The 288,358-nt window shown below is 40.1% G+C and overlaps 1 protein-coding gene across 5 annotated transcripts; it reads left to right on the top strand.

The window, feature by feature from the left end:
• Nucleotides 1–53,895: 53,895 nt before the first annotated feature.
• Nucleotides 53,896–256,169, top strand: VGLL3 (vestigial like family member 3). 5 transcript variants are annotated; one of them, XM_075033949.1, is made up of 4 exons: nt 53,896–54,191; nt 63,493–63,745; nt 69,275–69,778; nt 256,064–256,169. In XM_075033949.1, the coding sequence occupies exons 1-4, from the start codon at nt 54,087–54,089 to the stop codon at nt 256,117–256,119; spliced, it is 918 nt and encodes a 305-aa protein (XP_074890050.1). In that variant the 5' UTR covers nt 53,896–54,086; the 3' UTR covers nt 256,120–256,169. The 5 variants fall into 5 exon arrangements, with proteins under 5 accessions (XP_074890050.1, XP_074890049.1, XP_074890052.1 ...); XM_075033948.1 differs by having other exon boundaries at nt 63,490–63,745; XM_075033951.1 differs by lacking the exon at nt 256,064–256,169 and adding an exon at nt 111,668–112,968 and having other exon boundaries at nt 63,490–63,745.
• The last annotated feature ends 32,189 nt before the right edge of the window (nt 256,170–288,358 follow it).

Here is a 288,358-nt window from a genome sequence, read left to right as displayed (position 1 = left end):
ACAGCTCACTCCCCCGAGCACTGCTGAGATTGCACCCTTGGCTGGTGGGAAGATGAAGTATTATGCAAGGCTTTTCACACATTCTGTTTTTCTTGTATTCTCTACAGTTTTCTGAAAGCTTTAGGCAATAAAATTAACACCCTTTTGTCATTTATACCATTGTTACAATGCCATCACTCAGTTTAATTTCAGTTGTCCTAATTTAGATTGGTGGAAGCTGGAAGAGAACCTTGTCCTCTGGTTACTCGGCGAATCCTCTATAAATGAGTACATCTGGAAAACTGTGAGGGTTTGTTTTGTGAATATGTTATTTTTAAAAACTCTTCTGTAAATGAAAAACATCCTAAACTTAATTTGTCTTGAAGTTCTACAGCTAGTTGCAAAATAGCGAATCTCACAAATTTTTGAACTTGGATTTTTGTATCTAGGGTTTCACATCAAAGTTATCAGTACCCCTAAAATGACATTAACATTGGGACAAGAATAATAGGAACTCTTGAGGAAAAAAAATGGAGGATTCTTGGCACTCTTTTGCTAAATATAGTCACAAAAACTATTTGTATGACATTTGAGTTCTATTATATTCTTGTCTTATTCTTACTTGCTCATGGTCATCTATTTTTATCCAGTTAATGCTTCAAAGGTTTTTACTGGGTAATTCTTAGTTTTTTCCATCCCACTAAAGAAAAGCAGATCTGTGTAGGTATCTATCAGTCCCAAGTGTGGTTATAAAATTTATTATCTCAGCAAAGCATAGCTGACAAATGCTAAAATGTTCCCGTTCATATTAGTGCAAAAAGTGTGTATCTGAAGGAATAGTCTCGCTAAAGTAAAATAAGACCAAGTTGTACTCTATTCTGTAACAATATATTAAGGGTAACTAAATCAGCTTATGAGTTGGCAAAGGAATTTCTATTTCAGTGTTCGTGAAACCACTTCTATCTGTAATAGAGTGCATCAATGGGAAAAGGTAGTGATCTCAATTACAGCCTGCAAAACTAACAAAGGTATATAAACTTTGTTGCTTAAAACCAGCTCCGTTGAGTCTCATACTGAAACAACTAACCAACTAGTATTAACACACTTACATTTAAATCAAATTTCACTATTTTTTTGCCTTTTAACACGGTCAATTCACATCTCTCTTTCAGGAAACATAGCCTGATCAGTCTGGTCTGTGCCAGGACAATGTCCTAGCATTTTAAGTTTTAACAGAACTTCAATTTGCTTAAAATAAATAGAAATTGCTGATAAATAAATATCTTATGCTTTTAGAAACCCCATCTCACGATTGCCCCTGAATTATTAGTCATATTGCAGAAATGTCCATGTTCAGATGAAAACATATTCTTCTCATTCAAGATCTCTTAAAAGGTGAAAGACTGTTTTTTCCAATACTGCTTCAGTTCAAGTACCACAGTCATCTTTCCTTTGGATCAAAGGTGTCATAGGATGGTTTTACTGATGGCTCCAGCCCAAGAGCATGTAGGAAGTTCACAACACTTCAACTTTCTAGTTCCTTCGCTTTTGTCCTTTAGTCAGGAAGATGTAAGAACATCTTTAGAGTTTTACATCACCTGAGACATTAACTCAGCTCCAGAGAAGTTTTAATATGATGAACAACAACAAAAAACCACAACAAACCACCCACAAACAAATACCAACGCCTTTTTTGCTATATTCATTCAATAAAATAAAACAAACATTTTGTATTTGAATAAATATTAGTCTTTAAACTTAAATAGTTCTAAATTTAACCAGTTAATCAGTGTTTTTTATTGCGATGTCATCTTCCATTTACAACTGATTATATTACCAAAACCTCTCTTCTCATTAGCATACAAAATATCCTTGATGTTGATATAAGCTGCATCAAATAATTATTATATGACAGCTTGCAACTATATGTGAATTTTCTTAAACAATTATCTGAAAGAAAAGTATATCACTTTAGCATTTAGTGGACAACAAAAATGTGTACTTTGAAGTAGAGACATAGAAGTAGCCAATATTATCTGGAAAGCATTGCCCTTATATAAAGGATCTGTATACCATTCAAAGAATGAGAACTTTAAAAAATTTGCAAAACAAAACTATTTCAAGGCAGATACATGAATCTGAAACAAAGTTTCTCCTTGACATAAAGGAAGGCGTGAGGTCCAGTTTTATGACTGGGTAACACATCCAAATTAACTTTCTCTTGTTCAGATATCCTGTACAGAGTGTATCATCACATTGAGGAAGCTGAATGTATAAAAAACCCCATAGGTATTTGTATTCTAAGCAATCTTTTTCAGGATAAAATTATAATCTCAGATAGGCTGCTCTCTTGTATAAAGGGGTGTCATTAACTTCTTTGAGAAGATAGTATTTTGTGGGGGCTGTTTTTTGGCTCTTGGTGTTACAGTCTACCATTATTAATTCATTTATGACTTGCAGTTAAAATCTTCCATAAATATTCTATGTAGAGCACAAAAGTGTCTAATATGCATATGTTTCAAAACACTGCATGAAAGAGGATATAATGGCATGGTCGAAAAAGTAGCGTCGTAAATCTGCATTCCAGATTTTGTGCAAATGTCCTAAGAAATAATAAACAGGATTTTGTGGTTGAGGAACAATCGTCGTATCTTTTTTGCATCTGTGAGAGAAACAAGCTGTTTCTGTAATTATTTTGGCTATTTCATCAACCTAAAACAACCTATCATTCTGAATTTTAAGAATGGGGTTTTGGCTGAAAGAAAAGGGCAGATTTGTGATTATCTAAATTGTGAAGAGACATAATATTTTATTGGCAGTCTTGGCAGCAGTGCTCATGTATGCATGCACAATCTATGATATTTGTTACAGTAAAATCTAATTAAAATTTAAACTAAGCTGGTGGCATTCAAACTGCTATTGGAGAGGGAGGATCACATTCTATGGGTCCCTTTTTATATATGTGCGCATTTGCTATTTTGTTCATTTGTAGCCAAGCAGCTTCTGTCTGAGCTCAAAAATGTGTTAGCCTGCAGTTGTTTTGTGTGCTATTGTCAGAAAGCAAATACATAGCCTGTTATTTGCCACAGTTTTGTGTGATCCTTGATAACTTCTCTGGCCAGGCATTTTCAGCTGTCAGACACGGGAGCCCTGTTTTGGTCTACAATTTTACTCAGTGCCATTGTAATGAAGATTTAGGTATGCAAAATGGGTTTTATGTGAGTTTATTAGATAACAGCTAAGTCAAAATAGTTAACCACCCGCTGTTGCGATTGCTTTTCTAGTTCACTGAGGATGGCAGTAGTGAATCTTGTGTTTCTTTTTTGTGTGTGTGAAGAATGACATCTCAGTACAATGTTTTACTGTACAACATGTCAGTTTGGCATATAAATGCGCTTCTCTTCTTATGTGCACCAAAGGCTTGAGACAGGATTACAGAAGCTGAATAAAGAGCAGTATGTGCCATGCCTTGCTTTTAGTGATGAATGCAGCTTGGGCTAACTGTCAGTAGGGCTTAGAGAAAACTATCTCTTAAGTCGGGACTGTGCTATGTATCTAGTGAGCCACTTGCTCTTCTGAAAATTAACAGTTATTCCATGCAAGTTTCTACATTGACATTTTACTAGATTCAGCTCCCACTGTTTGAGCTGGATGCAATCAGCAAATTGTCCATTTCCTTCCCTGTTTTCTATAATATTTGTTTTGGAAAACATACTAGTAATGGTGGAAGATCTGTTTCTTTGTGATGTTTATTCCTTTTCTTTGGTACTTAGCCAGAGAAGACTAATCCAAATATATCATCTGGTGAATTCCAAATGGTAAGTGAAGGCAAATTGTGTGGCAAAAACAGTGAATCTGTAAAAGATCAATTGCTTGATCATTTTATGTAGGTGTGTAACAGATTTTTTTTTTTTATTCAAAATTTTTTGTATGTGTGAAGTTTAAACGGAAAAAGATGCCTCTTAAAATCTACAGGATTCTTAATACAAAATACTGCGATAATATCTGTAACATCATTTCACTCTCATGTCCCTGATTTCAGTATGTGCAGACATGCAAGAAAAGATAGAGTATTTCTGTAGTTGGTGACAAAATGTCCTGTAGATGCTGGAAAAGTGAATATTGAACAAAGACTTGAAACAGTCTTAGACCACAATCTGAGAGAAAATTTGTAAAGAAATAGTGAAATAATACAGGCATCTCTTTTATTACTGATTTTTTTGACTGCTGTGGTTGGTTTTCTCAACCTCAGGGAAGTTTTCACACTACAAAATTCTTAAAGTGCTTTCATTCAGGGTGTGTGTGTTTATGTTTTAATGTTTTCCTGTGTAATAGAAGAAAAAAGGTTTGTTCTGTAATAATTAGCAGATATAGTAGAATGATTGGGAGCAGACATGGACTCTAATGGAGTTTAATGAAATTATGATGTAGCCTGAAATTTTTTCCAATGGAAACTTCTTAGCAAATGCAGTGAAGCTGTCTCCTGGTGTCCCTCAGGAGCATCTCTATCTCTCTGGAAGTATATGAAATTTTTGCATCTATTAAGGTGATTGGCAGCATTTTCAATACATTTTCCAATTATCTCTGCAAACACTTTGGAAAAGTCAATTGCCTAAAGCTCCTTCCCCCTACCCCCTGTTACCCTAGTCCTTATTTAAATAAGTTAAAAAAAGAAAAAAATGTTTAGTAACAGAGCATGTCTTTGCTATGGCAAACATAAAAGGTCAAATCCTTATTGAAAGCAAACTGAATTTGGTGAAACTGTAAAAATATTTTTACAGTCATTTATGTCCTTTGATGATCTGACCAAAAGCTGTTATTGAGTGTAACATGCTGCTGTACTCTCTTGCACTGTCTAGAGTAAATACTTTGTCACAATAGAGTACATTGGCTGTTTCATGTGCAAGACACCATATATATATGGAGTAAATAATCCAGAGATATGACAGTGTTTTTAATTCTCAACTCAAAACATATGCAGTGAAGGGAAAGTTTTATACAGTGTTTTCCTCCCCCTCTCCCTGCAAGGACTCCATTATATATAGACAAGCCTGCTAAGTCACTGAAACATTATTGTTCTAAAGCAGAAATCTGCTTTTCTGTGAGTGGACATGAAATTCATAATCTGTTAATGTATGTTTTGTTCCCCTACTACCTCCTTGGTCAATGGCTTAGCTGCAAAAATTATCTGTGAGAAAAATGTAAATCTAAATATATAAACGTATTTCAAAAGTGATGTCCTTGACATTAAATCTACAAAAGAACCTCACTCTGTCTTCATATCATGCTGTTGCCCAGCATCCTGTCTAAGCCTATTACTGCTCCTACTTGCTGCCAGCATATTCATTAGCTATTTAATCTTTTAATTCCTATGTGAGGATTCATAGAGAAACGTTTGCCTGTAAGTCTGTATGTGCATGTGGGTTGTACGCCCATGCAAATCATGTTTTATTTCCATTCCTCCTTGTGTTCTTGCTGTACTTCTATCCCTGCATCTTTACAAATGGCACTGTGGTGCCTACTACCCAACCACCTTCCGATGCTGAGTCTTGTCACTGAGCAAACAGATGTGCTGTCTGGAGAAAAGTTTCTTCCTTCTGAGGCTTTGCAGCTATTCTGGGAAGACACCCCCCCACCCCAAGAAATTATTCTCTCCATCCTAGATGTCCTGTTGTTTGATAGACACTGACAGTCTGGAAGTCCTTGTCAAGAGACTACTATGTCCTCAGTTGGCAGGAAGCTGTGGGCCCAGGCAATGTACTCAGTCCCGAGGATGTGGGGAAAATAGCAGTGTGTGCAGAAGTTTGTCAGAAGGGCACAGTCAATGCTGTCTCCTGTGAGCCCGCACTGGAGCTGGAGCATCATCAGATGAAATTTCAGGAATCTGTTTTTGAAAGACTGGTCCTATGGAGTGTTGTGAGCCACCACTCCCAGCGGTCAGCAGCTAACCAGTTTGTGGTGGGCAAGAGCATTGTGGGAGAGGTCTGATCAAAATCTCTGAAGGCACACACAAGTCCATTGTGTTCAGATAGTGTACGGGGGAAGTGCCAACTAGACCTTTACTCCTCATGGTTTCCTGAGTTGTGTAGGATTTTCTGAAATTGTCCACAGTTCTGTTTTATGGCTAGCTCAGGGCACCTAGGATGACGTAAGCATCAAGGGCTATCACGTGAGATTGTCCTGCAGGCCATGGTACACCAATAAAGCAAGGTCATGGGTATCTCAGGAAGATATGAAAATTCTCTAATGGTGGTGTTTTAGTCCGGACTGAAAAGGGCCTTCTGCATCTTCATTTCAAGTAGGGACAGGGTCACTTGCATTATTTGGGTGCTTGGAGAGTTGTCAGAGATGGCACACACCTCCTGGCCCACTGGGTTTATGAGTCTGTGCATAGAGAGTGACTTATGGTCTTATGGCCAATTAAATGGCCTTTTTTGTATGTCATTCTGAAATGCAATGAGATTGTGGTTGCCTGTCTGCGAGACATGATGTCTATGACAATGTGCCAACAGCCTGTATGGATGGCTGATTGTGAATGTTCTTTTACTGGCCAAGCTTTTCACACCATTCTCCCATGCAAAGATTAAAAACACCTATTTGGAAAGTGAATGTGCCCTGCCAGCCTCATGACAGCCTATTCCATTACCCAAAATCCCCACTACTTCATTAGAAAGAAAATACCTGCTTGGTAGAGAGCAAAGGCCAAAATATGATTGGGAGAAACTGGTCAGCAAAACTGTTCAAAGGAAAAGAAAACTTTATTTCCTGCAAGAGCCAACATGATTCATAATGTATGTGGAAATGAACAGAGAGGGGACACAGGAAGTAATAGGACATGTGAAGAGAAAGACAGGAAAATGGTGTGTGAAGCAAACAGCCCAAACACAAACATTTCTGTATGTGTTACCATGGCCCACCAGAGGCCAGCTGTAATGACCTAGGTGCCATCTGACTTTTTACATAGAGTAAGAAGTACTTTGGGATGTCATATGAGCTCTCGGTAGTTTGAGAGCAGTCTGTTGCATCAAGCAAGCTGGGAACGTGCTGGAGGACTTCACGGTTGTACAAACTGCTCATTAGTTCAGACTTTTTTTTGCCCCATTAGCCACTGGAGTGTGCTATGTGTGCACCTGGGGCACATCGCCAACAGCAGTCTAGTTCTTGCGCACTGCTCAACTGTCTGAACCTGCGTGCAGTTAGCAGGGAAGATCGGAGGATTTGCTTCAAGTGCCCTTCTGCTTCACAGTAAAACAGTAACGAAGCCCACTCTGAAAAACTGTCTTCTGGCATGTACCATACATGATGCATTGATAAAAAAAAAATAATACAATTAAAAGTCTCTTAAGGTCAACTGTGCGTGTTTGAGCAGTACTTCAACCCCCCGGCTCTGCGTTGGGGTGTTGTGCTCCACACACACTACCGTGAAGCGAGTACAGTGTGGGTCACTATTAAGACTAGTCAGGCGGTTAACCTCGCTGGTGTTACATTAAGCATAACAGCTATTACTTTAGACCACAAACCTCCGTTAAATGATGTCCATTTTAAAATGACCAACAGATGGCACTATGAGTCTCCTTTTCTCTTGTGGCTTAGAAACAAATCTTAAGCAAATTATTGTCTGGAACTCTCTGCTGCTAAACTCAGTAATTTCTTTCTAATTAATATTTCATTTAAATTCCTAATGTCTTATTATAGTGCTTAAAATCTGTGCACGCCTACGTGTGCAATGAAACAAATTATAAGGATACATATTCATAAATTTAACCTACAATGTTCCTGCTAGTGTATTAAATGACTCTTGATTTTCAGGGGGTTTATAATTCAATCCTGAATTTGAATAATTTAAGTAGAACAGGCACCGCATGTGATCCTTTCAGTTTAACAGATGTATACAATAGTGGAGAGCTAAAAGGCACTTTGAAAATTTATGCAATTTAGCTTGTTCCATCAAAAATATACTGCACTAATTTCTGGAAAGTCTACCTTTCTCTTTTCTCAAATTTATAGAAAGTTTTGACTGTGTTCTGTAACTTTAAGATGCATCTTCAGGATACATAGAAAACACCATCAACTGATAAAAATGATGACTTAGAGCAGCTACGTTCTCCTATATTATCTGAATTGCTAATGAGATTTTCAGAATGAGACATTACGGAGAAAATGTCAGGAATAAGGCCTGCCTGGACACAGAGAAAAGAAAAATAAAGTCACAAGGAAAGAGAGAGCAATGTAGAGTTTAAAGGAACCATTATATAATTTTGAAGGGATAAATGCTGTGCAGTGTAGACAACTAGCTTTGATTAGCTACCATGGAAGAGAGAGACTGCTGAGGCTACACTGTGTGCGCTACAACCCTCACAATAAAGAAGGGGTTTTTTCTTATGTTTAAATGGAATTTCCTGTATTTCAATTTGTGCCAATTGTCCCTTGTCCTTTCACCAGGCACCACTGAGAAGTGTCTGCCTTCATCACCTCAGTCCCCTCCCCGTCCTTCGTCTATACATATTGATAAAGATCCCCCTTGAGGTTTCTCCAGGCTGAACAGTCCCAGCTGTCTCAGCCTCTCCTCATACGCGAGATGTTCCAGTCCCTTAGCTGTCTTTTGGCCCTTTGCTGGACTTGCTCCAGTATGTGGGGAACACAGAGCTGGACACCGCACTCCTGCCGTGCCCTCGCCAGGGCTGAGGGGAAGCATCACCTCTGTGTGTTCACAGATAGCACACCACTTTTCTTTCACAGTAGTCCCAGCTACCTTGGCAAGATGATGCCACTTTAGGAAGATATAAAGGTTGCTTTTGTGTTTTAGTATTTATTATTTTATCCTGAAGGGTGTTAACTGCTCTTAGTCTATAGCCTGTTTGCTGAAAGGCCAGCCATGGTGTAAAGATGTTTATCAGTCTGAATACTTTGGACAGCCCCAGGCCAGTTTCTCCACAGTTGTCCTCCCTGGATGGTCAGTATGTAACTTGTGCAAAGCATCTCTAAAATACTACTGCTCTGAATTGCTCGGTTTCACCAGTTGTTGACTGATTTTGCACAGATGTATGTGACTAAATAAAATGTGAGTAAGGTTTGGAACCAGGTTTTATTTTCTAATAAGAGAATAGCAGTATTATTCCAAATTCCTTCTGGTGACTGAGTAGAAATATATGCTTAACTTGCAGAGCACCAAGACAAACTCTGCTGTGAGGGTGCAAGAAGGAAGTTATAGGATCTAGTAGCAAATGTAAAGTGAGTTTCCTTCATATTCAAGGCTTTTTTTTGTCCTAGAGGTATTTTTATCACCACAGGTATTTCAGTTATGTTTTAATTAAGCTGTATGATTATAGGTGCTTGTCAGCAGAGGACATCTATCTGGCTAATTAGAATGACAGTGTAAGGGATAATTATAGAATATAAAAAGTAGCTAAAAATGAATCTGTTGCAGTGCAGTTAAATCCTGTACAGCCACTCTGCTTTCCTTGCTCCGCCTCACTGGGTGCTTAAGTCACTGGCTTGCTGTCTGCTCACACTGCATCACTTTAAACTGGATTAGGGAACTGTTTAATGTTAAAACTTAATAAATTTCATCCAGCAAGGATGTTAATGCAGGGAAAGCAACCAACACGCCACCCAAAGACTCTCCTGTATCATAATACAGTGCGTTCCATGACAGACTGAAATCCTTCTTCAGCAGATGCTAAATAAATGTATTGTTCCACAATGAATCCTGTTTAGACATCCCCAAGGCCCATGTCAGCATGTTGCTTAAGCACATGCTCAAATCCAGCCAGATTTCATGAAGTACTTAAGCTCTGGTCAGGCTGGGTTATGTGCAAGGCAAGGTTGCAAAATTTAATAAATATCTACTTTATTAAGCTAGGATTTGTTAGCCCTTTTCCATCAATGCTTTCCTTTGGTAGGGTTTATTTATAAGTATAGATGTTTTTTCTCTTTTTCATTGGCTTTAAGCTGCTGGAAATCAGCAGTAATAAATGAATAAATTACTCTTCATTTTAGGTCTGATTTCAAAGACACAAAGGAAGTTAATGGAATTTTTCCTTAAAGTCAACAGGGAGCAGCATTAGGCTTTTGCATTCTTAAAAGTTTTCCAGAAAGCCTTAGATTTCCTTCAGCACACGTATCTATATTTTACAGTTCCTGAGAACCCCTATGAAGAAGTCCAAAAGGAGTAAACGTGAATCCAAATTTTTATGCAGAATTCTGAAATCCAACACTTCTTAATTATACCTTTGATGGAATAAAAACCTAAGGGTTAGAGTGAAGGCTTCAGAAAAAGAAACACTTTTCTAAATCCTATAAGAATCCCACCCTATGCAGCTTTCAGCATAGTTTGTAGATTTTTAAGGTGTCCTTGTGTTTTATGTCATAGTTATTTTCTTTAACCTGGCTTTTCAAAAAGGGAAGAAGCCAGCATTTCTCTCATGTGCACTTCTTTATCACCTGAGAATACAGTAGGAGGAAAAAAGTGCAGCTGTTCCTTTTCCTCTAAAGGAAAGTTTCTGAGTTAAGAACTTGCTTTGTAACCTCAGGAAGGCAGTGGTAGCTTTCTGTTCAGCTTTGCTGGGCCTTGCATGAGCTTCATCTTCTGTTGATTTACGATGAGTAGGGATAATTCTATAAGATAGAAAGTACTGTATCCTAATTTGTGTGCTGGAACCTCACTGTAAATTTGTTGTCCAAGATGTTTCCCTTTCATAATTAAATTGCAGCAGCTAGTTTTATTGCTGTTCCCAGGGATAAATCTTTGATCTGAGAGCTTTCACAGTCTGTGTCTATATTGCTTACCTTTTTTATTACAGGTAACGGATTATTTTTTACTATCTTCCTGTCGCTCTTGACAGAAACTTAACTTATATTGGTCTGTGCCTTCTAATTTATTCATTGACTGGAGAAACCTTGTATTAATAAGCTTTTTACATATTGCCCCATACTGTTATGTTCTCTTCAGCTTATGTGCAGGTACCTTCTAATTTCCTATAGAATTTTTAGCCTCGTTGGTTTCTGTTCTTTAGGACATCTATCATGCTGTCCTCAGGCAGCATGCATAACTGTTAGTACTATTAAAGGAATTTGTGTAACCTCTTATAACCAAAAATTCTGGAAAGCAAATGATCAAGCTTGTGTTTGGTTACAGCAGCAAACCCAGAAACTCCCTCTTGGAATTACTGTCTAGTACATATGGGGTTTTCTTGGAAGGCAGAGAGAACAACAATAAACTCATAATTGCTATTTGATATAGGACTTTTCTAGAGAAGAGCTTGAATGGCTGAAACATTTGTGAAAATGTAACTGATAGCCTTGTCTGTAAAAATGAAATGAAGCTCCAGATACGAGAATTAGAACAGAAAACTAAAGCAATACACAAGACTTATAAACAGTGGAAATGTAATTGCAGCATTTAACATTTATGTTGTAATGTCATAACCGTCAGCCAATAATGCCTTCAGTGGAGATTAAACTGCTTCGCTTCACCAGCGGGATGGGCATGTGTAGTAATCATTCCAGTTGCTTTTTGTGCACAGCTGTCATGAGATGTCTCTTGGCAAAGAGGATGCTCTTCTCTACCTTTGCATGTCCTTCTCCCCTTTTCAGATTTGTCAAGATTTTACCCAAGATTTATGTTAATTGGGGAGCCAAGGTGTTGCCACAGCAATCTTGGTTGTTTATAGGTTTTTGATACATGAGCACCATTCATCGTAGTGCTGCTTCTAAAAATTTTAAGAGGTACATTAGTTACAGATAAACACGTGATGCAATGTGCTATCTTTCTGCTTTTACAGAAAAGAAAAAAGGAAATTAAATCTGTTTTCCCACACACACCTTAGATTATGTATACAAAGGTCAGAGTGAAGCCTGGATTGCACTTTGAACCCTGCAGTTGTCTGCATTAAAATATGTTAATGTTCAAGTGTATTTCTTTTGGTCAGTCTTTGTTGGGTTGGATTATTTTTATGAAGCTGGACATGCTCCCTCTGGTGGCTAATTTATCACTTAGCATCTTTTACATTTTTAAAAGCTAGTGTCTGTGTAGTCTGTTGGATAGAATACTGGCAGTTGGCTCGAAGGCTGTTGGAAATGTAGCAACGTTGTTCAATTTACATTCAGCAAAGAGTGATTAGTGGGTACTAATAGGAGTGGTTTGTCAAGCGTTCACAAACTTTATTATAAATTTACCCACACATCTCAGACATGACCTTTGACCCCTGAAAAATTAGTTTGGCTATCTCTTGACAGAGGTTGGTAATGTTGCTAATGTTTAGGAAAGCTGTAGGATATGCTAAATTCAAAGACCATCTTGCCCAGCCTAAAGATGTTGTATTTATTATGTACATTTTATCATCTTTCAGCAAAAAGATACCACTGTGTTTATGTCGCTATGTTATGAAAGAAAGGGAGAAGAGGCTGCATATCTTTTTAATTAGAGTATCTTTTATCACATCTTGTGATGGGGAAAAAGATATGTTTCTAGAAGAAAAAAAAACCTTGATTTCGGCAATAAAGGCTCTTAACATTATTTCTGGATTAGAGAGCTTTGCAGCTGGGGTTCCCTGTCAGGCAAGCCATTTTTACCAGCTGGCTGCCTGCAACAGTGACTGGGCATTTAGCAATATATAGGGCTTGCAAGGAGATTTTTTAATCTTTTGACGTGGCAATAGCATTTTCCTTTCCCCATTCGAAACAGTTGGATTCACGGTAATTAATATACTAGCTTTATGAGGCATAACTTTAAAAAGAAAGTGTAACAGCTTAGAGAACTCACATAGGAGGGACATTTTCAAGCATGTTCAAGTTACTTTGAAAGAAGCCTTAATTTCATATGCAAATGCCGGTGTTTTGGAAGCAGTTTCAAGGATCAGTTTTCTCTAATAAGTGATATAAACACAATAGCCAATGTTCTTCAGCTTTTGGGATAGACAGCCTTTGTATTCAGTTCAGTCTGGCACTTGTGATTTGATTATGATGCTGTTAAAACTTTGGTGTTACCTTGTACTTGCTCTTTCTTTGTGGAAGCATTTATAAATCCAAGTATTTAAAAAAAACTATAAACATTCTTTTCAGCTTTAATGATAACTTGCATAAGTTTTATGATTTGGATGTTTCCCCAAAAGGCTCAACTACTGGAATCAATAAATTGCACTGAGAACATTGGCTTTCATTAAAATTAAATACCATAAGAAAATCTGCAGTCTGCCTTTGCAGAGGAATTCTTTAAATATTGAGCTGATTGTAGGCTGTGATTCAGAAGTGGAAAACCAAAGCTAAATAATCACAAATATCATGACACTGAGACTTGTCTAAGAGTTTTGGAAGCCAGGTTGCTGTTTTTCCTTAATTTTCAAAATAGTGAGATTTGGAACAACTAAACAACATCTGCTGAAAATAAAAATGTGTTATGATTATAGTGAACAAGAAAAGAACTGCTCCAGAAACTGCTTCAGCCAGTTCAGAAACACTTGTTCACTAAAGAATAAATTCCTTTCCTGTTTTCTATGCAATTCCATGCCTTTGCTTTCAGTCTTAATGAATGTGCATTTTTCCTTTATCTATCAAGCAATTGATAGTATTCCAAATTTAGGCTTTTCTGTCCTTAGAGAGTCAGGCTTCTTTGGTTCCAATTTACACATAGATCTACTTGTTTTTCAGAGCTTTATGCACCATAAGTAGGAGCAAAGATTAAGAGAAGGCTGGGGAAGCAACTCCAAGCACAAACTTCCCCCTAGTGGACTATAAGGAGGAGATTCATTTTTATTGTTCTTTTTCCTATTATCTTCACGTTCTCACATGGGACCAGCTCAGTGAGGCTCCTGTAGCAAAAGAATAAATTGCTTTGAACTGGTAGCCTGTTGTGCTTCAAGAAGGAGGGATGGGATGGAGGAGGGATGAGGAAGGGAAAGCTGTCAAGAAACTTATGCCTCTGCCTTGTCTGAAATTTCCTTTAATCCTGTTGTAGGCAGAAGAGAAGAGAAACATTTCCCTGTTGCTCAGTGTTTAACTATGGGCACAAAGCAGCCTAATTTAATTAAACAAGTTAACAAATTAATTCAGACTAGCACTGGGTGATTTAAGCTTTTAGCTCAATTTTTCCAGAAGACTCTCAGAGCACTTGTGGAAATGGAGCAGTCTCTGTAGTCTCACAGTTTTTAGAGATTCTTCAGGTTCAATTTTGTTTTAATAAATCTTTCAGCAAAACAATAGCAGTAGAGTAGCAGAAGGATAGCCTTACAAGATGCCCTTCACTGATAACAAAGCATAAGTAGTCCTGAGTTGCCTTATATAGGGACGTTTTCAGTTACTTAAATTTACTTGTCCTGTAAAGACTTCCAGATCTGCAGCCTCCATAGGAATGCATGTGTACTTCCACTGACTGAGTACTCCTGTGAAGGGAGACTTAAGGGGGTTAAAAAAAAAAGAAAAAAAGTTTCCTATTACACAGTTCTTCATTACGTTTAGGCACCCACAATCCATCTCAGAGCGTTACCAGATGCTTCTCAGCATAAAAACAAGTCTAAACTGATCCATTGTGGAAACTTCCAGCCTAGAAGAACATATCTCTTCAGGGGCAGGTTGGCTTTTTTATAATGCTTCATATACCTTCAAATTCTTTTATTTTTTAAAGCAAAACACACACAAAAAAGTCCCAATAATTGAACTCATGTAAGTTGCTGAAGGAATGCTGGTAAGTCATTGATATCTGTGGCATTTTGAATTCAATGGTTTTATACTTATTGTGGGAAAATTCTATGGATTTTCATGAAGGTCCCCAAGCAAATATCTACTAGCCTTGCCCATGGTACCTTTGTTGTTTTGCTTTTTTTAACTACATCTGAGCCTGCTGAGCACAGCTGCCTAGGAGTACAGGGCATCTCCTGCAAAGACCAAGATTATTTCAGTACTGTTGATTTGTTGTAGTTGAAGATGAGCTTGACAAATTCGGCATAGCAAGCAGACTTCTTTGCTTATGCAGTGCTGATAAGTATCCACACTAAACTGCTCCACTGAAGACAAATATTTCTATACATTTGGACATTGACTGCTGTTAACAAGTGCCACATACAGCTCCGTTTCTTGTAATCTCAGTCAGAATCACCTGTACTCTCTTGCTCCCACAGTGCTTAACACTGTTTCCGAACTTTCCTAGGGAATTTTATTGTGCTCATGGATATTTGTGCATAACTTTTAAATCTATTTATGGCTATGTGATGCTCTTAAAGTATTTGGAATGAATATCTGCTGTTTCTTAAATAGTGACTAACTCCAAAAACATTTTTACTGTTGCACATCTAAGTGTTGCAAAGCAAATGAGAAAAAGTTTACATGTGTTGCCTAAAAGACAAATAAAAGAAGAGAATTTAAAAAATTCTTTTCTACTACTGCAGATGAGTAACACATGTTTTATGTTTTCAAACCCCAGCACTTCAGAAAAATAAGAGATCCCTGTCTTCTAAAAGTCACGTGCTTTGATTTAACGAATAAGCAGAATACACAGCACAAATCAGTGAAAACACAAGTGCTGAGGGAACATGCAAGGAGGTGAAATAATGTCTGTATAAGACATGGGCATTTATTAACAACTAGATGCTGGATCAAGTAATTTATTGAGACTCTTCTTCCATACCTAATGTCTGAAAACAACAGACTGAGCTGGGTCCTTGCATAAAACATGGAAGTGTGCATGTGCAAAGTTACAGGGAGCCTTTTTATTTGGTTTAGACATGTGCTTATGTGTTTTACTGGATTTGGATTTTGATTTGTGAAGGTTCAGAAGTAACTGATTTTGTCCTTAATAAGCTGTATGAGACACAGAATGAGGTCTAAAAGAATAAGAACATGACAAATGTCTTGAGGTTAAATAATCATTCTTAATAATTACAAATATATGCCTAAACTTCTCTTCCACTGCTTCTAAGGCTTATCCATTACTATTAAAGAGACGTGCATCTGTTACAGCAAATGTTCTCATTTGACTTTGGATAACCTTATTGTCTGAAAGGAGCTGTGCTCATGTCCTGCTAGGAGGCAGGATTGGTTTGCCAAAGCTTAAGAAACTGGGGTCTCTGGCCTTCCCAACTTACTCTGAGTTGCTCTCAGCAGGGACTAGAAAATGAAGACTGTCACCATCAGGAACTTCTCTGTAACAAGGGCACAGATAAGACAGGGTGTTCTCTCGTAAAATGTGAGGTACCTGAAGGATGCCTGTAGGATTTGCAGGGTCTGAATCACAAGTTATGTCTTATGATGGTCCACTGAAGGTTTTAAACTATGAACCCAATCAAATAAAAGGGAAGCCGATATGATAATGGAAGTAACTGGGTCACTCTCTTTACTTCAGCATCTGTTATTCAGAGGCTGATTTAAAACCCTAATTCTTCCTCTAAAACTGTTCATCCAAAATTAACATTAGAAATTGCCTTTAAAAAAAAAAATTACTTTTTGCATCATGTTTCGTGTTCCTGCACTTTTGCCCAGTACAAAAGAGATGGAACTATTGGGGAGAGTCCAGTAAAAGGCCACTAAGATGATTAAGGGCTTGGAGCATCTCTTGTAGGAGGAAAGGCTGAGCAAGCTGGGGCTGTTCAGCCTGGAGAAGAGGTGTGGGGGGAGCTCATCCATGTTTTATACACTGATACTTATTATCTGAACAGAGAGTGCAAAGAAGATGGAGCCAGGCTCTTTTCAGTGGTGCCCAGTGACAGGACAAGAGGCAACGGGCACAAACTGAAACACAGGAGATTCCTTCTGAACATCAGGAGGCATTTAGTTACTGTGAGGGCGACCAAGCAGTGGCACAGGTTGCCCAGAGAGGTTGTGGAGTCTCCATTCTCAGTGATATTCATATTCAAAAGCTGTCTGGACATGGTTCTGGGGAACTAGGTTTAGGTGGCCCTGCTTGAGCTGGGGGCTTGGACCAGATGAACTCCAGAGGTCGCTCCCAACCTCAACCTTTTTGTGATACCTCTTCTGTACATTTATTTTTATGCCCTAGCTATGCTCTGAATTAAAAGCTAATCCTGCACAAAGTCACATTTAAGCAGTGCTAGTTATGCAATTCCTTTGACTTCCTGCACAGTGACAAGCACATTGATAGCAAAACCTCTTAATTTTCTTTGTGGCATCTCTTGGACATATGTGGCATACCCTTGAAGATACTAGTAAGCAAGGTAATAACAGGTTTTGGGACAGATCTCTGAAACTTGGTCACCTAGATCCAAGTACTAGATTGCAAATGCAACGAGTAATAGGACCACTGATTATTATAAAATGGGCCTAAAAATGGTTGCTGAGCAGAGCAAAAGTATGCCTGCAATAACCTGTGCATGTAAAACTGTGTATCAGAAAATATCTATGCTGAAAGTTGGATCTTTTACAAAAAATACAGTGAATTGGAAGACTGTTACACTAGAAATGAGAGGTCCTTAATGCAGAGTGTTGTATGGGGAAGAGGAAGTATAACTCTGTCAACTATTCTAATTTGCAGGTTCCTGTTTTATTATAATTTAGGGATAGGAGTAATAAATGGAAAGATAGCATTCCATGAAGCAAATAAGATGAAAGAATGAATATATGGCTTTTACTTCTTCTATAACTTCTCCTCAATTTATTTCCATGTCATCTTTTTTTGAGTGATTGTTAGTGTTGATCGCCCCCTAGCCCAGAGTTGATAAAATAATAAAAATAATATTGTTCCCATAGGTGCTATTACTATTTCTATATCACAGACATCACCAAAGAATTCCACCCCTCTTTTGCATAAATCATGGTTAGGTCACGGGGATCTTGGAGGGAAGGGAGAAAAGAGATAGGGGAGGGGGAGGTTGGCCGATGACTTAAAATTTAGCCATTTAGTACATCTGTAAAACACTTTCCTGTTTAGAATTTTTAGATATAATTGAAGAAACTATGGGCACTTGCAAAGGATGTTGGAATCTGGCTTCAGTTTTGGGTTGAGGGTTCATTTCCCAGTCACAATTATTTGCCCTTTTTCTGGAATGCTGTATTGAATGAAGGGACACAAACTCTGTAATAATTTTTGCTGCATCTATTGAGAAGTACAAACAGTTTGTAAATCCTCTAGGTAACAAGAGTAAAGAATATACTTTCTGCAAATGTCTTTATACTTGCACTTGTGCTATTTTGGCATTAGGTAGAAAGCAATCTAGTCAGCCCAAACTGGTTTTGATCTAAAATCACTGAGGATCCTCTGGTCAGGTTTCATTGGCTTCTGGATCTTGGCAAACCGTGTATGTGCAAATTCATATTTTTTTTATGTTTTTTTTTTTTTTTACTTATGTAACCTGAAAACTGTAACATGGTATGGTATTCCATTGCTTTATGCTTTATAGCCTCTTGGGAGTAAAATGTTACCTTAATTTTGTTTAAGCATTTTGTGTACATCCAGTTTCCTCAGAGATAAATGAGAGGAAAAGATGAGAGGAAATGATAGAGAGAGAAAAAATAAAGACAGATCAAATTTTCAGATGGAGTGAGTGTACTTATGAGCGAGAAGGCAGTGCAGAGATGGCCTTAAGAGTGTCAGATTTTTCATGAATGAAGAAATTTGAGACATCAAGGCTGATATTGAATTATATAAACAAGCTGTGTATACAAGAAGTCCCCTATATATTATGGAAACAGCCTCTTGATAGAAATAAAATGTGAAACATGTTAGGATTCTTGTTTGTACTTAGTGTTTTCGATCCAGTGACATAATTTGCTAAGTCCAATCTAATGTTTTTTTTTTGCTAACATCTTAACACACTGTAAGTCACATCACTATTTCCAGTTTCCAGCTGTAGGTCTTATCATGATGACAACTGTCTCAAACTATTCAGGTATTGCACATACTAAAAATAATGGGCTGTATTGGTAGTTATTCTCTCCCAGCCAGACAGCAGGCTGATAGCTACCTACTCCTGCTAAATGAATAAGTTGAAAGAATTATATTCAAAATATGTTTCTTGCCCTCTTCTGCTGCCAAAATGTTTACCTTGTTACTCGGCATATCAAGCTGTCAACCATATGGATGCCAATCAGCCATTTCTGCTTCTCAGAATACAGTTGAACGGGGCCCACACAACCAAATGTCCGTGCATTCTGCAGTTCAGTGTGACTCAATAAAGATGAAAGACCACAATCTTCTCAAGTGGCATCAGGCACCTGTGCCTTTGCTGCAGTCATCTTCCTGTCAAAAAAACCAAACCACACTTATGTACGTCAATTTAAGTTCTGTCTACTGGGCTGCGAAGTTGCATAGTTATCTGCTTTACTGATGTTGCTTTGCAGCTGTAATATATGAGAAATGTTAGGTAAGATGGATTTTGTTTGAAAAAATGAGAGTATAGCAGTTTGCAATAACTTTCATCAGGTTGCAACAGAAAGGGGAAAAAAACATGAGAGTTGTCTACTGGTCTGCAGACACTGTTATTAAAATAGTAATGCTATAGAAAAATCATGGCTCAGATGAGCTAATAAGAGATTTCCAAGCAACCATAAAAACTTACACTTATTTTACACTGTTAGTTTACTGTTACACTTTGTGACAGTAATAGCTGCTAACCAGCAGACTCGTCCTAGGAACATTTTCCCAAATGTGTCATATCATTGGCTTAGTTATGCAGAAACTCCCAGAAAGCCAGCAGGCTGCCAGTGATGGCTATCTACTGCAGCATGTTTAAAGAGGGGGCAAAGGGACCTGTACTGTGTCCCTTTTACTTTGATTTCATGGTCCGGGCAGCCTAGAGTTTTAGAACCGGGGGGATAAAGGGAAAGGAGTCATGCCTAAAAATTAAATATAATTTTGAATTTCCTCATTAGATTGAAATTTTCTGGCAAGGTCCAATGAAAACAGAAATGCCAGCCCCAGTTTGGTCTCTAATCCTGAATCACATACTTGGTCTAAACCCTATTTGGCCATCAGTTAGCCTCTCTAATGACAAGAAGAATATTTTAAACCATTCAAATTAATCACAGTTTTGCTTAGCTGCCTACACTTTGCCATGGTTACGTGAAGAAGCAACTTCATGACACATGGTTGGCATTTCTTGCTTTTGTTTGTTTGTTCAAGCTCCAGGAGGGCTATCAGTGATATACATCTGAAAGAGGAGGTTTGAGTTTACATCCCTCTAGCCCCCAGACTGTTAATTTTAACAATATGAGTAAACTTGCCAGTTTCCACCTTCAGCATGTTTGGGGCGTGACAAGGTGGGGGTGGGCCGAGGAGGAGGGGGCACTACAAAACAGCAAATGAAGGTGGTTTCATTGCTATGGGAACAGACCACGGGGAGGGGGGAGAGCGGATGGGGGCAGCTGGGGAGGGGGCACAGAAGAGACACTATATTATGTAGCTGTATTTCTTTTAAAAATTGTTTATGGCATGGAAAGGCCACCGATGCAGACTCTAGCTTGGAGAGGACTAGCAGTGACCGTGGTTTAAAGCGTGCAGCTCTGCACCTGCCAGGATTATCCTCATGAAGTTCCTGACCAAAATGTTTTCCTCTGATACGTTAGTATATTAAAGTTGGTGACCTTGCAGATACACGTTCTTATAAGTGACAGCAGTTTCAGCCATTGGGCATTTCATTGTGTGGATCCTGCCTGACAAAGCAAGCAAATGGTTTTGGTTCTCATGAAGATTAAGATCACATGAAAGGCTGAGCATCTCTGGCATCCCCAGACATTGCTTGTGTCATCTGTGTAGCTCCAAAACCAGAATGCCCTTCTGCAGGTCTTCCTTATGACACTTTCAGTTTCTCAAGCATTGAGATTTGTGATAGATAAGTTATAAATATGACATCTTCACAGTGCAATATCTCAGTTGTGACTCAATCAGCATTCCTTTCATTGCAATGAAGCCTGCAAAGATTAAACTTAACTCAAGTGATTAAGTCATCAACATTATTTATGATTCTAATCAATAATTGGGAAGACAAAAATCAAATAATAGTTCTAAACTTGCCTTGCATTTGCACTGATTTAGTCTGTTCTCTAAAGGACAGTTGATTTCCTTTCTTCAGCAGCCATTAAAGATGTCAATTGCAAGTGACTACAAAGATCGTATTTCCATTAGGAAATATGCTACGGGATACATTATGAACATTTATTTTAAAAATTATGTAATACAGTAAATGCATTTGGCCTTTTTTTTTTTTGCATTTTATTTTATTAGACAATAGTGAATCACAGAATCGCCGAAAAGAGCATTTATCATTGAAAGAGTGTTAATTTTATTTAGTTTCCACCCAATTAGATCTTGATGCAAAATAAGATTCAATTAAAACATACAAAAACATTAAAAAAATAATTTCAAGTCAATAAAACTTTAAAAGGTGTTCTTGAGTTGCAACTTTTTCGCTATGCTTCTAAACCAAAGGAAACATTACATATGATTATTAAATACACATATTGTGGTTACCATATTTGTCCATTTTTCAGAATTACAAGATCTTACTGCAGTTTTTAGAGTAAAAAAGAAAAGTAAGTTCCACTGAACTGATTTATCAATTAGTTCATAACGTTGTATGAGCTAGGTAGTGAAATAATTTCATTGAATGAATATTCTTTACACCTGCAAGTGGAGCTACTGCTGCCAAAGACTGAAGTATCACCTCAATAAACTTTCAGTCTGCTTAATGACTTCTCCCATTGATCCTGTGGTTTGGCCTACTTTAAAAATTCAGCACGAACACGAACTGCTGAAAACATTAAATGTTAAATTATGTTTTGAGAATTTTAATAAGTTGTAGTAAATTTAGAGCTTAATGTACATTATCTTGCTTTAAATTTAATTTTAAATAGGCTTGTTTTATGAGACATATAAAAGAACATAGGGGGTTTTTAAACTAATTTATACACCTTTTGGAATGCCGATTTATCTGAGTTTGTACTTCATTATGTCCACAGCTTTCAAATAGCACTAGACTGGGTCCTGTGTATTTTCTAAAACAGACTTTTCAGTGAATGTTGTATTAGTTGTATCTATTTAAATACAAAGAAAGTCCTTGTTAATAGGAGGAACTTATTTTCAAGTTTTCAGTGGGGTTAATAAAACCACACTATTGCTTTCCACGTTATATGGAAGAAATTTTCAGCTAAGGACCTGTGACAAAATTATCTGATTTTACTTGGCATTAGTTTAACTGTTATGTATATTGCTGAAGGCCATTTACTCTGGCAAGAAATGTAAAATAAACCAGTAATAAATCAAAACAGGAGATAGGATACGGTTTTGTCTCCTTTTTTGATGCGTTGCTAGGGTAAGGAGTGGTTTGTAGACTACTGAAATTCAGAGAGCTGGTCACATATGGAAAAATGTTTTTTCGTTTGGTAAATTCTGTAAATTTAAGCATCTTGGTGTGTTATAAAAGTTGTTCTTAATTACATATTTTTATGGCACCTAAGTAGCAGTATGTACAGTCTGTTGTGTATATTCAGCATTAAGTGTTTCTTTTTAAATGAGCTTTTTTTTCACCTTCTCTACTTCTATAATACAGTAAAACATTTAGCAAGAGGATATATATGTCTGATTCATATACCTTTTATAATATAGTCCACTTCCTTGCTATAGACAGACCTTAACGATTAAATACTGGTCAGTTAGTGTATTTGCATTTATAAAACCTGAAGCTTATTGGTAGCTGTACTGGATTATGACCACTTTAGATCAAGGAGAATTGAATTTTTATTTACTAGTTCAGGTGGGGTTTTTTATTTACTGATTATTTTTTGTTCCCTGCTTTCCTTTAGAAAAACAAATCTGTTTATTAAATGACTGGAATAACTACTTAGAAGTTGAGTTTGTTTCAGAAGACGTGGGCGGAGATGGGTCAATATTGGATCACCCCCTCCAGCCCTCTTCTAGCATAACAAGGTTTTTGTTACCAACAGATCATTTGGTGACCGCTTCACAGAAGACAAAGCAGGAAAGTCCTCTGGTACTTTGTACTTGATTGCACTCCCAGTTTTAAGTAGAATGTAGTCCACCAAATGACAAAAAGCTGACAGGCTTTGACAATAGTAAATGGCTTTTAGTACAGATGAATACAACTACAGTAGCTTCAGTGAAGTTTCCTCCTTTAGATCAGCAGAGAAGTTAGCCCATGATTTACAGAAATTCTAATTTTTGAAAGTGTCAGTACTTCCATTTATAAATTTAGTAGTAAAAATAATTTGGTAGACTGAAATAATGTGAAAAATATTCGTCACTTGCTTTTTACTGCCTCAGATTTTTGTAAGTAGTCCCTCTTTACCAGGATGGCTGTGTGACTGAGTACAAGATAATTTACTGGTTTTTACAGTGTTTTTTTCAAAAAGAGTAACTTCCGTATCAAAATAGAAAAGATGAAGGAAAATGTATGCCATAGTTTTCACAGCTGCCTAAAAGTCTTCAGACTTTTGAATCTGCTAATGAGATACTGAAATACTTAAAAACCACAGAGGAAGGATTAATACTGGTGGAATAGTTCAAGCAGAGTTAAGAATTTTTGTAATGTGAAAAGTCATCCCAATCTCTAAGCAGAGCAAAACAGCAACTTTATTTAAAATGCAAGACTAAGGAGAATTCTTTAAAATGTATTGATGAAGTAATTCTCTATGGGAGCTTTGACTCATTTGTGTGTGCATTTTAATGGTGTTCATTATTTTTTGTGCCAAAAAAAGAGACAAGCACAGTAGTGTAATATGTTGTTTGAATGTTGAAATAGAAAAATGAAGTTGTATTTAGCTGAATATAGAATAATAGATTCTACAAATCTTAATTGACAGTATCATGTCAATTTTTATATTGTGGTTTGTTCCATTCTTTTGACATTTACTCTTCACTAAGCAAATCATATGTTTTTACCTCAACTATGTTATCTATTTTCATGTTGATTAATTCACAGTCATCTAAATAATTTTAAAATTAAATCATTTTGGTTTAAAATTGCTGGTAAATAGTGGAAAAAAAACCAGGAAAACATTTTATTTCTAAACCGCCAGTTCTGATAATACATTGTTTTCATCATACCTTTCCATTTGTTTTTAATTACTAAGTACATTTTCCTGAAAATTACAATCTTTTGTGGGTTAAGGGTTCCTCTCCTCCTGCTGCTTATTTCTTTCATGCAGACATACTTCACTGTTTCTGGCAACCAGATTATCTTTAAAGCAGCACATGGTAACACTGCAAACAGTGAACACTGACTTCAAGCGAGAAACAAGCAAGCTTTTGAGCAACACAAAACCTGGATCAAATCTTGAGGTGGTGTAAACTGATATGGTTCTGACTTGAGCTAGACTTTCAGTTTTCCACTCTCTGAGGATCTTATCTGTACAGATATCCTCATGTAAATGTCTTCAATAACCATCAAGAGAGGTGAAAACTGAAATTACATAGTGGCAGAACCTCTGTAAATAATAAAATTTCAAGTCTGCCATGCAGCATTCCTTTGGCTTTTGTGGTTGACTTTGTACATATAATATAAATATAATGAGCATGTGAGATGGGTTTCAATGAGAGCAATATCTGTATTGCATGAATTAACAGTAGTTGTATCAGGGCTGGATGAAGTCTTGCTCTAAATGGAAATGCTGCTCAGCTGCACAGTTGTGACCACATCATATGTGAGGGGAAAGTGCATTTTACTCAACAGTGCTAGTAAGTCTGGAAGGGAGAATTAAAGCATCTTCATTCATCTGTAAGTACTATTTTCCACATAACTTTATTCATGGTTTATCTTATGTTTCAGACTTTAAGATGCCGATGTTGCAGATGAAGCTTTCTCCCAAAACTGAAACAAAAGCAGCAAAAGATATTATCTACCAAATCTTTCTTTTGAATGTATTCCTTCCTTAGGAATTGTGCTAATTATGTGCTAATGTAGGCATAATTTTTCAGTACAAAATGTTAGGCAGCATTAGGCAATGTTAGGCAGCTGGCTTCCCCGGCTCGTTTCCACTGCTGTGGCACAGACCTTGTCCATGTCTTCCAAGCTGTGCTGGCACAAGTGTTTGTGGGACAATCCTGTGAACTAGATTGGGGTGCTGTCTACATCAAAATAATGCAAAAGATATGACTTGAAATTGTCACCTCACCAAATACTACCGGTGCCACAGGCTGACCATGCTTCAACAAATATGGGAATCTCACTTAGCAAAATAGTCCTACTAAGGGCAATTCAGGTGAGACCAGCCACATCAAGCTGTTCTGTTCTTTATCAGTGTCTAATTCATTTGTATTAAAAGCTGGCTAGACAGCTGGGGATGTCGGGAAGCCTGTATGCTAATTGCATTTAAAAATAAATGCATCAGAGCCACTGGGGCATTTCTGTTGTGTTTTTAGATTATTCATATAAATTATGGGGTTATCAAATGTGAATGTGAAATTGTCAGGCATATGCTCAGATACCATCTTCCTAAGCTGTGCAATTACTCAGGATGTCACCTCAGTCTTCAAGCAACCAGAAACTTCTGTTTCTACATAAAACATCATCAAGGTATTAGAAAGCCTTTGGCAATAGAACACAATTAAAATACCTCAAGCAGTGAAATCCATTAATGTAAAAGAGGCTAAGTTCAAGAGAAATAGTTAGGGCATGTTTACTTGACAGTGACAGCAGCACAGAGCCCTTGCAGATTAAATCACCCTGCTGAGAAGCTGGGGTCTCTGCATTGTAATGGCTACAGTACAGTGCCTGAGCTGCCATGCTTAAAGCTAATTTGGACATCTCTGTGCTACACTTCAGTGGCTACAGGCAGCAATGGCCCTTCTTTTGTGAGCGCAAATCATACCGAGGCAGGAATAGTACAACACAATCCAGATGTTTACATTACCAGCTTCAAACTCAGCTGTATTAGATTGAGTGTCCTGTTCTACTAATGTCTCCTGCTGGTACCGTGGCTGAGTCCTTACAGCACACCTGTATGGACACATGCAGTTTGAGCAGCTTGGATGCAAACCGCCTCTGTTTGGGAAGTCAATGAAGCTGTGGTTATTATGGGCCCAAACCCGCTCTAATATGTTCTGCAGGACCAATAAAACTAAGGAAACATTCCCCCAACTCACAATTAACCATATCCTTTGAGATCAAGAATTCTCTGTCAACATGCTGAGTTACGAAAACACATTATACGGGCAGCTGCTTAGTATTTATACATTACTTTTACTGTAAACTTATAGAGGTAATGAAGTTTTTGTCTTTTCAGCTTGAAAAGGATGAGATACACTGCATTGTAGTGAAACAGCTTTACTTGTAGATGCTTTGCTGAGCTATCTTCATAAATGATTTTTGAAAACAATATTTAAATGTTCAGAATGGTACCCAGACACTTAAAATTCACATACAAAAATTATGTACTGGAAACTTTCGCTTCACTGTTACTGCATTTACACTACGCAGACTTTACATTATGCGCATAGAGAAAACGTGTATTTTCTAATTATAGAAGCTTTAATAAACACCAGCTTCAAACCATGACTTTCTCTATATCCACAGAAACACAGAATACACAACTGCAAGACGTTTCCACATGCTACCTTTCTGATGTCTATGGGACCTGACCCCAACCAAGTATCTCTATGCAGATAAATGCGGGGTCTGTATACACTTAATTCTTGAACTCTACTGAAGTTGCCAGCTGTGAGGATTTCTGGAATGGCAACATCCCATCATTGGAAAGAGAACAATTTATTTCATGTAAACATGTAAAAAGCTTACAGATGAAAATCACTCTCAGTCATTACTTGCATGGCCTGGCCTTGAAAAGATCATCAATTTTCATTTCTTTCTACAGCATAACTGAATTACTCATCTCTCAGTTAATGTACTGCGACCTTAAAAAAATGGTGGACCAGATCTTTCACTGTCATCCCACCTCATGAGGCTGTGCTTTTCATGAGGGCAACATCTCTTCCAATCACAACAGTTATGAAAGAGTAGAGCTATCGGTGGTGCTGTCCAGATGCACATTTTACAGTTTTGTCCAGGCAAACTAGAGCTATATATCTCTGTCTAGTGAAATTGTATCTTCTAACTTAGCATTTTGCCTTTCATTTTTTCTGCCAGAGGGCGCCTCTGCTGTGGGCAATCAATTTATTGTTGAAATCAATCAATCTAACACTAATAATTGTACCCATAAAGCTTCCCCATGTTAGCCTTTGTCATTAACTGAAAAATATGTTTTTAATATGAAAGGTATGAATCTGTGCACCAGGTACTTTAATGAAATCTACATATAATATGTGCTATACTTCCATTTCAGAAGTTTTTATGATTTGATCAGGTACCTAGTCAGGGTCTCTGGCATGATTTATTAGCTGGTTAATATTCATAACTATAGTTTCCTTTAAGTACTTGCAGACTTTCTCATTAATACCTGTACTACTATCACAGTAGATATTACACACTAGATGACACATGCCAAAATCATCTCATCCCCTGTAACGTAGCCTGGCATCCTGCAGGTCTCTACACTCTCATGGTGCGCTGAGAGCTGCCTCTTCCATCACGACTCCTTGTGCCCCCAACTGAGGGCTCATATCACCAGTCATACTCTGCAAACTGTTTTTTGGTGGTCACCATACAGGTTTTGGCTCTCTTAAATTTGTCAAGTAATTCCTACCCATCTATTTTCATTTGAGCTAAATAGAAGCTTTTTATTTGCAAAATATGAAGACTGGCTTGCTAAATAAGCACTGTTATAAATGAATGTTTGAACTAATGTGACAATGATTTGAATGGCTCTTCTTTCATGAAACTTCTTTCATGATTTATATGCAATCTGTGTGTGAAATGGCATCTTTAGCTTCAGTGAAGGTTTCTGTTTGCTCAGAGGCTTTCACTGTTTGTCCTAAAATAAACTTGGGGAAAAAAACCTCAGCTTCCAGCATGTTTCTAGAAATCTGCATTTGTTGTGCTCCTGCATCTTCTTTATTGTTATTATGTATTATTTACAGAGCCCTTTTCTTGCAGGTTTCCTTTTGAAATCTGGAGACTAGGCTACCTAAGGCAAGGGAATTCCCTGCTTCCCAATCTGAGCAGGGGCAGGGGTAAGGAGGAGAAAAAAAAATCCTGCTAGGTAACCTCTGTGAATTATAAGCTCATTAGTAAACATTCTGGGTTTGGATTAACTGAAATCTGTTGCTTTGGTTAGAGTTTGTTTTAACTGTATAAACAACAATTATTATGATTCTTGGATTTGTGAAAGTGAATAGGAAACTGCTACACTGTTTAAAGTGTGTCATCTTAATTTTAGGCTTGGTTAATTTCAATTTGGTAATAAGACTGATGCTCAGCAAGTACAGCAGAGAGTAGAGGATAGTGGACAGAGCGTGATTGTTTTGTCATTACATCCTGGAATCTATAGGGAGGGTGATCGTGAGCCCCGAATCACAGTTAGCCAGACAGTAACTGGAAATGTGCCGATGGCCAAACAGCTAATGCATGGCAGGGCAGCATTAAACGTGTTATCACTAGAGATCATTAAACACACAATATATAGGACCTATGCTCTAGGAGGCCTCAGGCTAGAGGAATGTTTGGTGAAAGTAGCCCCTTCCTAGGCTCTTTACATGCGCTCTTCACGCAGGCAGGGAGCAAGCTAGCAGCAGACTGCTGTCCGTATGAAGCAAGTAATTGATTCCGTCGTAAGTCAGGCATATTCCAGTAGACCCATGGAAGTATTACATGCACTGATTATATCCACAGTAAATCAGGATTTGCAATGTCTGCACGGTACGTGCGGACATATTTCATGAAAGAAACCACTTAAGGCCCTAAGTGGCCCTCTGTTCGCAAAAGCCAGTCCATAGAGGGCTGTATGTGAGAGGTATTGGTTACTTTATACTTCTTCCCATATAAGAAGGCAGCTGTGGTGTTGTGTTCCCAAAGGACAGCTGAGTTCTTATGCATTGGAAAAATCAGCTGTGAAATGAATAAGAAAAATTTAGTTGAAATTCCCAAAGCCAAAAATAGAAGTATGCTTATAAAGATAGACTGAATCCAGCACTTGTTTCTGCTATATGTAACTAGCAGCAGAGTTGCATTTTGATGAGGAATTCTGTTGTCTGACTTCCAAAGTCCCATTGTGGGGAACCCTTCAATTCTTTAAAGGAATGTTTTCTTATGAGTAGGTTATCATTGATTAAGTTATGATTATCTGTATCGAAATACAGCTGGCTATATGGCATAAGTCAAGCAAGGTAGACTCTTGCACTCTCTTCCTCACAAACGGGCAACCCATGTCACTGTCATTGGGTAAATAAGGTGCTCACACACCACAGTGAGGCAAGATTCCTGAGTTAATCTGGAATCTGCAGTTGATGTTCTGGTTGACTTTTTCAGAAGCTTCTTTGCATTTCTTGGATTCTGTAAAACTGAGTGGTAACGTGATAGACTTTGATCTTGAGGATTTAAATGCTATTTGTTCCCCCAAATCCTTTCATTTCTTTATTTTCATGCAGTAAAGGTATTAGCTAATTTCTTTAAAACCCCAGCTAGGTGACTGGTTATATTCCTGTCAATGTTAGTCACTCGCCTGACTTTTAACATGACTTACTACTCTTATAACTGATCTCCTATTATGTGCCTTTTCTGAAATTGCCATTAGTGCTTAGGTAATAAAAGCACAGCAACCTGTACATACTTCACATCACCCAAGAATCTAGCTGTCAGGGCTGTTATTCTTCTTAGTAGCTTTTCTACAGGTAAAACCAGCAACATCTTAGAGGCTTTTATCAATGATTAGCCTATTGTAGAACATATTTCATATACCGAGAAATGTGCTGTATACTATTTTGGAATGGTATTGTGGTTTCATAACATCATATCAGCATGTAGATACTGCAGTAAGAAGCACCTGATTCTGACTTTGCTCTGACTTTGTGCTGGCATAACTCCATTGCTTAAAATGGACAGAAGTGAAATCAGTCAGGTCCAGCAGAGTTGCACAGATGAGCTGGTAAGCTACACAGAAACTTTTGGACTGTGTTGGAAGCTATAAACATTCTTAATTCTACAGGTAAATTTTAATTCATCTTCCTGGGCTTGTTCATAAATGTATTGCAGTTTTGGTGCTTGTAGGCCCCAAGTCTTTTGTCTAGCAGTTTTCTTTGGTTCCAAGCATCCTCTTACTCAGCACCAGGAGAGTAATGAGTAGAGCAGTACCAAGCATCACTCATAGCGGGACTCTGCTGCTTTCATGATGTTACTGCTGCACAGATAGCTTTTCCCAAATTAGCTTTAAACTAGCTGCTTGGGTCCCTCTAAGAAAATAGCTGCCACTGCACAGAATACAGTGCAGCTGCCAGAGAGGCTTGGTACCTATCCAGCCCACCAGTCTGTGCTGAGATCCGTGTTGCTGTAGCTACACAACTGTCAGCACCCGACCCACTTAAATTAAAGTCAGTTTGAGCAGAGTTACTCAAGCTGCAGTCAACCCTTTCTGTTCAGGGTAGATGAAGTCTCAGGTCCAACTGTCTACCATTGCAAAGCGCAATATTATCCATATACTCATACATTTCTATGTAATTATTTGTGTCACTTCCTGTCTGTATTACCACTCTTAGTTAATGAGATGATTATAAGTTGGCAGCTGTTCACAGGTATTAATTTTTTAGAAATATAAAATTTTTCTTCCCTAAACACAGTTTTTTATTGTGTAAAGATTAGTGAAGTCTGATGTAATAAGTTTTTGTGTACTGTTCCTCCTTTGTGGTGGCTAAGACTGTATTATCCAATATGGGTGCTTATTTTATGCTTTCTGGAGTCTTACAGCCAACCCAAATTACAATATGCAGATCATTCTCAGAAAGTTAGAGTCAAAGAGATGCATCTGAAAGTATTTCCAGGGAACTACTCTGCACGCCCAGCTTTAGATCTTTTTTTTCCCTTTTTCTACAGTCGGAAATGTTTGCTGGCCCATATCATGGAACTGTGGTGCTGTATATATGCTGTGCTGTATTTCAACTGCTCTTTCTGCACTGGATGTCCTGATAATGACTTCCATGATTATCCTTAATTGGAAGCACTGCCAGTTTAATGAGTTTCCTGCTGGCGATATTGGCCTACCAATTTACCCTCCTCCTGGCAGCTCCACTCCTCGTGGTTCTGTCCTCAACAGAATGAACAAATAATGCATCTGTAAGGGTTTTGAAGTGTTGGAGAAGTTCGCCTCTCCTCTGCTGTTATAAGCAGTAACAGACCCTTGACTGAACTAGCACAGCAGTACCCACAGGACGATGTGTGTGGCTGAGATTTCTTGCTTGCTTCCATGATCATCTCTTTGATCATGTTCACTTTACTCAGCATTCAAGGCATATTAGAGAAAGCAGTAACAGCTTAGGCAGCCAGGTCCCCTTCTTGTAATGGTTGTGGTGATAAGAATTTAAGAAATTGCCTGCTGGCTCGGACTAGCTGTGCATTGTATCCATGGCTGGGGCGATCAGAGTGGCTGTTTGGGGCGAACACTTGAGCCTGTCCACATCCTGCTGTTCATTCCCTTCCTGCTGCCCCAGAGTCAAAATTTTTGAATTGGGAATATCGAGGGAACACACCTGTCTATTCCTCTTGCTATCCATTTATGGACCTGTTGTCCACAAATGTGTGCAGCTGCTTTTTGAACTTACTGATACTCTCTGCTTCCACAAACTTCCATGGTGAGTCCAGAAGGGTAAAATTCAGTTTAAAATACCACGGTTGCACAAAGATAAGCAAGCTTTTTGAGTGTGTTATGAAAGGTAATTTCTACCATAAATATCATCTGTCAATACCTTGACTTTCTGGTGTAGCAGACAGCTGCACAAACCATGCAAATCAGCAAAGCAGAGTGATACTTTTATCTGTCATAAGACACTGAAACACAAAAAAGGCAGTGGTGGGTCAGATAAAGATATGGCCAGTCGTGGGTTTCATCCAGTCTCCTCTTTCCAACACTGGCCTTGATGCTTAAGGTAGATCGTAAGCGGAGGGAGTACTATAATATTACTTTCTCAGCACTTTTCCCAAGCTTCCAGTGTCTTGCAACTCAAAGACAACCTGATCCAAAAGCGGTGGTCTTTGGGTTTAGTAAGCAGCTTGCTGGATTTTTCTATCATGAAATTATCTAGTTGTTTTTTGAATCCTTACAGTCTGGGCATCTAAACTACTTTGTGACAGTCTGTTTCCTCCATAAGAATTCTGAAGCTCTAGCATTTGCATTAAGTTGTTGTGAGCGCCTTATGTGTGTGTGTGTGGAATTGTATAGATAAACCCATGATTATTTTGAATAGCAAATTCAAAGCATGTTTACAAGCTGTGAACAGAAAGAAGGAATGATTTGGTTTCATTTATTCATTCAAAGTTTTTAGTAATGCTATTGACATGACACACATGGACCTACTGTCTGATTCCTGACTATAATAATAATGAAACACAAACAGAAGAAAGTAGGGTGTATGGTTCCAAGCATATATGCAAGTTATATCAGTTATACAGTTATAGGCATACATAGCTTTATATATATGTGAAATCAAAGGTCCTTTTTATAGGCACAGCAGCTTGTTTGGGTGGATCCAAAGGTAGAGTAGCAGATTAAACTTCCGAACACAACAGTCCTGATTCTGCCAGACCCTTGAGAATATGCTGTGTTTTAAACGAGGGTTCTTTCCTGCTGCAGCCCATGGTGGTGCTTATCCAAGAAAGTCAGGCTTGAGCCTCCAGCCCCAGTGCTGACCTGGAACCTGTCAACAAAGCTGGGATGGTGGAAGGTGTGGGGAAAGTTTGTAAACAGCTGAAGTGGAGCCTTCTGGGTTTAATGTGTTCCATAACCAGTTCAAACAGGGCAGCGACTAAAAACCCCAGATGTCAGAGTTACACAACAGCTCCTTCAGAAAAGCAGCTTTAAGTTTTCAGTGGGCTTTATAATAAAGAGCATGCATGAAATGTTCACCCACAGAGAGTGAAGTGTTTGCTTTGCTAACAGTACTCACCCACCATCAGCTCTCAGCTCATCCTTTCATAGAGGGAGAGATGGATCTAATATTCTTCATCCCTAATGCATGTTTTTACGTTACCCTTATGTTATTGTGCGTGGGTTGTGTTTAGCAGACTTAATGCAGCAATTTGTAGACCTGCATCAATTTAGTGCCTTTTTTTGTCCTTAAAGAAATGCTATATTGAGTGCAAAGTTTGAGCCCTTTTTCCTCCTGGGCTAAGGTTGAGGACTTTGAATGAAAGGAGGGTTTATTTTGAAACTAATAGAAGTTTGGTATTTTCTATTCATACCTGTAGCTTCGTATCCCAGCAGTGTTCAATTGCATCTGACCTATTTCAGCCACCAACCGTGGGGTGTGATAAGCTGCATCCTATCAGCATCCATTTCTTCCCTCCTCCGAAGGGAGTCAAGACTGTGAGCTCAAACACCAGCTCTTGTACTGAAACAGTTTAAAGAATCTCACACCAGCTAACCTGGTTATAAATTTTCAACATTTCTCAGATTTTCCTGTTAAGATCTGCAAATTTAGGGTTCTTGTGGACTGCAAGGTCAGGATTCTTCCACACGGCACTTGTATTTGGCAGGGTACTCTTCTTTTCTACCATGTTAGGGGGGTATAACAGCAATGCTACTTGTTTTACTGTCTTACAATGACTGAATTTAAAACCTCCAGTCTTTTTAAATAGAAGGTTGGTTTGATCCTGAGGAATGATTTAAAAGGACCAACACTGAGCTGTGTATTCTTATTTTGGTTAAGACTAGTGCTTTGGTTTGGTTAAGAATCTAAACCACAGTGAAATATCATTAACATGGACTCACATAGTCTCTGTCATCAGTTTAGTTAACTTGCTTTACTTTAATGCAGCCTTTTCATACAAGGTTAAAAGAAGGCTGTAGCTCTGGCATCCCTTCAAATCCAAGATGCCATCTCCTCAAATCTCACTTAAAATTGGAGTACTTCTCGTTCTGAATGCTGTAAGGACAAAGATCTTCACCTGATATTCTTTGCAAGGCTCAATGTGCCTCTGCTGCATCATATATTCTCTCATTATCATGCATAAGACCCTTCAGTTTTGATGCTTCCCCTCTGCTTAGACCACCTTCAGACTGCCTGGAAGGTTTTGGCAGTCAGGACTTAGCTGAACGCTCTCTGACCTCTTTTTCTTCTGGTTCTTCTCTGACTCTTCCCTCCCCCTCTGACTCTTTCTGTCGTTTATCATCAGTACCCTGATCTGTACCCATGTGTGCTAATGACTTTACCCCAGTGTTTTCATGTGACTACAGTAAAAAGACAAAAGTTAGTCAGGGTGTTGCACCTCTCCTTCTCATACTGCAGTATTTCCCTTACCTTACCTCTGCCTCACTAAAATAAATACTAATGCCAATCTCTAAAATACCTATCCACCAGCAAAGAACTTCCGCTGAGAACTGCCTGTAATTGCTGACTGGCTTCCATTGAAGCACTATAAGAGGATTTTAATAGTTTTTTTTTCCTATCAAGGCTTGTTCAGTAAGGCTTGACACAATATTTATAGTAATGAGGTGTTTGATTGTTCCATGAACTGTTTGTTTTTCATGTTATACTTACCGAACAGTGTAATGTTCTAAAAAAATGAGAGGACACATCAGATACTGATTTGAATTTATTATAAATCAGAAATCAGTAGTCGTATCATCTTACCTTATTTTGCCAGAGAACATGAAAAATATAACAGGAATACAAGTTCTGTTTCCACAACTGTTTGGAAACATTTCATTAAATGACAATTTCTTAGGTGACTTTTACACCTTCTGTATTTGATCAGCTGTACAATGCACTGCTTTCTCTTAAATGCCCTGGATTCAAGGAAGTAAGAGTAGAAGAATCAAACAGCTGTCCCTAGCTAGCAACAAACCTTGTTGTGACAGAACATGAGAAAAACAACTAGCTGAGGCCTGTTTCTGCAGTGTTCAAGCAAGTAAGGTGCTCACAGTAATTCCTTCAGAGGCTTTCTGCACGCAGGGTCTTGAACTGCTTTGTTAGTGTGTGTTGGTGTGAGGCTATTGTATGTGGTTCTTCACAGATTACTGGGTCCTACTCCATGCCCATACACCAGAAGAAGCAACATACCAGGGTGAAACCTCCTCTGCAGACTTCAGAGCACAAAGTCAGAATGAGCCTCTGTAGCCCATTAAAGCTCCCCATTTTTAATATATAGAAGGGCTTCCATGTATTACCAGGTCAAAATCTTCTTCTGCTGCATCATCAGTCCTAGCCATTGATCTGAGTAGGTCACTCATTTGCAGACTGAATTTGGGCTTGAATTGAATCTGACAGTCGTCTGGGGAAGATACAGAGGTTGGGAACAGTTAGTTGCAGAGTGTGTGATGCACTTCCATGTGTCTATTGTCTCAATATGTTGTGTGCTTAGAACAGAATCAACACTTTGTACTAGTGGAAATGAAAAGCTACTAAGCAGTATTTAGCACAACCCAAAACCTGAGCCTGGGTGAGGGGTAACTAAGCTGTGCTGGCTTCTACTAGGCAAACCACAAACTCTTCACCTGTTGTCAACGGAGTTTTAGTTATTCCATCATCTCTCTCTCCTACTTCAAATTGGAACTAATATACCATAGGTACTAATTTAAAAGCAAGCTCATTTTTCTTCATAATAAGACCAATCTTTTTTCTGTATAGAGTTCTCTTTAGTGTCCTTGATGCAGGAGAGTGAAATGTTGGGTTTTTTTTTTAACAGATGGGTTTAGCTCAGCACTGTAGTTTACTGACAGCTGCTGCTTTAGCCAGGTGGCCAGGACCCTCTTCTCTGGAGAAGACTTATGACAGCTGATGATGCTGCTAAAAGCCTAAAAGGATCGAGAACATGATGAATTGCCCATTCTGCTCTCCCCCATATTATGCCTTTTTCCCCAAACTCTTTTGGTGGGGGAAAGGCTGTAGTGTAGGAAGGAAAAGGCTAATTAATCACATTTTTTTTCAACAGCTTCTGTTGGCAAGGTCCAAAGGGTCCGTACTTGAAAACTGACAAGATATTCTTGCTCTAACTGAACTGGCAGAATTTTTTTGCTGGAGTAGGGATGCTTGTAGAATCTAATTCACTTTCATTTTTAGACAGTGAGTGCCTCTTCATGCTGGGGCAATGCAAATGTTCCCACCAGGTTTGAGCACATAGTCCTTATACTGAGTGTATTCCCTTCCACCTCTCTTTCAAATGGGAGGACCCTATACCAGGGCAGATAAACTGAATTGGTTACTATTACTTAGCTTTCGAGTGACTAAATGATTTATCATGACCTTTCTCTCATAGTTTTTGCCTTTTGGAGACAGCAGCTTAATATAACTGCAGGAATGACTCGATTGTGGTAAGGAGCATGCAGAGCTTGAACCGAAGGATGTTTTGAAAGTGTTGACTTTTCCAAGAGCTCCTAAAGGTAGTGAGGGCTTACTTGCCTTTGACTCCAAATAATGTAATTCTTGTCTTTTGTAATAATTTCCTAGTAAGTTACTGTCTCATTCAGTTAGCATGGTAAGCAGTTCTATTTTGTGAACTGTGTTTTACTTTGAAGGTTCAACTTTCATCTAAATTATGAGAAATACATGAAAGTAGCATCCTCTACTTATCAGCATGTAGGGGTTTTTCTATAGTTTGTGTGAAATAAAAATAGAAGTAAGGTAAAAGATGTGCCAGAATTAATGTAGTACATAACTCTGGAGGCATTGCTATCTGGCAGAACAAATCCTAATGAAATCATCATTCAAAGGAAACCTCGCTTCAAGTTACAGAATGAGTATGAAAATGATAGATTAATATGCTTAAAAGAAAATTAGAAAAATAGACAGAAGGTGTGATTGAATAAAATTCAGCTAACTTGGGTAGTTTGCATTTCATCTCTTACTTATAAATCCATGTTTTAGATGCCTGGCAGAGACTTGGTATTTTCCCCTGGCTTTCCATCAGGAAGTCATCACTGTAGATTTCTCTGCTGTACCCCTGATTGATATCATGTCACTGACTATCCTGTGGCAAGTACTCCCCAGCAAATTGGTACATCCATATCACTCACTTTTAATCAGATAAGATTTTCTTCAGCACCTGCTGTCATCCTCAGTAGGCTTTCTTTAAACTTCCATGAATGTTACTAAGAACTGATTTAAGCCCAGTGTGGTAATAAAGGTATATCTGTTAAAAAAAAAAAAAAAAAGTAATTTTCATGCAATGTAAAATAAAACTTTCTCATGGTTTTGATACTTTAAGGGACTGTTTTATGATCACATTTGATGGGCTTTATCAGGAAGTTAAACCTATTTCACCTCTGAAGTGGATTTATTTACCTACATCCAAAAAGTCACAGACTCATTCTTGAAGTCTGGCTCCTCCTGCAATTTGGGCTGTCCCATCAAGACTGAAATCAGACAATTTTGGGGTGTTTCCTGTAGTTGTTCAGAGAGGGATAGTTTATTAGCTTCCTGTCATGGTTTAACCCCAATCAGCAACTAAGCACCACGCAGCTGCTCACTCACTTCCCCCCCACCCAGTGGGATGGGGGAGAAAATCGGGAAAAGAAGTAAAGCTCATGGGTTGAGATAAGAACGGTTTAATAGAATAGAAAAGAAGAAACTAATAATGATAATGATAACACTAATAAAATTACAATAGTAATAATAAAAGGATTAGAATATACAAGTCATGCACAATGCAATTGCTCACCACCTGCCAATCGGTGCCCAGCTAGTCCCTGAGCAGTGACACCCCCCTGCCCTCACTCCCCCCAGTTCCTATACTAGATGTGACGTCACACGGTATGGAATACCCTGTTGGCCAGTTTGGGTCAGCTGTCCTGGCTTTGTCCCCTCCCAACTTCTTGTGCCCCTCCAGCTTTCTCGCTGGCTGGGCTTGAGGATCGGAAAAATCCTTGACTTTAGACTAAACATTACTTGGCAACAACTGAAAACATCAGTGTGTTATCAACATTCTTCTCAAAACCTAACTCAAAAACATAGCACTGTACCAGCTACTAGGAAGACAATTAACTCTATCCCAGCTGAAACCAGGACATTTCCCTTTCTGTGAGCCTTATAGTTCCTGTGCTGCCAGAAAAATGCAGGTTTGACTTAGGAGACTGCTGGTGTGGTGCCTGAGGCGTTGGTATCAGTTACTCCACAGCTCTACTGAACTCCACAGGTTAGGGTCACCATCTGAATTTCTTCTCCCATGATGAGCAACTTCCTCTCAGCAAGCATGGAAAGGCATCATTCAGTATGACCCTGGACTACGGTCAGAAGCCGTATTTTTATTTCCCTTGAGGAACAGTGGTCATATTATCCAGTTAAAATAGTCCAGGTTTTGATTTTTCATTTGAGAAACAAAATTATTCATGGATAGCCTGAGTTATGAAAGATTTACTTTGAAGAACAATACAAAACTGCTGATGCAATTAAAATGAAAATATTATTCAGAGGTAAGGCTCTAGGAAGAACGAGGATGTATAAAAGCAAATTAATTTCATGGGTTTGGGAAGCATTGCCCTTCATCTATTTAAGATCTATTTTTATTAAAATTTTGCAGCCTAGAGGTTAATTCATTTTTTAATGTATGTTTGTCTTTCAGAAGCTTACAGATTTATGCACTCGTTTGTATGGCAGTGGTCTAGAAAAATTAATTTACATGCACTGTATCTATATTTCCTCCGCAAGCTGCACAAATGGCTTTTTATTAAAGCTTCTTTCACTTGCTTGCTTTTTTGGAAAACTTTGCTAAATGCAGATTGGTCCATTAATGAATTATTCCATGATCCTTAGGATAATGAAGTTTGTTTATACAGGTCTGTGCCCTGTGTCCTTTACCTTTCCCACCAGGATCTTTCCCATGCCTTCCCAAGTAACACCCTCAGATTGCTCGCTCCACAGTGCTCCTACTTCCTTCCCTCTCTTGTCCCTCAAACCCAACAGGTCTTGCTGTGGGCCTTCCCTTCCTTCTTTGGCTTGCTGGCTGAACCAGAGGCAGAAATACCTGCAGGCTGACCAGCTGGCCTTCAACAGACTGCCTTGCTAGAAACAATAACTTCTCAAGTAAGTAGTGCTTTGTAGTGTTAACTAACAGGGTATCCATCTAATTCATACACAGTGGCAGCTCATACTGAGCCAAATCTTTGACAAAATCTTGTGTACTCTGGGTAAACCAAGCACTTTGTTGATTTAAACCAGAACCTAATCCTTAAAGTGGAAGCAGTAGCTGGATAAGCAACTGCTGGCTGAGCTCATAAACTGAATTCATCACATGTCTGATCCTGCAGTTTTCTACAGGTTACCATACTAATTCATTCTTTGAGACTGCCCTGCATTTCCATGCTGCTCTTGCAAAATGCGTCTTTCAGAGGTTCAGTATGTTCCAGGATTTCTTGGAGAAATCCATTGATGAATTTAGTTCTGTTTTTGAAGCCGGGTGGCACTCGGATCCAGAAGAAGCTAGGCTTATTTTGCAGGTTATTCAAAAGGAGCTTTTATAGCTCAAGTCTTAGTTCAAAAATAGGTATGGTTTCAAGCAAAGCCACGTGTTTACCAAAGTGCCTGAATGTATAATGCCAAATATGAGCCTAAAACAGTAAGAAAAGGAAATTTGTTTCTTCCAGTTTTGCCAAAACTTGTTATTCTTGTTGCAAACCACACAATATTTGCTTGGTTTACATATCTATTCTTTGAGTCATGCAATTATTATTTTTTACGTTCCTTACCTTTCATTTACAATGCAAAACAAATTCTGTTCTCACAGTTACTGAGAAAACAACAGAATGGTGGTTTCCAAACAATCCAAACCAAATAAAACCCAAGGCAGGGTAAAACCAGAATGAACCCCAAAGCTCAGAAGCCCCAAGTCCAACAAGAAATCCAGATGGGCTCATTCTTCAAGTCAATTTTTTTAAAGTTTATTTTAAGTTGTGATTTTAGGGGCACACCAACTCGTGAGTTTTGATTGCAATAGACCAAAAATAATGCCTTATAATCAGGTTATTAAAATGGAGAAAATAACCAACCGTTCTTACCTCGCGGGCAACCTTCCAAAACACTCACAGTCAGTCAATGCTTGTTGTTTGCTAAGACAATGGCAATGTAGGAATGGACATATCAGTTCATCAGTGGAGATGATTCTATTCAGCTATCTCTACTCAAGTCTCTGTTAAGCGTTAAAACAGAAACGAAAGTGCACTGCATGAGGTTTTTAAATTGAGCCCCGGAGCCGGACGCAGACCCAAAGCTTTCAACTTCTTGAAAATGGCGTCCATCTAGTGGACACAACTCGATATTACAGCAGCAAAACCCAACGGCTTCTTAACAGGCCTGCTAGCATTGCCTATACGTATAAACGTGATTTTTAAATTTTTTTTTTTTTTAAAGGAGATAGGTTTATTTGCAAATTCTCGAAGCTTGCGAGAGAGTTTCTCTGATGGATTGCTTTTCTCAATAAGCTTATCGTTCTTGATGGAGATACATTCTCACTTTTTTTTTTTCAGATGCTTGCCTACATCCTGATGCTGCGGGCGTTTTCTTCAAGTTCAAAATCTGGACTTTGGCTGGTTCCCTGCTGATAAATTTACCACCAGAGAGCACGTAGAAATTTTGGAGAAGAATGACTGATCACTGTCTGAGAGATCTAAACCATATAAATGAATTAAAGGCGCAGTTCTGCAATCCCTTTCCATTTGCTTCAGCAGACATTACAGCAGGAAGACTCCTGAGAGACTTAAATGAATCCTCTTACTTGCGTGCACTAGATCTTGCTGCCTAGGAGATGTACAACTGGCATATGTAATAGCACAGCGTACCTGAACTGTGTTTAACAATAGGAGCCCTGTGAAACAGAAAGGTAAAATCTTGAGTTAGCATGATTAACAAACAGGTTTTCGTATCAATTTTATTTATGAAGAATAATTATGTGTATCCCAAGTCCCTCATCATCTTGACTACCACAACCCATTGAAGTAATTGTAGGTCAGAGAACAAGAAACAAATCACAAAACCCTTTTGAAAATGTCATGCGATTTTGAGACCATCTAATCAAAATTATTTAAAAGTAAAATGTTTTGTGGCACCAAACCAAAGTGTTGGACTGCCAGAAAAGGCAATCCTGCTGCATTTCACATTCTCCCTTCATGTCAACATGGAAAGGCAAGCACTGTTGCTGCCTTTATGCTGCAGTCATCTACTCTCCCTGGATCTTCTCTTTACCCATGCTGCCTGGGTGAAGTGAGTAACTGATAGATCCATGTCTCTGAATCCCAGACAACACAGTGATCATTTACTTCAGTTGTTTAACAGAAGAGCTGTGACCACAGCATAACTGGGAAGTGGCTGCAAGTCTTGCTTTGATGGTCTCGGAGCACCAAATGTCCTGCTGTGCATGCTCTTTTTCTCCTTCAAGTACCTGTATCAGGCTAATTAATTACCCGGTGAGCTGTGTTGTCCCTAATGCTTTGCTGAATGAGTAGGGCAGCGTTCCCAACCATTAACTTCTCTTAAAAATTGATATTTGCAATTTGACAAGACATTTTCTTCTTGTGATGTGTTTTGTACGCTTGTTACAGTGAAGAAGCTCCACTGAAATGGAATACCTCTAGTGAGAAGCTTCAGGGTTACCAACTGAGCAATTCTGTATGAAAAACACATACATGTTCTCAACAAGTTTTAATTCTAACAGCCTTTTAAGGCTGCTCTACACAGAGAAAGTCAGCAAAAGCCTACTCAAGTTGTCATTTGAACAATTCAAAAACATAATAAATAACTAGACAATTGGTAAGTGATGTGTTGGTGTGTGTTGGTGCTTAACTATATGCAATGGCTTAACTTTCTGATTTGACTCACTTAAAATTCACCATGTGCATTCAGCTTCCTTTTTTTGAGAGGGAAAGCCATGAATGAATGTAACAACTTTATTCTCTTTTGCATATCAAAAATGTTAGTATTGCTGTTAATACTATTATTCATAGAACACCAATTTTATTCCTTGCATATAGCAATAGAAAAAACTACTATAATATCTAAGCACCTTCCAGCTGTGCATGGTAATGTTTACGTTCTCTTCAGAGAGGTGCAGGTGTGAAGGCACAGAGTTGGTTCAGTTACTAAAATAGCTATACATGTCGCTGTGTATGTTTTAGAGAAAGCAATTCCTTATATCTGATGGAAGTAGTATTGAAGTTTGCAAGGACTCTGGGGGAGGCTGTACCCTTTTTACCTGCAGAAAGTTCTGTCTTCTCTAGAGATTTGCGTCACCTTCACTCTATAGAGCTCTGGGAGCTCAGCTCTCACTCTGGAGAGGCAGAAACCTCATGCCAAACAGGCTTTGTTTCCAACTGGTTTTCAGTATGGAGCATTAGGTAGCCTTTCCAATGTCCTGGAGTGATCTCCAGGCACTGACCATGATAGCAAGTGAAATGTATATCAAAACTACTCCTGGACCTTAAGACGTATTTTGATATTGCTTTGCTATACAGATGCTATTCAGAACAAGTGGAATATCTCAGCCGAGGTTAAATATTCTGAGAAAAGAGCAATTGCCTTTATAAATATTGCAATATGCCTAAGGGACATTTTTTTCTTACACAGCATTAATTTTAAAAGTAATCAAATCTCCCAGGAGTGCGATGTCATATGAAGTGATTTAAAGTGTCAGAAGATGAACAGAAAAGTTAACATTACCATTTCATCTTTGCCATTTTCTCCATTATGCCCAAACTTTACAAAATGCAATAATGCATGTAGGAGATCTGGCAGTCTGTTGTCTGTCCATCCTGAGGCACAATGGAGGGAAGCAAGAATAGAGCAGCTGCCTGATTTCTGAACCATCTTGTTTTTATAGGCTCTTACATAAGCCTTTTTTCTTCTGACTCTGTATTTACCAAGTCAAGGGTCTATCTCATTGTTCCACTAGTGCACTACCTGAATTCACAGAAAACTAATGGAATATGGCAATAAATCTTATTAGATGTTGTATGTGGGACATAGCTCAGTCCCAAATGCTCTCCTGAGAGTGCCCTATCCCTCTCAAGCAGATATCAATGAGAGTAAGATTATACGTGGCAAAAGAGAACAACAAACTTTTTCAAAATGGTGATATCTAAATTGCATGGTGCAAATGCCATTCTTTGGGAAAGTGAGATTTTTAGATGTTCTCTATATAAAAACACTGATGGGATGTGTGAGTAGAGTGGACGAAGCGCTCCCGCCCTCATTCCCGTGTCTCCCTCCTTGTTCCTGGCAGGAATCTAAGTGGGGAAAGGCTACAGGGGCTGCCTCCCTGCTTTCAGATGCTGCAGCTGATGAGCTTCAATCGTTAGTCTGACCTGGGTCCAACTCAAGTAAAGGATTAATTTTCACACTTTGGTCTGAAGGGAGAAGATGCTGTGAGAGACTGAAAGAGTTAATGTCTCAAACATTGTGGTGGGGCAAGTTCTGCTTAAAGACAAACCCTGCACAGCAAGGAGCCAAGGTGAAAAGCCCATCAGCTCAGACATCAGCAACAGGAGGGGGGGCGTGCTGGAGGGTGCGCAGCTCCCTGTTCTGTTCTGATACAAAGATCAAATGATGGCCACGTCTGCAGGGAAGGACAAGTTATTCCCCAAACGACCCCCAAATCCAAAGGTTCACAAACTGCTCATTAACCTGATGAGTTCGGGTGCCTGCCCAAAGGAGGGGCAAGGATGATAAAAGGACACAAACTGAAGCCCTGGGTGCGCAAGCCCACCGGGACTGGACCCATCGGCTGATTGGACCAATGCTGGACCCAGGACTGGTGAAACCTTTCTCTCTTCCTTTCTCTCTCTCTCTGTCTTCCTCTCTCTTTCCTTTTCTTTTTCCACAATCCCTACACCTCATCCATTTCAAGACATAAACCGTTGGCCAAGTCTGAGACTAGGAGTAGATCCAGCTGCCCCTGGGCCCTTCTCTGAGGAGGAGTCTGGAAAGCAAGGGGGTCTGCTCTGAACCTCCTGACTCAATGGGAGGGATCTCCTTATTCCCTGAATTGATGTATATGGTTACCTTGGGTTACATGGCTTACAGAAGTAGTTATGCCAATTCCTGTGGTAAGAAACCCTGCTGCCTACTACTATGCCTCCCCAGTTCAGTTTGCTTCCGTCATGAATAAAATCTTTAACTGATCGTTTGGTGTCGTTTCACCTTAATTTAGCCCGAGGGAATTTCGAATTAACCACACTCCTTGGTCTGTCCAGTCTGGATCATGACAGATGCAGGGTTTTAAAAAGCATGTTTCTTGCCTTGCCATGGGTGAGGTACCTGGCTCATTTGTCCTTCACAATTTGCAGCTCTAAGTGTTTCTGAGAGCATTAGGACTGCCTCTCTGCTGTATTGCTTCCCATCGTGTAACTGCTGGATCTGTGACATGTCTTTGAGCAGGCCTGTTTGCTTGCCACATTATAATTAGGCTGACTTTATTTATAACCCATTCAAGAGCTACAAGTAGGCTTTCACATGCTTCTGTCTACCAGAAGAAATGTTCATCATGGTTGAAACCTCTCAGGCTTCTCCTGGCTCTCGAGAGGCTCAGCACTGGGCCGGCATGAGCTTCCTCGGCGCTGTCAGGAATGAAGTGTTTCTTGGCATGTGCAGAAGCTGATTGCTAGGCACCTGGAGAACTTTAAAATTGAAATAGGTACCTACTTAGGTTTAAGAGCCTTCAGAGTTGGGCAGCAGCTGAGCAGATGTTTTTTAGTATCACTGTTTGTAATTGCAGCTAAATTCTGCCTAGCTGCCTGCTTAGATACCTAAATACTTTTTTGGGATCTGGCTCTAAGTTGGTTTTTTTTGTTGTTTTGGGTTTGTTTTTTTTTAACTTTCTTATGCATTAAATAATAAAGAACAGGCAATTAAGAAGTCTTGCTTAACTGGGTTAGCCTCTTGAAGAGAGCTACAAATCAGCCTCGTTTCCTCCTCCTGAGAATCGTTAGATCATTTGTTACAAGGGTGAAGGGAGCCCCTACAGCATTTCATGGTAGAAGTGTGTAGGGCTGCTCTATGGAGGGCTCTGTTCAGTTGTTTACAAACCATGTGTATAGATAGAGCATCCCAGTTGGATGTTTAGTTTGAAAAGCAATATGTCAGTTGCCATTTAATTAGGACTCTGCAGCCCACCTTTCTCAGATGCTGCCGCTTATTAAAGCATTCCCTGATTGGGAATATGCAGATGCTGTTGGTGGAAGAAATAGTTGCCTTTTGTCAGAGTGAAAGGACTTCGCCACCTCTAACTTGGAGTTATGGCAGCAGGCTTGGACCCCAGGGCTTAGGCATAAGGACAGAGGAGACAAACAGGCTTCTATTCTCCTTCCAAGCAAAATGCTGTTAGCGAGAGGTGTTGCTGTGCTCCCTGGCCCGGGAGAGGAAATGTTTCTCCATCACTGCCTGTGTATCCTGCTCATGTTGCTTCTTGGGTTTTCTCTGCAAGAATTTCAAGAACAGGTGAGCAAGTTCTCTTTGCTGCTTGCTTGTTTGGGCTGGGATGTGAGGGCAACAGCAATCAAAAATGTTGGTGTTTAATACCTCTGAGAGAGGCCTGCAAGGAATAAGCTGCTTACAGTGAAAGAGCGTGGCTCATTCTCTGGTGGTGCAACCTTCTCTTACTTGGAAGGCAATTAGGACTTCTTCACAAAATTAAATACTTCAAGATTGTTTTTCTGCAGAGACACTCCCCAGTATGCTCTACTGAAATTGTAAAGATACGTCCGAAATAAACTGTAGTGTGCTATTCAAGTGCCCTGGTTTAGTCTTTAGTGTTGTTAACTACTTCCTGTCTCTCTAATGTACTGCTGCAAGCTTAAAAAAAAAACCTCAAACCCTCACCAAAACTGGTGGTGCTCAAGGGAACTGTGGCACTGATACACTTGGAGAATTGAGTTTTTTATTCATACTGAGCTATAGTAGCTATGCCAGTGCTCTTAGCTTGTCTGGTTTGTTTGCCTCAAGTGTACCTTGCCAGAGGTGACAATTCTTTGTTTCACTTTGAAATATGAAAAATGAGTTTAGAAGAAAAAATTAAAAATTAATTTTTTAGAAAAGCTAACATTAATGAAATAAAACACCAAGCAATGTTTTGTTGGACCCACATCCTCCAAAAAACCTGAAATGCATTATATATTGTATGTACTTTTAAGACAAAAGCACAATATTTCTTCTAGATGCTAAGGATAATGCGTGTGTATGTGTATAGGGGTAAGGACTGTTTAACAGGTGAGAAAATTCCATTATGAGGGAAGAAGATGGACTTTAATCGTCAGCTCTCTTATTCCTGACTTTGTGACTATTATCTCTATTCGGTAGTTTGCTTTAGCTTTGGTGCAAGCAAAAGCCATTCTACTGTATTTTCCCCATCCTCTGGCTTTCTGGGAAGTGAAGAAACATCTCTGTGAGCAATATACTTCCTCTTTATGTTGCTTTTCCCAGATAGTTTCAGGGTGCTGGTTTTACTCACTTAAAGACCTCCTTTTTCTTTAAGGCAATCACATCCTATGCCACAGAGATGCCCATGGAGTAGGGAATCATGTCAATGAATCTTGCTCCCCACAGGAGACTAAACAAGTTGCATGACTTAAGGCTGTGCATGAATGGCAAAAATTCTGGACATGATCTTGAGCTGATTAAGCCCACAGCTTCTGCATCTCCAGCTCTAAAAGAAATAGTGGTGATAGGTCACGTAGTCATTGTGGAGATTAGTGCATTTGTACATAAATATTTTACATGTTTTACTATACAACGTATTAACTCACTAAGAATTAACTACTTGCTTTCCCACTAGTACTGAGTATTCTGGTTTTGGCATGGGAAAAGAGTGATGCCATAGACAACTGAGAAGACCTGGCTAAGTGTTATTGATAGCTGCATTTTATTTACCAAGGGACTGGTAGTACTCTAGAAGTATTTTTCTAGCCATTTCCTTCACCATACACACACATTCTTCTGATGAGCAAAGAAAAGCTAATGAAAAGCCTGTGATAATGAAATCACAAGAGCAGTATGAAAAGAAACTGGGAAATGCTGACAGTCTTGATTATTATAATAATCTAGTATAGGAGCAAATTACATTATCACTAATATACACTCTTGGCAAAAGGAGTAAAAAAAAACCCCAAACCCCCACCCAAGCAATTGTTAAATTGTTACACACCTTTATGAAACTGTGTGTTGCAGGTGCAAAAGAACTTTTCACTTGCATTTAACGTATATATTTAGAGTTGGGAACTAGTGTGTGGTATTAAAAATGTGGCAGCATTTCTTGTAGTAAATGCTTTCTGTCATTTAAGCCAAAGGAAGGATTTGCATTGCCCCATTTCTGCAAACGAGTGTTCATCAAATGCTCCTGTAGTCACTAATCATACCCAATAAAACACAAGGAGTGTTACTAACTGAATTCTTATAGTCAAGCAGCGGGAAAGGAGGAGGAAGTAAAATGGGTGCAGCTCAACTGGATGCAGTACTGCAATTACTTTGCTTCATGAGAAGTTATCTGAAGTATCCTACCTGAGAAAGATGGATTTGCCATGTTTGGTGACAAAACTGTACAATTGCGATAGAGGTCTGAGGGTGAAGCAGGAGTGTAAAATCATTTCTGTTTTCCTGCAGATTGCAATATCTGAATGCAGGACTGGGGAGGGGGAAATGTTAGCTATGCCAGCAGGGATGGTTGTAGAAAATCTAGGCATCGTTTGTGTGTGGTGAAGTCAGATTGTAAGATTGGGGTTTTTTTCAAACTAAGAATTAATCCAAGATAAAAACTGATCATTATTTTACTGAGCTAGACCTAGCTTGGACTGGTGTCTCTCTCCTATTAATCTTATAGACGCACATCGGCACTGACATGAGGGGAAGCAAAGGTAAGCAAGGAGATAGGATTTTTTTTAAATATAGCAATCTATGGCTTAAGTGTCATCAAAAGCCTTAGCCCAACCTTAGGGCTTGTTGGACTGGATCAAACCCTTTGCAGTCAGTTGATGCAAACATGCTCTGCTACAAACTCACTTTGCTGGTTCAGATTTGTTCTAAATGTGCTGCTGGACTAATGTTTTGCTATGGGCTTCATGCCGGACAAGGAATTGCCAGTTTGCCCCCAGCTGCATAAAACTGGCAGACGCTTTATATCATGTTCTGGCTAATTCATCAAAAAAGTGTTCATACGCATGCTGTTCAGCAGTTACAGGTGGCATGTCAAAGAATGGAGGAGCACTGTAATATTCTGTGAGCAGCTATGCTGATGACAACAGGACTGATTTCAGAGCAAAGTGTCAGTTGGTGCTCGTGAACTGGTCACTGGTCCCCAGTCTGCAGAACAATAAAACCATGTTCTTGGAGGCTTTTTGGTTGCCAGGACCTGCTGGGCTTCATCCTCAATAGCTCCATATTCACCGCTTTTGCTGCAGCCCCAGATTTTCGCAGGGGGAGCAGGGAGTGAGAGTCAATGCTCAGTCTGTGGCCAGCTAGGGACCAAAGAAACCTTACTGGTAACTGGGAATGGCATTGAAGCTACCCTATGTTGGGCCAGCTGCTGCTACTGTACCAGCTGGAAGTTCGAAAGGAGCATCCCAATGTGCTTTTTTCCTATAAGGAGGAGGATGGAAGAGAAAGGCATCATCCAGCATCTAAAGGTTTCAATCTGTTTTCTGCTTTTCCTTTATAGTTACTCCCCAGCTGCTTTGCACTTCCCTCTTAGATGCAACAGGGCCCCGAAATTCAACTGCTGAGATGGAAACACGTTTAATAATATATTACGAAAAAGACATGGTGAAAAATTCCAATGTAGATGGAAGATTTTAGTGCCAGATTGTGCCCTGGGATTCCAATGCACATCTTCCATTAAAGCCATTAAAAATGTTTGCGTTTCAAGGAAGAATTTGGACTTTTGACACAATTCCCTCTTTTTCTTTGGGAGCCAAACATTTTCTGTGGTAACAGAAAATATTATAACAAGGATAGATATAATGCATTTAGGCATTAAAATGAATAACAGTCCTTGATCTGTTTGCTGAAGATTACAGGCGTGAGATGTGAAAACTGTTAGTGGCTTGAAGAAAGATACTTGCTGTAATTGACACTGCAGCTTTGCTTATTTTACAAAATATGAAGGAGAGGACTAGAGAGGTGACCAGATCCTTGCATCATATGGAGAGGTTCCTATGCATCTCATGATCATAACTTTGGCCAGTGGTTTGCTGTATTTCATTGCCTTTTGAATCAAGAGATTCTAAAATCTCAGGGTAACGTACTTGCCACACACGAGCTGCTGCCTCCCATTCCAGAGGGGTCAAAACCTCGCTGGTGTGTAATTGCTATATGTATAAGGGAAATGTTAAGCCTGTTTCCTGTACTCCCAAGGTGCTGTATGAATGAAAATGGCATTGTATGAATGGAACACTTCTTTTTTTTCCCCAAACGCCCAACCCTTCAATTTCCGTATTGTTTCAAATTGGAGCAATATAAGTATGTATAGAGAGGAACTTTGTCCTCTGGAAAGGAAATAACTCTCATCCTTCTCTCCCTCCTCAAATACTTGGGGCAGTCTAACTATGTTTCCATTCCTTTCCTTCAGGAATGAAAGGGAGTGCCTGCCTGCCTCCATCTTGTGCATCTTCCCTGGTGAACAGGGAGAACCTGAGCTCAGCTCAGGAGTTTTTGAGCTCTCTGTTGCCTCCTGTGCTTCTGGGACTTGCACTGTATCAGCTGGAAGCGTAGATCACGGTAGCGATGGCACTGCAGCTTTTCAGGAACGTGCCTAGCAGCCCTTGAGTCCCTAGGTCAAGCTAAACTCCCTAGCTGGGCTACGCAGCATCATGTAAGTTGGCGTGAAATCTTTAGAAATTTGTGTGGCAAATTCCACCAGAAACCTACCTTGCTTTAAAGGGTGTTTGTCAAAATTGAGTCGTCTCCACAAAAATGCTGTTTCATCAAAATTGACTTTTTTTAAACATTTTTTTTTTGTCCATCAGAGAATTCCAAGCCAGTTTGAACAAACTTATTTTTACCCTTCCTATTCCTTTATATATAAGGCATAGAAAACACCCTGTGTTTATTTCCTTGGGACACCATGTGTATCTTCAGATTTGGTCTCCTCCTTTAGGAAAGACTAATCTGTTATGTTTTTGGCTGTTGAGTGGACCATAACAGCAAAGCCAAGGGGCTTTGCCTGTAAATACTAGCCACAACTAGCTAGGGTGTGGTTTCCAGTGATTTAAATACTTATACAATGCCAGCAGAGGGGGAAACAGGAGTGGGGAGGGGGCGGAGGAATATGATGGTGATGTAAAGGAGAGAGAGAACTTGTTTGTTTTAATCTCTGTGGAACTGCTAACTGTACAGAGTTGTCTCCTCAGAGAAATACTTGGAGGTAATTGCATAGTGGTGAGAAGGGAGGGGGAGGACCCTTACTTCTTGTTATTGTTCAAAAGGTTTGAAAGGCTTGCAACTTTTCCAGCATTTATTCAGACCTCTACATAACTTTTCTGATCTGTGGAATTGGCGAGCATCCCCAACTCCAACAGGAAAAGCTCATCTCAAAACTGAGAAAAAAATGCATTCTTGAAGAGCCTGTACAGACTGCTTCCACCACATTGCTACGCTCTTCCTCAGTCCTCCAGAACTAGAGCGTACCAGGCAAGTCATGTTCCCTTGATTTTACAACCCACGTAGCTGCTGTACCAAGTCCTGTTGGGCTGTGGTGCTTACCTAGAGGTCCGTGAGGATTTTCTGGTCTTTATTTCTGATGGTTGCCCTTAGCGTTGCTGAAGTTCAGCTGGTCCAAGAATCAGTGTGGCCTGATGGACTTAAGAAGCTGGAATACACAGCAAAGATAAATGAACTTTACTTAAAATACAGCCAGATGGTTCTTTTCCTCAAAGAAGCAGACTGTGGCAGAAAGCTGGAGTGTTTCTCATCTGTAAAGAAGATCTTGCACCAGTCATACCTTAGCCTGTTCCCCTCCTCTCCTTTTGTCAGTGTGATGCATCTGCATTAGCAAGCTGTGCTTTTCATTCCGGAGTGGTGAAAGGAGACAACAATAAATTACAGTGCCCTTTAAGAAATCTCCAAATCTTATCAGATCTCGCATTTCATCCTGGGTGCTCTTTCCTGCCATTCTTCTACTATTACTCTAATTGCCACTGAAACTGTACAGTCTGCTGCTCTTCTTGGGCACCTAGCACTTGAAGCCAATGTTGTGAAATAGTATGGAGGCAGAAAGGGGAGATCCTCTTTCTTTTTTGTAAATTCCTATTCCTTGCGAAATCCCCAAATTCACCACTTCCCATGCTTCCGAAAAGAGTGACCCTCTGTGTACTCGGACGCATAGTTACACTGCTAAAAGTGGAAATTTGATGCTGCTTCTTGTTGGGTGGAGGGGGAAAAACTTGAGAAAGGTGGTGGTTTTACCCCAACTGTCTCATGATGCTTGAATGCTGGGAGTAGAAAGCAATATAACAAATATCTGAAAATGCAGTCACTTACCACTTTTTATATAAATTCCAGATTACGGGCCAAACTCACTGTTGACATAAGCAGATGCAAATCTAATGAAGTCACTGCAGTTACTTCTACTTATGCCAGAGGTGAATTTGTCCCTATTTTTGGAACGTGCTAGTTTTGTGCTACAGCACTGGCACACTCTATCATGTCAAAATCCTTTTCAGCAATGGCTGCGTGCCACTGGCTGACTGACATGATGCATCATGTCAAACATCTGCCTGAAAATGAGCCCGTTCTTTTTGACATGATGTATCATGCCACTGTATTGTGCCCGAAGGCATCTGATAGGAATAGTGGCAGGATCTGATAATAAGGAATGTATGCTAACTGAGTATCGGAGTGTTTTGGCATCCTGTGGAAAACAGTGATATCTATGGTAGCACATCTATAAATCTCTTGCAAGTGCCTCACGTGCTTGGGTGTAAAATGATCACTAATGTACTCCCACCTCAATGTATTGCATTAGCGTAGTAGATGATAAATAATTTTCTATTTTGGTCCAGCTCTGCTTTAAGGACTGATAGTGGATTTTCTCCTAAAAACAATCAACTGGTATTGAAAGAACTTGCTCCTATTTGTGATTTTACAGACTTGTTTTGTTACTGTTATTAAGCGTAGGAGGGTGCTGTTTGGGGGTTGGTTGTTGGGGGGGGGGGGTTGTTGGTGGTTTTTTTTGTTTTTTTTTTTTTATAAGCTAGCATCAGGCCTTATTGCCATCGCATCTGAAAGCGTTTTACCTCAGACAGAATGGTGCTAAACAACATCTAACCTAAAACAGGAAACATGTTTCACAATCCTCTGCGGCAAGCAGCACAGCTTCCCTGAGAGGATCTGCGAGGGTGGATAGCAGCCAGTCGTCCAAAAGCGAGGAGGCTGGGTGCCAGGAGACGGGGCGGCCAGAGGAATGCCTCAAGGCAGCCTGGCTGTACGCTCGCAGTAAAAACCTCCAGGTCGGGATCAGGCATGTGTCCAGGAACAGCCAGGCTCAGAAGATGGTACTTGTTATTGCCCATCGATGGCCTCCAGCTCCTGCAAAGGAACGGACCTTGCTGTCGGGATAGTGTCCTGCCTTAGGCTTGGTGTTGCAGGAGGAAACGAGGGGAAAGACAGTTCTGAAATTAATAGGGCCCAGATCGACCAGAAATTTTTAGATAGCAATCAGCACTTGGATTTTCTCTTTCCCTGAAGAAATGGCTCAGAAGCCCATACGTTTGACATAGCAAAGCGTATGCTGTATGTGTATTGTACCCTTGCGGAAACTTCTGAATGGCAGCAAAGGTTAATGCTTAAGATTGAATCCATTTAGGTAGATACACAAAATGCAACAGGAACAAATTGCCAGAGTGCTATTGAAAAAGTATATAGCTACCTTAAAATCTGCATGCCCAAAACTTTAAAAAAAAAAAATAAATAAAAAATTAGATGTGCCTGCAGGAAATTGGATCTTTTTTTCAAAGTATTGCAGTCGAGTGTTTTGTAGAAATGCTTTCTATAAACAGGGAATCCTACTGGGGTCAGACAGAGCTATTTTCACCTTATGTATTCATCTAACTGTTCTGGCCAAGGAGATTGTGTATGTGTATACACACGGAGAGTGAGTGTATAAATTTAGAATTTTTGATTGCAGGCTTCAATTTTTGGCCGCTATTAAATGTAGGTAAACTTCAAATTTTGTGAAAAAGAGACTTGAAATAATTCACTCTAGGCCAAATGAGAAGAAAACAAGAGCAAACAAGTGTAGTCATTCCCAGGCTCATAAACTGGGATAATGCGAACAAGCCATATGCCTAGTCTTTTTCCATGTGAGGAATGGCATCGAAAGCCTTCGAGTGCGGGACTGCAGTAGGGCAGCTTGCTGGCAAAAATGTGCATACAGAGGAATATATTTGACTAGGACTGGAGCCATTACAACCATTCCTGGTTTTCCACATATTTTTCAAATAGAGTGGTACGCTTAATTTTTATTTTTTTTTTGTCTTTCAACGTTGTGGGCCAAATGTGGGGAGGGAGGAGAGACTTCCTACGCGAGTGGAAAACGTATCCGACCTGCCACCTCCTGTGGGGCAAGGGGGTTCCTCCCTCCACCCGGATGAATGTCCAGGGTGGATCCCTGGGGAGGGGAAGCCCGGCCGCTGCAGGTGACACCCGACTGGGGAGAGCGCTGGCTGCTCAAGCCCGGCCCGGCCTCCCCCGGAGCGGAGCCCGGCACCGAGGCGCTCCCCTCCCGGCCCCAACCGACGGGGACTCGCACCAAAAGCGGCTCGCCGAGCACCCCCGGGGGCCAAGCCTGCCTCGAGGCGGAGGGCAGCCGCGGGACACCCCCCCGCCGCCCCCTCGCCCGCGGCGCGGCCCGTCCGCGGGACGGGCCGGGGGCAGGGGCAGGTGCTGCGCGCCCGCGGAGCCGCTGCGAGGGGGCGGGCGGGCGGGCGGGGCGGGTCCCCGCCCCCGCGGCCCCGCCGCCGCCGCCGCCGCCGGGGCGCCCCGCGCTGCCGCCGCCGCGCTATAAGTGCGGGCGCGGGGCGCGGCGGCCGCCGAAGATGCGCTGGCAGCCGGGGCTGCGCGGCGCTCCGCCGCGGCCGCCCTGCGCGGAGGAGAAGGAGGAAGAAGAAGAGGGAGGAGGCGGCGGTGGCGGCGCGGGACGGCCGCGGCCATGAGCTGCTCGGACGTGGCCATGCAGCAGCCCGCCCCGGCGGCGTGCGGGGCACCCCGCTATCTGACCGGCGCCGCGGCCGCGCCTGCGGCGGGCTGCCCGCAGGTGAGTCCGCGGAGGGGGGCGGAAGGCTTGCGCGGGGTACCGCGCGCGTCGTGGCGGTGGGGCGGACCGGGAGGTGGGGGGGCTTTTTGGGGAGGCGCTCCCCCCCCCACCCCCCCCCACCCCCAGCGGGCTGCATAGCGCATCGCTGGCTGGCCGGGGCGGAGACCTCCGATAGCCAGCGATGCGCTGTGCAGCCCCCGGCCTGATTTGGAGATGCGGGAAGCCGGTGAGGGTGCCCCAGAGCAGCGCAGCTCGGTAAGACCTCTTCTAAAAAGAAAAACATGTTTTCCCCAAAATTCTTGTATTTGGGCGGCGGGTGTTGGCTCGCTCGGCTGGCGTGGGGAAGGGGGAGAAAGTTATTCCTCGCCGCCTTCCCCCTCCTCCCCTCCGCCGTCGCTCCTCACTTGACGAGTCTCCCCGCTCGGCCGCTTTGCCGGCGCGGAGCCGCGCCTTTGCCGTCCGCCGGCGCGGTGCGGTGCGGTCCGCTGGCGCGCACACGGGCGGAACCTCCTCCCGCCGGCGGGAGCGGACCTGCGCCTCTCCCTGCGGACGGGGCGCGTCGCGCCGCGCCGCTCAGCGCGGCTCTTCTGGAAGATCGGCTCCGGCAGTTTCCAGCTGAATTTGGTGATCAGATGTATTATTATTTTTTTTTCTTTTTTTTTCAAAAGTGAATCAGGAAATTCTTATCAGGCTGACAGCATTTTTAGACTATGCAGTGCGTGGGTGAAGTGGGACTAATATTGACTTGGCCCTAATGTAGTCATCTGAGAATACATTTTTTGGTTGTTGCTGCATTCCATAAGGTTTTATCATTATTATCCATGAAGATTGTTTTCTCCGTACATGGGAAGTGACCCCTAATATCAACTTGCCTGGGAGACATGAATATGGGCTGAAACATTAAAATTCCTATCGTGTGTTATTGGGTTTTTTTCTTTATCGTTGGGAGAGAGAGACCGCTTGCAGAAATGATACCCCAGCGAACTTTTCCAGGTTGCTCACGTTGTTCGCTGTAAACGCAAGCTCTGGAAAACTTGTGAGTCTTGTCTGTTGCAGCGTGCCTTCGTTATTATTTCTTCTCTAATCTAGGTCGCGGCTTGCAGAACTCTCCATCTCTTCAGTAATTTTAGTTACGAACTTAGTATTTGAATATCTGGAGTTCCAGTTTTTAGCCTGCATGATTTGGAGGGAAAATAAATAAATAATCTCTAATAACTTGACCCTTTGACTAAGAGACCTAGAAGTAGAAAACGGCAATTGAAACTTTAGTGAACTTTTTGGCATTTAACTCTGTAGGTGATCGGCTCTATTTCTCTTCCAGATCTGGAGCATAGAACACATAGTACGTGAAAATTTATTAAATGATCGTTAGCAGCTGTGTCACGCTCAAGTGCAATTGCTTTTTATTTTTAAACAGAATAATGAAGTTTCTTCATCAGCTGAAAGCAGTACTATATACGAAATGTCCCAGAGGCACCCCAATGAATGCTAAAGTTTCTTGAAATTTAATTTTAAATAAACTGAGTTCTTGTGGGTTACGCTACTTAAGAAAAGCAGAGGTAGATATGCAAGGCAAGAAACATAGATAGCTCTGTTGAGCCAATACAGCTCATGAGTTGTGGCCAGCACTATGTATCCCATTTCCACCAAAAAACGTTCTAAACCTTGCTATCCTACATGTTATTGACAATTTGTTTTAGTTAATCTTGCTTGTGCCAGTTCTCCTGAAATATTTGGAGCTGGAGGGACTTCACAAACTAGTCAAATGTCAGACTGAAAAACCAAGCTGTTGTTGCTGAATTAAGAATGTTGCACCCTCTAATTCTAACAGCTGTGAGCTTTAGAGCAGTTTATGTATTTTATCTGAATCCAATGTTTTTTAAATAAAAAAAAGAAAGTAAACATAGAAGGAACTCCTCATGCATCTGTAGTCATAGTGGAAAGATTTATTGTTTGGGTAATGTATGACATTTTGCAAGTCTCTGTTTCTTCAGAGTTGTCCTGTCAGGGACATTTAATCAACTGGTAAAGAGCATAAGAAAGAAGGGTGAAGAATCTGCTGCCAGGATTTTATTTCTTCTTACACATGTGTTCAACATGTAAAACACTCCTGCACTCGTCGTGAGGATGATGACCATTTTAAAGAATGTTCTTCTTTGCTAGAAATGAAAATGTGGTTTGTAAATAACAGTGAGGGAAGATGAATTAGTGGGATATCTTAAAAATAAAGTTCTTCATTGGAGCTGATAAAGTGGAGTTAACCCTTAAAATATCCAAGGACTCCATTGAAGCAGTTTTCAGTGTTGTTGTACTACTATGGTGTCTCTTGGTACCCAGTAAAATGGTTTGTTTTCTGAGAGAGAAAGCTCCTCTGTTCTGTGCTCCTGTTGGCTTTTCTTTCCTTCTCAGTGCAAGGAGATGTAGGTGTGTTATTCTAAATAAAGCTTGTGCATCTTCATAGGTATTTGTAATAAACGTCACAGATATGTAATTGGTTATACTAGCTCTCGATACCAGTTTTGTATCCTTCAAAGAGAAAAGCAAGCTCCTTAGCTGTGGAACTGCTGTTGCAGATGTATAGGCTCCAGTTCTGGGCTGCGGTGTCTCCCTGGAGGGGTAACTTCATCAGGTTTCTATAGGTTGCGTGCTGCATACATGGGTCAGGAGAAACGTCTCTGGCAAGTGGCTGACATTGTGTCACTGCTCTGCAGTGAAAGAGGTTTGAATAGACTTTTTTTTTTTTTTTTAAAGAACAGATCTTGGATTGCTTTTAAATGATGGACTAGCATGCACCTGGGTTGCACAGAAGTGACTTTTTTTTTTTTCAGGGGATGGTCCATCATGCCTTTTTAAAGTTACCCCACTCTAAAGTTATTCCCACATTTCTGTATCTGTAGTTTTCACTCCCTTAAAATCAGCACAGAACTGATTTTTGTCTTGCACAGAAATGCAGAATTTCTGGAAGCTTAGCTTTCACCAATCCTTAGCCAAGAAAAGACTTGCTGGCAAATTAATTTAGATGGGATTTTTTTAAAAAGCGTTTAATGGACTGAAGCCTGAATTTCTATTGAATGTTAACGGGAGTGGAGGCTTAGCACCTTAGATCTTTGAGATTGCTGAAGTCCAGGGTGTTTGCTGGAGGGAATTAAGTGGAGTATGGATATATACACGCTCATATGATGCCAGAAGGAACTGATGAAAATGGGGTGTGGCCCTAATTTTACAGATAAATCGGGGTTTCCATATTCCTTTGCCAAAAGAGAGAGCGAGTGTGTGCTGGTGTTACGAAACGAACGTGTTCCTGTGCGTGCTAAGGAGCCGTGCCTGCGTGAGGGTAAAGCCTGGCAGAATGGCAAAATTAAAACGCTCTTCATCGTGTGCTTTCCTGAGGGGCTATGCAGCCGTAGTAGTAATTTTTGGCTTTCCTATGGGTTGGGTAAGGAATGGGTGTAACAGAGCTGCTTATTTGAAGAGACTCTGGAAACACATAATCAGTGAAGAATCCTGTTGTGTTCTTGGGGGACACGAAACACCCTGATGGCTTGCCATACCCTGTCAATCTACGTATAGCAAGCTGCAGAGCTGAGGCTAAGGTAGGATTCACCCTGGCTCACTAACAGCTGAGCTTAAGACCTTTGAAATGGGAAGTTACAGTAAATGGTAGTTTTGGAATTTCTCCATGGTATGTAGATGTAGACAGCTAAGCCAATACCATCCTTGCTAAATCAAGTCTTGCATAAAAAGTTGTGATATGCTCGAGTCAGACTTTCTGCTGGCAGTGCTGTAGACAGACTTTTTCCAGATAAGGGCTTGTCTTCATTAGCAAATTAGGTCACTAACTCAACTCTTCCTTCCAAACTAAAAACTTTGCAGACAAAGACAAGTTGCGTTTACCATTGTGTCAGCTGGCTGTAGCTAAACCCTAATTCACGTACTGTAACTTAGTTTTTCAGTAAAGTTCTTTGTGTCATGTGCTTACAACTTTGAGGACAAGCTTATTATACTGCTTATACTGCGTGGCAGTCCTCAGTATCTAAGACAGCAGGTAACAGCAGAAGATAGCTTCACATTTCAGTTTTTGTAGTTCAGATGCTTTCTCAAAGCTTGGTCTGAAGCCTGGTGTTTGGCCTACTACTGACTTCACTGGAAGCTGAATCAGACCCATATAACTCACCTTTAAAGGCTACTTTCAGAATTACAGGAGGTAAAACCTGGATTAAGTCTTGCCCGGGGGGGGAGCTTTTGTTGGTTTGTTTTGTTTAATCCCATGAGACGCTGCTGATTTAAAAAATTTGGCTTGCTTTACTTTGTCATTCTGAACGGGACCAAATTCTATTTGATCTTCCTCTGTCTACGTAAAAACAGAGCTTTAGACTTTAATGGCACGCCTCTGTTTAGATGTACAGCAAAAGATGTATAAATTCATTCTTTATCCACCGCTTCCCTCCATCAGCAGAGCATAGCAGGAGCTCCAGGACTCTACTGCTACAAATCCAGTGGCTCACCTGAAAGCAAGCGTGTGGCTTTGCTCTTGGCTTGCTCATTTGCAAGCATAGAAGTTAGCATCTCATGCTTTCAGGGCGTGCTGTAAATACCGCTTTCAGGCCCAGCATTCGGTGCCCTGATTGCTTGGAATTGTCGTCTTCCTTGAATACTTTCTGTGTTATCACTAGGAGCCTGCTTGGCAGACAGCTCCACAAATGGAGGACTGTCCGTGATTTGCCTTGAGTTTGTTGCTGAAATTCCTTCTCAGAAGCTTATGTCAAATGACAGCCTTTTTCTCAGGATAGGGCCATATAGAGTTTCCTCAGTGTAGTTATTCTTTATTTTTCGTTCCTGTTCTTTCTCTCATAATGGAAAATCTGTAACAGGTGGCCACAGGCACACCAGACTTTCATGCTTGGGAGCATAAAGGACCATATGCTGTATGATGGCATGTATGGAGATAATAAGTTGTAGGAATAGGCAACCAGCTTCTATGAAAAATAAGAGCTGGCCTGAAGTTTCGATTCAAACTTGGTTAAACTAAAACTTTGTCTGTTCTCAACTGTGCTTGGTTGTTTTTCTGTTTTCCTGCCTACTAGCTGGTTTCAGCTGGAAGTGAATTTTTTTCAATTTGTGAGGAGGAATGTTCTGACATTTTTACCAGCCACCCTGGGTGAGATCCGCGACCCTTGAAGTCAGTTGGACTTTTGCCATTGGCTTTAATGTGGCCAGAATTTCACTGCATGAGAACTGTTTTGCTTGATTCTGGATAGGGTATGTCAGAAAATAACAGGAATCTTCAAGATGGGGGTTTTGTGTGAGATTTTGCACCACATGCTTTCTTGGTCTAAAAGTGGTCGCTTTTCTTCCAGAAGACAGGATGATGCTTATCCAGCATGAACCTTCTCTTTAATATTCCCACGTTAGTGGTGATTTGCTATTGACCTTTAGTTTCCTTTTGTTAGGCAATTTGCAGTTAAAGACTTTAAATTCTCTTTGGAAGAGCCTGTTTGTGAATATACAAGATAATAAAAATAATGTTGGTTTAAGCTGAATTCAGCCCATGCTGTACAGCACTATTTACCCAGAGGTTGTACCACTCATCCTTCAGCCCCAAACCGAAGTCTATTATCTAAGCTGGCATCAGGTGCTATAGACACTGGATTTCCCTATTTCCCAGTAAGCTAAGCTGACTTTTAATTCTGTATTCTGGGTCTTGGCCAAGATGTGATTTTGTGTGTTTGTTTTGTTTTGTTTTGTTTTTCAGAGGCTGCTTAATGTCAGTCTCTAGTTTGTAAGGAAGAGAGAGGTGGGTTTTATGAATATGTTAAAGCATTGCTGATCTGAACATAGGCAAGAAATAACATTGTGTTGGTCAGAAAATACTCTTCATAAAGATCTTACAGATACTGTTGGCTGCTTAAATGTATGCCAGGACTGTTTGTGTGAAAAAAGTAGAAGCGAAACTGGGTTAGCCCAGATTAGTTATTGGAAACCTAACCTGTTTTTTTATGTTTTGTTCCCCCCCCCCACCCCGATGGTGGGACAAGTTCATTTAGCAGTTGATGATCTTGCACACTTTTCCACTCACACAAGTGCAGTCAGAAATGCTGTGAGAAGATTACTATTAAGGTCAGAACAAGTAATATGGAATTTGTGTGCAGACAGGGTATTTTAAGGGAGTTAGGGGGAAAAACCCCTGTTATTAAAGGATGCATACAATGGAAAGGATGTATATACGTTGCATACAAGGAAAACTTGTCAAGTCACTTTGTCTCACTGTAGTCTTTTATTTAAAGAGTTCTGTAATTACAGGCTGATAATTTCTTCCTGAAATATATATTAATTAGATCTGGATCTGATCACAGGCTTGATGCCAGTTTGAAAAATCTTTTCATTTAGAACTCTCATCCTTTGCAAAAAAATCACCACAAAACACAGCTTTTCACTGTAAATAACTTCAGTCTGTACACAAGGCCTTGTACTTGTCCATCAGTACTACCATCTTTTTTTACATTTATAAAAAAAAAAAAAAAGTCAGATTTGGTGTTTTCAAAAGCAGCAATTGCTCAGAATGTCTTGTAATGACTGCCCGTGGACTGGAGGGGAGGGAAGAGAGTTGAAATGGAAAATTAATTAGATTCTTAGGCTGTGGAAGGGGGAACATTCCTGCACAGAGAAGCGACTCTGGAGATAAGTTTTAATTTCCTGAGCTCCCGTCTCTATATAGGAACATTGAAAGACTTCCTTCCTGATAACCAAGTCAAGCCAGGGGCTATATTAAATGATGTGTTTCTGTATATAATTGCGTGCTTGTATATGTATTTGCATACTTGCAGTATAAATACAAATAGTGTACCTATAATGATAGCAGTCAACTTTTAAACTGTGTTGCATGTATTCAAGGTCTGGCATATACACTGCGCCTAAGATGTTGTAATAGATCAATATCTATTTAGACTTCTATAAAGGATCTGTTTCATACTTTGTCTCTACTTAGAAAACAAAAGCCAACCAAAAATAAAAATGAAAAAACTTGTTCTGCAGTTTTAAGAGGATGTGGGTTATGGTGCACCTTTAAGAATGATCAGCTCACTGAGGTAGATGTGTTACAGATTTCTAAAGCATATGTCTCCCGTATATGCAATATTGTTATAACCATTTCTGTCTTACTAAGGTCTCATCGTTCTGTGATTACTTAGGCAAAACCATGAAGCTCACTATGAGTGATATATTAGTAAGCATTTCAGGAACAAATATTAGGAGACTTTTTGTTTATTTGTCTACAGTAGGCACAAAGCATTTACAAAAAAAAGTATGGGTCACCCCAAACTCTGCAAGTATATTTGGAAAAATATTTTTCAGAGCCTTAGATTGTGTTTCATTTTAGCAATTTTAGTTTCTAGTAAAACTGTTTTAATTTGCTGTTCCCATCTTTGGTTCTTTTTTTTTTTTTTTTAAATGAATCCCAGTTTTTCTTTCTATATTATAGGATCTTGGGATAAAACTGTAAGTCTAAATAAGTAATAACGTGCTAAGCAGAGCCATGGTATAACTTGCTTTGTGAAGCACAGATTTACTTGAATTACAGACCATTGTCTGGATATGCCAAACTGTAAAATAAAATTACTTACATCCCTCATTGCAGTTTATACAACAGCATCAGAATTAAAGGTATTACTGAGCTGTTTTATGTTTATCAGTTAACCTACTGTAATGTCAGATACATCACTAAGTTGCTATGAGCTTTTAGTATTACAGGTTTTAATTCCACTTGTCAATAGCTCATTCTTATAGTTATTTTTTTAAAATAACCATTCATAATTAAGATTTAGCCCCAGAGTATCTATTTTGTATTACAATGAGAGACTTTGTATCGGCTTAGACAATTTTAGAAAGCACCAAATGTAAGTATATTGATGGTACACAAGATTGGAAAATGACTTTCAATTATTTCTAAATTGGACAAGTGTATTTACTGTATAAATGGAACTTTATAGACCATGTAGTTGTTTAACTTTTTCTATAGAACAACTTTGGAAAAAGGGAAAAAAGCTGTGAACTTAAAGAGATTCTGATGGTGCTAAAGTGTTGCCAAGCAAACCGTAAAAGATAAGTCAAACTGTAATTCTATAGAAAAGCTATGAAATACTTCTACATATGTGCTGTAGTTGTTTTGGGGTTCCTGAAGCTGCTTGTGTGTAAAGTCAGCTGTGGAAATAGCTAGCTAGCTAAAAGCTATGATTCCTGCAGCTTGACTGTTGTGGGGAGATTTTTTTCTGTGAAAACAGTGGTAAAGTGGAACATCTGAAAAATATGTTCCATGCAAAATGGATCTTCACACACATTTATTTTGACATTTAGGTTTGATTTGAGAGAGAGAGAGAAGATTCTGAAATAGCCATTCACAGATGGCTTGTGCTGGTTTTATTTTTTTATATGCTTCTCTCTGTTTTTGCTTTGGGGTGGATTTTGTTGCATGTGTTTGCAGACTTGTCAATCCCCCTCTTCCCCCAGATCACATGTTTTATTTTTTATGACTTGATTTTTTGTCCTTTTTTCCAGAAGCTGTTGTTTAAAAAATAAGAAGAAAAAAAAAAAGGGAAAAACCAACCCCACCCCAACAACAAAACACCCCAAACCAGCCAAACAAAAAAAACCCCCTCAATCCCTCCACCCTCCAATCACCACCCGAAAGTATAGCTTCCTATGACAAAAGGTTTTGTGGCAGTGAGTGAGAATTAGTGTATTTTTTTTGACTTTGATAATACAGTGGAAAATTTTTCAGGAAGCACCACATTCTCCCATCTTTACACCTTCAGCCATGAGTAGCTGTGGGAAGTCCAGAGGGCCATGTACTCTCAAGTGGGGGAGTGTGGCTGGCAAAACCTGGTGCGTGTTCAGCTCCATGGGTGAAATGCAGATGTTGTGTATCTGGCCACCCTTCCACAGGGCTGGACTTGACCTCTGTAGCCTTTACTGATGGGAATATCCTTTCCAGGTGGAAGTCGGGAATAAATTGTCAGAGCCTGTCTGTTTTCTTTTTAAGGTATTGAGTGAAAGCCATTGTCAATAAATTGTGGTTGTGAAACGTGCCTGAGAAGCAGGTCTATCTGTGTGTGAGGAATAAAAACTCTAAGTGGCGCTGGTAATCTCTTTGCGAAATGTCGGTGCGAAATATCCCAATATTCCAACTGTAATTATGAAATGAATATTCAATGTATTCAGTTATTTTTCTTTAAGGAAACCAGATGTTGAGCTTGCACTGAATGCCATCAGTGATACATCTCATTTGTTTTGTTTTTAATCCCAGAAGAAGTTAGCTGTATACAACAAGATGCAGGAGTCTCTGGAAGTGACCCTTCCCAGCAAGCAAGAGGAGGATGAGAAAGACCAGCCTGCTGAGATGGAGTACCTTAACTCTCGCTGCGTCCTTTTCACTTACTTCCAGGGAGACATTGGTTCAGTAGTGGATGAACACTTTTCAAGAGCTTTGAGCCAAGCCAGTAGCTTCAATCCAGAAACTGCCCTTACCAAGAGCAAAGCAGGGCTAAGTCCTCTGTGGAGAGGTAAGAGGAGCAGTAACGTGCTCTCTGCGGTATGGCTTACTCGGTCTGTGTTGCGGTAACGCATATTGCATTGCAGCTGAAATTTTGCTCTGTGGAGGTGAAAAAATTCCCCTCAAATCTGAAAGAACTGAGGAGCTTCTTGGGGTTGAGTGATCTGAAGTGTAAAAGGGGGAAAGAGGTGCCAAGGACACAGAAGAAGCAGTCGTCTCCCTCTCTGCCATAGCCTGCAGCTCTGCCGAGGCCTGAAAGAAACGGGGCAGAGCTCACGTGGCTTCACAAATATCTGCTGCGAGGTTGGGGGCTTGTTTTTAAGCCCCGAGTGTGAAACTTGGCCTGTGAGGCAAGAGCAAAGCTGTTTGGGATGCTAGCCTTGGACATGAGGAGACCCGTGCAGCCTTCTCAGGTAACTTTGCCAGGCAATTAACTGGACATGAGAAGACCCATGCAGCCTTCTTTGGTGACTTTGCCAGGCAATTAAGATTTGTTTATGGCTGCTTTCCAGGTAGGGTGGAGCCAGCACAGGGTGGAACAGGCTCGAATGCAAGCCCTGGCCCACGTGGCTGCAGCTATGTGGTGTGGTGTGGTGCATTGCAGCCTGCCCATGGGCAGAGCTCACGGAAGAGACACGGCCGTCGTCACTGGCTTCCCATATGTAAGATGGGTTTGTTATGCCGCTTCCAAGCAGGGAGTAGAAACATGGTGGGTGGGTACTGCGAGGCATTTGCATACTGCCATAACATGTATGTCTTGTTATGCATATAAGCATGGTCAATGTAACAAAGAGCAGATCTTGCCAGATATACTAGGTAGACCTTACAGATAAGATTTCAAAATTGGTGACTAGAGAAAGCATGCCAGTGAGACGCTATCTCCATTTTGTTGGATGTGGCGGTCCGGGTAGTTTTTCAGATCCACAGCCGCGTTATTTCTGATCACATCCTTATGTGGGCTGGCAAAGGGACACAAACTAAGTGTTGTGAGCAAAGGCCTTGCATCGAGTTGAGTGAGAGTTACCGTGAGGATCCTTGTAGGAGTGGTGGCGTTCATAATCAGCGATGTTGAGGTAAGAGTGTATTGATGAAAGTCACAGATAATAAAGAGAGACGGGATTTTTGGAAACCACTGTGAAGAGAAAAATAGCACAGAAGGACTTGCTTTCCAGAAGGATGATGACAAATCTGAGGAAGTTTAAGCAAAGGTCAGCACAAGTGGCTAGGGAGCTAGAGGAATTTATGGCTTGAGCCGGGACCATTAATGTTAATGGGAAATTTTCCGTTGAGTCGACTGAGAGCAGGATTGAATCTGTGTTTACTAAAAAGGAGACTGGAGCATTTATAAATGGCCTAGACAGGCTATAAATGTTTTAGAGATGGGATCAAGGCAGTCCCCAGATACCCCATGCCTACAGCGAGCCTTCTTCTCTGAGCTTGGAGACGTACCATGGGTGGGGTTGTGTGTCTTCTCTTTGGCCTCAGACATGCCCTGCTGTTTTACTCTGCCTCCCGCCATGGTTGCACAGCCCTCCCCAGAGAGCCCTGCAGGGGACAGGGTGGCCTGGCATAAGGGTTCTTCAGCCATGCTGCCTCCTGACCCCGCGTGCCCTGTGCTGTCGGCAGGGAACGGAGGGCTGCGTGTCCTGAAAGTCTTCTGGGAATAAAGTAAGGGGATCTGCCCTCTGCCGTCCCTGCACCTGCTGAAGCCGTATGAAAATCCCTAGGGAGGCTGCTGGGCAGGGGTGCTTGGTTCTGTGCTGTGGACACTGAGAAAGCTGAGGGTATTTGCTTCTCCATAGAAGACAAGCCGACAAGATTTTTATGCGGCCCAAATGAGTTTCCGAAAGATGCCTGCTTGAAAAAAAGTGGGGAAGGAACGATACTAACACCTTGGTCTTCTGGTTCATGTACAGTTGTCAAAAGTGCTGTTACAGCAAATGGATGTGAATTTGTATCCCATTACCTAAAGAAGTTAAAATATCATTAGCTTGAAGATCTTTTATAAATAACCTTCATGGGTAGTTGGAATTTTTGTCACTAAATTACTCAAAGATAAATTTAAAAAAAAAAAAAAAAAAAGCTTTTGCATTTTAGAAGGTGCAGATTTAAATGGGAAGTGTGGGCATGAACTGCCTACTCAGCTCACTGCGTTATTTCTCCTTTACCTGAAAGGAGGGATTAGTAGTGTTTTTTTGGTGTTGTTTTTTGTTTGTTTGTTTGTTTGTTTTTAACCTTATGGGGCTTTTTTAGTGTCCTGATAGAAGAGGAAACTGTTAATTTCATCATTAAGGTGATATTGTGGAGGTTTTTTTGTTTCAAGGAGTGGTTTTGCTTATGTATAGAAAATAGAATCTGTTGTCCTGAAAAGAGCAAGTTTTCATCTTTTGTATGTTGAAAATACTGATCAGTTTAGGCTAAAATTAACTTCAAATGGACTTTTTTAAAAAGATAGTTCCTACAACTGGCTTCAGTAACATGGACTTTGAATATTCAATTGTAGGTGTAGCAACCTGAAATCTTTTGCCGGGGCTAATGAAACTAATGATACCTTGAAACTGATGTTACCTTAATGGTTATTTTTATCAACATGTTTTTCATAGCTGAAAGTGGTTTTTCTTCTTTCTTGGTGGTGTGGTTTTTTTGTTTTTTTTTTTTTTTTCCCCCTCCTGCCTTAACTGAGAAGTAGTGTTGTACTACAGAAAATCCCATACATTGTCGTCTTTACAGCATATGCGCTTTGGCATGTTTTCAGTGCATGTTGGCCAACCACCATGAACATTTGCATTAGTCACCACTTCATGGTATCCGAGATGTTGCCATCACCCTGCCTCCCTGTGCTTCAAATAGGAAATTGTGGTAACTGTAGTATCTTTCTTGGCAGACAATTTTTGTTAAATGTCTCCTTCCCTGCTCCTGAAAGCCCATGGAAGCTACTCAGATTATTATTTTTTTTTTCTTTCTCAAGGACAGTGCTGAAATGGCTGTTTCTCCATTGTCATGTCCCATAGAGGCCTGGTATCTGACATGATTGTATCTGTAAAGATAATTTCTTGTGCTCGCTGTATTAAAGGTGGGAAGGAAGGGAGACCCTTCAAAAACCATGGAAATGTGTGGTGGTTGGGGATTGTAGTTCAACACAGAGCTGCTTCTTGGTGATGGGGTTGCTACACACTTAATACTTAGTAGCATCCTCTGTGAGCACTCACGGTGGATGAAGTTTTCTTGCATGTTCCCATAACCTGGATGGACCCTGTATCTCCAGTGTCATGACTTGACCTTGACCAGTGAGGTTGGCCTCTGCAGTTACACTCAGTGGTATCTTGGTGGGGGCTGGTCCACGACAGTTTCTGACAGGGGTAATGGCTTTGTGAATGGTGCACAGGTTTGAAAAATGGAGATGGCCAAACGTGTTTTCTGTGGCCTAGACCTTCTGCACGATTGGTAAAGCCAAGCTCGTAGGCAATCTGGGATGAATTCATATTGGCAAATCCAGTGGTTTAAAGTGCTCTCTCCTGGTATTAAGGTTGTTCTGCAGATACTTTGTGGTTTTCTGTGCTTTTTTGAAGTGAGATGGTTTGGATTTAGGGCTTTTCCATGCAGATAACAGCCAGATAGTTTCCAAAAACTCTCGATTACAGTGGTTAATTTTCCAGAATACTGGCAATGCATTGTGAAGCTGTGCTCCTCTACTCAGCAGTGAGGAAAACAACAGGCTGGACATGAAGATGCTTGGTTTTGCTTTTTTTTTCAGCCCTGCTGCCAACACTGTAAGCTACGTACACTCTCCATCTCAGCCTAATCCCTTGTAACAAGGAACAATTTACAAACAAGAAACGACACCAATTTTGGAGGGGTGCCGAGTTCTCTGTAATACGCTTGAAGCTCTCTCCAGTCTTCTAGCATGAATTACAACATAAATACACTGCTAAAAAGCAACCTTTTGAAGAAAGCCATGTTTGAGTACAGTTTGCTAGATAAGCTTGCAGCTTCTGAAGCAGTTTGGCACAAGAAGAAGTTCTCTACATTTGTCCATAGTGCATTTGCAAAGTTTATTTCCAATATTGGAAGTTAATCAGGCTCAATAAACTGCCTAAATCAGAGCAAACTGATGTATGGAAAAATGTCTGTGATTTCAATGGATTTTAAAACAGATACATGACTGTCCTAGTGATACAGTCAGAAAACACTTTTACAGTTTTTGTTTCCATAATATTTTTGTGTAAGCAAAGTTCAGAGGCAGGAGAGTTTGAAGAATCTGTTCATTCTCAATGGTGTCTTCACCCAAGTCTCATTCCAGTTGCTTATTAAACAAAGAAAAACAAAAGGTCATTTACAATTTATTTTTTTTAAATGTTATATGAGGAACAGAGGATTCCTCGCCTCATCAAATATTAAACTTCCCTGGCTTTATTTCTCCGTAGTCTATTTTTATGACTGTTCTTTCATCAGAGGTGAAGGCCTCTATTTTTATGTTTCCATCTTTGACCAAAAAAAACCCCTGTTTGAGCTGAGACATATTGCATGAAGCAGTACTTTCAAACATGAGCTGGCAAGAGGATTGTAAGAATGGAGATGCCAATACTTTCCTACACATCAAAACCACTAACCACTCATTCAAAAGAGGAATTTTTAGAATGTGATTTCATAATGTAGAGGTATTGGAATCTATTTAAATATAAGTTGAGCCCCAGCTGTAAGAAGCAGTGAGTCTTTTATTTCTGACACAAACTTTTTTCAGTTACATAGATGTTTCTACTTGTCTGATCCTACTGGGTATAGGGCAACATGATATATTCTGTGAGGGACTAACATAAAATGCCTTATATATGATCTTTATCCCATCAAAGCATGCAATTAGTTTGAGAACATCTTATGTTCTTCCTTTAGCCAAATGTCTCCTATTCTGCAGTGTGACCTGGTTCTCTGTCCTCAGAAGCATTTATAGCCACAACAGCTGCCTTCCTAAATGATGTGTTCTGGTCTGGTCAGAGTTAGTCTCTCCTGATCCTGAGAGATTTGAGACTCTTCAGCCTGAAGAAGAAAAGTCTTCTCGGGGAGGATCTTGTCAATATGTATAAATACCTGATGAGAGGGAATAAAGATGGGGGAGCCAGGCTCTCTTCAGCAATACATGCTGACAAGAGGGAATAGGCATGAATTAGAAAACAGGAGATTCCATCTGAACACAAGAAAACACTTTTTTCTTTTTTTCTTTCTTTTTTTTTTTTTTTTAAACTGTTGAGGGTGGCTAAACACTGGAACAGGCTGCCCAGAGATGCTGTAGAGTTTGTATCTCAATCAAAATCTGACTTGGACCCGGTCCTGGACAACCTGTTCCAGGTGACCCCACTCGAGCAGGGGGGTTGTGCTAGATGATCTCAAGAGGTCCTCTCCTACCTCAACTGTCCTGTGATTGTGTAACTGCCAAGGAAGCTTGAGTTCAGTGTTACAAATTTCAGAGAGCAGAAGATCATTGTTTTGTCATTAAATTTGTTGTTCAGCTTCAGTCATACTTCATTTCTCTTCTCTCTACCAGAAAGCTCAACAATTTCAAGCCAAAGGAGCAGTTTCCCAACTTCATTTTGGACCAGCTCTTATCAGCCTCCCCCTCCACCGTGCTTAAGTGGAGTACACCCTGATTTCCCCGTTACTGCACCAGGCACCTTCCCAACACCAGATCCCAGCAGCTGGCCAGGACATGGCCTTCATCAGACTGCCCCACCTCCTCCCCCTGCTGCATCTGAATCCTGGCATTACCCTTTAGCAGCATCTCAGGTGAGCCCTTCGTATGCACACATGCATGATGTGTACATGCATCGCCATCACCCTCATCCACACGTGCACCATCACCATCCCAGCTCGCACCGTGACCCCAGGTATGGGTCCCTGCTGATGCCTTCAGTCCGCACAGCCAGGATTCCTGCTCCCCAGTGTGACGTGACAAAGACAGATCCCACCGCTGTCACCAGCGCTACCTCAGCATGGGCTGGAGCCTTTCATGGAACGGTGGACATTGTGCCAAGTTTTGGGTTTGACACAGGTAAGGTGGTTCGATTGTGTCTGTGACTTGTTTTAGCAGAAAGAATTTGAGCAAAGAAGAGGACTCCTTGCAGCTGACGCAGGGTTTGTTCTCAGAGCCTTTTCCAAATATATGTCCAGGTGGGAATCTCTCCTGCAATTGCTGTCAGGGCAGATGAGCTGTGAAACATCCAGCTTTTGCTGCCTTTTGCTGAGAGACCTTTGTCTGCTTTGGTCCCATTCAAGCCAAATGACTTGTGACATGATACGCATTTTTTTTGTTTAAATCTTGTGGGAAATGGTTAATTAAACTTCCATGTGGAAGCTTCCAGCTTGTTCGGCTAGTTCATATGTGCATTCACCAAAATATAGCTCCAATGAGGACTGAATTCATAACTTGTCAGTACATGAAGATTGCATCTTGCTCATCTAAATTGGAACAGATCAGCATTTCCTTCCTGTGTAGTATCCAGGCGTCACATAGAGAGTAAAGATGCTGGCTGAGCTGTGCTCTCCATCAAACTAAACTTCTTTCTGTAGGGTCTAGGCAGAGCTCTGTGAATTAGATTCATTTTACTGTAGGGTCTGTAGCGATAGGACAGCCTCCATAAACTACATCCGCATCTGCGAGCTTTGACTGGCAGGCTCTCATCTCGGTATTAGGAGCAGTCTAGCAGTCCTCACTGTTCATAGTTGCTTGCGATCAGGTGATGGGTGACTAACAGTTTCCAGTACATCCATCCTGGAGCTCATATGCACTGTTGAGGTCTCCTTTTTCTGCTTGGTATTTATCTCACCAGCAGCAATCCTTGCAGATTAGTACTACTTAAACATACTATATATTAAGGAAATATACTAGGTTTGCATATCTGTGCCCTTTTCCTTAAAGTATCTGTTTATCTCTCTTCCTGATAGCTCTAGCCAACTGATTCAATGTGTGAGAAGCACTTCCTTGCTTTGATTAGTGTGCAGGGGAACAAAGAATTGGTGGAGAAAAAAAATACAGTTTCTTAAATACAGAATACTATGAACCCAAAAACCCATTATAACTAAGCTAATCTAATACAACTCTCCCTCTTCCCTTAATAGCAACTGGGAACCAATAATCTCTTCTAAATACCACGTCACTTGCTGCCTCAAGAAATTAAGAAAAGCATAATAGGATTCTTAACACTGGACAATTTGACATCTGTTAATAACATTTCCAGCCATGCCAATGATACAGGAGGAATTACGTTTTATGCTTTTGGGTATAAAACAATAATCTGACAAGAGTGGGTTCTCAAGTTTTGCCCTTCTGACAAATTCCATAATGGCAGTGAGCTGCCTTCTCTGAAGCATGAGGAAATTGTCACTGCCACCGTTTAGAAAGGATGAGCCCCTGGTCTGACAGTAGCCCCAGCAGTCCAGCTCCAGAGCTCTGGTATTTGACTTACCTTTTGGGGAGCTGAGAACTGTGTGAAGGATTGTTAATCAGGAGAAACCACTACCTGGCTTAGGTATAAGTCCGGTCTGGAATGTGAGCTGTTTCAGTGCTGGGCAAGTTGGTTTGCTTACTGCTACTTCATTGGTAGTAGTACGTCTAATAAACCAGGTGCCTTTTCTCTTTTCTGTAGGAGCACAGTACCTCAAAAAGGACTATGGATCCTAGCACTGCCTTACAGGAGTAATATGCCCTTTGTTTGGTGCTGCCTGCTCCTTGTGAAAATCCCGATGGAGGGGTACAGTTGGATGCTAATTTTGTCAGGATCCTCATTTGGCAGTGCTTGACAGTGGCTTGCATGTCTTGTAGTTGTCTACTCGGTGTGGGAGGCAGTGGAAAAGGCCTGAACTGTTAATTTCTGGCCCATGCCTTATGTGTGGGTTTTAGTCCCTGAGTTCCTGTGGGGGAAAAGAAAGAGGGGAAATGTGTGACTGGTTTGCAGGAACAGAGGATCTCAGCAGGCCAACATCTCACTTGTTTGTGACTATTCAAAATGGCCAGGCACTGAAACACAAGACCAAAACCTTATCAGGCAGCCCCAGCTTGGCATGTAAGGCTTTGGAAACAAGGGAGCAAGCAACAAAACACAGCAGGTAGTGGTAGCCTGTGACATTACAATTAATTGCTCTCTTACCCTGCATACTCCTCTCTCCTGTGCTCTCCAAGTAGAGGCTTGCTGGAGAAGGGCAGGAAGGCTCTGAGCTCCCTTTTCAGCCTTGCCTGCATTTGAGACAAATGCTTTGGTGACAGGCATTCGAGGCATGATCATGGTGAAAAGAGGAGCTTAATTGCCCCAGTGTTTTGCATACATGTCAAACGGTGTCATCCCAGGGAAGATGTGCTGCTGGGGAGTGGAGGGGGCTGCTGAAGCACCACACTGAGTCACGTCCAGCACTCACCAGCACAGGTGAAACTTTTCTTACTCCACATCCACTCCAGGGGAGGATTATACTGCATAAATCTCCACACAGCATTTCATTACATTTAACTCTAATGTGAGACAGCAATCTCAACAGAGAGGCTAAAAACTGAAGGGCCTGGCAGAGTGTACTGGCTTTCTGAGGCATAGAAGTGGTTTCTCCAGAGTAGGGTGAGGCCATAGTGGCAAGAAAACTTCAGTTCTGGAAGTCTTTCCTCATATGACCCTGGAGAATAAAAGACATCAACCTGTGGAGCTGTCAATATATCAGATTCCATGAGTTTCAGATGATTTATATAAAAAAGCTCATTTGATATATACCTAGACATTGCTTTTCAGAGCCCTTCAGATAAAAAAATTAGTCTCCCTCCCTCCTTACTGTGGGTCACATTTCTTGTGCTACTGTCACATGCGATTATAGAAACATTTGCAAAATTCCTCATGCTGAATTACATGGAATGATAGTGTTGGGATCAGGGCAGGCTGGCTGTAATCTTACCCTCTTCCAGCTACATTGTTGCATCTCTGCCATACTAAGCCAAGGATTCGATCTCATGAATGGGTGATGCTGCATCACTTCAAAGGTTAAGAGGGGGTTCCCCTTGCACGCATGGTATAGTTCAGGAATTTATGTTTTGGAACAGATTGCGTGGGACATCAGCGTATCACTGTTCATAGAGCTAACAAAATATTGATCTGTCTTGCATATCTGTTTGAACTTACATGGTCCCATTTTAGAGGATGAAGAGGCATTTAGCTACCTGATTCCCATTAAATGTGGCTTAATCCTCACATTGTGTGCTGCAAATTAACCCTTTTAGAAGCTTCTTTATTGGTACAAGTGGGGTTAAAGAAAATGCTAGTCTACATCAAAATCTGTTAAAACCTGTAATGTTTATGGCTGCTGGTATGCAGTGTCTTTTCAAAGCTGAAGTGCCCAAGCTATAATGCTCAATATAAAAGTATGTTTTATATCAAGCATTGACATAAACACATAGGTATAAGCACAGCATGTTTGTGCTTTAGGCCACAATTCTCTGCCCTGATGATGTCAAGCAAAGCAAGGTCAGCCTCTAACCGCACTGACTGCGGCTCACGGCATAGGTACAGAGAGCACTGCTGCAGCTGTAATGCCACAGTGTCGGAGCTGAATCCTTGTGCTCACGTTAAGGGTGCACAAGCAGAGATGAGCATTTAAGACCAGGGGGGTGGGAAGGGGAATTGCTGTCTTGCAGTGGAGCTGATGGTTACAGCCATCTTGGTGTTCTCCTCAGGAGCAGGGCGGGAGGCTGCCCAGCACACCGGGCACTTCAGGTGCTCAGTCGGCTCTGGCTGTGCTGGCGGCTGCCAGGTCTGCGGGCAGCCCCGTGGGGAGGAAAGCAGAGCAGAGCAACTTGCCCTGCTAGTGCGGAGCCTAGGAGGATATCCGGGCCTGCTGTTGGACAGATGTGCTGGAGGAGGCTTCCCGTGGGCCTGGCACACCATAAAAGCAGATCAGGATTTTGGCATATTTGGGGGCTGTAAGTCTATCTTAAAATTGAGGTGCACATCCTTTACCATGTGAAGTTATGCGCGTTGAGGTGCATAGCTTTAAATTTAGGTGAATTAATGACATACTCTAGTCCTGGCTAACTATGGAAAGTCCACTTTTGGAAATGCCTGTATGTCAGTGTGTCACGTTGAATACGGAATTTGAGTGGTCAGTCAGCGTGCTGCCTTCTGTAGAATTGTCTCTGTTCACCCCCCCCGCCCCCGCAAGTTTGTCACAACTCATTAAGTTTGTTTAGGTGTTCCCCCAGAACCTGCATTCTGCTTGTGTGGCAGCTGGCTATAACGTTGGTATCCCAGAGATGGGGAGTTGTGCTGGTGTGGCAATACTGACTCAGGCAACACCAGTGAGGACATCCTTGCTAAGAGGAAAATGTTCTCGCAGCAGGCTGCAAGTGAAAGCTCTCAGTTAGGAGCAGGGTTGCACTTGGATTAGGACTGCAGATAGCCTTGCCATGAAGGAGATGGGAATATAATGAGGAAAAGGCACGGAAAGTGTTCCACATTCAGTTCTGTAACTAAGGCAACTTTGGCTTTTTGGATTGTTTTCTCTGGCTGTTTAGACTTAATAACTATACCTTAAACCTCCGTGTTACAGTTATTTCTGTTTGTTGCAAAGACACCTAACTGGGAAGGTGTCTGTTCAGCTGGTTGTTCCCCTTCTACCAGTTGCTACTATCAGATGGACATCCTTTTAAACAGGTGTGTGTGTCTTTTTTTTTTTTTTTTTTTTTTTGAAGCTGCTAGGAGCCATATAATCCGTTTCTCTTCTTATAGGCTTTCATAGCCTGTGGTGGCCTTTAGGGCCCCACTGTGGACTTAAATGACTTCCTTACACTCTGAAAGGTTTCTGCTGTTTGCATCCCTCTTTTTTTTTTTTTTTTGTTTTTCTTTTCTCTTTTTGTGTGTCTTTCTTTAAAAAAATTGTAAATAGCAGGGGAAAAATAACACAAAATTATCTTCACTAACTTTGAGGGAGCTTTGAAGGAAACTAACAGCAGTTTATTATGACTCTGCTCATGAATGATGCTGCCAGGTAAACAAGTAACTCTTAAGCTGCAAGGAGACACCTTCATTGAGTAAAGAGCCTCCAAACATGTTTTCAGGCATGCTTTAATGGAGGGATATCCCAGTTTTTCCACTCTAAAGAAATAGGTGCAAGTGCATGTGAAATGGAGCAGAAAGCCACTGAACAGGTTTTGGTATGCTATACCTGTGTGCTCTGCTTTCCCTGTCTGTTCACTGCTGGACACACAAGTGTTTGGACACTACTTAGGGATCCTCACATGGATAGAGCCATATGCTGTCATCTTTTATGTGACTGTTAATTGCTTTGTAGCGCAACTCTGAAATTATGTTGATCATTCAATATTTAACTGTTTGTACTCTTAAAACAAGGACGTAGTGGTCAGAACTGAACCCATCATGCCTGTTAGGCTTTCTGAAAACATATGGGTCTTCCCTTGTGTTTCACTATTTGATCAGATATGGAAATGAGAGGTCCACGCTTAGTACATGGATCTGTCAATTTTCACAGGTTAAAGATCAAATAAACATGGACCTTCAATGGTTGCATCATTGAAGTCTGGAGTTGCGCCTGCTTACATTAGTGGTGAAATTGGCCCTAAATTCTTAGCAGATCAGGTAGTTGTTGCATTGGTCTTGGTACACTATATAGCAGGGTAATATACAGTATGACACAGAGTGGAGCATTGCTGCCTATATAGCAATGATGGTTTACAGTGGGAAGTGAACCTTCCTTTCACGAAATGTGATTTACTTGGCTCAAAACATCAAGGGGCAGGTTTTAATTTGATGAGTCCTAAGTGCCTTACTACCTCTGAAAATATGTGCCTGCATCTCTATCCTTTTTACTTTCCCTATAAATGAGCAAGAATGTGTCTTCTTTGGGAAGTTTCATCCGCACCTCCCCCTCTGTAGTCTGGATTTTAGGTATACGCCCTGTTGGGTGTAAACCTAGCAAAGATTGAATCCCTCTGGAGCAGAGAAATCCCAGATTATAACACAGGTTCCAAGTCTATAATGCTAAAGCCACAACATAGCTCCACGTTTATTAGATAGTCCTCACTTTTTATAAAGGAAAATGTTAGAGGAACTCATAACAAATGCAAGCTGAAAAGCATTAATTTCTCCCATGTGGAAGCACTAGCCATTCTTGGCTAAAAATCTGACACTCTGAGGGTGAAATTATTTGGGTTTTTTACATGCTGCGGGAACATTTTCACTCTCTTCTGTAAGGTGAAATGCTACAGAAACTGTGAGAGCCTGAAGTGTCACAGACCTTTTCTAAAAGAGGTAGGGTCTGTGGCTGGCCCCTATCAGGAAAGATTACTCTGTTGTGTACTGGATTATCTACGCAGACCTTGCTGGAGGATTTTATCATGCCATGCCATGCTCCAAATGAGGTCAAAACAAGGAAGCACACGCAGGATTTTATCAGCATTCCTGAACTGCTTGAGCCAGTCTAAAACTTAAGTGTGGTTTAAGCTTATCTCACATAAACTAAAAAATTGGGAGCAATAGCAATGTTACTAAAAAGCCCACTAGGGTGGTAAGTTGTGGGGGTTTTTCTTCTTTTTTTTAAAAATCAAAACCTGTTTATCCTTACTTTAGTTGCTTGGGGAGGGGGAGGAAAAAGCTGTATCAAATTTAAATATTTTTTTTCTTTTCTGAAATGTAGGTCTACAGCATCAGGACAAGAGCAAGGAAACTTCTTGGTTCTGAAGTTCAGATAAATTAAGACCAGCTAGAGCTGGAATCAGCGCAGCTGGGCAGGCGATATAACTGTCGTTGACTCCTTCTGCATGGGGCAAAGGACACACATGAAGATGAAGAGTCAACCTTTCTGGTTTTGCTATTGAGCCTTTTGTTTGTAAGGCTGTTTATGGGTCCCACAGTGTTGGAAAAAACCAAAACCCTAACTTTCCTTGCTTTCCTCATCTGAGCCTGCTGCACCTGGGCAACCTAACTCCTTTCTGCTCCTTTAACAGTGTTTTGTTTTGTTCAGCTTGATATTTTTATGAACAGTCTCAATTGTCAGGAGGAAGACTCTCCCTTGACTACAGTGCGCCTCCTTTCAGGAATACAGGATTTTGTAGCTCTTTGTGCATCTATTTTTGTAGAAATACAGAAAGTTTGGGTAAGGATTGATGGGCTATTTTAGGATGATGTATTTTTTTAAAAAAAATTGTAAAATTGTTAAGTTCTGTTTAAAGAACTTGCTCTCAGAGAAGCACTGGCAAAAAAATGTATAAAATGCTATTTTTAGATGTCTGTGATGTGTTTGTGCATTTTGGGTTTTTTGTTTGTTACCTCAAATGTCTATCTTTCCTTTCTCTTTAAAAGGCTAAACCTCCCTTGTTTCCACATTATTAGATTTTGATGTTTTTGTCCTTTTGTTCTAGCTTAAGCAAGTATAATTTGCACCTGAAGTTTCAGCCAAATATTTTTTCCTGGTGTTAGATTGTAGTAAGGGTGTCTTTATTTTCTTGCTTCTAAAGGTGGCTTTGTGCTGTGCCGATTGTCAGAAACTTGCAAACACCTTTAGCATGAAACAAAGCTTGGGGTTACAGGAACTGCATTTCCAACCCATCCATTCTTTCAAAATGGACCAAATACTCTCACGTCTTTAAATCAGACATGAGTCTGGGCCTCATCTATTCTCCGTTGAAGCTGTTGAACAGAGTCGCCTATGGGTTATGTTTCAGGCACTCATAGTGGTCATAAATACCAGTATACTCTTATTTTAAGTCATGAGGCAGGACTTTCAGCTAAGCCATTTCAACTTACATCATCAGTGCTCAGGAAAGAAGTGTCAGTTTTATAAAAATGTGTGACTTGTGGAAACAAAATGTTTTCAACTGGCCTGATCCATCTGCTAAGCACCTCAAGGAAAGCGCTGAGATTTTTGACTCCTGTTGACTTCAAATCTGTTTGTCTAACCTAAGATTTGCTGGGGGCGTCGTGAGACTCCAGCTGAAGCTCTTGAATTTTGTAAGAAGTTGCATGTGCTCAGTGTGCACAAATTCAGGCTTGGCTGCTGTCTGGGTAAGAATCTGAATGTGGAAACGACATGGCCATGTCTAGCCACAGTGCTCTGCAAGGTGTTTGGAAAACCCCATTTCTGGCCTGGGTCTTGGGTCTGACTTGCATAATAATGAGTTTAGTTGAAGCCAAAGTGAGCACGATCCAATCCTGAATAAGGGCTGCAAGATTTCCCTTGACAGCCACAGTCCTGCAATGAGCTGGAGCTGGGTCAGCCTCCATGCCCAGCCCTTGGTGACTCCAGCGAGTGTCAACATGTGCTGAGGTGGGACTGAGCACAGGATCGGGGCCTGGGCTGCCAGATCCTAGCTATTACTTGGAGATGTTGCCTTTCTGCTCTGTGCACCCAGGGTCCCTCTGTAATATTTCCTAAGGCTCTTATAACCTATTATAGTTCTGTTACCACTGTTTTCAGACATCCCTGTCTGAAGGACAAACCAGCTAAATGGAAACCAAGACATAAACACATGGCTGAGATAAGAAACAGTTTAATTTTAAGGCAACGAGCATTGTAAATGTAGGTTTGTCAGGTGGAGACCACATGGATCTGCGTGTCAAAAGGGAGGGGGAGTGTTGGGATGTGCATGCCACTCCAAGGTTCAGGCCTCCCTCCCTGCGCTGCTGCTTTTCTCCAGGCTTTTTGAACTTGATCCTATGAGGTGTTGAGCGTTCTCCTTTGCCACGTGAGAGGGCTTGACATGCTGGCGCTGGAGGCATTAGGATTATGTCACGATTTGGCAAGACCCTTAAGTGTGTACCTTGCAGATTTGAAGTTTGAGACAGCGTAAAAGTGCTGAATGGACTATGCTTAAATATTACTTTAAAATAGCAGGGTTGTAGTTTCTGTGTTGAGATGCTGAATTAAATGTGGTGGGGTCTTTTTCCTCATCTTTATAGTCCATCAGCATTTCTTTCTCTTAATAAATTTTACTCTCATGACAGTTCTATATATTATTGCTGCTCTGGTGGAGCTAGCTCCTCAATTTGTCAATGAATTCATAATGCAATGGGAAAACTGTATGGTAGGGAACATAGTAATAGCTGCCATGTTTCAGTTTTGTATCAGGACAGTACAGTTCAGGAAATATCTCAAGAATAAAAGTTCTGACTTAGGAATTCTGACAGTATTAGAAATACTGGGAAGAAAAAAAAAAAATCTAAGTTTTGGGTTTTTTTTTGTTTTGTTTTTTTTTTTTTCTGGACTTGGCAAAGCGGAAGGCAAAGAGGCAATGTATCCTCTTTGAACTTCAGGGCTGGAGGGTTTGGGTGGTGAGGGGAGCAAAAGAAAAGGCAACGTTTCTTTTTGACTTGTAGTGTGTTTGACTTCCTGAAATAGTTTAAAGTCTAGCAAGAGCAGTCAGTTCATTGCCTTCCTCTTTGCACGGTCAGATGATGAAGGACCTCTTCCTGTTCCCTATAGATGTCAAAGCAGAATGGGACAGGAAAAAACAGGCCCACAGTTTGCACTAGAATCCCTTTCTGGATTGATTTATTGAGTTGATGGGTAGTGGGGATGAGTATGTGGTGAAGCTATTGCCTCTTCCACCTCAAGGACTACTGTTATGTGCCCAGTTTCCACTGTTGAACCTGTGAGTGTGGTGAAGGAACTTCTGTTGCTCTGCAGGCTTGGGGAGACAAGTGCCAATAAAAACCTGCTATCGTCTATAGCTATTCATGCATCAGTCAGTTGACTTTGAAAGTCAAATAATTTTTTTTTTTTTCCCTCGGTCACTAACCAGCCCCTGTACTAACAAGCAAGTTGAAAGCAAAAGCACAAGTGCATAGCAGTAGCCCTACTTCTACATTCTACAATTTGAAGGGTGGGAAGGAAAAAATTCTTCCCTGTGACAAACTTCTAAGTTCAATTCAGCAGATTTACACCCCCCCCACACCTCTCACACGCACACTTATACACACGCACAAATGTGCTTATGAGATGCAGATGCTGTGATGGTTTTGTTCTTGAAAGAGGAGGGGAGTACTTGCTTGCAACATTGCAGTTACGGAGAATTGATGGCAGTGAGAAAGAAACAGAAATGTTAAGACTACTCATGTTTCCACAGATAGGAAAAAAAGGCCCTTAACATCAGGTCACCAACAAGTTATGTGGCTTAACCTATTACTAAAGGAGTTGTTTCATTCTTTTTGTGTGTGGTGAGTTCTGATGCTGTCCCAAGAAAGTGGATGATTCATTTTGTGAGGACTTATAAAACATGATGTACTCTGTCACTTTCTGGGAGAACATAGGGAAATTATTGTTTTATTTCAAGAAAATCTACATACTAAACTCCTTAAAGTTGTCCAGGATTTGATTTTATTCCCATTAATGTTGAGAAATCTGTTGTCAATTTTTGTGTCTTCATTTGAAGACTGGGAGGGTTCAAGCTGTCCACCAGTTTTTGAAAAGCAGATACCAGCTTCTTTCAGCTGGGCATTTCCACCCCAATGAGATGATGGAATAGTGCAGCTACTGACTGGCCAACAGATTTGATTTCTGGAACGCTGGCCAAGCTACACTTGGCAATATTAAAATGCACTTTGTTCTGATTCCTCTCGTCACCAGACACACAAATTCAGTTATCAGTTTATCTGATACTTCTTTCATAGTGTGAAGTTCTTAAGTGAATGGCAGTTTTCTCTCAATTGTCTACTTCTGCCTCAAAACATGCTTTTGAGGATGAATCTCTCATCACAGCTTTCAGAGAGAGCAGAATTTGCGGGAGGGAAGTGTCATGTTTCCCCCCACTTGTACTTAGGATCGACTTGCCTGTACCCAGCGTTTCTCCTTCCAGGCTATTTTGTATGTCTTGCTCTCCTCCCACAATTTTTTATGTGTATGTATATATTTATAGACATATATATGCACATACATGTGTAGCTATACCTGGTTCCTTCCATGCCACCCTCATGCTTCAAATGCACATCCTTTGGAAATGAAGTGAATGAGATCACTAAATCTCATCTGAGACTGAGAAAATGTAGGCATTTTATTGCATACTCTGTAACCTCAGGAGTGAATGGAATTTCTCCATACTTGTAAAAAACCAAAAATAACAACAAAAACTGCCCCCCCCCTTTCAAACCCCCTGATTTATTGTATCTGTAAAGATGACCATGGAGCCAGCAGTGTTATGTAGAGAGGTGCAATATATTGCCTTTCAGCAGACAAGCATATCTTTTTGAATATGATTCTTTGAATATGATATTTCAGGTACAAGCTTTTTCTCCATATCAATGGACCAGCAACATATATTTCTTATAAACAATTTAGAAATATATATATTTTTAAAATTGACTTCTTGGCTTTAATATGTCAGCCTTTGGGCTTTTAAAAGGTATGTGGATGATAAGTATTGTTTATGTGTGGATTTTTAAAAAAAGTTGATGCGTGTTGTTTGGGTCTGAAATGTCATGTAAAGCGGGAAGGTATTTAAAAATAAATACTGCTTTTACATGTTAGCCCTATGGGCACAATCTGACAGTTGTGAGGCAGGAAGTTGTCCCTTTAAAGTCTAAGGGACACTTGCCTAAGCAAGGTCAAAATCCAGTCCCTGTGACAGGAGAGGCAGGAGCAATTTTCTTGCAAAGGTTGAGCTGATTGAGCTGTGAGCAGAGATGATCCTCTCCAGCATTGTATGTAGATGGTTGGGCAGCCACTGCTCAACATGTTAAAATTAGGCTCTGTTGGCAGGTTTATACTTGCCCCATCTTATGGGACAAACTGGTTGCCAAGGGGAATTAGAGATGTCCCTGGAAGGCTGTGTTTTAGCTGCCCTTGGTCTGCACAGCGCCTATGACTCGCTCCCTGTTCTTGCTCTGTGGTCTCCATGACACAATGGTGGGACCTGTGGAAACTGGGCTGGAGTTCCCTGTGAAATATGGGATGGTTTTAGCTCCCAATGGAGTTTAGGGATGGGGGTAATTAAAACATCACAGTTATCTCATGCACCTGCTCAAAGGCTCAAGCCTTCAAGGTGGATCAGCTGTGCATCATTGATGTTGGCCATTTGCGTACAGGAGCCTGAATACTGCTTCCTCCCCTCAGTGTCTTTGGAAATCTTCGATGGCATTGAGATCATTGGGACCAGCCTTGAATGCCTAAATTGCAGTCTAGTGTTGGCTGGCACAGCATGGTGGCCTGGGGTCTGGCCCAGCGTTGGTGGACATCAATTGGAATCAGCATTGATTCCAGTGAGCTTGGCCTCAGGTAGCTAGTACCTATAGACAACCAATATTTATAGCAGTTGAGGTTTACAGTAATCTAGTAAAGTATCTGCAGAACTATGCTGCACTTTCCCTGCTAGCTGTTTGTAGCTGTTGTTTAAAACCGTCTGTCAAATCAGGGTCCCTCTCCTCCTCCCACCTGTTTTCCAACCCTGCTTCCCTCAAAACTCCATTGAACATTTTTGCCCCTCTCATCAAAACTGATGTGGGGGCTTTGTATAAAGAAAAGTGTCACTGTTTTAATTACTGAATAAATAATTTAATGTGAATTTTATTGGGTTTTTTTTATGTAGCATTTTCAGTTTGGTCTGTATTTCTCAACAGTTAGCTAATGCTTTCTTTTTATTCTTATGCAACTAAAGAACTCATAAATCTCTTTGTAAATTACAGCATTCTGAGTTCCTATTTTTTTTCATGGGATTAATTTCCATGAGCCAAGGGTTTGTCTTGTGTTGAAAACATTATAAAACAAGTGTTCTAAACTGGTTATCTACTAAAATTGGATAGAGTGAAAGCCTAGCATCAAAGGGATTTCAAGCAGGGCTCTCATAAAGGCACTAGCTTTCCATTTCAGATATTGTCAATTGCTTATGCTACAAAGTCGTCTTTTTTTTTAAATATCTTTTTAAGTTGCATTAACACTAGAGGCTATTTTACAATCAGACTTAGTAGAATCACAACGTGACACTTAGTTTAAGACCCTTTTTAATTTTATCATTTCCTGGCAGTTTTGACAGTCGTCAAGTACAGACTTTCTATGAAAGTTATTTATCTCAAATTGACTTTTTTTGGCAAACTTCAGTGATTTCCACTAAGGACGTAACTTTGCCCTTGCTAAAAATTATTTTTACAACTGTTTAATTAAGAAATGTTTGCATATCTATGTTCTGGCTCGAGGGCTGAAGGTTTGGTGTTTTGGTCACAGATACATCATTTACTGTTCCAAAAGAGGGGAAAAAAAATACCCTTGAAACTTTGGCCGAGCACTCAGCTTTTGAAAAAGTGCCACTTGCACACAATCAACAGGGAGCTGTTAAGAGTTTAGTTGCAAAATCCTCTGAAGATCCTGACCATGTGGGATGTACTCTGTTTCAGAGCATCAGGAGATGAGCAGGATTTTCCCCACACATCCTGCTCCAAGCCTTGTTTCCAGGACCAGACAGAAAGCAGGGCACTTTTTCTCTGTGCAAAATCACCGTGTTCTTCTTTCTTAGGTTGCGAGGAAGAGATGGAGAGAGCTGCCAGCCAGAAACTCAAGGGAAGGAAGGCCGGGAAGAGACTGGGTTCAAAACTTTCCTGTAGGAGAGAATGGGGTTGGGAGCTACCAGGAGAGAAACAGTCTCCATGGACAGTGGGGATGAAGGTGAAACGCGGACCACTGAAAAATAAGCAAATGATGCCTAACAATTGCTTGGCTAATACATGAAAGACATAGAGTGGGATGTGGCAGCCATCAAAAAATACTAGAATAATGTGAGGACTTAGAAATTTGGTATAAACTAAGTGTCAAGGAAAACTTAGGATAAACATTGCAGGGAATGTCTTTCTTTGAAGTGAGCTGTTTACACTGTGGTTTAGTCTGTGAGAAAAGATGTGGGAGACCTGTTGCTTTAAGACAATCACAATTATCCTTAGTGAAGCAAATGTGCTTTAGGAAGGAAGAGTGCGTTAAGCTAGGGGATGAACTAGCTGAAGTGCTTTTTCTTTTCCCTGAATCTTCTGCTGCTCTCACCAGAGTAGGGCTCCCTCTGTGCTGCCCCACACCTGGGTTTCCAGGTGCTCATGGGGGTTATTTCTACATGCTGTCATTACCTCAAGAAACGAGAGCAGGGGAAGCGATGCTCAAGAGTAAGCATTATTTTCTGACTGATTTTATTCATGACAATCCACGTCCTCCATTAATGTAAATCAGTATCACTCAGCTGGCTTTAGTGATCTTAACGCCCATGGAGAATCTCATCAGTTACATCCGGATAAACTTCATTTCGGGTGTTATCAGCTGGAAACTGCGTCCCAGCCTGGTGGCTGGGGGAGGTGCTTCCCTTGGAGCCAGGACTGAGCTGGGTGACCTCAGCAGTGCTCGGCCCGCCGGGTGCGGGGAGAAATGCCACGGAAAAAGTGAGGAGCGGGGCTGGCATCCTCCGCGCAGTGAGTGTGGCCGGATGCCAGCTGCTGGGGCTGGGGCTGGGGCTGGCTGGTCCTGGTGGGACAGGGCTGCCACCAGCCCTTCACGGAGACCCCAGGCGCAGTGGGGCTGGTCGTCCCGGCAGGACCTCGGACTCCGAGGGGTTATGTTGCCTGCGTGACGTGGGAGGCCGGGTGGGGACCAAGACATCTGGTGAGAATTCCTCATGGCTGAGCTGTGCGTTGGGCTGGGATGCCGATTAATTTAGCTGACTTCTTTTTTGGGGTTGTTGGGAGGAGGAGGGGGGCTGGATGCCGCAGCCTTCCAGTAATTGTCTCTGCTTCAGAATATCACTTTTGCTTTCTTTGAAGACAAGCGAGAAATTGCATTTAAAAAAACCCAAAACAACAAACCAACACCAGGAACTACACCAGTGTCTTTGCCTTGACAATAAAGGTACATCTGCAACAGTTTATCACTATTGGAAAATGAGCAGGTAATAAAGTTTAGATGTTGGCCTTTGCATGTACAGAGGTATCACAGGCTTTGAAAATGATTTGTTATGTGAATGCCCATAGTAGCACCAAGGTTCAAAGGGAGGTGGTTTGTTTTTCATGCCCATTTACTTATGAATAACACCAGCTCTAATTTCCTCCTCCCACCAGCAAGCAGAGAGTCCTACATTGGAAGCCAAATATAGCAACAAAGATTCCTATATCTGGCCAAAACCAAAAAATCTGTTCCTTTTTAAGAATAACACTCTATTCTTTTCTGATGGAGATGGATAAAGAGAAAATTCAACTTTAAGGAAGCCAGTTTCTCAGTGGGAAACTCCCTAGTCTCTCTCAAATGCCCAGTGTAAAAGGTATGAACTTATTTTTTGGCATCTGTGTAGAAGCCAATGGGGAGATTTCTGTGGAGCCTTATCAGTAAAGCACTTTTGGGGCATTAGTCTGGGTAAATCTTCCCCACTCACTGGTGTGCTTTTTCTGCCCTGCTTTGACTGTCTTCTGAGCAACAGAGCCAATGGTGAATGGGAACTCCATGAGCTGCACAGCTACCCCTGCTTTTTAAAGAAAAGCTTTTCTTTCTGGTTTGTTTTTGTGGAGAAGTGAATTCCTTGGCTCTGAAGGACAGACTGCTCCACCTGGCAAGTAAGCTCAACGATGCAGCATGGAGCAGCAGCATCACCCCACTCTCCCTTCCTCCTTGCTTTTCTCATCAGGGGCGTTTGCGGGAAGCCAGCCCTATGCTCTTTCCCGTGGCTAGACTTTCAAGCTGTGCAGTGTCCACAGAGGGTGACCAGGGACAGCGGGACTCCCAGTTCCCTGCCTGGCTGGTTGAGCTGGAACAGAAGGGACATCTTACAAATAAAACCCAGAAATGTTCATAGCCAAATGCTTCCTCAGGTAATCATTTGACCTTTTCTGAATTGGAGCTAATGCCACCTGAAGATGAGCATGTACATAGGTGTCACTCTATCTGTTTTTAAGCCAGAATGTGCTTTTAGGAGGAGGCAACACCTTCCACCCCTCCACCTCTTCCTGATCTTGAGCAGTTTCTTTGACTTCTCTACACCATCTAAGGAAAGCTATTCAGCACTTCCTTCGAAGGATTTAATGGGAATTCCAACCCACCCCCACCACCCACCCATAAGCAACTGGTATCTGTGACATGAGCAAAAAATCCCTTTCTCTAATGTACCGTCTGTCCTTGTTTCAGAAGTGTTGCCTCCTTCATTTTCAGACTGTTTGGCTGAAGGCCTTTGCTGTAAGGTGAATACTTCAGGATTATAGAGTTAGCTCTTCCTCCTTCCTAATCCCAGGAAACCTGGGATTTTTTTGTTGACTTCAGTAGAAGCAGCCTTGGACCCCTGATGCATTTTAGAGCCAATGCAGGGAAGTGTCATCCACTGAATATATTTGCACTGGATCTGTTCTGCCAGCCATGTTACTGATGGAATTTAAATAAACACGGGGATGTTTGGAAATATTTTGTGTATGTAAATATGTGAAAAATGTAAAACAAATCTAACAGCTGTGGGGTGTACTTGTTGCTCACGTGAGGAGGCTTTGTGTAATGTTTTTGTTCCATCATCCCCTCTTTTTTTAAGCATCTGTGTCTGTTCCAAGATAATCACTTCTCTGTGATTCCCACTGGACAAACAGGGAGGAGGCTGAATGGGCCTATGTGATGCCCTAAAGTCTGCCTGAACTTCTGCGAATAATCTCCTGCCGTATGGTGAAACCTCTTTTCCACAGAGTACAGGAGGACATGCCCTGAGGGCAGCACACAGCAATCGCTTTTCGTTAGAGGTGGGATGGTGCCTGGGTCCGACTGAACTTGGCCTTTCAAGAACAGGAACGTAAGACACAACATGGAGCACACGGTGTTCGTGGCTGTCCGCGGGTACTTCGTAACTAGCCTGACAACAGCATTAGTCACTGGTGTATGAGTCTTAATTCCCTGAATTGAATCTGTTGCTTAGGAAAGGGCGACAGTTTTGCAGCCTCAAGTCCTTTATTTAGCCAGGGAGAGCTGAAGCCTACATGCACATGTGATCCTACTGAAGACTTCCAGAGAACTGCAGTAAGAAGAAAAGAAAATCACCCAAAATAATCTCAGTCCATAGCACTACTAGGCTTTTCACATTACTTTTTTTAAAATGAAACAGTGTGCTGCTTTTTAGACATCCTTGCAGAGAGGGTAATTCATCCTGTATGCACTATAAGTCTCTACATCACTTCTGAATTCTACAGGATATTTTGTGTGACTTAGCCACCTGTTGTTTTTAATGGTTTTTTTCCACCCTTATCCTTGCTCTTGTTTCCCAGTTCCACTGCTTTAAGGGCAGTCTTCCAAACTCCTGGCTGTCTGGCAGTGCGGATATCCAGGGACATGACACAGCGACTCTGTGTCACACAGTTAGCATCTGTGTGCTCGGCGAGTTTGATCTGTCCATAAGCCATGGAGCTTGGACTCGTGGATGTCAGAAGGTGCAATACAAATACAAGCTCCATTTGTTTGTTTGGTGGTTTCAGTCACAGCAAATGGAAGTGCTTGGCCCAAACAACAGCCCTGGGTAAAGGGCAAAGGGGAAGTGGAGCACTGTTCAGCAGGATCCCAGGAGACATTCTGGCTTCTTCAGAAAAAAGCCACATTTACTCTGGCAGGGGAAGCAGCTTAAGTGCATCCTGCAGAGACCTGCTGCTACTTATTCTCCTTGCTCCCAGTTAGCCTAGCTGGCCTTTTTGCCATGCTGTCAATGACATTTCTGTGTGAATAGGCTTGAGGGGATCTTTATGAGATCTAGTACTGTTAGGATCCTCATCCCCACCTTACCTGTGTCCTAATGCAAAAAAACCAGCACCGTGGGGACAGAACACTCTGGCAACCTATAGCATTTTACGATGCCTCAATGCTATATTCTCCTAATTTAAAAAGTGACAGGTTCCTTAACTCTTGTTTCCTCAGCTCTTGTCCCACATGAATCTTCCAGCAATGTCATATATTCTACCACCAGTTTCCCTTTGCAGTGACTGGAAATTGCTTCCAGCCTGGGTGATGCAGTAAAGTATTTGAGGCCACTGTTAAAGCCCATGACTTGAAAAATATTTACTGTTTTGTGGCTCATGTGTGGCCTGGTTAGTTTTCTGTTGTTTTCTGTGATGGAGAAATAGTTGCTTTTTTTATGAAAGTAGGTACCAAAAGACCAGAACACCCTGCTTACGGAGAGAGGTCCAGACATGGGTGAGCCAAGTGGAGACTCAGAGGCAGAAACAACTCAAGAAAAAGGCGCTGAACTTCTCACTTGCCCCCTCATGCAATGTCTGCATGTTGTCCTGAAGAGACCAGCACAACAAGAGATGCCATTTCGTTCTTTGCTCCTATATCCCTAAGCAGAAAGTAATTTATTTTTGTTGCTATGTATTTATGATACTTTGCAGCATGCCCTGGTCTCATCAAACCTGGGGACAGCAAGCACTGAAACCAGTTGACTAGTAATTTATGTGCAATAGCTGATGTTCTCCATGAACAAACTCACATTCACAATGTGCACTTGCAAAGCAGCATTTGCAATGCAGGTGGTTGGTTACAAACAGGGAATTACATCAATTTTTAATTCGGATTTGAAACATAGAGAAGCTTAAAGGAACACTGAAACTAAGTAGGATCCCCAAGCTTCAAATCTGTCCCTTCAGAAATTATTCCTTTATAATATTTTGGACTGTATTTCAGTGATTCTTAACAAAGGTTCTCCTTAGTAAAGGAGAAAAAGTAGCTGTCATCCATGACAGACGTTGCTGATCACTTTTTATGTGGCTGTTTGCTGATTTGAAGAGGTCTGAGAAGAAGTGTAGAGAACCCAGATCAACTGGTAAACCTCCAGTTCTTCCATTGACAGTTTAATTCATCATTGCAAGGACTCTTCTGCAAATCTCAAACCTGTTATTTTCTTTATATGAAATCAGCAATCATTATAATTTCATCTCAGCTGGAATATTATTTCCCCCCCCTTTTTTTTTTCCTTCTCCTTTTGATGGGTCAGATTTAAACCATCTGCAGGCAGATGGAAAGGAAAAGTGGAATTATTGTTTTCACCAAAAAATTTTGCAGCTGTCAGGGTGTGTTTGACACAAGCCTGATGGCTGAAAACAAAGACAGGACACATTGTCCCGGCTGGATATCAGAGAGCATAAGAACTCTTCATGGCCAGCTCTTACTTGGAGAACTTGGGGCTAAATGAGGTAAACAAGATCATTAATCAGCCATGCTCAAGGGCTTTTCAGAGAGAATTCCTCACTGAATTATGTAGTGCTTTTCCTGGGCCTCAGTGAGACCCTGTTGGTTTCAGCATGAGGGGGGTGAGTCTCTAAGTGATAGTCACAAAATAACATATAGACCACTGCTTTGTGACTGACTTAGCACAAGGCAGAGGCTGCAGCCATCGCTTCCAGTACCTGTCATGACATATTGCTTTAATAATTCAGTTTAATTTATGGCCCCATCTTTAATGACTGCAGCCAATGAAAAAGGGCTTAAAGCAGAGCTTTCGAGGAGGGACACCAGGAGCTATGACTAGAACCCTCCCAGCAAGGACTAGAAGGTTACTTCACTGCTTCTTGTCCAAACGCTAGTGGCTCCTTGGTGATACCAACACTACTTCTTTTCAAAGCAGGCCTTTCTGCAGGAGCTTAGTCTGTGTGAAAGCCAGATCCACCACTGGGAGCTCATGCATCTTGCTGCTGGTCTCCTTGTTGTTAGGGTTTATAAGAGTAACTGTTCCTTCTGCTTGCACCAAGGTAGGCATCTTCAAGAAACATAAATGACTTTCCACAAGGGATTAAAACCCAAATCTTCTTGTGCACTTGTAGGTGGCTTTGCCTGTAGAAGTGTGACTTTTCACTGGTAATGCGAAGTTTATAACTGCAAGGCCTTTCTGATACCTTTTTTTTTCCATTTAATGGCAGGCTTTTGCTGTGTTTTTGTGTGCTTGTTTTTTTTTTTTTACCTACTTCAGTACTAACATCAGCAATGTGGTCTAAGACAGTTAAAAATAAAATTTTTGTCCTTTTTGCCATGAGTTTTGAGAGCGATAATCCTATGAAGTCATTGGGAGGTGTATTTTTCTGCTCTGCAGTGACAACCATGTATGATTTCCATCTCCCAGGGCTGACACTGTTGTGTTGGTATTTATTCATGTGTTTTTTCCCCCAAATAATTTCTCCATATACATCTATAGACAGAATGTGCTTGAGCTAAGCCAAAAGTAAGAGATTAAGACATTCATGAACTGTGAGCTATTATCTATCATTAAGTCATCTGAACCCTTGCAGTGCACTGGTTTTAGTTGCACTCTTGTTATTCTGTGATCAGTGAATGTATTGTACAACAGCTTAAACTGAAAAAAATTTTGGAAATAGTTCAACAGATAGTTGGTCTTCTGAAATATCTCAGAAGACCCAGCTTTACACCGATCTTGGATCAAGGTAAGATGGGACCATGCTGCTGCAGTTCTAATTTGGCTAGTCTGTGAGGAAGGGAAAGCCCTGAAGATGTTTCAGTTCTTTTATTTCACCTGTTCAGGGAGCCAGAATCCTAACTTCAACAAGAAAATCAAGAAATCAGAGATCTATTGGCAATATCATCACAGGGAGGCCAGAAAAGGTAGATCACATAGACTAGAGGCCAAATCCTATTCATGTCACTCTCATTAATCCAGGGAGTATAAGCCTGTTGGAAAGAGTAACGAGATTTAGCATTAAGTACATCAAAACTAACTTTCACAAAGGGAATATTTTCTCCTACCTCTGTGCTTGGTATACAGTACTTGGACATGTACTATTTACAGCCTTAGCAGGAGGATGTAAGGGGCCTTATTCCGGACTATGTACTTTGCATAGTTATTTCCACCTGCACAAAGTGGGTGTGAAATGTTCCCCCTCAGCACTGGTTATGCTCATTTGCACCCACTTAACGCTGATGTCAAGGAGCACAGAAGTGGCAGAACAGCGGAAAACCATCCACAGCATCCTGCTGTCCCTGGTGCAGCCAGACCCCTCAGGACAAGCTGTGCCATTACTGTGGGTGGGATCTCCGCCATCTCCCACAGCGAGTTGGGTGAGAGCGAGGCAAAGGAGCTGCAGCCAGCCAACCCACCTCTGCTCCCCTGGCAGCCGTGCTGCCGCGGGAGATCTGGTTTCTACATTGGTTTCTTTGAAGGTCTGGAAAAAGATGCCAATATTCACTTGTACGTTTATTCCTTTGCTGCCCATTGCTATCTTTGTAAATGGAAAAGAGAGAGGATACAAAATGCTCTCAAGGAGCTGAGGCTTTCCCGGTCTCTCAAAGCCATTCATTTTCATGTGGTTTTTCTGCTGTCTGTAGGTTTAAGAGATTAATTCCCATATGGCAGATCCAGTTGCAAGTGCCTCACTGTGATCTCTGAGCAGGTGCATCTGTAGCAATTCTTGCCCCTCCTTGAGAGGAGGCAGCTAGCAGGCTCAAATAACAAGAGAACCTGAAATAAACTAAGAAAGTAAGTGGTATGAGAGACGCTCCTCTCAGGAAAAAGACGCAGATTCACACAACCCCTGCAAACAGGCGGATGCAGAGGTGTGCAGTTTTGTCAGTGGTGCAGCTCTGCTCCTTACCAATACACGTCTACCTCCATACTGCTACCCTAGCCACAGTCCCTAAAAGTTCAAATGGGAACAAGAAAACAGGTTTTGGATTATGTTTTTTCCCCTCCGCCTACAAGCTGACTTTCTAGGGGAAGCAGTCTATGACAATTTCCCAAAAGCTCAGCAAAACAACTCCTCCACTTCATTCTTCCTGTCCTATTATGGAAGAGTTTTAATACTAAGACGTTATCCAAACGCAGTACCATCATTGATTCTGGCTGTTTTGTGCACATTAGAGTCCTACAACAGGTGTTGCCTTCCTCAGTACACAGCTGAATATGGTCTGACTTCTTAGCAGCAGTGATATAATGTCTGGAGGAGAGAAACACTGTTTAGAAAACACAGTGTGGTGGCTGCTGCTGCTCTGCTTTTACACGTGTTGATTCATTGAATGGGCATCATTAAAGGTGACTTCACTTCCAGGATGGTGATGAACATTATACTTTGTGATCAGTATATTCCAATATAGAGCAAAGTAGCTTGATTAACTAATTAAAGGTCAGGGTAGTAGCATAGAAATTCACAGCTGAGCTGAGCACACTGCTGACTAAGCTGAAGGAGGAGATAAAAGGTTTTGTTGTATTTCATCAGACTATTGCTGACAAAGGTGAAAACTCAGGTAGGCTATCATCAATTTTTCTTCAGTAAAATTGCCTTCTCAGTTTTTTTTGTAGGGACTGGTCAGGAGCACTGAAATCAGCTAAGCAAATGATACTAATCTGAGTGGATCTTATATTTTCTGTGATTCTATTCCTGAAGTCAAGGAAGTTACTTGGTTTCTCAATAACTATCCTACAATTGTTCACTTAGTAAAACTTATAAAAGCTGGCTGAGATTTTTAAGTAGGAGGAAGCTTAGAGGCATAGCATGATACTACTATCAGTGTGTTTCCTGTGTTTTGAGGTATGATTATTAGTTATGTATTTAGTTTCTGTACTGAGGGAATCATGCAGTCTTCTAGATTTGAGGTTCCCCCCCCTGCCCCCCCTTTCTTTTTAATTTTTTTTTTCTCTGGGGAGTTTTTAGAGAAGCTTGCATTTGAATTTAACTCTTTAAAGGGTGCAGTGTTTTATTGTGCTGGATGCACAATAATAGGTGTGCTTCTGGGAATGGGTATGACAGCACAAAACCTCCTACTGTCAGAGTCCTTGAATAAAATTGTAGCCCACCTGAAGGTAGATGGTGTTTTGATATTGACTTTGATAAGGTCCCTTTTTTTTTTCCCTTTATATGTTTTCCCAAACTGCTTATATCTAATTGTGAGAAACATGGGCATTCTGTCCACCCTTTCAGGAAAAAACCACATGTAACTTAAGACTTCAAGCTTGTTATGAGGATAAATATCTATTTTCTGAGGACAGCATGTATCAGTTGCCTGGTTGTGTATTTAGACTATTAATATAGAGATTGTGCAGGTAAAAGGAGGTTTAAATATGTCAGTGGACAATAACTTAAATATTAGTTCTGTCATTGTATTTTTAAATTAAGGGCTCTAGTATGACCAGAGGCTCATTCTGTGTTAACAGCTGCATGTAAATAAACTTCTGTATGTTGGAAAAATTGCCTTCTGCTTGTAAGTGTAGCTGAGAGGAGCTTGGAGAACAGGGAGATCCTCCTGCTGTCAGGAGGCAGGTGAATGCAGACAGGGACGGTACTGTGGAAGAGCATATTATAGTACCTTGTGAAATAAATGTCTTGCTGACAGACAATGATGGGTAACATTAATTAGGAAGGCAGGAGATTTAAACAAAATAAGCAGATTGAAATACTGAGAAAGGATTATTCAGAATTTACCTCTGTCATTTTTTGTGTGGATGGTTATAATTGTAACCATTAGGCATGGTCTGTGCAACAGCTTGGCTGTTACCATTTACAAGCAATTATTAATAACACTGTTAAATTGCAAGCTAATTTCCTCTAAGGCGGCTTATGCTTGAAGCTTCTGTGATTTAAATGTGAAATGACCCCATTATTCCTTTATTTAATTGATATTAACTGAGACTAATTAACATACAAAAGTTAAATCAGCTTTAATTAGAAAACCATTACTGCCACCTCTCTAATTAGTATTGGAGGCAACAGTATTTTCAGTGGCACCGAACTGTTAGCGTGAAAAGTAGCTGTATGAACCACATTCAAAACAAATGGCTTTGGACTGAATATACCTGTACGTGGAGGTATTGTCTTCATTTTTTTAAAAGATAGAGATTTAAACTGTAAATCTACCCTTAAAGACTATGTACACGCTCTCATGTTTATAAACTACTTTGAAGACACCTGTATTTAGCTTTCATGGCGTGCTGTTACAGCAGGCTGCTTTTCTGTCCTTAACAGAGAAGTTAAGATTGAGCTAATTTTCCCCAGTTATACAAACAAAGTTTCATTCACAGCAGGATAAATTTCTCCAGCTGTTTATGGACTGGATATGAACAGCTGATCTCATCTAAAGAAGTCAAGCTGGGAAACAAGGGGGGAAAAAAGCTGTTGAGCAGGAGGTGAAATGGGTAATGATGTAACTTATGAAATTAGTCATTGAAGAAAGCTGTGTGCTTTACCTGTACCTGCTTTAACAGAACTGTTTGGTTTGCTTTTTGGTTTTGTTTTAGTAACATGATCATTTTACCACTGTAGAGTAAATCTGTGCTATTATAACCACCTTGATATGCCAACAGAGGCACACAGCATGGTCTCAGATGTGGCCTTAAAAAGGAAAGTTTTTACATTGATTAAAAATTGAGTGCATGTGCAGTAAGGGGAATGCAAGAAGAGAAAGAATGGAAGTTGTACAGCTTTTGAAGTGAGGAAAGTGCTTACTATACAGGAGAGCTTCTCTAAGCTAGACCTGTAGCACCAGGAAGGGTTGTATCTGCAAGAAGCCCATCCACAGCTGTCCGCTGAAAACCTCCCAGCTCTGCTGTTGGGGGAAGGCTCCCAGCAGAGACAGGGCTGAGGACAAAGGCTAAAGAACAGCTGGATGTTGCCATCAATACCATAATTTTGGGGCTGTGGATCACAGACACCACTTCTTCCCACTAGTGTTCACTGAGATGTCAACCTTTTCTGGTCATGGTTTCACTGAATGCATTTAAACCCTCCCTAAACTGTCATTTCTTGAGCATCGTTGTTCATCACTGTTGGGTTTTTCTGTATAAAACATTTGTGTGCTGGAAGATCCTATCTGAACCTCTTTTGAATGGCTGTAGCACTGTTAGAGAAAGCCAGCAGACCAGATTCACTCTCTGACACGCTGCCTTTTTTTTTTTTTTTTTCTTTTTGTAGCTCTATCTGTATGAAACAGATAGAAAACATAATTTAACTAGTTGCATGGAAATCTCTGATGCATCAGTCCATCTCCAGGAGGTGTAGTGGAAAGATGCAGTCCTGCATATGTGTATGAAATGGGGAAAAAGTACCTTTTGCATATTTGTCTCTTTCTGTCCCTTGTATTTTGTTCATGTTAGAGAGTAACCTCTTACACAAGGGTTGGGTCTGAAGCTTAAAAAAAGGTTGTATGTCACTAGAAAGGTGTATTGCTCTAGATTAATATTGTTAGTAAATAAGCACAGTTAAACTGACGTGAATGGTTCTGTGGGTAAGCCGGGCTGAGGTGCACAGCATGTCTCTGCTGATGGCCAGGCAGGCGGTGGCAAGCGGCAACTTGTTCAGCTGCAGGACCTGGGTGGCCGTGGGGCTCTGCCCTGGGGCTCCCAGTGCCTTTTATAAGTTTGCCTCGTATCTGTTGTGGGTTTACCTTTTTCTGTGTATGCTCTGTCACTTTTAAATTGAAATGATATGTATTTTGAATATCAACTTCAGACGGCAGGCTGGTGCAGCTTCCTTTGCAATCAAGGCCTTAGACCAAGATATCTTTTGGTAAAGAAAAGAGTTTTGCGCTTCTGCTCTGCAAACCATATCATGTGAATCACTGTCTCAGTGCTACACGAGACCAGAAAAGAAGCTGAAGAGTATGGAAGAATACAATGTTAGTTTCCGAGAGCAATTTCAGTCTGTTCCAGTGAAATCATTAATGGAAAAACTACAATAACTAATCAACTACATTCACAAACCAGGCTTGCAAAACAAGATAGACTTAAACTTCACATCAGAAACTGGAAAGAATGCTATAGTATAGGAACGCTTCTTGATAAGCTTTCGGATTCTTGAAGACTTCTGAATTCCTGTTACAAAATTGGAAATAATAGGAAATACCTATTACAGCAATTTCAATGGTGCATCCTCCAAATGCCTATTACTAGGGTGTTAATAAAATACTCTGAATCATTAAAAATTAATATGATATACCTCTTTTAAATTGCTGTGACTCCTCTCAGTAAATGTCTTCCATCGCTATAGTTGCAGAAATAAATACAAGAAATTTGGTGAGCAAAGGAATGCCATGAAGAAAAATGGAGCAACTGAACATCAGTTTCATGCTAATAACTTATGGGCCAATGAGACAATCTAACTGATAATACAAGTGATGTAACTTTTCTAGCATATTATAAATTGTAGCAGGCATTTAAGATGATGTTCTCATCTGTTGTATATATTCTCTCCTTTAATACATGTATTGAAAGTACTGACAACCACTTTGTATACCTTTAAAAGGACATTACTTCCAATTTTCATTACAAGGCATTCAAAGACGTGCAGTTGTTATCATATCTAGCCAAAATGGAGAAGGAAATTTTGTGGAATGTGAGAGTGCTAAAGAACCAGTGGGCAGAAAATGTTAATAGAAAAATCTTATTGAAAGATCAGTTCAGTTACTTTCAAAAAAAATATGGCTTATAGGAGTATTTGAGTATAAACTATATGTGTATTCTTATTTTTCACATTCAGATCTTTTCAGCCCATCATCTAAACTTAGGGTAAGTGTAGGGCTAATATAAGTGGTTGTATTTAGGCACAAGTCCTTGGCTGAATCAGGATCTTTGCTCTTAACTAAGGTAGGGTTAAGCTACTGAACAACCAACCAACCACCCACCCAAGCAGAAAAAGGAACCTCCCCTACCAACACTCATGTTTGTAAATGCTAAATTAAAAGGAGTCCTTTGGATATGGAGCCAAAATGACTTGTATGCTGTGTGTGAACATAGATAAATGGTTCTTGCTTGAACCATCTCACTTAGAAATGACAGACTTGTAACACCAAGCACAGCCCTTCCTCCAGCTGAGGCTCCAATTGTGCAGCTGTCATTGAGCAGAGCTTCTGGGTACAAATAACCTCAATGCAGGGAATTAAAAATATGAAATGCCTGTGCAAACTTGGCTTTCTTTGACTTTGAACTGAGCTACCTAGGCAAGACTTGTCTGTGGAAAAACTTTCTGTGCAATTTCAAACCAGAAAATTGAATAGACATGTATTGTGGAACAGACTCAGACAAGCACCAAAACTGAGATCCAAAAACATTTGAAAAGCTTTATTTACACTCACCTAAATAAGATCTGAATTCACATACAAATATGCTTATACAGTGGAAATGTAGCTCTGTTTTAAAATGTGAACAAGAGAGTGGTGGAAAAGACAAGATATGGATGCTACGGTGCAGTGGTAAAAGAAATGTAGCAGAGGCAAAAAGCTCATTTCTTTTCATTACAGAGAAAATAGTTTAGGCCAAATCCAATAGCACTGGAGCAAGGGAAAAGATCCCCATTAACCTCTGTGCAGCTGGATTAAGCCTTCAACTGGTATAACTGACTTCCTTAGTGGACCATATTCTACATCTCACCCTGTATGTTGTTAAGCTTTTTCAGCTGCATACTGCTTTAAATAACATTGGTAGTGCTCAGCGTTTTGTCTCATTTTTTTTTTTCTTAAGCGTGGGAGGTGTCACTGAGTCCAAAAAAGAAGAAATCCATCACCAGTGGATAGAGCTTGGATGAGTGTGGTGAAACCCTGTTCTCTGAATGCTGTGCGAATTAGATCCTTTTGTGCAAATGTATATAGAGCCACTGACTTAAATCCTTCAGACTGATCATGAACTTCCAGAAATCAGAATATTTTCATTCATCATCATGAATTCATGTTAAGATTCACAACAGGTTTTGCATGTTTATAGAAACCAAGGGATATAATTGAAAAAAACAGAAAAGAAGTGCTGACTGACAAGATCTTTTGTTTATATATCATGAATGTAACCTAAAGAAAGTTGCTTTAGCTAAAGGAGGCTAGATTTCTTGTCGAAGAAAAAGTACTTTTATGACAAAAATAGGTCTATATCCCATTGCTGAGCAGTCATTAGTTTTTACAAGTTCCTTCCTTTTTCCAGGTTCTAATTGGTGACCTGTTGGGAGCCCTGAACACAGAGCTGTCAAAGCAACCCCCTTTTTTACTTTTTTGTCACATTCCAATATAATTAGACAGATGATTATAGTAACAAACACAGTACCAGCTGTCTGAAGCTTAATACTATTTAAGTATTACCATGCCTTTATTTTAAAGGTACTGAAACATATGGCAATGATAAGCCATTTCTCTCTCTCTGCTAAGCTAGACTTTTGTATTCAGATGCTAAGCCTGTGTTTGAAGAAAGAGGGAAAATAAATATTTCTGAAACACCCTGTAATAACTCCAACTCATCTGTCTCATTCATGCAACTCCAATTCCCCTTTCTGCTCCATCTCTTTACTGACATTATTGCTCTGGGCACAGAAGAGTGACAGTAATACAGAAACAGGTTGGTGCAGCTTTAGCAGCCTAAGACTCAATTAATGGCAATAAAAAGAATAATAACAGTAATAAAGATTTTTGGAATGCTCTTTTCCTTGAAAAACTCCTTGAGGCAGCAGATGTATCCCTTCTAGATGGGGGTACATCACTGCTTGGGTGGCCACTGGAACTAATTTCTCCCCCAGGATTCAAATTTTCTACAGTGGAAGTTGCTGTCTGTTTTCAGATACTTATTTTTCTCACTTCTCCTGTATGTTTTAAAAGGAAAGCTTATATAAAGACCAAAAAGACAAGAAAGGAAAATACAGCAGTAAGTAATTTAAAGATATCAAAAAATTACAGTCAAATTCACCCTGTGAAATATTACTCAGAAATCTGCAGAGCTATTCCAGGGATTAAACTAACCACAGAGCTTGCATTCTTGGTTATACAGAGCTAGCTTTCTGCCAAAGTACTTTAAGACTTTGGCATCTTTTGCTTTCATGTAACCGGGAATCAGGTCCTATAGCTTTATCCCCTCCACTCAGAGCTCTGTTCAGTGAAATCCCTGGGCTTTGCTTTCTGTGTTTATGATGGGTGGGAGGAACGTGCAACGGGAGGCTTGAACGAAGAGTGAAACCAAGGATAGTAGTGGACTTGGTATTGCAGTATATAGCCAGGGTCCTATGCTGTGCCCGTCACTGGGGCATCTTGGTGTCCACAGTGGTGTAACAAAAGGGTGTACTTAGGACTTGTACCCGACAGATGCTATTATTCCCATCATTCACAGCAAGACATTTTCTGCTGCATAAGAAGATTGGGGGTCTTGGTGATTTGTTCTCTTTAAATACTGTGTATGTTGACACACACACGTTCACAGCCCAACAAAACGCCTCTCCACCCAGAACCGAATGGCCGGGGTTGTTGGCAGAGTCTTTGCGGCGCAGGTTTGGCTGCCCCCCCAGGAAAGGTGCCCCCTCCCCGGCTTGGGCGGCAGCGCAGGGCCGCCCGCGCTGAGGACGCGCAGCAGGTGCAGTCGCTCCCTGTCAGCCGGGTGTCCCGCCGCGTCGCCAAAACACGTCATGGTTTTGCTTGAGCTGGAGATTAAAATCTCAGTGAATGAGCTCTGTGTTTTGGTTTCTTTTAAAGGATCATGAGGCTATGGCCAGTCTTTTAAATATGGAATGAAAATAAGCATAAAAACTGCTACCCTAGCCAACTGCAGAAAGTAGCACCCGTTTGGTCTCAGAGGTACCTGAATGCAGATTGTATGACAGGGAATTACTTCCTGTAAATTCTAATTAAGGATGATTGCATCAACAAGTGCTTTATAAATATTAGTAACAAAGCTGAAAGGAAAGACAGCAGAAAAATATTCTTGTTAATTTTTGGGAAAAAAAAAGTTTATCATGTGTGTCAATGTTTTCAAAAAAGCATTATATGAATGGATACTCGGCTGCATAAAAGATGAAGTGCTTTTTGTTGTTGTTGTTGTTGTTGTTTTTTCTTCCTTTTTTCCTTCTCCTCAACTCCTTAATACTTTAAGTTTTGAAAATGAATTCTTTCCAACAGGCTGATCTTTTTTTTGATGTTGAGTCAGTGGGCAACTGAGCTATTTCACACTAGGGGAGCCAGATTTTGTCTCCTATTGCACATGTTCAAGCCTAAATTTGTGCCTCAGATGTTTCAACAGAGACAAGATTACTGCAGGCACAGGGTGTAGAAATTTACACTGAAGCTCATGTAGGTATGCTAGGGAGATAATACTTTCCAGGATGGAAAATCATTTCACCTTCGGTGAACAGTGTTGGAGAAATAAATCAGCTTAAAAAACTCCAATGGAATTAGAGAACAGAAGACGTAGTTTAATTGCTCAAGGGAAGGCTGAAGGGAACTTTAAAGTCATCCTCTTCCTTTTGCAAGGCCAACCAAGCCTCTGGCATAAGTCAGAGGAGTTTAAAGAGTGCTTGAGTTAGTGTTGGGGGTCACCACTGTCCCGACAGCACTCCTTTGCTCTGGCCTGACCCTCCCTCACCCCCCAGAAGAGGGTGATGCAGTCATCTTAGACCCATTTCAGGATGAAAAGTCCAACTCTTGCGCCACAGAGAAAAGTGACAAAAGATGGCATGTGGACTGTGGCCAGAGCCAGGGCAGTACAGGCTCTTCCAATACACCGGACATGTGAGCTCTGTGAGATTAAGAACTCTCTGAAAATACGTATTTATTCTATATATATGCTATTGGATTTTGGCTGTGAACTGAATGCATTTAACCTGCAGTTTGGCCCAAAGCAGTCTCTTTAATGGTGGTACTGCAGTGAGACCATACAGACAAACACAGCTGTCACCTTATGCTTAGCAGCTGCTCATGCACAGCCCTAAGCAAGCAAAAGCATTCTCTCGAGATGCTGGGAAAGGCGCTGAGGTGACCCTTGTTCTCTCTCTGCATAAACTCTGACTCCCACAAGACAGCGTTCAGCAATAGATGAACAGATAGACCTCAGTGTAAAACTTTATCTGAATAACAGTGCCTTTGCCAGCTCAGTGTTTCCTTCTTCCTCCCCCCCAAGCTTCCCTGCTAGGAATAAGATGGTATCCTACTGGGATGATTAAAACCAGTTGACTGACTCTGAAGTGAGCATGCTGTATAGTATAGCACAAGACATGAGATGCTCTGAGAAAGCTTTTTCTCATTTATCTGCTCTACTATTGCACCAATCAAAAAATAAGCAAACAAGAAAAGAAATGTAGCTTCCTCTCCCCAACTGTGTTTACTTTGAGAAAGCCATACCAAATATTGAAGCACATGAATTATTTTGACATCAGTCTTAAAGCTGAGCTGTGGTCATTTTGGTTTGGCTTCTTTTAATTGTGCCAGGAGATACACTGTGCATGGAGTTTTGCTATTAAGGATTAAAAATCTGAAGCAAAACATATAGATTGCTGAGAGAGGATGGGTTTTTCTCCAAGAGGACTAGAAGGATGACAGTACCAGAGAAGTACAAGATTTGATATTCAAGACTTCATTTACTTTCTTAAGGATTTTTTTTTTTTTTTTTTTTTAATTCTGAGAATATGCAACTACAGTATGGTACAAGTCCATGAAGGAGAGTACTTGGAGGGTGTAATATCTGCCTATTAAAAATAAAGACTGTATGTTCTCCCTAGTGATTCTTTCTAGACTGGTATTCTGGCACCTTTTAGTGTAAAGTGGAGTGAAAATCACAACCAGCTATTGAACACTATGAATGCAAGAAGGTGGGACGACAAGACAGAAGCGTAAGGCTGTATGATTTGTGCAACTACATTAATTAAGCTGCCCAATGACGCCTTGTGAGGAAGCTTACAAAACAGGACCTGTACATATGAGAGTGATAAAGCAAGTGGCTTGTGGCATACCTGACCCTCCGGGGAAACAAAATGTTTCCAGCTTGGTGCATGATGCAAAAGTTATTCATATTTGCTGAGCACTTAGCTGCATTTAGATGGCACAGATTATCTTATGGAAGATACCTGGAAACTTAATAGTGTCCAGGCCATTTTCATAACAGAAGTTGCTATTTACCAATATGAATTGGTTAGCATTTCTCTTACTGGAAGATAGCTGCTTTTATGTGTGGATAGTAAGAGATTAGATCACAAAGATGCACCTAAGGTGTTAAAATGTCCTTGTCTGGAGGCTGATCACAACATAGCCAGGGCACTGGAGGACCCAACACAGGCTAGCATTACTGGGGCCAGGTAGAAAATACCAGTGGGTTTTGGCCTGCATTGAGCTCTGTGCTGTTTAAATATTTGTACCTGAAATAATCTGATTAGGTTCGGTACCAATGCAACCACAGTTGCACCTGTATATTGATGGGTAACAGTTGGGTTGAGAGTAAAACTTTTAATTTTGCTTGGAATGTGCTCTGGTCAGAATTCAGATATGTTGTTTTCTCATCTCCCTGTCTCTGAATGCTGTCAAAATGCTGTTGTGATCTTCATGATAATATCTAGTATGAGGCCATTGTCAGACTTCTGAAGAGAGGCAGCAATGTAAATCTTCCATTTCAAGCGTATTTGGAATTTTCTATGGATTAGCTTTGGTCCCACAACTGTCTATTTAAAAGACCAGTACAGTTTCTTCTCTGTGCTTCTTAGCATGAGACTGGCTCATAACACAATATATTTCAACCATGAGAGGAAAGACGACGACCACTTCTGCTAAGCCATGAGCATTTTGTACAGAGATATGTTTTCATTCAGCTTCCTTCATTCACACCAGACTATAATTTGTGTTGCTGCAGGCTCTGTAGGACTATGCACGACGTGTATATTTTGGCTAGTTATTTCAAAACAGACCCATATAGACTTGGTGTGTGTGTGGAGCATTGCTACTTCACTTTTTCACAGAATGGTTGAGGTTGGAAGGGACCTCTGGAGGTCATCTGGTCCAACCCTCCTGCTCAAACAGCATCACCTAGACCTGGTTTTCCAGGTCTATATCCAGATGGCTTTTGAATATCTCCAAGGTGGGAGACTCCATGACTTCTCTGTGTAACCTGTGCCAGTGCTCAGCCACCCTCACAGTAAAAAAGTGTTTCCTGATTCACATCCTTTTGGGCTTGTAATTGTTCCATGAGGCATCAGTAAAAATTTTGATTGAATTTAGTGGCATCTATTGGGTGGACAGTAGGAGGGAGGCAGTCAAGCCCTTGTAGCCCAAGGCTGCTGAGGGTGAGTGCTCAACACCTTGAATTGCTTACCCGTTTCCTTAGGCTGCTGCATGAACTGAGTGCCAGCAGTCACCGCCTCGATGAGCAAGGCTGTCTTGGCAATCCTGGCTCCCGGCTCTTCCTCCCCCCTCGTCTTCCTCTCCTGTTTCCAGGAAGAAATGCTGATACTTCTGCACGTGGATATGATTATCCACCTCGCCTAATCATTGTGTATATCCAGTGGTTATTACCCATTTCCAAAACTTCCCTTAGTCTGAAAACAAATTTGACATAAATCATGTGATGTGAGGGGAATGGGGGGGGCAGTGTGTGACCACCTTGGCAGGTAGAGAGTACAGGTAATGAGTGTCTCTCTTCCTTGTGCTCAGTGCATACATTTCTCTCCATGCAGCAGTGGGGGGGGCAGGGGCAGGGGCAGGGAGTGATTTATACTCTAGTTTCACAGGCATAAGTAGTTAGATGGAGGGCTTAAATCCTATTAAAATATGTCCACTGTTGCAAAGCAAGGGGAACACCTGTAAGAGTGGGTAACTTTACATTTATACTGGCTCTAAGTCTCTGTGCAACTGAGTGAAATGCTCTTAGTGTCAGAATGGGGCTGGATGTGGCAAGCAGCTGGGAATCAAGCTGTGATCAGAAGTCAGCTGGCCAAGGGTTTTTTTGTTTGTTGTTTTTGTTTTTTTTAAAATGTGTCCTTCTGTTATGCATTCAAACACTTCCTTACTTTTAGGGAATCTATCTGAGATGCCCATTGCAAAGCATGCAGTGCATATCCAGAAGCAACATCAGCAGTACAAGTCTATGTGAAATATTTTGGCTACTTGCCATTTTTTTGCTCATGTATTTAATAGCTTGCTTAATGTCCTGGCTTTTTGGATTAGCAGAGAGACCTAGCAAATGGAAGCCAAAGAGCTCTGTGTGCATGCTCATGGGTGATAGGCACAAATTAGAAGGGCTGTGGGAAAGAAGCCCCCTGACGAACAGCTGCTGTGCCATGAGCATGACCGTGTTGGGGAGGGGGAAGGCAGGTGGTTTTCTGATCAATAACGTTATACTGGTCAGAGCCATCTTGTGGATGCAGTTATGGATTATGTCCCTTTCACATAATATGAATTTATGTCTCTATCCCCATAGGAGGATTGGACTGCAGTGAATTATACTTGCATAGCTACAGTATGGTTCAAATTATGTGAGTAGACAAGACTTATTTCCAGTTTTTAATGCAACAATAAGGACAGATCCAAAGACTGTCAAAATTAATGGCAGGATTCCTGTGGGCTGCTTTCCATTTATTCGAGAGCCACCTAAAAGGGCACTTTTCCCTCTAGAAAGAATTTTAAATATAATTTTCTATGACTCGTGGGCTTATTTTCCCTCACAGGCTAGTGAAGAGGACTCCTATTATTGCTTTCGGGAGGTGGCTCAGACTTTGGTATTGGATGTGAATTCTTTGAGAATGTAATTAGGAAATACATCACTTTAGCATTTTTTTTATTGTAATCATACATCACCGTAATACACCACTGTTATGAAATAAATATCTGATATTGTGGAAATATGGAACAATCCCTTTTGTTTTAAGAACAGAAGGAAGGCAACTTTTCTTCAAGATCACAAAAATGTGCCTCTTGCTGCTGAAAGCATGCTTTTCATTAAATTCTAGAGTCAGTGGCTCTAGGCCCACCTATGTCTTGGCAAGAGTGTGCCTGACTGTTGGATGTATAGTGTAGGGAGATGGCAGCAATTCTGTGAGACTGAATAATGAAGACAGGCACAACTTCTGGCTCTCCTTGAAAAGTAAACCCATCCTTTCCCCTGCCAGTTTTGTAGATTTTTGAAAGGCATCTGTGGAGCTCATCTATATGCAGCGTTTTGTGTTGCTTGTGTGTGCCTTTAGAAATATCCTTCCTTGTTGTGTCCCAGTGGAAACAAATATCTGATACTGTTGCTGGTACACTATTTTCCTTCCATAATCTAGTTTTCTGTTTTAAAGCCAGTGCAAAAGAAAACATTGCCTCAGTCAGAAATCAATGGCACTTTGCATAGGCATAAAGGCTTACTTACGTGAATCGCTCTGTACTTCTGTGAGTTAGAAGTTTAAACTACTATTTACCTAATCCGGGACACAGACTACTTGAACCTGTGTGTTTGTAGCAGTTTTACTTGACTTAGTGTTTCCTCTTTAGTTATTTGCCACCTTTGATTTCCTGCTTTTTGCTCATCTCAGTGCTAGCTACTGATGTAGCTATTATTTTTCAGCAGTGGGTCCCATGACCATGGTTCTGCCTTATGCCGGCACAGCTGGTGGCTGACCTTCCTCTAGAAAATGGTCATTTGTCAAAATAAAAGCATTTAGTGGAGATGAGTTTGAGGCGTGGTTGTTTTTTATAGCATTTTTTATTTGTTTCCCCAAAATACATTTTCATGGTTTCTTCTTTGCTTTTACCTTTTATAAATCTGTCTCCACTTGAAAAAATAGTCACAATTCAGGCAAAAGTGGACCTTGTTTTGTCCAACCAGAAATTTAAGTTGAGGCCAGAGGAATTATTTTCAGAATTTCCTTTTATGAGAAATCTGATTTTCTTTCAGTCTAAATCCACACAAATGGCCAATGTCAAAACGGTTGAATTGAAACACATGCCAATTCTAGACGCTTTTCTCTGAAAGTCATTTGTCTGGTGCCATGGTGACCTAACTTTAACTGAGGCAACAGTCTAACCGAGATTATGCAGAGCCCAACGTTTCGGGTAAATGGTACCCTGCACAGGCAGGTGTTGCCATATCAGTAGTTGGCTCCTGTAGCTTTGACAAGGAGCATTCAAAAGATGCACTCCTGTCCAGCCTAGAGCACAGGTGAACTTAAGGATGGCCATGGTCCTGGGAAGGTGATGTTTCAGGCCATCCTATAACAACTGCTATACCTCTTTCTGATCTCCTGCATCTTGCTTGTTGGGAAGGCCATGCTGCAAAACTGCATTGTCAATGGAGTGCAAGACCCAGCTACAAAACCCATGTGATGTCCTGTGGTAAAGCTACAACCAGGACACAGTTTCCTGCTGAGCAATAGCAGATTACAGCAAAAACTGGAGCTGTCATGTCTTGGGCTGTACCCCAACCAATTGTGACCCTGGCTCCTGCGTGATGTCCTGGTACCAGCATTTCTGGTTTGACCCTGGGTCTGCCTCCATTACTGCATCTGTGTTTTACCTTGCACGGCTCTATTTGAGAAGTAGGATGAGGCTCAAAAATGAGGAAAGAAGGCAAATTTATCCCTGCTTTAAACTGACTCCAGACATGTGGAAGGGCATACACAGTGGCAGTGGCCTTTGGCCAAGAAAAGAGTTTAAATGTAACCATGCCCTTTCCCATGCACTTTAAAATCACATTTGAAGTGAGGGTTATCACTAACAATGTAAAAACTCACAGGCCCTCATGCTGCCCTGTAAATTAGAAACAAGCTCTGCAGCCCATCTCTTCCTCCTCTCTTCCTTGCCATGCAAACACAAACAGGAGGATTGCAGGAAACAGAAGCAAGAACTAAATGTCCAAAATGCTTTTTCCTCTGAGGGGTCACGTATTGAGGAAAGGTACCACGTTGAGATTTTTTTGGAGCAGGAGGAGTTCATCTGCACCCTACCAGGAAGCCACTGTCGTACTTGCTCTGTGGCAGATTCCATGTTTGTCCAGAAACCGCACAAACAGAAACACCCTTCTGCTGTCCCACTGCTTTCAGAGAACAATATGAAAAAAAATCACTTAAGAAAATGCCCCCTCTGAAGTGACAGCTCAGAAATGAGCTGTGCTATAATAGAACTACACAGGCTTCTCAAAATGGTATTTGGTTATAGCCAGAGTGGTTTATTTTTAGATCAGTCAGTCCCTCAGTTGGTCTATCTATATGCCTTCTCATTAGCTCAGCTTTTACAGGAAGAAGTAGTGCATAATTCATTGTTTCCAATTAATTTTTTATAAAATTTTCAAACTGAATTTACCAGTTCACAGTTAAGTTTCTGGAAATACAGGCTTGGAGCTCATTGCTTTTTGTTGTTGTTTCATTATTAATCTTATTTATTAAAGCAGTCCATTGGGAATGGGATATTCATCTTTGAAATTTACAAACAGAAACTCTTGGTATCATGAGGAAACTCTTTCCTGGAAGCATCCAGAGCATGTGGTTAACATGTATTCTTATCTTTCTGAGGCCTGTGCTTTAGGCTGGGAGATAAACCTGTGTTAAGACTATATATTATTTTCTTATTTTACACACATTATAAAGGTATACATGCACCTTTACTGCATACAACATTCACCGCGTTGTCTGGCAAGTCTGGCTTTCCTTAGTGGTTCCTTTGTGCTCTTAAATCTCAGAAAGTGGTTATGCATCAAGTTAAGCATGGGAGTCTTGGGTTCCTTCCTCCACTTGTTATGGGCTTATATTCCTCAGAACAACTACTTGGTGTTTAACAAAAAATGTAATTCAATCTGACAGGCAAGCACCTGAAGTTGTTAAAAATCCTGTTCTGTGCAGTGTCTTGTCTTTATTGTGGTAGCATCTGAGTGTTCTCCACAGCTAAAAATGAACCAGAAGACTTCTGTTAGCCAACATAAAGTCAATATAGTCAATAAAGTTTTGTTACCATCTATCTCCAGAGAAAAGTTACCGAGATAGTTATTTACGTGATTGCTTGTTTTTTAAGATCTGAGTGTGCGTCTGTACAGAACACCGAAAGTTCAAGTGCTTTAGGATTGTTGTCAGTCTGGGTTCAGCTGATACTGAATTGCATGGGTTTTGGCCTGAACCTGAGAAAGATGAAGCAACTAGATTCAAGAGGTATCAGTGCTGAATAGAGCTAATGGTAGCAAATGAGAACACAGCACAAGACTTTAAATGCATAGGTAAACCAAAACCTAACCTTGAAGTCTGTAACCGAGGGGCAGACTTAAACCTCGGGATTCCTGGAGGAGCAACTTGAGAGAATTTCAGGTTTTGCATTTTTTGTCGAGATTGCCTATTTCTAATTCAGATTAATTCCAGATCCATAATCTTGTGTGGAAAGGGCAAGAACTGGTGTAATTAGAGTCATAGCATTGGCAGTGAGGAGCTGATGGAGTCTCCGACCTGCCATAGTCTATTACAGGCAGCACTGTCTGCGAGTCAGTGAGGAATGCGGGTATTGAACTTGTGGTCTCTCCTGGAGGATCTCCTGGTGCATGCCCTTAACCATTGGAGACAGCTCTGCAGCAACTGCCTCCCAGAAATGATGTTTTCTTTTACTTGCAAACGTAACTCTTCTTTCGTGGGTTTAATTCTGGCCAACAGTTTATGTGCCATGTGATGAGCTCAACCTGGCACGCATGGGTAATGGTGATTGAACTCTGACCCAAGTTACTGAAGAGTTCCAGTAATATCCTTGAATCACCATTCAACCTCTTCACACATTTCCCTGAGAGAGCAGTAAAGTAGTTAAGGAAACCAAGAAGGGCTTGAGGTTTCATTCCATCACTCTTTTGTGAAGCTGGACCAGAGTAAGGTGGGCATACAACCGACTATCTCCTCCTCCTGTTGAGGGAGCAATGTTGTCTATCTAATACCCAGCCGCCCTCAGTGGTGCAGGTGTGGTATAGTGTAGGGATACCAGAGTAGCCCCAAACTGCCACTTAGTTTAAATGTTTTGGTGAAAGTCACTATCATCACCCTTGGCAGTTTGTTCCAGAGATTAATTACTCTGCTAGCTGCCCAAATGCTAGTCTAAATTTAGATGGCAACCCTGCTGCTGCAGACACTAAGCCAGCCGTAGGAGCCAGTCTCTGCCACCTTCGCTCATGTTGACTCATACTTTGTAATACATAGGAACTACTAAGGATGAGGAAATTCATCAAAACCAGGCCTGGCTGTATATTCACTGGAACCTATGTAAGAGATTTGGTTTCTGGCATTCTCTGTATCCTGGAAAAGTGAAGAAAATACTTGCTTTCATTAAAGTGAAAAGCATGTTTATTGGATTACTGCAGTTTAAAGCGAGTCATTAACTTTCCCTGGGATCACAGAAGACTAGCAACTTTCCCTGGACTGGTTTGATGGGAATTACGAAAATTACATCCACAGAGCCAGAAGGAAAATACAGGAGGTGGTTCTGCCTTTACTGGGTTAGCTCCTGGCTGCTGATTTTATACTGATATTCTTGGATGACATTGCTTCTTATTTGGGGACATGTAAAATATTCATAAAATACAGCAACATATTCTTGTTTCAATGATAATGAATCCCCTGAAAATGTTGAGATTTCTGGGCTGAAGCACCTGGTACAACTCACAAATCCTGCTTAACAGAAACAACTTGTTTTACTAGCAGCCAGTCCTTGGTAGGTTCATCAAAGAATAACCTCTTTTTTCTTCTCTGATTCACTGTAACCACACAGGCAGAAAGATGGTTTGAAGTTCTGATAGTGTCATCTTGAACAAATTACCCATCTTTCCCTACTCTATAAGAAAAGATGACAGTGGTATTCATGACACACCACATGGACCAAAACCTGCTTTGACTAGATCTAAAGTCTGATACTTTTTGGCAAACCAGATATCTGTCTGAATGAACTGCAGAATTTATCTGTGTATCGGCTCCACTGGATAAGTGAAAAAGACTTTTGCAATAACTTCCTTTTTTTAAGTGATTTAAGACACATACTCTCTGGGGAATATTTATTAATGTTGGAAAGAGTGTCTGAAAGTCTTCAGAATATAGTATACACTTGCACTTTGATAATAGCTTCTTCTTCAGCTGCATAGCAATAATATTGACTCAAAAACAGTGACTCTGAGTTTTGAGGCTAGTAAAGCTCATTACACCAGTTCAACAATACAAAGGGAAAAAATTCATACTATTCCAGACCACAAATCTACCAAATTAATATAGGATTTATAAGGTCATGTGAAATTTGGGTTTTTCAGGGAAAAAAAAAGGCTTACTTTAAGGAATTATGAAGTAAATAATTTATTATCACTTTAATATTCTGTGAAAGTAACATCAAGATTTACAGCAGACTAAAAGTTAAATATTGCTTTTGTTTATAAAATGCCAGCAGGTATATATAAAGAAAATGGAGAATTGATGTTTGGAGTTTTTTCATCAATGAATGCATGTTTAGGATTAATGTGGGATGGGTACATATGTGTGTATATATGTATTTTTAAAAAATTATTATCCCAAAAGGCATTTTTGAATCACATTGATATATTAACAACTGATTTTCTGACTTCAGGATTAGTTTTGATTACATCATTGCCAAGAGTTATAGAAGCCAGAAGTTGTGGAAACTTCTCTGAAAAGACAGCTGAAGACATATGAGGAATTCATAGTTCTGTAATGCCACCAAATTACATATACAGGAAGCTTAAAGTTAGAACAGTAGTATAGTGTATAGTATTACTGTATACAAGGACCTTCTTACAAGAATCTAATTCACCATAATTGTTTCTTGACAAATGGGAACTCTAGTTTTTATTCACCCAGACTTTATATACACTATTATTTAATTATCTTACTTTCAACAAATTTAACCTCTAGAATGTTTTAAGATAAACATAAACATTCATGTACCTAGGTTACTTTCAGAGCAGAAGAACTATTAAAATACCATATACATTCAGTCAATTGAAACATTTTAAAAATTTGTATTAGGTACCCTTACAGTGTTCGGAGGTTTTTTCTTTTTTCTTCAACCAATAGGCCCACATCATGCAGTAATATTGCTCTTGGACAACTTCTTCAGTACTTGCAAGAGTCTCCCTGTGTACAAGAGTTCCCTGATAACAGTTCTTATTTGCTTGCCAGATCCAGACACCAGCAGTCAAAGTCCCCAGTAGTCCAGTGCAGCGAATGGGTGCTGTGGATTGGGATAGCTCTTGGAATAAAAAGAATTGATTTATTGTTTGGTTTGCCCATATAATGGAAGTATCTTGCAGACTCCAGCAACTATTATCTCATTCATAATCTACAGGGTTTTATTTTTCATTTCTCCTTTATACTTATTGCCTCTTAGATCACCTACTTTAAAAGTATGGTAGGTTTGGTGACACTTTTGATTTAAATGGTCCAAACCAGAAAAGAAATAGGAAAATAAGAATTTGAAGTGGCTTCTTTTGTGCTTATGAGGATTTGGGACTCGTATACATGGATGCTTCATGACTCACAATAGGTCATTTCATGTTACCAGATGTGTTAAAATAACAATCTCAAAGATGTTTATTTAAGAATTAAAGTTAGTTCATTATTTTGGGTTTACTTTAGCAAGTAAGTAGGCTTTTAAGTAAGCCAGTCTGCTTACTTTGACTGAAGCATCCAACTTTCCCCTCTCCTTGTGAGAGAATGGAGGGTAATCATGCTGCAGCAATGCCAAGCAAGGTCACCAATATGCTTTCAAAAGGACTTTGCTATTTAGAATATTTTGGAATATGGGTTGAGCCAATGTTTACTTTCTACTTCAAGAGTGCCTGTCCTCAAACACCAGATACTTACATAGATGATTATAAATATGGGAAAAGATAAATAATGACAAAGCCTTTCAGATTAAGTCAGATTCCAAAACGTAAGTAACCAGCAAGAAGGCAATTGTCTTCCAGCAGTTGTATGATTTGCCTTGTTTCCTTACAGTTTCCTCCTTACCAAGAATTTCAGCAGTGAAGTTGTTTTATAGGGTTCCTTGAAAATTAACAGATTTTGGTGTGGGTCTGGAAGAGCTGAGGAGAGGATGAGCAGTGGGTGACCCTGGATGGAAATATCACCATAACCAGTCCCTCCTCCACAACTGGGAACCTGATAGCATTAGTAGTCCTGCCAGTTTGAACCCTAGCAGTAATTCAAAGATAATTTCACAGGCTACTATGTTTCGGACCACACAGGTCGTGGAAAGCAGAACTGGCAAATCACACGTTCAGAGTATGCTTTTGTCTCCTAGAATCTCTGCCTGTGTCAACCCTGCCTTTCTGTGTGTTTAGGAGAGAAGGGTGTCCTCCAGATGTGACTCGAAGCATCTATACTGGGAGGTTATCTCTCACTATTGTCATAGGAGAGAGCCACTGCTCAGGTAACAAAGTTAGAAGGTGCAACAACAGCCCTCAGCATGAAGCACCAACCCCACTGTGAACTACCATATGAAATATATGCATCAGCACTGATTTTTTTTTTCCCAGTTTCCATGGAGATGGATGATCTGGCTTCTCATTTTAAACTACAACTCTTCTGAAGAGGGAGGAACACAAATGAAAATGCACAAGAACTTTGATCGATATATTTTTTACTTAATAAAACAGATATGCCCTCCTCTTGAGACAAAGTCAAGAGATCACATTGATGATAAGCTAATTCTGGCAATGTTTGTTTTCCATAATTGTGAAGTTGCAGCGGAGGCCTAACTTTGTGTGCCTTTCTTTACATGAAATAAAGTTACAAATTATGTTTGGCTCTGTTGAAGTCAATGGCATGGCCCACAATGGAATGGGCAAACTCCACTGGCATCAGAGCAGCCATGTTTTGCCCAAACAGCAGCTGAGGGGATTTGTTACAATGAACCGGAGGGTGAAAATTAGCATTGCCCTAGTGTGTCTTAGACCTCAAGCAAACAATAATAAAACCTATTTGTGTTAAGTTCGATAAGCTGTGACTGGACTGTGAAAGGCCTCTCAGTTGTAGAAGCACTGAAATCACAGAAAGTTGCTCACTTCCTCAGCAGTTCACTTGCTACCTATTGGTGCACATATTGTTGCTATTCAGTAATAATGTGTAGCAAAAATATCCTTTATGATTGTCAGCTGAATGAAATGAAGTTGTGCGTTACAGTTAGTCTTTTGATTCTGGGTTTCTTGTTCCTTCTTAATAAGTGTCCTCTACCTTTCTGAACCAGATAAGTCATGAAGAGTTTTTATCACTGCATTTGGAGTGGGCATCATTTTGGAGAGCGATGAGTGCATAATATAAGTCATCACATACCGTTGCCAGTAAGAGAGTCTTAGCCTTTTGTGTCACTTTTGACAATCAAAATGGGTTTATTAAGCTCAGAGTTTTAGAATATAATCTTTTTGGATTGTTTTTCTGTTTCTCTAAAATCTGGTACTCAGTTACCACAAATATACTGGAGTTTGCAGATGTGCAAGCATACACGCTCCTGGCTTTTCTCAGTACCCTGACAAAGTTGAGAAGCTTTGTTAAAAAAGATGGTTTTCTGATACATGTTCCTGGTCTTGGAATACAAGAATTAGATATGCAGAAAATGGATTAACAGTCTGAATTCAGGTAAAAAGTTAACACAAAATGAAATTTCCTTTTTTATAAACTAAAGTACAACTAAAGCAAACTTGGGACAAAATGTGCACTTAGTTTTTGTCAAAATTTCTCCAAATGACAAACCAGCCAGTTTGACTCTGCAACCTTATTACATACTACTACAACTTTTTCACCCTACTATCACCTATAGCAATGTGGCATGTTCATGCCTGCAAAGTTGGTGGGGGAGGTTGTCTATTTTTATAGTTATGTAATATTAACCTAGATATAAACATCTTCACCTAACTTTTTTTTTTTTTCTTGGATCATTCTGTGCATGAGTGTGGGACTCTTTCCTGAGGTGGAAGAAAGAGATCAAAACAGAGGAAAGGTAAGAGTGGTTTTAACTGCATCAGGAAGATACATTGGAGGAGGGGGAAAAAACCTCACTCTCCTGGGACAGGGATAGAAAGATTTTTGTTTGCCAGCCAGTGAGATCATTTGTCTATTGTAAGCCTCTATCTACTTGGAGACGTGCACCTTGCTCTGTTTCCATAAGGTCCAGGAAAAAAGAAAAACTAATTGCATACTTAACTTTCACTATTCCTGACACACTGTTCCTGTGTTCTGTGAAATCAAGATTTTTCAACTGGAGCAAGGCATGAGTTCAGCATTCAGGAGTAGGTACCTGCCAATTCTGAAGCCTTAAAAAAAGAGAGAGAGGAGGAGAGAAGGGAAGCTGACTTATTCCAGCTCAATGCAGAGTTTGACCATGTGTAACAGCTGAACAATTTATTATTTTTTACATGTGGACAGCCTCAGAAGTGTCCAGAAATAATAATGCAGCTTAGGCATTCGAAGAATATGAGAAATTTTTACCCAAAACAGTAAAGAGGGAGGGGAAGCTACAAGTCTTTTTAAATGAGGTTTCGCATGAAAACACTGTCACAAATAGCTACTGCATGGCAGCAGTGATAAACTAATGCTAGGGGACAGTGATTATTAACATCACAGTAACCTCTTACAGGTGCCAAATGAAATCTTTAAATCAACATCTGCCTTCAGAGGCTGCATGTTCCCAAAAGGAATATTCCCTCTTCTGCTTTTGTCTCCTACTCCATCCTGTTCTACCTGCCAACAGCTGTGAAGGCTAGTGAGCTGCCTAGAAGGCTTTGTGCAATCAAAATTAAAGAGGCATGTTAATTTGGGAAGACTTCTTCAAACCTCTAGTATGTGGTGGATACGCCATAATTCTGCCTCATTCATGCTCTTCTTGCGAAGATATCCTCTTTCAAAACATGCATATATTGAGACACATCTGATGGCCAAGGTTGATTTTTCTGTTCCCCATGTTCACTCTGTTCTCTGACCAGATGCTGGCAATAGGGCATCTGTGATTGTACCCATGCACTGATTTTATTTTATTTATTTTTCTGGCACATGAGTCTAATGACAGTATTGGTATGAAGTAGTTTTACAAAGGCAGGGATAGCTGCTCTCATATTGAAGAGTATGTGTGGAGCCAGAGAAGGTGCAGCCAGGATGGGAATGACAGTTCTCAGTGAGCAAGAAGTCCTCTGGGCACAATTTAGAGCAGCCTTGACACTGTTCTAACCTGTAGTATGGGAAGGTGAAATGTCTTCCAGCTGCCTGCTGGATCTGGAAGCAAGAAACATCAGCAGCCTTCCCCTGTGAGGCCCTGCAGAAACTATGTGCAGTAGCAGAGAGAGCTGCTTAATTTTAAAGGAACAAAATCTGGGCATTTTTAGAAAAGCTTCAGAAATTAATTGCTTTAAGTTTTGAGATTCAGAAGAAAACAAGAGATGGAAACTCTCTGAAAAAAAGAATAAAAGGGATCATGCAAGCCTCAGTTTAGCTTTCCAAAATTTCAGAGTCTGCCAGGGAGGTCTATGCAGGATTGCAGACCCAAGGGAACAACAAACCCAGTTGGCTTAAACTGGCTTTTCCTGCCAGCTCACTAAGACAAGTGGGAAGTCTGAGGTTTGTAATCTCCTTTTAAGTTTTCTCTGGACTTAAGTTGCTTAGAGTTTGTTTGCTTGTTCCCTTCCCCCCACCTCCCCGCCATTTAATAGGAAAACCAAGGATAAAATGTTAAGTCTCTCTTCTCTTATTAAAATACCCCAAAACAAGTACAGAACAGAGTGGAGAGAAATAACCCCAGTGACCACTAGCCAAAACTCACAAGTAGTATGTGCATATCTGAAATAGTTGGTGCACTCGCATAGGAAATCGCTGGATATTTTACACCTCTTGCAGCGGTTTAGTAACTGGCTGTGGAAGCTCATTCCCCACTTGAGAAAGTCATGAATTATACAGTTTTTACATCTGTTGAGCATGTTGTGCTTCTCAATCATCCAACTATACTGAGCCCTAAGTTTTCAGCCTTCACAATGAGATCACTGTTTTCAAGCACGTTCTAGTGGCATTTTGTCAAGCCATGTGTGTTTTCAGGATGGGGGCAGGGAGGGAGGAACAAAAGTATGCTGCTGTTTCATAGGATTACAATCTACTTTTCAGCCTACATAAAACTGCAACTGACCCATCAACAAGAAATATTCTTTGTTTACTACTTCTCCCCCTTGAAATGGTCTGGTTGTTGTTAGGAAGAAGAGCATAAAAGGGAGGAATATATGTTTATCATTTTGGATTTCAATACCTGATAATGTAAAAAAACCACCCACCCCCCCAAACCCTCATGCCCCAAAAAGCAACCAAAAACCCCTGAAAACAACAAAACAAAGCCACAAAACTTCAGTCATCCTCAATCCTCCTCTTAACGTATTTCTTTCACTGTGCAAAGACTCATTTTTGCTTCAGCTGCCTGGTGTTTTGATTGAAACTCTGCTATTAAACATGGGCTGACCATGTGAACCCTGTCACAGAGATTAAGGGAGATGTAGTATTATATAATTTTTCTTATGCACAGGCATAAGGAAATTGTATACACTAATTAGCAGATTTTAAATCAAAGTACTCCAGGTTCATAACAGCAGGAGGTAGATTCCATAGAACTAAGAACAAACAACTTGGGAAGGGGCAAAAAGGGAAAACCTTTGTAGAAATTATCCATGGATAATCTACTGCAGTGGAGACAAACAGAGAAATTAATACATTTATCTTGGGTCACCCAAGACTCATCGAGATCCCTCCAGGTTGAACAATTCACAAGCAGATAATAATTCCTTGCATTGAATGGTTTTGATCATTGCCATATAAAGATTTCTTTTTTTTCTAGTCACAGTCACTCATCACTTAAACAATGGTCAGCCGTGGTAACACTTCCACTGGCCAAAATTCAGATGCAGAGAACACAAAAGCAATATATGTGATGAATGTTGGCTACTCGATGCATAGGGGCAGCTTAAGGTTTTATGCATCTTTTGTACTAGCTTTTTGGGTTTGGACTAAAATCCACTTGGTTTTATAGTTTACATTGTTTGAAAAAAAGGAATGGGCATTCCCATCTAAATAGGTAACAAGCATAGCACTGATGGAAACGCACTGAAAATTACAGCCTCATGTAAAATAAGCTGGACTAGCAGTTGGATCAAAAATGTTTCTGTATTTTAGCTGAGAAATACAGCATGCAGAGGAAACCCCTTTAAAAGCAAAACTCTTCTAAAGCACTTAGACCCTCAGTGCTTAATTCAGGTAGTCTAAGTGACTGTAATTCATATGTTTTCCCAGTCCTGCGACTGTGTAGGGCCAGCTGGGCCCAGCTGGGCTGTGGGTGTGCGAGGAGGGAAAAGCTACGCTGCTCCCTCCCGTGTCCTGGGATAGATGTCAGACCTGGCTGCTACATATGCTTTCCTCACTGCCCAGGGCAGTGCAGAGGAATGGGCAGGGAAGAAAGCGAGTCAAGCCGGAGCCAAGGACACTGCTGTGCAACCCCTACTTACCCCCTGAGCTGCAGTGCCCACAGCTTCTCCTTGGTCCCTGAGAACACCCTAAGTCCCCTCCTGAAGTGCCCAGGTTGGCTGCGGCTGCCGCTTTGTGGTTGGGTTGCCGTGCCTAGAGAAGTGTCTCAGCTCAAGGACTAATCTTGACAGGCAGATCTAGCTTAAGTTAGGCTGAGCAGAGTTCACACCCATCAGCTAAACCTGACCAGTTTCAGCAGTTTTCTCCATTAAGCTGAGAAGCCACGCTATAGGTGGACTGGAGAAACTGAACTGCCAGCTCTTAGCCCATGTCTATAATACACTTCTTTTTCTCTTTTTCCCTCTCTGTTTTTTCTCTCTTATTTTTCTCTCTTCCCCACCCCCCTCCTTTCCCCCCTCTCCTTCCTCCCCCTCTTTTTGCCCCACCCTTTATGTCCCCCCCTTCTTTTCTGTCCCCTCTCTCCTTCCCCCCCCACCTTTTGGCTCACTAGTATATTCTAGCTAAGCTCAGCAACATATCAGTAAAATTTTGAAGAGGATCAAAGACGCGTTGTCTTTACCCTGCTCTGGGATGTGATTATAGCACTTCTGGTGGTAATCAACACTGTATAGCTGACAACCCCCTTCAGCAGGCTGGGCACTGTCTTTTGTCACTACAGCTGCCAGCCCCTAGCAGGGGCTCTTGCCTGCACGGCTCTGACCGGCCCCCCCCATGGGGCTGGCTCTAACAGCAGGGCACCCCGATACACATAGGGTGCTAGTAACCATGTTGTTGATCTGTGGCTATCTAAAACTTGTTACGACCCAATAATGTGACCGTGGCAGCAAGAGTTAGGCTAAGGTGTAGGAAAAATCTCTTTGGGCACAGTATGGTTGTGGTTAAAGTTCACAAAAATGCTTGCCTACCTGCAGCTAAACACAAGCTGTATGTTGTTTATACTTTAATTAAATAAGCAAATCCCTTTCCATATAGAACAAGACACGGCTGAGGTCTCTGCTGGTTCCAACTGCTACAGCTAAGTGTCCTCCTACTGTATTTAAGTTTTGACTGCATAAGCTTGCTATGGGATTCTGATTAAACTTGAACATCTCTGGTGCCTCTGCCTTTTCTGGTTACTTCAAAACATTCAGTGTTTCCATTATATGCATGGACATATATGTATGGACCCTGCTATGATTTCTTTATCCTATCTCAAATTATTCTATGTACCCATAGAATAGAACATAATTCTATGTTTTGCCAGGATGCAGAAATACTATTAAAAATAGGGAAAAAATAGTCTGTGACTGGTATTCTACTTGGAACATAACAACTGAATGTAAACTGATCTGTAAAAATCAAAGCTGGCTGGAAAAAATATCTGAAAGGGGATGAAGCTCATCAAAGAAATTGTTCATTGTAAATAACTAAACAACATTTTAATTTTATGGTATTTATGTTGAGCTCAGTCACGACAGGAGTTAAGAAAAAGGATGAAGACTTGAAGGGGGGCAGGGAGCCTATGGGCTAATATTAGCTGCGCTGTTTAGTTTCAGGACATTGTCACAAAGAGGATGAGACGCTAAAGCATCTTTGGTATTACCACTTGCATGTTAAATGGGATTCCCTCCTTGAAGATATTTTTTGCGTTGTCAGAGGAAGGAAACAGCAGCTGCGAAGTCGGGCTTCTCTCATGCCGACCGCAGAGCCCGCCCCACCCCCCTGGAAATCTATGCCAGATGCAGGAAAGAATGAGCAAGGTTTTCAAAGTGGACACTCAGCATATGGGAGGGAATATTTTAGCAACTAGAAAGCCTTGGATAATTTCAACAACTCTCAGTACCTGAAGCGGTTCTTTAAGAAAATCCACTCCAAGACTCTCAATGGTGTAAAATAAAGACCTATATGTCATCTTCCCATCTACGTGGAAAACGAGTTTAAAACCAGCCTGCTGAAAGACTCTTTTTATATGTTGTCTGCATGCTTGGTGTGAAGCAGAAGTAGTAAACGCTGGGTTTGGAGGAACAGTAAGCTGCAGTAGTGAGATATCTATGAGGAAGCAAAGGTCTTCGACTAGCCTCTGAGACAACTAGGCCTTTTCTAGCTCTCTGCCTCTGGAAGGTACCTCAACTCCTCAGCCCAAAGCCATAGCTATTGTAGCTGGGGTTGATTAGAAAATGGCAAGCGTTTTCCATGTAACAGAAAAAAAATCAAGAAATGTTTTGTTTAAAAATATTAACAGAAAGGTTCAAATAAAACAGCTGAGCACCCAGAAGTCCAGCTTTATTTTCCAATTTTTTGAAATGTTTTGATAAAATCTTGGCTTTTAGAAGCACAGATGAAATATTTTGGGCTCACATAGCTATAGACAAAAAAGAAAAACCTGAACAAAACACAATGTCTCCCAAAGTATCCATTTCAGGACAGGCCTTTTCCTTCTTTTGCTGAAAAATGTTTTGATTGAAAAAATGTGACCATCTACATTTATTGCACTAAGTACAGAAGGTTAATACAGGACACCTTGGTTCTGCCATGAGCACTCCAGGTGAATGGGCTCGCTCTGTCCCTCACTTGGGAACAAAACCACCAAATGAACATAGCTTCTGGTGCACTGTACAGCCAGAAGTAGTTACAAGCTGAAGAAAAAGAAATGAAACAGGTGTATAAGGAGCAGAAATAAGAAGAATGAGGGCAAACACTGGGACAAGGTTATGTCTGCTGAGAAAGAGGATTATTCTTCAGCTGGGAAGTAAATTACAGGTAGAAAGGAGAGAGAGAGAAAACAAGGTCACATGCTTAAAGGAAAATGTGTGCTTGCTGATTCCTGAGCTTCAGTAATAGACTTGTGTTCTCTGGTCCTCCACCACAGCCATCTTTTTAGTGCCCTAATTTCTTGACTCACTAACTGATAAACAATTTTAATGACATGGTACTAGGGATGTTTTCTGAAGAGCTTTTCATATGTTCTATCTTCCAATGTTGTAGCAAATTGCAGTTATTTAGGCACAGCTGCTGCCTGCTCCAAGCATGCTTATGGTGTCAAGGTAGGCTGTATGTTCAAATCTGAAGGTCGGGTCACAGAGCTCCTACCATTAGTAATACACCTGATTTTCTCTCTTGTACAATGTGCACCTTATTCTTCTTCATGAACAATGGATTGAAGCTATATCCTTATTTTAATTTATGTCAGCATTGGGTGTAAGTGGAAATATTATATCTCATTGAAATTGGGGACATTTATTCTTATACTTGGTGATATCTGTCTATCATGAATATATTTAATATCTGAGCTGCACACAATATAGAATATTATAGTAGGAATAACTCCTTTCTTGGGTTTCCCAGCTGGAAGCAATAAATCTTTTTCTATAAGCCATACCCAGGAGTTCCTGGGCACTCAGAATCAGGAGCGTGCTGCAGCTCTCTGGTAGCAGAGTGGGTCTTGGTAGAAAAGTTCTGCTTTGCCTTTCGTATTCAGCAAGGACAAGGACTGCCTTTTTGAAAACTACCCAAGCTAAACTGTGTGTTAGAAACTCTTGCTCAAATAGTTCATAGCAGAGTTCAAATACAGTGTTCAACAAACATTAGCTTTGCTGCTGTAGCCTGCTGACTGAGAATTACACTTCCAACAGTCATTTAAAGACAAGCTTAAATAGAGATATTCTTTTGGTCCAATACAAAGACACTCAGACCATTATCGTAATGATAGAAAATGATGTGTAGTCTGGGAAAAATTGTTATGATCATCCTTGGTTAGAATACATATTTAAATGCATTAGTGAGCATTAAGCTTTCAAACTGGTCTGCTAAGTCATAGTCTTCTGTTTCTTGCTACAGGACATCTCTAATTTGGGTTGTACTAGGTACAAAACTTTTCAGCTTAATTCTATGATGGCAGTACAATAGTACTGGTAGCTAGTCTGTAAACAGTATATTTCTTAAAAGCTGAACTTTAAGGACATCATCTGCAGGAGTCTGCTTTGAGTTGATCCTGTTCTTTTTAAGTCTTGTTTCTTCCATATCTTTTAAAATCCCCATTTTGTTGCCATAAAATCACAAATGTGATGGAATACTGAATTAAAGTATAAAAGAAATTTTTTTTTTTTCCTGAAGGATTTTCAGCCTGCAAGTACTGGACACTGTAAGTAGACCTAGGAAATCTCTTCTAGATAGTGGAAAGAGTGCAGTAGCATAACAGTACCATTTGTCATGTCTTAACACTATATTTTACTAGGTCTTTCTTACTTAGCCCTCAGATTTGGAGGACAAGGCACTTAATGGTATTAAAATTTAAGCTAGGTGAGGTCTAGAAATAAAGAGTGTATTTTGACCAATGGCTTCTAAATGTGGATGATTCCATTAAAAAAAAAAAACAAACAGAGAAAAGAGCTGTTTCTCTTTATTTTTAGTTCTTTGAGTTTTCTCTTTTTTCCCCTTAGTAGTTTTAAGTTCAAAAACTTAATACCTTTTGCAGAAAAACCTCACAGTATTACAATAGCAAAACCACCATGTCCTTTATAATGGAACACCTATTCAGGATATCAATGAGTTAGATGAGCCTTTCATAAAACCATAACAAAAAAAAAGGAGAACTGTGCTTATCATTTATAGGAACACCTCCTAGATAAATTACAAGTAAGGGCGGCTCTGATACTGCATTCCATTTCACTCACTTCTACCAAATATATAGGAAAGGATGTTGAGCATGCTCATGATCTGGATTAAATCAGGAAGGTCATCTAAAGACAGATTTAGATCTAAGGAGGACTAGGACTTAGTAAATTCGCTTTAATCTGGCCTGTGATACAGTAACAGCTTTATAAAGAATGTTGTTTGAGAGACTTCAGAATGCTGCTGCTCAGAAAATAAAGCTCTTTGGGGTTTCTTTTTCCTGCCAAGAGGAGTGCCGCCTTCTTTTTATCAGATGGTTTAAAAGAAAACTTGTATTGCAAACCAAACAGTGTAGTTATACTTCCATTAAAACTATTCACAGAAAGACTACCATTTCCATGGTCATCTTCCATTCTTTTCTGCTTTCAGAAGAAAAAGAAAATACCACTGACACATGACTGAAGCAATTCTCCAGGAAGAAAAAAGATTCTGTATGAAAGGTGGCCTTGCATTGCTTTTAATATGAAATTGCATGGAGTCATGGCAGGTGTGGAGGAGAGACGGTGATTTCAGCAGATTTTACCCTTGCATTGGCCTGTAGTGACATTTGCCATAAAGTCAAAGGGCTGGAAGTTCTTATGTGTGGTACTACAAAACCGAGAAGAACATGTTAAAGTAAAAACAAATTAGAACCAAACCCCAGAACAAACCAAAATGGTTCTTTTAGTCATTGATGGGAAGAAAGATGAGCACCATAATCTGTTTGGAGATTTTACCCTATTTATGTGTAATTTCTTCTCTCTGCACCTCCTGCCCAAGTCTCTCTTCCCAGGGTACTTGAAGAACATGAAGAATCAGGTGAGGTGGAAGGCAGACCACTTCTTCATACTCCACATACAGAGTTACTCCTTTGTGTAACTCCTTTGTGTGTTACAAAATTAACATTCAGGTGGTGAGCTGAGCTATCTCTATAATCCCTTCATGGCACTGGAGTTGCTCAGATGGAGCTGTGCAGGGGCCAAGATCTTGGTATTAACTAGTTACTCTTACTTCAAAATAGTTCCAGCATTCCTGTTTCTACATCTGTATTAATGGCCCAGGTATAATTTCTGGGTGAAATCTAGTGCTCAGTTCTCTTCTAGTATAAGAACAGCTCCTCAGTGCGTTAGTTTCAGTGTGACATAAGCATAAACTAAAGAGCTGCTACATATAGGGCCCTTTTCCAGAACAAGGACCTTCCGTTAACATTCAGAACTGCCTTTCTAACTGGCCTCTGTAATTATTCTCTAAGCACAAATAGATTGCCTTATAAAATTGCCAAAATCATGGCTATAATGAGTTTTTGTCACATACTATACTGTTAAATAGGCCATACAAATAAAAATGAAGTTCTGGACCCAGATCTGTAGGAAGTTTGGAATACAAACTGGATCAAGCTTACTTACTTGGATTTAGGTTTTCTTTTCTTCCTATTCTTTTGGACTCACACATGTTCCCACATATGCCATATGAATACGGTAAAGTAGAGCCAAAAATTAAAGTGGTAGTTATTCTGCCATTTTTTTCTGCCAAATTTAAAACTGTTCAGTCACACACATGCTTACACAAGATGTTACTGCTTTTAGTTTAGGCCCCCATTGTAGTAATGCCTTATCTCTGATAGGTAGTTCATCCTTGAAGGTATTGAAACTAAGGCTTGCCTACAGAGATGGTCTCAGTCAATGAAATGTTATAGGGTTGATTTAGGAATTAGGTGATACAAACATATAGACTGTTATTCAAAGCGTACGACAAGTTGCTTACTGTTGTCCTTTCTCACTTAAACAGGAGTGAATCTATGAAGAGTAATAATATTAAGTATTCAGTCTGGCTTCAGCTGTGTTTCCAACTTTGTCTGCAAGCAAACTCATTTATGCTTACATTTTAGATGTGTCAGTCTTTGCATTTTCCCTGCCTAAGAGCTGTAGTCATCTGCATAACTAGATGCTAACATTCTGTTGTTAGAAATGAAACATCTTCATCAGTCTGCTGACATACTCTGCTGTCACATTTTGCATGTAATCACACTGATAGCTCTTCTGAGGAAGACCCCTCTAGTTAGAACAAGGGAACATCAATACCTCACAGAGTATACTCTAATTATTTTCTCTGTTGAAGTCCTAAGTGATAATTACCAGGAAGAGCATCAAGTACTGATAAGTAATGACATTAAACCAAGCCCATAGATCTACCCATTACCTGAAACGCTCTGAGGCTACCAGAGGGTTTCCACAGGCTTCATCAGGCTCTAGATCATCCCTAAGTAGGCTTTGGTCTCAAAAAAGATTAATACCAGTAAAAACTGTACTGTACCACCCAGCAATTCTTCAGCTAGCTATAGCAATATCCTTGTCAGAGGAGTCTTGGTGGACAAGGAGAGGGATGTTATAGCTGTCTGCTTCTTGGGCCAGTCGAAAGCCATAGTAAGATCATTTTCTGAAGTATACTGAAAAGATGTGCTTCTTAACACCCGTGTTGACTGCACTGTAACTAATATGTTTTAATTAGGCATCAAATAGGTTGCTGTTTGCTCCCAGTGTTTTCATCTGTCAACAATATCTCCGCAGCAGCAGCTGCATCAAGCTGACTTTATTTTCATGGCAAAGGTGTATTGAAAAGGAGAAAAAAAAAAAAAAAAACCAACCAAAAAAAACCCACTAAAAAACAGTTCTACCTTTCCTAAAACTGGATTTGCTGAGGGGTGAAACTCAGTAATCAATAACAACTAGAAAACACCGGGTGGGGGAAAAGCATGACGCATATCCTGAGAGGAATAGTAAAATATGCCCAGTTTATATGGTTAATCTTCTCTGTAGGCTTGCTCTGCAAATTTAAGGAAGATTAAATTTCAGATATGCTGTTTCTTGTTTTTTCTGGCAACAATAAACTTCAGTTTGGGGGAGGTGGGGGAGGGAGTGGCTGAGTGGGGAGAAAGAGCCACAGTAAAGTGTCTGCTGTCCATGTAGTTTTGCCAGACTGCTGTCTCAATTGAGAGCTGTGATCGAGATTTATTGGGCTTAAAATATGAAACAGACCTTTCATGTTGGAATTCTAAATATCTTCTTAAGCAGTAGTGAGTACCACCAAATGCTTAAAGGCAACACACCAGAGTTCAAACCCACACAATAGTTTCTTCTCTCTTGTGAACCAGCAGATTGTAGGAATCTTGTTCCATCTTCTCATTTTTGAACTGGGGAAAGAGTATGTTGGATGTTATCATCATCATCTGAAAATCACTTTGGTTTTTTATATTAGATTTTGGCTCAGATGGTCAGGATTGCTAGTATTTGAACATGTGCATTGAATGGGCAGGTTTATCACTTAAGTTAATAAAGAAAATGCTTGAATGCCTGCAAGATGTTTGCATCTTGGTAGCACATTTTATTAAGCTCTTAGTTATGTAGTGGCAGCAGGAACAGCTTGGGAAAGATCTAGACTATTTGTTTCATGCCATTTTGCCAGCCTCCTGTTCCTCTGTTATGCCAACAGCTATGTTCTACAGGAAAAATAAAGCTGTCTGCTGGAGAAATAAAACCAGAGCCAAAGTTTTCTCTATGGACCTCAGGGGTTAGAGAGCAAAATGCAAAACCTGCCTTCTTTCACTGCTTTTCCTTCATTAGGTTTTAAAAGTGTATTCAGAAGAACTTGTCTTCTCCTTCAGCTTAATTAGGAGGTGCAGCAATGAGAACACATTAGGACTGTTAGACTGTACAGTGTCATTTATGCTGAGATCTGACTAGGCTGAAGGTCTGGTAGCAGTTACCTTGAATTTTTGGTATGAAATCAGTAGATTTGATTGGTGCAGATTTTAAATATTGAATGGAGTTCCAACCACCAATTGGAACCTGGATGACTGAGTTTTAGTGGCTTACATGAGACGGGTCTTTAGTAGCAGTTCTATCAATAATATGTGGACCAAGCGACCTATTGAGTGGCCATTGTACATGTGCTCAAGGACTGTGTTTTCACCAGCTGTCCCAGTGGCACTAGGTAAGTGAGAAAACATGGGAGAGCAAGTACTACAAGCCATAGGAAAGAGTACAAATTTCCATATTTTTCTTCCCTTCACAAAGAATGTCACTCATAAAGAGTGAAAAAGATTGAGATGAGTAAAAAAGTCCCTTTCTCTGCTGACTGGTAGGTACATAACATCTGATACACAAGACTCGTCACCTGACTTTAATTTCTTCTTTGAAGATGCTGTATTTCAGCTACTCTCATAAGACTTCTACATCCCTTTTCATTGCTAGGTACACACTTTTCAGTTCTTCAGTCTAGGAAACTAGACTGTGTGTCATGTGATTAGTCGATGCTAGTATCCCATGGTAGACTAGCATAGATGCAGAATCCCAGTAGCTTTGTCACATGTAATTCTGTTATCAGCTCCTGAAGTAAACAATATTGACATTGTTCCTTAGGTTGAAAAAGATACCAGGAAGATCTTGGAGATGTTATCCAGAGCATTTCTATCTTGAGCTTAGAGGATACATGTGACCTAAGGACAACTGTGTTGACCCAAGGAAGTGCTGTGCTCCTCTTATGCATCAGAATTTTGCACCAAGAACGTAGCACACTGGTGCTCTGTAGTTTGCTCTGTCTGCAGAAAAATGGTGAGCTGAATTTAGATTTGCTTAAAAAGGCTTGAGATGTTTTTAGCTGAAGGATGATGATACTTCTGAAGCTGACTAAAATCCTGTGAAGGATCCTTCACTCTGAAGTTCAGAGTTGCTACTACTGCTCCAGAGCCCAGATTTGTTAACATTCCAGGCATGCTGCAGAGCTCATAATTTACACAGTCTTTTGACTTGGAGTGGGATGAAGAGTGATGAAGATTGAATGGGTTCATTATAATTGTTGTTTATTTTAAACAGTTATACATCTCTTCTAGTTTGGATAGTCTTCATTGGACAGGTCATTTATGGTTTTGCATTGTGAACTTTATTCCTTTTCTTTATTTGCAGTTGTTGGGCCAAATTTAGAGCAAAAACCATTGCCATTATTAATTGGACAAAACATTCTCCTTGCAGTATATACTTCAGTTTCATCTGTTGTAACTGGTATTTGAGGTCATAAGATAAAATTATCTGGTTTCTCCAGAATAAGCGTATGGTTTTCTTTATACTCTATTTTATATGCTATTTCTTTCAGGCTACAAAAAGCACTGTTTATTAGTTAGAAAATTTGATGTGAATAAAAAGACCATGAAAATCCAGAGCCTCTAGTGGGTCTTCTGTGGATGCCATAAGAATGGAGAAATATGAGCTTTCTATGTGTAATAAGCACTGTAGATGTGCTGCATTATTCACGCACCATCACTGGAGGAAGGCTTAAGGTTTGCTGCAAAGTAAATAATAAGTGAATTGCAAGGAAAAGAAAAAAATGTGAAAAAACTCCATGTGTGTTCAATTTACCTTCAAATTTGATATGCGCAAGAGAATAGCTGGTGGTCCAATTATTGGTCCAAAATCTTAGGTCTGGGATAATGAACATACTTTGGAATCATTGCATTCCCCTATGCAATGACCCTGATCCACTTTTCATTTCTTGTATAATGTATGCCGCATGGCACTATAGCTCCACAGTGGTCTGACATTTGCATTGGCAGCAGTAGGATTCCTGGATATAGGAAGAATGACAATAGCCAGTGTGGGAAGGAATGGGTGACAGTCAAGACACTAAACAGATGTAAAATATCTTGTCATTCTTCTTAACAGCTGTCAATCACAGGCTCTTACTAAACAAGACACCCCTGAGGGTGAGAGCTAGCTACTCTGTTGTCTTGTTAGCTTCACAGAAGCTTCCCAGCAGGAAGCATGGTGGGACAGCTTACCTGAGAAACCCAGGCTTCTGCAACCTGTATCTTTTAGGCAAGTCTAAAACCAAACAAGCACGGAAAGTGGGAGCTCCTTTTGCTGGGAAGGCCACTTGGCGGATGGCCTCACTGGAGAACGAGACACAATGGAATTAGCATCCAATTTGTATCAATTCCCATTAGGGTCTGATCAACCCATGTTATCCTATTAGCTTGCAGCAGTTAGAGAAACACACAGATGTGTCTGTGTTCTGAAGACCAAGACAAAGCCTTGTTATGCTTTTTTTTTTTTTTTCCTTTTCCCTCCAATGGGATTACAATGGTCCCTATTGTCTGTCTCTGCCTCAGTACTCCTTGATTGACAATACCCTGGGAGATGTCACTGTCCTTGCTCCATGCATTGTAGTAGCCTAGTGTACCAAGGGTGCTTTAGGACCTTCGTCCCCTCTTTTTTTCAGGTGTTATAAACATCTGTCACTGCACCACAATGATGACCTCTTGTTGAGTTTACATGTCTGATGCTCTATCTGTCAGTGTCTGAGGGAGATGCAAGAGAAAACTTTAGGTATTGATATGAATAGAGGGCAAAGAAATAGGGCAACTTTATTATGGACTGTCATCAGAAAGTAGCATGTGTGGAATGTCAATTTAATAATAGAATTGACAGCTTTTCTCTGGTTTCCGCAATGCCACAAGTGTTTCTTTGACAGTTTAAAAAATAGGCCCTTTGTAGCAGTCACTGAGTGGTACTACATACATTTGCGAATGCCCTACATAACTGAGATTCCCCCAAATGCCACTGTCCTAAGACCAGTCCCAAGAATCCTTCTGCATTGACTAAGGGTAGTGGTGTATGGAGACCTGGTGAACCTAAGCAATGTAAAATGTGGTATACAGTAGCCGGGAGGATGCAGCATAGCTGAGAAGATGCCGAGTTACCATTCTGTCAGGAGGGAGTTTCTAAATCAAAGAGGATACATGTGTCACGGTAAAAGTTGCTACATAGCTGGCCATAAATTTTCAGATTTTCAGTGAAAATTGTTTTTCCATTGTTCATTCAACAAGCTCTCACAGAAAGCTTCCACTTGCTCACCATAGAAGAATATTAGCATTTAGTGGAAAACTAGAGGACCATACCTGTTTTGTTTTTCAACCAAAAAGTGAAAGAAATAAAAAAGCAGAAATTTACATGATTTTTCCCTGATTTCTTTTTATCTGTGGAAGAAATTCTAACTAGTTTCTCTGCTTTTGTGATCATGAGTACAGCTGTTTTAGAAAGCAAGGCACATTGTCTGGGGAATAATATTGTTCCTCTACAAGCTGCAAACACAAGAATAAATTAGAGATGTCTCTTTTTTTAATGTGTTCTTTTCAGTGTTGAATTTGACATGAATTATCTTAGCAGAGGGCAAGGCATATTTCATAATCTGCTTGCAATTCTAAAACCATAAACTTCAAGATATCTTTTTTATTGCAACTCTAAAATGACAAATAGATACCACACCTTTGTTTAGGTGTCAACAGAGTAATTTTTCTTCCTCTTTTGAGGAACAGAATCATTCTACTAAAGAAGAGATGACTGAGCAGAGTGGAAAATAGAATAAAATGAAAGCTGTAAAGTCTGTATGTTGGAAAGTGGTTTTTATTCTTTTTTCAAACAATCATATGCTAGATCATTCATTCTAAACATTGGACTTTCCTACCAAGGCTAAAAGTAAAAAACCCACACCACCTAACCACCAGGGATTTCCAAATGGAGGCAGGAAACATCACAACCATTAGAAAGAGAAAGAGCACCTGAGACAGACACAAGGAAAACAGGAAGCATCATTTTATGGCAATAAACCAGTAGTTACACTACTGGAGCAGACAATCTAGTCTAAAGGGCATATAAATGATATAAGTTTACAGTGCACTATAAGTAGACATCTACATAGATGATTCCTCACAGCATAATTTGCCTTTTTCCATGGGCATGGGCTTTTTAATTAATTTTGGTTTATAAGTTTGGACAGCTTATTTGCCTGGAAATCTAAGGACAGAGCCATCCAACTAGCTTTTAGTAATTTTCTTGTAACGGTTCTCTAATACATGCTGACAAATATATGGTAAACATATAATTAGACGAAAAAGAAAAAAAAAACATGTTTCCTTGGTCTTTGTTGCTTTAGTAAAATTGGTTCTATTTCATAGATGCAATTGACAGTCATTGGTTGAAATTGAAAAGAAGCAAAGTCAAGGAAAATGCGTTAGGGTTGAGTTCCCTTATACCTCCATATGACACAGCTAAGCAAGCAATCTTTATTTATTCCCTGTGATGTGTTCAGAAAAAGCAGTATTTGAGTCTGACAACATTTTTATTTTTAATGAAAATTCATTTGTTGGCAAAACCTGCAAAATAGCCTTAAGTTTTCCTCCTGTGGCTATTTCATGAGGAAAACAACTACTCGTCTCTGTTATGAGATAGTCCCATTTCTCAAATGCCAGACATATATACTCTAAGACAGACTATTTGGTAACTTTTTAAATTTTGAATAGAGTAGCATTTGGAATTAAGACAGAAAAATAACTGCTTAAGGATTTCTTCACTCTTCTGGAAGGAATCTTCCAAGGCCTCTGTGGTGTCACAAGTTACTAATAGGTGCAGTGTCTCTTCCTTCTTGTGTCAAGGTTTCATGTATTATGAAAGAGAAATTATGCATTAGCTGGTTCTCAGAGGTTCACATGAATGTTCTTCTTTCTCTGATTCTTTCATTTATTATAGTTTAGAATTAGAACATTAGTATACTTGTCAAATGTAAACTATATTGTTTCCCTTTTAAACATTCGGTATCTGAAGTGAAAGCTTAAGTCAGACAAGTTCAGCTCAGAAAAAAGGCATAGCATTACAGTGCTGTCACTACTAGGAGCTGAACCATGGCCAGTTTAGGCAGTATTATATCATTGGAATTAAACTGGTTTCCTGTCCCCTTGAGAAAAAGTCTTTAAAAATGAGAGAGAAGAAGAAAACAATATTCTTCTTGTTTGACTTTTCAAATTTATGGCCATGTGCAGTCCCCCTGTCACTTCCATTATGCAAAGAAGTATGTTTCTTTGTTTGGGCATATAGGACTTCTAATTGGATGTTGCCTCTAGCACAGTCCTTATAGGCTACATTACATGAGGTAGTTGTGTAGTGTTTAATGAGAAACCCATCCCCACAGTAGATCCAGGAGAGGTTCTGTAGCTGAGGGAGACAAACTCCCTCAGAACAAGTTTTTATTCTTCAAAGGCTGCAGCTGGAGTGGAGGAGCACAGTATTAGACCCTTGAGAGCTATGCCCAAGAAGGAAAAAGATACACCACCAGGAACTGACAGGCCCTTGACAGGCTATTTCCTGGGCCATAAAGGTTGGTGCAGAGTGTGCTTGTAAGCCCAACCTACATGTACTGCAACCTACTCCTGCCAAAGAGCTAAGACCAAAATGCCCTGTACTGTCTGGATGGATACAACTGCTCTCTGAATGTGCCTTTTTTTTTTTTTTTTTTTCTTTTTAACTGAGTCTAAAAAGACAGAGATAGCATGAATTAACTTTTGAATCTGATCACGTTTGGGGGGCTGACAGTACAAAGAAAAACAAATAGTCCAGACCTTACTCATGCCTCTGTGGTCACAAACAAAAATGGTTCAACGAACAACTAAGAACACATTTCGGAGAGTTTTAGCCTGCTTCCTGTGTGTAAACAGAAGAAAAAGAAGAATTTATCGGAAATGTTGCTCACAAAACAGTTTGTCTATATCTAGCTTGGAGACAAGGTTTCAGTCAGCTTGACCTCAGAGTTAAAAAAGACTGGTGGTCTCAACCTGACACTTAATTAGTATTTCCCCACCTTGCCATTATACTGTCTGCAGTTTGGCATGATCTGCAATTTCTCCTCAGGAGACCCCAAGTTGTGCAACGCTAAGGCTAATATGGGATGGGAGAGGAACCTCAGCTGAGCTCCAAAGGGAAGTTTACAGAGACTCCATCCACACACAGCCACCATCATCAGTCCCGTATTTTCACCATTAAACTGAAAAATAACTAATGAAAGCCTAGAGACCGCAGTTTAGCTTCAGTGAAACAGAATGCAATACGCAGCATTTGTGGTGCCTTGTGGAGGCTGAACTCCAAACGAACTGTGTAAAGCTTCCAGGGTATAGCTGTTCCCCCACCGCCCATTTGCTCTGTGACTAGAAGGTTGCTGGACTCCTAACAACTGCTAATTGGTAATGATAGTACAACAAGCATAGTAGAGAGACTATGCATTTGTAAAGCTCTCCATAAGTGCCAGTAAAGGAACTACGGAGTAAAGTGCAGAACATCCCAAGTCACAGAATTAATTTTGCACATTTTATCTACGGGGAGAAAGCAAGTTTTTTGAGACAAAAAATACTTTTCATATCCTTATTCTTTAGGTTTGGGGATTTTTTTATTTTTTATTTTAACATTATCACTATACTTTAAACTCTCCAGGGTACAAGCAGAGATTTTGCTGAAGAGTAAAAATAATTTTAAAATATTTAAAAGTCGTACGTGGCCAAAATGTTAGCAGTTGTCACTTCATGACATAAATTTCATATATTGAATGTAAGGAAAAAATTTGAATCTGTTTCAAATACAAAAGTTTCTGTAATCTAGCACTTAGGACATGTACAGTACATACTCCAGGCACAGGGTGAGGTGGTGATGATTTAAAGTCATTGGAAAATAGGAGAAAGGCTCACCTGAATCAGCACAATAAGCAAAATAGTCCACAAAAGGATGGCAATTCTAACCACTGACTAGTAGAAAAGGTACTGTTCCTGATTCATCCAGTCTTAGGCCTTGCTTCCCAACAACAAGACCTAGGAATCACTCCTGTTGGCTGGAGTCAAACAGTCATCAATTTGTCTTAGAGAAGAAAAAACTTTTGGTCTTGTCTTTTACCCTCAAGGAAATCTTTACTGTCTTTATTCTGCATTCCCTTTGCCTTAAGGAAAGCGGTGCTCAATTCCTCCTTTATCTTCTAGACCATCTTGAATTCAGTTCTTTCTAACCTTGCAGAATATACCCTTCCTGTGCAGATTCTGCCATTACATCCCTCACATCCTCTTTCTCCTCTCCCATATACTTCATCTTCTACTCTCTTGCCAATAATATAGAATCATAGAATCATTTAGGTTGGAAAAGACCTTTAAGATCATCAAGTCCAACCATAAACCTAGCACTGCCAGGTCCACCACTAAACCATGTCCCTAAACACCACATCTTCATGTCTTTTAAATACCTCCAGAGATGGTGACCCAACCACTTCCCTGGGCAGCCTGGTCCAATGTTTGATAGCCCTTTTGGTGAAGAAATTTTTTCCTAATATCCAGTTTAAACCTTCCCTGGCGCAACTTGAGGCCATTTCCTCTCATCCTGTCACTTATTACTTGAGAAAAGAAACTGACCCCCACCTGGCTAGGTACAACTTCCAGGTAGTTGTAGAAAGTGATAAGGTCTCCCCTCAGCCTCCTTTTCTGCAGACTAAACAACCTCAGTTCCATTAGCTGCTCCTCATAAGACTTGTTCTCTAGATCACCAGCTTTGCTGCCCTTTGGACACGCTCCAGCACCTCAAGGTCTTCTTTTAGTGAGGAGCTCAAAACTGAACACAGTATTTGTCCTGGTTTCAGCTGGGATAGAGTTAACTGTCTTCCTAGTAGCTGGTACAGTGCTATGTTTTTGAGTTAGGTATGAGAAGAATGTTGATAACACTGGTGTTTTCAGTTGTTGCTCAGTAGTGTTTAGACTAAAGTCAAGGATTTTTCAGCTTCTCATCCCCAGCCAGCAAGAAAGCTGGAGGGACACAAGAAGTTGGCACAGGACACAGCCAGGGCACCTGACCCAAACTGGCCAAAGGGGTATTCCATACCATGGGACGTCCGATCTAGTATAGAAATTGGGAAGTGGAGGCGGGGAATCGCTGCTCAGGGACTAGCTGGGTGTCGGTCGGCGGTTGGTGAGCAATTGCACTGCGCATCATTTTTACATTCCAATCCTTTTATTACTACTGTTGTCATTTTATTAGTGTTATCATTATCATTATTAGTTTCTGTTCTATTAAACCGTTCTTATCTCAACCTATGAGTTTTACTTCTTTTCCCAATTTTCTCCCCCATCCCACTGGATGGGGGGGAGTGAGTGAGTGGCTGCGTGGTGCTTAGTTGCTGGCTGGGGTTAAACCATGACAGTATTCAAAGTGCAGTCTCACCAGAACTGAGTACAAAGGGACAATCACTTCCCTAGTCCTACTGGCCACACTATTTCTGAAAAAAGCTAGGATGCCATTATCCTTCGTGGCCACCTGGGCACACTGCTGGCTCATATCCAGCTGGCTGTCGACCATCACCCCCAGGTCCTTTTCCACCAGGAAAAGATCAGGTCTGACAATTTCTAGCAGATGTGATACAAAGACAGCTGATTAAAGGTCCAGCATGCCTACCAGGTCACTAAACCCTGTTGGCTTGACTTCTCATACAAGGTCTGTGAGAGAGGAACAGGCTGGGGTCACACAACACTACCCTCACACCAGCAAATGGTTTGGGTGAGGGGAATCATCTCTTACAGAGAGGTTTCTCAAACTCATAAACACTCACCAGTCCTGTACCCCCACTCGATTCCTCCATACATTTCAAATACTTCAGGTTAGAGTATTCGAGCATTTGTAGTCACAGGGTCCTGTTGGCAGCTAGTAACCACCATGTGCAGGGCTCCTACTGTCATCAAAATCACTGCTTAGCCTGGCACTGACACTGGAACTCACACTGGCATGTATTGAATTATTTCTGCCTGGTTTGCTGTAGTCTTTGCCGAGCTCTCAGCTGTTTTGCCCCTGTGCAACTGATACCCTGGGTACTAGAGCACGCTGGGGGCACTTCCAGCTGCACTGGAGCGGGGCATCTCACTTGATATGAAGAAGGCCAGGCCTTGGTGCAGTCTTTGCCACAGACATGCTGCAGAGCCCTGTGCCTCCTCCCTAGGGCTCTCCTGCACCAGGAGCAGCTGGTGAGCAGATCACGGATGAGAGCAATCAGTGTAACATATGAGGTTACAGAGCAGGAGAGTGTCTGCTTTGCTGCGCCACAAATGCTAAATGCCAGGATGACTTTTGTGGGGAGGAGGGAGGATATACTTAAGGTGGAGGAGGTCTCCAGCACAACGTGTATGATTTGACACGACTTTCCCTGCACCAATTTCTTTAGTCAGAGGTGCTCATCATCTCTGAAAATTAAACCCTGAGCAGCGTTACATGTGTAAGCTTCTACCTTGTTATGAATGCTAACTCTTCTGGATCTTTCATCTAGTCCAATGGGGTTGGACTAGATGACCTTCAAAGGTCCCTTCCAACCCAAATTATTCTATAATTCCTAGCAAAACTACATGGAGATAGAACATCAGCTATGTCACAATAAGGTATTTAACCAAAGAGATGAGTTTCCATTTTAAGACACTTACGTACAAACTCTCCCTCTGTAGAATAAGACATATTATCGCTGCAGTAAACAGACTTGCCCATCGCTTATATAAGGCCATTGTATTTGTAATGAGTGCCTTGTAAACCTTGGTGTGTTTACTCTCAGAACATCCCCACAAAATAATGAATGCTGTCATACTTATGTTGACAGGGAGTGACATGAGGCTTACAGAATCAAAATGGGGTACCAAAAGTTGGTCATCTGGTAGCTTGCTGCTGCCAAAAGATCATCTCCCCACTTCCCTTAGGCTGGCACTGGCATTCATCTCACACCCTGATGAGTGCAGGTGGCTCTGCTCTCTAAACTGTTAGAAACCTATTCTTCTTGCTTGCTGATTAACTTTCTGCCAATGTAGACGGTTCAAAAAATAGCCAGGATTAGGACAAGAGAGGTGGTGGGAACTTGAAGCAAAAAATAAGCATGAAGTGGGGCTCTTTCTATTACAGAAGGAGGTTCTTAAGAAGACATAATTATTTTCTGAAGCTGACCTTTTCTTAGCAATACTGCCACTTGTTGAAAAGCAAAAAGAAAGTATCCATGTTGTAAAACTTCCCCTTAAGTGCCTTGATTCAGGTTAGAGCAGGGCACCAGTGGCTGAACAGACTGAATTTTAGACTGAATTCAAGTCCTCAAAGGTGAGTATGGAATCGTACCTATGGGATCATCCTTCCTCCCTCTCCTAAGCTTTTGTCATGTTTTGTTGTCCTGAGTTCTATAAAAGGAGACTACAGGAAGACAGAATTTTCTCGACTTGATTATAGTGCCATTAAATATACTCACAAATATGCTCACAAACATGCTCTGTTTCTTCTACAGTAATGACTCATCAAGCGTTACAGTAGAAAATAGTTAGTTATCATATAGTGCTGCTATGGAAAGCAGGAAAGAATGTGACTGTGCAATTAAAGTGTGTATTAAAGCACTTGAGATGGAGAGCTAAGCTAAAATTAAATATAAAACACTGATTTGTCTATTTCCTGACTGTAATTCTTTGACTGTTGCATTAACACAGGGTGGGTAGGTTTTTCTTGTGTAAAATAGCAAGTTGCAAGTTGTTCCTAATGATTTAATTATTACTGTACCCTTAGCCAGATATCTTCTCATTCATTAACTTCAGTCTTGGCTTTCCCTAGAGTATGATTATTACTGATTAGATCACATCTTAATCTAATCCAATGTTCTGTACATTAAAAAATGGTCATTTACAAATAATAAAAGTTATGGGTTTGAGTCAAGTTTAAAGCTACTTATCCAAAGTTTCACATTTGGGTGAGATATCCATATTGTGGGAAGGAAGGAGTCTGATTTGAGTCCAGCTGTTTGGAAATAAACACCCTCAGATGTTGTCTTTAGTAACTAATAATCAGGTATTTCTGCTATAAGAGAGGCTTCTTTCTTACTAAAAGAAAAATGTTGTCTAAAGTAGAATTTTTCTTAGCAATATTGCCATTTGTTAAAAAGCAGAACAAAAGTATTTAAGTGATTTTAAATGAATCTCACGTTTACCTAAAGAAAAACTTCAGCTCAACCATCTGCAGGAAAAGGCCATTATAATTCAAGTTTCTATAAACATGCTGTGATGACAGGATTTTTAATACTGCACCTGAAGGAAAAAGATAGTGTACAAATGTAATGCACCTGCTGGCTTGGGTGTTTATATGATCAGCTAAGCAGGAGCTCTTAATACTTCCCAGCAGATCTCTGCCAGTGAGCCTGCTATAAATCCCTCCACAGCCAGACAAGCTGGCCTTTATTTTTTCATATTGCTCTGGGCATCTCACATGACATTCCCAAATAAGGAATTGTACTACAAGCCTGCTCTGATTGCTAGTAATGACTTAACTGCAGAGGAATTATAACAGTATGAATAACAGTGGTTTGCACTGTGAATGCCTAAGCTACTCCAAAAATGCCAGAGCAACCAATATAATGTGCTTCTCACTCATAACTTTGAAATGGAAGAGAAAGTCAGGGCACTTTACAACTGGTGCTAATCTGTAAACACTGATTGTTCATTCAGCAGCAGGAAGCAAAAACAAATGGAAAGCAAATAATAGTATTAGCTGTTACCGGGTGTTATGGAAGAAAATTATGCAAACCATTACATTAAAAATATAGGAAGGGAAATAAAATTCCCCCTTGCTTAAAAAGGGTAATTTGAATGAACATTTTGTCAGCAAAGGTTTCTCTGTGCGTGCATGTCTTATTAAAAAGGATTAGATTTCTGAGTCTTAGCTAGAAATAAACCAACACTGTTTGTATATGAATTAGACTGCAAACTCCCTGGGGACAGAATCTTCTTAACTATTGTGCCTTACAGCTTGTTTAAACTAGCCTGTGAGTCTGGGCTGTGCTTGTAAACTGTTGGAAGAGAGAGTAGATATAGAACATCTATCTAACAGGTATCTAATAAAACAGACCAGTAAAAAGACTGTAGGTTTGAAATACTTCAAAAGGCAACAGTCAGATTAAAAAAAATTAATTTAACACATAGGTATCTTCTGTGAGTCTATCAGATTACATATTGAGCAGGGGGGCGCTTACAAATGGGCACTGACTCTCAGTGCTTGTTAATGGCAAAAGTTGCAAATTGCTAATATATGTACAGGGGACACGTGAGGAGGAGAAAGTAAAACCAAAAAGCAAGTTACAAATCAAGCACAGGGAAGTAAGGAAAGCCTGGGCTTAATCTCAGCAATTCACAACCAAGTTCAGCCACTCTCCAGGCATGATTTAAGCAAATTCTTTGGAAGGATTTCACCTTGCAATTGCTACTGTGCTACTAATGAGTAAAGCAGTTTTCCTAGGCGTGGCCGGTGCTGCCTGGCAGCACTGGGGGAATGAGAGGCTGGTGCCTAGAAAGGCTGTTCAGTAACATGGACTGAGGGGAGAGAGTGGGGTTGTTAGAAGGACTCGGTAGGAGTCTAAGAGAGTTTAAAGCTTGTTGTAGCAGTACTTGCTCTGAGCCCCCTGCAGGGTGGGAATTGTGAGGGGATTTGCTAGGCTCTGTCTCAAGAACAGACCCCTGAAGGATGAACTTGACCTTTTTGGCAGGGGACCCTGTGCAGGAACCTGCAGGGTACTGTGGATGTCTCTCTGCAGCATAGCACAGGGGTGCATCACCTGACCAAGCGAGCCAGTGTGCTTGGGTGGGCACCACCGGGCCTGAGAATCAGGAATTCTGTTACTGCAAGGCTAATACATCCACAGGAAAGCTTCAGTGCTGCTTCTTCTGTGGGTAGCTTGTGATGTTGCGGCACCCTGAATAGCCCTGGTGGTGCCTGCTGTGCCACCATGGAGCACCCTTCAGAGCAGACCCTTGCCACAGACAGCTTTGGTATTTGGAGTTACAGCGAGAGACCAAAAGAATTCCTCCTTTCACGCTATAAAAACCTGCATTCCTTCCTTTGGGCAAAGCAGGCTGGATTTCTCCTTGTCTGAATTCTCTTAGTTGTGCAATTTGCCAAAAAGTCTGCCTCCCTGGAAAAGAGCAGTTACCACTAATTGTTTTGCCTGAGAATCACTCTTTTGAGTTGTCAACCAAAGCTGCCTTCTGGCAGCTGCCCAGGTTGCCATAGTTCTAGACAAAATGAAAATGTTATTCAGCAAGGCATCTGCATCAAAGGGAGAAGTGATGGAAATATCAGTCAGCAAAACTTGTGATGTTCTGCCTAGGAGGAGCTGCGTCTCAGTACTTTGTGCCATTGCAAGAATGGTGCTTGCAAAGAGGATGAAACTATGAGAGCTGGCCATGGATTCATAATTCCATATAAGGAAGAATTCCATTTTTCAGATTTCATTTTCCTCAAGATAAAGCGTGCCTTGGGCTAGAATCACTGTTTTCTCATCTACTTGGCTACCTGAGCAGAAACTTAAGTGAAGAAAGATCAATGCTTCATAATTCACGCATTAGCCTTCAAAAAAATTATTTCTTTTGAGATCTTTTCAAATCCACTAAACAAAGTTTACTTTTTTGAGGGGAAAAAAAAAAGAGCTTGCAAATCTGGGACACCGTCTTCTCTGGGGTGACATTGTGTCCCAGTGCTCAGTACTCATTTGGACTCTAACAGTAGGAAAATGCCCTGAGACCAGATGTATTGGCTTATCTCCTGATCTTGAATAGGAAAGGACTCCTTTATCCTTCAGGCCGGTTTGTCTAAGGGTTTGTCTAAGTTAAGAGATATGTACACTCTTGCTCTCTCTCTTTGGTTTGAGAAGAAATGGCCTTTTCCTGCTATCCCTGCATTTTTGAAGCAATAGTGAGGCAGTACGCACAAGGCACTTGTGACTAAGAGGGGAAAGACAGAATTTAGGAAATGGAATAACTACAAAAATTGGTGGCTAAAATTACAGTTCTGTATAGGGAGAAAGCTCTGTTGGCATTGTCTATGAGGACTCAAACAGCCTATCACAAATGGAGATGATATTGCAAATCTTTCTGTGTAATCTCCAGACCTGTACCATGAGAAAAAATCTCACTCGCTGGTGTCTCACAAGTATGAAGAGATATCCTGGTTTACGTATGTGTGGCTTCTTTAATGTATATATTTACATCTCTCTCTCTCTAAATAAATCTTGATTTTACTGCGGGACCTCTCTAAATTGACTTTTGCCTACTTAGGTATATCAGGCCCTATTTAATTGCAAATTGCTTTTGATAGCTATGTTCAAATACAGTATAGAAATACCTCTTTGACTGTGATACAGCATATGCATCATTAAACCAGTAACCTTTGTGTAAGAATTTGGTAATAGAGTTCTCTAATGTATGGAAACTCCAAATATATCAGCTTGGGCCTTGACCTCGGAAATTGCTGCTGCCTGGGGTGTAGGCTTTTTAAAGATTCCCAATTAAATGTTAAGAATTTTTAAAAAGGTTTGCCATGATATGGTTGAAAAAAAGTGGCTGAAACGATGGAAACATTTTCAACATTAAAAAGTCATTTAGAAAGGAGAAGCCGAGGTTGGAGTTAAATTTAAAAAATCATTTTTTTTAACCACAGAGGAAGACCAACCGATGCTCCTATTTTCCTCTGTGGTGATCCAGTTTCTAATGGCTCACATGCAAAGCATTTTTCCAAGTATTTTTACTCTTAGAAAAAAATGCTGAGTGATATAGTGTAGGTTGACTCTTGATACAACTAGTCATAATCAGAAGAGAGAAGGATGGGCTGACCTCACCTCTGACTCCTATCCAGGATTCTCCTACAGCAGATATGTGGCCATGTTCCTGAGTTGTTTTGCAAGGCAGACTTAGTGGTTTTAGTCACCTGCTTAACACTTTGGATTAAGGGATTCTAAGCACCTGTGATAAAGTCACAAACAAAGGTTAATTTGCAGGGGTGTGGGAAAGAGAAGTGAGAGCTCTTGGGAAGTCAAGGAAAGTAAAGCAGTCCACCTACTTACTGAGAGAGGTGGTTGTGTCCTACTGTATAGGGGAGCAGGGTATATCCCCAGCGTGTCCTGTAGCAGGGATGTTCCTCAAATGGCAGCGCTGAGTGACCCTAGTAATTCCCTGGGCGTGGCTCCAGGCTTCCTGCTGACTTGGCTGGATCTAACTTTGAGGTAAGCTCAGATCACTCAGGGTCTTGACCAGGTGGGTTGTAAGTATCTTCAATGTTTGAAATCTCTCCGTATCTCTGGGCAACCTGTTCCTGTGTTTAATCAACCTTGTTGACTTCAACCAGTGTCTAGGTCTGTATGTGCAGAACATAGAGAAAACATGAAGATGGAGGTGTGAGGGGGTAGGTGTTGTTTATACATTTGCTTTAGAAAAAAAAATAAATCAGGTTCAGTACTTATTATTTTGATAACTTCTTGATTCTTACATCTTAATTATGCCATCTCCCAAGTATGAAGTAATTAACAATTGACCTTGTGCCTCACAAGTATATTTTACTATAGCTTCAGCCCTGGGCTGGACTGTCTCTTCTGCCAGGGCTTATCATTTGAATCATGTGGAGATATCTCAGAATTTTTAACTAGAGGGCAGACCATCTATTGAATATGATGTGTACTTGAATGTTTGCATGAATAGGTAAGACTTCTAACGTACAGTTCCTAGGATCCAGGACAGCTCCATTGTGACTTTGCAGGCTATCAGAATAATTTGATATAAATACTTGTGATCATATCCAGTTATATAAACCCCCTGAATTTAAAAGAAATATAACTGCACTATCCTGTCAGTTTCTTTTTGTGCATCATTCTCACTAATGTGACAAGCATTTCTACCTATCTCTGGAATTTTACTGATTGTTTTCTTTTAACAATAGCAATTGTGTGGAGTGCAGTCACAGACAATTTGCATTTGAGTTTTTCAATGTGCATTCTTCAGAGTCCCAGGGCAATAGTGGGATGCAAAGTCTTGTTAGACTATTGGCTTTATTATCCAGCCCATGATTCACAGGAAAATGTTGTAATGACCTCTTGCACCAGCAACTAATTTTTTTAAAAGATGAAAGTTACTTCTTCTCCTGGCACAGATATCAGAATTTGCCTTCAAAGAATGATATGGCATTAATAGTACAAGCTGCCCAACACTTCTAAAGGAGTAAAACCGGCAAGGCCTTTTTTTTTTTTTTTTTTTCCAAGTGTATACACAAGCCAGCTGTATTTTTTTTTTATCCTGTGCTTCAGAGGCTGAACTGTTTCCTCCTGCTACTCAGACACAGCACATGTTAGCAATAAGTGAATCATATTTAAGATGGAGAAGAGAAGAAAAACAACTCTGACCAGAAGATTGACCCAACTCTCAAATCAAAATTAACCTATAAAACTTGGATTCATTCAGACAACCTTTCACAACTATGCTGGCTGCTCTTAGTACAAAAGTACACAGGTTCTTACTCTGATCTGGAGTGTGTACCCTAAATGACCACCTAGATAAAGAGGTCCAGTTTTTGCTGCCATGAGCATTCATGTCATTTATCTCTTTATCTGAACTATACTACTGTGATTTCTTGTCCAGGCTGCTTTTGATAAGTACCTGCTCCAGAATATCACTTTCCTTGTGTTTAACCTTGTTCAAAATTAATTGAGATCTACTAAAGCTCATTGGGTGATATTGTCCCTTAGCTTAATTGAGTCTTCTACTTCCCTGGTGTTTTTACTTCATCAGGATAGACAGCAACCATTTCATGTTAGTAGGCCTAGTGAATCACTCTCTTTTATAGATTTTCTGATTATAATGTTAGTTGCCCAAGAGCTTTACAGCTGTGTTTTGTTTTGAATGAATTTACTCATGGTTCAGGTGTCTTGTATTTCTAGCGAAGAGCTTACCAGTGTTTTGTACTTCCCTGTTTCTGTGAAAAATGTAGCCTGATATGTCACATTTGTCCTTTCACAGTGATACATCACTGGTGGATTCAGCGTTCTGTAGGACAACTGTATCTTCCTTCTTCTCTGTCTTTTTTGATTCATGAGCATGGATTTGTAGGAAATATTCTTATCAAATGCTCAGTAAATGATCCTTGCTTTTTATATTCTATTTCATTTCACTTACTTCAGTCCTCAAGTTTCTCCAGACATTTTTGCATGATGTTTCAATCCCTTTCAATCTGCCAATGAGTAACCATTTCATCCATACCATTTATTGAGTTCATTGTTGCATTTTTGTGCCACCACCTTTAATTAAATATTTAGCACTCATGTTTGTGGAGTTTCACTCACAACTTTCCTCCACGTCAATAGTTTCCCTGTTAGAATGCTATTCTAATTATTCCCTTAGCCAATTCTTCAGCTGCTTTGCAATTTTCTTCTTTTAATAAATGGTAAGGAAAATGTATTTATCATACATTTTGTGCATGTTAGACCAGATCAAATGGGTTAAGCATACTCTGGATTAAAACAACTCCTTTGCTGGTAAAACTGTTACCTTAAGCAATTTCTTTGTTATTATCTAAGGTGTCTTCAGTGAATGCATGCTGCGTTTTCTCCCTTTTCCCTGTTTATGTCTGTTTCTAATTACTTCCTCCAAAATTTGGTCATAGCTCTTGGATATTACTGAATGCAGATTAATAGGTATCTCTTCTCTCCTTTTTAGGTATAGGCATTACAGGTCCTTGCTAATCTTCAGCTACCTTAGTTTGACATCTTTTAAAGCAGCGCCCCCCCCCCCCCCCCCCCCCCCAACCGTTCTTACAGGACCTATGACTTCAAGTATAAAACCTGATAGCGTTTCAGGAAAGAAAAGACCCAAATCTTTTTATTTGAATGTATTGGGTGTAAATTTTTGGCAATGTGCTTCTATATTATCTGTAGCGATTCCTCGTCTCACTAGCTACTTATCCTCCATTCCACATTCAAAATTACTTTCTTGAAAATGGAGGCAGAATATTAATCTAGCCTTTGAATTTGAGTGGTTTTATTTTTATCTTGAATTCACCCCTTCTACTACATGGTAAACTACCTTATATTCTTTTACATTTTTTTTTTCTCCAGTATATGCCTACTGAACCATTTGTTATTTCCATTAATTTGCTTCGTAAGTTCTGACTCCACTTCTAGTAATGCTTGTGTTGCTCCCACACTTGATGACCAATAACGTGAAGCTCTCCCTAGTGATTAGTCCCTTTGCCAATCTTTGTAACTATATCTCTATTTCTTCGATCTTATCCTTTTCTATTTTTGGAGGTAAGTATGTTTGGTCCTGTATTATGTTCATATGAGGATGTGGCAACATCACTGATCCCCTACCTCAGGGCATACTTGGTTAAATTCCAATTTAGATGTTTGAGTTTTCAGTCTGGGTGAATTCCATGACTTTTTAGATTTGCCTTTTTGAAATCATTAGCTTGATTTGCAGATCTCTTATGTTATAAACTTGTGGTGGCTCTATTCAGGACTATTTATATGATCAGTTTTACTCTAAGGTCCGTGCTATCTTTCAAAATTGTGTCTAAACCAGGATATCTTACCTAAACCATTGTTGCCTTAGTGGATGTCTGAAGATAACTTTCTATTACTCTCAAGTGCTTCTGAGCATTTTCTCACTTACTTTTGCTCTCCATTCTATGTAGAGGAAGCTAAAGTCTTTTAATAAGAGAATTTTAATTATTATCTCTTAAGTTCATCTCTAATTATGAAGGATGTGTGTAACAGACCCTCCTCTTTATTGTCTTAGATGTCCAATGCATTTCTGACCTAGCATAAGGGATCCATATTTTTCTGATTCCTTGTTCTCAGAATGCCTCATCGTGGCAAAATAACATTGCTAAAATAAATCTGTATCTGAAGACTTAATTAGCTGTTCATAAGGGGAGAAGTAAAGAAGGGGAAGTAAGAAAAAGTGACAATGTTTCTTCATAAATCATGTATTCTGTACCTGTAATAATTGTCAGACCTCTTCTTTATGATGCCTTCATTATTTTTTAAGTGTGATGCTGAAAACTACATATTCCAACACAGGCTTTATGAGTTCAGAATAAAATGGAAGGATTACTGTATGAGGCTGTTAGGCTTTCTGTTTACATATCCCAGGGTTGGTTTGTTTTATTTTGGTTTTGGGGTTGTTTTGTTTTATTAGGTAATCTGCTCTAATCCCAGGTCATCTTCAGCAAAACTGTTTCCTGACCAGTTTCCCATCCTGTTTTGTGTACTTGCTTATCCTTGCCCAAACACAAACCCCTGTTCTTGTCATTTGAAGGAATTTTTGCACTGCATCTTGAAGCTTTTTTTTTTTTTCTTCCCTCCAGACCTGCTTGTTAGTGTTACTTGTATCTTTTTGCATTTATGGTCCTTGCTAGGGTGGTCCCCTTTCCAAACTGACTAAGGATACCGTCCTACCTCATTCAGTCTCTGTAGAAAACTTGTAACAATACCAAATCCAAAACAGTTCCCTGCACAACCCTCCCTCTTTCTGTACCATTTAGAAAACAAATCACTGATAACTCCTCAAAGTTATTGGGTTGGGGGTAGTGGTTGTGGTTTGTTTGTTTGGGTTTTTTTTTTTGTTTTTTTTTTTTTTATATATAATTTTGAACCTGCCACACAGCCCTCCTTCCGAATAAGAATGTGACTCAGGACACCACCATGTCTTACTAACATAAAGACACAAAGTTTACTTCTCTCTTAGTCCCAAGGCTTGTTACCCTGTCTGAGAGGGAAATTACATGGGGTTGATACAGTTTGTTCTGTACCCATCCAAGGAGTACCTGCAGAGAGGTCGCTAATGAACGCAGGAGCCAGGAGAACTTCAGATGAGGCCATCACTCCTCTGCTGAACACAGGTTAATTTACAGTCTCTCTGTTGTGGTGGAGTACTAAAATTGCATGCTTTTTAAAGTTAATGGCAAAGCAAAACAGTTTACCCTTTAGTACTCAATTCTGATGCAGGTGAAGAAAATCTTAAAAAGACAACATTTTCACTCTGTTTTTGAAAAATAAACCAGTATTTCATGACCTTCCTTCTCTTTGGAACTGAATTTAGCCTCCTGGTGTCTTTAGGAGACCAAAGGAGTATAGTATGAGGCTGATCTCTCGCCTTCCTAAGGATCCTCGGTAAATACACGAAAGGGAAAAACTAGAGATTCTTACATTTACAGAAGTGATGGGTTTGCCTTTGGTTAGGATCAAAGGCCTGCAGTGTAAGCAGTCAGTAAATGGCAAACACATCTTTGTGCGCTACTCCGTAACTGTGAATCTGGCACTTCCAATGCTTCATAGCAGCACTCCTCGAAGCAGTGCTAATGAGAGAATTAAATCCATGTGATTAGAAGCAAAGTATGAATGATGTAATAAAATGCTGGTGAGCATCTGATGATCTGAAGATGGGGGTGGGCTAGGGAAGGAAACAGTCACATCTTGTGCTCTGCATGTGAGACTTGCCACCATCTCTGGCTTCCCTACCTCTGCATTTTTGCTCTCACACTAGCTCAGCACGGAGTTTTCTCTCTGGCTGTGAAACATTCATGGAGTTGAGGAATGGGGAAGACATTTGGGTGCTCTGCTTTCGTTAGAGTTGCACCTCCTGCCTTCATGACCTTGTCACACCCAGTGCCTCTGCCCATGTATGCATGTATGATGACAGTCACTCAGCAGGTCTTTTCTCCTGGTCCCAGTATGAATTGTCAATGTTGAATGAGACAAAGTCTGATTTCAGGGCTGTTGTGCCTGCTGCTGCCTTGATGTTGTTAAAGTTGCATTTTGCCTACTGGCTTTGTGGTGTTTTATGGAGAAAACTGACTTTCTGCAGTCACTTATATTGGTATGGTCTTTAACATTGCATGCCATCTTACAGCCATTCTGCAATGACAGATATGACCGTTAACTTAACAGGCTACTGGAGGATTTGGCAAGTTTGGGAACTAGATAGAACGCAGATCAGCCAAAAAAGTCCTGAGGTGTTTCCCATAAAATCTTATATTTCTGCAGAAAATGCCTCCCCCCCCCCCCCCCAGCTGAAAAAGTGGGGGGAAAGTTTGAGGAAAATGGAGTGCAGACTGATTCTCCATAGCACTTAGAACTGTCATTTACCTTGGGTTAAAGTTCCTATTTACCAAGACACCACCATCTAAGAAGTTTCCTATTAGCAGAGCACACGTGAATCTGCAGCAGAGCTCTGTCACAGGCTGCCTGTGGCATGGTTTGATCTGCTATCACAGAAGCTTGTTACTTGCTAAGGTTTTTGACTGCCTAAACTGCTCACTGCATGTTGGGGGTAGTTATTTTCTGTGCTGCATATCACAAAACAACTTGTTTACTTCATGCCTCTTCTCCAGATGTCACTTGCATACTGTGGTAGTTGTGTTTCTAGAAACAAAAAATTATCACTTAAACATCTGAGTAAGTAATGGTATTAGGTATTCTCACCCCAGGCTGTCCATTTACATGAATTACCAACTCATGAAAAACATTTTTCTGGATATTTTCTCTCAAGGCTGGTATTTTGGCTAAACTTAAATAATTTCTCTAAATTCATTTTGTGTTCTACTGAAGCAAAATTAAATGAACACCATTTAATAATTGCTACAAAGCCAGAAAACTTTGATTAATTTTAATTAATGGCTGGTGCCTAACCAATATGTAATTCCTGAGAGACTGATCCTTTTTCCTGTGCACAGTGGTTGTGAAAGAAAAGGAAAATGTACTGAGTGACAAATAGAGTTTGAAATAATTATAAGAGGATGAACAAAGCACCAATTCTAGGAAATATGGGCAGCGGCTGATTTTTTTCATTACTCATTCTTTTTATTTTTAACTCAAATTAGGGACCAGCTTTTTCTGTACAAAATCTAGTATTGTGGCCTAGGCTCTCTTGTTGTTGCAATATGGATAAATATGAAAGTACTAATGAGATTTCTCGGTAGAAATACTTGGTATTCCAGTGTTCCAGTTACAAAGTGTCAACATCAGTGATGGGAGGTTTTCAGTTGGGTCACTTTTTTTTTTTTTTTTTTTTTTTTGTGCGTGTGTGTGTGTGCCACTTGATTCCTTTAAATTTTTGCCTTTTGGATAAATTAAGTGTTGCAAAACTACTGTCTATAAAATGAAGCTGAAGTGAAGCTGGAATAAAAATGAAATTGGACTCGATATTAATTAAAGTGCTGGAATGCTGTTGCAGATTAGATTTCCTTAAAAATGGAGTGTGTTTATAACTGCACTTATTATACATGCATAAACATTAGATTCAAACCCCAACTATTCAGCGAGAGGCTTTTCTATTTTTCAGTTACCCATGCGTGATCCAGACTTTGTCACCTTTACTTGTGGTAACTTTTGTGCTCCCCAGCTCATAATGGGTCTATTAATTGGTGGAAGCAGTTCCTGCCCCTGCCTTACAACTTGACACGAAGGGACCATTGAAGCTTTAGTTAACTTCTCCTGCCACCTCGTGGACAACATTCTACATAGCTTTTCCCACTCTGTAGTCATAAAACCTGAGGAAGTACAGCACTCATACATACCGACCACTGACTTGTGAAATTATCTTAGCCTCCCTGCTAGCAACTTTTCAACATGTACTAATAAGTAGGATGCCATAAATTAAATTCCTTCCAAAGGAAGCTTCTCTCAAACCCCAGAGTTAAATACCAAAAACTTAAATGAAATATTTTTACTCCTGTGAAAGTAAAATCCCTCAGCACAAAGGATTTGAGTCCAAATAGTAAATTATCTCGCTGAGATAGTGCTGCCTTTCACTGATACCAGAGTAAGACAACTACAAAAGACTTAACATGAACAGAACATAGAACAAAAAGAACTCTTCTGCCCAATGTAATACCAGTTTCTTACAGAAATACAATTATTGTATCTTACAGAAGAAGAAAAAAAAGCAGCTTTAAAAAGAACTGCAAAGCATTCAAGGTAACATAGACCTTGACTAGCCTTTGTAATAAAAATCTGAAATGTCTGGATGCATAGGTTTTGAAACACATCAAGGGACATCCTTGTCCTAACATTAGGCATAGCTGGTTGTCCTGGTTTCAGCTGGGATAGAGTTAACTGTCTTCCTAGTAGCTGGTACAGTGCTATGTTTTGAGTTCAGTATGAGAAGAATGTTGATAACACACTGGTGTTTTCAGTTGTTGCTCAGTAGTGTTTAGACTAAAGTCAAGGATTTTTCAGCTTCTCATCCCCAGCCAGCAAGAAAGCTGGAGGGACACAAGAAGTTGGCACAGGACACAGCCAGGGCACCTGACCCAAACTGGCCAAAGGGGTATTCCATACCGTGTGACATCACATCTAGTATAGAAACTGGGGGGTGGGGGTGGGGGGCGAAATCGCCCCTCGGGGACTGACTGGGCATTGATCAGCAGGTGGTGAGCAATTGCACTGTGCATCATTTGTACATTCCAATCCTTTTATTATTACTGTTGTCATTTTATTAGTGTTATTATTTTTAGTTTCTTCTTTTCTGTTCTATTAAACCGTTCTTATCTCTACCCACGAGTTTTACTTTTTTTTTTTTTTGCTGATTTTCTCCCCCATCCTCCTGGTGGCGGGGGGCAGGGTGGCGCAGTGAGTGAGTGGCTGTGTGGTGCTTAGTTGCTGGCTGGAGTTAAACCATGACAGCCAGCAAAAAATTATTTTTACTAAAGAGAAAATCAACTTTCACTTGATAAATATTTTAATGACCCTCAAACTGAGAACTCTTTAGTTTATTTCGTTCTTGGCCCAAGTTTTTGTCACCCGAAAGTGTCCAGTAACCTAGCATGCTTCAGATATCTGGTCTATTTATTGCTGTATTACTGCTACAAAAGACTTAACATGAACAGAACATAGAACAAAAAGAACTCTTCTGCCCAATGTAATACCAGTTTCTTACAGAAATACAATTATTGTATCTTACAGAAGAAGAAAAAAAAGCAGCTTTAAAAAGAACTGCAAAGCATTCAAGGTACCTCAGCCCCTCACGTGCAGTTCTGGCCTTGTAACTCCAGCCTGATAAGGACTCCTAAGAACATGCTTGATTCCAAAGTACTGTTAAGTCCTCAGGTTCATTTGGTATTAGTCCCTAACAATGATATTAAAACTCTTAACCTCAGTGTATTTATGCAGAGACAATAATAGATTTTGAATCTACAATTCAAATTTTGAATTGCAGAATTGAAGATCTCTCAGCACTGTACTTGTGAGCTAAGCTCTATCAAAGCCAGAAAAGGACCTTTTTCTTGTCTATGTCAAGGGTTGGTTCACACAAATGCTAACCTTAGGAAGAAGAAAAGCTTATTAAAGAATGTTGTGGCAAGGTACATGCTATAATAGTATTTGAGCTTTCTCATGACAGATAGGAAGATTCTGATGCTGAACCGCAAGGCCAGATGTTAAGATCTGAGATTGCTTTCCAGCTCAGTCAGACTCCTTTCTGATTTTGTGACAGCTAGTAATTTTTCTATGCCTTTTTCCTGCCACACTACCCACCTCTGTCTCCTGATGAGAAAACCAGACTCGATGTTTCCGTTTTGTGTTTCCAAATTGTTTTACTTCTAGAAGTGCTTTATAAAGAAGGTAGTTTCTGTTTAGCACATCTCCTCACATGTGTTTCACCAAGTGTATTTTCATTATGTGAGCTATAAAACTATGGGCCAAACTCTCTCTTTCAAGAGAGTCCTTGACACCAAAGCTTGTTAACCAATCCTTTGAGGCATAAGATGTGGAGTATTACCTAAAGTACTATTTCTGAAACTACAAAATACCTCCCAGTTGGCTGATCATACAGGTAATTGTTGTTCGACATGTACAACTGTTACACACTACAGAAACTGGAAAAATGTGAAGTCACATCCCTAAAGAGGAGTAGATGAAAAACAGGTTATTTCCCTCCTCTGCTTACTGAAAGAGACATTAAAATTTTAGGTTAATTCAAAACCTGACACAGTTTTGTTCTAACTCTTTAAAAATCTTTGAGAAGATGACTTGTCACATTTACTTTGGCAATAGCACCTAAAGATAATTTCTACCTTTTCTTTAGCATTCAACTGTTTACCAAGTTTAATATGAGTTAACATAGTACTTAATTCCTCCAAGAGCAGAAATTTTACAAGGTAGATCTACCATTTCGATGTACCTCAGTTTCTGCCATTCCATCTCCACATCAGCAGTAGATGCATTGGCCTAAAAGTGAGTTAACTGCTCTATCAGTAACTCTGAAGCAAAGCTTACCAATCACTGGGTCGCAGGACAGAGGAAAGCTGCACACTCACATCTGGTTATTTTTCTCCGCGATGGAGTACAGTTCAAATATAAATTACAAGTTTGATGAAATAATTACAAGATAAGATGTTACGGCCTGAGTTATACAGGAGATAAAACACAGTTACGTTGGTTCCTTTGAGCGTTCCCATCTCAAAGCTTCTGTTAATTGTCTTTCACAAAAGGCAATGTCATAACCAACAAAACTGAAGAATATCCATACCATGGAACTATTCTAGAAGATAAGAAAGCCACTGTTTTCATTTTGCTAGCTAGTGGAAGGCAAGTACTAGAAAGTATGATTTTTAAACTATGTGGCAACGTACTGGCGAATATGAAAACCCTTTGGCAGGTATGAACCAACACATTGTCTTTCTGGAATATAATAGCACTAGAGACACACACCAAGAGAATTCCATCAAACTAAAGAATCATGCTAAGGAATTTTATATTTTAAAATAAAATATATATAGTAATCCAGTGAGATAAATTCATTAGAGTAGATTCAAAACAATAAGATCAATACATTCAGAAGGCATGTGTTACGGTTCTTGTTTATTTACTGTTGTGACTTCAGAATATAGAGCATCTCTGATGATGTCAGTTGCAAATAATATCAGCAGAAGTGTTTACAGCCACTCAGGGTGCTTAGGAGGGAAATTAAGTTGCTTTTTACCACTGGCAGGGTACTACAAACATTCTTCTTGAATGCCGCTTCAGGACCCAGCATTCAAATATAGCTGTCAGATTTAGAACAGAAAGCATCTCTGCATCTAAGTGCATGTGAGTGCCTCAAACTGCAAGGCTAGGTCTGTAATGACTGCCATTAAATCCACACTGACATTTACTCCTCCGCAGCATTTTCTGTTTACTTGAGGACAATTTACCATAAAATCAGTGTCATGGTTTAACCCCAGCCAGCAACTAAGCACCACACAGCCGCTCACTCACTTCCCCCCCCCCCCCCCCCCCAAGCGGGATGGGGGAGAAAATTGGGAAAAGAAGTAAAACTTGTGGGTTGAGATAAGAACGGTTTAATAGAACAGAAAAGAAGAAACTGATAATGATAACACTAATAAAATGACAACAGTAGTAATAAAAGGATTGGAATGTACAAATGATGCACAGTGCGATTGCTCACCACCTGCTGATCAATGCCCAGTCAGTCCCTGAGGGGCGATTTCACCCCACCCCCCAGTTTCTATACTAGATGTGATGTCCCATGGTATGGAATACCCTGTTGGCCAGTTTGGGTCAGGTGCCCTGTGTGAGTCCTGTGCCAACTTCTTGTGTCCCTCCAGCTTTCTTGCTGGCTGGGGATGAGAAGCTGAAAAATCCTTGACTATAGTCTAAACACTACTGAGCAACAACTGAAAACATCAGTGTTATCAACACTCTTCTCATACTGAACTCAAAACATAGCACTGTACCAGCTACTAGGAAGACAGTTAACTCTAACCCAGCTGAAACCAGGACACTGGCTCGCTACCAGGCTGCAGAGACATAATGTGAAAATGGCACACATCACAGCTGTTCCTGGCTCTTCCTCTGAGTCTGCAGTCCAAATATCTGCAGACTTCATGCTTAAAACTTAAGTTATTGAGCTCCATTTAGGAATCTGGATTTGAAAACTGATTCCAGTTTCCACTGAGGACAGCATCCTGACTCACTTCCATCTTCCAGAATTTAAGTTTTCTCACCTCAGATGAAATGTATTGCTTTGGAGGTTTACATCCCAAAAGTCTACACGTGCAGCGTATCGTGAGAGAGCACATGCACTTTTTTAGCATGTGGCATAATGCCATAGTGTTTGTGGCATTATTCTGTCACTACATAAAATTTGTATTAGTCAGTAATGACGGAAATAGGGAAAATGTTACATATAGTTGAGTATTTCAAATATTTTATTGGACAGGTTTAGAAGCAAGATTTGCAGCTCTTCCTTGATAATGAAAGCACAGACATCAAGATGTATTTCTTTAAAAAACACTCTGATATGTGAATTGAAAAAAAACACTTAATGTTCCAACAGGACAGCATTCCAGATTAGGGCTTACTTTGGGAATACTAGGTTGCTATCTACAGTTGCTTAAAGCAATTAAAAAAAAAAAAATACTGCACATCTCCATTTAAATACATGACTACTATTCTCTATATCTACTTCCTTCTTGTGTTTTGCAAATATACTTGTAATGTTCTGTGTGTTTCCTGGGAAGAAAATACATGGAAATCTTTCCATAGTTCAGCAAACAGTATATTTGCACATTTCCTGTGCTAATATGATATGTCGTATTGGTTACCACAGTGTATATCTTTGTATAGCTTTGTTTAGAAGAATTTCAAAGGAGTTTGTGTTTGGATTAGTGCTGTCAGTCAGTTACAGGTTTTTTTTTTTACTAATACAGCTAAACCAGTGCAATGGTAAAGGGATAGTTAGTTACAGTAGACTAGAAATGTCTTATATCACTGTTGTTACTGCTTTCCTGTAGGGGACAAAGATGTATTGATAGAGAGATATGTTCATGTCAGGATAACAACATTGTAGGGTCTGTATTGCTTTAGCATAGTTAGAATTGTATAAATTTTATGTGAGAACAAGCACTAAAATATCTTGGCTATCAAACCCCACTGCATGCAGGTGAAATGCCCAAATCTCTTACATTCTTTAGTACACCTTTGCCTAAAGAGCCTTAAAAAAGTAGCTACAATGAAGCTGAATGTTTTCTTCACAAAGAGGATCAATGGACAGGAAAGAGAAAAGGCATCTCGGCTGAAAGGAAAGAAGAGTACGAGCTCAAACCATGCTACATCTTTCCTCCCTCTGTGTTAGTGAGTGTACAAGCTCTTGTACACTTGTACAAGCTCCTCAAGTGTTGAGGAGATGGCTTGAAAAGAGGCCCTATTGCTTCAGGAAGCTTTTAGGAAGTACACATATGGGTGCACAAAACCTCCCCGTTCAAGATTCCTCTGATATGTAGGGAAGGACGAGACTCATGAAAGCCAAAAATAGTAAGTTTATTTCTATTGTTCTTAACACACTGGCTATATGTTACTGCTGCTTTTCTGGAAGTCACCTGGATCAGGTGTTGCCAAACATAATTTATCTGGGCACCACTAAAGAGACCAAATACCTGCTGCAGCGCCAGGATGGGCTTAGTCGTAGCCTGCATCTAAGAACATGAGACAAGGTTTTTCCCACTTTTCTTTCCCCTGCCCTTGGGTTCATCTCCCTGCCCTCGCCAGCCATGCTGCCAAAGCAACAGCCCTCATCCTGGCAGAAGACCAGCAAAGGTAGCTTCAAAACCTAGCTATAAACGTATGCCTCCGGGGGATGTTTCTGAGGGAAATAAAAAGAGCAGTGTGGAATGAGAGGCAGTAAAACGAGTTAGATTTGACTTTGAAATGCTGGTCTAGCGTGGTGTCCACTAAAACACTGTGATCCAGAGGGCTGGTCTTCAGCCATTGGGCCCAGGGCTGCTCTCCCCAAGGCACGCTGGCCGTCCCTGTGGGGCTGCAGCTGTGAGGGCTGCCGCGCTCCCTGCGTTCCGCAGATGTAGCAGCGTGGGTGGGGAAGGAAAGACCTGGTCCGTGGTTCTTCCAGGCAGGCACCATAAAAACCAAAGCACATTCATGGGGGGGAGGAGATTGCAAGATGGAGCCCTGGGCCCTTGTCCCGGCTGAGGGGCCGCCTTCCTGGCCTGGCCTGGCCTGGGGCCTGCCTGCGGTGGTGCTGGGGAATGGCCGGGCTATGGCCAATCCTGGTAACCGGCCCTGGCCTGGCTCACCATTGCAGCCTCTGCCTGTGCTCTGACGGTCATTTGGTCAATTCTTTTTGTATAATAACTTATCTTTCAATAAAAGTGTGGTTTTTCTAGGGTCTGTAAGCATAAAAAAGAGTGGGGCTTGATTTGCCATGGATGGCGGAAGAGCAAACCCCATTTTTGTTTATTTTCCATCATTTGCTTAAATGTTTCTTTTTCGTAGTCTACTTGTTGTAAATTTAAAGCGTAATATGTCTCCGACTTCCTTTTTTATTTCTTTTTTCTTTTCATTAAGGACAAAGAGTTTCTCTGCATTGTTCCTAACAATAAGATCTGTAATAGAAATTATCGAGTTGTTGAACAGACGGCCTCCAGCTTCATTTATTCTTTCATCCCCACCTGAGCCTGAGCAAAAAATATCCTGCCTTTTCAGTACAGTTTAATGAAAAATAATCTCAGTGTATTATGGATAGAGCCAAGAAATAAAACTTAGAGGAGCAGAAGAGGGAGGGAAGGATAGATAAATGCAGAGAAGCAGGAAAAGAGGGAGAAGACCCAGGGTATAAAAGCTACCTACATCCAATTCTTATATTTCTCCCTGATAGCCGAATAAAGCAATGCAGTGAGCAGAAGTGGAGGGACAGCAACGCTGTGCCCCCTTAGCAGTTGCGGTATAAATAGGCAAATGCTTTTGAACAGATCCTGTGCTTCATTTTTTGGCTGTGAGGTGATCCAACTGCTGCTTTCTCTTCCATCGCTGACTCCAACGCAGGCCATGGCAGCAGGGAAGCTTTCCCCTTCTCTGTGTGTTTGCAAATGATGGCTCTATCACCCCCTTCCAAACTTTTCACCTGCAGCGTAGTTCTTATCCTCACTGTTGCCACCTATTTTTGCAGCAGGCCGACTTTATGCCTACGCTTCTGAAATCCCCTTAAAATAAATGCCTCTCTTTCTGGGGCGTTGTTTGTATAGTGACCAGCAGAGCGAGAGGTCAGACTGCTTTGTCCTTTTAAACATGTGATTGGTTAAGGATCCCCCATTTGAATGGGTTGTGGTACAGATCCCTTGATTGCCAACTAAAATGATCTTGGAAGCATCCTTTCTGTTCAGTGAACTTGTAAGTCAGTACATAGAGCATGCAGTTTTATTTTATTCATGCTTATGCCTTATAGAATCAAACGGGGAGAGACAGATTTTCTAATTAAAAGAGAGACTGTATATTTATCTGTTGCCAGAATGTTAGATGAATGTGTTCTGGATGCAGTTAGTCTCTTATATCAGCAGAATTTGATGAATCCCAGTTTTCATTAGCTATCTGGAGTGAGGATGGATTATTGCACATTTCCTGTAATCAGCTTAATTTTATTGTTATATGACATTCCTTACTTAGCATAAAAAGTGAATAACTGAATGGCATTAAAAAAGCTAAGAACTCTCATCAGTAGCTGTGGGGGAGTATTTTCAATCCTAACGTGACAAAGACATCATATATATGAAATCATGTGTAAATTTTCAGATTTTTTTCCATAAAGCAAACTTTCTTCTAACCACTAGCTTCAAGAGCCACTATACTTCATTACAGGAGAAAAATCCTAAAGGCATAATGATTTCAGAGACAGACAATACATGACTTCTTTACTAATGTAATGAGCCATTTACAAAAAGCAAATCATCAACAGCTTGCTGTTCTGCAGCAAAAGGAGGCATAACATAACCTTTGCGGTATTGATTTGCTGTTCTGGATCAGTCTAGAAGGGAAAATAATTCCTGTTAAAGCTGTTAAAAGTATCTGTCCTTGTCTGTAGAAGTTGATCTAAGATTACAGATGTCCCAGAAGTTTTCTAACTTGTAGCTAAACGTTAAACAAATAATGTACTTTGTGTGAAGTGTAATTACTAGCTAAAGAAAAACATCTGTAAATAATTTCATCTGTTGAAATACTTTTAGATGTGACCAAATAATTTAGGATGAGTAATGACTAATTTTGGCTCTTATCTTTCTGCTTGTGGAATGCGAATGGCCAGTTCACCATTTAATTTAATTTTATTAGTAGCATCTGATGAAGTTCATGAATTATTTTAACTGCCCTTAGTTTGCTGATTTTCTAAAGACAATTCAGGGGACTCTGTGTTTTATCTGTAGATATCCCCTACTTGTCGCTATCAGAAACTGCATGCTGAGTGGATGCTGATCTTTGATCTGGCCTGGCATGACTGTTAGTCTATTTTTACATGACTGTGAACACTGTGCACTATACAGTGGTTAGATAAATATGCATTTCTGATTCAAACTCTCATGCATAAGATTTTACAGTTTTGTCTGCAGGAGTTCTTCTGCATGGGACATTGAAAGTTGCGTTTTGTGAATTCTACTAGTGAAATTAAATACAGAGATTTTTCTTGCTTTAAATTTCCTTTCTTTTAGTAGCCAGCTCCATAGATCCAATACACTTGGCAGAAGAATTGCAGTTTTTAAGAAGGTTTTATCTTTAGGGTAACCCTTCCCCTTCTTCTATTTCTAAACATTCTGGCCAAAAAAAAAGAAAAAAAAAAAAAAGTGTTTGGATGGATGCGGCAGTTTAAGCTTGTCTCAGAATGGTAATCCTTATGCCAAGTGAGTTGGATCAGTGGATTTTCCCACTCAAAGAAAATCCATTTTCAGATGAGACAATTTTTCTCACTCTTCTTTGCAGGGAGTGTCTGCAAAGCTATTAAATAAGGTGTCCAATAGCAACTTTTCACCAGGGAGAAAAGATGAATAGAAATATATTTGTCTTTAAATTATCTCAGTTCTTGAAAGAGCACAATATGGAGATTTCACCTTTTAATGAGCAATCCCTTATACCCATGTTGATTTTACTGATGCTAACAAAGCTCTGTTTGGCATAAAAAAAATCCATTTGCACATATTCCTTTCCAAAGAATCTGTTTTAGAGCTGATTATTTCTGTAGAAAAGGGAGAAGGAGGGAAAAACAGTTATTGGTGGCTTTTGGACCAGACCTGCTGTTCAGGTAGTATCAAATTCACAAAGTCTAATTTGAACAGATGTTGTCTGGCTAGGGGTGTGAAGAAATGTTGTCAATTACTCCTTTCCCCATGAGCCTCTCTCTTCCTCTCTCTGTCTTTTTTTTTTTTTTTTTTGTCAGGCAGGTCCTCCAAGGGCCATACATTAACACATTACCCTAATTACACTCACAGTCCCATTACTGGGGCACGTGAAGTAAGTCATTCTGCTGTATGCAACCTTACAGATGAACATGTAACAAAATTCCTGGACAGTAATTCACAACTGAAGAAGGTTAAAAGACATTGGATAGAAGTGTCCTTGGAGGCTATATAGTGCAAGCAGTGTGTCAAAAATAACTATTACAATCTGTACTCCTTTACTGACCCAGGCAATCTTCTATTGACTCGTATTAGCACTGAATTAAAGGCTGTCATTGTGGTGGCAATAAAAAACAAGAACAAGCAAATTATAGTCTGACTTCTTAAAAATACCTTTTTTTTTTTTTTTGTGCCAGTGAAATGTAGATAGTGTGTGTCTGTTGCACTCACCTTGGTCTGTGAGTTGTGTATCTGAGAATGTAATTTGGATAGTCAAAATATGCAAAAGAAATGCCTGAGTTCCACTCCTGGTTTTGGTTCTGGCCCCAGACCTGTCATGTTGGCCCAGATCCACCAGCCAGTGTGACAGTAGTTGTGCTGAGCATTGCTACACTTAAATTTTAGGCAGCTGCTTCCAGGAGTGGAATTCACAAACCTCGGCTGGGAGCTGAAACTGCCTGCACAATGCATTGGGGGAGGTATGTACCCCAAAAGCTAACCAGTGAACACACTTCAGACAGCCCACAGGTGATGCAGGAGAGTCCAGCTGTGTGGTTTGTGACTGCAGGAAACATGGCCCTTGTGTAATATCCGCTTATGGATTTATTTTCATTAAAGTCCCAGGATGCATTGCCTAAACAGCACCTCAGGCAGGTGGCCTGTGGCTGCCAGTGCTGGGGAATCCTTGTTTTGGTTTCTAATGCCAAGGAGGTTAATATGTCCCGCTGTGTGATGCATATGAAGTTACCTCCAGGCAGAAAGTAGAGCTTCTCCTCAGGGAAGTGCCTTTACTGCTTGACTACCACATAATACTCCTGGCTATCCACTCCGTGAACATTTTGGCTCCTCAAAGCACCAGCACTTCAGGAGGACTTGTGGCTAAGCCCTTCTCTAGGGAAGCAGCTGGCATGGCTGCGAACCCTCCTAGGGCTGAAGATGACAAGAGAATTCAGGATTACAAGAGGTGAGGCCTCTAGTGCTTCTGAGCATTTCTTTTTAACAGGGAGATGCCTGTAGCTGCTGTGTAGGGGTTTTTTTAGGGGCTCTCAGCAAGTTGTAGCCCAAGAGGAGTAGATTTGAAGAGCAAAACAGTTGGTGCAGAGGAACCAGCAGTCACACAGTTTGAGGGGTTTTCCTCTGGACTAGCACCAGTCTGGGCCTGTGTGCAGAGCGCTTATTAGCAGCTGGAGAGCATCACCTGGTCCTCATCTTTTGGGACAGAGTCACCTGAAGGTCAGTGTGTGTGTGTGTCCATGCATGTGCTGTGATCAGTCCAAAACATAGACTAAAGTACCATAAGTGGGGATCATTTCAAAAGTCATTCCTGGTCTGGATTGAAACATTAAAGTTTGCTAGGAGCAAAGTGTGTTTATCAGGCACTATTCTTTAGGTAGGAGATAAGACGGCTGCATGATTCCACCAATGCATGAAGATGCTTATAGTATCCTAGGTCCTTGAGAATTTAGACTGCATGTCTGGATTTCACACTGGAATTGCTTGGCATAAGTGGCATTTTCAGTGCTTCCCTGAGATGTAGTCCTTACATTCTTCATGCTTTGGTTTACTTGTCTATAATGTGTACATACAAAGGTATTCTCTTGTTCTCCTCTCCAGGATACCAGTAGCTGTCTGGGAGGGATATTGAGATTATATAGAGGAAAATTTTTTTTTTATTTTCCCTCCATCCCTGCTCCCCTTTTGGAAAATTACAAGGTTAGAATTGTTATGCTTTTCTTAAGGTTCAATATAGGAGATGAGCATCCTTCCAGCAAGAAAATCTGAAGGACTGGTGTAACCAAACACTTGTCAACTGTGCAGTTCCTGTTGTGGCAGGTTGCCAGTAAGTGATGACATTGGGTTGGCATGGTACTACTGGCTCTGGCCTTTTCCCAGACCTGAATGCATGCTGGGAATCTTGTTTCTTTGCTGAGAACTCAACAATTAGGAGGGCATATCCTGCTTCACTCCAACAGCTCAAAAAAGGATGAAGGAACACTGCCAATATTTCTTCCATCACAGATTCCCTCTTCTGCATTGCAAGCCAAAGGTTTACATCTAATTCTTACACAGCTAAAACAGAAAAAATCTTAAACCGGTGTCGTGGTTTAACCCCAGCCAGCAACTAAGCACCATGCAGCTGCTCACTCACTCCCCCCCATCCAGTGGGATGTGGGAGAAAATTGGGAAAAGAAGTAAAACTCGTGGGTTGAGATAAGAACAGTTTAATAGAACAGAAAAGAAGAAACTAATAATGATAATGATAACACTAATAAAATGACAACAGTAGTAATAAAAGGATTGGAGTGTACAAATGATGCGCAGTGCAATTGCTCACCACCCGCTGACCAACACCCAGCTAGTCCCCGAGCGGGATTCCCTGCCCCAACTCCCCCCAGTTCCTATACTAGATGGGACGTCCCATGGTATGGAATACCCTGTTGGCCAGTTTGGGTCAGGTGCCCTGTGTGAGTCCTGTGCCAACTTCTTGTGCCCCTCCAGCTTTCCTACTGGCTGGGCATGAGAAGCTGAAAAAATCCTTGACTTTAGTCTAAACACTACTGAGCAACAACTGAAAACATCAGCGTTATCAACATTCTTTGCATACTGACCTCAAAACATAGCACTGTACCAGCTACTAGGAAGACCGTTAACTCTATCCCAGCTGAAACCAGGACAACTGGCAATTCAGGAAAGTAGGAGACCAAGAACTCAGTTTTCTTGTTACTGCAGAGGGCACTGAAGGCAATTGCTCTGTGCTGTACTGTCTCTAAATGTAGCAGGAGAATCCCGCTATCCCCTCGTTCCCAGCTCTCTGGCGGCACAGTCTCTTGCAGTTCCCTACATGAGTGGGATTTAAACTCTATGACTTTATCAAGCTAAACTCTTCACCTTCATGGTCCAAGGCTTCCTCTACCCAGATACATACTAAAGCGCTGGCATAATGCCCCATCTGCCTCTCCCACCCTCACCTGCAGTACCTGCTGTTTACCAGCCCTGTGTTCCCTTGCTCCTGATCCAACATCTGGATTAGGAAGTGGGGGTCAACATTGGCTAGCTTCCTCTAGCTTACTGTTCATTGGAAAAACCTGGGGAACAAGGAACTCATCTATACACAAGCATAGGTGGCACAGTATCTCCATTTGTCTGGGGATGCTGATCCTATGGCTCAAGTAGCCTTCCCATAGATAGCTACCTAGGAACTGTCTGGGTGGAAGCATGCAGCTGAGCTGTGAAGGCAAGTGCTTGAAGACAAATACCTCCCATAACAGCAACAGCTGTCATTTAAGTAAGCATCTCCAAACAGTCAGGATTAGGATCTGTCACTACTACTTCCTATCACTCTGAAATCATGTAAGCACCAGTCTGTCCATCACACATTAACTAAGTATAGCTAGGGTCGAGCTGTAGGACACTTCTAAAGCAGTGAATTAAAATAAATGCAAGGGTTGCTGAAAACACAAAGGAACAATTTCATAACTTTTGCAAAGTTTGAGCTACCGTTTCTTTAAGCTAGACTCAGTCCTCCTTTATAATTTCAGCAATTGCTTAATTTAAGTATTTTAAGTTGACCCTCCTTAATTTCCCCTCAGCTGTCCTAACTCAGAATCCAGGAGGTAACTGCATCACTCATATGAGGAAGATGCAACTGCAGATACTTTATCCTATGAACACAAGTGCAGGTACCTCCTCCCCTCATGTTCATTTTGGCTCTGACAAGGTAAAAACTTGGCACAAGGACTGTATGTTTTGATGAGGTGGATGTCAATATCTTTCTCAGAAGCTGACATGTGCACTGTTCTGTGGATTATTGCTCATGAGCTGCTGCAAAACTCAGTTGGTCTGCACTCTGAGCAAATAATTCATTTTATTTGGCAGACTTTAAAAAATAGAGAAAGAGAGAGAGGGGGAAATAGCGGCCATCAGACTGTTCCCAAACAAGAACATCCAGAATGGTAACGAAAAATGTTGCTGCTGTGTTACACAACCATTAGAATTGCTTACCATCAAAGGTCAAAAGCATTAACCACATGTTGGCAACATTTATAAATAGACTCTCTATGGAGCTTTACCTAAAGTGGAATGGATAAAACACTTTGACTCAGGAAGGCCAATTAGAATCAGTAGGATCTTTTAATTTAATAGCTGCATTAGGCAAGATGCATGAATGTTGGTACATGCAGACATAGAAAACTGGACGGTTTCACTGCTTATGGAGTCTGAAATAGAACACAATTTCAACTTGACTCAGAGAAGGCCACAGTACAGCTGGCCCTGGTGTGGCTATATAAGAGAAGGAAAGCACAGAAATTTTTTTCTAGCCCCAGTAGGGCCATGTGACAAGTAATGCACCTCTTGCCATCATTAATGTGTGGAGGTATGCTCTTTGTATCTGCAGGGATAAAGTGACCCTAAACGTGACTGGGAGCTTAGAGCCCCTGCACAAATGGCAGCCACCAGTGGAGTCCAGACCACATTCTCCTAGGACCTTAGGGTGCAGGTACTTCTAAACACCATTTGTAATGCTTACCATCCCATAGTGGTTGAAGAGGTTTTGCCAAATACTCAAAAACTAGGAAATGCTAGAATTAAGTGTGCTTTGGGTATTTTAATTTGTTCCACTTTGTGCCTGCCTAGCATGCATAAATTATATGAGTATATGCAATCTTTTTCACAAGCACATAGGGTGGGTTTGAACTGACTGTTGCCTAGTGGGAAAAGGCTAACAGGTAAAAGATGGTCACTAGGATTAATTGCTTTTGAATCCAGATAGTGCAAGTCTCTCTTGACTGTCCAGACTGATTTGTTATAATGGTAGCAGAGGTGTCAGCTCTTTCAGGAAATCAGGTGCCGGTATCTCCTTATTCAGAGTAGGCAGTAGGTGAATAGCTTTGTTCTGTGCTAGGAAGACCATCCCCTGGCTTACTGGGTTGTCAGGTGGAAGGCAAAGATCAGCTATGTCTCTATAAAAGCATCATAACTTTGGTTGCAGTTTCTTCATTGTGGCAAGGATAAGTAATATGACTTTATGCTCCTAATTGTTCCTATTCTCAATTCCCCTCCTTAAGGTTTTTGGTGAGAAATCCTGTGATGAAGATCCTCAATCATTCGTGGTTCTGCATTGTCCTCACCACTATTAAATGCTGAGATGGTAGGAGGAAGCTACTTAGAGAGTCATGCTTGGAGGCACTGGAGATTTTTGGCAATGTGGAAAACAGGAAATATGCCCTAAATACAAGGGTAAACTCGTAACAATTCAAATACTTTGACTCAGATACTTTTAAAAAACAAGAAACTGGTTGAGAAATCATTGTTCCTCTACTTTTTCAGGTTTGGGGGAGGTAACAGGTTCCTCTTTTCAGCTCTTTTGCTGGGCAAAAGGCAAATTCCTGAGTAAGGCATGGCTGAGATCTTGTGCATGTGGAAATTAAAAATGTCCTAGTACTGGACATTTTAAAATTTTCATTTTTTTTCCCCCGTGGTTCCTCTAATTATGGTAACATGGGTCAGGTCAGTAAAAAGGATGAGAAATGAAGAGGTGATAGTGGCATGCAGACATTGACTTGATGCCAGCAGTTGATTTGCCTTAATTTGCTTAAACATTCCTCTTGTAGACAAGCAATTGCAAATAGAACTTAAAAATAAGCTTAATCACACTGGGAGCATAGTGATTACCTTTTGATTACCGGAAAGGAAGCAGAGTGGGTTATCAGGTGTGATACCTTTCAAGCTTATTCATGAAGCAAGTGTTTTCTAGCCTATTTGCATACATGCCAGCATCTCCCCTTAGGGACTTCACTTGGATTTATTCATAGCCATCAGGTGTCTCTCTGCTGTCTTCTCCTTTTCTGTCCTTTGCTGTCTCCCTCTGCCCCCAAACCCAAGGACATTAGTTCCCACAGCAACACTTTGTAGACTGCCAGTTATGTTTCACACTTTCTAAGATATGTGTGGGATTGGAACCTATGGCTGTGCTGGACTGCACATTCATCTCCAATCTACCTGCTGGTAGTGCACTCTCTTAGTTTTACTGCTTTTCACTGTGTTCCCCTAATGCTAGGTAACCTTATCAATGAAACAAAGGCAAGAGTAAATGTTTGGAGAAACAAAAGTTACAGGTAAATAAATACAAACTGTTTTAAGCAACTGTGTGATCTCTTAATCATCCAGATAGAATCTCATATACAGTACAATCTTTCAGATGCTAAATGGTCTTGAGAGCTGATGATCAGTTTGTAAAAATGTACCTGAAACTTCAAAATCTAATTCAGCTCAGGATAGCTTTACGGTATTTTTTCTTCTACTTTGTATCATATTGCATTTCATCTGTCACTTTGATGGATGGTATTTTTGCTATTCAGAATGTTTTCTGGTTTTCACTATCTTCCCTTTCTCGTCACTTTTCCTGTGTACTTTCATTTAATTTCTCTTAACTCCTTCCTGCCCAGATGGCCTAATCCATTTTTTTAGTTACTAAAACTACCTCAAATTTATAGTATTTTGTTTTTCTCACATCAATATAGAAGACTAAGTTCCCCTTCTCTTGCACTTCCTTTCTCCTTTGAAGGTTCCTGAGTCACTGGAGTGGTGCCATAGTCTTGTAGCCAAATTATGTTCATTTGTTCATCTGGTTTGATGCAACTGCAAAATCAAAATAGACAGGACACAATCAGTTGTCCCTATTTACTTTTTCAGGCATAGGATATAGACAGACTTTAAATGTAGATAATAGAGAACAGCCTAGAGCCACTGTTTTTAAGTATGTAAGCCATTTTAAGAAGAATAGTCAGTTCTGAGAATTTCTGTTTTTAATTACTTTTTAGCCTAATCTTTCAAAACAGCTAATTATTTTGGCTACCAGACTTGAGAAACCTTAAGAGGACTGTGATTTTCTAGAAAATGTGAAGCACTTCTATTCCTGAAAATAAGGTTTGTTTACATGTTTCTTAAGGCAGGTGTTTCAAGAATTGAATTGGTATTTGGATCACTAGTCCCTTTTAAAAATACAGGCCCCACCACAGCATCCTGCAGTTGTCCTTGTTCAAATTTGAGAATTGACTAAGAGTTACTTGGTTATTTACATAGCTGTCCTGGTTTTGCCTTCGATAGGGTTAATTTTATGTCTAGTAGCTGGTACAGTGTTATGTTTTGGATTTAGGATGAGAATGTTGATAACACACTGATGTTTTCAGTTGTTGCTAAGTAGTGTTCATACTAAGTCAAGGATTTTTCAGCTTCTCATGCCCAGCCAGCAAGAAGGCTGGAGGGGCACAAGAAGTTGGGAGCGGACACAGTCAGGACACCTGACCCAAACTGGCCAAAGGGGTATTCCATACCATGTGACATCATGCCCAGTATAGAAACTGGGGGGAGTTGGCCTGGGGGACGACCACTGCTTGGGAACTAACTGGGCATTGGTCAGTGAATGGTGAGCAATTGCATTGTGCGTCACTTGTTTTGTATATTCCAAATCTTTTATTATTATTATTGTCATTTTAGTATTAATATTGTTATTATTATCATTATTATTTTCTTCCTTTCTCACCTATTAAACTGTTCTTATCTCAACCCACAAGTTTTACTTTTTTTCCCCCCAATTCTCTCCCCCATCCCACTGGGGGGGGGGGGGGGGAAGAGAGTGAGCGGCTGCATGGTGCTTAGTTGCTGGCTGGGGTTAAACCATAACCATAGCTCAGGCAACAAAATATTCAACCTGAATTGATGAGCCCAAACTTGTCTCCTAAACAACTGGGAGAATGAATTAAGCAGTGACATAATCTTCTAAATTACATCTATTATGATATAATAATGTAACATGCCAGAAGGAGCATGAACCTCTCATAAAGGCTCTTAATTTAAATTTGTTTTGATATGGCAAAACACACACAAAACCAACATCCTCGATTTAACTCATTTAAACAATGTCAGCATTTAATTAGAATATGAGGATAAAGTGATGGGATATTACAGTCCAGACTTCTGTGAAATTTAACTAATCTAGGAGCAAGAACTTATGGCACTTGGTACATAAAATAAGGTACTAAATTTAAAATATAACCCCATGCATATTAGCATAATTAAAATGCAAAACTTTAAAATGCAATTATCAAGTAATAGGAATGCCATGCATCTGTAACACTAGAATTTCCTTAAAGCACATTAAGGACATGCAACACTCAGCAGATTCCTAACTACTACTTAATTACCCTTACCACTTATTGCTGCCGACATGCAGAGCAGGGAAAAGATATACATTTGCTGAACAGAGCATTAAGAGATTTTGTTTTGTAGTTCTAGTACAGTTAACCTTTTAAAATCTACTGTATACCTTGCTCAGTGAGCAACTAATGAAATCATCTGTAAATTTAAATTGTAAAACTGTCATTTGAATACTTCAGTTAGCATCAAGTGCACCCTATTGTGTGAATCTCTGTTGCCCTTGTACAAAGCTCAGTGGAGTAAGAGTTTCAGAGTGCTCCTTAAAAGCTCCTTTGTCTTTGCTGTCACCAACCTGCTGCCTTTCAAAAGAAAGGCTTATCTTTGATATATTTGTGCTTTCGACAGGATCTCCTTTATAATCAGTTTTGCTGTTTCTGACTCCCTTTCTCTTATGTAAAGCTTTTAAAAGCAGTTTAACATTTAAGAGTCTTGTGATTCTTTTTTCTCTCTGACTTCAGTGAAAACAAATGGAAATTTGGTGGTATAGCCTTTAAGATTAGCAATAGCTACCTAAGCTAAGCACAGTTCAAGCTGTCTCTCTGGTCTGAGATACTTTCCTTTGTCAAATACTTATTTCACACAAAGTGGCTGTGCCATACTGCTCTGGAGGTGAAGGAAGAAAGAAAATGTGTCCCGAGCAACTGCATCTGCAGGTATTTCATGCAGTGCCTTCCCCCTTTGGTTTCTTTGGACAGCTTATAGACGACCTGTGGATAGATTGCTTAAGTGTGCCTGGTGTTGTTACCTGGTCAGGAGATTTGGGATGTATGGGTCTCACGCTACACAGGGAGCATCCTGTTGAATTCAGATGTGAGCTTTCAGGGTCCCCTGGTGATGGTAGCTAAGTCTTGTCTCTAGGGAAGCCTTTTAGCAATTACTGAATATATAACTTGGTTTCAGATTCTCTTATTCTCAATTTGGATGTCTTTACATCTGTGCAGTTTATAAGGGAAACAAGGCCAATCCTGATTAGGAAAAGATTATAAAGTCCTTTTTCCAGGAAGATTAAAGAGAAATAAAAAAAGAACAGAAAAAAAAAAAGAAAGAAAACCTTTGCAAAGAAACAACACACCAGAAACAGCAACAGAGGAATATTGCTGAGAGGAAATACTTTCTTGAAGAAAAGGATAATAGCATTTGGGGAATGGGGTTTACCACAAAATGTAACACCCTCCGAACACTTTTTAAACTAGCTGTGTGTCTCTTCTGTACTGTCTCCACTTCAAATAGAGACAGGCGAGAGTAGGAGGCTGAGTTACATCCTTCCGCACAAGCCCAGAGACTCTTTTGAGTTGTGTTGATCTCAGCCCCTGGAGCTCTCTCTGTGCTCTCAGGGAAGGCATGAGGCATTAATTTCAAGAGACAGAGGGCTTATGTCTTGGTGCTAGATTTTTTTCCTTTATGCACAAATCCTGTGGAGAAGTGTTGAAAAGCTTATGCAGGTCCAAAAAGTAGCACCAGTATTAATGGCTCAGACCTGCAACAAGAGTGTCATTTCAGTGCAGGTTCCCAGAACTGGCACAGTGAATGAAACTGGAAGAAAAAAATTCTTTAAAGAGCGGTTGGTCAGGAGTTCATTTCATTTTCCTCTAAAATACACTGGACTGATGAGCACAATTAACAGCTGCTTCACTGGAATGAGTTTTCACTCAGTTATTTCCTTCATCTCAGACTTGGACTCATTCAATAATTATTTTTACATCCTGACTTTCACATCATCAACCATTCTTCCCAACCTTGCACAGTAGTGACAAAGGAATTATAGTAAAGTCAAGTCATTGATTTTTACTCTTCTCTTGCCATATACCTACTTTTCCTATAAGTGCAGTAACTTCCCCTGCCATGCTGAGATGTGTACTGTATCTTTCTTAGGACAATGTATGTATCTGTTCAAATACGTCAACTGGGTAAGCCAGATGACACATCTACTGCTGTTCAGAAAATAGATTCTGCATTGAATTAACTACGAGGAAAGCAAATCTTCATTATTTCAAAGAGTGGTAAGATTGGCCTCAATACTCATTTCCTATTGGTATGGGATGAATAAAGCATTGAAGTGGAAGTCAGAAATCTATCAAATGGCTCATTGGCCTTGGACAACTTGGATTGTTTCTCCTTGTGCTTCTTGACTGTGAGCCTACTTCTGTACCGTATCAACTCTGCGGAGAAGAAACCATTTCTGTACTTGTTTGTACAACCTCTGTTTTGCTTGGGGTCTCCAGGTAACTTAAAATATGTCTCATTTAAAAACAGAGCTGTGGAGCAGTGCAGCTCCCACCTGTTTCCTTCCTAATTCCACTGGAGTAAATAACTTTGCCTGATAGCAAGTGCAGTCCTTCAGTTTGGATTAAAATGAGGTGCAGTTCCAGTAGTAGCATCATGTGGTCTCGTGGTACTTCCTTGGGAACTACTGCTGTAAGCCTTCTAAAGCAAAAAATGCTTCAGTTCAGCCTATGGGCTAAAAGTCAACAAATGTGAATGTGAATTAGTCCCATTAAAATGGGCTAACCAAATGTGGTGATATCAAGGTGGGTAAATAACTGGCACATGCGTAAAAACTAGTGCAGTAATATTGGTGTGCTGAGCATTCACTTAAATAGTAACCAGAGTAATGAAAGCTTAAGCTATTCTGTCCATCATCCCTTCTTCATGTCCAGAAAGCAACAGTGCTTCTGGAAAGTGTCAGAGGCCAGTGAGAACTTACATCAGAAATACAGCACCACCGGGACAGCATCCTCCTCTTGAAGCATGTCCTTATTGCACTGGGTAGCTGAAGGGGACCTGTGTGTCATCACCATCTCCATTGGCTTCAACAAAACCCTAGTCAGTGCAAGACTACGAGACCTGAAGTCCTGCTTTCACTTCCCTGCCCCCCCCCCCTTTTTATTTTCCAATTTCCCAATATATTGTGTATTTCTTCCCTTTTCTTCCTCCCTTTTTGCTTTAGTTTAAGAGTTGGGCTTTGGTACCTAGGATTGTTTTGTAGCATGTCAGAAAGCCTGTGATCACAAAGGCTGCTCAAGCAAAGTTTTAAATAGCCTGACTTGTAGAGGTTTGTCAGATCTAAGCATGACAGGTAAGATCTTGTCCTGGGGACTTACCACTCTGACAGCAACTGAGAGACAGCCTTGGAAACAGAAGCTGCATTTTTTTAATCTCCATAGTTCTTTTCATTTTCTGCCTTTTCCAAGCTTGCTTTGTTTTTAAGGAAAAAGGATCACTACAACAGAAACAGCAGTAGCAACAATAATTCCAGCTCACTTCAGTATCTGTTTTTCTTTGCCATCAAAAGGCCTGTTATTTCCCTTGTTAGCACCCTCTGATAGATTTGCCAAACAGCATGCTTTGTGTGTTAAAAGTCTGATTGCAAAAGACAAAGGGAATAACAGAGGCTGAAAAAAAAATTATTAAATTCTGTAACTTCCACGTGCTTTCCCTTCTTTTCTTTTTTTGTCCTGTCCTTGTAATAGTCAGCTATGAAAATGATTATTCTATGATTGTTTTTCATGTGATTAAGGAGGCTAAAGTCTTTGCTCTTGGAACCCCAGTTCAATGCAAGAATTTAATGTTATCCAAAACCAAGATCACAAAACCATCGTTGACTCACTTGGCCCATTTCTACAGCCAAACATAGCAAAGCGGAGGTTAGATGCAGGTCTCATAAAAAAGTTTCTCCAATGCAGCACTAGACAAATGGTAGAAAATAAGTTTCAAAATTAAATCCTTTGTATATAATAGGGTTGGTTTTTTGCTACAGAAACATGGTCCACCTCCCCTCTGCAGGACTGTCATTACAAATAATATAAAAATAAAAAAATATAGCTCTATTTGGCCTTTGGAAAAGAGTTTGAGAAGGGACAGGTAATTTTGAGGCCCTTTTAAATCATGCAGAGCATTTCATAATTTTTAGACTCCATCTCATGGTATAGGCCTAGATCCATCAAGGCTTCTAAATGCATTTGAAAAGAGAAACCTATTGAGATCACAATGTCTTCTTCTAAGTCTGTGAGAAAGAAACAAAAAGGAAACTGTGGGCTTTATAATCACTGCAAGTTTTATGATGAACCAAGATCAACTCAGTTTTGATGTTTGTGAGTAAGCCAGTGTCTTTTGCTAAAAGATGAGGTGAATTGGCTTAAGAGTGTCATTCATCGTATGCTTGAAGAGTCCTGGCACAGTGGAGCCCAGCTGGCTGTGGCCTTTAGGCACGACCTGTGTCTCTGGCTACAGCAACTGCATCTGTCTTTGAGGTGCAGCTTCCCAGGGAACAGACTGTTAGCCTATGACTGTCTTATCAAACACAGGAGGAGGCTTTCTTCAGAAGCTGAAAGGGATTGTTATGAACCTTTCAGCCCATTTCAGAGCAACAGTGAGCTCATCCTTTCACAAAGGCTCTTATGCAAATTACATAGCAAGTTTAATATGCATCTAAGGAGTAATTTGCACAGAATAGTAAATAAATATTTTTGGCATTCCTTGTTCTGAGCACTGGGATTGAATATAGAACTGAGCAGAATTTGTTGCATGTCTTGGCAGACGTATTTGAAAATGTCACTGTTGCTGGTGATTAGGGTAAGAGATGATAAAGGTTTATGGGTTCCTCAGAGATAGAGGATTCATTTGGGATTTGGGGGACCAAGTGGACTGTCAATATCTACTGAACATATGAATTCATGAGGGATGCTAGCTACCTCAGGGAAAATACAAATCTAGTGGAAGGTGGGACAGCAAGGTATTCCTGAAATAATTTAAGAACCAAATATAGCGTAACAATGTTATAAGTCTCTTTCTGAATGAAAATTATATAGAACAGTAAGAAGCAGGTGTATGAAGCTGTTTTCTCCCCATATACAATGTTTCCAGTGTTACAATACTGGGAACAGTTTTAGTACCCATATTTTGAAGAGGCTGTTTGGAAGCCAGAGGGAATATGGAATAAAACCCAAACAATTAAATCATTTGAAGGCTAGAGAAAAATTTCTTTGTTTAGTTTCCCAGGAAAAGCCCAACTGCACTGTGATGTGATTACAGTACCTGAAAGCCACACAAGAACAAATGCCTGGAAGTGGGAGCTAGAGAATGTCCGGGTAGAAACACACTATTGCAAGCAGCATAACAGATACTCCATCCATCCTGGTAAATGAATATTTTTGGGGGGATGTGGATTCAAAACATCTCTTAATGGCAAAAACCCAGAGGGCATGAACATATAAGCTAGAAAACAACATCACTGAAGATCAATGTCATTAGGCATCATGCAGATCAAAATGTTGAACAGTATGTTCACGGTCCAGAGGCACAATTACTCATTAGCATCAAGTCCATCACCCTCCAAATGCTCTTTTTTTTCTTTTTTTTTTTCTCTTTTAAAGGACCAGATTTATTAAAGAAATACATAACTTCCAGATGGCAACCAGGGCTTCTAAATGGGATTACATACAAGCTTAAAGTTATAATTTTCGAAGTGCTGTTGACAATCTTTCAGTCATCACATCCTAACTTTAAACAATGACTATCTGAATTTTTGAAACAATGTAATTCTGAGTATGAAGAAAAAAACATTTGTTGCCCTTTTTATGTTTTTTTTTTGGTGTTTATGTCGGTGCTGGAAATTATTATGACTATTGAGTGACATCTAGTGGATATGATGCTGAATACCAACATCTCAAAGGTAAAACCGTTTTGAAGTAAGTCAGAGTTGTAGTGTTGGCAAAGTGACCACGTAATTAAAATATTATACCTTGTAGCAATATGTCGGTAACAAGCCAGGGAGACAGAATCCACCTCTTCAAGAAAACTGAAACTGAATGTGTCAGATTTCTCTTTTTTAGATTCCTCTAATTCTCACATTAAAAAAAAAAAACAAAAAAAACAAACAAAACAAAACCCCCAAAAAACACATAGTACTTACTGCACTTTTTGGATCACCTATTGTACTTTCATATAGTCTACATTTTAATCTACATACATATACCCCGTACCACTCACTGTAAATCACAATCTGTCACATTGTAGCACTGATATGGTGAAGAGAGGCTTCTGATGTGTTTTGGATGGGTATTTTTCCTTTTTCATTTCTATTTCATTTTTCACTCAATATGAACTTATCCTTGAGGCTTACTGGCTACAGTAAATCTGGAGTTGACATTCCAGGTTGCTTTACAGTGAGTTGATGACAGAAAAATTGTAGTTTTTCAGAAGAGATTGTTGAAGAAGAATACCTGAAATGCTTGCCTGCCTTAATTATCTTTTTGGGAAAATGTATTTCTGGGAAGACCACATTTCAGAAATTGAGATACAAAGACTTCAATTTTTGAAGCTGAAGGAAAAAAATGTCAACAGAAAGCTTTTACACCCTAAGGGCATGATTCATCAGGTGCCTTACTGTTTGCTTAACTTTACTGATCACTAAGCATGTAATTGCGAACTCTGGATTTTTCACCTTGGTCACAGAACCCTCACAGGGGTCTGGAGCACCTTTTAAGCTCCCAGTTATTAATTTTATTTTATCCAGGTTTGTAAATGTAAATTCAATTTTTTACACATTTGCCACACACAATTTAAACAAGTATCTGGATATGACGAAACACTGCTATTCCATTGATAAGCTAAATCCAAAAGTTAAAAAAAACAAAATAAAACCAAACCACCACCCCCCCCCAAAAAAAAAACCAACCCAAAACCAAACCCCAAACCTGCTTTAACTTTATTAAACTGCTTCCAGTTAAAGCTGGAGCTGCTGGAGCTAACATAGGATTTAAAGGGGAAGTGGTAGAGAATAATATGTTTTGATTACTCCTGGATTATTATAGAGAAACATAAGTTATATGTAGTCAGAATGTTGAGATAAATCATTTCATCTATTGTATCTATTCTACAGATAAATGAAATCTGGCTTAGACAGATATGGTCAGTAAAGAATACACTAAATGTAGAGAATAGAATGCCGTGAGGTCAGTGATTTTTTTATACTGATTTTTGTACTTGAAAGGTTTTTTTCATTAATAAATTAGATTTGAGAGATGTATGCTGCTTTGGCATATCTGACATTTTGAGGATTGGCATGCTGTAACTTCATCTGTACCCACTCACTTATCTTCTCCCCCCCCCCCCCCCCCCAAGTCCAGTAAGGTGTTGGTTGCACAGACTGGAGATATTCCAAGATACATCCCTACTGGAGATACCGCTCCACGTCTCCCACCCTCCCATCTTTGTCTGCAATCTCATGCTCTCTTCGTGCAGCCAGAAGGGGAAACTGGAGCTGCAGCAGTTACTGCTCCTGCTCAAACCAGAGCCAGAATGGCTCAGTCTTGTGGCAGGTGGTTTGCAAAGCTGTAGCCATCTGGTAGCAAAATTTCAAATAACTGTTCACAAGCCACTGCACATTCCTACCAATGAGCATGTCAGAGTGCAGCAGTGCTTCATCCATAATGGTTTATTAAGACTGGGAAATCAATACCAGGTAGCTGTAAGAGGTGGAGGAGTGGATCGCAGGCTGCAAGAAAGGATTTAGAGGTTGTTTAGATTTTAACTCTCCTCCCCCACTCCTCATCCACCCCCCTCTCCAGCTGGAATGCAGTGACAGTTTATCTTTAAAAGGAATTTTATTTGAGTTATTCTTGTTATTCCATAAAACCTGCACTGTATTTGCACAAAGGTATACCTCTTCATAATAACTGCTTGTTTTTCTGTGACATCTTGTACTTGGGTTTAGGCTGGGGTTAAGCTTCTATTTTAGAAGAAATGACATTTTTAAGATACAGGACTGCTTTCTCTTTCATTGTACATTGTATTCAGGTTCACTAAATAAATGAACTGGATAGCCTAATCTCTATAAAAGTTATGTATGACAGATAAACTAATTCCATCAATACCAAATTTACTTCTGTAACACAAGATGAAAGTTTAAAAAGTAATAATAAACAATAATAAACCATTATTCAGTGGATCTTGATTGTAAGCCAAAGTTTTCTTTCCACAAACATTTTCAGTGTCAAGGTATAAGGACCCAAAAGTGAGCTGCTTCCTTGTTGGGAGATAAATTAGTGACATACTCTATTTTATTCAAAATATGTACCAAAGTCATATTCCAGTGCTGCCAACTCTGAAAATTTTATCTTCTGTTTTGTGATGCCTTGTGTTTGTATTCAACCCACTTGTAAAGATAACATTTTCTCAGACCTTTTTTTTTTCTTTGAAGAGGAAATTTGTGACCATTTTAGAGGAAAGCCTGAAAAACATGTGAGCCTCCTGATATTCATAAATGAGAAAGCAAGCAAGACCCAAACTTCTGATCCAGCCTGAGGGGAGCTGGGCAGACAGCCTATGGGACTCATGAGTTAGGAGGTGCTTTGGCTGACACCACTGAAAAATAGCTGAGACCCAAGGCTGCAGCAGGAGCCGCCCCTGCCCCAGCGAGGCAGGTTGAAGTTTGTGCTATTGCACTGCTAGTGCTGGACAGCAGAGGGCTTTGCGGGAACGGAGGCAAGAAAAGACGAATTCCCATCCAGTGTTAAATGTTGCTGTAGCTGAAATACTCCGGCACCCTTTTAGTGAAATAAACTTGGGAGAATGAATTTGCCCTTTTGACTCAGCTATACAATATGTCCCTCTCAGATTACTGATCATTACATGCAATTTCTTTCCCTTTCTCTCTTTTTTCAACCCAACGCTTGACTCTGATCTGAAAATGAGCACATATCTGGAGATGTTTCTGCAGATGTGGTTGGAGTTTGCAGAGCCCTTGAAGGGAGATAGGAAGCAATACTCTGCCTTGCAGAGCTGGGGCCAGCTATGACCTATAGGACTGTCAGCTCACGGGTTTCAAATCAGAGCTGCTCCTGATTTCATATCACTGCTGAGTTGCAAGCAGAGCTAGTGCACACAAAGGGGGCAGCCTCTGCATGAACAGTAGGACCTTACTGGGGAACAATAAAAAATGCTAATAAAAATGCTGCTGCCACAAGCCAGGGCAGCTGGATACTAACAGCTTCTTTTGAGCCTCCCAACCTGAGAACGTGGAACTTGATATAAGATACAAAGTGCAGCTGAAAGGCACTAGCTAAGGACTCGGAGCCATTTTTTGCGTGGCTTGTAGACTGGAGCTGATTCACACCTGGAGAACTGGGAGTACGCAGCAGTATGTTTAGACCTGCTACGAGTCTAAAAACATCTTTTTGTGGCTCTGGTCAAATGTATGCTACCAAATTAACAGTATTCAGTTCCCAGGAACAGCCCAGGGAAAAAGATGGAGCTCCAGATTTGAATGAGGTTTGCTGGAGGGTTAGGATTTTTTGCTATTTTAATAGCTAGTCTGGACACTGACTTTATTTTTTTTAACATCTTTGTTTATCATATTGGACTGGCCTGGACCACAAAGTCCAGGAACCACTCCTGAGGTTGTGCACTTTTCTTCCTGCCCCATGCAAATACAGGCATGCTGTTGTCCTCAGAAAGGAAAGGCAAGAGAAGTCCTGTTTCATGGCAATTTTATGGAAAAGGAAGGATTTTTTTATCAGTTTTCTGAATATGATGTTGTTAATTTTGCTGATACTTGAAGTTTAAAAGGTTTGGGCATTTGTACTTAATAATTTATTTTAGGGATCAATATCTCATCTACTTCAAATACTGTTAGACTTATACTTGCCAAAAAGTTTCTACTCCAGATCTATTTTTCTCTGTACATACATAAAGAATTTCTACTTTCAGCTATTTAGCTATTGATGAATCAGAGTAAAAATTTAAAAAATTGATTTTTTTAATTTTTTTTTTTTTTTTTTACTGCTACTAAGCCTGCAGTACCTGTGGTTTTAAGTGTTGTCTCAGGCAGTGCACTTGGAACATTAGTTGGATACTCATTCACAGAGTAAATTTGTAAAGGTAAAAGACTCTCAATGTCAGAAGTTCCTGTTTTCAGAACGGGTATAACCAAAGTTTTTTCTCACTAAACACAGTTTGGGAAACAAAAACAGGTGAGCTATAAAATAATTTCCCCAATCTGTTGGTTTTGTTTTTTTGGTGGTTTTGTTTGTTTGTTCGTTTTTTGTCAGGAAACTCTGATCCTGCAAATTAAACCTTGCAGGAGAATTGCTGTTGCTGTGTCAGATCCTGCCTGCTATCACTGAAGCCAGACATCAAAATGTTGGTCATCCATTTCTGATTTCAGCAAACTTACATTTTGCTGAAAATGTCTTGTTAAAAGCAACTTTGCTAAAGCTCAGAAACACAGTGGCATCTGCTTTGCTTTGCAGATATCTAGCCACACACAAAAAAAACTCCAGTGAGAAAAATGTTTCACACCAAAAATGCAACAGGGGTAGATGATGCAGTGCTGAGGTTGTGCTGCAGTGCCGCTTTCTTTATTAGCATCATCTTGACCCACACCCGTGATTCCAACAAATCACCTGCAGGAAGGGACCACTCTTGAAAAGTGGAAAACCTGACTAATCCACTGTTTGGGGGGGTCACAGAAGGTTAAATCCCTCCTCCCTTTCACCCTCAGTGACTGGGGGAAGTTTGCTTTTGTACAGGATGGAGAGTTCTTGCAAAAGTTTGATACTGAAAGTCAAGTGAAAGCCATGCTATTCACCAGCACAAGGGAATATTAAAAAAATATAATTCTCCTTGTGAAGGTCAGAAATATTTTTCTTATTAGTTAGTAAAAGGTATCTTCTAGACCATATATATATGTTTTATGGTACCTTTTGTCTTTCAGCGGTTGCCAGAGTGAAATCTTCCCCATTTGGCTATGTTTTACAAAAATATAATGACCATTTTTATTTAGCGAAGGTACGAGTGAAACAAGACATGCCTATAAGACCTGAAAATAAGACAGAGATAGAAGTTAGTAATGCTTATTTTATTTTGTACAAAAGTCTTAGCAACAAGCTTCTTTCTTTCGTTTCAATATACTTTATAAAGTCAGCATTCAAATACCCAAAAAACAAAGCTGGATTTTTTGTTTGTTCATTGTAAAGAATGCTTGCTGTCTCTCAGGGTTATACTAGAACTACAATTCAGGCAGGCTCAGACCCTCAGATTTCACAATTATTAATATAAACGGTTTGGAAGTGTTTAAAAATGTATGCTGTAAGGAAAAGAAGAGTAACAGGCTTTTTAGCTGAGCTGTACACAAGTGTCAGTCCCAGGCAGCACGGTCTTGTGCACGTGAATTATCCCAGTGACTTCACTGGGATTTACTCATATGGGCAGATCTGCTTATAAAGAAAGAGCATTTGCACTTCTGGAGCCATACTTGCTGCTTCCCTGCAGAGAGAAATAGAAAAAGGTTGGTAACCTTAGCTGCGGCTGTACAATGTGCCAAAAGCAAAAATGTGTTATTCGGAGACTGATCAATGATAATAAATCATAACAAGAAAATCAATTGTTTCTTTGAATCAGGATTAAGAACAGCTAGAATTACTTGCAAAAAAATGCCACAAGCAGGCAAGAAATGCCAACAGCATAAGCAGATCAACAAATTAACATCAAGCACTATAATGTCCTCATTTTCTGATGGGCAGCAAATAAAAATACAGAAACAACAGAGCAACTAGTTTTTCTGCATCAAGTCTCTCCAATGTTTAAATTAGGTTCATAAATTAAATTAGACATGTTATTCTATACTAGTTGCTGTTAAAATCGAATACTGTTTACTGCTCCTATCAATATATTACCCAATTCCATTTGTGGCTTCACCAGTGGTCATTAGTTTGCCTTTGGCATACCCTGTAGGATTTTTACACAAAAGCTATTTAAAACATGTACCTTTCCCTATAATGTCCAACCATGAAACCAGATTTGAGAGCATAACCTGCCAGAATTGCTTTTAAGAATAGCATCCTGAAAATTTACAAGCTGTCAAGGTCATATTACAAAGTTACAATCAATGAATATGAGACTAGACTAGACATTATTTTGTGGAGGGAGAATAATACTTGTACATCTAAATCCTATCAATATATAGTGTTCTGGTATTCACTACAGTTCTCCGTGTCTCTGCTTTGTCTAGATGGCAGTTGATTCCCACTGTGATCTCCAGAACACTCTGTAAGATTTTATTGCAGCAGTGCAAGAAGATCATGTGAAAAATCCCTGGGCAAACTTCTAGCTGCTGTCATAGCTTCCTCCTCCGTATGTTGGCAATTTTCAGGATGATTGGAAAAGTTTTATTTATTTATAATCAGGATTTTAAAAAATAAAATAAAATGAGCATTTTGTTTGCTTGGTTGTGTTTACCTTTCCTCACTTTCCCTTTCCTTTTCCCTTTCCCTTTCCTCTTCCCTTTCCCTTTTTCCCCCTTTTTCTCTTTTTCCCCTTTTTACCTCTTTCCATTTATTCTTTCCCCCTTTCCCTTTTTCTTTGCCTTTTTTCCTTTTTATCTTTCCCTTTCTCTTTTCCCTTCCCTTTTTTCACTTTCCCTTTCCATTTTTTTTTTTTTTTGACTCTGTTTCTTCTTTGTTTTGCTTTTACAACAGCAAAGGACAAATCAAGTTTTGGGGGAGAGGTTGTAGGGTCTTTGGCTCTTGTGGCGATGATCATCATGGAGGCTCAGGGAATGTTTACTCTAAGAACTCACACTGTAATTGATGGTGGTTGTTGAGCTATTGGCAAAGACAATCTTTATCTTCAGCATTAATTATTCAGTGAAGTTAAACATGTTTTAACAATGTAAAGCAAAAGGCTTTGTCTGAGGTTAGAAAAAGCGGGCAAGGCATATTAAAGGCAAGGGATCTTAGCAAACTCACACCTAACAAAACCCACTTTCTTAGTCCAGACAAAACACATAGTTTTAAACAACCAACTTTCTATTTTATTTTATTTTATTTTATTTTATTTTATTTTATTTTATCCTGCTTTGTTCACGTTCTCGTAACGTCTTCATCAGCATTGTTTCTAGAGTACAATAAGTCACTGCACATCTATTGCTGTGATATTTTTCTCTCATTATTTCCCTAGGGAAAAAACCACCAGTATTTACTCAAGTACTTTTTTTGTAAAGGAGTTGGGTTCATTCTGTATTTATTTTAAAACATATACGTGATCGTGTATTGATGTGAGGGAAGGCAAGGTCAAAGAAAACTGTGGCTTGTGTAAGTAGCACTAGATGGTGCTGTGAAGAAAAATATCTAAGCTAGCTCTCAGCAGTCTAACTTGGGTGCTGAAATTCGGATAGCCACATTCGTTTGCTGTATAAAGCAGATACACATTGCTGTTTAGGATTGCACTAGGTTACTTCCTTTAGGATTGGAAAGTGGTGAGAACCGTCATCTGACCAGTACCCAGGAGAGGTCAGGTCCACCAGCACAATGCCAGAAAAATGTATGTCTTGTATGACCTTTACCTCAGAGTTACAGATGGCCGCTGAGGCATGTGCTCAGACGAGAACCAAAAGGTGGGACAGGATTTTAAAATCTATGAAAAATCACCGTAGAGAGTGGAATGAAGGCCTTACGGGCCTGTTGCAGCCAAAGAGATGCAGAGCACCGATCTGAACTAATTGAGGTGTCAAGGATTTCCTAGCCTGTTATAGATGCTATGAAAGTGGTACTTACAATTGCTGCTAAGAGAGAGCTTCACATCAGGAGGAAAAGTACCCATTATTTGTCCTCTTTTTTGACAGACATCATTATCTTCTCAGATGTGAAGAAGAACTGTTCCAGTCTCCAGGCTTTGTCTCCTTTTGGGGTGATGTCTTTGTTCCAGCTCTCAATGTGGAGCATAAGTAGACGAAAAGGTCTGAAAACGCAGCTGCAGTTTGTACTACTGTATAGGCTGATCTGCCTCTGCAGGCAGTGGTGCTGAGTGCATGCCTTCCAGACTGGAGCAGTGTGGCAAAGTGCTGTAACTTACAGCTTCAAGCCATCTATCTTGAACACGGTCCAGTCCAGAGCTCACGATGAGATGTCCATATGCCCTATTCAGCCACTCTCAGCTTTGCAACTAGTTGAGTCCTGAATTGACACCAATCAAATAAATGGTGCATTAGCTTATCACCTGAGAGGCAAGGCCAGCCCCACAAGGTATCTATGTGCAACCCCTCTGTAACCACGTTAGACAATTCTAGTGGCATTGTTATCTCCCTCATCACCATTAATTCATTCAGAACAAGCTCCTTCAACACTTCTTCTCCCTAGCTGCTTGGGCCTACTGCTTGAGTCTGGATGTGGAAAAATGGTTTCATGCCATTTTATTTTATATTGATGTTATTCCTAAATTTCAAGAGGCATAATTTATTTTGCTATCTTTATGGTGTTCCCACTTATTCTTAATACACATCTAAACACAGAAGATGTACAGAAAGGCACTTAAATGTCTGGTGAGTGGGGTCTTTAAGTTAAAATTATAGTATTTTAATACTTCACATGCAATGGTCTCTTTGTAAAGTTTTCATAATGTCAGAGAAGTTCATAGAGTAAATTAGTTTGACTTCACTCAGAGTGCTAACATTTATAAATCTACAGCGCTGCCTTTCTGAATATATTTACTGCTGCAGAGAGGAAGGGGGGATCAAAGGGCTCTAACACTTATTTCTGCCATCATTTCTCATCTTCAGCACAGTTTAAGTTTTGTATACATAGCAGTTTCCTGCTCCAGAGATGTCAGAAATTATCTGGAGCCTGTTTACAGGACATTAGAATAGGATATGGACAAACCTGCAAAAGAGTAGGTACTGCATATATTAAATATTAATGGCCCACATAAGTCACGAATCCAGATTCACTTGCAGATTTATTGTATGCTGTATTTTGCAGTGTGGGCGTGGAGATAAAACTAGAATCTGTCTTTTCTGAGTGCATTTCTCCCCCACATATTATTTTAGCCTTGACAGTAATAAAAGGAGAGAAATAAACAGTGCAATATTAGTGATCAAAAGCATCAAAACACATGAGGAAAATGTCTAATTGTAAGAGATCACCAAAGTAACAGCAACAGTAATTTCAGGTTCTGCATGGCTTGATGCCTTGAGATGTTAAATTCCCAGAGCCTGGGAGGAGTTTTGAGTTCTTAGCATATCACAGCCATGAAATGCCAAACCACGCAACAATGTGCCTTTTTCCCCTCAGCAAGAAGAGAATCTATTTTTTAATTTGTCAGCAGTATTGCTGTATTGGCTACTCTAGGATATTGCTATTTGGAATGCTCCACCAGACTGTCATACAATCTCAGGAGATATCATGGTTTTGACAAAAAAATTGTGACCCCTAGAAGTTCAACCCCCCCCCAACAAATAAAGAGAACCAACAATTTCTCAACCATTGTTTCTTGGCATAGAGTTCATAATTTTTGAGTATTTGGGGATGGTAGTGCCATGAAGACCACATCCTGCCTTTATTGTCCCAGTAATTTGCCACATGATTGAATGAACCAGCATGACAGCAATTTGAAGAATCACAGATGCTATATTTCTGGGTGAGAAGGGAGTGGGGTGAATAATTCCCCCCCCCCCATTATGTCTGGTTTGGGGCAATATTAAGTACATCTGTAGTTAAACAATGAAGAAACAAATGCCGTGATATATTCTGTGAATTTAGAATTGTTGGGGATCATTGCAACAAATGGGCTTGAAATTTTCTGTAGCACAGAGCAAAAATCTCACCAGCCATCTCTTCTTGGAGCCCAGCATATCTGAAGCACAGCATTCCTTCTGAAAAATCTCTGGTCTTGACTTAAATACTTTCAGTGTTTGCAGAAAAAGGACAAGTCTGTTAGTGCAATTATTACAGAACGCTATTAATAATATTTGAAATCTAATGATGGGAATGAGACCTCCTGAGGTGATTGACCTCTGGGCTGTTCCCTTGACCTACAGCAAGCTTAGCTACACCTGCCTATACCACTCCAGATAGCTCTGTCTAACCTGTTTTTTAAAGACTTCCAGTGCTGGAGGCTCCAGAGCCTATCTGGGAAGGTAGCACTTAGGACACGGTTGGGCCCTGGGGACCATATTAAGGCCAGTGCTACAAAACAAACCGTCCATTTATTTTTTTAAAATGTGAGAAGATAGTCTCACCTGGTGAACTGTGGGAAGTTTTAGACTGCTGCTTTTTCTACAGATGTTGTCCATTTCTACATTTTACAACTTTGCCACTGTTGAAACTCCCAGGCTCCACCAAATTTTCTGGTTGGCCATAATTTGAGAAGGATTTTTTTAGGCTGTGGACTTTTGTGGGAATCAGAACTTCTCCATCATCTACCATGCAGACTTTGCTGTTCCTTCAAGTTGGGGAAAGGGTATTCTAAAGTGATTTTAAGGCTCTATCTTCTTTTGTAAGAGTTATGGAATAGAAACAATGTAATCACTTACCCATTTATCAGCTAAAATTTTCCCACTACCGGTAGGTGTTAAATAAATGTTAAGTGCTTTGTTCTGATCTTCTCCTACCCTTATAGTTCTGAACTGCAAGTTTCATGACTTCAGTCAAAAGAGGGTGTTTAGAAAGCAAATGAACAAACAGTAGGTACTTGTGAAAACCAGTCATGTTTCAGAAAGTCACTGCGCATATATTTGGGGAGGTGGAAATTTCATTTTCGAACACAGCTCCCTAGGTAGCTTCCTGCACAATCTGGAATCGTCAGAGAGCAAAAGGAGATTTTAGGGGCTGTCTCACACGACTGCTACATTTCTTTAGTCATAGAAGTATCCACAAATCAACAAAACCATGGCTTTTACAAGCATGCTACCACCTTCTGTAGCGCTGCCAATGTTAGCATAGAAGGCAGAAGTGAACTTGTTAATCCTCATAAAATTGGAAAGAAATGGCTTTGTAACAGAAATTTGCAACATGAGGAAATAAGCAGACACACTTTTAAAACTACAGCACACTGGGGTTTTGTTCCTTCCTCTTTTTAATTATCCTTCTTATTGTTGGAGTTAAATTTTAACAAGTAATTTACTAGAACATTGTGGTATTTTATTCATTACTGAATTATGATCCTATCAACAGTGTTACATTTGTTATTATTGTTATTACTATTATTATTCTATTCCTTTATCTTCATGACCACACAACACAGCTTCTGGAAAATAAGTGAGTGCTGGCACTGCACCACCAGCAAAATACATACACGGAAGCATGACTAATATTTAAACATATTCACCTCTGTTCCATGCAACATTTTAATATCATTTGCTTTTCTATTTTACGTGGTAATTTTATTTCTGTCACTGGTAATTTAGAATTGCTTTCTACTTACATCATTAAACTCATCCTGAGTTATGCAACTGGTGTCTGAGATCACCTGCAGTTTCACTTTACGGTTTCACTGACTCTTCTTACAACATCAATGTATTTCCAAGGAAAGAGTGTAAAATATTTACTTGTAAACTCACTTGTCATCTTCTGGGAAAGGAAAGAAAGTAAAAAAATGTCCATGCCACGTAAGAATGTTACCAAGAATATTGCTGTAGCTGGACAGCAATAGAGAGGACAGACTGAAACCACTAAAATGCAAGACTTAATATCAGAATTGGAATTTAGTTTTGAAAAAGTGTTTTTCGGTCTCCAGGTATCAGAAAATAGTTACCAAGCAACACTGTAGATCTTGGTAATGCAAGCAGATCTATTCAAATAAAAAATATTCAAACCATTGTCATTATCAGGGGAGCTATGTTATTGCTGGCTTCATAACATTTGGTGTCTGGATGTTTTCATATTCTACTCCTTGAGCAAAAATCTGCTTTTCCTGAAGAAGGTGCCCTTAATGTTACTTCTGTTAGATTAAGCTTGCAGGGATATGCCACCATCTGCTGTAGTTCCACCTGTATTTTGCTGGGCTGATATAGTAACAGATGCCAACCACTGAAGGGCAAATAGATGGTGAGTACATACACAGTATGTGTGAGAAGAAGCAAAGGAATAGCTTTTTCCCAAGAACACTTTTTCAATGATTGGCATGGGATTTCAGTAAGAGCCTTTGTGTTGAATTGTTCAGTTATTCCTCAGGAAAATAGTAAATAAATGGGTTAGGTCCAGAATTACCTCCTTGTTACCTAGAATCAGCCTACATTTTAGAAGAGGCAGAGTAGACAGAAAAATTGCTAAGAGTGTGTCTTGCAAGCTGGCTGCAGTATGGAAAAGAGTCATGTTACAGAGCCAGGGATTACTATTCCCCTGCCATACAGCTTTGGGTAGATGCACGTAGGATGTTGTTGCAGATTGGGTCAGACTGTTGGGAAAAATCAGTCCTTCAGGTTGGCTGCAAGAAGTTCTAGAGCTCCTGAAAGCAGATGGCTGAATTAATGGTCATCTCCACAGCCCAGAAAATAGCTCTTCTCTCTGTTCAATCCAAAGGTGTGCTATTGGAACCCCACTGCTCAGAACAATGGACTTTCATTTCGATACCATATTGAGCTGGATTGCGTAGGTGACACACAAACATACAGTGTAGGCAGACAGTGATGATTGTTCCAGCACAACCCAAGTATGTAAGGTAAGTCTAGCCCAAGGTTAGGCCCTGGGAGGCCTTTTCAGAACGGAGATTTGATTCTGTCCACAATGGAACGACTGTATGTTTTTCAATTCCTTGTGAAGTGGTAAAAAGGAAGACACTGCCTGTTCTTGAGAAGGAGCACAATTATCTGGTGTTCTCATCAACTTCTCCTCCTGGATAAAACAGACAGTAAGACCCTGCATCTTTTGCTTGACTGCCTCGGCCAAGCAGGCAAATGGTCCTGAGACCTATGATAGAAGGAAGATAAAGTGGCAAGAGCTCAGGGAAGAGCTGTAAAAAAATGACAGCTGTTTGGAAGGTCTGATTTACAGCAATAATACCCAATCATCTCAACCTGTGTGTTGAACAACTTGCCCTAAAGACACCCATAGCTACTCTCTATTTCAAAGAAGGATCTCTTGTGCTGTGCTTTTTGCTGTATGAGACAGCACAAGGAGAACATTCACTTGTGTGGTTTGGGGCATCCCATGTCCAGCTAGCATTTCACTCTATAAAACAGACACTATATGGATGTTTTGGGTTTGTGTGGCAGGGTTTTTGGTAGTGTGGGAGGGGCCGCAGGGGCGGCTCCTGCAAGAAGCTGCCAGAAGCTTCCCTGGCTCCAAGCTGGACCCGCCTCTGGCCCAGGCCGAGCCCATGAGTGACGGTGGTCGCGCCTCTGGGAGAACAGATTTCAGAAGGGGAACCGGACTGGAATGTGAGAGGAACCCCTCTGCAGACACCGAGGTCAATGAGGAAGGAGGGGAGGAGGTGCGCCGGAGGAGGGGATGCCCCCGCAGCCCGTGGTGGGACGGGACGGCAGGCTGTCCCCCCCCAGCCCAGGGAGGGGAGCGGAGGCCCCCCAAGATGGCCGCGGCTCCATGGGAAAGCCCGTGCTGGAGCAGTGCGTGACTGAAGATCGGCCCGCGGAAAGGACCCGCGCCAGGGAAGTTCGGGAAGAGCTGAAGCCCGTGGGAAGGACCCACACCAGGGAAGTTTGTGAGGAACTGCTGCCCGCAGAAAGGACTCGCGCTGGAGAAGTTGGTGAAGGACTGTCTCCTGTGGGAGGCACCCCACGCTGGAGCAGGGGAGGGGTGAGGAGTCCTCCTCCCCTGAGGAGGAAGGAGCGGCAGAGACAAGGTGTGGGGAGCTGACCCCAACCCCCATTCCCCATCCCCCTGTGCCTCTGGTGGGGAGGAGGCAGAGAGAGCCGGGAGTGGGCTTGAGGCGGGAAGGAGGGAGGGCTGGGGGGAAGGTGTTCTCAGGGCTGGGTTCACTTCCTGATAGCCTTGTTTTGATTTGATGGGTAGTAACTTAAATTGATTTAGTTTCTTCCCCAAGTCAAGCCTGTCTTTTGCCCGTGACCATAAGTGGTGAGTGACCCCTCCCTGTCCTTGTCTTGACCCACGAGGGTTTTTTTCTATTTTTTCCTCCTCATCCCACCGGGGTGGGGAGGGTGGGGAGTGAGTGAGTGTGTAAGTGAGTGAGTGAGCGGCTTCGTGGTGCTTTGTTACCGGCTGGCCTTAAGCCACGACACTGGAGCAAGTTAAAAAAGCTTGAGCTTGGGCTGAATCAGCAAGTTGGCTTCTGCGAACAGTTCTGGGGTCAGCAGTCATGAAGGGCTGGGGGAAACAGGAGGGGAATCTGCTTTTGCTGTTATCTGTCTCCTGATTCAAGCAAAACAAATGAAGCAGCCAGGGCTGCTCTACTCACCTCAGTAGTGCAAACAGCAGAAAGCAGCAACAGCCAGCAGGGAGGGGATATTTGCTTTCTACCTCCTCTCTCCTGTGAGGGCACAGGAAGCTGGGGAAGCCAGCAACCTCTCTGTTCCCCGTCTAAATTTGGGCTGAAGGAGATGCATCCATTTTAACATGTGGCACTGAGAACTTCTTTTCAAATGATAGTGATATCTTTCTTAATGCAAATAGTTGTAAGGGCCACAATTTAGATCCTCAAGGGATGCATGCTGTGGGCAATTAAAAGGTTCTGATAAACATAAAGGTGATCTTTTATCAGAGCCATCTCTCTTCACAAGCAGTGGTAAGAGTATCCCTCTTACAGGATGATAAACATGCTAAACTGATGATTACAATTTTTAAAGGTAAACCCTGTGGCAGAAAGCCACACTGCTGATCTTATCTCATAAAGATGCTACATGCTGTATGTGTCTGAACTTCTGTCTATGCCTATCTTCTTATAATGTAGAGAGAAAATTATTACAGTATTTGTACCCAATTTAATTTAAGATGAGAAATCAGTGAGTAGGAGAGGGTGGAAGCGGGGAGAGGGGGTAGGGAGGACCTGCTCTATTTACAGCTCTTAAAAATAGCATGTGAAGCCAGAAATTCATACAAAACTGAACAAGCCATCATCCACACGCAATACATTTCCAAACAGAGGATATCTTCAGTACTTCCCAATTATGTTCAGTTCACTGCAGTAGGTGACCCCAATTTCTTTGAAAAATCTTTATAACAGTTCTTTTCAGAAAACCTGCATGGGGTGCTGAGAATAAAAGTCAAGGCCATAGAGTTTCACTTACTTGGGCTTCCTTCAAATAAAATCATGTGTCTTACATGACCAGGGAGAGAGCTGGAGGACAAAGATGTGGCACCTGCACATGGGCATTTAAAGCCAGTGGCAAGACGAGTTGAAGATTATCAAAATGAAATTTTGAGATGTCTGTTGTATTCACCACTTGGAGGGCCTATGCCCTGCCTCTTATTTCTTTCTCTGGTTGCTCCCATGTGCCCTATAGTTGCTGTGGGTTGGCCTTGGCCCTGGCAGCCTGGTGGGGTTGATGCTGCCGGGGTGCCCAGCAGTGGTGGTAGTGTTGCCCTGGTGGCTGCTGCACACAAGGGTAGAAGGTATGTCGTGGCCCCCGGGCTCGGGGCGACGCAGGAGCCCTGGTGCAGCAGGGAGGCTTGTGCTTGCCCCCATAGCACGCAGCTGTGTAAGATGGCTGTTCTCCTGAAAGCTTTGGTCCCGCCTGGTACGTCCGTACAGTGGGCTGCATGGTGTGTAGCCCTCATGGAGTGTGCCTCCAAAAGCTCTATGGTGAGGTCCTTAAACCAGATGGAACTGTAATGGCATGGGCTGGGGGGCTGGTAGGGATGTCTCTACTTGGCTAAGCACTTTTCTAGCTTTAGGACTGTGCCCTTGTTAAAAGAATGGGCTCACTTTAGTTTCATGGGTGTTTTCAGAGCAATGCGATAGAGAACATGACTGTTTTTACTTAATATTTATTTTAGTGGTGTTGGCATGCGAATGACACAATGCAACACAAAGGGCACAAATGAAATTTGCTGATGACACTATGAGGAGGCACCAGTGTAAAGAGCATCAAGCTGTCATTGGGGGAGAACTGGATGATCTCAGGGGAAAAAGTAACGGAAGTGGAATTAAATTTTATAGTACAGAGTGTAAATGGGCTTGGGGACTATTATCACTTTTTTGCTTTATACTGGGAGCTCATTAGCTAGGGATGACTGACGCTGAGAAGGAGCTGGGTGTATTGGCCATGGGACAACTGAGAGCCACCAGTGCTGTGAAAAGGCAATGGCAATCCACAAATGCCTCTGACGGGATATTTTCAGTAGAGATGAGGGAGAGTTCATGCCATTTTACAAGGTACTGCTGACACCTCATCTGCAATACTGTCTCCAGTTTTAATCAGCCATATCTAAGAAAGATGAATTCAAATGCGAGCAATTTCCAATGGAAGGCTAGGAGGTGTCTGAAAATGGAGAAAAAAATGTTGAAAATCATCATGCTGGAGGAAAATGCCAAACTGAGTTGGAATTTATCTTATTCATTACTTCAGCTCTTTTTTTGTATTGCTTTAACACTGGACATTTAAATGCTAGATAAACAAAATACAATTTGTTTTACAACAGAAAATGTCTCCTCTATCAATTTGCAATAAAAAAAAATGTGTGTAGCTTTGTGCTAAAATGGCCAATTTTAATTGGATTCCAAAGTTACAGTTCAGCCATCAGCTTGAAGTTTGTTGCAACATGGGCCTGAATATCTAAAATAATTTTCAGTGGTCCATAAATCACTTTATGGAACTTGGAAGTGTGTACAGGAATGGCTCCCAAGCCAGCAGAAGTTAATGAAAATAAAAAAAAAAAAAGAAAAAGGAGAATTTATGTATTTTCATACCAGCCTTAATTGTTATACCTACTAGAACATATACTATTCTTATGCAACCATGATTGTACTTCATCATCCTTGTTATGCCACCACACACTTTCTGGCTAATTTATCTTCTTTTCACTGCTTTCTGCACAGATGCCGTCTGCATGGCATGGCAGGCTCATGCTCTGTGACCTGAGGCTGGAACAGGACATCTTGGTCATAAATTGAAAACAAGCAGGAGCCAAAACATCACAGCTGTCTCCCCTCTCACCTTTTGCCCTGGCCCTCTCTGGAGGCCAGGAGCCAAGGGGTGGCAGGGTATGAGGGCTCAGTAGTGCCCAAATCTCTCCCCAGCTGCCCTGCTGTCAGTGTGGGACCCAGGCAGCTCATGACAGTGCTATCCATCCTTGACCTGATGGTGCTCAGTTCCTGTAGAGCCAGCCTGGAGGCGTGCATCAGTGGGTGACTCGCAGCTTCAGGTCTGTTATATCCGGGGGACTGGAGGGAGTTGGACCATTGCTGTTGACTGAGTGCTATTTCATTAATTTTCTGTCCATTTTCCATGGATTGGTTGAGGAGGGGAAGCCTCTGAGGATGGTCTCGCTAGTTTTCTTCTCCACGACTTTTGATGGGAAGAGTAAATTTTACTTTTTGCACAGATCCTATTCCTAATTCTGAAAACTGACGTGCTCCCTAATTTTTGGGATTGGGACATCTGTTTACAATAAGAAAGGTAATGGATGTTAAACTCAATTGAACTGTGATCTTTTCTTGGAAGCTGCTTGGTTTCCCCAGATTTGCATCTACCCTCTCTCCTCACAAGCCTTGAAGATGAGTGATGGTTCCTGTGAGATGCATTACAGTTACCTGCTCTTTTCACTTGCTGCCAAGATACTCTGTGTTTAAAGGAATTCTAGGAAATTTTAATGGAAAGCTTAAATGAATGAAAGGTCTGAAGTACTATTTTATTAAATAAACAATGGGCAAGCAAACATTTTCTTAAAGGCATCTCAGAGCAGGGAATGGGCTGCAGCCTGCATGAGTAATCTGTGTCCTGCTCTCCTCTGACCTTTTCCTGAGGGACCCTCACAGCCTCTCCCTTCTCACATAACCTGACGTGCATCTGCTGTTTGACTAAAATTTGGGTATTCCAGTTGTGTGACAGGCGAGAGTGTGATTATGTTTAAGGAGGGCCTGTATGCTTTATAGCATGTAACAGCAAGTTCCTTCCCTGTGTTGTCACCTGTCCAGATGCTTTACCCAAAATTACTGGATGCATTTGGGGTATAGGAGTACCTGCATTTTGACCAGCTAGCAGCTGATGTCCTGTTCTATAATAGAGGATGGGAATGGTCAGACAATCTTTGTCATAACTTCATACGGGGTGTGAGCCATGTCTGAGTCAAAAGGTTGGACTTCACTGGTGAAACTCAACAGCACTACTGTTTGTTAAAGACAGAAGAAAGTTTCAAGACATTAGCTAGGTGATGCAGGGAAATATTTGCATTGAGCATCACTGTGCACAGTCTAGAAACCACCTGCTGCAACATTTTATAAAATATGTTTGGAGACTGAAATGCCAAATGGTATACAGATGCTAATCAGTTAAAACCATCAATATCTGTTTTCTGAGCATGGATCAGAGAACAGTATCTTGAATACAGCACAAACAGACAGGGGATATTACTGTCAAGCAGAGAAACTATCAGGTCATACTTTAATTCTTCTTAGCTGTCCAGGGAGTTTATTTAATCTCCAGTGCAAAGGGAGGATTCACAGATATATCTAGCTGAGATGGAAGGGATGTTGTAAAGGCATATTTAATGGCATGTTGTTAAGATTTTATCATGCCCACCTGTGAGCTTGGAAATGTGGAAGGTGCAACCATTCTTTTGCCATAGCAAAGAAGATACTTTTTTTTTTAACATAGTTTGTGATCTGCAATACATAATCTTTATTTTATCCTGAAGATTACAGGTTTTATCTATTTCTTGGCCAATTTGAACTCTTATTTTATAGCCTGTGGAAATACCTGTATGTACTTTTGTACGTCAGCCAAGGGTGTTTATAATGTGCAGGAGTACTCTTTTTTTTTTCCCCCCCTATTGCTTCAGGAGCATCAGGGACCTTTCTGTACTAGAAGATGAGCCTAAAATAGTTCTAGTCTGAAGCATCCCTGTATAAACCAGTCTCAGATAATCTCCTGATACATGCCTTTCCTCCTCAGAGGTGTCAAGAACCCATTTGGATTGAGAACGGTTTAGTTGTCTTTTCCAGCTTGTGAAGTTCAGACATTATCCTGAAAACAAGCTGTGATATTTTGCAAGGTTCAGCCTCAAACTGCAAAACTTGGCTATAGGCATAAAGGACAGTGAAGGTTCTTTTGGGGGATAGCACCGACTACTCAAAAGCCAATTAGTTTTTACTATCAAGCTTTGTAAAAAGCCAGTGCAGACATGCCACCAGTTCCTTAAGCATTTACTCTCAGTATTAAAAACTGATGGTCCTTTTGCGCAGATCTGTTGGTCTACACAGAAGGAGGGTTATCTGGTGCAATTTCAAACAACTTGGAAGTACGCTTTTCGTTGTTGCTGTTCTGTGTTATCCTGGTCCATGACTGAAGCTTATGGGCATTGCTGCACTAAAACTAAGCTAATAAATGTAAAAATATCCTTTGAAAACCTGCTTCTGCAGTGTTGTATGCTGGCTCAGCTGTTTCCGCTTCCTCAAATGTCTTTCTGTCCTGCCATGATGCTAAAAAGAGGTTGTTGGTTTTCTTTTAGTTACAAGCTGTTTCAAATTCTTCTGTTATATCAGGCATAGAGTTTTACTATCTCCTTCATAGTGAAAATAATGATAACTTGGCAGGAACAAAAGATGTACCAGAGTCTCTCTATTTGGACAAAATGATACACCGATCATGCAAGTTGCCAGCAATTTGATTCAGCTATGAGCTGTGAGTGAACTTGTTCAAACATGTCATATATCTTCCATAGTTTCCCTTCTGATTAAATGCCATTCATATCCTACTAGAGCTGGACAAATGTAGTGTCCTTTGTTGTACTGCCTATTGCTCTTCCTCTGTGTCATCAACTTGGTTAAGATGGAGACGTTTAGTGTTGCACATTCCTGTTCTACTGATCCACTTGTGTCTTGCAAAAAACCCCCTCTGATGACAACCAGCCAAAATAAAGTCCACTGATGACATAGGTGCTTTGCATATCATTTTCCTTTTGGATAAGCTAGGCAGCATAGGTATACGCTCTTGTCTGAATGTGATGTATTAGGGCTTGATCTTTCCAGCACCTCTCTGCCTGAGAAACTTCCTGCATGTAAAAAGGCTCGTTTAGTTTAGTGGGACAGCCTGTGTTTGTAGGACTGAGGCCTTGAAGTGCATGGATAACTTTCATTGACAGTGATTGCAGTTATTTATCTAAATCCTGTGGGCAACTATGGACAAAGGGAAAACAACAGTACATTGAAAAGAATAAATATTAAATATGTTTCTGATTAAAGTGACAGCCAATGCATTATGAAACAATAAAAACCATATAGAACCTGAACAGTTACTTCAAATAGGCTTATTTGACCATGAAATAATATCATTAATATCAATTCACATATATCACTGCTGACTTTGTGACCATAACACTTTTCAGAGTGAAGAAATGTTCCATATAACTTTAAAAGACAAATTGGCATTTTGAGTTTTTTAAGAGAATTTTGTGAGAAAAGAAAGACAGTGTTAATATTATTGCTTGGCTATTTATTTCTGGTACTGTTAACTGATACCTAATTTGAGTGAATCTCTTATTTTGTTGGGGATTTTCCCTTAGAAATCTGCAAGTTCAGACACTCAAAAAGGGATAGAATTTTAAAGTGTGGCCTTTTGGATGTCAGTCTGATTTGGGCTTCTCACTCCACCACCATCCAAATAAAGGTGATGATTTAACATTTTTTATTAAAAAACTCCAAAGGGCAAACCTTGCTAAGTATTTGTTTGTCAAGCTTCTCTAGGTTTGCATGTTTGTTTAAGTGTTTAATATGGCTTTAAAGGTAGGACAAGCAAGCTGCTGTCACTGCTCTTCACCCACATCCGTACAATGCCATTACAAACATTTCCTTATTATATTAACATCTCCTTCTAAGTCACTTGCATCAAAGCACATTTATCACAGCATTTCTTAACTCAGTAGCACAGTTAGTACTGTTATTGATACTTAACCTTGCAGGTGGCTAGCCAAAATTTCAACTGCTAAACCTAGACATATAGAAGAAACACATTAGCCCGTCTCATACTCAGTTGCCCAAATATCACTGTTTCTTCCTGGCTAAAATAACCCCCCCCAAAATAATAAATCAACCCATATTCACAGTGATTTTATCTATGTCAAATCATCATCTTGGGCATACATTGCCTTTCTTGCATCTCTGAAAAGTCATAAATCTCAAGAATTAGTATGCTAACCAGGTGAAAACTCAGTATCTGCAGACAGCACTCTTGTGGGGAAGCCAAGCCCAACAAAAGCTATGTGTATTTGAGGAGTACTATCAGAACAAGCAGTGTTAAAATGGGGTGGGACAATGTTGTCTCTGGTTCTGCATTTGTTAAGATATCTGCTGTGTAGAGAAAAAATAAGACCACAACTGACAGTGCTATCATGCTGGTTTGTTTCTCAAATCCTCGTGTTTGGGGAAAGAAGAAAGTACAGAGAATATTGTTGACAGTTCTGTTGCATAATACTGCAAATGCTGTCCCTAGCTTTTCTGTAATCACTTTTGCCTTTAAACATATGATTTAGCTATAAATTATCATCCTAGCCACGAGCACTCCATAAACTCACTGAAAAGCAAATTAACCTTTTCTCTCTAGAATGAACTCTCCTATTAATATGAAAATCAATTCAGTCCTTTTTGTTTTGGTTATCCCAGCCTGTTTGCACTTCCCAAGCTGAATAGTGACTGTCCAAGACAGTTAGTCACTAAAGCAGAATTAATTTCAATAATAAATTAAAAAAAAAACCCACCCTACCCAATAATATAGTAAGTGATGTTCTGGAAAGCTTTTCATTACTTCATCTGTGGTTTCTAATTGCAAAACAGAATGTCTAATTATTGCCCTGATTCTTCCATCCTGACCTTGGACCAGGTCCACAGGTGGTGAACACCAGTGCAGTTTAACAGCAGTCCATGTTATCTACACACTTTTCAACTGTGAAACCACGACAAGCACCTGTTCTCAAGTGGCACGCATAAAATCTTACTCTCAGAAGCACGTAGACTTTTTATCACCCAAGGAAAAGTTCACCCAAAAACAGAAGTCCACCAAGATAAAAGGAAAGTCTGTGTGCAGTGAAGAAAGAGCTGTAATAGAATCCAAGTGTTGTGTGGGTACGGGCATACAGGGTAATGGGAAAGGTGATACAGGTTTTTCCTTTGTTCTCACTTTCCTGCAGTCATAGCAGATGCCAAGAAGTATTTTCTCCTCTGCTTCTCAGGCTTTGTATCCTTATACAAAGAATTTCATCACCCTACTTAACGCTATCATCTCCTTCACCAACAGGCAAATATGGTTAGTAGAAAGGCATTTCTTCTTTCTGTGTTCTCACCTGTTTTTTTTCTAGACTAAATGATACAGCTTTGGTTCTCCTACCCCCACCACAATCAATGAATTCCTCTTTTGCAAGGAAGAATGCAGAGCAAGATGCAGCTATATCCAGTCTCATTAAGGAACGGGCCTTAAAAGATTAAAATACATGTACACTTCTGATAGCAGCAAAATAATTACATCTGCAGTAAAACACTGATTTATGTGGTACCTTAGCAAAATGTCAAATTTCATGGTGGCACAGCACCAATTCTGTCCCTAGGCTCTCAGCAGTGTTGTTTCAGGCTCTTTGATGACTCAAAGGAGAGTGAAGGCATATGTTTTTAGGACAGTTTATCTATATGTATCTATATATATCTAAAAGAAAAAAAGAAGAAAGCTGAGATTCGGTGGCAAAGACTGAAGGTTCCTCCAGTGAGAAATGCTGAGGAGAGCTCTGTTGCACAACTCCTGCCTACCTGCAGGCTCAGGGACAGGATCCAAAGCCACATCCAAACCCACCGCTGCAAACCTGGAACACCCCCGGAACACCCCCACTGATTAGTGTGCTAATTTTGGAGTTTCCCAAACACCACATGCAACTGCCTCATGTCCCTGGAGTTGTGTGAAGAACTGCTCCATTTCTCAATGGCATAGAGCAAAGCTCATGTCAGCTGGGACCTAGAAACAAAACCTTCCTCCAAATGAGGGCTGATCTGTAGGGTTTTTGGAGGACATGTAGAGGATACAGAGGCAACAGCTGTTTTCTTTTAAAACATGGCCAAAGGAGGAGGAGGGCCCACTTTTAACACAACGGCCTTGTTTTCTGGGCAGTCACCCAACAGACAAGAAAACAAGAGTTGCTCCCAGGACTGTTTCAGTGTTTTATATACTTTGGAATAAGCCTGCATTGGATAAAAATCCTTGGAATTGAGGGACCTTCTCTTTTTTTTCTGGCCCAGTGCATCTTGGGTTCATTTCCACAGCACATTCTCTTTCTCTCTGTGACCCAGTAGATACTTAACTATTTCTTGCAAAGGGAAACATAAGATCTCTCCCAGTTCCCTGAGAATAATTGCCACATTGCAAACGCTGCAAAATCTCGCAGGCTGCAAAAAAGGGAATTGTGAGAGCTCTCCCAGTTCCCAGAGGGGAATTGTAAACCACAGTGCACATGTGGGCTCACGCTGGCTGCCATCGCAAGCTTCTGCTGCCAGGGACATAGAACATTTGTAAGGAGAGTCAAGTATACATGTAGGTCTGGATCAATTTACTCGGTGGTTGGGAAAAGGAGAGGGAACCTGGGTACAGAATGGAACTGTAACCGTTAACTTTCAACAAAGAGGTGGTGGAGGGAAAAGGTAAAGATATGTCTTCGTCCCATCGCTAGTAATTGTATACCTGAATGCTGCTGAATTTCAGGCACAAATGCCACTAAAGTCCTTTTTATTATAGTTGTCTCCTGAAAAGAACAGCCCATCAATTCACTGCTTTAAAAGAAATCATTACCTTTTTGCCAATGTGTACATTTATGAAGGGAACACATAATTCTTTCCAGAAGTATAATTTCAGTATCTGCAAATACATTGCTGGCCTCTTTATCTTCTTGTTCTACCACTTGTCATGTGCCCTGGGCCAATGTTGCTCTAACAGCCATATTGAGTAGTATAAGCTGAGCATGAGCTTTGAGGTATTTTTATGTCTGTTCACTTGCTAAATGTGTACTTTGTTTTTTCTAATGGTGTTAAACTAAACTCCCTAGATTAAGCAGTTAATATAGGTCAAAATTAGCTCTTCAGGGATGGGTCAGACTCTGCCTGCTATTCCCATTACCTGCAGGGTTAAGCTGCAGTATTTGTCTCCCTGTTTAGATTCCGTACTGTTCTCAAGTGTTTTTCAGTATTTTTAAATGCCAGTGATAGCTTTGGTAGAATCAGCTCTCTCTAAACGTCCTTTTTAATATGCTGCTGCTTCATTTCTAACTTTTTACGCTGATTCAGACCTACATTATTAAGGAATGCCTACACATCACCTCTGCCCTCATAAATAGAAAGACCTCCTTAAAGCTTTCAAAATACTTAGCTGCCCTGCATAGCACGGTAAAGAGGGTGAAATGGAATATATTAGGAAATGTCATACCCAGTCCAAATTGGATGAGCAATTAGTGAACTAATAATAAGGTTGCAGCACTGTTTCTTCAGAAACCTTTAATTTTGACATCAATAGGCATCATACATATCTCAGTGTGAAATAACTTTATAGCTTTGGTTGGTCTTATGATAGCAATGCTTAGGAGAAAAAAGACATCTATGGCACTGTTAATGGAACGATTAAGGCTGCAGATGAAAATGCACAGAAGTCAGGGTAAGAACTGTAACATTAGCTAATTTATGTTGTACTTTTGTACTGTCTGCTATGGGAGGCTGTTGAAATCTAGGTCTGGTTACACAAGTACTGAATGACTGCTAGTTTGATACTCGTCATATTAATCTCCCTAGGCTGCCTTTATAGTCAGTGAAGAGGCAGAAGCCTTGTTTTGCCACTCTGAATTGCCCTGTCTCACTAGGCAAGTTAGCTTTTGTGAATTAACTCTTCTGCCTCCCTGCATATTAGTTTACTGGTTAAAGTTATTACAACTAATTCTCACTATTTCAATTCCTGATATTTGCACATGGAAATTGAAAAGCCTTGTTTTGCACTAACGTGAGCTCTTGCATATAACTTCCTAGTTTGTTGGGTTTTTTTGAAACAAAAAGAAAGGGGACATTGTTCAAGTTTAATGGCAGTTTAGCTTTATAGGCCTCAGTACAGGATCCATCATTAAAATTAAGCATGTGCTTAATTGGTTTTCTGAATACAGATGGATTTAAGCACATGCTTAAATGCCTTGCTCACTTGAGGCCCTAATAGACCGTGCAAACTTTAAAGTTCACATCTCATTGAGATAAATGGAGTGGATAATCATAAATTTATCAGAACACAAGCTGCTGCTCACTGTATATGTAGACAGCACCTTGTAGTATTGTCCTCTTTCCTGATGGGATATCTAAATCTCGCTGAGATAAAACAGTAGCAGCAGATTAAGAACTGTTATTTCTCACTCAAATCAATTCAGCAGTACAGTATTTGATAGTATGATGTCTGTGCATTTGCCACAGAGAAAAGAAATATTTTTGTATGAAATCTTATAATTTACGAAATTAGGTGGAAGCAAAACCCCTAAGCAAACAGAAGAGATACTTAGAGCCAAATAATCTACCAGCTACTTTGTGGAGAGCCAAATAATCTACCAGCTACTTTGTAGCTGTAAACTCTCTTTCCTGAATATGAATTTAAGACAGATTTTTTTTTTTATGTTTCAAAGAGACAACTGATGTCTCTCACAGGACTTGTCTGTACTAAGGGACTTTGCAAAAATGTCATACTTTTGGTAACAACAGCAAAGCCCTAAAGATACTTCTACTGTAGACTGGGTTCATGGTAATGTTAGCATTTTCAGCACTAGTCCTTTGTGTTCTGACTCAATTGTTAAGTGGCAGAAATTTCCATTCCTACTCATGGTTCTGTTCTTTGCAACTATCTCCACGCTTGTGCTATGTGCTAATGGTAGCAACAAATAGAAAATTAGCAGAAAGCTCCCAGTATGTATACCAGAGCATACCAGAGTGGACATAGCATTGATGTAGGTGGTTGAGGAGCACTAAGTTGCTGCTTCTTTTCCCTCATCCCTGTTACATTTTCTGTGTGACTGAAGCAGACTTGTAGCATGGGGCTGCTGATGCAGAAGGGCCCATTCCAGCTGTTCTATCCCCAGCTGTTATACAGTGCAGTAGCTCTTCTGCACCTCCTGGGTTGATGCATGGGGAATAAGGGAAAAACTGTGGTCTTGTACTGGGAATGCTGTGGCAAGAAGGTTGAAATAGAAACTTATAAGGGTCTTAAAACCCCCTTATCTTATCCCTATTAATTCTCATTTATCTAGCAAAATTTTTTTCAGCTGGACAAGAGTTGTTGCAATGACTAGCACTGAACACTCTGCCCAGCCAGCCGTTACCTGGTCAGGAAGCTGTTCCATGAGCAGCAACTTGTGTCTGTCTTGGCTGTGGGATATTCTTGTATTTGATAATGACTGAACTCATGTTTCCCTCAGTGAGAAGACAGTATTTTCTGAGATGACTTACTTACCCCTGTTTTGAATTAGACAAACTGTAGGAAATGGTACAAAAGCTTTTTGGAAGGAAGGGGAAACAGAAGAAAATAAAATATTCATATAGATACCATGATCTCAAATGTCATTCTGTAGGAACTAAGACTATGGGATTTCATTAAAGCGAATTGTGGTGGACATGTGCTGGATAATCCAGCGATAAGATCTGGACATGTGACGCTTTTCAAAATAAAGCATACAGAACAGTCCCAACAGTGATTGCCCTTGCTTATACAAGGCTCTGCACCTACCAGCTTTTTCTTTTTCTCTCTCTGTTACGACTTCTAGGTTTGTTTTGAACCATTTAAATGATAGAATTAAAAAAGCTGAAGGCTAAATGAGCATGAAGCACTGTCTGGACAGGTGACAGCCATAAAATTTAACACCTTGTCTTTTATGATAAATTCCACTAACCTATACATGTTACATTATGTAACTATTTTGTTATCACTGTCATATAAACATTTTACCAAATATCACAAAAGAAACTGAGGTACTTAAAAGAACTCCAGAATTAATTGGGGAGCGAAAATCATGTTTTACAGTAAAAGCCTAAAAAAGATACACCTGTTTCATGTCTCTATGAATAAAGGTGAAAAGATATTATACAAGAACCTACTGTGATTATGTTGATCTGTAATACAGTATTGCCATGGCTAGTAACATGCAGTAAGCTTAGCACTGGGTTTGCAAGGTGTCAGGTCTTGCTCTGTCTGAGCTTTCCTTGACCTGCCTGCAGCCTTGTTTTAGTTGGTTTAGTTGTGACAGCAATTTCTGTAACTCTTTAGGACTTTATGGCTGATTTGCTCTACTTTTGTTTATCTATCTTTGTGTGGTACCACCATGGTTTTACCAGTACAGAGGAATACATGCCAGGCAGGATAAGAGAGACACAGAGTGCAGTGTGGAGGGGTACAGGCTTGGGATGATAAGATATGGGGCACAGGCTCAACACTGCAGACTCCACAGCTAAAGAAATGCAGACCTAGAGCTGCACTAAACTGTTTTTTAGGATAAGAAAGCAAACAAAGGAATAGTATGTAACATATGTAAATCCACCACAAAAAAATGGCTATAACGTGGAGGTGCAGATCAATGAAATAAAAGCTAGGTGTAAAAGCATGTTAGCAGACATACAAAAGTGACCCTGAATTAATCTAAGACAGCGAAAGAGGAAAACATCAATGTGAACATAATATTCCTCCTGGCAAAGGACTTCAGATGCTGACAACTCACTGTTAACACCACCAACACCAGAATGAAACCCCTGACCTTGGGACTAAAAGGAACACCAGAATGGGAGCAAAACATCAGGAAAAGAGGTAGAAACTAAGTGCACATGAATTTAACTGTATTGCTATTATTATTACCACCAAACATTTTCTGCATAGACATATTCTTTCTCTTTCCATAGTAATTATATCTGGACTAATAATAATTCTTGGATTAGACTGTTAGGATTTCAATTGTACTAATGATAAATTTTGACTTCTTTATATATAAGGTATGTATGTTTCCTCTTTTCCTGTAAACAAGATTTTTAACTACCTAAGGAAGAAATTTTGAATACAGCATTTTTACACTAGTAGAAAATAGTATAATAAGATTCAGTGGTCAGAAATTGATGTGGATGAAACAATGAAATGGTATTTGTTATATGCTGCCAGCAATAATAAATATGTAGCAAAATAAAAAGCAAACCGTGCAAAACAGGAAAATGGTCTTAATAGGGAAATGCTAATCAGGAATGTGCATTTCACCGTAGGAGTTTGTCTTGGCTTTGTCTTTTTGCCAATGGCAAGCTTTAGGCAAGAGGGAAATAATGTACTACTATAGCTCATGGAAACAGTCTGCCCTCCCTTCTACATTTGCCAGGGTGTTGTTGTTGCACTGGCTGTTAGCACTGTCAGGCTCCCTGTTTATGCTCCCACAAGCTCTTCAAAAGAAGCGGCACTTGTTTAGGCTCATGGACGTTTTCCATTAGGAGAGCGGAGGGGGAGATCATGTACATGCTTCTTCATTCTCACTTGAGCTTAGAAAAAAAATGCTCTGTGCAATATTCACTGAAAGACCTTGGCTTTTCAGGGGCTGCAAAAGCTGTACATAAAATGAATTTTTACTGCCAAAATGGATCTTATTATTTGGAGTGTTTTAGGCTACATTTGTACAAAGCAGCACGTAACTGTTCTTTGGAGAGCTACGGCGAGGCTTTATAAGAACATGGAAAGGAAGCAAAGAGGTCGCATTAATTTATGCTTTCATAATATCGAGACTGTAAGGAAATATATTTTAAATAAGAATTGACATAGGAGACCTCCATGATAACAGCTTATATTGAAGGAAATCATTCCTATACAATATATTTCTCAAGGCTCATAAAAGATAGCAATAACAAACAACATTATGCAGTATCTGTGAAATTCTATTTACTTAAAATGCTTTCTGCTTTTATTATTATTCAGGCTCATTCCTTCAGTGGAAGTTCTGATTGCAGGTTGAGCGATGTATACGATCTCATTACAACAGGGCTGTATTAGAAAATCTGATACCGATAGTTCCAACAATGGCACCTTTCTCTTATTATCTGTCACTTGGCTACCAGAGCTGTGCAAATTTCCTGCCATCAGATTCTGGCAGGTGGCTGGAAACCAATCTAATATGCTGTACATATCCTACATCATACACCTTTAGCACTGGGGAAAAAAGCACGTTCAATATCCTGACTCCAGCCAGTTTGGAGCACAGACTGCCACACACACAGTGTTGGGTAGTGGACAGGTTTATACTTTGCTGGGGAGCGTACAAAAGGGCCATCATATAGGCCATAATACAGATACATATCAACATGAATCTTTTGACCATACACCCTCAAGTAAGTTACAGGCAGCTTCCAGGGCAGTCATTCATTGATTTCTAGCAACCATGTCCTTATTTCCTCATTATCACTTTTCTACTGCACATTCATGTCCAAGGCCAGCTAGATTTTGCCTTTGAAAAGTCCAAAAGGCTAGTTAGTGTCACTTAGCTGCAAGGGATCACAAATACTCAAGATATACGCTCTCAGATTTTGGTGCTGTGATGAGAGGGGGAAGGAGGAAGAGCTACCTCTCTTTGTCCCTGTGCAGCTCTCCTATGGTGTTTCAACAATATTCCTTAGCCATCCTCTACTTTTGTAGGGTTTGTCAGTACTGACAGCTACAACTGTGGTGTAGGGTTACCAGCTCACAAGCCCTACATCAGAAGGGCCATAAGATAGAAAGCAAATCCTTCCTGTCAACCTGAAGTGAATGGTTTTGTAGCCTTTCAAATTAAGATTTATTGGGGGAAAAAAAAATATCCCAAAATCTCACACACAGTGGAACAAGATAACCATCTAAGCAGGGAAAATTCAGAACCTACAAAGTGAGAAATAAAACATATGAAAAGCTGGAAAAACAGTATCCCTCTTGAGAAGGATGTGTCCTTTTCTCCAGGCTTTCTTTCAAACTTCGCAACTTTCAGTGTTTCTATGGTTGAAAGTGTCCTCTCCCATGACTTCTCTTTGGAATCCTTAGAGAAGGTCACTTGCTGTCATTTCTGAGGCTTGGTGTAGGTCTGACCTCCACTGCACGTAGCCTCTTGCTCCCTTCAGAAGTCCTCCAGTCCCCACTCCCTTAGGCTTTTCCTTGCTTTCCTCTTCTCCACCTCTTGTCCTGCCCTGCCCTCCAGAGGGATTGGCAGTCTGCCTTGCTTGGATGCTCTTATAGAAAGTATGGTTTCCCATCCTCCCTTCTTCCTAGGGTGTTCCCCTTCAAACCACAGTACAGTCACCAGGACTAGCCTTCCTCTTTGCTGCCCCTCTTCACAGCATCCCTGTAATGCATGATATAAATACAATATGCCATTGTGTAAGTACCTGCTCAGAAACTACAATCACATTAACCAGCCCAGCCTGCTCTAGAATCTGTTTGTAGCAAGGACAGCACAAACCCCTGGCTGAAGGGAGCATGCTATCAGCTCCCCTGCTTCTTTCTTGCCTTTTTCTAATTCCATAACATGTTTTTTTTTTTTGTTACTCAGTTGTTGATAAGTCTTGGTGGAAGCCTCATGTTGGCCATTTTGAAGACATTTTCTGACAATCTGGTAGGCAGACCTGCTGAAATAGAAAAGTTCCATTTTAAGAACGTTATTTTTTTTCTGAAAGAATAAAGGTATCAGAGCAAAGTTGCTGAAGAAAAGTTAATGCTTTCCCTTTGTTTACGAATGCACATCTTGATGAAATCCTGTGACTAGTTAGCAGCTAAAAACATTTAACATTATGAATTAATAAAACCATGAATTTTGTATAAGATGTTTTCTGGAAGGTCTTTTATGTTGCTGATTGCCATCTTTCTTAGTGGAATAAATCCTTCTGCTTGGGGTTGTTTCAGTCTTCACAGCTGACATCTCAAAGTAGCTCATTTATTCAGGCAGTAAAACAGATTTAATGAACCATGGGAAACACATGATTTTTCAGAAGTGACCATAATGACAATGGTTCATAGATAATAACAGGCAATTTACCTGTGCCTGAATTGCTTCAAATTTATTTCCTTCAGACAATTTCCTAACCTCGGCTACAGTAACAATATGATAGAGCTATAGGTCCACAAGTAATCTGTTAATTAAAATTAATGTTGCATATTGAACTGTTGCATTAAGCACATAGGTCTTCTTAAAGAAAGCATGATCAGCTAACCAAACAAATCTTTGGATCTGACCAGCTTAAGAGATGAAGGATTTCTCTTTTCTGCTGCCCACAATCTTCCTGGCTGTTGTATACACTTATAATCGGCATATCCTTAGGATTATTGATTCTCCTCTGTAAAGTGTAAAGCCTGTGTCTGTTGATGTCTGTTATTGGACTGATATGCTTACCAAAGGGAGCAAGAAACTTTTTTACGTTCTTATGTAAGCTAATCAGATTTACATATGATCTGGTCAAGTATGATGGATTAGATGGGTGGGTAATTACTGGAGACAGAATCAACACTAGAGCTTTTCCTGCATGCCAAATGCATCCTATCTAGAGTTTACTGAACTCTGGGAGTGGAGAGAAAGTAGAGAGGAATTCAGTCTCATCTGTGTCAAAATTTAAACTGATACATAACATGGCAGTAGTTGCAGGGTTAACATGCATACATACATAAATATTTCTTATATATACATATATAAGTAAGTAAGAAAAACACTGGGAAACAAAATGGATTCAGCAGAGGCAGTTAGATATCCTGGGTAGGTTTTCTGTGAGATTTAGACACTTGAAACTTAAGACCACAACTCACAAAACCCCTGCTTAACCTCCCCAGCATCCAGAAGGCTAAGGATACTTGGGTTTTTACCAGAAAGTTCCCGGGTGTAGCCTATCTCACACCTGATCCTGCTCATAAGTGACAAAAAGCAGCATCTCTCTCCTGATATCCCCTTTTGTACAAGGAGAATTCCAAGGCTTCTCCTTCTTGTGTTGGGGACTGTTTTGTAATTTCCTTTAATGCCCACAAACTGAAAACATCTTCCTGACTAGGCTACAGGACTGTGCTCCATCTTCTGTCCCTCCTCTCTGGCCCCCAAATCATATGCCTTTGTAACAAAATAGAGAGAAATTGTCCATCCTCAGTTGGTATTTAGGTACCTAAATCTGTGACACCACTTGGGTGCTAAGATCCTTTGATAATCTGAGAGTTGGAGGAGCCCAGTGTCATTGGCTTTCGTTGGGCAGGCAAGATTTGGTCTTGGGGATCATTCAAGTGCTTTAATAATTGCTGTCTTAGACTTAATTATGCACCTGAGCTTGGATTTACTTTACATTAAAATTTTTATGTGGCATAAATACCAAAATGCATAATATAGCTTTCACAGACAAGCTCACATTTCAAAATAACTCCAGGATCTACATGACAGAATATGAATTTTAAACACTTTTAAGAGACAATTTTGTCATTTGTATAAAGAAAAAAGGAGGTAGAGAAAAGAGCTGCAGTGATAATTTCCAATGAGCTAAGTAATCCTAATACTTTTTTTTCACATGCAGCCCAGATCTTTGAAAGGATATGTACTGCATCTTCTATAAGTGGAGAGTTTTGAGATGTGCAACATTTCCTGTGTAACAACATATCAGTTTCAGGTTGTGATGAGAAAAAATTGCTTTCAAATATCACAGGTTCAAAAGTGCAGCTGAAATTTTAAAGTATTAGTTTCACATTCTGCTTAAGAAAAACTGTGAAAAGAGAAGCAGAGAGGAGACCGAGGATAAAATTCCAATAAAAATAAGATATCTATATCTAACGAGACAGTTGGTATTATATATATCTATATAATACTGTGTGCATGACAAATATGGTAGCAGAGCATTAAGGCTGCATGGTTAGGCAGTCAAAAGTTTGGAAACAGCCTAGTTAAGGTTCCTTACTGGGCTGCTCTGCTCCCTCACATTGTGAGCACATTATGCTTTTTTTAAACTGTAATACTTCTCTGCATACTCTCAGATAGAATAAATATTTCTTTTATATAACCTCAGGAAACTTGAAATATTGTTTATTCTCTAAGCATTTGTGGATTTTCATTATCATAGTGGCGCAGACAGTTACACAGATGCTCAAGCTGGGTTTTAGCCTTTTGTACCATTCAGATGGCACAGAAGGGTCGTAAACCAGACACCACCAACCCACCTCTCCACCCTCCTCCCGTATTTCCTTCTGCTCTGTCTGATGTGGATGCTTTTCTTCTGCCTCCCTCCTTCTGCAATTTTTATGTGGTTAAGTAAAATGAAACAGAGCAGTACAGCTTTTCAAATGAGGAAAAAGAGCTGGCAAGACCCCTCCTCCACCATCACTCCTATGCGTAACAAATGGTAGAAGGCAGCATCTCGTGCAAGTCTTCATGTGATTTGTCCTTGTCTGTCTCTAAGGCCAGGGTGAAGACCCTCCAAGCCTAGGGGATCTAGATCTAACTTTTATTTTATACCACTCATGGTCACGTTTTACCTTGCCCACTCTCCTCCCACAGACACATGGTGTCCCTAAGTCCTCTGTCTGGAAGGACTGCTGAGCCAGCAGAGAACAACCTTTTCCCACCTGACTTCTGAGGCTCAGTGTTGTCAGTCAGCAGAGAAGCTCCCCAACTTCAGCGTAGCTACAAGTCCGTTCACCTACTAACTCAACTGCCTGATAAATAAGCAAGCTTCAGCTGCTACTCTGGAGTTTTTTCTTGATGTGGAACAGGGTCTTTAAATATGACTACTTCAATTTTCATGCTGGTAACTTACATGATTTCTAACCTGTCATTCTTGAAACAGTGTACAGCATCACAAATCCTGTACCGACCAAAAAAGGGAGCAGCCTATTCCCTCTTTTAAAAAAGAAATTAAAACTCCAGCATCTACTCCAATCCCTTTAACACTCATCCATACCCACTGATATCAATGGTCTCACAACAGAGTTGTCCTGATGCAGACCTGGACAATGACTTCTAATGGCAATCTAACTCTGAGGGTCCAAATAATTGCTGGAACACCTTATGAAAAAAGAAAATATTTGTAATAAATTTAAAGATATCCAGTACATCCATTTTCTATGTTGTTGGACAGTCTAGAGGGCAAAATCACAGCTCCATGCATATCCCTTCCCTTTCTGGTTAGGGAGTGGGCAAACACCCTGTTTTGGATGTATTTAATAACTTTACTAGCTCCAGATGATTATCAGCATTCATCTGCTAGAGATCACTGCCCTCATTTCTGAAACTGCAGAATATGGGTGCTCTTTCGTTCATTTTCGTGTTAAATCTGCAAGGTCATCTTGTCGTGGTTTCAGCCCAGCCGGTAACAAAGCACCACGCAGCCGCTCGCTCACTTCCCCCCCTCCCTGCCCCAGCCCCAGTGGGAGAAGATATAAAGGCAGGCTCGTGGGTTGAGACAAGGACAGGGAGGGATCACTCACCACTTATGGTCACGGGCAAAAGACAGGCTTGACTTGGGGAAGAAACTAAATCAATTAAATTTACTACCCATCAAATCAAAACAAGGCTATCAGGAAGTGAACCCAGCCCTGAGAACACCTTCCCCCCAGCCCTCCCTCCTTCCCGCCTCAAGCCCACTCCCGGCTCTCTCTGCCTCCTCCCCACCAGAGGCACAGGGGGATGGGGAATGGGGGTTGGGGTCAGCTCCCCACACCTTGTCTCTGCCGCTCCTTCCTCCTCGGGGGAGGAGGACTCCTCACCCCTCCCCTGCTCCAGCGTGGGGTGCCTCCCACAGGAGACAGTCCTTCACCAACTTCTCCAGCGCGAGTCCTTTCTGCGGGCAGCAGTTCCTCACAAACTTCCCTGGCGTGGGTCCTTCCCACGGGCTTCAGCTCTTCCCGAACTTCCCTGGCGTGGGTCCTTTCCGCGGGCCGATCTTCAGTCACGCACTGCTCCAGCGCGGGCTTTCCCATGGAGCCGCGGCCATCTTGGGGGGCCTCCGCTCCCCTCCCTGGGCTGGGGGGGGACAGCCTGCCGTCCCGTCCCACCACGGGCTGCGGGGGCATCCCCTCCTCCGGTGCACCTCCTCCCCTCCTTCCTCACTGACCTCGGTGTCTGCAGAGGGGTTCCTCTCACATTCCGATCCCCCACTTGCTGCCGGTTCCCCTTCTTAAATCTGTTCTCCCAGAGGCGCGACCACCATCACTGATGGGCTCGGCCTGGGCCAGAGGCGGGAAGTCGTGGAAGCTTCTGGCAGCTTCTCACGGGAGCCGTCCCTGCGGCCCCTCCCCTGCTACCAAAAAAACCTGTGCCACACAAACCCCTAACACATCTTCATCATCAGTTTAAGCTAAGCTGGAAGTCTTGGCACTGAGGCCGATGAGGAGTAGCCACTGGTAGCTTTCTACCAGCTTTCTCCCAGGACTTGTGTACGTGCATAACCCCCAGTGGAGAAGCAGATACAAATGGGGAGGGTGCATACATTTGCAAAGCAAAGACATTTGTATGCCTTTATTGTATCTGCTGGAAGCTTCTTATTCCCATATTTGTTTTCTCAGAGCTGAGGCTTCAGCATTAGGTTGATTCTTACATGTTCTCTGTAATGGGTGTGCAGGGGATTCAAACCCACTTTACTCCATGGCTGACTAAGACTAAGGTAAAAAGGGCAAAATGTAGACTGTTAGTATGAGGTGGAAGCAACACAGAAAAATTTATCATATCTTTTCAGCTTCCATTTAATTTTGAAGGATAGCATAAAATTCTTACCTGGAGTGATGGTTGTAAAGCTTAAGGAACGCAACATGATTCTGTAATGCAACTCCACGATAATTTTCTTCTTTTATAAGCCTGAGCTTAGCTTAATAGATTTCTACTCTAAACTTACATTAGGACAAAGAAGAAAACATGGTGTGTTAAAAATTCAGAGCAAAATCAGCAGGTTGTATGAAAAAAGAAAAAAGGTTTAACTGGGAAGGTCAGTAACTCTAGCAATTTTATTATAAGTAACTCAATTACATTGTATAATTCCCATGATTGCCACAGACCTCATTGATTACTCACAATGGTACTGCATTAGGATGCTGATAATGAGATGTTTATTTTAATAACTATTCTCTGTGTAGATGTACTAGTTTGCAGAAGCACTAGGTTAAGGATACTTCAGTTAAGTGAATCCTGAATGAATTTAACATAATAAGGAGGACAGATGGGCTTTCAACTCTGTAGCAACAGTAAAGAAAACAAGACATCACTGGAGCATAGATCCTTTCACGCTGTTCTTTTTGCAAACACAATGTACTGCCTTTCAGCACATTAGCTATTTCTGCTTAGGATGGTTATATCATATAAAGAACTCAGAATTTGAATCAATAAAGGCTAGACATTTCTGACACTTATGTTAAGCAACAGCTTACCCTGGGAAGAACAATATCTTCCATGTTTCTTTGACACATACTGTAATAAATGGAATTGCACTGGAAACAAGGTAATGGGTACCTTCAGGAACGGTTGCAGATCCTGGCCTAAAATTAGTGGTGAAAATAATGGGGTTTGATTTTTACCTGAACTTCCATGAGAAATTAGATTCTTTCTACCTGTTCCTGTTTCCCATCTCCACTTTGCAGGCAAATCTTGATTCCCTTTACTGCCTCCATAATACCTCTTCGATGAGCACATTTCAATATGTGAGCTATTACCCAGTGTAGAAAGCTCTCCTGAGAATCCAGCTGCAAGTCCATTTCTATGCTCAAAGCCATTATCACTCTGCCTGAATCCAAAGGCATTTGTAACATCTACAAACAATCAAGGAACAACTAAAGATGCAGTTACAGCAATTGGAATTTAAAAATCCATTTCAAATACAAAGGTACTGTAATCGGTACAAAATGATTAGATTTCACACAACTACTGAACTATTTTGACAATTTAGTCCTTAAAAATCTCTACCAATAGCTATACTGCAAAACACAGAGGCATCAGCACAGCGTGATGCAAGTCTCTGATCTCAAGTTAATCTTTAAAAATAAAATGACCTAGAAAGAATTTATTTCATTTCTTATGTAGCTGAGGGCTTTGTGTTACACTCTGCAGACAGGAAAGGCCTGGAGAGGATTTCATTTGCTAGTTCTCATTGTCATTTCTGTTGAGCTGTCACTTACCCTCATTAATCTTACAACAGACTCTGCCTAGCATCTTCCCATGTAAGCAAGACTTCCCTGTTGGGAAGCCTGAGCAGGATGCTTGGTATAATTTCCAACATTTGGGCCAACACATCATATGTGATGTATGACAATTTTTCTAGACAGCTTTCAGAGTTGTAGCTGCAGCCCCTGAGGCTTTGCAAAAGCCTTTTGGAGACAGCACCCAGTCTTCTGTTATTCTTGCATAGGCTGTATTGGGGTTTGAGGAAACCCAAGACTTTCTCTGCTCAACACTTCAAGCTCTGTCATGATCAGTGCTGCTCCATGGACCCTCTGCTTTCTGTATTTGATGCAGTGGTGTGTGGGTGAACCCAAAGGGAGGCTCTCAAAGGATGGGCCCATGAGTCTTCATCAGTATTAAGCAGTCTTATTCATCACAGCTGCCCTTTACACAATACAACAACTCCATGCCTACTCTGATAGATCTGTTTGTAATCCAGATGTAATATTACTTCCCAGCAGCAAAATGAAACAAATTCATTGACATATATACAAGGAAAAAGTTGGGCAGGGCCATAAAAAGGTCTTTTTGAAGTAAAATGCATGCACATATACATGTATACCTGTGTGTGTATGGTTAGGGATGTATAGAGAAAGGAATTGGAGACTTAAGTGCTGCTTTTATATATTCTCATGTCTGACAAATAAAGGAACTGTCACATGTATGCTTCTTCTTATAATAGAAAAGGCATTATAAGGGGTCTCTGCTGATTATTACAATCTGTCATGCTTTCACATAAAAAAATTACACCAAACTTGTAATGAAAATATTTTAGTGGATGCTCAGTTTGAACCAAGTTATCCAAATACAAGCTGTAACAGAGGGAAATTTTCTCACCTTTTCTGCAGAACAGAAAAAGTATCAAACCAAATTTTATGGTAGTTCGTCTTCTTACACAAAGACAAAGGAATTAAACTGTACAGGGACCAATTCAGGTTCATGATATCTATTTTAATTACCACGATCAAGGCTAGATTTTCAGTCACAGTTTTCTGCTTTGAATCTTAAACTCTAAGAGATTCCCTGGAGACTCCATGTTAACATGCATTGTAGAATATAAAACATATATATAAAGCTTGGTTTTATTAATTTTAACTAAGAATAATAGTCTGTGTTTAAACTTTTACCTTCCTGTTATGTTAGATAAAAGCATTAACTCTATTTTCTGTATAATTCTTCTTAATCTCATCTGTTTTTTTTACTTTCTAAGTTTAAGAATCCTACGTAAAGACTGGAACTCTTCTTCGATTTAATCCCATACATACATTTGTCTTTTGACCCTACTCAAATCTCTCTCTTGTTTGCCAGAAGACATGACAATTTTCAAAATGAATTTCCAGAAAAATGGTAGTTTTCAGGCAAAGGCACTATCTGAAAAATAAGGCCAGTTTCCAGTCAAGTCTAAAGGACAAGATACCACAATAACAGCTACTTGTATGATGTATTGAAAGAATAATTCTCTAAAAAATGGATGTGAGACCAAACAAAATTAACAACAGCAGAAGATCCATCTATAAACCAGGGCAGAGAGAGTATTTAAAGAAAAGAAAACTCATCACTATTTTGCTTAATCCCACATTTTTTAATTTGGTGTCTAGCCCTTTACCATGTTTCTACACAAATTTAAGCTGGTTAAATATCTCTCTCCACCTTCACTTCAATTATTGGAGCTGTAGATTCCTTAACAGTGAAATGAGGACCATAGCACTTCTCTGCTTCACCAACCAGTCCAATTTTTAATTGCTAAAGTACAGAAAAAGACTTTCTACCTCTATGCCCAGTATAAGTCTCATTTTTATAATCTGTAAGCATTTCTTGCCCAAAGTTCATCTTCACATGAATAAGGCGGTTGGTTCCTTTAATGTTTTCCTCAGCCCTTCTGTCCCCTGTCCTCTGTTCTTTGGTCTCTGCAGCCAGTATTTAAACAAACACTTTAACACAGAAAATTCATTCTCTGTGCCCAAAATATATAAAACAAGAAGGTGAATGAAATCTATACTTGCTTCTCATCCTGCTTTCATTATACCACAGCAAGTATGTGACGTGGATGAGTCTGTGCAAGGTAGGGCAGAAGGGGAAGCAAAACTGCAAAATGAAATGCCTCTTGAGAAGCAAGAAAAGATGCTGTTTGGTGTTCACAAAATATCAGAAAGCTAAATGCAAATTTGCCCTTGAAAAGAATGGAAAGGAGAAAGGCACTGGAAAGAATTCAGGAGGTTGAGTTCAAGTTTTCTTTTAAGTTTCAAGTTTGTCTGAAACAGAGGCAGAGTTTGACTCTCAGTGCTGCTGACATTGCATAAAGTGAGCCCACCAGTGAGGTTTAGATGAAACCTAGGTAAACAGCAGCAGATTTCATGCTGTTCTAATACAGACCCCTGTGAAAGCACAACTGTTCGAAAAAATATGTAATATACTTCAAGTATGTGGGGCTACAAACCTCAAGAGGCACCACTGCAATGGTTCTAGCCGAATGACTTCTAATTTGACACTGAAGAGGCAACCTACCAAGTAATAGCTATGAAAACTGCACAGGGACAATAATTCAGCTTACCGTAGCTGTGTTTTAAGCACAAGGAGATCTGCTATATATCAGTGCTAACCTTAACACAAAGCTTACCTTGCTATCAGATGATTGCTCTGTTTTTTCATGTGTGTGATCCAAACAAAAAACGAATCATAGAATGTGTTGTAAACACAGACATGTTTGATGTACCACATTGCATATACTAAAAGAAAAAACAGAAGCATTTGTATCAAGAACTAACATGATAAACGAATAATTGTCCCTCTGAGATCACTGGCAAACAACCCCTGATTTCACTGGACAGGGCAGGTAAAGACTCTCTAGATGTCTTGTCTTAGCCAAGGATCATTACTGAAGCCCTGTTCCATTACACACATAAACCTTCCTTTCCATATAGCACTTTCTTGTTCAAAGAACTGCTGGAGCAGTAGCCAATCAGCACAACAGCTCAATCGTAAGTGCAAGTATTATGTCAGTTTTCCAGAGGCAGTTTTTTTATGGCAGTTTTCCAGAGTTCAGCAGTACCAATCCAGGCCCGAATAGGAATTAAAACCCATGAGTTCTGGCCTGGCACTAGTTCCTTCTAGTGCCTATGAATCTAAAAGCAAACATTAAGGAGGAGAATAGTCATTTATTGATGCTGTTCTGCACTACTATGCATGAGACGCATACTTAATTCCCAGCCCCTTGCTCTGCAGAGCCCATGAGCACTTAAACCAGAATGTCTCATCACTTCAGTAATGACATCTCCAGGGATCTCCTGTGTAGGGCAGGTGGGCTACAAAATCTGAGAAAGTGAGTGATTCTGTCTTTCTTGGTGCAAACATTGATTCCCTAAAATAAGAGCACAAGAAGCTGCTACAACATGGTGTTACCAAATTCTTAATTATATGTTAATTAATGAATACCTGAGTTTTATTAATCAGCTAGACTGCTCTGGTTTGAGAAATCCTTTAAAAAAAGTGTGACATGGGGGTAACAAATCAAGATGCAGAAAAAATTTTGTATGCTCTGCATAAAGAAAATGCAAGACATAAAGTACAGAAACACACTGTGGAGACACAGCAAAAACCATAGATAGCTCACTACATAATCAGTTTACTAACCCAGTCATCAGTCAGGACTGAAAGGAGCTGTACATTTATATTCCGCAGTGCTTCAAAATCTGGGTCAGCCAACCCCCCTCTTCCCCCCACCGGCTGCCTGGGGCTGGAGGCGTTGCCAGCGCCGACCGCTCCGAGGAGCCAGAAGGCAGCAAAACCGCTGCCTAAAAAAGTAAAACCCAACGAGCAGAGATGTCCATTTTGTTTATAACACAATCTCTTTGAGCATTACGAAACTTCAGAAATGCTTAACACCTTCTGGAAGCCAAGCAAGATCATATTTATCACGTCTTAGTAGTAAAATGTCTGACCAGTCCTGAACGCAGGTAGGAAATTATTATGGTGTTCAGAGAAGGTTTAAAAAATTATTTGAAACATCAGCTATTTGCAGGCTGTAGGGTGAGCACTCTGGACAGGAGTCACACGCAGGTGGGGAGCAGTGTGAGACCAGCACCCTGACCTGGCTGGAGCCCAGGACCTGGACCTCCACTGCACCTTCTGCATTAATTAGTTATTGGAAAGACACCCAAAAAGGTGGGGCGTGCTGCTACCTCTCAGCGGTGAGGGCCGAACAGACCACAAGAAAGAAGGCAAGGGCTAGCAGACCAAGCAAGCGTTTCAAAGGGGGGGGGGGGGGGCCGGGAGCAGTGATCAGCTCTGCCACCTCCCTCCCCACCAGGCACAGCCGCAGGGCTGGTGCCAGCTCTCACCCGCGCTGTGGGGCCCTGGGTCAGGCAGCCGGGCCATTCAGCCTGAAGATAAAAGCATATACTTATGTATACACAAGAAACATACACCATCTGTGACTCTAAACCGAGAGCCAGAAGCAGCAGCGCCTGTCTTCTCCTCGAGGAAATGAGTAGGAAGGGGAGGGGAGAAGCTGCAGCTGTGGCATTGCCCTGGGAGCATGTGCAAGGGGATTGTGCACAATCCCCTTCAGCAAGTCTTGCGTCAAAATCCACACAGCGGTTGTGGGTTTCCTTGAAACAGCCTTTTGCCTGAGGAAGTTTATTCCAGCTCGTATGGAAGACTGTGCGAGTCTTCCCAGACCTCTGAGACGTTTAGCTCTGCAAAGGCTCTACCATGTACTTGGGCCTTTCAGATGCATTACGTCTCTGCTTTGGCCGTGGTCCAGGTGTGCGCTGAGATGCTTGGGGTTTCTGTAGCTGTGCTCTGTAGCAGTGTTCAATGAGGCTGATGCTTCCAGGACGCATTTGCTGGGTCTGCTGAGAACAAGCTCGGTGTATGATACATCCCCAAAACATTATCTTTACTGCTTGTGCCCAGAACAAGTGTTTGGCACACAGGTACCTGCTTCTGCCTGGGAAATCCCTTGTAGATATAGATTTGTGGAAAGGAGAGAGTAAGCAGTGTAGCAGATGTAGCAGGGAAAAGAAGGCTTTGAAGGCAATTTGCCCCAGAGGAATGACTCAAAAGCAGTGACTTCCTCATGTTTTCACATATATTGTGCTTAAAGACATAAACTTGAGCATTAGAGTGCAAGCCACTCTCCCACAGACACCTGCATGTCTTTAGCATTGCATACTTTCTATTATTTATAACAGTAACACCTTGCTTTTGTGGCAGGATTGCAAATAAAATCTCTTATATATCAGCCAGAGCTGTGCAGACAGGATCAGCCCCCTGCAATCAATACTTTATGGATAAGTTGATGCTCTGAAGAAAATGAAACAAAATGTACCATGTCAGTTTACATAATCCAAGAGCCAGTAGCCTTCATTTTCTGAGCCACCAAAACAAAGATATAAAATAAGGAGATTTGGAGGGTGGAGTTTAATCTCTGTATATTTTGCATATTTTTTTTCCAAAAAATGTCTCAAAACCTTTTTAAGGGGGGGAAGAAGCAACTAAGAGTGTCATAGCATTTCAGACATAGGCTGAAATAATTGTGTAAACTGGGAAAAATGCTGCATAAACACCCCTCTTTCTGTATGATGCTGGATGCCTGAGACATTAGATAGGTCAGGGAAAGGCAAAAGCTTTCAGTGTCTGCCATCTGAATTTACCTCAGGACTTGGATTTTCAATTTTATTTAGGTTCCTGTAGCACCCAGAAAGAATACAAGGGGAATACTCCTGGGACAGTGAACAACCAGAACCAAAGCCAAGCCCATATTGTAAGAATGTGGTCTCACAATCCCCTGCTCTCCTTGCCTTTATGGCTTTGTGGCTATTAGATTCATGTGTCTGTGAAACCATAAAAGGTTGTTTCCATAATGAGAGCTCTTCAGGATCCCTTGTTTAAGCACTGACACTTTCACATTCAGGTGATGGCTTCTGCGAGTCCTGTCAGCTCCAGGTACTACCTGTTCAGCCGAACATGGACATGAGCACTCTTTCGTGTATGGCTGGATGTGCACAAATTTCATGGCTAGGTTGGAAAATATTGGCTTGTGTTAAAGATGGAACCATTCCCTATTCATGTTCATCTTCTCATTGTCTGGAATAAGTTACACATAAGGGTCAATTTCTTCCCATAGAATGATTTCAGACAGTTACTCTGAAAATATGACTTATCAGATGTATTTATGCAAGAGAGATACTTGGCAGTTACATGAAAATGAAAAAAAAACCCTATTTTTCTATTATTTTTAACAAATATCATGACAACTGTCATATAAATAAATCAATGTTAAAAAATAAACAGACACAACCTCATGTCCGCCAAGTTGGCAGTTAGGTGCCTAAATACCCTTACAAATCTGGAACACTATAATGCTACAGCTGGTCCTACCTCTTCAAGTTACCCTTTCTTTATTTTCAGAGGGAAAAAAACCAAAATAGCTAAGGACTTTGAGAAAGGAAGGAGAAATGGGTTGCCCTTTATGTAGACACTCATGCCTGTACTGGAATATTTACATATATACCTTTACGTTTGCAGATTTTTACATTTACTTTCTGCATTCCTGCACAGTTCTGTCAACTGACACGATTTACAAGATGAAATAAAAGGTTAAAAAGATAAGGATAAAGCAAACACTATAAAATCCCTTAGTTTGGACAATTGATACATATTCTTTGAATCTAGTACTTCTTGAGCAGTATTTATGTTCCATTTAATCAGGTAAGGTCTCAAGACAACAAGCGGTTGCTGACTAGTCTCTTTCTAACCTAGGGCATCAACCAGGTTATCCTAAATCCCCTAGCTTTTCTGCAATGTACTGTTAGAAACCACTTAATCGTAAGTGCCCAAGACATTTAAGTGATGGACATAACTGTCTAGGGGACCTTGTGGTGAGGGCACTGGACCTGCTGGGAAAGCAAAGTTAGAGTCTGCATGGAAGGTCCACCTTTTGACTCAGGTGAACCAAGGGCTGAAGAAGAAAGTAGTTTAGTGTAAACATAGATGTCAAAACTGACAAGGTGTCGTGGTTTAACCCCAGCCAGCAACTAAGCACCACACAGCTGCTCACTCACTCCCCCCCCACCCAATGGGATGGGGAAAAAATTGGGAAAAGAAGGAAAACCCATGGGTTGAGATAAGAACGGTTTAATAGAACAGAAAAGAAGAAACTAATAATGATAATGATAACACTAATAAAATGACAACAGTAGCAATAAAAGTATCGAAATGTACAAATGATACACAGGGCAATTGCTCACCACCCGCCAACCGACACCCCGCCAGTCCCCGAGCGGCCATTCCCTGCCCCCCCCTTCCCAGTTCCTAAACTAGATGGGACGTCACATGGTATGGAATACACCGTTGGCCAGTTTGGGTCAGGTGCCCTGGCTGGGCATGAGAAGCTGAAAAATCCTTGACTATAGTCTAAACACTACTGAGCAACAACTGAAAACATCAGTGTTATCAACATTCTTCTCATACCTAACTCAAAACATAGCACTGTACCAGCTACTAGGAAGACAGTTAACTCTATCCCAGCTGAAACCAGGACACAAGGAAAAGTCAAGACAAAGCTGTCCACAGCAATCCATGTAGTACCAATTATTCAAGAGCAGTATCTGTTGCTAGGTGCTGGCCAGGAAGAAAATACATGCGGTGTCTTCCCTGTTTTCATCTCCCATGTCATCTTGCCTGACTAAGTTATTTCTGTACTACTTTGTCTCCTCACTTTAGTCTTCCTTCTTGAGTTTTTCACCACAGTGCCTCCCTAGAGCCTTTTACTCATCCTGGGCTACTAATCTTTGGGATGATAAACCCAGGAGACAAAGCTTTTTCCTGCTGTTGCAGTCAGCTATGTGTTTTGTTTTTTTTTTTTTGTCCTTGCTCTGTCTGTTCTCCCATTCTTACTGATCTCCTCTGAAACACGCAGGGCAGAGGACAGTAAAGAAGCACAGAAAGAGGGGAAAAGTATAAGTGAAGTTATTGCCCAATGCAGAAGAGGGCTCAAGTTACAACATCTTTAGATGGAAAAACTATCAGAAGTAAGGTTTTAGAAGAAGAAATGTTTTCCCTGCTGACAGCACCGTGAGGGATAGCTTCAGGGCAGAATTTTAAAAACAAAGGTTGTCTTGACCTCTTTCCAGCCTTGCATGGTGCTTAGCATGATAGAACAGGGAAAACAAATTATACTGGGTCAGACACAAAGACACATTGCATTGCAGCAGAGATACAATAGCCCCCCTGATTTTTCTGTGGCTCTGGATAGCAATACTGGGATACTGCATTCAATATGACCACAGGAAAGATTTGAAAATGGAGAGTTCAGAAAAGAGCAACAAAATAATTAAGGGCTGGAGGGATTTACCTATGAAGAAGATTAAAAGAACTGAATAAATATGTATAGTTTGGCTAAGCGATAACTAAGGAGAGGCATGCTAACCATCTACAAATATTTGACTGGCATACACACTAGGGAGGGAAAGGAATTACTTAGCATGAAACAAGCAGGTATATCAGGGAGTAATGGGATGAAATTAAGAAATGGAAAATTGAGGCAGAATTTAAGGCAAATCCTCCTGACAATGAATTCTAATAGTCTGCGGAAAACATACCAGCATATGTGCAATAGGGAACAGTCCTGCATTGATAAGAAGGGGGACTTAAATGACTTGCTGGGCCCTTCCAATCTCAAATATTTATGATTCTATAATTAAGTATTATTAAATTTAATGATATGTTCCTTTTTTTTTCCCCAGCAAATTCTGACTGTTGCCTCAGGTCAGAAGTGTGCAATTATTTCCTAACTAAAGGTCTTATATTTTAACTTAAGAATTCTCGAAAAATTAACTAGGTAGTCTCTCTCTTTTTTTTTTTTTAACCTAAATTGAATTTCTGTTAATGCATTTTCTCTTATTTTCAAATAACAGTTATCTGCCCCTACTAGCGACTGAGAAAACCCTCTTTATGCAAGGCAAGCATGCATTGCTTAAGGCTGCATGGCTTAATGCCTGAACCTGGTCAGCCTCAGGTTGAATGTCTGCTGTGTGTGTTCTAGGGAATCGCTGTTCCAAAGCCCAGATGAGGACAGAGGCTCTTCTTACTCTGAGGATGAACTGCATGCAACAAAGAAAAAGAATGTTACACAGTATTGCTAATTAAGAGCTGCTTACAGAGCTTTGAACCTAGATCGTATCCACATCACTGCTTAAGCTGGTGTCACAGCACCATTCATAAAATACAAACAGGTGTTTATGTGGTAGTTGCCCAACCTCCCAGCCAGTATCACAGTTGGTGGATAGCAAGTTTCCTCTATTTTACATTGGCAAACTCTTTCATTTTGGTGCATATGTCTGCTTCTGCCAACATATACTCCAAAGTGTCTCCTGAAATCTGTACAAGTCTAGGAATTGATCAGAAGATTATATAAATATATCTTTTGTCCAGGTAACAGTGCTGTTCACCTCCCACTGTGGCAAGGCATCCGTGACACTTAACATTTTTGTGATACTTTCTTTCGGTTTTCTGCAGCTGCAGACTGGATAATTTACCAACACTATATCGACAATTTGTGACATTCATATTCACTTAATTCTTGACTACTTGCTTAAAGCTCCTTTTTATTATATGTGCTGGACTTCAGCCTCACCCAAGGCAGTAAATGACAGGTTTCATGTGGAATTGGGATGTGGTGACAGTAATGCCTACAAACAGGTTGGTGTAGCACAGCTGGCATGGGCTTTGTCGTGAAGGATGAAATGTATCTCTCTCCAGCCCTGTCACTTAGCCCTCTCTTCATTCCCTGCCACAGGAGTGCCGCTGATCTGTGAGCCTGGTGCACTTGCCTGCCTGCATGTCCGATAGCTGGTCCGCTGATGAGATCAGAGAATGTGAGAGGCTGGGTATTTCTTTCTAGTGTGAGTAAATTCTTGGTGAAAGATCCCAGGTGCTAGCAGTACATTATTCTGAACAGAACCAGAAATTCTGAACCAGAAATCTATTTGCCAAATCTTTGCACTTTGAAGATAACACTGTAGCAATCAAGCTGAAGTAGGATAATTAAACAAAGCTCTCTTCTCTCTTCTTTCCCCCAATAACTCTGCAGCCCTGTCTGTCATTTCTCAGCACTGAATTGCTAAGATGTGGGTGGCTGATAGGAAAGCTTCATTTGCTGTATGCATTTTACAGGAGGTATGGCTTCAGTATGACTTCCTCACAAGGAAATACCCACAAGGAGCCCCAGCTGCTGGCGTGGATAGTTTAGCACTGGACTGTGTCCAGCCAGAAGTAGGTGAAAAAGCTGTAGGCAAAGAAAGGGAAGAAATAATGAAAAGGTTTGCCCCTTTTCCCAAAGCAAGAACAGACACAATCTTGCTCTTTTTTTGAAACAAAAGGATTGTGAATTCAGTGTTGGCAGCAGTGCTAAATATCCTGAAGGATCTAGACGTGGGGTGCAAGAACTGGATTGCTGCTAGCCAGAACTTGTCTATCTTTCTCATATTCTGTCCAAAGCAGTAAGCAATTTCAGTGATAACATGCTGCTGACAGCTCTTCATTAAGGTGCACCAAGTTTTAGCCATCAGTCTAGTACACAGTCCTATCTTTGCCTCCACAGCTACTAAAACAGCTTCTGACACCCTTTATGTGTTGCAGTTTTGGTCTTAAACCCATGAGAAGAGGGATTGTCCTTTCACTTCTAGCCACCAAATATGAAGTCCTTCTTCAGTTCTGGATTTTTCAGGAACGTATAGCTTTCCTATTCTGGAAAGTCTTTTTGAGTACGTATTACAGTGAACATCAGTTTAACCTATGTATTACCAAATAAGGGGGAGAAAAGATCTTACATTTATAGATTAAAAAGCATCAAACAAGACTCGTGGCTTCTGTATATGCATTGTTCAGGGTTTTGTATAGAATCCATCTTAGTTTTGTGTGCGTCTTCACCTTCAATAGCTAGGTATTTTTTTACTTCCCTAACAGACCTCACTGTTACAAAATGCCTTCCACTGGGTAGTCCACATTTTTACCTTCTTAATTTTAGGCCATAGTTGCTTCTTGCATGCCCTCTGGGAAAACAAAACCGAACCAAACCAAACCAAACCAAATCAAACCAAACCAAACAAAAAAAAAAGCACCCAAGCCCCATACTTTTTATATCATTCTGCTTATTGCTCACAGACAATAAAGAGAAAAAAATTAACACCTTCCTTGTACTTTCTGTAGGCTGTTTGCTTAACTTTTCCATCAGTTAGATTTTTCTGAATTTTTCTGTGGTGACTACTGTTGCTTGTCTCTTCAGTTTATTGATTATTTCCATAGCCCTCAGCACAGACCTTGTTCAGGAAAAAATACTAATATAAAATGAAAAGGCTTCTTTCTCAGACTTCTGAACTGTATGTCAGGCACTCTGAATAGTTACCATACAGAACTAAAAGTAATTTATATATTTCCTTTCACACAGAGTTTCTGTTGAGTGGGAAACAAAATACATAGTTCTGAAGATGCACAAAACAAAATAGCAGTTTACTCATGCAAAGAGAGCAAATTACTTTTTGGTAGAATAAGAATGTTACATACAGAATTGATGTGGTTTTCATGTTATCTTAAAGAATGATGTAAAATCTTTCCTCACTGCATTTTTTTTTTTTTTTTTTTTTTTTAATGAAAATGAGAAATAACGTTGCACCACTGAGGTACTCTTGGATTCAGGACATTTCCACATTCTACAACTCCTAGCAGAGCTCCTGGCTTACTTCTGTGAAGGTAATTTCACTGACAGCTGTGTGATAGCATCTATAGATTGTTCTGCAAAATGTAACTTTCCATTAGGAGCCAGGGTGACTATTCTCTAGCAATCAGAACTCTTTGATAAACATTTAGTTTTGTCTTCTTCACCTAGACAAGACTGCCACAGTGTTTGGAACATGTGCTGGGCTAGATCTAGCTACATTTCTTGTAGCTACTGGAAATCTATATAGTGACAGTTGCTAGCAGTGATAACAGTGGTCAGACAAACAACACCATTTTTTAAAGTAGTCTCTTTACTATATCCCATCTCACAATGAAGATCTTGTCTCCTTACCACTCAGGCGTAGCTGGGAAGGGGCTGGTGGAGGACAAGGGGACACACTGCAATTGCACTGAGAGCTGTGCTTTTGGTATGCTCTTGTGTCTGTCAGAGCAATTCCTGTCCACCGTGACTTTCTGATCTCTGTCACCTAATGGTGGTGACGGGCTGAAATTTCAGCTTACTTCCTCTACATTAAGCCCTCTCTTGTGAGAGGCCAAAGGAGCTGGCTTTATCACCTCCATCAATCTCCTCTCAGCAAGGAGCTCACCTTGGGAGGGAGACATTCCAGACCAGACAGTTGCAACAACTTCAGATCCATATGGCACCACTTGGGCAAGGCACAGTCAATGGAAGAGTAAAACTGCTATTTACTTCTTCTAATGAAACCCTTATTTGACCTGAATGGATGTGCTTTTGTCATAACCAACTTAACTCTTCTCCTTTTGGAAGAAAGGAGGCATCTCATTTCACCGAGCTAGCAGTCAGTCTGGTGTTTTGCACGACTTCCTTGTTAATCTTCAGGTTTACCATGAAAGGAAAACACTTTTTAAAATCACATATGGTTGTGGGGTTTCAGACTCCATAATTTCTATTCTTCCTCTGCTGTTGCTTTTTGCAGAGCAGCTGATTTTCATTCCAGTGATGGTGTACAGAGCAGCCCACTAGTTAACAGAAGAGGCGGCCATCTGACAAAGACTGGGAAAGGACTTGGGCTTTCTGTTCTAATAATCACAAGTGCCAGTAACAGGACAAGAGGAGAGACTCAAACACAAATAAATTAATTAGCAAGGACATTATTTATACACTGGGAATTCCTAGTGTATGTGGTGTCTGCTCTAATAACCCATGGACATATCACCTCCCCTTGCTATAACACCTTAGGGAGAGGGCCAGCAGAGAAAGACAACTGGAAGTTCCCATCTAAAGGGAAGAGGATAAGAAGCAGCTTGAAAATCTGCAGGGAAAGACCCTGTATATGCATAAAGAGTGGAATAATCCATATGGACACCTGCCCTTCACAACAGCTCCTTTTGCTCCTGGCTAGATGTGTTACAGAGTGATCTGCGGTTACTATCAACAGGATTGTGGTACCTGGGGATTTGAGTACTCCAAGCTTGCTTCTCCTAATGCAGTGAAACACAGGTGAATGTGGAGCTTTTAGGAGAAAACACAACCTTCCACGAAGGTGAAGGAAAACCAAGAATCTCTTCCTTGCTTGTGTATCCTTTGTGAAAACAATCTAACTTTCATGCGCCTTATGAAAGTGAATGAAAATAAATCTGTGGTAAGGACCCTTTCCCCTTTATGTGGTAATGTATTTGGACCAGATTGTTAACTGTTAAGGGGAAAAATGCCAATGTTATCAGGGGAGGCCAAATTCTTATTTCTGGCCCATAGTGACTAACCCTTTTTATTAGGCAGTTTAGCTGGCTACTTTATAAAAGAAGAATGAAAAAGATAAACTCTTTGATTTCTTTGCTATAAGTCTGTTCATGGTGGATCATAAGATTCTGACCTTTAGCCCTTGCTTAAGAAAAATACAAAAATAAGCTATCCATTAAACTTTTCACTTTTATGGCATCCTTACCTATGAACCATGTGTTCCTCCTGTATTGCTGAGTCACTCCAGTGTTCAGTACTATTCAGAACTTTTCAGAATAGCATCTGAGCTTTTCTTGGGAGGTTAAATTCATCTGCTATTTTGTAAAGAAATAAAAATCCTTTTTATGCACATTTTTGTTTTCCATAATTGGCCAGTGAACATGAAGGAACTGGGTATTTAGTTACATGATGTAATTTGTCACATTTGTTGCTGCAATAGTGATAGCCCAGGATGGTATGAAGCTATGACATTTAAGACAGAAAAGCGTGATGTATTGAAATCCACAGTACTTTAAAGTATCTGAAGTTTAAAAAAAGGAAAGAAAAAAAGAAAAAGAAAAACTTTGCACAACATTTTTTAAAGACAAACATAACCATATAATTTATGGTACATGGTAATTACTTCTCTGTTTGAGATGTTCACTATTTTCTCCCATTGTAATTTCACATACTGGATAATGAGTATCCTCTGCACAGAAACAGCAGTAATGGCTGTGCGGCAGGAGGACGGTTACTTGATTGTTCTACAATAAAACGTTGTCTCACTTCTTCTCAGTGCATGACTCAAATACAGGTGTGCAGAGGAGTAAAACTGAAAGGCCAGAATAATAAGTTAAAAAAAAAAAAGAAAGATACTTTGTTGAACAGTCCAGCAGAGCAAAGCAAAGTCATACTGTATAAAACTGATACGAACATGAACATCGGTTCATGAACTGATATGAACATGAGCATGAAATTCACGTTTTTCAAAAAATCCCCTGCAGATGACCCTTAGAATATAGCCATTGACTCCATATGGAGGTAAAAGTCTGCCTCTTTTTGTTTCTGAAGGATCAGATCCAAAACTTGAAATACCAAACCTATGTAGAGTTTTGCCTGAAATACAGATTTTTGAAAACTGTCTAATGATTCAGTGCGAGAATGTCATGGTTGTATCCAAACTCTCTTTCTGTTCTATGGGAGCTGAGTATGATCTGCTAGGAAATAAACATTCAATTGCCTTTCTAATAGAAATCAATTGATGGAGGATTATTATCATGGAAATTTTAGACTCTGCAGGGAATACTTAGATATTGTCAGTGTTGTGTTTGGTTTTTTTTAAGCATTTGTTAAACCATTCTTTGTATCAGGCTTTAAATACATCTCACCAAACTTTGGACTAAGACCTGTTAAACATATTCTTTGAAACCATTGTATTTTTTAGTTTGAAATACATTTGGCCCTGGATAAGGAATTTAAGTTTATTACTATGCCACTGGATACCTGTGTTACAGAATTTGTATAAACATATCCAATGTAAACATGGTAAATATTGCCAACACAAGGTAAAACCTAATGCTTCAATAGGCATGAGCTTACTATGGTAGAATGATGGATGCCAAGGTATGCTTCGGGAAAAAAAAAATGTTTCCATAACTTTTGAGTGATAAAATTTCCATTTACAGATCTTCACAAAGATCTGAACGGATACTTCAATCCTTTAACAAAGATGATACCTTTCACTTAGGCTGTTACAGTGCTGTTCTGTATTTTAAACAGGGACAGATGCCTTTGCTCATGGAGATGACCTGTCTGCTGAAAAATGGAGGGGAAAATAGAAAGGAGGAAATTCCTAAACAACATTATTGGTAGATGAAAAACTACTCTTACAGTCAGTTTTCCAAAGGTAAATACACAAATGAGTCATAGTGAGGCAACAGCCTAGAACAGTAACTATGCCTGATCTCAGCCAAACCTGAGAAATAATTTCCTGCCTACAGCCAAGAGGAAATAAAAATCCCCCAAATGATACCAGCCAAAAAAGGGTATAACGCAGTCTCATACATTGTAGAATCCAAAGAATAATATTTAAATACAATGCTATCATCCTATTTCTAGGAAAGTATAATTTCTAAAATTCATTAGAATGTTACGAATTTCAATACATTGAAAATCAGTTTGAATTTAAACTACAAACTAATTCTCAATACAAACATAAAACTTAAAGAGGAAAAACAAATCCTACGGAATCCTCCCAGAATTAATATTGGATTTCTCCAAGTTCAAATTACAATAATACCATCATCAAGTGAGTCCTCAATTAACCTCGTCTGGCATGCCAAGCAGAATATTTTAAGGGTTGTGAAGCATGCAAATAGAAACTTCAATTAAAGACCGACTTCATACGTTGGACAGCCTGTGAGAATAATGTGAAAAATTATGTAACCAGCCCAGTGCTTCAATAAACACCCACAGATGATGGAGAGGAGGCTGACAAAATTGAGGATCAGCATCCTAATTCCTTTCTCAGGTAGACCCTAGAAAGATTAACCTGTTTACATGGGGGAGCGGGGGCTCCCTTCACATTCACTATGAGCTTGGTTTCTGCATGTTCAGACGGCCTGTGTTCACACAGCACAGAACTTACCGTGAATTAACTGCTGAGATAAAATAGATTCTGTGCTCCTTTTTGGAACTGTAGTGGTTTCAGAGTGCATTAACTGGAAGTGTACTAATATTCCTTGGGTGCAGCTGGACCACGCGCTCCCCTGGATTGCTGCCAAGCCCTCCTGCAGGGGACAGCCCTGCCTGCCCGCTCCTGCCCTTGCCTCTCACCATCAGGTGTTGCCACCTGGTTAAATGCTGGCATGCAGCTGGGGTGAGCCCTTTGCTGGTGGCAAACACAGCCCGGAGATCGTACTGCCGAGACACCCTAATTCGTATCGCTGCGCTCTGCGTAAGAGCATCGCCTGCCTGGAGTGGAACAGACGTCCTAGAAGGGGAAAGGTGACGGTTCCGGCTGCTGTGGGATGAAATGTGGCAACAGGGGTATCTCTTCAGGTGGCTGATTTGCCGAGGGGTCAGAGCTGGGATTTTCTGCTGTTGTGGACTGAAATGAGGAGCCAGCATGAACCTTTTTACACTGCTGGTGTAAAGCCTGTCAGCACTTTGCACAGGCAGCTAGTTAGTACCAAGAAAGTGATCTGGGCTTGTGACTTTTTTTTTTTTTGCTTGACTTTTCTGACTTTTACCTTTTCTTTTGCTTGCTTTAGATACATACCAATATTATACACCGCCAGGACCTGTTTTTTCCATGTATCTGCTGGAGACTTGTAGCTGTTTGAATTTTTAACCTTTCCTCATGTGCTGAATGCAGTGACTGTGGCAGAGAAAAAGCTACTCAGACTCACTGCTTGTTGTGTACATTTAAAATTCCCTGCTCCCAATCTGACTATCACATAGGTATTTGTAAGTATTTGCACAATCTCTGTTTTATTTCCTGCGTGCTGATAACCCTTTTCCCTAACGTTCAGGAGGGTAACTATTTTCCCTGTTGAACGCCAGAAATACTAGTTAACAAAAAGAAGTTGTGAGAATGTAGTAGTTCACTGCATCTCAGCTATCCATTCCTAACCGTTCTCCCTTTCCCTTCTGCCATCTGACACATAAATTTTGTCCTTCCACTCTTCTTTGGCTCCTGCCTCCTCTTCCCATAGCACTCTCAAAATGGTGACTGCCAGCTCCTGCCTTTTGATGCAAAAAAAAAGACAAACACTGTCCCCCTACCCCCAAAAAAACCTAATAGAAGTGTACTTACTGTGCACAGTGCAAACTAAGAATAGTGTTAAGTAAGTACTATATCCTAATTAACAGGGTACAGTAATGCTCTCATTTTAATCAATGGGTTTTGAAGTTCCAGCTTTCATGATATGTAATGAAGTACATTTCCAAGTGCTGTATCCTAGAGCTCTATAGCATATTCTATAGGCATTTTCTTCCCCAATTACAAAGGGCAGAATTTCTGTAGCAGAAACATATATTTGAGGCTTTTTCCCAGGATAAAACTTAGCAGTGCAGCTGTAAATCAGCTCTGCATAAGAAATGCATAGACTTAGTGAGCGGTGAGGTGGGAGGCTGTGGATGTCGTTAACCCCTGATGTTCTGGACAGTTTCAAAACACCATTGCTGCATCTGTGTACTGTGTGCCTATCCTCAAGAGGTGTGACATGAACTTTATGGTACAGCAAATCCCAGGTGGGAAGCAGCAGGAAAAGAATTTATGGCAACATGAGGCTTAAAGGCTGCAAGCTTTTCCCTCTGTCTTTTTGTGGACTTATCGTTTCAAACTGCTGCACACTTATGGCCCTCGCTATTTCTTTCTTACCTTCAACTTGGCCGGTTTTGTTCAGAAACGAGGCTTGTACAAGAAAGCTTTCCATGTACCCGTATGTCTGTCTTCCCTCCCTCCCTTTCAATAACTTTGGAACTGACAGGAGCGTTTTGGCTGCATTTGACAAAGAACATCAGGTTTCGAATATACTGTGCTCCAAGAAACTTTGGGAAAATGCAGGGCCGGGTGGAAGACAGAAAGGTGCTGAAGGGCAGGCAGGGATAGCTCAGCCCACAGCCTTTCTGTGTGGCTCTCCCAGCAGCCAAGGGCCACGGCTGGCTGGGCAGGCTCCTCATGCGTCGCTCCGAGCCCTACAGGCATACAGGGCTTCTTGCATACTACATGTACGGAGAGGAGAGGGCTCACTGCAGTCAGGAATATGAGGGACACAGAGGGGAAGTAAGAATATGGTATGTAAGGGATCTAGGGAAGATGGAGGGCTAGTGCTGTGCTGTGGTGTGTGTGGGAGGGGTAATTGTAGGACAAGGTATGGGTTTATTGCAGATGTGGGGGTTGCGAGGTGAAGGGATATAGGGCACAGATCTGTGGGAAACCTAACTTCATTTCTACGCATGGATATGGAATAACATGTTGGTTGCAACATGTGTAATTTCGCACAGTTTCTTGAAGCAGTAGTTAAATAGTTATATCTTCTTGTGTTTTGCAAAAATAAAGATTTGCTTTATTCATCTGAGGTATGTTTTTTTATGAGGCTCATAATACTAGCTACATAATAGAAAAGTACGTTTCTCATACTTAAGATTTTTTCATGGTTCAACAGATTAAGTATAAAATAAAATGGAATAACAGTGGGAACATAACCACACCACGCACACAGTGAAAGCAGTGTTTCCCCACTTTAAAAGGTCTTTGTTCAACAGCCCTCTACATTCACAAAACAGTCTGTGAACTCCTTTAGAAATAATCTACTAAATGTTCATGAAATACGCCAGAAAATGCTACACACAAAAAAAGGAGGAAATCATATGGCCCCTAAACTCTGAATTTTAAACCATCACTGTTTATCCTCCAAAGAGAACACAAGTCTTCTCTGATTAAGCATCCAGGGCAAATTGATTTTAGGGAGGGAGTTTCTTTTAATTTCTCTGTTCTCTTAGCTGTACAAATTGTAGCATGCAATTATGTGAGAAAACCAGGTACTGCCCAGCAGCTGGTAGCCTACTTACAGCGCAGTGTGATCTGCCCTCAGTTTCCAAAACCTTCTCTCATCCTCCAGTAGCTTAGGTGATTGTTAAATTGCCCTTTCTTGTAATTTTTATTATTTAGAAAAAGGCAGGAGAGAGTTAGCAGGGTCTCCCAGGATAAAAGTTCTGTCACCTCTATTAATGTGATCAAGGCGGTGGGAACATCGCTATCTGTTTCACTAAAGAAAATAGGCATGGCTTACTGGCAAGTAGTGCATCTTGGGCTGTTGCTAATCATGCTACAGTGATATTGATAAAGTTGCCATAATAACGTACAAGGCCAAAAGTGTTGCAGAAGCTGCTCTGACTCTGAGGTCTGACTTACAAAGCCGAGGCCAGCAGATGGCAAGATGTCGAATCCATCCCCTCCCCCAAACCTGATACATATTAGTAAAGACCAGCAATGCAACACTGGGCGCTTTTTATTCAAAGCAGTCTGAAAAGGTACCAGACTGTCAAAAGGGACAGATCTAGGAACGGGTATGTGTGAATTTGATCCCAGAATTGCAGTTGCTGAGAGGTGAGGTTCACAGCACACCAAAAGAAAAAAAATTCACGATGCTTATCACCTACACTCACAAAAAATAGAACAGAGTATGCAGGGAGGAAGAAGCAAACTCACTGAGACAGTTATAGTGCAGTACTGAATATGCGACTGCTGAAGGGGTCATACTTTTGTGCAAACCAAACAGGTCATGTAGGCAGGTCTGGGAGAAGCTATTTCTGCTGATATTTAAAGCCAACTGTCCATTTCACAGCGTCATTCCCTTGCTCTTCCTTATGCCTGTTTGCACAGTGACTCTTCTCCCCATATTCTGTACTTGTAACTGTTTGTTTTTTGATATCATCACCTACTCACTAGAAATAATAATAAATAGAATACATAGATAAAAATAAGCAAAACTCTCAAACCTGCAAATTTAAATTATGTTAAGAAGAAGTATTCAAGATAAGCTAAAAGAAAATTGGATGAAAGCCAAGCTCTGCCCAAGAGATTGCCTCTACACACTAGAGAAAGAAGAGCCAACTCACCTCCCCAAATGAGGAATCAGCTCTTATGCAGTGGCCAATATCACAAAATTTCTTTTTTCTGTTTACTTGTTGGGAAGATCCTCACCACATCCCACCGGGCACACATGTAATCAGAGAAGTTTTAATCTTTTCTCGTAAGCCAGTCCCCTCAGCAATCACTAGCGTTGCATTTCTTTGAATTCCCTTCCAACTGCTCTGCAACATTATGGTAAGAGGTTGTCCAGTCCCGTCTGCTGTCTTCTAAGGGCCAGCTCCCTTCGGCATCAGAGGGACCCAAGGGCATTCTGTAGGAAACATTAAGCATCTTGCGGGATCAACCAAGATTTTCCGTTTCACCATTCTCAAACAGAATGGGATTATTGCTCCTACCTGAATAAAGGTGTGATGGTTCTTCGTTTGCAGACTGAAAAAATGAAAAGAAAATAAAATTTAAAAATGGCTCTTTTGCTGTGATACTGCATTGCAGAGTCACATCTAATTTTCTGCCAATATTATCCACTCAGTCTCTTTCAACACTGCTGTTTTCCAAATTTTTCCTCCTACTGAATCTGTATGTTTGATTAATGTTTTCCCAGATGTCTGAACCTGGGGGGAAAAAAAGCACTTTCAGTCTCATTTTGTTAAGTGCTAGGAATCTCTTTGATGATCCATAACTAATTTTACTGTACTTGTCACAAAGCAGATGTGTGGCAATAGTCCCCTAAGCATGCTGCATTCAATCATTACAAACGCCAGAATTCTCCTTTCTTTCTCCACCCCTATTTTGTGTTTATTTTTCCTTAGTAATTAACCTTCACAGTTTATCATATTCTCTTTCAGTGATTTAATGAACACATTTGACTCATAAGTTGTACAGTTGCTCCAACCACATTTTATCTCTCTCTTTTTAGTTTCACCCCTTTGTAGAATATCAGATTAGGATGCAGTTTCAGGAATATAACAAGTCTTCATTTTGGCTATTTTGTTTCAATCACTTAGTGCATTAACTCTCCTTATTTCTAATTTACCTGAAAGGTTTTTGCATTCAAAAGATCGAAAGTCTTTAAATTAAGAAGAGGAACTATTAAAATGAAAGAATGTAAATAATTCTTACTTAAAGAAGGTGTACTCTGTTATCTCTAACTCAACATTCATAATTTACAATAGCTTTAAAGCTCACCTTTGGTTCAGCCCTCTCTCCCGGAAAGGTAGAAGTCGCCTCTGAATTGTCCCTCTAATTTCTTATAACCTGCAGCTATTACAAAAACAGAGAAGTGACTGGTGCTATTGAATCTGACAATGGGTGGAATTCATAGAACTATCTGAAAAGAAACAACCCTTTTGTGACTGTACAGAAAATGCAACTATTTAGAATTACAGAGTAGCTGAGGCTGGAAGCAATCTGGAAATCATCTAGTCCAACTCCTCTGCTCAAAGCAGTGTCACCTACAGCAGGTTGCTCAGGGCCATGCCCAGTCAGGGTTTGAATATCTCCAATGATGGAGACTTAACAGCCTCTCTGGGCAACCTGTGCCAGTGTTCAATCACTTTCACAGCAAAACAATAGGTTTTATTTTTTCCTTTTGTTTAAAAAGAATTTTTTATATTTCGATTTGTGCCCATTTACTACTTTTGAAAGACACATTTCATTACACTGACAAAATAGGTTTCTTGCCAGGGTATTTTCTGCAGGAAAAATAAATCAGCTACAAATGTGCATCTATTTTTCTCCAGAAGTTGTCAAAGTGCAATTGTAATACCGACCTAGATATTTGTGTTACTAGACGTATCGAAGTCCTTATGAAACAAAAGTAGTATCTTATTCACTGTAATGTGTATGACAAATACACTGGCTATATACAGAGGTAAAGGAATTATTTGCCAGTGAATGTTGGAATAGAAGCCATAGAATAATTTTTATCATTGCAATATCAGTAGGTATTAAGCCAGAAATTATGGTATTGTTCCTGTCCCTTCTCCTAAAATTATAGGAGGCTTAGCTTGTTTGGTTTTTACTATTAGATTCCATTTTAGTGTATGTGAGAGGTGTGCATGTGCATGTGTTGGTTACATGCACATTAGGTCTCTGAGGAAAATATTAAGTGCAAACTTGGATGACTTTTGTGTTTGAATCTCAAAACTGGATGTTGGAAAATCCATCAGGATTCTGTGGTATAGAGTTTGAGCAGGACCATTGTGGTGACTATCAAAAGTATTATCTGTGACACTCAAACAATTGCAAAACTAAAACTTAATGAACTTCGGTGCTGTCACAGCCATTGCTTCTGGTCCTTTCTCAGAAAGTCCTTAGTGCCCAGTTGGCCACTTACATAACTTTTATTAAACTGATTTATTTAAAGGGGGGGGTCTCTTTCCTTTAAGGGAGATGAAATACAGAATACTGACCATCTGTCTGATGAAGTGAATTGAACCTGAATTTTTATTAAGGGTCATTCTGCTGAACTTCTGCAGATGGATTGCATTGCTCAGATGCTTTGCAATAAATGCCCAGAGATCCTACCTGGTCAGTACCAGGTAAAGTTGTTTTTCTGTTTAAGGTCCACAAGAGCTAACAACTCACTGGCCTTCCTGGGCCTGAATACTAATGATACTCATTTTCACTGTCTAAAAAATTTTCCTTACTATGGCTTGTAAAGCTATGTGTAACCTGGGGAGCACTGCAGTCTTTCTAGCCCTTGGGTCTGACTAGTCATAGCCCCATATTTGGGTAATCTAACAGCCCCATCCTCTACACAGCAATACCTTGTAGGAAGGGAGCTGAGAAGTACTAGCTATGTTCCCCCATCTGGATGACAGAGCAGGAGCTGGACTTTGAAGTATGCTATCACGCATACTTGTTACTCAGCCCAGACATGGCAAATAACTGGAAATGAGTAATTGGTGTAATGGGTGATTTAATTCTGGCAAATAAATGACAGACACCAAGGTATCATCTTCAGTTTGGAGGTTTGTCAGGTGCAGGATGAAATTCCTCTTCCCAACAGGAAAGACAGACCCACAAAGATGCAAGTGGCTAGCTAAAAGATACTACCTTTTACCAGAAAGAGACCTGAATTTTAGGTCTCTCAAATCACAGAGAAGTTCCTTGACTTGACTATTTGTAGCTGTCTTTGTCCTTATTTCTGCCCTGGTTAATACCCTTTACCCTCCTGATGTAAAATGGAATTCTTCATGATATCTTAGAAACTATGGTCCAGGATGCAAAAAACCTGTTTCCTGCACAGTTGTACTATGAATATTTTGGACAAAAACACTTGGGAGTACATGTTAGAAAGGGAAAGTGTTAACACTTTTGGCTGGTTTTCTTCTTTTCTGTTTTTAACAGTGGATTTGACAGTGGGTGAAAGTGGTGACTTAGACATTGTCACAATTTTGAAACTCATCGGGCTGGAAGGGTGCTCTGTTGTGTGCTCTGGGAGAAGGGAATGGCATGAGGGAAGGAAGAGGAGAGAACAAGGTGCCGTTTCTTGGCTTAGAGCTTTTGTAAGCTTCCAGAAGAGAAGAAATTCAGATGTTTAGCTGCAGCAGTTGGTGGTGAGGGAAGAGCCCTGGCTCAGTTCCCCATTGGGCACAGGGAGCAGTTTCCCTCCATCTGTTAGGAGCTTCTGGTTAGATGAGGTAGGTTAAATCTTTTTTTCCCTCTGCTCCCCCTTCCCAATGGTTGTGAAATCACTTATTTGTGTTGCTGGGAGCAAAGAGAAGAGAAATGAAACCACAAAGTCAGTGCAGGGCTTTTTATACTCTGCAGGCTGCAGAGGCTGGAAGGAGATGATTAGAGTGACTGAAGATTGATGGAAGTGATAAGATGGGTGAAAGGGCACTGAAGGGAGCAAGGAGTGATGCATTTACTTAATGGGATATCTTAAGTTTCTCTGTAAGGCTGCCTTGTTTGCAATCTGTTTAATAGTTGCTTTTACCTTATAAAAAATAGCGGTGGCTTATTGTACATTTTCTAAAACTGTTTTCAGAAAGGACAAATTCATATCTGCAAGTGTGTGAATTGGTACAGGGAAAGAGGAGTTACTACACACTTTCCATGTGCCAGTATGGCTTGTCTCGAGGTCATCATGCTGAAGTAAAATCAACTGCATCATGTTATAGTGATGTTTTCTACCTATAGGCACTTCTTGGCTGACTGCCAAAGTGATTAAACTGAGATTGTGCAGGAAATAGAGGCCGGTACAAGCTCTTCAGGCACTGAAGAACACTGACGTCAAGCTCTGGCAGATTTTAGAGCAACAAGAGACACACAACTGCAAAAAAACCCCCAACAACAGAGGCCCTGGGAAAAGCCTTCCAGCAACCCCCAAACATATATAGGTACACAGACCAAATCTGAAAGAAAAGAAAAAGAATAAAAAGAATATTAATTCTGAAAGAGAAGAGGAAACTTTCTTCCTTCCTCTTCCAGCCTCCTCTCTCTCCACTCTTCACCTTCTGTGACTAATCTCCTTGGATTCCTTACCTCTCCTACTGTGATATTGATCTGTCTCCTGTGAGGGCATTAAATTGCATAACACACCAGTACAACAGGCTGCTCTATTTGTGTAGCAGCCCCCTGTTAATTCTTCAATAGCTGGCTGGCCTGGCACAAAGTAGTAAAAAAAGACAGCCACAAGCATCCCACAGCCCAGGGGAGCATCGTTTCACTGGGTGTTGCCTCATCACCTCCCTGCAGTTTGCATTGCTGAGTCTGCCTGCTTTATCCAGGCATTATCACAGGAGCTGAAATGACAGCAGCCTCTTTTCTGTAAGAGCAAAAATGAATTTTGTGATGCGGATTCTACATCAACCAGTAAACCAGCAGCTTTCCCTTTGGGGGCTGAACAGAAGATTAGGCTGAGATTATACAAGGCCCAGTTAAAGTTGGTTGCGTTTGCTAAATTTAAATTTGTAAGGTTATTACAGAAAGTCACAAGTTTGCTTAACCAGAAATCAAAAGGTCCATCTTTTTCCTGTCTTAGTAAGTGGAAAGAGGTACTTCTCCAAAGCCAAACACTGCTTTCATCCAACGATAGAACCACAGAATGGTTTGGGTTGGAAGGGACCTTAAAGATCACCTAGTTCCAACCCCCCTGCCATGGGCAGGGACACCTTCCACTAGACCACATTGCTCAAAGCCCCATCCAACCTGGCCTTGAAGACTGCCAGGGATGGGACATCCACAACCTCTCTGGGAAATCTGTTCCAGTGCCTCACTACCTTCACAGTGAAGAATTTCTTCCTAATACCTAATCTAAATCTACCCTCTTTCAGTTTAAAACCATTACCCCTCATCCTATCACTACACTCCCTGATAAACACTCCCTCCCCATCTTTCCTGTAGGCCCCCTTTAAGTACTGGAAGGCCACTATGAGGTCTCATAATGTTTTCATAGTTAAACACTCCTGTCCCCCCAGGACTGGAAAAGCAAGATGGCCTAGAAATCTCCAATGAAACATTTTTCAAACATGCTCATTTATAACCCAAACTAGCGAATTTACATCTCAATTTACATATATCCCACAGTACTTCATTCCATTGATTAGACATCAGTACATTTACATTTCCATCACTTCCACATTAACAGCAGCGGTAGGTCACAGTGACCTTACAAATATCTTGTCAAAGCCTTTTGTGTCAAAACAGCCCAACCTCAGAAATGCACTATCAAAACATCGCCATCATCCAATGTCAAAACAGCTTCATCACAGAGTCTAAACACATTCAGATCCAACAAATTAACATATCAAGGGTTTATTGCTTTAATATCCACGCAAAAACCAAAAACCTAATGTCTCGCCTGTGAAAAGAAAATTGTTCTTACTCCCATTTCCCATTGCTAATTAATGAAGTTCCTATCTATCAGGGTGTCTCAGGAGTGATTTTTTTTCTGACAGTGCCACTACAGTGACAGACATTTTCACATAGTCAAACTTGCAAAAGTGGCTGGAAGATGCTTCTGGGGACTTAGCCTCAGTGTTGGTCAAGACAGTAAAATTCCTGGCTAGATAAGAGACTATTCAGCAAAGTGAACAGCCAACTGAAAAAATTTGTAAACAAAACCAATACACAGTTCTGGACCATCCCCCACTGCATTTTAATTACCTCTTTGTTCAATCCTCAGGCCAAACCTATGGTAGTGCTTGGCTTAACTTCAAGTGACTTAATGAATGGGGAAGGGGGAAGCACACACTATACTTTTTTTTTTTTTTCAATTTAAAGGAAGTAAGATTCATAATCCCTGAAGATGAAATCTAACTGTTTATAAATCACACTCTCAATGGTTCCCTTGCCCTCCCGCCCATCTGCATACAAGGCAGAAAAAGTACCTAACTCTTATGCATAATCGCACAGTTTCGCACCAGTGCAACTGAATCCACGTGAATCCCATAATTTGAATTGTAATGCTTCTCTACCTCTGCTTTGTGAGTAGGGTGTTTATAAGTGAGGTTTTCAGGGACAGATCCCATCAACAGACAGTGTACTTGAATGTAAATGTACATGACATCCAAATATAAAGGCAGTCAGGACAGCAATGTTTAGTGTATTCTTGAATAAGGACATGCATAAACCATCATCTGAAAAATGCAGTAATACAGTAAACTAGTCTGGAATGTCAGCACTGGAAATATTCATGTTCAGGCAACACTCACATTTTCAGGCAATGACTTTCTTAATAGGTAAAACTTTCAAATATAGAATACATAAATATAAATCAGCCTGTTACAGTCTTTAATTTTTTTTTTCAGGATATTAGCTAACAACCAAAGCAATTAAATTTACAAGCAAGAATAAGGTCATAGGCAATCTGCTCTTAACTGACCTCATAGTAAAGATGCTGTGTCACACCCGTTTGTACTAGGGCAGGATCTGTTGCATTTTGCTCTGTTTCCCATGAGTCATTTCTGTGCCAGCACTGAGTGATACCATGAATTCAGATTGATTATATCAAGGCAGAACAAATCAGAAGCAGCAGTTGCAGATTTTTAGAAACAGACCTGACTAGTGTATTACTCTTACCCCCAGGAAAATCAAATGGGGACATGACCCTATACCTTGATCTTGTATAAATGCTTTCTATTTAATTTTTCAGATTTGGTTCACTCTGAGAGTCATTCTTTTAAAATTCATGATTTTTTTTCTTAAAAGATGTACAGCAGCTCCCATGTAAGCTCTCTCCTTAAAAATTGTGCCTCAGTATAGGAGACATTCCCTCTATTTTGAATGAGAAGACTGTTGCAGAATTCATGAACTTCTTAAGTGTGACTGATGTGAAGAGACAGAAAAACAATTCACTCTGCTATAATTGTAGCCTTTAGTTTATACTTAACTGTGCTTTAAAGGATCATTACATTTATTCATACTTTCCTTTCATTTTCTAAAAAGTAAGATACTGATTTCCAATCTGTAGTCTGAGAACTAATCTCAGGATTTCAATGACCAGCTTCACAGTAGTAAAGTCTCTTAATGTTAGCGCTTCTTATTTTCATCTGCTTCTCCAAGTTCTTCACTGAAAACAAGATGTAGAAAACCAATTTAAAGTCAAGGGGGGAAGTACTTTAGATCTCTCTGGTAGAAACTTCTGCTGCCTGAGAGCTGGAGAGGAAATAGGAGCTGTTTTCATAGGTCGATGTGACCTAGGGGAATTAGATGAAGTGACACACACACACGTGAAACAAAAATATATGGAGAAGAGCACCATGGGGTGCTAGAATTACAGAAGGGAATAGAAAAAAAGAAGTGAAGTGGTAGGGTGAAGAGTCAGAAGAGAGACATATGTATGAAGGAATAAAAAGACCTCATGAAATGGAAAGTGCAATTTGTTCCTACATGATTTTGATTCCACTAGATTTCCGCTATCCAAAGCAACAAGGATGGCTGAGGGACCTGAGCAGGCTTGACATGAAGGACAAGAGGGGGGGCTGCTACTGCTGTAGGGCTGCATCTGTGGAGGGACTTCCAATGAAGGCAGCTGAAATGGTTGCTGATGGTGAAATGGTAAAAAGCTGCTGATACTGTGGGATGTCCCAGAGGACTATTGAGAGAAAGGCTGCCTCAACTGGACAAAAACTCAGTTATTAACAGATCCAAGGGAGCAAGAATATTAGGGATGGTAGAGGAAGAAACCTACTTAAAATTTACTTGATCACCTAAATTGTCTGAAATTTGCAGTAGGAGTGCCAGTACCCCTCTATGGCTGCAGCCCTTGGGCCTAAGGTTTCAACACTGTAGGAGTCATTCTGTGACAGCGCTCAGATTCCCGTAGAAACACCAGCCTCACAGCAATGTGCCAGAGCAGAGAATCAGCCCTTGACATAAGAAACCTTCTTGGCAGCAAGGAGCCTGGCAAATTGAAGAGACATTTCCAGCATTCTTGTAATTTGTGGTACGAATGACTTCTACCAGAATTTATTCCAAACAGTTGAGGGGCTCTATGAACAGGGCACCTGTGTGTCACTCAGCACGTATATCAATGCTAGCACAAAACACCTTAAGCTTCACTTTCCAGCTAGAGGTCATCTGCCTAATTGGAGCCCGATAATCACCATGGCCAAGAAAGTGGGAAATTACTTTCAGAATAAATGAGCTTTCAAGATCCAGTTTAGATGTGTTATTGCAAATTACAATTACTCCCTGATTTGATCATTAAACTGATAACATATCTGAGAAACCTAGTGTCATCTTTCTGACCAGTTCTTATAGATTGCCAAGAAAATAAAGCAGCAGCCAAAAGCTTCTTAGTAATATAATCCTGTATCAGAGACTTCTCTGCCATGGGAAATAATTCCAGTGGAATACAAAGATGGGCAGGATTTCAGATGACTAGTCTTACGGTAGTAAAATACAGTCCTCTCGTTCAAATGTGTGGGGGTCACACTTTGTGTAGTGTTCTTATATGATGAACTGTTTGCTATTGCTGCTAGCGAAACTCAGTTTGAAGCAGCAGTAACATTACATTATTTCACACGGCAGTCCCGAGCAGAGGGAACTGTGCCTGTGCGTGCCACTCAGAGCTAGCCGCACCGCTACCTCCTTACAGAGCCAGATTGTCCCAAAATACTGGCAATGGCAGTGGGGCACAGATATAAACAGTTCGATTGAAGTTACGAGAAGTAAAAAAGAAAACCACAAAACCTTAAATACAGAACATGTTTCAGCAGCATTCAGCCACCATAGCTTTTGCAGGCAATTTCTCTTTTAGTTCAACATTTTAGCTTAACCTGCTTAAGTCTTCAGAGGCTGCACTGACAAACAAAAAGTCTAATTACCACGTTTAGTTTGATCTTTTTAGCATGCTCTGCAGGCCTTGCCATCATTTCACTGTGAACAGAAGTTGAGGGTTTTTTTCCTTTTAGCAAATTCTTCACTGCTATTCTTGTTAAAGTAACACTGCACCAGACATTCCTTTGATTGTTTGGTTATGTTAAAATTGCAGTTAATGCTGTTCTCCTTTGAAACTTCTTCTTATGGGTTTACTTTTATACATCTGGTGGAGAACTTTATTTGGTTTTTTTTTTGTTTACTATCACACACAAGAAAAGCATACATAAATCAAATGCTTTGTCCCTCAGGCTTCACTTGTCTTCTCTTTCTTTATGCTGTATCAAAAATTTCAATAAAACCTGTTAAATAATAATCCTATAAAGACATGAAAGTGGAATGTGGCACACTGACAAATCTCTGGGGGTTGGATATACAAATAATCTTTTCGAAAAAGACATGAATTCCTGTTATAGTTGATTTCTTCCTTATTTCTTTTTCTAACTTGAAGTTTAAATAGTTTTTATTTACAGAATCATATACTTGTGAAACAAAGTCTCTTGCACCACAGCGAAGATGGATAAAATTTGTAAGGAATATAAAAGCACTAGTTGTATCTAACATGTCCTTGGTTTTAATCTGATTTCAGTAATGATTTCTTCTTATTGTTACAAAAGAGATACCTTGACAAACACTGACACTTGCACTGGCAGCAGACAAAGATCATCACAAGGCAGATGTCTTACTACAAAAAATGGAGAAAAAGATGATCTAATTTTATATTATTGCAGGTTGCAGATCAGTGGGGTATGGAATTGCAGTATGCAAAATATTGTTCATGGAGAAAGGTATGATAAAGAGTTTTGTAAAGGGAAGGAAAAAAAAATCCTAAACTTTTAAAGATATGAAGTGAGAGAGGTGGGAAATAAGAAGCACTGAAATAAATTTGCATTTTCTTCTGTGAAATCAAAAGACCAAAAACCTAATCATGTTGTCAGGCATTAACCAGTCTAGTGCAACAGGGGAAAAGCTGAGATGAGAATGGAAATTTTAACAATGGCACAAGGTCTTATAATTTTATGGATCCTTTCAATTCATCCAACTTTCACCTGACTCTGTTCTTTCTAGTATCTCTACCTTTGTGGGTGTTTTGTGTGTGTGTGCGTGGCTTTATCTCATCCTGAGCATTTCTGCCTGAAATGCAACATAGCTTTTCTACTCTTGCTGTCTCCTCCATCCACTGCATGTTTCATGGCTGTACAGTCCCAAACCAATTCAGTTTCAACTTTCATGCCGCACTGTGGCAATGACAGCATATGACCCAAGAATCACAGAGCAGATACGGCAATAGTGATGCTACCGTCATCATTTGAGTAACAGTAATAAACCTTGCAGAGGCACTAGAGACATAATAGGCTGTTTTCTGTGATATTAAAACCACACACAGCTGATCACCTATTTCCTCTTTGTCTCCATGGTCAGAGATTCAGAACTGATACAAAGGCATTAAACCCTATACTGGAAATTATGGGAACAATGGCTTCTTCTCAGTTCAGCCATGCCTTTCATCAAAACACTTATATTTGCCTCATTGTAAAAGGTTATTACAAGCCACCACATCTATTGCTTCACTGCCATGCTATACACTTTGAGAAAAGGACTGGGATATCCAACCAAAAAAAGAAGATTTGCATAAAAATATGTTGCAATAAATACATAAACCAATCAAATGCAATGAGAAGCTTCCAATGGAAGTCAAAGCACTGAGTAATCAGTATCCATGGCCAAAAAGTTCTTGCAAAGTTTCACTCAGATATTTGCAATGAATTTTCACTGCTTTGCATATACTTCTTTTTTTCTTCTCAATAGCAGGCAGATGATGTCTTGTTTCTTTGTTTGTTTTTAAACTAGTAGGGATGTCTGCAGATAAAATAACTCCCAAGTCCTCTCTGCACTGTTTGGCATGGTTATTTATTGATTTGCTGATTTGGATGTTTGTGCTTGGAGCGCTTGATTGGTCATCCAGTTGTCATCAACAATGTAGTATGAATAAGAAATGTCAAATTCTCAGAAAGACTCGTGTGCATGTGTATATATTTTTAAATGGCTGAAGTCTTATTTGAAAGCATTCAGCTTCAAAGATCCACTTACCATTCAATGGTTGCATTCATATGAGCACAGTTTTAAGCAAAAGAGTTCATTCCTTATTTTGATGTAGGATCAGTCCTGCTGCTTCATCCAAACCTTATCCCTTGGCATGTAACAAAGCTGACAATGAGAAAAAAGACTTTAATGCTAACAAACTTTTTCTGTTCCCCCTTTTAACTTCTCAGAAACCATCTGGCAAGTGTCACTGGTATTTATTTAGAAGTGGAAGAGATCAAGCACATATAGGATATTTTAAAATAACAAGCTGTTAGGAAAAAAAAGAAACAAACCAAACCAAAACACAAGTCATATTTACAGCACTGCTAAAGAACAGGATTTCAGTTGGGGTGACCCTGTGCTGTTTGCAAAGACTTTTACTCTGTGACCTATGAGATCTGGCCTCAAAGGAGAGCAAGAGATCATGCTTCTGTGAACCCTTTCACCCTCTGCATTTTAGAAATGGAAAACTACATGTTAAAGAGACCAACAAATAAAACCAATAGTGAGAATGCTCCCCAGATCTTGCCCTCTTCTCCCTACCCCATCTCCCAGCCTGGACCCAGCAGAAGCACTTGGGCACGATGTGCTCCTGCCACCCTGGCTGCTGTGGCTGCAGCCCTGGCTTTGGCCGCAGTGATCCCACCAGCTCAGCCAGAGGGCAGCCCCCAACAGTGCCAGGGGCCCTCTGAAAAGGTCTTTCCCTTGGAAAGGAGACACAAAAGTCAGGAGGCACATCAGTGCTCTCAGCTGTAGAGAGCAGCGTGACATGCCTCCTCGCTAAGGCTGAGTGCCTGATCCTTGTTCTCAGGAGACTGGAGCTCAGAGGACAGTTTTTGAAAGTTTGAAGGTGTGTTAAACTGTCCGCATAGACCAAGATAGCGAAATGGAAAAGAGGCGATGTTCATCACATCAGTTGTGCATTACATCTGCTAGATAGCTGTAAGCTCAATGAAATGCAGTGCATCCATCTAAAGCTTTTATGGCAAGCCTTCCTCATATTCACCAAGGAAAATGGGGGGAAAAAAGCTTCAAAATGTGACTGATAAACTGCAAGTAGAAATTTCCTTCCCAGCACAAAGTATGGTGATGGTGACATACATGAAAGGAATTAATCCCTATTTCACCTCATCACTGGAGACCAGTGGGTAACTTTGGGAGCATTTGCTTTACTGCCTTCTAGGTTGTTTCTAGCTGTGCAGGCAGAAAGTGCAAAGGCAGATGGTTTTTAACAGAAGGAAAACGTAACATCATTTGTAATGTTACCTGTGATCTTAGGCATTGCTTTCAAACAGAAGGGTTGATGTCAGGAGCTAATGGATCCAAGCGACTGCTATTATAAGGGAAAGGATGATATTCCAGCTGCTGGCTCTTTGTGTCTGGCTGTTGGAGCAATTTCTCAGTCCCCATTTTTCTACACTCTACACTATTTGAAAATAGAATATAAATACTGGCTTCTCTGAAGTTAACAGTAGTTTTGTCGTTGACTTCAGTGGGGCCAAGATTTCATAAATACGTGTTTTTTTTTCTGTTGACTGAAGTGTTATTATTAGTTTCAACATGGCACCTTAAGGTTGATGCCTGCACCCCATAAGATTAAATGGGCCTCTGCACTGTAGAGAGTATAACTTCTCATCGCTAGCCATACTCTCTGCTCTCTCTTACATCAATGAACATGCTATAGCAAGTTATTTTGCCCAGAATACAAATGCATTCAACATGGCAGGATCTTATGAGAGAGGGAATGTGTTTTATTGGGTAAACTGCCATAGCTGAAAAGTGATCAGGTTTTGAAGTGCACAAGCTCTTCTTCTGCTCTGATGAAAGCAGACACCTCTCATATTCTTAGACAAACATCACAGCTACGTACAAAATCATAGCATGTGGGAACACACTCAGGCATGAGGCAGTCCTATTAAAAAGTAAAAAAATCAAATCACTGTAAATCTGCTGGAAGAATAAGGTGCAAAATAAGCTTAAGATTGTGCAATAGCTTCTCAGTCAGAGGAGTCTTAGACTTAAATCTGTGAGCTGAAATTCAGTGACCATCTTAAAGAGAGGCAATAGGAAAGGGAGATTAACCATTTAATTATTGGTTGCTGGGAGAAGCAGTGTGCAGATCAAAGACTTCAAGTTGTTGGAAAAGAACTTTTACAGTCAGAGAATGAGACAGAGGTGAGTTGCTACTGGCCCTAGTTAGCTCCAGTCCCCCAAGAAAATTGCCCAGAGTCCTAAGGACTGAGAGGCACTTGGCAGTTGCAATCAATATGATGCAGTGGTTCTTTGATTGCTAGACAAAAGTTCAGCAATTAAACTTTAATGCAGAATCTCAGAGCAAAAGTTTTAGAAATTTTGATCATGTTAAAAAGGATGAACTAGAAACACTGTATTAAATTTAAAAAGCACAAGGATGTAGAAGTAGGCTGGAATGTATCTAAGTCAATTTTATTAAAACTACACTTATAGGCAACTCATTTACTTGTAAGGAATTTTGTGGGGGGACAAAATTTTAAGAGCCACAATTTAATTACTAAGCCACAACATGAGTTAAGTGTTCACTTTGCTTTTCTCTCCTATTACTCATATTGCATGTAGAACATGAATTCATTTGGCATCAGTATCACTTAATGGAAAAGCTGATTCCCAGGTGCATTTGAGTTTGTTTAGTGGACAATTTTTTACATTACCTATGCTAAGCATTAATATTGTATTTGTACATTGTTGTGGTTTAACCCCAGCCAACTAGGCACCACGAGCTGCTCACTCACTCCCCCCCACCCAGTGGCATGGGGGAGAAAATTGGGAAAAGAAGTAAAACTTGTGGGCTGAGATAAGAATGGTTTAATAGAACAGAAAAGAAGAAACTAATAATAATAATGATAACACTAATAAAATGACAACAGCAATAATAAAAGGATTGAAATGTACAAATGATGCGCAGGGCAATTGCTCACCACCCGCCAACCAACACCCAGCCAGTCCCCGAGCGGCGATTCCCCACCCCCACTTCCCAGTTCCTAAACTAGATGGGACGTCCCATGGTATGGAATACCCTGTTGGCCAGTTTGGGTCAGGTGCCCTGGCTGTACCAACTTCTTGTGCCCCTCCAGCTTTCTTGCTGGCTGGGCATGAGAAGCTGAAAAATCATTGACTTTAGTCTAAACAATACTTAGCAACGACTGAAAACATCAGTGTTATCAACATTCTTCTCATACCTAACTCAAAACATAGCACTGTGCCAGCTACTGGGAAGACAGTTAACTCTATCCCAGCTGAAACCAGGACATACATCTATACCTACCAAAGGGTGTCATATCTTTTGTTCCTTGTACTTCACTGGGGTCTCAATTATTTTAATGTACATTCTCAACTTTTAATAAATCAAAGAGAATTGTCTACAACCACTAAACCCAGAACAAAGTAATTTGACTTGGCATTTTCATCACCCATACTGCACATTTCAGCTCCGCTTACTTCACATTTGTTTCCCCTGGAACTCTCCCATAAAGGAGAATGAAAATTTCAAGGAAGCAGTAAAGTAATAATCTTATCAATAGTAAAAATTAAAATTTTCATCTGTGACACTGAACGTCATAAAAGGGTTGTAATGCCCAATACTGTAATTTGATTATATTGTAAAGTAATTATACTTAAAACTTCGCTTTTTTACCATCCTAACATGCTGCTGATATCTATTCTTTGCATGACAAGGCATATAAAATGACAGAAATGATGGCATTTGTAACCGATAATGATGCCAGTACAAATTCAAACATGACTCCTTGCAAACTTTCGCTGAAGTCCACAGCTGGATCTGTGCAAATGTTTCTGCTGGAAGTTGACAGGAACTTCTTACAATATACATATCAAAGGACAGAGTTTAGCCCTGGTATCAGTAGCTGTATTGTTTTCACTATCTAGATCCTAATTAGAGGTCCTGTCTTTAGTTTCAGCCAATCTCAAAGCTGCACAGCACTTCTTATTTTAGGATGCTGTTTTCATACTCATTTACTTTAAAGCTCCTAGGCTTTTGTCACTTAATGTGACATTTTCCAAGCTGCTTGTGTCTCCTTTGGACTAATTTTGGGGGCGTGTGGGGTCTTTGGGATGAAGGGGAGAGGATTTTCAGACAAATTATTTTAGCTGTTTCTAGAAACAGGATAAGGTTTTCTTACTGTTGGGTTGAGAAGCTCTAACTTTCATTTGCTCTGCAGAGAACATTTGGCAAAGTGACAGCAGTAGCAGATGGTATAGAGTGGGATGAGAGAGACAGTCACCTTCATGTCATGGACATTTCCATGTTGTTCCCATAAAAAAGATTCATAACCAGACAAGTTTTAATATCTGAAAAATCTCAGTTTTATATGCTCAATGAGCAGTTTTTAAGGGGAGACAAGGAATAGAAGTGGGCAAAGAAAAGAAGATAGCAATAGAGATAGAAAGCACAAAAAGCCTTCAGAGGAGACAGCAGTTGTTGGGCAACAGTGGAAGACAGTGGAGGAGGCTAACAGCATGGTACTCTACCACAACAAAGAACCACATAAGCATATTGAGGGTCATCTAATAATTTCCCTTAAAATCTCCTTCACAGATAATGAGAATGTGGAAACCAGAATGACGAGTCATGAAAGGATATACTGGGTGAACTATCTGATGCACAGAGGCATGAGTGAGATCGTGTTTTATGGCCAAAACCATTTTGTCCTTGACTGATAAACTAAGTGATGCAGAAGCTCTCAGCATGGCAAAAGTAATTGCCCTAAACCATCACACATCTTAGAAAAAAGAAAGCTGGTTTGTCTGAGTGGGAGGGAGATCTCCTCTGGTGTGCTTTACTGCCTGATGGTTGTCCGCAGCATGCTTGATGAATCCCCATACCTACCAACACATCTCCTCGAAGCATAAGGCCATCTTCACTCCAGACACAGAGGGACTGGGAGCTCCTGAAAAGGAGCTGGGGGCCAGCTCCAACGCCTCTTTCTGGGCTGTGAACTTCAGTCCAGTGAGCTCTCATCAGGAGCCTACACATCTTACCTGGGTTGAACACTCTCAGGAAGGAGGTCTGACCCCTTGTGTCAAAAACATTGGAAAGAGACTCTGAAAAGATTTTCCCGGCTTCTAAAAGCAATACAAGCTCTTGGTACTATGTTAACAAAATCGTGATGCAGGGACCAACCTTGGCAGCTTGATAACAATGGTACAGCAGTGAAGAACTAACTATTGCCTGGGAGAATGGAGCAACTCCTGTCAACGTCTGATCAGCTGCTTTCCAAGCTGATCAGATCTCTTGCAGCACTGAAAGCCTCTGAAAGACATAGGCAGCAATGCAATGCTTTTTCTACTTCATTTCCTTCAGTACCCTAAAACACCTCTTAGGATGTTCTCACATGCACAGACACCTGTGTCTCCTAAGAAAGCTTGCTGAAGACACAGATGTAGCCACATGAGGTCATGGGGCAAAGATGCGTAGTCAGGCCCAAGGTCCTCCTGTAACTCCCATTCTTGAAGTCAAAACTGGTAGTCTGTTGGCGAGAGTACCTGGTGTGCATTCGTTACTGTATCATCTTGAATTACACAACATTTTGTTATTTTCCATCAGTTCTTGATTACATAAACTACTAAGATCGTGCTAAAACTAGATATCTGACTAAATCAAATAAAATGTTCTCTCTATTGTCTCTTGAACTGGAGGTTTGCCATTGTTAATTTTTGCCATTTCTTTTCTCTTTTGGGTTAATTTCCCCAAAAGCCAGTTCCTTGAAAATGTAGTTCTTTGAGGTTATTGGAGTGGGACTTACCATTAGAAATATTACAGTTACAGGCCTTATAAAAATATTTACCAATATTATGACTGTCACACAGACTCAAGTAGACCCAAAAGGCTCTGAAAGAGCCTATTTGGCTACCAAAAGCAGTTTAAATTAGGTTTTAAAAGAATTATCTGTGATTTTGTTTGTAGAAGATAGCATTAAAACCATATAATTAAAAAAAAAAAGCAACATGAAAATGACATCATTTAATGTGATTTATGTGTGAAACACACATCTCTGCAATTCTTTAAATTAATACACAAAAGGTGTGAGTCCCTATAGCCTAGAATGGTCTACAATGTACTAAAGCAATTTTTAAGATCATTGCACTAAATTTCTACCTGACTTTGAGTCCCAAACATGTCTCAGTGTCATAACTTTGATGACTCATATCCATGGTTTGACTGTCATTTTTTGATAAAATGTTAGTGCTGTATTGTCATTACTGCTCTGTGGTAAGCAATCACACGTTGAAAGAGAGAGTGAAATGGCATTATCAGGAACCACTATCTCAGAATCTGTTTCAAATTTGTACACAAAGCCATTTTGATACCCTGTTCTGATGCGGTAATGTTTTACAGTACAATTTCATCTACAGATGTTGCCAAAGGACAATATTCCACTATATTGACTAATGTATTTCTCTGGAAATAACCTTCTGATTTTAGTGGGACTTGATGCTGCATAAGATATAATTCAGCATGAATAAAGGTGTCAAAATATGGCCCAGAGTTATTACGCGTATAACCTAAACCTCAGTAAAGCATTGAGATACCCAGATCAATGGCTAATGCCTGGGATGACAGTCTTATCTTAACCCATGCTGTCTGACTGAAGGTTAATAACAACATGTGCATAGTATGTCATCAGACTCTGAAATACAGTCACAATAGTATGACATTTCAGAATAAATATCTGCCTTCATTCTCTTTTAATTCCCCTTGTGGATTTAAGTCAGTTCCTTAAAATTTTGTTTAATATGTTTTCAGAGATTTAATAACAATCTATTGACCAAGAGAGGACAAATGTCAGTTTTCTCCCCAGCTTGTTCTCTGTGGCATAAGTTTGTTTGAGAATGCTTTTTCTATTCAGTCTTATGTTAAGAAACATCTTCTCAATTATCTTTGAAGCCATCAAAGAGCTTTTCCCACTTAATGGGAGGTCTTTAATAATACCTAACAACTCGTTCTATAAAGTACTTTGGGATGCCTTGAATATAAAAAGCATTAAATCAAGCTGGATTGTATTTTATGCTGTCTTGTATCATCTTCCACACCAGCTGAATTGCTAATAACAGCAAAGACTAACTCATATATGCAGAACATGAAAAAAGTTTGAATAATAAGTGATAATTAAGTTATTATGTAACTTTGAATGTTATACGGACATAAAATAAGAATGTGTTTTACTGATTCCATGAAGTACTCCAGCACTATGAACTTCCCCTCATAGTGTATTTCTGAATGTTTTAATAGAAAAAAGAATGAAATTAGTTATCCTTCCTTTGGTACTTCAAAGTCTTTCACAATTGTCTCTATGGCAAATTTTCCATGCTTGCACCATTACTTAATACAATGCAAGCAAGTCTGGTAGAAATGATGGTCATGTCCATAGTTCAGCAATCTGGGCTTCTCATTGCATTTCCAGTGAATGTGTACAAATAAAAGGCCAGAGCAACCTAGAACCAAATATTGTGTTCATAAATCCAGATTAGGTCCAAAATTCTCTCCTAAGTGAACAGAGACAACAAGACTTCCAATTAAGAGTGAGATTCATCACAACACACATTCATCACACAGCGCAAATGTTCCCAAAAGAAACACACATTTGAAATGTTGTCTTCGACTCAAGGCTATAATCTATGTACGACTGCGATATATATCCAGGAAATGTATTCCTGCATTTAGGTGCAAAGTGAGTTTTTGAGGAGGATGACTGGGGTTTAGGTTAGTAGGACAAGAAGAAAACATACCATCACTACCATACAGTTATGCCAAGATAAATCTACCTGAGATTAGAAGTACAGTTCTTAACCTTCCTTAGCCAGAAGTAGTTTAAGTTCATAGCTTTGACCTTCCTGTTTGATGTCCTAAGCAGATGGCTATCCACTAGACTGAAGCAGAGAAACACTTCATTGCCACCATACTGCAAAAAAAATTTCCAGGAGGGAATTTTCTGAGGGCCAAACAGACAATAGAGGCAAATGAAGAAAATTGTGATTCTAATCATTACTGAGGATGATCATCTGGTAGGTAAGTAATATAGGCTTGAACTTTCTGATATTTAAGAAGGCAAGTCTTCCATTTCCAAGATGAGAGCACATGTTATTAACTTGTTCAAAAATTAGAGAATGACATCATCTCCTCTGGTTGCAGTTTTGATGGAAGTGCCCATCACTGCTGTGATTGCAAAGGCAATGCACTGAATTTGCCCAGCAGAACAGACTTCTCAAAGCATAGAAAATGGTCTTAAGGCGTGAAATTGTTGCCATTAGCTCAGGCGTGATGGCTATGCTACTGGGTATATACATTAGCAGAACTTGAACAGCTTAAAAGGTTAGGCGCCAAGGGGATCTCACAGACTGAAATGAACATTTGGGGATTTATGGTTCAGATTATAGTTTGCAAGTGTTCTTACATTGTACTTGAGGGTGTCCAGCAGGGTGCATATCACAAAGCCAAATGTATTTTAAAAAAATTGTGAAGAACTTAAGAGAGAATAAATAAAATTAGTTCAACTTTGAAGAAATACACTTTGACACCTTGTCTTCTGCCATAACTTTATCACAGGAATGTAGCTCATGCAAATGCACTGGGATGTTTTCTTTACAATGGCTTCAACTGTGGGAGAGTTGCACTCTGGGACCGAAAGATCATCCTTTAAATGTGTCAAAATATGCACAGCAGTTAAAAAAAGTATATTTTAATAAGCATTTGGCTTATATGTATGTGCATGTGTGTGCTTTACTATACTTATACCTATGTGTACTGACACACAGAACTGAAATATGGTAAGCAAATTGGTATATCTATTAAACAGATGTGTTGGCAGTAGAATTGCAAACCTCACAGATAAATAAATGTCCTCCATAATTACAAAACATAAGCAACTCCATAAAAAAAGAGTTTAATTCCTGGTAAGCTATCTTTGAAATGACATGTCAGTGTAATTTGCTGAATGTTTTTGATGTTGACAACAAAAAATTGAAATCACTCTTCAACTGAACACCACAATAGAAAAGAAAAAATCCTCTTACATTGCAGATTTCAGCTGCATCTGATATGATCTATAAAGCCTGAGGTATATTGACAATTCAATACGCTTAATTTGGTGGGAAAGTAACTCAAGGCAGTCCTCATTGACTTTTGCTGTAACACATTAGTCACAGAAGGGAATATTTTGGGTATCTGTGATCAAGCTTGTTGACTAGTCCAACTAGCTGGGATCACTTATTTGTTAGGGTATATTTCAAGGGTTTGGCTCCTTTTTGTTTTGGATTTTTTTTTTTTTTTTAATTGACTGATTGACAAGATAGACTATTTCATACACTTGAGATACAGAATGAGCTTTTGATGTGCAGAACATGATCATGAAGCTCTGAGGTCTTATTTTAAAAGTAATTATTTAGCTTTTCCTTGAATGACACTCTGTGAGGGATTATGGAAGAAAATCATTATAAGGTTGCACATCAGCCAGGTTACTTTCTGCCCCTTCTCTTTGATTTAGACATACACTGCCAAACAAATCAAAGATAACACTTGGGAGCTGCATGTTGCTGTGATGGATCTCTGGAGAGGAAGAGAGAAAAATGAAGTTAAAAAGAGGGGATGAGAAACACGAGGAACCAAAAAAAGCTTCAGCAAGCGTTGGCTCTGCTGTCAGTCAAATGAAAGAGAAGGGACAATTTGATCTATTGCAAGCTCATAGCCAAGGATGAAGAAATAGAAGTTCTCCCTGACAGAAACAAACACACACACATTAATTTTGATTCACTGAATTGTTTGGGTTTTATTGTTCATTTATAGACAACAGCTTTCTCCCTGTTCTGGTGATACACCAATGCATGAGCATAGTCTCTTGATCGCACATAATGTACACATTGCATGACACCAAATTGTGTCCTGAAATTGGTAAGGCTGAGAAATGAGAAGCTAATAAGGATATTTTCCATTCAGTTCAGAGCTATTAAAGGATATAATCTCTTAATGCCTCAAAAGACCTGACTATTGAACTTTGACTACACCTACCACTGATTAGAGGTCTGCAATTCTTGATATGCCCTCAGAGAAAAAAAATTCCCACAAACCAGCTTATTAAAACTGTGATGCTAGCTCACTGCAAACAGCCGCCTGCATGGGCAATTTGGGAATGCGTGTTGAATGAGAGGGGAGAAGCTGCTGTAAATGCAGTCAGAAGGGGATGCATCAAAGCAAGCACATTGATTTACGAGAGGGTGAGTTTATAGCAGGGTTTCTGAAACTTCCATAGCTGGAAAAGACAAAAGTAGGTAAGACATCTTGATTCAGGAATCACGTCTGATAATTACATGACATTTTCCCCCAGTGTAAAGTTTTCTATAGTGACAGGACAAGCATTTCTTCAGGCTATGCTCTTGGAATTAGCTGACTTAATTGCATAAAACTGTTTTTACCTGTGATGATACACAGCATACTGTGTACAAGGTTCACCACCAAATGTTTTATGCCGGAGTGAAGGGGCTGAGGGCAAAATGTGGGACAGACACACGTACAAATCATTACAATAGACTGTAGACTAAAAGCAATGTTTTTTCAAGATACCTAAATAACCTTTACAAGATCAAAAAAATGACATTAAATTGCCCTCCAAAACCAATGCAAAACTGAAAGTGATGCTAAAATAAAGATATCTCAAACTTTCCTTTGCACTAGTAGAGTTGTGATGTTATAGCATGCTCAGATTGATGGTGGAAGCATCTCAATTTCATTTTTAACAGGCTGCCTTATGGAAAACTGTATTTATGTGAGAGAACTCATTAAAAAGTGTAGCAGAGAAAAGTGTTAAATTAATCTTTGAACTTTTATTCATGACTATCTGGCCTTAGAAGATTATTCGACATTGCGTATGGATGTTAAATACTTGCAGACTGAACTCTATTGCATATAACTATCACTGCCAGCTTGCAGCTATGATGGGCTTACACTTGAATACTTTCCTATGTAGACATACAGTTTAACCATACCTTTATATGTGTAGATCCTGCATGCTGAAATAACACTATGACATCTTTACAAAAGTGCATGTACATTTTAATTGAGTACATTTTTTCCTGCATTTGAACATGTATCTCCTCAAAAGCAGAACATATGCTTTGAAGCTGAAAGTGGTGTCTGTATGTATGTGATGGAATACATAAAATGCTAGTATTTTGTATCTGTATGGGAGAAAGGAACCTAACTGCATTTTCAGGTAAGATTATTATAGCTGGTTTAATGAAATCTCAGACTGGTATTCATTACAACAGTCCCTCATAACTGCTTAGTGAGAGAAGTGCCTTTTTTTAAACCTATGAACCAAACTTGAGTGTTGGATTCAGCTCTCCTGACTGCACCAAGATCAAAACTGATTGCACTGGTGTGGCCTGTTGCACTTTCAGGATTTGTTTGTTACATCTAATATCCCTGAAAAATAATATATGCCTAAAACAATGTGTCTGCAAATAAAACTTCACCTGTGTTTTCCTTAATCTGGAAATTTCACTCCTTTAAGTGAGACCAGGGATCTGTAGGATCCCTGTACATGAATCTGCAGGATTCTGTCCCTGCAAAACCCAGAAAGCAGAGAAGGATAAGCCCACCAGTGCTTATGAGACCTTCTGCATGGCTGCCTTCTTGTCCCTCTTGCTGCCTGAGGAAGTCTCCCACCAGCTCTAGTCTCTGACCAGTAGTGGGAACCTCTGCTGTTGTACATCCTCTGAGAGAAGCATGAAGTGAATTCTCTCTTGCAACTGTTCTTACCGGTGGTGTTGTCACCTCAGAGTGGATGTGTACTTAAATTTGACCAAACCTTATTTTCTTGGACACAGAAAGTTTATTTCGCCTTTTAAACTTAAAGTGAAATTGAATTTTAAAACTTTCCCTTAATAAATATCAACTTGCAATGCTTTCCCACCCACCCTTTTTTTACCTTAAAAAATGAAGATTTCAAGAATTGATGATGAACTTAGATGAATGTGAATTTTTGTCAGAAGAAAAAAAAAAAAAGAAAACCAAACCATTTTCTTAGATCTAGCCTGTGTTCCTTGTCTCCTCAGAAGCATTGTATAGCAAAAGCATGGACCCACTTCCTTCTGACTATAATGATTTACAAACCTGAAATAAGGCTGGTAGGAGGTTTCTAGGAACTTGACTGGGATTTTCAAAGGAGGTCTCTTTAAATGGTTGGTGCTTTATTTACATTTGTAAAACATAGATGGGGAAATACAATCTAAGGATTTCTCCTGCATCTAAAAACATGAAGCCTTCAGGTATACGTGGACTTAACATTCAATTTGTTCCAGCTATATGTTAGCAATGTACAATCTGGGAATAATGTTTATTTACACACATGTAGTCCTATCTCTTAGAATACATTTCTGTGTGAATGATAAGTCTTTTTTAAATCTAGTTTGCATGAAATAAAAAAGAACATAAGCTAACAATAAATAGACATTCAATTCACATAAAGACTTCCTCTGAAAAAGCAGGCAATTGGGAGCATTTTATTTACCCAAGATCCCTATATGGCTTCACCAACGAAAGAAAACATATTTTTCTAAAAATATCTGCATTGATTTTAATTATATCAGATCACCATAAACCAGTTCATTTTCAATAGATACTGACATTCCAATATTCCACAACCTATTGATTCTGAATTGTTGTTTGAGCAGTTATAGAGAGAAAAGAAAATGCAACAGAGGCATGGAATACAGTGTGCTCTACGGAACCAGGTAAATCACAGTTTGCAAAATCATTTTCCCCTCTAATAGAGTCAAAAATGGTTATTATGCTTTAAGGTTGCTGCACTTCATCTAATTTATTCTTCCATTCCCTAACTGCCTAAGCAGTTTTTTCAAACATTGCACAGTCCATCATATGTTGCATCTATTTTCTGTATGAGAGAAATTGTCTTGATTTCCATAACAAAATAATAACACTTTGTGCTATTCTGATAACAATACTGCAACAATCTGAGATATCCACTAGCGTTTCCATCTCTGCCTTTGTGTCCAGTAAACTGAGATTTCATCAGCACCATGCTAATCCAGTAAACTAGGGCTGAAGCACTGGTCAAACAGTATTTTGTATAATAACAAAGCTATTCATATGTTAATAACTCTTCTGTATAGAAGGACATCTTTTCTTCTTGTATCAATAATAATTTAGATCAGAAAGATGTGACAACTGCTACTGTGGCTACTGCTCACCTAGCCATGAATAGCCCAAGTAATTTGTTCAGCTAGAAAGTCCAGGTATCTTTCTCAGTATTGCGAAGAGTCAGTACTGAAAGGAGTTAGTGGGCTAGCCAAGTATTTTTCTAGTTTTGATATCACATTAAAGCTTGAGCTTTTTGTTGTGAACTGTACTTCCTAAAATGGTCATCTCTGTCTCCCCACCCAGTCCTCTCTTTTGTATGCTGTCTGCCAGCCAGACATTTTACCTCTTTCACTTCTATTTCTTTCTACCAAAACTTCCACCCTCCAAAACTTCAGTACCTTCTTAGGAACATCAAGTCACTTGGCAGGCTAATTGCTTTTCTGCTAGAAGAAGTTATCAAGTGAATACACTATTTTCTATAGTAATTACCAAATGACCCTAGGGCAGAATGTGTACAACAATAAACTGCAGTAAGAAGGCAGATCCCTGCTATTGTAAATGGTTAAAACTCCTCTGATGCCAATGGGGTCATATCTATTTCTATGGGCAGATAATTTGGCTTGCATTAGTAGGCCATTGGCAGATACTTCCCCTGTCTTTTTAGGAAGTATTCCTGTATGAACTCCACCTGTCACTGCAGGAAGGCAATTACACCTTTCTTACCTCCAAGGTTATGATGACCAATACTCTCTCAGAACCAACAGCAGCAAACTTAATTCAAATCACTCTCTCCTATGCCAACACATGGATCAGTCTGCTCACTTTCATTCTGAGAATATTTCAACTGCTGCTCGGTAAAATCCTCAGATGGCAGAGCATTTAGCTTTCCTTCCTCAGTCAATAAGAAATGTATGCTCCTTTTATTGTCTCTATTAAAAAGCTGAGGTGCAATTACATTAGAGAAAATTTTGTGCTTTTTTTCACATATTCAGTTAAAGATGAAATTTCTCTGTGTCTGTTGCTACTAGGACAAGGACTTTAATGCTACAAGGGGTGTATTAGTCTGTTGCTTGTTCAGACTTGACTGCTTGTACCAGTGTGAAGCAGTAAATGTTATTGGTCATGCGAGGTCGTGAATATAGAAGGATCAAAAAAAAAAAAGCCCGTTACCCTAATACAGTCCATAATTTATAAGTTACATAGCAAAAAAAAGTAATTGTTGCAAGTTTTCTGAAATGACAGCAGCCCTAAGAGCTTCTAACCTCACCTTGCTTCTTTCTTTCCCTTCTCCTTCCATAGTTAAACTGCAAATAACAAGGGGTTTGGGGTTTTTTTTGTTTGGTTGGTTGTTTTTTTGAGGAAGAGGCTAGAGAAAAAGGTTTTAAACAATTAGCCATGAGCTCAGGGCAGGACGCATGTCTGAAGACAAACCAGGAACATGTTTTTATCAAACAAGGTCTCAATTCTTTCATAGCTATAACCTAGTATGTAGCTTGCCTTGTTTAAAGATGTCTGTTTAATCATTTAATTCATAGCTTCGGGTTTTTTCCTTGCAGTTATTTTGTCTACAGGAAAAACAATGCTGTATTTTATAAAGGCTGCCATTAACTCTGTCAGTGCCCTGAGAGACAACAGCAACTGCAAATAGTAAGGTAAAGTCAGAGTAGTTAAGCTGATTATGGCAAGGGACTTAATCCATAAACCCATCTTCACAGCAAGTGATGAAGGCCACAGGGATAAAGGTGATTGCTGGTGGCCAGATGCCTAAGTGAGATCTCAAAGTCTATGTCATAGTAAATAATCAAATTAACCTACATATATCTGTTGAGTTTATCTCCAGAAAACTGTGGAGTGTTTGAATATCCCATAAGTAGAAACAGAGGAAGATCTGTTGTGTGAGCTCCTAGACTTACAATCAAATCAACTCTTTGAAGAAATGGTAACCAAGTTCTTTAAAAGGAATCTGTGTTGACTGAGATATGTGACCTGGCGATACTATCACATCTTTTTGGCAAGCATTTTTATAAAGATTATAACACTGTCAAGGCAGGTCCCAGTATTCACCATCAGAACCTTGATACATTTTGATACTTGCTTTTTTTTTTTTTTTTTTTTTTAAGTAATAAAGGTACAAAATACTTCTAAGGAAGACCCATGGCAATACGCTAAGGTTAAACCAAGAGGTAAATGAATCTTGGCTACATGTATTGAAAGAAACATTAAAACAGAACCTGTACACATGTTCAAACACATGTTATTCCAAATTCTAGATTCCACTGTTCAAATAAAAGTTCAAAATTTCCCCTATGTCAAAGAAAAGGGAGTATTACTCCTGGGTGCTTCCCACTCTGCCTCAATATCGAAAAAAACTTGCAGGTTTTTTCTAATTATCAAGATTAATGTTGGTAACCATTGCTTCTGAATACATTTGTTGTAGTCAGCTGTCTGCATTTCTGCTTCTCTATCAACAGTCCAAAAATAAGCCTGTCAGATTAACTCCTTTATGTTCGAACAGCTTTTTTCTGTTCCTCAAGTCAGGTGATACTTGGTTGGCTTTCTCTGCACCATGTGAGATCCAATTTGAAAAATGACCAAGTATAGTATGTCTTTGTCCTATTTTAGTTTTGCATCTGGATTTTTGTTTTTAAGTGACAAAATTATTGTATGCTTTATTGTGCTGTACCTTGCTATTTTAAACGTTCTCATGTCATTTCAGATACTCTAATGGCCATTTCCCTCAAAGAAAGATGGCATTTACTTGGAAAGGATTAAGTCACCGTCAGCTACCTAGAAGACAAGTATGAATCTGCCATGAAGCTGACCAGACCTGTTTGTTTATTTGTTTACACTTCAATTTCTGTCATTAGTTCTAGATAAATTTACAGTAAAAACACTAAAATGGTCACCAGAAACAAAAGGGTGTTGATGAATACAGCTAGCATTAGTGATTACCAACAGCAAACAGGGCACGATTTGAGAGGAAAAAAAAAAAAAAAAAGAGGTGATGAGAGACTTGGCAGGTTACCCAGACAGTCAAACAATCCGTATACGCAGAAAATTCGGGCTAGAAGCCCTTAAGCTCTCCATGAGAATGACTGGTTTCTTCCCTTGAAAAGGTAAGTACGTTTACCTTGAGATCCCAGCTGCCTGTGGTTGTGAAGTTAAAACTTGGGGAACGATTTGGTTGTCAACACCAAAGCTTACAGCAGAAAAAAGAAGCCTGAAAAGGTATTCACCAGAAATCCTGATGAGCCATCTTAGGAAATGTGTTTCCAACATTTTTACATCTCCGCAACAGTAGTGTTTATAACATCTTGATCAAATTCATCTATTCAGCATGCACATGGATTCATTGTTCATTATCCCAAGATCACCTTTTAATCTCCAAGTACTTCACAGTCCTGACTATTCTGCAATGAAAATGTTTTGAAACAAAGAGAACAGAGCACTTACTATTTTCATTTTGATTTGCTAAGTGAATTCAATGATAAATAATAACCCTTTTCTCTATGGTATAAATACACGACTATTAAAACATATCTCATGTTGAAGCAAGGAATGATTTCAGTCTTGCTAATAATATTCCAAGTTTTCAAGCATGCTAGGTGGCAGTTTTCTCAGATATTTCACCCCATAGAGTGTGTATCTGTAAGCAGTACCTGAATTTCTAAGCAGACGTTTTTTCCCCCAGGGCACCGAAGTTTCACTTCAGAACAGCAGTAAGTCCTTTAATCTTCATAAACAAAATAAAAAAAAATCTAAATGGTTGCCTGCTATTTACATTAACCTTTTAAAAGGTCTTGTATGTTCTGTTTTATTCAAGACAATTTTTATTCCTATCCTTTATTTGAAAAATTCAGATTGATACTAAAAGCTGCATATTTCCAAAATGGTATCACTCCTCATAAATTGTCCTTTTCCACCAAAATAGCTGTGTTGAGAGAACTGAGATTACAGGAACCTTGCCACTTATTAAAAAAAACAACATAAAAAAACGAAAATTAAATTGAGACACTATGGTTACAAATATGTATATATCATTCCATTATAAATGACTCTTTGTCCCAACATCTACATTTAAATACAAAAGTTCCTAACAAAAATGCCCTTGGGCACCAGCTGCTTTTAGAGTCCTGGGTTTAAAAAGTGGCTGAGAGCAGATATTCCAGGAGATGGGTGTAAATTTCAGTTCAGTGTAGTCTGGCATTTCTGAACCTGGGAATAAGATGTTTTTGAAAATTTTATCCATACATTTTTGTTTCCATACTTGCCATACTTTTGCATCCTTACTTTTTTCTTAGATTCTTCTTTCATACATTTCTTTCTGTTCATTTATATTCTTTCATTTTTTATATTCTTCCTGTTTTGTGTGGTTAGATTCAGTTTTCAGTAGAGGCTTTAGGAAGAGCTCCTTTGAATACCAGAGAAAATGAATGTGGCCTTTGTCAGTTCTTATGTTTATGTAAGATGATGCCCCAGTACAAGCACATAAAGTAATTAACATCATTGCCTCATTATTGATTAGCTTAACTGCTTCCTGGAGAGTGGACTCCTGACATATCAAAAACTGGTAAAGAATTTAATCTGTATTTTAGTGGTTTCCCTAGATGTCTAGAAGCAATTTCTACTTTCCCCAGTTATATCAAGAAGGAATTTCAAGCCAGTAAGTGAAGCGTGTTCAGAGTAAGAGGCACTACAGTCAACATCACTTTAAAAATGTTACACATGTAATGAAAATGCAGCTTACAGACAGAATTTAAGTAATTATAGCTGAGAGATTTTTTTCAGATAGCACATTATTTGTGATGTCTCACTAAACTGACAGCTTCTTAGACAAGGGAGAGCAATTTGAATTAGTATATTATGCATTATAGATATATTGCCATTTGGTTACTGTAACTCTTAATGAATTAAAATTAAAAACATGGGTTATTTGTGTTATAGCCAAAAGTGAATTTCAAGAGAAATGACTATGTAGGGAATCCCTTTAAATTAATGAGACATTTTGTGTATATGTGTGCAAGAAAGAAGATGTATGTTACCAGTAATAGGAAATCTTTCAGTACACTAATAATTAATTAAATATTTTCAAAGACTTCCAAGTGTCTAATGTATAGATTCTTTTTGAAATTCCATTGATTAACTTTTGCCTGTAGTAAAGACTGATCAATTGATAAGGATGTCGACTGAAGAACTATATCTCCATGATGACAGCAGAAGCATATGCTCTAAAAAACTCAGAATTGCAGTGATTTAATTTATTGCTTCTAACTAGAGAAAGAGTAGGTGTGTCTATTTTACACAATGCATCTCAATGTAGATTTCTTCCAGCTAGTCATGAATGTGTGGTGTATCGCCAAGACCAGAATAAGCACAGAAGAGCAGGACTTACTACTTTGTCGGAAGAGTTATAACAATTTTTTATTGTTATTTTTACTTTTATTTTTATTTTTTCTTTAAGAAACAAAGTAGCATCTGTGGCCAGCACAAAGCTGAGGTAGTTGGACACATTTTCCAAAACATGATAGTTTAATTTATTCCTTCCTGATTTCCTCATTGTCTGAATCCACAAACTTCGGAAACAATGTCATGCATTGTGCTAATGTCTTATCTGATGCATGTTTATGCCTTCATTTCTTTCTTTATTTATTCTAAGCCTTTCCCATCTGTAATAATCTTTTGTGCAATGCAATAAATTCCTGAGAAAAATAGGAAGGTTAATTGTTACTTTAACTGCAATATTAAATCATTTCATAGGACATGTGTCTCTCAGAATTAAGATTACACAGTTTTTATTTAGAAAACAAACTATATAGTAGTTTATATTATAGCCTAGAGGAGGAAGTTTATATCTAAACAGAATGGATTCACTGAATCTGTTGGAGTACTAGGAAGAAATATGCTTTTTTAACTTATTAAAGTGGTTTATTTAAAGCAACTTCAGCTACCCAGAAATGACGGCTTAAGAAAAGGCCCAAAGGGGACAACAGGATCACAAAATGATGATGCTTCCAAAAACCTGTGTACGAGTTGTCTTTTAGTCTCAAAAGGCTGAGGCTTAAGCTGAGTTGAGCACACATTTATAAAGAAGCTCAGCTGTGTTATCCTTACATCCCTATAGTCTCCTAACATGGAAATACTTTTAAATGTCTCTAGACAAGTCTAATATCCTTTTTAGGGGAAAAAGTTTATTGGAGGTTTTTCCTTTGTCACTTGTGCTGCTTTTACCAATGCCCTTTTTTTACAAGGGAGATTCCTCAGTAAAACATTGCAGGTCATTGCTGAGTGGGGCCTGCACACCAGGAATTCCCAGAAATTGTATGGGAGGTCACAGAATTTTTTGAAGAAGATCGTTCCCTTTTTCAAAATACTGTTTTCTCCATCTGGCCAGAACTACACAAAGTGTTTTCACTCTCGTCTTTCCTTGTCTCCTTGGTTCTTTTCTTTTCCATTCTTCCACCTCATTTTTCAGTGATACAGCTCAACTTTCTGCACTTCCCTCCCTGCTCTCTTTCTTTGTTGCTCCCTCTTCCCATTTATTCAAAACCAAGGCAGGTGCTATGTAACCCCACAGGAGTATATTTCTAACCCTCCCTGAGTACACTAATAGCTGTTTCTACCAATGCCTTATTTCTGTGCTGAACTTTTCCTGTGTCAATAGTCCCACCGGGTTTAGTTCACTCAAGTGAAGTTACTGAAAAATGTTTTGAAGTATTTGCTGGATGAGAACCTGCAACCAGATCTAGCATTTCTGTAGAAATAATTAGCATGTGTTCCACTCACTTCTTGAATAGCAGGAGAGCCCCTCACAACAGTGTTTGTTGGACTGAAGTGATGCACAGACCTGTCTCTGGCCCTCTCCCTTGACTGAGAAAAATAAGAGGAAGAGCTGAGCTCTGAACTATGCTCGAGCATGTTGGAGTGAAAGTGATAATTACTCAAACATCCTTGGGCAAAATTTGTGAAGACTAATTCAGAAAATTGAACATGTATTTGTTAAAATTATGAAAAGTACAAAAAATTATAGAAGTACCTGGTATTTCTCAGTTCTGTGCCCTTCTACCACATAGCAGAAAAGTAAAAAAAAAAGAGGGATATGTTTTGCCCTTGAGAGTAATAATGTGATTAGAACAAGACAGTTTCAGATCTATTGAATATTTTAAACCATTCACTTTAATGTGCGTTTCATTAACTTTGGGGTGGGAATGAAAATAAGGCTCCATCATGTTGTTTTTCATACTGTTTCACTTCATTATTAAGCAATGATGACAAGCTGTTCACCAGGATTGCTGCTAGCAGGCTTGAACAGCTTCTGCCAAGTGTGATTAATGCAGATCAAATGGAGTTTATTCAGCAGAAGAGATTGGCGGATAACATTTATCATCTCTTAAGAAAGTTTGGATTTCCAGACTGACGTCAGACTGGTGATAAACTTAGAGGCTGAAGGATGTTTGACCAAGCAGTTTGCATAGTCTTTAGAAGAAAGTTGCATCCATTTTGATTAGATTTGAAAGCTGAAGAGAACCTCATTTACATGCAAAGCCTCTTCCAGTGGTTAACTTTGTTTTTAAAAGGACAAGGCATATGGAGACTCTTATCAGGGATTATAATTTTTATCACAATCATAAGAACTACATGTTAGTCGCTAGTACAGAGCAGCCTGCTACTGGCCAAAACAGCATCCTCAGGCTATATGTAGGGTGGGGGAGTAAGGCAGCCTGGATTTAATTCCTGGATTTGCTTTGTTACATTGGGCAATTGTGTCCTACAGTTTTTTGTTCTTTCTGTCTGCTTGACAGTATAAACTTTTCAGAGGCCCGGGCTCAGAGGACAGCTGAAATACAAAACAGCAACTTGCTGTCTTAGTTGAACATCTTTTTAAATAATGAGAAGATTTTAATGAGGAAACCAAAAGATATTTAGTCTTTACCTTTCTCAAAAGTCATTATCTTCGGGTCAGTTTCCTGGGTGCTAAGCAATACAAAAGCTGTGTTGAGAAACTCATTCAGTTTCTAAGATCTATTGCTTGGCCTTGAACCTCTAACATGAACCTCTGCACAAAGATCTTCTTAGAATAACTTTTCCACTTCCTCCTCCTTCCTCAACCAAACACAACCCTAATAGCAGTCAGCATAATAAAAAATCTCCAACACATAAAAGCAACTAACTGTAGTCAGCTAATCTCTGAGACACCCTGTGTTGTCTCACCTATTCTGAGGCAGCAAAAAGCTCATTAGTACCAGATGAATCATGTCCCCAGGTCTAGCTAGCTCATCCCGGGGTGGTTATTGCCTATCTAAAGCTGCCTTGGGCAGAAAGACCTTTGCTTCCCTCCCATTTTGGCAGTACGCTGACGTAACCTATTCTGCCAGAGCACTTATTTCTCTGCAATGACAAAAGTCCTTTTTGATATCACTGTGACCCAAGACCTCTGTTTCTCACCATTGATTTCCATAAACTTATTGTCTTGAAAGTGTCCCAGTTCCCAAGGCTCTAAATGATAAAAATATGTTTTGTTTGTCTTTTTACAGAAAGGATACTTCAGAAAAACAATAATACTTTAGAACAAGCACAGTTTCTTTTCTATATAGGAAAAGTGAACAGAAAGAAGCCTATTTTCTTATCTCACTGTATAGGCATTTTCAGCTGTTGCAGGTAGTATTTTTGGCATAGTGGTTTCCTCAGTATGGCTGAGGCTATGGCTTAGATCTTCCTTTCCTAAATGAAAAACTTTTAAATGTGCCCTTTAATTTATTTGTTTATTTTCTGAAGCATTCTGAATATCTCGGTACATTTAAGAAACACTTATCTGCTATTGATAACTCACTTTCATATTGATAACACAAGTTCAGAAATACGCTGTCTCAGATATCCTGTGCTAGTCCTAATTACTTTCTTGGAGTCTCACCCTTACCAGTAGCTTTGGCAAAGAGGTATCATTTTATCCAAGACCAAACAGCAATTTTAAAAGAAGATAACAACAAAACCCAACAGCCCAACACATATAAACTAACACTGGAGTTTATGTCATGGATCATCTGGCAGATGTTCTGAAGTGTGTGCCTGTGACTATCAGAGCGCTGGTTTCTGTTCTGTTCGCAAATGATCATTTCTGCTTTTGGTGGTGGTTGTATGCCAGATCCCTCTGGGCAATGGCAATATGTTCCACTTAGTTTTAGCCTTCACTAGCCCAATGTATTTTTATAGGAATAAGTCATTTGGAGTTATGACCAGAGCGGTAATATGGCTGTACCCAATCTATCCTTGGGGTTGTTTGCGGACAGCTTAGTCTTGCACTTAGTGCTGAAGAACCTCAGCTCCGAGGTCTCCGTAACACCTTCCTCTGTGCCATACTGGAGGATTTGCAATCTTTGTCCTTTGCCTGCCCCCACACAGCAGCAACTTTAGGTTGCTGGCTCAGGCAACACCACAGTTACACAAGCTGCTGTGCAAAGTTCATCATTCTGTTTTACACTTTCGGATATCTTCCAGAGCCAGGAGGTGCGACATCGGTCGCTTCAGGAGATCAGAAGAGAATAATGCCAACCCCATGCAATAGAATAGCTATTTCTACCTCTCCTTTGTGAGGTCCTTTTAAAGCTTCCAAATTAAATTTGCTCCTCTTCATCTCCCTGCAATGCCACTCTGAGCACTGCTGCAGCTCATCTCTCCTCCGGTGAATGCCCGCTGCTCTACTGTCCCCCTGTATCATAGTCAGCTGCAGTAAAGCAGCTAGAGGATCTTCTGATTTACATTTCAAGATATAACTGGAATGAAGGTAGTTCAAGGCTTTCCAGCAGTACGGGCAAAGTCACTTTTGTCACATGAAGAGTAAGGGGCAAGAGCCACATCAAGCAGTTCCTGTTCTTGGTAAGGACAACTAAGAAGGCATGGCGCTTGGACAGTGAGGGGGAGTTTTTGTCCCTGTCATCTCCAGAGGTGAGAGTGTGCCCACCCCCAGTCCACACCCCCGCCGTGCCCACCACACCACTGCAGCAGCTCTGCTGGGTGCTGCCGGAGCCCCACTCTCCTCAAAGGAGGCAGCTGAGACCATAGACAACCATTTGCCCCTTCCCTGCACACACCCACCCTAGGAACCTGCCTGGTTTGCCTGTGACTACAACTAAGCCAAGGAACGAGCCCCTCACTTTCATCACGAAGCCTGCCTTTAGCGAGGGATGGCTGCAGCCCCTCCTAATGATAAACCAGCACTGGAACACAATTTGAACGTTCATAATCTCCTATATCAGGTTCTCATACCGTTAATGCCACCAGTGCTGTGACCTTTTAGCAAGATATCAGGTACTAGCAGCAGGCTCAGAATTGCAAACTTTAATTAAAAACTGTATTTTAAAATAAAACTCAGTTTAGATGCACTGATAAGTGATTTTCACCATGTGAAATTTCAGAGTGCTTTACTGAGAAAGAATCATTGCAAGCTTCCTATTAATTTCTGGTCTCACTAGGTTTCAAGGACAATTTTATTAAAAGTGAGCAGAGCCTTATATAATAAACCCTTTGCAGTTGTTATGACCACCTGTGCTACCTCCCACCCTGATCCACCATGTGACATAGCACAGCTAATTTTCCCACTTCCTAGCAAGGAAATTGAGCTGCTACAATTTTAGACTATGGGGCTTATATACACATACTTTCGACTTCATTTTTTTTCTGTACGGCAATGCTGGAGCTGGCAGAGGTTGTATCTAAACAGCTTTAAGAGATCTTTCTCTGTGCAGAACAGTGTAAAAGTTCAGATAAAATCATTAGTTTCTGAGTGGGTGTGAAAGCAAGAAACAACAAGAGGAAAATAAAACAGGGTTCCTAGTTGAAGTGCAGAGCACTGACTGTACAGGAAAGGTCTCAGATGAGACAATCTTAATGGATTACTGTTAATAAACATTACAGTTTATTAAACAGTTTATATAACAAACAACAGGATGGCACTCATCTGAACTGAAACACAAACAAGGAAATATAACTCTTGAGGCTTACCACAGATAAATTGCTTCCTGCTCTTTCCTCAGCCCTAGGTCTAAGTTTTATGAAACTCTAATTGCGCCCCACTGTTGTTCTTAGCCACCAATGACTCAGTGAAAAAGAAAAAAAAAATACCCCCCCCCCCCCCCCCATACATCAGCTTGATTGGGTTCCCATGGATCAGCCATTTTGGGTTGTGTCCATCTTCTTAATTTCATGGGGAAAACCCCTTAGTCTTAGCCACAAACAAACACCAGATGACTGCTCCTTTTGCACACAGGAAGAGCAGGACAATTCAGTTAGGGGAGAAACTTGGCAAGCTGAAAAATGGAAGGTAGGGGAAGAGATTATAATTAATGCATACGGGTAGTTTACATGCTGTCTCCTCTCCATGGTGAGAATGTAGCAAGCTGTCTAATTTGAGCCTGGTTTTTGGCTCCTCTTAAATTCCTCAGAAAACATTGCATTTCACAGTCTGCGTGGTTAGATTTTGTAGGTTTTGGCCACAGGAGAAGCCTAATAAAAATACAGGGATGAAGAGGGCAAGCTATTTCAGGCATAACATTCTGGAGCAATGCAAAGAGGTCACAACTGGTGAGAATCTGCATGAAATTGCATTAGGCACAGATGAAGTGTCCAGTCATCTTTCTGCCCAAACTCATAAATATATTAGCACACACAACCATCACAGTCACATCCTATTTTTATACCCAGCAACTGTCCTCTTCACTGGTCTCTGACAATTCTGATCAGTTGTTGCCGCCCTTCAAAAGAATTTTTTATTTTGATTTCAAATCCTACCTTGGGTGTTGCCAGTGGATTTGTGTTTACAAAGTTGCAGTGACACTCTGACAGGAGAGTGGATGGAGATCTTCCTTGCGTTTGCTCAGAGCCTGTGCAAGACCTGCAAGTGAAAGCTTGATTACCTAAATATTTGCAGTTCAATTGGTTATTTATGTTTGGAAAAAAAAAATCTTAAAATTTGATTCCCAATATGCAAAAACTAATGTTAAAACTACAACAATGCCTACTAGTTTAGCCAAATAAAGTGGATACCTCTCCAGTTAATTATGCAGCAGATTGCAAGCTTTTTGAGGCAGATCTCAAAGACGAAAGCGTGGAAGCCCTTAAAGTTTCATAGCTGATATTCAGTGGGGTGAATTGATTAAGTGAGGACAACACAGTCACCTGGCAGGGACATGGAAAGACTAGTCATGAGTGTCAACATGAGCTGTGTCACTGTGGGCACCAGCCCCATCTTCATGACTCTCTATGCCTAGTTATTCCTGTGGTCTATGGCCAATGAATAAGAATTTAAGTAAAATATAGACTAGAAGAAACTCGCATCTTTTAGTAAAATGCAGTTAGGTATATGACATTTCAATTTCAACCTGGTATTTTAGCAAAGTGATGCAAGTGACTGCTTTTGAGTGAAGTTAGAAAGTGCAACTGCTAATGAGGTTTAAGGAAAGACCACTCAAAGAAAATGGTGCACACAGAAGGGCAAAGCTACAGCTTCAAACACTTATATGGAAGTATCCCTGCTCTGAAACTGTTTACTGAAGTCACAACCTTTATTAACTGCATTCCTTTCCTCTTAAAAGACAGAATTCAGCTATAAATTATTTGGAAAGGCCAGAATCTCCACATTAATTTACTGAGGCTTTCATACTTCTGCACAGCAGTGCATTTTTTAATACTGCTCAAAAGATATCAAGTACCTTCTTTCCAACCTATTCACCAGCTCTAAATGGGATTTGACATTATGAGGTCAGCTGTGCTTTGCCTCATAGATGACTAACAAATTTGTAGAGACATGGGTTCACTGTTCTCACATGGATCACTGCTCAACAGACCACCAGTTTTTGATGGCAAACATTTAACTTTTAGCCATTAAGTAGAAGAGGAAATTCAGGTTGTAACAAATTACCTGGCATCTAAACAATGCTAAAGTTGCCTGTTAGGAGCGCCTTTAGACAGTGGAACAGCACATTAGTTTTAAATTGCAAAGTTCAATCAATGGAGCGATAGAGTTCAGATCTGAAATATTTTACCAAGCTATTGAAAGGCCTGGACAGCAAAATGTATTTATAGTGAACAAGAGTAGAATGGAAATCCATTTCTATAGGCAGAAGAAGATTACAATCCTCCATGTCCTCTGCCCCACCTGGCAAAAGCAAACAAAAATACTGAAATGGACTGTAAACTATAATTGTAGTTATAACTGATTTGTCTATAAAGTTGTCATATTAAACTGATTTCACTGTGCTTTAAACTGTGGGCATCCTGAACAAAATATATTTTCACCAAGATGACATCATAGTATGTTATTCCTACCTGCTATGAATTACTCTTTTCTCCTTTATAATAATGTTGCCTATATGCTGTTCACATCAGCTTCCCAGTTAGGAGTGTTTTCCATCTTGAATAAGACTGGAAAACTATATAAGGAAGAGGAATACAAAGAAGGCATATATAAAGAAGGAGTACCGATGGTGGCACTGTTTGGGACAGGGGTGTAGAGATGAAATAATTTAACACTTTGCACTTTAAAAAAAAGTTCCATTGAAAACTTCTTTTTAATATTTGGCAAATTTTATTTACTGGTTGCTTTTTACTACATCATGGGTGAGAAAGCAAAATATGTGTATCTCTTATGAGAGGTTAGTGCAGAAAAGTTTAAAGATGTTGGTGAGAACAAGCTTCCAGAACAGATGGGCAGTGTGGGTTTGTTAGTGAACTATGTGGAAATGCAGCTATGGGCATGATGCAGTGAGCTCTCAAACAGACCATTTATGGGTATGTGGTTGATTCTTGGTGTTTTCCTCCTCAGCCTTACCCCTTGCTTTGAATTTCTCTACTCCGTACTTCCTTGGGTCTCAACAGAAATCTCTTGTATTTATCTCCTATTTTAAGCTGTATTGCAGCTTCTTGAATAATCACATCCTTCTGCTGTACCAGAGATCCTAAAAGGAAGAGACCTGAATAGAGAAGAATCTGAGGTGGTTTTTTTTTTAAATAAATGACAAGGTGAAAAAAGAATTCATATTGCCTGCAGAGATAACGAGAGTAAATTATGCTCTTCTGTTTCCTAATGCATGTGTTGAGAGTGTGTGCCTTGAAAGGAGGATGCCTAAACATAGGGAGGCTCTCTTTGGAGGAAACCTGAGAGATGCAAAGAGAGACTGATGGAGGACGAAACAAATCAATGTAAGGAAAAAGAACATCATGAATGATATGGAAAGAACCTCAAGGAACTGGAAGGAGAGCATCAGCAGGAAGGGAAAAGAGTTTAAACTTTGACCTCCAACTAACACTGAGTTAGAAGAGGAGAATGTACACCCTAAAGATCACAGAACTTCATTGCTATACTTGCAGTCATTATTATTTTACTTTATTTTTTAAATTAAAAGAAGATTAAGACATCTTTAAGATTATTCTGTGCAATTAGAACAAACCCCACCTACCCTGAATGAGGTATTTCAAAGACTTTAGAATTGTTGGTACCATAATGCTTAAGTACAACATAATCTTACCATGGACCAAATCAACGATCTCTCTGTTTTCCTTTTCTATATACCAAGTTATTTTGAATAAAGGCATAAAAATTTTTCCTCTCTTGAAGCATGAAGCCCAAAAGTCTTCATATATATTTATGTTAGTGTAAGTAGAAAACAACCATATGCTATCTAAATGTAGTACTGCCTGTTTCTTTTTATACTTGCATCTACATCAATATCTCTCTGTTTATTCATGCTGTGGCAATGAAAGCCAAGGTCAGTTTAGCACTATGATAAAAAAAAAAACAACTGTATAACTTTAGGATATCTTGTACTACTTTACCGTGTGTGACACTTGTTTATTCCCCAAGGAACTTGTTTTTTACTACACCTATTTTTTAACAGGTAACATGAAAACTACACAGTGTTTGTGGTAAATAGCCAGCATTCATTCAGAGCATTAAATACTTTTTTCTGTGTTGCCAGTTCTGTTTTGCTCTTCATAGCACCTAAGACTTGTTACTGATTGAGCTGTTCAGAACAGCACTGCGGTCTTTTTTCTCAGTGGCTACAAGGGCACAAGAAGGCTTAAAAAAGTTCTTGACAATATTAGGATGTTCAGCAGAGAACAGAACAACTTAGCAAGATCTGTAGGAGTTCTTCCTCAACCGTTTCACACTTGTCAAAGTCAAGTCTTAAATTTCCTAGTTTTCAGTGTCTTCTTATTATTGATGTCTTCAAGTTGCACTTCTGCTTCCACAATCACATCATGCTAGATAATTACAGCATTGTCTCAAAAAATACTCCAGCAAGGAATGGCAAAGCACCCAGTCTCACTATTTTGAGGTTTTTCTTCATCACTTCCTGCTCTGCAAAGAGAATTTCCATTAGTTCTGTGCAGAGGGTGGGAACAATGAAGTTCTGCACTATGTTTTCCCAAGACATATCAGAAGAATGATGGTAACAGATGTGGCAGAGTGATATTATTCCTATGCTGTTTTCCAGTAAACCTTACAATGGTTGCATAAATTAGTTGTTTGACAGTGTGTTGTGTTGAGACTGGGTAACTGAGAGACTGGGTACGGGATCAGCTTTCATCTGGAGTTGTAATTCTAAAACCAGTCTACCAGAAAATGTTGCCCTAGTGGTAGAGAAATCACAGTTGAGATAGGCATAAAAAAAAAGAAGCAATTCCTGCATACATACAAAAATGAGGGGGGAAAAAAAGTATCAGTAGTCAATCAACACCCAAGGTGGGTTAGAGAAATAGCATATTTTCAGTATTACCTTGAGGGAATCTTATTTTTGGCAAAGGCAAGGATGTCTCACCTGAACACCCATCCCATTTAAAAAGTGTCGCCAGCTGGGCTCAGAAGAAGTAAATATTAAATTCACCTCTGATGACCTTAGTATTTGCATTTTAAAAAGAAAACTTTGTCAAATAAGAAATCCGTTTTCTTCCTTTTTTTAAACTTTATTTTCCCAGTGGAAGCATTTCAAAAAAACCATTTTGACCAAAATTTTCCACAAATTACAGATATTTCAGCAAAATAACAAACACCAAAATATTTGGCACAAGACATCAGTTTGCAAAAGCCAAGGCACAAGCAACTTATTGAGTAACACAGGTAAAAAACAAATCTCTCCATGACCCCAGGAAAAATGCTCCTACTCCAATTTCTTTGAGAGATTTCTCATTTAAGCCAGTTCTTAATGTATTTCATGAGAGTTGCAGAGGGTTTTGTACAGTGCTAACTTTTACACATAACATGAGGCCATATGTCACCTGCTATGGCAGCCCAGTGGGAAATGTAACTTTTAAGAAACCTTCTTTATAATACATGCATTTCCCATGGCTTTAGAGTCAACTGACTAATATAAAACACTGGAGAATGTAATTTACTGCATAGGTCTTTAGAGGTCAAAACTGACAACATTATTAATTGTACTACCAAAGAACCCAATATAAACAATATAAACATCACCAAGCACTAAGTAAGGAAGAAGAAGGTTTACAGCCAATATCTATTCATCATGCGTCATCTTGAAAGGACAGGTGATGATTCCAGAAAAGCCTGCCAGGCTGTCACCTGTGCTTATAACAGTCTTGGTTTCTTCACATATGCATTTTAGCATGGTGCATTAAAGTTTTGCTGTTAGCTTTAGAGAAACTCATCTACTACACAGTGGTGCTGTCTCATCTGACTTAAAGCCATATGGTGTTTCCTTACAGATAATAAGTTGTACTGTCAGGAAGATAATTGTATGTAGAATGGTGATACACATCCATTTTGTGAAGTCTCCTAAAACTTACTTGGATATCAATTTAAACCCACCAGGTTAAAACATCTGTGAGAAATTACAATTGTAATTGACTGTCTTCGATAACGTGCTGTTGTCATGAAATCCTAATGCTACTTTCCATTAGAGTAATGCTTCCCAAAGAGAAGCAGAATGTTGAAATGTATGACGTGGCAAAACTATCAATGTTAAAAAAACAAATCCAGAAAATAATAATTTTTAAATTCTTCAAGTAGAAATGTGGTTAGTTAAACCTTAAGTAATACCAATATACTGAGAGAATATGTACAAAAGGAACATTTGACACGGATATCTAATATTTAAACAGCATGCATTTTTGTCCTTTTGAAAAACGTCTGTGTTCAGAGATACAGAATAGTTTTATTTGTACCCAACATTAATCCAATCAAAAATGTCAGAAAAAAAGTATAGTCTGCCTCTCACTCTTTAAACAAGGGACCTATACCTCACTGCAAAGTCAGCTGGAGTTTTAAATTCAATTCACAGAATAATTCATCCCCAAGTTTGAAATTTTTCTAGCTTCTGAATAAGTGTTTGAATAAATAACTCCTTAAACTGATTAAGTCCCTTGTCTAAGAAAATGCAGATATTTTTATGTTAACTACTGTTCATGTTTGTATAACGACATATTTGCCAGCCTTGAAGCATAATAGTGTAAAAATAACTTTTAAGAAACATTTAGATGAAATGTCCTGTTTTAACCTGTCATAAAATAAATATTTTTCCATAATGTCTCACAAGTTTGTAAGAAAACTAGCCTAGGTATCATATCTTTCCTTGGCTGCTGAAGGAGATGCCTAAGGAATGTGAAATGATACTGGCAAATGGTCTTGGTAGCCTCCCAGGTTGTCAAATCTTAGGCTGCACAAGACTAATAGCTCTTTTATAAAGCATCTTTCTTAGCAACACTCCTCAAGCCCAAAGGCTCAGAACATCAACTTTTTAAGGGAAAAATGATAAACATTGATAAGCTGCACTTTGATCCAGAAGCAAGTCACAGAACTCATTAGCAGGTAGAATTATAAAGATAATGGACTAGGACTCCTACGCCTTGGTAGTATGGAAGCTTAAAGTATTTAAGTTCATTTTGCTTTATTACAGGGTTTATGGTAATTTGCAGTCATGGTCTGCAGATTCCTTCTAAATGCTGTTTCTCTGCAAAGAACCCAAAGGGAGGTACAAAAAAACACAGAATTTATTTTAGTTCTCTTAAGTTTAAAGCAGGAGTGACCACTCTATGGCTCATGCACCATGAGGGATGCTATACACTCTCAGCTGTGACAGAACTCATACCTCAAAGAGAGAAAACATTATAAACCAGTGTGGCACTCCCAGAAAACAAACCTGTAAAGCAACAAAATTCAAGTAGCAAATAACCAAAATGAACAATTTTCAGTCAGGAGGACACCCAGTGATGAAAAGTTCTGCATGTAGTCACAGCAGCACAAATCCTTAACAGCTCCTGCAGGCCTGGAATTGCACAGTACAAGGTTTGCCTCATCTGTGACTGATGACACTTCAGAAAAAGAAAATTATAAAGGACAAAAAGCCCTCAGAGAATGCAGCCAGGGTCTCACCTGCCTCATTTTATGACATAACTTCAAAAGTTACTTCAAATTTTGTTATAAGTGGGTATACTGTGATCATGAACAGGAAGACCAAAAAAACACTAAAAAAAAAGATGATGACACAGCAAGGTGAAAAATTAATACAATATGGGAAAGCCATGTCTTATTTACAAATTAATTTTCAGCCTGTTTGGCTTGCAAGGCTATACCCACAAAGAAGTTCAATACAGGGTAACATTTCATGGAAACCACAAAGAAATTATTCCACAGTATCTTGGCAAATGTGTTATGTGATCATCTTTCATACTAGAAAGAACAACAACCATCCAGTAAAATATTCATCTGAAGCTCATTGATCCTGTACATACACACACACATATGTGTGTATTTATATATATCCATGTACTTTTTCACACACACATATATATGGTTGTAGATATATAATGGCATAGGATGTATACACACAAAGACATGCCTATACATATAATATATAATAAAATAAAGTGTAATCTATCATAATGACATGAAATAACCCTAATTCCAATTTACAGGAAGCAGTGAAGTGAAAGAATCAGCCAGCACTGATGTGCATAGCAGTAACCCAGAAAAAGCAGGTACCAATTCATGGGACTGTACTTTCACATAATATATTGACAAAAAGGATTTGAGGAGGTGCCCAATGATATATCAACCCAAATTACTTTTTAAACAGCTGCATATAAATAACTTTCACTTGCAAGTCATGAGAGTTGTGATTCTACTGTCACTATACAGCTGAGTGTTTTTGCTCAGTGTACGCATGGAAACTTTGCTATAATTGAAGAATTACCTTTGCTCACTTTCTTCTACCAACACTGCCCAAAGTTTGTTCAGAGAGTCAAAAAATTGTCCTAAAACTGTGACAGCTATTGGAAATGGTAGGGTTGATTAGATAGTGTATGCTCAAATGGGGCGCATACCTCAACAAGTGAGGAGAATGGTTGTGTTGTCTTGCTAGAACATGCAAGAGTGAAGGTTTGTGCTGTCAACGTAAGTTTTTCAGATACTATGATACTATTCACCTAAAAGCCCCATCTGAGTCCAAGACTTGGCATCATTTGTTCATGTTAAAAATTCTGCTCTTTGCTGCATCAACTAGGTATATGCTCATTAAATCACCAAAGCACTCATAACTTGTTCAATGAAGAAGCATGAGACAATATTCTGTTGAAGTGCTCATTGGCTGCCAAATGGTAAAGTCTTTCAGAGGTTTGGAAACTATCAGGCTAAAGTGTTTGCAAGAAAGAGTTGTGTGAAGACTTGTTCATTAAGACTGCAACCCATTCGAAGACAAGACAATGACTGCTTAAGTGATCTAGCTTTTCTTACAAACTCATATTTCATCTCAACAACTTTACTGCAGTTTAGATGTCACCACAAACACTTGAAAAAATCCTATACTCCATTGCTTTGTCTGTACTGTAAAGTCCGTAGGTGGAGAAGCCCCGAATAGTTTTTAATTTCCCTTCTATCTAATTTAGTAACTTATCTTCCATGGTGCTACTATGTCTTTGAAAAAATCATTGCTTTTCTTTCCTTCACTGCACTGGATTTTTGAAGCAAATTACTTTCATACCTTGGTCATTTTTTGACAGTATTAAAGAAAAGAAAAACCCTCAAATCAGTGCATCTTTCCTTCTCTAAGGTGAGGGATGCCTGGACATTGTAAAACAAAAAAGAAGGAAGATAATGAGAGCATTTTGGAAGGAATTCCAGACCTGTGTCATGGGTTACCACTCACCGACACATGGAAGTTAGGCTGTGTGATTCTGACTTGAAACAAGACTGCTGAAAGATGAGATTATCTAAACTGCTATTCAGGCTCTGAATGACTTTGAGTGTCTTTTACAGAATGCCTCTACATTAGCATTTCAGTTCAATTCATTTTCAGAACAGAATATTTCAGTTCAGAAAATTTGCAGTTCAGACCAGCAATTAAATTTTGGCTGTTCCTGTTCACCATGCCTTGGTCTGCATCACAAAGTGCATCAGAGTGCACAAACTGGTCCCTTTCAGATCAAGCTAAACCAAAGGATGCACTTCGTGAGCTCTCCTTACATGCTTCAGCCATGACTGGGTGTTCAGTCCACAGGATTAATCTAGAGCCAGTCCAAACGAAATGTAGGCAGGAATGCCTACAGTGTGTATGCTGGATTCTTAGCACCATCTGCTTTTCTACACTGAGCATCTCCATTGTGTAGCATAACCTGCTAAGATATACACAACTTTGGGAGGCCTGTAATTTTCTGCTGTGCCTAAATATGTGTGGAGAGAAATATAACCAGCTCACAGTTTTACCTTGAATACAAACCAGACTATAACTACAAATAAGTTAGACAGCACTGGCTAGAATAGTTCAGGATTACAAAGGAAAAGATCAAATTATAGATTTAATTCTGAGATAATGTTGAATTTTGAAATAATTGGTGGATTAAATAAGGACAGCACAATAGAAATCAGTGGAGTTAAAGTTGGCTATGCCATCTGTGAACTTGGCTCACAGACTTGCATTGCTAGTCGATGTTGGAAATAAAATTGCAATGCACTGTTTACCTGCTTCTTAGGATCCCTATAAATACACTGAATATAGCAACGATATGCTTAAGCACTTAGTCCATAGATACTATTAAGATAAACTATTTTCAGTCAGCTCTGGCCCATTATGTATATAAAATGGTCAACACTACACAACCACATTGCTTTAAAAACTCTTGCCAAGTGGCATGTATTTTAACAAAGCATAAATTTCTTAATGTGGCCTATTTCAGATTATTACTATTTTCCATAACCTCTTCAGAAGACCTAATAAAACCATTTAATCATTAAAGTTTGGGATCATCAAAATATTTATTATTTTTTTTCTGTGTATATTTTAATTTGTAAACTTTGTAATTTTAACTTGTATTTTAATCATGTAAGTTATAGAAAGCAGCATAAGATATAATATTTTTTGACAAAAAGTTCCAAGACTGATAACCGTAGAGTTAGAAAAGAATAATTTCCTGCCTCTTATCTTACTGTCAATAGACAGCTAGTACAGACAAAAGCATACTACGGTTCCCATTACAATGTTTACAGTGCCACTGGAAAATAGTTAGTGTTACTTTAGCATTCATGGAATTCCAGACTCCTGAAGTTATATTAGTTGCTTGCATTAAAAAATGAAGAGCTTTGTGAATAACCCTGTACAACTGAAGGGTCTCACATTATCTTGTGAATCCAGCTAGCTCTTTCTTCCCTTCCTTATGTATTTCAAGCCAGAATGCTCACAGCCTTTTCCACATTTGGTCTCCAAACCTTTATAGTTCCTGTGATGTTTCAAATTCATAGTTTCTACTCCATGGGGCCAGATTGCTCTGCCAGGCTGAAGGGCCAGGGTAAACACATTTCCAATTTCAAAGCTGTTTATTTTGGTAATTCTACATAGAGAGGTTCTGAAACTGGTATACACTCATTTTTGTGTTTACCAAAAGGCTGTTTCAGATCAGAATTATCCCCATAGCTCTCAACTTGCCAGAGTGCACATGTGTAGCATAAGAACCAGATTGAGGGACTCCAAATATTTACTAAAGAAAACAAATTAACACCCCAAACTCGACATCCTCAAAACACCACAGACTTCATTCCACTTAAGAAACAGCTCTTCTTATTATATCATCGTTTATTGGGGTGAGGGGGAAAGTGTTGTCTCAAAGGTAACTTTAACAAGAACATTGAGAGGGAAAGGAGCTTTTAAGCTATGTAAAATGGTGATAACTTTGACTCTAATTATCTTTAACATGAAGAGAGCCCTCAAACTGAAGGATGTTTGAGAAACATAGTGGTTTCACGTTACTGTGGTAAACTAAACTGTAGTTGAGACGATGCCCTGGATTAGATATTTTGGTTACAAATTTGCAGTGCCTTGTCACAAGTTCTCTGAGGCTATTAACATCATTGTTATCTTATCTGTATAAGACTGGTGCCTAGAAGACTCAAATGAGATCAAATCTGTATCACTGTAGGCATTTTATAAGCGCTCTTGTACTCACTCTCACATAAATACCAGTGAAATACAATGAATGAAAAAAAAGGAAAATGGCAAAGAATTGGAAAACTAGTTACTCTGAGTCAAATAGGGCATGTCTATCCTGCCTTGCGTTGGTCTAAGAGTGGACTGGGGCATGCTGTACCTGCTATGCCCCACATACCACGCTGTCAGGAAGACCATACTGCTAATTCACTGCTTATGCATGTCCTACAACATGACTGCACACCATGGCTGGGTAGAGCAACTTGGTAGGAGATTTATCAAGTCCCCCAGTTGGTGGCAAAGATGCGGAGTTCAGACTGTAAGCATTTCTGTGGGTTTTACTTGGAGATAACTAGTATAGCCCTGTGGGCTGAGTTCTTGATGACATGCTGGAGGGCATCTTGCTGCTTAGTTTCATGTCAGGAGCATCCAGTTTGTGTGCTCTGAGGCTGCTTCATGGTACAAACTGAAGCTCATTACGTAAGTGAATAAGTGAGGATAACTGGAGGATTTGATTCAAAAGCACACTCCTGACCCAGACTGCAGCACTAATGTACACACATACGTAAGTGTTGTGCCACTCTAGGAAGATTCTTACTTGCTCTGTCAGTCAGAACTGTGGTATTACGGGATGGGGAGAGGTAGATTCAGCCAGGCATGGCCCATCCACACTGGAAGAGGTGGCATGCTTTGGACCACGCTAACTGATCAAGGCTTCCCCCCTCACTAAGCTCTAGGATGTCAACAAGGTCTGCAGCTTAAAATGGGGTTGTGTCCAAACACCTTGGATTTGAGTGTCTTCTGGGTCAACCATCTATTTCTGGGAGAATGGCCAGAATGAATAAACCCAGATCCCCTCTCAACCCAATGGCTTAACCATCCAAAGCACAATTTTTTCCTCAGTCAATATATACTACACAGAAATGGTTGCCATAGCTCAGTAACTTTACCATTATAAAGGAGTGAATTCATTCCCCTTCAAACATTTCTGTGTTGTCATAAGTTCATGTAAGCAGCTGTATTTTAGAGCTAGCAATATGAAATCTTCAGCAGGACCACTATCTTTATAAAAGTTATTATACAACAGAAGGAAATTTCATTCTCCGGGTAATTCATGTGTGACTTACAATTTTTATTTTCTCTTGGTAATTTTTTCTCTCATCAGGAAAATATGTTTCATGGGTATATCATGTATCGCATTTTAAATAACAAATTTTAGTGCATGATATCCAACGAAATTCATTATTTTAAATAAGACTAGGGAATCTAAAACTATAGGAAAAAAAAGTGTCATTGTCATGGTTTAACCCCAGCCAGCAACTAAGCACAACGCAGCCGCTCACTTACTCCCCCCCACCCAGTGGGATGGGGGAGAAAATAGGGAAAAGAAGTAAAACTTGTGGGTTGAGATAAGAACGGTTTAATAGAACAGAAAAGAAGAAACTAATAATGATCATGATAACACTAATAAAATGACAACAGCAATAATAAAAGGATTGGAATGTACAAATGATGCGCAGGGCAATTGCTCACCACCCGCCAACCAACACCCAGCTAGTCCCCAAGCAGTGATTCCTCACCCCCACTTCCCAGTTCCTAAACTAGATGGGACGTCCCATGGTATGGAATACCCCATTGGCCAGTTTGGGTCAGGTGCTCTGGTTGTGTCCTGTGCCAACTTCTTGTGCCCCTCCAGCTTTCTTGCTGGCTGGGGATGAGAAGCTGAAAAATCCTTGACTATAGTCTAAACACTACTGAGCAACAACTGAAAACATCAGTGTTATCAACACTCTTCTCATACTGAACTCAAAACATAGCACTGTACCAGCTACTAGGAAGACAGCTAACTCTGTCCCAGCTGAAACCAGGACAGTCATATATGTCTAATGCATAAAAAGAAAGCTTATTAACCACAGAAATATTTAAAAATAAGTGCTGTATTAGAATTTTGGGAAATGATGGTTTCTTAAGGTAGTTCTTAAAATCTAAATAGAAGAGCATTGCTCCTAAATATCTCAATAGCCAACCATCTGAAATAGATTGTTAACTGTTCCAGAGGAAACCTAACATTATTTTTCAAAGAATCGTACAAACACTTCTATTCATATATGAGTGTTTATGTATATGTGCACATGCGTATTTATATATACACATAGGTGCATACGCACCAAAGCTACTTAATATGCATATACTGAATGTTACATATGTGCATAAATGTGCAAAGCTGAGGCCAAAATGACAAACTGTTATTTAAATATTTTGTTTCAAAACACATTATTTTAGGCTGTACTATCTCTTGCTGATTTGAGAAAGTCACGTCATCTTTAATTCATATGGACCAAAGCAGCAGAGATAAATACTTTTTACTTTTACTGAAAACTTTATGACTGGTGTCATTTCTGTCCTAACCTTGACAACACTTAAGAAGCATTTATAATAATATTTAGAACATTTCATGAATTCACAAATATGACATCTCCTCGGAAATGTGAAAAAGCAATCAGGGAAAACAGAATGGAGATTAGAATATTTACCTACTTTAACCCAAGCAAGTTCAGCGAGCAGCCAGAGGTGGTAAAATGGCCCATCCTGGGGTTCAACTGCCTTATGTTGCAGAACAGGGTGGGAAAATAGTTTCTAGAACATAGCAATGGTTAGAGTATTGAAAAGCAGAAAACTATCAGTAAAAAAAGTACTTATGCATAAAGATATCACAGTGCATAAAATTGCAAAAATCATGTCTAATTTGTTCTTGAAAAATCAAAATGGAACTCTTCAGAATTTTTAATAATAAGTTTGCATTTAGACAAATGGCAATGAATTTAAAAAATGCCTATCTGTCTAAAATGACTAATGAGGATACCCGGTGTTGTTTACATCTGACTTCAGCACAACTACGTTTACATGGAAAAAGCCCCATTCTGTGTGTGGAAATCAAGGGCACATACAGGACCACACATATTTGCATGACGTACGTGACTCCATGCGATAACTGCCCCAAAATATCCAAGTTTTCTGAGGGTATCCAGTTCAGCCAATACATACCTTTGCCATCATTGAGCTCTCCAACTCTGATCAACACATACTGCAAAATTTAATGATGCTGCACTCCAGAATCCGAACACACTATCTTGTATGAAATATTTTACCTAGTTTAGATACAATAATGTAGATAAATTTGTTTACAATACTTACATCATCTACATTACTGGAACACCTGAGCTCCTCATTGTCTTTTAGTGTGGGCATCAATTAAGAAAAGTCATTTTTGCTTGTGGTTTCTAGACTGTGAATGTCAGAGCAGAGCTGCACAAGACATTTGGTGAGCTGCTCTGAAAGTCCTCTCCTACCAAAAGAGGGAAGGTGGAGCACAACTTCCAAAAGCATCTGATAAGTACCAAAGTTGCATATGAAAGAGGCAAAAGTGAGCTCACTTCCTTTTGTAGGAAAGGCACAAGTTCAGCTCAACCACCCATAAAGCCCCAGCTTCTGACCCCACACTGCAGCTCCCAACCTTCGGATTCTTTGCTGCTTACTGCAATCCCTGGCTCCGGGTGAGGAGTGCATGCAGCGTGTTGGAAGAGACTGCTGCCTATGTATGAGTTTTCACCGCCCTCAGCTTGCTGAAAGAGTCACCTAACCTAAGTAGCCCAAGAGACACAGCTACTCTTCTCCAAGATGCGCAGGTGCTCTATGATGAGCTGCAGAGAGATACCCCTCTTTGATCTCCATTTGGGACTAAGACTCTCTCCACCATTTTGGGATTTAGGTGTCCAGGTCTGCTGTTTGTCACGAGGTAGAGGCTGTGGTAATGGCTGCCCTGTATTTAATGACCGCATGGTTAGCTGCCAAAGTCCACCACATAGGCTTTCAGAGTCTTCTGCATACTTAACTCCCTGCATATGCGAAGTCAGGCTTTTGGCATGCCCAGAATACCTTTCCCTTTGAGCTGAACTACCCAGGTTTTCTTCAGACAAATTATTTTTCCAGCCGGCAGAACCTGAGGATTTTGACATACGAGCAGGAAGTCTGGATGCCCCAGACTGCCAGACAAATGCCACTGTAGACTCGGGAACAACTTAGAGCAAATGTGCTCCAAGTTCAACGTGTCTTGGATGCACTGGTTGCCACACAGATTAAATCTGACACATTCTGCAATTGCTGGGCTCAGGAGATGCGCAGCCCATTAGGTCTGCAGACATTTTAAAGTTTATAGACAGAAATAGGGAGAATGTCATTTAAGATTATTTGAACCCGTATTCTCTATCTTCTGAGAAAGGTGTTCTAGCAATGAGTGACAGGTATTCAAGAGTGATCAGAGGCTCTCACTTTGAATGCAAGAAATAGTTCAGTTGGTATTGAAAAATTAGCTAGTAACTGGATCAGAAGAAGGGAGGGAGGAAGCCAGAGGGGATGTTGCTCTTTAGCCTGGTAGTAAGGGAAAATAAAAAGGGGACAGTATGCCTGCCATGACCAGCCATCTTTTGTGTAAGAAAGCATCAGGTGGATTTGCTTTGACACACAGTGGATTTGGCCACACACGCAAGACAGGGGAGGAAACCTTTCTTTGTGGGTTGCAGCACAGCTGATAAGAGCTAAATCCTTATCAGGATTAGATATTGTGAGGGACACTCACAAATAGATCTTGTCTGAGCAGTTTTACTCATAATAGTATAGACCTCCAATAAGCTAAGCAATGTTTTTTGAGGAGCTGTCTAGGTACCTTGCTCTTACAAAAATTTGAATACAGGTTGCACATACGCTGGTGACTCTAGCCACTCACCTGAGAGCATAGATTTCTACAGCTGGGATGGATCACTGAGCTTGAGTGTCTTGAATGCCAAACTGGCCCTTAAACAACAGAACTGAATCCTGGATTATCTTTAGCTTTGTAGACAGAGAAATAAAAACCCAGCAATAAACAAGAACCATTCAGATGACGTAAGAAAAATAAAATAAAATCACGGAATTTATGTCAAGTGGCTGCTATCTTACCAAATTACATATTAACTAAATTGGATAACTGTCTGGATTCCCTGCAGATGTACTTTGAGCATTTAAAGACAAAAGAAATAAAATTTTAATTAGGTGCTTATTATGATCTTAGTCTCTGATCCATGAAAGCACTGAAGCACCTGCTCCAATCCATATTTATTTTACTACAAACAGAAGTATTTGTCTAAATATTATATTGAATGAAGATATTTTCCTAGAATGAGGCACTGGCTTCCCAGGGACACTTTGAAGCTGGCCAAAATTTCCAACTGTATTTGGTTGTATGTCACTTTAAATCTTCAGTTGAATCCTATATCGGAAACAAATTATTGTTTAAGAAATATTAAGGATACCAAAGGCAAGAAGGAAAGTCAAAGAGAAATGGGTTAGGCCAGTTATCCTTCCAGTTTTCCAGTCATGTGAATGTTGAGATACGTATAGCTGCCCACCACACTCTGTATATTTAGCAAAACCAGAGACCCCCAAGTCCTAAATCCAAGGAGAAAATTATAACAAGGACAAAGGTCATTTTTAGTCCCTTTTATCTGTCACACCGCTTCTCTGTGAACCAACTATAAATTTCTGCCACCATAAAAACAGTTTGAGGAGTAGGTTCCAGATCATATTTCAGCCCTGTGATGAGACATCTCTGTAGTTGGAATAGGTAAGTAGTTTTTAGCAAGGAGATTTAACACATCATGCCTTGTTCTTTTAGCTTTGAGCTATTAGCCGAGATCTTCAAGTTTTATGCCATAGCCCTTTTAACGCATTTCTTTAAAACTCATTTCACATGTGAATCACTAAATGCTGGATTTTGAATTTGACGCTTCCCTCAAGGCTCAAGGCTTCTCAGCTACAAATTCAGTTTTGTCCTTCCAAAGATCGTTCAAGCAAATTCAATTAGGAAAGGCAGAGCTGGGGCTCTGCATGGAGAAAAGGGAGTAGAGTGGGAAAGGGGTAGAGTGTCATTGGTGGAATAACCAGGTAGGTGAGGGGAGAAGAAAATCCAGCTTGGGAATTTAACCATCTTCTGTTGCTCCCCCTTCTGTTATGTTGCTCTTCTTCGCTCAGGATCCAAATAATCCTATCCCAATCACTTGCTTACTGCTTCTGTTGCCCCTGGGCCAGGGAGGCAGTGCAGAGCAGAGGCTTCAGGGTAATAAAGCAATAGCTGCCCTCATACCTCGTCCATGTTAGTACCACCAGAGAGTGAGACTGTAGGAGTACATCCATGCTGACTTACACGTCCTCCAATACAGGCAGAACAGCCTTTCCCTACTACAGCCTGCCTCCCTAAATTGGTACCTATGTTTCCTATGCTGTTTGCTGGCTCTGCTCCCAGGCGTAAGCTCCAGCTTCCACAAATAGATCCACTGTAATCAGTGTGACTACTCATGTGAGTAATGGCTCACAGCTGGATGCAAACCGAGTCATGAGCTCCCTACATTTTTAGGTTTTGAATTTTAGTATTTACCTTGTGGGTTTTTTTCCCCTGAGAAACTGGGTAAATAAATTGCTTTTCCTAAGCTCCTCCACATTTAGGATCACAATGATCAGCACAGTAAGAAAAATAAAAAAGAATCTTATTAAGCAAAGTTATCCCAATGCTGCTGCAACTCATAGCTTTTGTTGTTGTTCTACCGCGCTCCTTTGCTGATATGGTCTTTAAGAGCACTGAACGACTCTCCTGTGATTTCAAAGCATCCCCAATTCTACTAAATCCAGTTGAGGTGTTCAGAGTTTATCTTTGTGAGATCACACTGAATTAATTTTTCACCAGATAGCCCACTGCTGGTAGTATGTGGATTTGGGTATGTAGTATTAGTGCCCTTGTCAAAAGTGACTAGAAGAAATTGATGTTATTTTCTTAGATTCTTTTAGTTTAATAAATCTAAAGAAAAGCAAAAAAAAAAAAAAAAGACAGATATATCAGAAGAAAAGAGGATTTTTTTGTTGAGGAGCTGATTTTTAAATGCTTGTGACTACAGTAGGACACACTTTCAGAAAGTGTTCAGTGACCAGCCATTACTTCTGCAAAAATGATGTCTGGATTTTTGGAGAATTCAAGCAGCATGCCACTGGCTACTTTACTGATGCCTTAAAATGCTTCAGATTCTCTTGAAAGCTTGACTGTAGACAGGCAATACTATCTTCTGAAAATCCTTGTACTCCCTAGCAAATGTCACAAAACTCCTTCCTCAGAAGGACATTGCAAAGAACTTCCTCACTGATCCTTAAAAAAGTGAATATCTAAATTAAATCTATTTGAGCTGAAATCTAGCTGAAAATGTATTTTAAAAATCTTATTCTTTACTGAATTTGTTCTTAAATTCTTCATACAGACATATTGCTTTGTGATTTACTTCTATGTAATTATCTCTCCATCTTCCTTTCCCTGTAGCTACCTCTGTACCCCCTCCTTTCCCTAACAGCTACCTCTGTCTCTGGGTTGCATAGCTGATCATTCCTCATTATTCCCACTGCTAAGCCTGTTCTTTTCTTTGAAATGACTAAAATTCCTTGTCCCACTCTCCCTGCTCCTCTCCTCTCCCTGCCTCCAGGACAAGTTCATCTGCCTTTCTTGCTGTAACTGCAGCAAGGTCACACTCATTTTTCCACGCTCTCCCTCTCACCCCACTCAGTTCATACACTCTGCACTCACATCTCTATAAAACTCTTCCTCTGCACAGAACAGTCCTCTTCTTTCCTTATAGTCTCCTACTACACTTGAAGTTCAGTGAAGGACAAATATCTCCCCAAAAGAAGATGAGTTAAGAAAGCCACAAAGGCTGCACAAGACAGTCCCACTCCAATTTTCAACACTATAGAGCATTTTTGCTAGTGTCTCCTGTTTCAGTTACTCTAATTCTGCCCAAAATCTGTTTGTGACATCAGAACTTTCCTCTGTAAAATTTTTAGCACCGAAGCCCACACAAACAATTTCATGTGAAATTTTGTTTAAGTCAATAAAGCTATAAAACCTGAAAAGCATAGACACAATTTTTCAGTTATATTCTCTTGCCACAGGTGTCTAAGCAAATGGACTTTCCGGAAAAACATTTATAAGATGGTGACTTTTAGGCCAATAAGGCAGAAGGATGGCTATTTGAAAGTCTTGTGCCTATCTGAAGGGAAACAGCTTTGAAGAGAGGTACGTCCATCCAGCTGGAGGCAGAGGCATGCCACGTGTTTTAAATCCGCATTTACAAGACATAGCAGTCTTGCAACATAACAAATAGGTAAGGGTAGGCACACTGGCAAGATAGTATCTTCCTTCTTTCAGAGTTTGTCTGTAAATATCAGGACTGTACTTTTGATGAAGGGATAAGGAACACAAGCTGCAAAGATCTGCCCACTGCCTCAGCTGAAAATACTTCATTTACAGCTGTTGGTAGCACCTCGAAAAACCACACTGAGAATATTAACACACACAGGCAAACATCAATTGTACTTGTAAACTTAAGTAATTTTCTCTAGGCCGTTGGTTTTTTCTTCATTTTGTTCAGACACAGCAAATAGATGTGTCAGCTTTTTGTTGGTTCAATAACAGAGAAAAATCTCTAGAATCCGATTATCCCAATTCGTATATAGTCTGCAGTTATTTAAAAATAAGTAGTCTGGAGATTTAGCTTTGCTTCAGAAATCAAAGTAATCTTATTGTTCCCCAATAAGTATGGCATGAGTCACTCCACTGCAATAGTCCCTCCACATTCCAGTCTTAATTGTCTCCAAATTAAGAAAAGCGTTAGATGCATCTTACTGTGAGAAAATGAATATTTCTGATCCGTGCTGCTAAATAAGATGGCAGAGAATTCTTCTGAATGTATACCAGATCAGTTCGCTAATATGAAAACTGTCCCTTGAATGCATTATTCAATCATTTTTCATTTCAGCAATTATTTATAATTTGTTAAACCCGTAGACTAATTTCACAAACAAAAAGTGAATGTTACATCTTTATCAAGAGGGGTCCCTGTGAGCTCCCGGCCTTCCTTAGCTCTTGACAGAAACTTGATTGCAATAATGAAGCATTATAGCTACAGCTCTGTTAAAAAACACTGCTTTTGTTTTTGAACTAAGTTGTGACAATTGCCTCCCATTTGAATCAATTTCACACAAGCCTTGCAACAATTTTTTACTCTGTGATTATTTATTACGCATTATTACCTGAGTGCTCAGTGACTCCCATCACTGTGGAGGACTTGTCCTGCTGAGAGCAATATATGAATTGATGGGCAAACAGCCTTCACTCCAAAGCATTTGCAGTCAAGGGTGCAAAACATACCATGTGTGGTGACAAGAGGAGCTCCACCACCCACCCACCCAGCACCCAAGGGGGACATCAAAGCCAAGGGTGACGGTACAACCCTGCCAGTGACAAGTGCTCTGGTTTTGACCCAGAAGAGCTCAGAGACACGAGTGTTTATACTGAGCACCAAAGTAGCCCATTTACACCAGCACCTAATAGTTAGGTAAGTGGTTAAGTAAGGCAAGCAAGCCTAGCAAGTATAACTCACCTCACTGGAAGCAGGATCTCTGCCTCCATAAGGTCAGGCTCGGATGCATAAAGGTTTTCATTTGTTTAAATGGTTGCAGGAGGGAGACCTAGATCTTTATGTGAATACTTCCACTCACTTCAAAGAGCCTGATTTTTGAAAGGTTTTAAGAAGAAGACATGTTTGTTTTATATTGATGAGTTTCTACCTCAGTAAATCAATGTAGTTTAGGAAATACCTTATTAAAATCAGGTTCTGCTTTTGAACGTCTAAGAAACCCTGCCTAACAAACTCAGGCTGCATGTGGTTTCTTGTTTTCTTAGCTTATTCTGCATTATCTAACCTACAAAACATTTCAGAAAGAGTATTTTTGTGTAAACCCTGGCAACAAAAATCAATGCATAAGTGGTAGAAAAATAATTTTGACTACTGCCTGCATTATCTCCAACACATGAAATTTAACCAGTAGAGCTTGAATGAACAAAATACATATTAAAAATTAAAAATAGCAAGTGCAGAAAATTGAATTGAATCAGGATTCTCCTACCACCTGGGGAAGCATGTGGAAAATGTTTTATTGCACAAGAGAGTCCAGACGATATTGACCAAGCCCCTCTTGACTTTCTCTAAAACAGTTGTTGCATTAAAAACAACCCCTAGGAGCAGTGATTTATTTCTGAATTTGCTGGGTGTGCAGAGAGACACAAAGGTCCTAAATCTGCTGACTAAGATAAATTGCAGGTTGGAATGTATTTAACAAATGATAATGCAAAATGCAGGAAAATAAACAGAGAAACAGCAGATAGCAGTGGAACGGAGTACATGACCTGCCTGAGAAGTTACTACACACAGCCAAAGAGCAGATATAACTGCAGACGAATTCCCTCAGCTTTCAATCCCTACAGAAATAAACTACTATTAAGAGAACACATATTTCTCCCTGCGAGTGAATCCTTCAACTGCTTAGCAAAGATGACTGGGAAACTGCTATTGCAGTAGGAGAAACAAACTTTTTTTTTGAAGCAGACGAAAGGTTAAGTTAAGGAGAAAGGAACATGCTGAAATTCATTTAATGAGTTAGGCTTCCAAGGCAAAAAAGAGCAGGAAATTAAAAAAAGTATAAGCAAGTGTTTATTAATAGACACACCTCCTGCTGCTATGGCTGCCTGCTGCACAGTGCCTTGTTTCACACTTTGAAGCATCTGGCATTGGCCAGAATTTGAGTTAGGACACAAGACTCAATGGACCAGTGGTCTAATAGGGCATGGCAATTCCTGCGGTCTTGTTTTGTAGACAGGTGCAGTCAACCCTGGTTTTGGTTTGTTTGTTTGTTTTTTAAATCTCCTCCCCTGTTTCTCTCTGCACATAATGACTGAAGAAGCATCTCATCAAGCTGTCACTGCAAGCCGCTGGCAGAGCAGGTCCTACCTTGGGCCAGGGCTCCGCAGCCAAGTAGCAAGTACGGAGCTACAAGAGGAGCTCATGGAGCAGTGTAGGAGAGAAAAAACAGAACCTGCCACTGCCTTGCACTCACCTGCCTTCAATCTTCTCGCTTTCTCTGCTTCCAGGCACTCAAGAAAGGAATGAGATGCACCAAAGCATCCCTCTGTCCACTTAAGAAAGCAGCTAAACAAAGACCTCGGAATTAGTATCAGAGAACTCCAAGGTGAAAATTGACATAGAGAATTAAGAGGGGATATTGGAGGGGGAAATTGTCATTGGTAGCTAAGAAATAAGACAGTTTAATAAAAAAAATATTATCATGCTTATAAATTAATCATCTTCTACTGAGACTCCTTCACATGCTTATTGTTGCATTGTTTGTACAGCACTACCACAGTGTGGTGCACAAACACTAGAGATGGAAATCATTCCACAGAGTATTTAAGGAATTGTTCTGGAATACAGAGCTCAATTCATCTCCACAGAATCCATGGTAAGGTAGGGATAAAACCAATTTAAAAAAAAAAAAAAAAAAAGAAAAGCAAGACAAGAAAAAAGAGACATTAATATAATTTTATCTCCAAGTAAGAACTGTCTTCACCAACTGGGCTGAAAGGAAAAGGGAGGACACAACTAATTCTGTGATGAGCAGATCTTTCCAGAGACAGATTTCACTATCCCTCTGTTACCAGAATATTCCTAATTCTGCATACGACTTAAACCCCTGTTCCCTGTGCCAACCATTACCATTTTCCTTCTTTAGAAAGCCAGCCTTAGCACTTCTCCTAAGCTCTGGATTTACTTAGAGAAGAGGCCAGTGGGGTAATCAACCATTTACCCAATGCTGTGAATTTTCCTTCATAGAAGCAAGGACTCCAGTTTTACTCCTGGACAAGTTTTCACAAAATAGAACTTTAATCTTTGAGATCTCATAATCCATGTAAGTCTTGGCTGAAATAGGGAACAATTTCAAAAGTAAGTGGAAGCAGGACTGAGACACAACAGGATCATATACTCCTGTTTGCCTGGAAAATGAGGCCTAAATTATGACACTTCAAGAAAAATAAATATTCTGAAATAGAATTATTTAGCCAAACAGAAATATATTGATTTCTTCATTCATTTTTCTATTTTTCTAACTTTAACAAAATATATAATCTGTTTTCTCATCCTGGGAAGGTCTGCTTCTGCCAAGAAAATGCAGATGAGTAGGGGCTTCCAGACAGTTCACCAAGAAAAAAAACCCCAAACCTACCCTCTATAACTAGCTGGATATTCTCACTGACTCATAGGAACGTGTTCTGTTAATCCTCCTCTTTTATGTTTCACCAGCTCATGTACTGTTTTATTGTGCTAAAAGAACTATTATTTTTAGCTAATTAAAGTTCAGTGAGGTCCCCATTTAGCTATGTGTCTATTGTCAGATGGGAACGTTCACTCCCACCACACGGTTAGTATTTGCAAGGCTATTCACCCACCCACCCATCAGACTGCTAGCTGTGCGCCTGCTGCAAAAAGATATATCACAATTTCTTACTCATTCTGTGCTGTAATGACCCACTACACTTCTGAAACACAACAACCACAGAAACTGTCCTGGTACCCATCCCAGGACAACTCTACCCCTGTGACATGTAAGTGGTACATAAGCATTAA

The sequence above is a fragment of the Buteo buteo genome, chromosome 8 (genome assembly GCF_964188355.1).
Source record: "Buteo buteo chromosome 8, bButBut1.hap1.1, whole genome shotgun sequence".
Lineage (NCBI taxonomy): Eukaryota > Metazoa > Chordata > Aves > Accipitriformes > Accipitridae > Buteo > Buteo buteo.
This window is presented reverse-complemented; position numbering and strand designations above follow the sequence as displayed.

Coding starts and splice junctions, on each gene's coding strand:
- VGLL3 (XM_075033948.1), top strand. CDS start 54,087: ATGAGCTGCTCGGACGTGGCCATGCAGCAGCCCGCCCCGGCGGCGTGC. Junction 54,192..63,489: donor CTGCGGCGGGCTGCCCGCAG/GTGAGTCCGCGG, acceptor TTTTAATCCCAG/AAGAAGTTAGCTGTATACAA. Junction 69,779..256,063: donor AAGTTTTGGGTTTGACACAG/GTAAGGTGGTTC, acceptor ATGTCATTTCAG/ATACTCTAATGGCCATTTCC.